The sequence below is a fragment of the Stenella coeruleoalba genome (assembly GCF_951394435.1).
Source record: "Stenella coeruleoalba genome assembly, chromosome: 4".
NCBI lineage: Eukaryota > Metazoa > Chordata > Mammalia > Artiodactyla > Delphinidae > Stenella > Stenella coeruleoalba.
In genome coordinates this window covers 136,181,127-136,469,484 of record NC_137149.1, presented here as the reverse complement: position 1 = coordinate 136,469,484, position 288,358 = coordinate 136,181,127, and the positions used below count along the sequence as shown (strand labels likewise).

The 288,358-nt window shown below is 39.4% G+C and overlaps 2 protein-coding genes across 12 annotated transcripts in view; one reads left to right on the top strand and one right to left on the bottom strand.

The window, feature by feature from the left end:
- BMPR1B (bone morphogenetic protein receptor type 1B) overlaps positions 1-35,087 on the top strand; it is a gene marked incomplete at its 5' end in the record, with an annotated part of 419,903 nt that extends 384,816 nt beyond the window's left edge. For 10 of the 11 annotated variants that reach the window (XM_079921151.1, XM_079921146.1, XM_079921148.1 and 7 more), the window contains 5 exons: positions 6,005-6,197; positions 6,988-7,285; positions 24,879-25,054; positions 29,106-29,236; positions 30,698-35,087. In XM_079921151.1, the coding sequence (XP_079777277.1) occupies positions 6,005-6,197; positions 6,988-7,285; positions 24,879-25,054; positions 29,106-29,236; positions 30,698-30,823 (924 nt within the window). In that variant the 3' untranslated portion in view covers positions 30,824-35,087. The remainder of the gene's footprint in view (positions 1-6,004; positions 6,198-6,987; positions 7,286-24,878; positions 25,055-29,105; positions 29,237-30,697) is intronic. The other variant, XR_013828280.1, reaches the window with a different exon arrangement.
- Positions 35,088-46,356: 11,269 nt separating this feature from the next.
- Positions 46,357-208,083, bottom strand: UNC5C (unc-5 netrin receptor C; the record flags this gene model as incomplete). Its single annotated transcript, XM_079919847.1, has 17 exons — positions 46,357-48,951; positions 49,715-49,893; positions 55,381-55,545; positions 57,334-57,483; positions 70,736-70,969; positions 74,880-75,048; positions 85,297-85,384; positions 88,447-88,791; positions 89,813-90,004; positions 92,016-92,072; positions 107,381-107,545; positions 110,290-110,457; positions 115,611-115,791; positions 160,699-160,802; positions 178,760-178,903; positions 205,748-205,969; positions 208,056-208,083. The coding sequence occupies 17 exons, from the start codon at positions 208,081-208,083 to the stop codon at positions 48,786-48,788; spliced, it is 2,757 nt and encodes a 918-aa protein (XP_079775973.1). The 3' UTR covers positions 46,357-48,785.
- Positions 208,084-288,358: the final 80,275 nt, after the last annotated feature.

The following is a 288,358-nucleotide window of genomic DNA, read 5'->3' as shown; positions in this document are numbered from 1 at the left end:
GATCTGAGTACTTCTACAAGAGAAGAAGGCTGCATCTCAGCTGGAGGGTTTATGTTTCAGGGTGAAGCCCTGGCTTTTCCATTCAGGAGAGTTTTAATTTTCTGATGGTCAACACTGCCAACTTGGAAGAAAATATATACTGAACCCAAGGCACTTGCTTTAATGAGAAAAGCATTTGGTTACTTTATGGACCATGCAAAAAGATTGTTGGGACTTGGAATGGAAATAACAATATCAATGAGAAATATTTTCCTTTATAAACTCTTAAGACTAATTTTTCTAATCTTTATTGTCTGGTTCTGACTTTAGATATCTTGTTTACTTGATTCTTTTGGTGACCTTTTATTTAGTACTAAAAGTAACTTAAAAAAAAATCTCAAGCCAAGAATTTATTTTATAACTCTTTTTATTTTTAACATCCAAAAAGCTGTATACATTTATAACTTGAAGAGTTTGGAGGTGAGTACACATCTGTGAAGCCATCACCACAATCGAGGCCATGAACATATCCATCACCTCCAAAACTTTCCTCTGCCCCATTCATTCATTTATTATTATTATTTTATGATAAGAACACAATATAAGGGACTTCCCTGGTGGTACAGTGGTTAAGAATCCACCTGCCAATGCAGGGGACACGGGTTCGAGCCCTGGTCCGGGAAGATCCCACATGCCACGGAGCAACTAAGCCTGTGCGTCACAACTACTGAGGCTGCGTTCTAGAGCCCATGCGCCACAACTACTGAAGCCCGTGTGCCTAGAGCCCATGCTCCGCAACAAGAGATGCCACCACAATGAGAAGCCCAGGCACCGCAACAAAGAGTAGTCCCCACTCGCCACAGCTAGAGAAAGCCCACGCAGCAACGAAGACCCAACGCAGCCAAAAAATAAATAAAATTATTTTAAAAACCCCACACAACCTAAGATCTAATCTCTTAGCTCTTAGAAAAATTTAAAAAATACAATACACCCATAATAGAGGTGTTAGCTAACACTACTGTGATAATCATATCACAATATATAAATATATCAAATCAACACATTGTATACCTTAAACTTACAAAATGTTATATGTCAATTGTGTCTAAAAGTAAAGTTAGTGTCAGCTTTTAGCTCTGAACTAGGTAGAAGAGTATACAATACAGTATTGTTAACTGTAGATACTGTGCTGTACAGTAGATCTCTAGGACTTATTCACCTTGCATAACTGAAACTCTACTCTTCGACTAGTACCTCCCCTGGAGGTGATAAACCAGACAGAAAACCACTTGTGAAGTAGTCACTGACCAAACCAATGCTACTTAGGATGTAAGTTTTTTTTTTTAAAACTTACATGTAAAAGTTCTTATCACATTGCTTGCCTTTTCATTCTTAGAATTTAACTCATATATAGCAAATATCATTCTTATATTTAAAAATGTTTTATTACACTTCTTTTTCAAGTACAGATATTAAAATCCCTTTTGATATTAATCAATCAGATACGCTGTTAGAATTGAAGACTACCTGTTTTCCTCCTTCTAGACTTTTTTTTTTTTTTGTGCGGTACGCGGGCCTCTCACCGCTGCGGCCTCTCCCACTGCGGAGCACAGGCTCCGGACGCGCAGGCTCAGCGGCCATGGCTTACGGGCCCAGCCGCTCTGCGGCATGTGGGATCCTCCCGGACCGGGTCACGAACCCGCGTCCCCTGCATCGACAGGCGGACTCTCAACCACTGCGCCACCAGGGAAGCCCCCTATTAACTCTTTTACTTCCCTGGATAACACATTCTAAAATCTAGTAGTGGTTATGGGTCTTCTTTCTTAGCTTGGTGAGCACGACATCCCTCTCCTCCCACCTCTTCCCCACCTGTTTCTTGAGCTCTAGCGTCAGCCTTGAGTAATTGTTTCGAAAATACAACGTGTTTTTAAAATCCATGCCTTTGCAAATGTAATGTCTTTCTGGAGAGTTCCTCAGACTATGGCTCAAGGCTTACCCCATGTTTTATCTCTGTGACAGATTAGCCCAGACTGAGCCAGTCTGTTTAACTTCTGTCTTAACAGTTTGCTTATTGTACCAGTGTAGCAGTTTAAAATAACATTGTAATTGGTGTTAGTGTACCTGTGTCTTTAGGTAGACTCTCATCTCTTTGGGGTGGAGACTACATTTTTTCACTTTGTATCCTTAGTAGCATACCTGAGTGATTAAAGAGGCTGCTCAATAATTTGTTTTTTCCACTCCAACTTTTAATATCTGTGAAAATTATAATATCTTACTTCTGTAATCTAGACACCAAAAAAACCCAGCATTTGACTATTAACTGGTCCAGTCCTGGCCAGACTCTCATTTAATCCTCATAGCAGCTGTGAGGTAGTACTAGAAATGTATCCCTGTATCACACAGCAGGGGCATAGGCCCCTGACTTGGGCCAACTGGTTAATATGTGGAGAAGCCAGGATTCAAACCCAGATGATCTGCCTGTAGAATCTGTGCTCTTCATGTTTGTGAACCAAATATTAAACAAAACAAAGAATTGCGTTTGATAGCAACAGGATGGGAAGAAGGATCCTGTCAAACTCAGTTTAGTGAGGGGAAATTCTCAGTATTACAGATTTACGATCCTGTTTTAAGATTTGATTTTTAAGATAAACAATGCAGAAATGCACAATAGTCTCTCTGCATATTAATTCCGATTTGTGGTTTATTTCATTAACGTAAAGGGAAAGTTCATGCCATGTGTATAAGCACATACTTGGACCTAATATTTGCCAAGTGACTTTGTATATAAATCCTTTAAGGGAGGAATATCATAGGGTGGTTGTAAGAATTAAGATAGTTTGCCTGCCATATATATATATATATATATATATAAAGATAAATCTACATATACAGATATATAAACAAATATACATATATATAAATAAACATACATACACATACATAAATAAATATACATATATAAATAAATATACATATATATAAATAAATATACACATACATATATAAATAAATATACATATAAACATGCCTGGCACATTTAATACATACATAGTAAGCGCTCAGTAAATAGTAACACTATTATTATTTATTTATACCCTATTTATCTGACCTCGTAAAGGAACAGAAGGTGAAGTAAATTGTCTAACTGAACATCAAACCTCTTAGTTGAGGAATCTTTCGTGAAAAATATTTCCAATATGTATCATTAAGTCAGCCTTACTAAGCAAAGTATTTTAAACAGTATATTCGTGTGTAGGGGTGTGTGTTTTGTTAATTCAGGGACATGTAGAGAGCACAGAGCATTACTTACAACTACATGGTTTTTAGTGTCCATCGTGTACACGGGCTTAACCGTTAGACACTATCAGATAGCTGATCACTAGATAAGAGGACATTTCTGAAATAGTGATAACTCCTTATAATCCTTATTCAGCTAATTGTACCCATTTTGCATGAAGTAATTCTTCTCTTTTTGGAATCACAATTATAGTGATGTTTTTTATTTATACAATCTAACTTTCAGAATTGATATCTAAGAATGTAATACAGAGGGAAAGTTTAAGTACAGAAAGACCTGAAACATTAACTAAATGAAATAAAAACTCAAATAACATAGTTAAAACATTTTTCAAATTATATTTTCAGGTCCATAGATGTTATAATAAATCTCAAAATATAAGTATATTTTAAATTTCTGAATATAATTTAGTGAGACTTTTTATCTTTGAGATAAGTTATTCCTGTTCTTGTGAGCATTGCCAATTCCAACTATGCTTTCATGAAATTAATTATATATGTTATCATTAGAAAATAAGTGGATATAAAGCTGTTTGCTAGGAAATGTTCTGTAGATTTACGTAAGTACTGCTTTGTAACATCTATAAATTAGTAATATTTCTTGAATAAATGTAGGAAGTCTCCTCAAGTCAATAATTTAACTACTTACGGATTTGGCTCTCAACTGCTTAGTGCCCTTGACGCTTCTGTTCCCTTATTTAGGAATGGAAATGTGCTGAAGGGGTCCTCACAGAGCCTTTCTGACTCCTAAAGGGAGGAAGGCTGCTCTTCGTACATACTTCCTCATTTCCTCCAGGCTGAGTGGCTAAATGGCATGTCAGTAATGCTTTTATTTTTTAATTCTTCTTTCACAGGAAAAGAAAAAAGGACTTTATCTTGTCCCCAAAAGCTTTCAGTCTGATATTAGTGCTGGTAATGGTTCTGGCAATGGATAGCATTACCTCTTGAATTGATAAAATCGTCCATTATGCAAAAACAGAGCAATCCCAGCTGATAGACATCTGTGGTAGGCAGAATACTGGCCCCCCCAAAATGTCCATGTCCTAATCCCTAGAATCTGTTATTTTACATGGTAAAGGGGAACGAAGGTTGCTTATCAGCTGTCCTTGAAGTGAGATTATTCTCGATTATCTAGGTGGACTCAGTATAATTACATGGCCCTTAAAAGTGCAAATACAGAAAGAAACACTTTGGGTTTACTTGATGCAAAGCATGTCTCTGCGAAGAGTACATTCCAATTTTCTGACCAGGTCTTATGAGAGTTCTATGTTAGATTCTTTATATAGGTCTCCCAAATTATGTAAATGGTCACCAATACTTAGCCCCTTCAGTCATGGAGTTCTTAAAACATTTAAGCAGAGGTAGAATGAAGATCATGTGTAAAGAGACTTACAACCTTTATGCCGTTTAGCTCTCCTATTTTCCTTCTCTTTGTCTCTGCTGCACTCTGTAATTCTTCAGAGCTCCCTCACAGTTTAACTTTCTCCCCAGCTCTAATCGGCTGTTTTACGTCTCCATTTTACATTTCTTGTTATGACAACTCTTCCACCTCAAAGTATAATTTTCAGTAATTTCTTACTGTTTCCTTGTATTTCATTCTGTCTCATTTATTCACACATCTCCTGTAGTGTTCTTGGCATTTTGTATTTGTATTCCAGTATCTGTAATCTGAAGGGGTTAAATCTGCTTGGATTGTTTCTCCTGCCTCTCATTTGCAGTGGCTGTTTCCTTTTGTTTTAAGGCGTTTTACTCTGTAGAATCTCTTTCTCTTTCCTTTCTTTCTCTCCCTCCATTTTCTTCTCTTCCTTCTCTCCTTCTCCCCCCAACCCCACCTTGGGGCTTTCCTTTATTTCCTTGTGAGCCCAACAATGTGTTATCAGTGTTTTGTTTCTTATATTTTATCCACGATCAAAGTTGTATGGTGGCAAGAGCTCCTTTAGAGCATCTAGTATCTCACCATAGTGGTGGAGTGAAACGTATTCTGCGAATGATTTCCTCAAGAGAGGATTTGTATTTGCTTTTGCCAGGAGCCATGGTGATGGTGTGCTACCAACCTAGGACAAATTTGGTACCATTCAGTGGTTCCGGCTTAATGCTAAAGCCCAGGGTTCAGTTTCTCTAATTTTAAAGGGGTCAAAGTTCATGTTCTAGATCTCAGTGCTGGTATTATTCTTTGTCCAGACAACAACCTGGCTTTTGAATATGCTGCTGAATGCTTATCTATCCCTGCTCTGGTCTTAACTCTGTCCTTCCTCTTTTCCTCCCTCCCTCCATTCCTCCCTGATCAGAGATTTCCTTTCTTTCTATGTGTGCCCAACAGTGCATTACATTTTTCTTTGGTTGTATTTTATCCAAACATATAGTGACATGATTCCCTTCAGAGTATCTAGTATCCCACTATAGTGGTAGAAGTGAAAAGTATTGTGTTCTGCCAATTACTGTGAACCCATTCAGGTTTTTTCTCTGTGAAAATAATAATAGGTAGAATAAAATACTTAATAATTTGGAAGCAATACTTCAAACACTCAAAATCCACATTCAATTTCAAATACATTTAAAAGAGGACAGCATAAATTAATAAATAAATGCAAATAAGTTGTCTCTGTAAAGAAAAACTACTGGCTAAATATATTTTACATGCATTTCTTCTCCGGAGGAAAAAAAAAAAAAGATTAAACAAAGCTGTTGTGCTGTGAATACACTAACAATGTGTTTTGGGATTTAACAGGTCCAGAGGACTATAGCTAAGCAGATTCAGATGGTGAAACAGATTGGAAAAGGGCGCTATGGGGAAGTTTGGATGGGAAAGTGGCGTGGCGAAAAGGTAGCTGTGAAAGTGTTCTTCACCACAGAGGAAGCCAGCTGGTTCCGAGAGACAGAAATATATCAGACAGTGTTGATGAGGCATGAAAACATTTTGGGTGAGTAAAAGTCTGTATAGCAGTGTTCAGGGTTTCCTAGCTTTCCTCTCTTTTTCTGTTAACATCTGCATATTAACTCATCTGTGTAGACCTGTTATGAAATATATAGACATTTTCTTCTTGGCATGAGCCCAAGAATGTCATACGCTTCTAATGGGAGACCTCGCAGGAGGAGTGACTAAGGCACTTCTGTGAATGAACGGTGGGTTGGAAATGGAACATGTTCAAAAAGCTTTTTCTTCCGGGACGGGAAATGCAAAACCAGAATTTCTTAAGGTTTCTTAGGGATTGAAGGAGCACATTGTTGCCTAAGTGCTGTGAAAAGTTATGGGAATTTTAGCTGCAGGGTTTATTTATGTCCAGAGTTTATATTGATAATTGATTTCCTTTTTATTTTCTCAAGTTAGAAATGATCTAGCTGGATCATTCAAGTAGAAAGAGTATAAGCTAATCATGGAGTGTGTGCCTGTTTTGTAAACAGTGTCTTATGTGTAACTGTAATACCAGGAACTATTTACTGTTAACCTCAAGATCATTTAAATATCAACTGCTGATTAGAAAGGGATCCTGTTTTCAGATACAAACTCTTAGTGTTTCTCCACGCCTGCTGTTTTGATGGCCTCTGATTGGTATTAGTGATTTAATACTGTCATAGGCACAATCAGAAAACTGAATGAAATGCCAAACAAAAGACACCTATGACAAAGAGTGATAGTTGAAAAAAATAATTATCCCGATAATATTCAGAAAACACATAGCACCAACCCTTTTTGTCTTTTTTTCCTTGTAGGGTTCATTGCTGCAGATATCAAAGGAACGGGGTCCTGGACCCAGTTGTACCTAATCACAGATTATCATGAAAATGGTTCCCTCTATGATTACCTGAAGTCCACCACCCTAGATACTAAGTCGATGCTGAAGTTAGCCTATTCTTCTGTCAGTGGCCTATGTCACTTACACACCGAAATCTTTAGTACTCAAGGCAAACCAGCAATTGCCCATCGAGATCTGAAAAGTAAGAACATCCTGGTGAAGAAAAATGGAACCTGCTGTATAGCCGATCTGGGCTTGGCTGTTAAATTTATTAGGTTAGTATCAAATGTGAACAACAAATATACGTTTTACGGTTCTTTTCTATCACTTTTTACAGATGATACATGTTCTAGCTCAGAGCTTTTAGGATATTTAGTGGAGGAGAAATTTTATTAATTTTGACTTTTCTGTGGAGGGAAGAAGAAGAAACATTTTCTTTACAACAGATAAACAGTGTTTGGGTCAGTCCTACTGTTCCTAAGCTCATCAGTGACCTGACTTCAAGACAGTGTTCACATAGGTTTGAGCTGTCATGAAGCTATTTAGAAAAGAGGTAGCTCATGTCCGGGATTGTGTGGTCAGAATTCTGCATAACATTTGTAAGTAGGGAAAGGTTTCAGGAAAGAGCTCCAGATTATATAGTGATAAAGGTGATTTTTATATGATATAAGAAAGATAACTTGCATAGATGATTCTATGAGAAATGTTAAAAACTAATAAGCAACACACTGCCAGTGTTCAGCACTATTTTACGATAGCTTCTGTGGGATGGGGAGGAAAGCCCCATGGTTGAGGCTCTATTTTGCTTACCTTTGCTCTATTCATAGCAGCTCCTTTGATCTTGTAGATGATGTAATTAGAAGAAATGGTTCTTCTGCTTTGAAAAAACGAGTTTGCAAACCACAGGAATAGAGGGAACATCATACACCTACCTTTTTAAAATGTCAGTTTAGACTTAGCCTTTATTAAATTGTTGGACCCTCTTATGGCTTTTTTTCCCCAAAGACTCTAGAATATAGAGAGGGTTCAAAGGGAACGCCATGGCAAAGAATAGAACTCACGAGAAAGGACTAATGGATTGGTATTTTCACCCAGAATTGAAGACTGAGGAGTGATAAAAATGATAGGTCCCAACTATATGAAGGTCTTCACCATTTAGAGGATGGCAGATGGAAGTTCTCAGTCTTTAAAAGCAAAGCAGGAGGAAATGCTTCAGACTGTAGATTTAAGTTAGAAATATGAATTGCCTGCCAATAAAGATCATTAAATTCTCTCTCTTCTGAATTATTTTTTCTGACCTTTTTCAAGTCTCCTCTACCAAAAAAATTTCCCATGATGCTTCTCAAATTACCAGCCTTTCTCCTTTCCTCCCTTGTTCAATTTCTCAGGAGTTCCAAAGAGTAATCTGCTTTCACAGTCTAGTACTTCATGATATTTTACAATTTGGCTTCTGCTCTGTTTTCTCCCGAAGCTCCTTTACTGAGGGACAGCGTTGGTTTTGTCGCCAGAAGCCTTTCTTCCTGTCATCGCACTCCCCGCAGTACCCGCACCTTTCTTCCTCCTGTGTTCCTGTTGGACCTTTATTCCAGCTTCTCCTCCTTTCTCTCTATGGGTTCTGCTCTCTGTCTGCTTCTTGAATATTTTCCCACGTCTCGATTTCCTGCTGCAGATGCTTTTCCTTCCTAGTTCCCAGTTTTGATCAATCCATTCTAAAATGTGAGGCGCCTGGCATTTCCTTTGTTCCCTAAGTTTGTGATTTGCTCAGTTGCATGAATTCTGTGTCCATGATATTCTCACTGGAACTGGGCCAGTTTGGGTCCTCCCTACCCTTTTTCTAGATTCTGGAGTCAAACATTTTGTAGTGATTTCCACTTTCCAATTATTTTCTACAGGCTGCTGCCAGATATATTTTCCTGAATCATAGTTTTGGACATCATCGTGATTTCATAGTTTCCTATGGCTTTGGGTTAAAATGTAGTTTCTGTTCTGAACACTTTATACTTTCTCACACCTTCAAGTGTTTTTAACATACTTTTATCTTATTCTGAATACCCAACATCCCCTCTTTTATTTCAATAACTACTGCTTATCTTCAGTTTCTTCCTTTGGGACCCCTGTTATTCTTCCCTTACAAGCCTGATTTTCAGTGACTTTTCTCATACACTTCTATGTGACCCTGGCTTGCTGTCATGACATCTCTCACACTATTGTGTGGTCATCATCGGCTGCTTATGTGTCATTCCTAGTGGAGACTAAGTTCCTTGGAGGTAGAGACCGTGTTTTTCTCAAATTACATGCCTCGTGCCTTTCCTTGGTGCCCATTACTTAGGGGTTGCTTCAGAATTTTGTATAAAAGATAAGTGAACGATTCCATATGGACTATAGGATGAAGGGGAAAAGCATTTTTTTTCGTAGCTCCAGAGATCTAGCGTGCTCCGGATTAAATCTACCTTTCTAGTTTTATAGCGCACAGACTCTCCAATTTGTATGCCGCCTTTTGCAAAACTGAACCTGTTTGTGTTTTCTCCATATATACTCCACGTTTGCTACTGCCTTCCTCTTGACTGAACAGCATCTAGCTTGGAATGCCCTTGTTTCTCCATGTAATGTAATCCAGTCTCAGAGTTGCGTTTATGTCACTTTACTCATCCCCCAGGTAGGAATAATGACATCATCTATTCTACTCCTGTAGTAATTTCCTGGCCCTTGTCTGCCTGATATTATGATGATTTTAGTACATGCCTCGTCTTGCCCTCCTCGTCCTTGGGCATCTTGAGAACAGGATCTATGCCACATTAATTAACGTATTTCCCATTGGACATGACATGGTGAGTTACCCATTATAGGTATTCCGGCATTGTTTTGAATCAATAAATGTTGGCAATATCAAAATAATTAAGAGCTCATCTTCTTTATAGACCCAAAAACAAACAAGGAAAGTGAGTATCTGTTATATTTCTGAAACTTCGTTCTGCTTAATGTAACAGGAATGAACTAAATGAACTCTCAAATTTCATGCAAACCCTGATTTAGGAAGTGGAAGGAAGTGCTTTAAGAAATAAATCAGAGTTTTATTTGGCGTATATTGACTAATTCATCAAGAGAGGAAGGCTATGAGGATACTGCCTCCGATGTATACCTGCACCTGTTGGGTGCACAGACCTCATATGGCTGAAGAGCCGCTGTGGGACCAGTTGCAATCCTGGGCCTCAGGTTCCTCTACATTAAATGGAGGTTGCATTTGATAATTTGAGGTCCTTTTCCTGTTTTTATTTTATATGTTTCAACAGAACTTTGGTCTTCTCATCTTTTGAGCCTCACTTTTAAACCTTGCTATACACGTTTCTTTGGTTTTCACTCTTTTCCTGACTTTCCTGTTTTGGGGTGTGGTGCATGTGCTCACACAGATATTTACAGCATTTTATAATAAGTGGGGTCAAAGCTAACCCAGTGTTGAGTTCTCAGACTTCATATGTGAACTTCCTGTGAGAACTTAATCTTTACCCTGGTCTCTATGTGGTAAGTGTTCTCTCAGGCTTTTAAATCGTTTCTGGGAGGTTCCCAGGGAAGTTGAGAGCCACAGAGAAAACAGACTGTGCATTAGAAATTTCCTGCTCATTTAATTTGTTTTTAATGCTGTATTGGTTTCTTCATGCATGCTCTTGTAAATGATGTAAGTGCTGATGCATTTCCTGCCCACAGAAGTTTAATCCGGGTGATGCCGTGGCAGACATTACCGTTACCCCAAATCTCTCTTGGGAGGAGAAAACAAAGACGTGTGAAATCCCTTGAAGGAACTTACAGAGCTTTTCACTTTTCCCTCTGGAGGCTCAGGCAACCCTTCTAGTACTTCAGTGACAGAATGATATATTTTCTTAGGGGGGAAATAAATCCTGGCTTAGGGCCTCTCAGGTATTAAATTTTAAATAGAAAACCTGCAGTGAAGACTGGGCTGTAACACACATCTCCCAGTTGATGATTATCGAATTGTCCAAGTGCAGAGGACAAGAGGGTACTGAATGTCCTCAGTCTTTCAATGTCATTATTTTTACCACTGCTTCTGGTTTGTATACTTGGTGGTTTTTTTAAAAAGTGACATGGTTAAATCACTGGCCAAAGTCATAGACCAAGCTGTAGTGGCAGAGTCCGCACTCCCAGTCAGGGTTTCTGCCGCCTTATCTATCTTCTGTTGAAGAATTTTTATGTCAGGGTTCTGTTTCTAAGAAGCCCTGAGATTTCTCAACATTTAATCATAGGAGTAATGAGTTCTGTTGTAAATTGCTGTAGAAAACTCTCCTGCTTGGTTAACATCTGACCGGGCGGAGCTCAGTTCAGCAAATCAGTTCCATGGCTGTTTGCAAGGTACTTCAGGAAACACAAAGGATGTGCACAGCCCCTTCTTCTGAAGGCTCGTGAGAATATTTCATGCTCTGGGAGGTCATCTTAGTCTCTCTAAGAGATAATTCAGTATTCTCTGTTATGTTTCATGTGTAGTTAATTTCAAACATCAGTTGTGAGCCACAAGCAAACCAATGGCCTCCTTCACGTCTTCTGCCTCCTGCCCTTTTTTTTGGGGGGGTACGCGGGCCTCTCACTGTTGTGGCTTCTCCCGTTGCAGAGCACAGGCTCCGGACGCACAGGCTCCGGACGCGCAGGCTCAGCGGCCATGGCTCACGGGCCCAGGCGCTCCGCGGCATGTGGGATCCTCCCAGACCGGGGCACGAACCTGTGTCCCCTGCATCGGCAGGCGGACTCTCAACCACTGCGCCACCAGGGAAGCCCCCTCGTGCCCTTTTTTCATTGTTCTTTAAAGTTCAGTTCGTATTTTTAAAAAAGCTTTTTATATTATTAAAGGTGTATGATGTTTGCTTCTCCTCTTTCTCTATTACCTTTTTATCTCCCTTCTCCCTCTCTCCCTCTCTCCCTGTGTAAGGCATCAACAACGTCCAGCAGAAGACCACCCACACGTGCCCAAAGGCTCAGTGAGGTAGAGCCACCTTGCTGGAGCTAACAGCTTGATTCCCCGGCTGGCCTCTGGCCACAGTGGGCTCTGCCTGTGATTCCATGAAACTCCCCCTTCAGTTGATGGGACACGGGGAGTGTGCACCGTGCTGACACATGCTGTGGCTTTTTCCTCTACGTAACACTTCTTGCAAGAATTCCTGCTATGGATTTATAATTAGAAGCTTAATTAGCATAAAAATATTTAATATAAAGTCAGGTTAAGATAGATACTATATTTTTAACTATCCCCTTTATTTCCTGCCACCAAAATAATAATCTTCTTCCTGCCCTTCTTCCAGCACATGATAGCCAAGAGTGTAGGGCACACCCTGCCCCACCGGATTGTATGGGCGCTCAGATTCATTCTCCGGTCCCCTCAGGATCCTGGTGGGAGGCCCCACTTTCAGCCTTCTGCACCCACGGGAGCTCTTTGATTCTTTCCCTCAGTTATGCTAATGCCTGCAGTGCACACGCCACTGTAGACACCAGTGCTAGACCGAGGGGGGGACACTACAGGCAGCCGCCTGCGTACGAGCAGTAAGTTTTAGACAATAAAACCAATTAACATTATCACTATGTGCAAAGTTCTAAACGGTGTCGGTGACAAAGTGACATCTCCAGTAGCGTGCATTTCTTCTACTGTCTTCTCCTTAGTATGCCCCTCCCTTGCACCTTCAGAAGAGAAGAGGAAAATCTTAGTTTTGTATCTTTTTCTTTTCTCTCTTTCTCTCTCTCTTTCTCTCTCTCTTTCTCTCTCTCTTTCTCTCTCTCTTTCTCTCTCTCTCTCTCTCTCTCTCTCACACACACACACACACACACACACACACACACACAGTATCAAAGTCATCTTTGCTTTACTTCCCCATTTGGAGCCGTTGCCTTAGGATCCCTCACTTACTTGGTGGCTCCAGGTGAGAGGAGCCACTCAAAGTGTGCATCCGTGTAGGGGGCCCTTTGTCATCAGTGTGGACCTCTTCCTTCACCATGCTGGCTTTTTTTTTATATCCTGCCACTGTCAGTCAAGTGACGTTGGTCAGAAATAGGAACTTGGTTGTCATGCCTCTTTGTGGAACCCCAGCTGAGGGCACCCTAGGTTTTGAGATTCGAATAAAATGAGGCTTTATTGTCCCTGTTCCTCCCTAGTGCAGCAGGGAACTCAGTGTCATTCACAGCACATCTGTGGATCCTAAGGAGCTTGTTTGCCTCTTTGTCACGTCAGCCTTACATCTCTGATACATGTTGTACCTTTTCTACATGATGCAGCTGCTGATTCTTTTCTTCCACAAACACTGTCAGCTCAAGATTGAACACATCTTTACTGGGGTGTGTTGTAGGGTATTGCATGATAATTAGTTATTAAAATTCACACTACCAGAACATTTTTCCCTTTTTTTTTTCCTATAGGACCTTAGTGTCTTGTCATAACCCTGGGCCTGGGAAAGAACCCCTCTTCTCTCCAGGTGGCTTGCCCCTTACCCCCAACCTCCCAAGTTACCCATCTTTCCTTCCTTCCTCCCTCCCTCACTCCCTCCCTCCCTCCCTCCCTCCTTTCCTTACTTCCCTTTATTTATTTATTTACATCTTTATTGGAGTATAATTGCTTTACAATGCTGTGTTAGTTTCTGCTGTATAACAAAGTGAATCAGCTGCACATATACATATATCCCCATATCTTCTCCCTCTTGCATCTCCCTCCCACCCTCCATATCCCACCCCTCTAAGTGGTCACAGAGTACCGAGCTGATCTCCGTGTGCTATGTGGCTGCCTCCACTAGCTATCTATTTTACATTTGGTAGTGTATATAAGTCCATACCACTCTCTCACTCCGTCCCAGCTTACCCTTCCCCATCCCCGTGTCCTCAAGTGCGTTCTCTACGTCTGCGTATTTATTCCTGTTCTGCCCCTAGGTTCATCAGAACACTATTTTTTTTTATTCCATATATATGTGTTAGCATGCAGTATTTGTCTTTCTCTTTCTGACTTACTTCACTCTGTATGACAGATTCTAGGTCCATCCACCTCACTACAAATAACTCAATTTCGTTTCTTTTTATCACTGAGTAATAGTCCGTTGTATATATTTGCCACATCTTCTTTATCCATTCATATGCCGAGGACACTTAGGTTGCTTCCATGTCCTGGCTATTGTAAATAGAGCTGCAATGAACATTTTAGTACATGACTCTTTTTGATTATGGTTTTCTCAGGGTATATGCCCAGTAGTAGGATTGCTGGGTCATATGGTAGTTCTATTTGTAGTTTTTTAAGGAACCGCCATACTGTTCTCCATAGTGGCTGTATCAATTTACATTCCCACCAACAGTGCAAGAGGGTTCCCTTTTCTCCACACCCTCTCCAGCATTTACTGTTTGTAGATTTTTTGATGATGGCCATTCTGACCAGTGTGAGATGATACCTCATTGTGGTTTGATTTGCATTTCTCTAATGATGTGTGATGTTGAGCATTCTTTCATGTGTTTGTTGGCAATCTGTATATCTTCTTTGGATAAATGTCTATTTAGGTCTTCTGCCCGTACTTGGATTGGGTTGTTTGTTTTTTTGATATTGAGCTGCATGAGCTGCTTGTAAAATTTTGCAGATTAATCCTTTGTCAGTTGCTTCATTTGCAAACATTTTCTCCCATTCCGAGGGTTGTCTTTTCGTCTTGTTTATGTTTTCCTTTGCTGTGCAAAAACTTTTAAGTTTCATTAGGTCCCATTTGTTCATTTTTGTTTTTATTTCCACTACTCTAGGAGGTGGGTCAAAAAGGATCTTGCTGTGATTTATGTCATTCAGTGTTCTACCTATGTTTTCCTCTAAGAGTTTTATAGTGTCTGGCCTTAATTTAAGTCTTTAATCCATTTTGAGTTTATTTTTGTGTATGGTGTTAGGCAGTGTTCTAATTTCATTCTTTTACATGCAGCTGTCCAGTTTTCCCAGCACCATTTATTGAAGAGGCTGTCTTTTCTCCATTATATATTCTTGCCTCCTTTATCAAAAATAAGGTGACCATATGTGCATGGGTTTATCTCTGGTCTTTCTGTCCTGTTCCATCGATCTATATTTCTGTTTTTGTGCCAGTACCATACTGTCTTGATTACTGTAGCTTTGTAGTATAGTCTGAAGTCAGGGAGCCTGATTCCTCCAGCTCCGTTTTTTTCCCTCAAGACTGCTTTGGCTATTTGGGGTCTTTTGTGTTTCCATACAAATTGTGAAATTTTTTGTTCTACTTCTGTGAAAATTGCCATTGGTAGTTTGATACACATTGCACTGAATTTGTAGATTGCTTTGGGTGGTATAGTCTATTTCACAATGTTGATTCTTCCAATCCAAGAACATGGTATATCTCTCCATTTGTTTGTATAATCTTTAATTTCTTTCATCAGTGTCTTACAGTTCTCTGCTTACAGGTCTTTTGTCTCCTCAGGTAGGTTTATTCCTAGGTATTTTATTCTTTTTGTTGCAATGGTAAATGGGAGTGTTTCCTTAATTTCTGTTTCAGATGTTTCATCATTAGTGTATAGGAATGCAAGAGATTTCTGTGCATTAATTTTGAATCCTGCTACATAACCAAATTCTTTGATTAGCTCTAGTAGTTTTCTGGTAGCTTCTTTAGGATTCTCTATATATAGTATCATTTCATCTGCAAACAGTGACAGCTTTACTTCTTCTTTTCCAATTTAGATTCCATTTATTTCTTTTTCTTCTCTGATTGCTGTGGCTAAAAGTTCCAAAACTGTGTTGAATAATAGTGGTGAGAGTGGGCAACCTTGTCTTGTTCCTGATCTTAGTGGAAATGCTTTCAGTTTTTCACCATTGAGAACAATGCTGGCTGTGTGTTTGTCATATATGGCCTTTAGTATGTTGAGGTAAGTTCCCTCTGTGCCTACTTCCTGGAGGGTTTTTATCATAAATGGATGTTGAATTTTGTCAAAAGCTTTTTCTGCATCTCTTGAGATGATCATACAGTTTTTCTCCTTCAGTTTGTTAATATGGTGTATCACATTGATTGATTTGCATATATTGAAGAATCCTTGCATTCCTGGGATAAACCCCACTTGATCATGGTGTATGATCCTTTAAATGTGCTGTTGGATTCTGTTTGCTAGTATTTAGTTGAGGATTTTTGCATCTGTGTTCATCAGTGATATTGGCATGTAGTTTTCTTTCTTTTGTGACATCTTTGGTTTTGCTATCAGGGTGACAGTGGCCTTGTTGAAGGAGTTCGGAAGTGTTCCTCCCTCTGCTATATTTTGGAAGAGTTTGAGAAGGATAGGTGTTAATGCTTCTCTAAATGTTTGATAGAATTTGACTGTGAAGCCATCTGGTCCTGGGTTTTTGTTTGTTGGAAGATTTTTAATCACAGTCTCAGTTTCATTTCTTGTGGTTGGTCTATTTATATTTTCTATTTCTTCCTGGTTCAGTCTTGGAAGGTTGTGCTTTTGTAAGAATTTGTCCATTTCTTCCAGGTTGTCCATTTTATTGGTATATAGTTGCTTGTAGTAATCTCTCATGATCCTTTGTATTTCTGCAGTGTCAGTTGTTACTCCTCCTTTTTCATTTCTAATTCTATTGATTTGAGTCTTCTCCCTTTTTTTCTTGATGAGTCCAGCTAATGGTTTATCAATTTTGTTTATCTTCTCAAAGAAGCAGCTCTTAGTTTTATTGATCTTTGCTATCGTTTCATTCATTTCTTTTTCATTTATTGCTGATCTGATCTTTATGATTTCTTTCCTTTGCTAACTTTGGAGGTTTTTTGTTGTTCTTTCTCTAATGGCTTTATGTGTAAGGTTAGGTTTTTTATTTGAGATTTTTCTTGTTCCTTGAGGTAGGATTGTATTACTATAAAATTCCCTCTTAGAACTGCTTTTGCTGCATCCCATAGATTTGGGGTCATCATGTTTTCATTGTCATTTGTTTCTAGGTATTTTTTGATATCCTCTTTGATTTCTTCAGTGATCTCTTTGTTATTAAGTGGTGTATTGTTTAGTCTCCATGTGCTTGTACTTTTTACACATTTTTTTCCTGTAGTTGATATATCTAGCCTCATAGCATTGTGGTTGGAAAAGATACTTGATACGATTTCAACTTTCTTAAATTTACCAAGGCTTGATTTGTGACCCAAGATATGATCTATCCTGGAGAATGTTCCATGAGCACTTGAGAAGAAAGTGTATTCTGTTTATGGATGGAATGTCCTGTAAATATCAATTAAGTGCATCTTGCTTAATGTGTCATTTAAATCTTGTATTTCCTTATTTATTTTCAGTTTGGATGATCTGTCCATTGGTGAAACTGGGGTGTTAATGTCCCCTACTATGATTGTGTTACTCTCAATTTCCCCTTTTATGGCTGTTAGCATTTGCCTTATGTATTGAGGTGCTCCTATGTTGGGTGCACAAATATTTACAATTTTTACATTTTCTTCTTGGATTGATCCCTTGATCCTTATGTAGTGTCCTTCTTTGTCTCTTGTAATACTCTTTGTTTTAAAGTCTATTTTGTGTGATAGGTGAATTGCTACTTCAACTTTCTTTTATTTCTTTTTTGTGATACGCGGGCCTCCCACCGCTGCAGCCCCTCCCGCTGAGGAGCACAGGTTCCGGACGCGCAGGGTCAGCGGCCATGGCCCACAGGCCCAGCCGCTCCGCGGCATGCGGGATCCTCCTGGACCAGGGCACGAACCCACATCCCTTGCATTGGCAGGCGGACCCCCAACCACTGCGCCACCAGTGAAGCCCCAGCTTTCTTTTGATTTCCATTTACACAGAATGTCTTTTTCCATCCACTCACTTTCAGTCTGCATGTGTCCCTAGGTCTGAAGTGGGTCTCTTGTAGGCAGCATATGTACGGGTCTTGTTTTTGTATCCATTCAGCCAGTCTGTTTCTTTTGGTTGGAGCATTTAATCCATTTACATTTAAGGTAATTATCTATATGTATTTTCTTATTACCATATTCTTAATTGTTTTGGTTTGTTATTGTAGGTCTTTTCCTTCTCTTGTGTTTCCTCCCTAGAGTAGTTCCTTTAACATTTGTTGTAAAGCTCGTTTGGTGGTGCTGAATTGTTTTAGCTTTCGCTTGTCTGTAAAGGTTTAATTTCTCCGTCAAATCTGAATGAGATCCTTGCTGGGTAGAGTAATCTTGGTTGTAGGTTTTTGCCTTTTATCACTTTAAATATGTCCTGCCACTCCCTTCTGGCTTGCAGAGTTTCTTCTGAAAGATTAGCTTTTAACCTTATGGGGATTTCCTTGTATATTATTTGTTGTTTTTTGCTTGCTGATTTTAATACTTTTTCTTTGTATTTAATTTTTGATAGTTTGATTAATATGTGTCTTGGCATGTTTCTCCTTGGATTTATCCTGTATGGGAGTCTCTGTGCTTCCTGGACTTGATTAACTATTTCCTTTCCCATATTAGGAAAGTTTTGAACTGTAATCTCTTCAAATATTTTCTCAGTCCCTTTCTTTTTCTCTTCTTCTTCTGGGACCCCTATAATTCAAATATTGGTGTGTTTAATGTTGTCCCAGAGGTCTCTGAGACTGTCTTCATTCTTTTCATTCTTTTTTCTTTATTCTGCTCTGCAGTAGTTATTTCCACTATTTTATCTTCCAGGTCTCTTATCGGTTCTTCTGCCTCAGTTATTCTGCTATTGATTCTTTCTAGAGAATTTTTAATTTCATTTATTGTGTTGTTCATCATTGTTTGTTTGCTCTTCATTTCTTCTAGGTCCTTGTTAAATGCTTCTTGTATTTTCTCCACTGTGTTTCCACGATTTTGGATCATCTTTACTATCATTGCTCTGAATCCTTTTTCAGGTAGACTGCCTATTTGCTCTTCATTTGTTTGGTCTGGTAGGTTTTTACCTTGCTCCTTCATCTGCTGTGTGTTTTTCTGTCTTCTCATTTTGCTTAACTTACTGTGTTTGGGGTCTCCTTTTTGCAGGCTGCAGGTTCGTAGTTCCTGTTGTTTTTGGTGTCTGCCCCCAGTGGCTAAGGTTGGTTCAGTGGGTTGTGCAGGCTTCCTGGTGGAGGTGAGTAGTGCCTGTGTTCTGGTGGATGAGTCTGGATCTTGTCTTTCTGATGGGCAGGTCCACGTCTGGTGGTGTGTTTTGGGGTGTCTGTGACCTTATTATGATTTTAAACAGCCTCTCTGCTAATGGGTGGGTTGCGTTCCTGTCTTGCTAGTTGTTTGGCATGTTGTGTCCAGCACTGGAGCTTGCTGGTCTTTGAGTGGAGCTGGGTCTTAGCACTGAGATGGAGATGTCTGGGAGAGCTCTTGCTGTTTGATATTATGTGGAGCTGGTAGGTCTCTGGTGGACCAATGTCCTGAACTTGGGTCTCCCACCTCAGAGGCACAGGCCTGACACCCGGTCAGAGCACAAAGACCCTGTCAGACACATGGCTCAGAAGAAAAGGGAGAGAAAAAGAAAGAAAGAAAAATAAAATAAAGTTATTAAAAAATAAAAAAATTTTAAAAATTTAAAAGTAATTATAAAATAAAAGAGCAACCAAACCAAAAAACAAATCCATCTATGATAACAAGCACTAAAAACTATACTAAAAAAAGAAAGTGGACAGACAGAACCTTAGGACAAATGGTAAAAGCAAAGCTATACAGACAAAATCACACACAGAAGCATACACATACTCACAAAAAGAGAAAAAGGAAAAAAAAAAAATCGTTGCTCCCTAAGTTCACTGCCTCAATTTTGGGATGATTCGTTGTCTATTCATGTATTCCACAGATGCAGGATACATCAAGTTGACTGTGGAGATTTAATCTGCTGCCCCTGAGGCTGCTGGGAGAGATTTCCCTTTCTCTTCTTTGTTCGCACAGCTCCCAGGGCTCAGCTTTGGATTTGGACACGCTTCTGGGTGTAGATCGCCTGAGGGTGTCTGTTCTTCGCTCAGACAGGACAGGGTTAAAGGAGCCGCTGATTCGGGGGGTCTGGCTCACTCAGGCCGTGCGTTCTCCTGGGGAAGTTGCCCCTGGATCACGGGACCCTGGCAGTGGCGGGCTGCACAGGCTCCCGGAAGGGGGGTGTGGAGAGTGACCTGTGCTCGCACACAGGCTTCTTGGTGGCGGCAGCAGCAGCCTTAGCATCTCATGCCCGTCTCTGGGGTCCGCGCTGATAGCCGCGGCTCACGCCCGTCTCTGGACCTCCTTTAAGGAGCGCTCTTAATCCCCTCTCCTCGCGCACCAGGAAACAAAGAGGCAAGAAAAAGTCTCTTGCCTCTTCAGCAGGTCCAGACTTTTCCCCGGACTCCCTCCCGGCTAGCCGTGGCGCACTAACCCCCTGCAGGCTGTGTTCATGCTGCCAACCCCAGTCCTCTCCCTGCGCTCCGACGGAAGCCCGAGCCTCAGCTCCCAGCCCCGCCCGCCCCGGCGGGTGAGCAAACAAGCCTCTCGGACTGGTGAGTGCCGGTCGGCGCCGATCCTCTGTGCGGGAATCTCTCCGTTTGGCCCTCCGCACCCCTGTTGCTGTGCTCTCCTCCGCGGCTCCGAAGCTTCCCCCCTCTGCCACCCGCAGTCTCCGCCCGCGAAGGGGCTCCTAGTGTGTGGAAACCTTTCCTCCTTCACGGCTTCCTCCCACTGGTGCAGGTCCCATCCCTATCCTTTTGTCTCTGTTTTTTCTTTTTTCTTTTGCCCTATCCAGGTATTTGGGGAATTTCTTGCCTTTTGGGAGGTCTGAGGTCTTCTGCCAGCATTCAGTAGGTGTTCTGTAGGAGTTGTTCCACGTGTAGATGTATTTCTGATGTATTTGTGGGGAGGAAGGTGATCTTCACGTCTTACTCTTCTGCCATCTTGAAGGTCTCTGACTGTTTTTAGGTATTTTAATTTTATCCTGTCCCAGCCCTGCTGTCTCTAAAGTTCATAAGAAAAGTACCCATTAAAGTATGATTCTAGCACAGGGTTTTTTCTGGAGAGGAATTTACTCTACATCCCTTAACTTATTTTATTCAAATTTTACTTTTATTTTCTTCCAGTTCCACTTAAATCTGTATCTTAGTGGTACTCACATTAACAGGGACAAAAGCCTTGTTGGATCTAGTAGAAGTATTAGTTGTAAAAACATGATTGGGTAACAGTGCCCCTGTAATTCTCTAAACCCAGTTCTTTAATCATGACCCTTTTGTGCAAATATTTCCATCCCTTCTCTACGGGAAAGGAGAAGAGAGATCGTGTTTCCTCTACAGTGAATGCAGCACCCACATTTTGATGGTAGAAATGTATCTTTTCTGTACTTTTGTCCAGTTTATTTAGAGGACTTTTGATCTTCAGAGCCTTGTGCCTCTAACCTGTGCCTTAATCCTTGACATGTATACTTTTCTTGGTCCTCATCCTGCTGTTCTTTTTATTTATAATATATTTTAAGCATACAGATAATATAAAAAATAATGAGTCACTCATGTAATAATTTAAGAATGATATTAACAATTTGCCTTATTTTTGTCTGGTCTTTTTTTTTAAAAAAAGAAATCCAGTGTTAAAGAACCCTTTTGTACTCTCCTCCCTGTTTTATCCTCCCTTTTCCACCCAGAAGTAACCAGTATCCCGGTTGGCATTTATATTTCCTGTATGTGATTTGACAATTTACACACATATGTGTACGTGTAGCCACTGCGGCACATGGAATTATGTTGTGGGTTCGGAGTTCTTCTCCGACTCTGCCCCCTTGTGCTGTATCCATCTTTTCTTGCCAACATCTGCTCTCAGCCCTCCCGGCCTCCATGGAAAAGGAAGGCAGGGAAAGCTGAAGGCAACCTGGCCTTTTCTTCTTCCTCCCTTCTGCTTGGCCCTTTCCTTCAGTGACTCCGTACCTAGCCTCAAGGCTCTGCACTGTCTGACTCTACTTCCCGTCTCTTTTTCTTCTTTTACTCTTGCTGCCCGAGTGTTAAATCACTTTAATTTCTCTTTTTGGTCTTGAAGATTAATACAAGTTCCATTTTTCTCTGCCCTTATTTGAGGACGGGTAAGATAATGTGACTGAAGACCTGGGAGAGAAATACAGTATAATTACTTTCAAGTAGAGAAACCCTCCCGAGGGAAGAAGGGAGAGAGCTGTGTATCTTGGAGGATCTGATACTTTGTCATGTCAGATGGGAATTACTTATAGTTAGTATGTTTGTTCTTTAAATATAGTGCTAAAGGCGTGTGCCGTTGGGTTAATAGTCACCTGTTACAAAATTAATTTGCTTAACAAAATTCAGTTTATCTTCCTGTATACCTGTAATGTCTCCTTTTATGGTCTACAGAGATTTTTACGTATCTCTTTAAATCACGCACAGTGAAGTTTACTATAAAAAGGCCTTTTCCTTCTTTCGTTTAAAGTATATTCTTTATCTGCCGTGTGCAAGGCACACTGTGAGTGGAGACGAAGGGGGCTGTGCTCTTTAGGGACATAACAAATGATTATGACAGTTATTCAGAGCTCAGAGGAGTTTACTGTCTTAGGGTGGAAGATGGATATTTATTGAGATACTACAAGGGAGAATATTTATTCAGATTCTTCTAGGGGAAGATATTTACTCAGAGACTCGCAGGGGAGATGTTTATTCAGATACTAGTGGGGGAACCCCTAGGATGGGGGGAGGAAGGTTGAAGAGGTACAGCTGTGCCGAGCACACGTGGCCTGTGTAAGGGACTGGTTTGGGGGCCTTTGATGGGCAAGCCACATCCTTGACTATATGTTTTTTCAGTGTTTGAGGGAATGAGAGTTTAGAGAACTGTGTATAGTCTGCCCATCACAAATCTTAATTCCGTTATCATAGAATACCAGTTACCTCTTAGTTTTCCAATAGATGTCTCCATGTCACGAATTCCATCAGCCCTTCCTGGCCTCCCGAATCCAAATAAAACATTAAGGACCTAAGTGTAAGAATGGAAAGGAATTGCCTAAAATCTTTATCACCTGTGGTCAGAGTATGTCTTTGGCTTAAATGCGCTCCTGCAGGGCCCATGCTAGGACTGTTTCTGGTTTCCCTTCCCAGGACATGTTCTGGAATGTAATTTAGGCCCCTTAGCATCTTCTTTCCATCTGCAAACCCCCATGTTCGTTTCTCTGCATAGAACCCAGAATCCTCTATCCAATCCCAGCACTGTCTTTCTCTAATGATTCAAAATTATAAATTATAACACACACATATAACATATTAATGAAATATCCACTGTGTGTTCACATAAGAGGTGTCAGTGGGTAGAAGAGGAGAGAAATTGCTTTATAATTGAAGATGGAGCCTTTGTGGCATCTTTTAAATCTAATGGTTATCATTAAGCCTCTTCTCTGCTCAACGTTCCTTCCTTACTATGTACTATTTAGGTACACAGGTGACATTTTTCTATTGTATCCTGCTGGTAAATACTATGATTCACGTTTTAAACTCTTTCTAGTCTTAGAAAAGAGCCCAGAGCACTAAGACCTACGTTCACAGATGGTAAGGAGTACCAGCTCGTTAGTTTTTTTTCATTTTAAACAATTTCCACTTTAACTTTTATTTTAGGAAAAGAGGCTCCTTGAGAGTTGTTGCTTTGAGAAGATCCCAAGGGGCCTAATGAGTATCCTAGTGACACGTCTGATGAAATAGCTTTAGCTTAAGGATTTTAGCTGGAAGTGAATTTTAAAGGGTCGTAAGAATGAAGCTCTATAAGTGTTAGTAAATGTAAACAGTGTTGAGATATACAGAGTTTTAGAAGACAGAGATTGAGGCGATAAGATCAGGCCCAGAGGTTTTTTCCCCAAAAGCCACTAGTGTTTTGCTAAGTTTGCAGGTGTCTGTGACACAGCATGATAAATGTGATATCTGACTTATGCAACTGTTTTCCACGTTGAGGAAAAAGAACATGTAAATGCTTGAGAGTCAGTGGAGTGTGATGAAAAGAAAAAGAAAAACTCTTGGGAATCGGGAGAGAGGAAGGTTTATCCAAGGTTTTCCACAAACTTCAGATTAATTGTGAGTTTTTGTACAAGACCTTTCCTGTCTCATAGTTTCATCATCCGTCTAAATGGGGGCTCATCACCCCTCAGTCCCAGTAGTTTCTATTGAGCTGTGGGACTTGTTAGACTTGTGCTGTGTGCTCGCTGCTGCACTGGCAGCCATGTCACACGCATCCTCTCATTTCATGGTCAGCCCCTCGAGTCATCATAGTTTAGCAGCTTTGCAACATGGGTTCGTAGCTCCGGCTCCAGCTCGCGGCACCGAGGCCATGGTTCCTGTGTGCCAGCCTCTAGATCGATGTCCTTCCACCAGGAATTTCTTCCCCATCCGTGGGGAATAATAATGAATGGAGCATGTTGTGAAATTTTCTTAAAGCTAAAGATATTCTATTCAATGACTTCCTTTTGTTATTAAAAATACATGTTATTCGGTTTATGAAATAATAGTGATGGTAGAAAGCTCTTTTATAGGTCTCTGCTTATCAAAATAAAACGTTTGCAAATCTTTGTTGGTCCTCTCCTCCCATCCCTTTTTACTTGTTTGTAGCTATAAAAGCCTCCCAACACTTGGCTTAAGAAATACTGTCTGAAACCAAATTGACACGTGCACCTGCCAATTTTAAGAGCAAAGCGACTAAAATATGAAGGGAAGGATGGTATTTTCTAGATATTTAGCAATAATTTAGAGCTTACACTTGATCTAGTGGCAATGCTATCCTATATGTGGCAGATTCGTTCTGATTGAACATCATCTACGTTGGGTTTTTACCTGTGAATATTTAACTTTTGGCAGGAAGTATTTTTTAAGGAACCCTGGAAGGATATCCTTTCCCACCTTTCATTAAAGCCCTGGGTCAGGAATCACCTTGATTGTCATTTGTTGGTCCTCTTCAGTGCTTATAGTGCTTTGCTTTACTTTTTCCTTAGTGATACGAATGAAGTTGACATACCACCCAACACTCGAGTTGGCACCAAACGCTATATGCCTCCAGAAGTGTTGGATGAGAGCTTGAATAGAAATCACTTTCAGTCTTACATCATGGCGGACATGTACAGTTTTGGACTCATCCTGTGGGAGGTTGCTAGGAGATGTGTATCAGGAGGTAAGTGACCGCGATACTGTTGGAGCTGCTACAAACCCTTTCTTTCTGATCAGAAATCAGAGTTGTCTTGTTTGCAGAATCAGGTTTGATTTGATGTTCCCCTTTATTTCTGTTGACGCAGTCTCAGTCCTCCCAGGAAACGATATTTAACCTCGTAGAATAATCTTTGACTGCCTCCTTCCCTTCGCCAGCTACTGATGAGTCTCTTCCAGAGCTTCCTCTTGCCTTTTCAGAGATCACCCCCTTCCACCATGTGTTTTCTCCTTTCTCTCTTGAGCTCTTCCTCCAGCAGTTGCTCCGTCAAGTCAGACCCCCCTCTCCTGCCCCTTCCAGCTTCTTCCTACCAACCTCCTGGCTCCACCCCCAACATCGGTGACGCTTTTCCTGTGGCTTCCTGTGCACAGATGAAGGGAGACACAGAAATGTAGGGCGGGGCACCCGTTGTGGAACCCCTCTACTTCTTGACTTTCTGTAATACTTCCTCATGAAGCAGTTTGAAAACATCAGTTTGTATCAAAAGGAAGTTCAAGCCTAAGAATATCATGATTGTTCATGATAACTTTTCTACAAACGTAAGGATTCCCTAGTAAGACTAAGAAGACATTCTTAAATATTCAGAGGTAACATTGTTGCTTGTAGTATTTTGCTTACTGCCGCAGGATCTGTTTTTGAGTAGGGGAGGGGCTGAGTCGCAGGCTCTTCAGTATCAAGCGCCCTGTTTATGCCTCTACTCACGGTTGTGCTCGTTCAGAAACCTTGACACTGCTGCCTTTCCTCGTGACGGCTAGTTGAGCTTGTCCAAGAGTGTGAAAGTGCAGCATGCCCTTAACTAGTAGGGGATTCTTTTTCTTGGACCTGCCATCTATTATCTGTGAACCTGTGACAGGTTACTAAATTTTTCTGTTTCCGTTTTTTTATTGTCAGAAAGAGGTGAATTATTGGATCTACCTCAGATGGTTGTGAGGTTTCAATGATTGTAGAAAGAATGAAAACTGCCTGGCGTATAACTAGCACTCAGTACGTGTTAGCTATTATTTTGAATTTTCATTTTGGTTGGTAGAGACTTAATGCATATTTAGATTAATATTTAAATAGGAAGGAGAAACAGTAAATCAACAGGCATTCACACTTTTGTAGAAAGATCATCTTCAATGATGTCGTGCCTTCTAATCACTCTGGGAATTCTGTGCCTCTTAAAATAGAACACAGTCCCTCTAAAGTAAGAGAAGTCTTTAGTCCAAAAGGAAAGTTAATGTATGTAGGAAAATTTTCCTAACCAGATATTCTGTAAATCTCCCATCATAATTATGATCTCATGCTTTATTAAGAATAAATGAGCCTATTTTTGAATAATATGCCTACACTTATTTTATTGACAGGTTTATAGAAGTTAAAGGAGAAGTAAAGTACAAGATTACTTTTCTAATTATGTCTTCCTAAACATCTAAAGTGAATAGGGCTACAGGAGGCCTATATTTGAAAACCGGAGGAGGACCGGAATAAAGGAGAAATGATTCTCTGCTTAAAAAAAAAGCCAGCCTTATGTAAACAGCAGGATATTAATTGCCTTGCTAGAGCTGTCTTTGCCTGTGGAGGTTCAGGAGGTACTAAAATGTTACCTGTGGTACTAAAGTGTATGAGATTGATGTATATTTGTCAGAGATTCCCAGCTCTACCTCATAGCAACTGTATGGCCTTGGGCAAGTCACTTAATCCTTCGAAGCCAACTTTCCTCATCTGTAGAGTGTGTATAATAATGCTATCTCATAAATGTGTTTGTGAGAATTTAATAAGATAAACTATATAACATACCTACCTCCATGCCTGGTAGATAGTAGACTCACAATAAATGAGTTTCTTTTCTCTTCCAGGCAGGCAAAGCACACACATTGTATTCTCTAACACTTTCCTTTATGAAGATATTGCAAGTTTGGGGGCTCATCTTTCTAGTCCAGGTACTTTTGGGTGAAGTAGACACATCCAGCTGTAGGCCTTTCAAACTTTGGAAGCAAAAGAAAGTTTTGAAGTTTCAAACACAAAGGCAGCAGACATGGGAAATTTTGATAACTTGATTGCATGGTAAGGAGAAAGGAGTAAGGCCTAGAGTTCAAAGACGGACTTAGATCAGTTGATAATTTTATGTGGTTGGCTCTATATCTGTTTTCATATATGCACCTACCCCACCATCCATGCATTAGTCCATCCAGATAATGGCACCAGCATTAGGCACTGAGGGAAATTTGAGATAAATTAGATTGACATCATCCTTTCTCTCAAGATGTTTCCTGAGCCATTGCCTTGAGAATTAGAAAAGGAGGAAGAACGGGAATGAAGTGAGCATCTCCTATCCATTAGACCTTGTGCTTTCATGATCTTCTGTAGAGATGACACACAGTGGAAGGAAATAGTAACATAGATAATACATATAATTATGCTCTGTGATCTCAGCAGGGGACAGAATAAATGGTGAGTTGGAATGGTCTGAAAAAACTGTCGAACCTTCTAGTCCTTTATGATTATAAATGGGTTTGAGTTTACAAGAAAGGACATAATACAGGCTCCAGATTTTTTTTAGAGTAAACCCTCAGTGAATTTTATGATGTAGTGTATTATCTTCCGACCTGGTGGTAGCTGTCGTGGTCCAAACGCAGGTTGGAAAAGAATTTCCAGACACAAGGCAGAATATAAAGAAGATAGAATTTATTAGAGGGAAGGGTCGCTGCCAGAACAGCGGGCAGACTTCCTAGTAGTCTGGGAGAGTCGAGCCTGAACATGTGCTATTGATCAGTTTTTATAGCCAGAAAACAAAGGAATGGTCCGAGGTGAAAATGTCGTTTACTGACTGGTAGAGACACTTGTACCTTCCTTCTGTAGGGTGGGAGTGGGACAGGGCGTATACCTTTCCTTATTTGGGACAGGTCCTGTTGCCCAGGTGGGCGTCACCCAGGTGGGCTCAGGAATTTCGTAACCATGGCAACATAGTGGGGAAGGCGATTAAGAGTCTGGTAGGGGGTGTAACGCTGAAACTTTTTCAGGCAGGGTTGTCCTTTGTCCTTGAAGCACCATTGTCTTTGGAGCACCACAGTATCATCTTGTTCAGATAAAAAGCAATGAAATTTCTATAAAAGATGATTTAGGATAGGGAGAAATGGTTCTCTGGAAAGACTGTTCAGAGCAGCATCCTCTGAGGACAGAGGCTGCTTATAATTACTGTGAGGAGTTCCTCAAATAATGTCAGAAAGAAGACACAGGCAGCCTGCTATTTTAAAGGACAAGAGGAAAAAAGGTAGAAATAAGATACTAGGGAAATGAAATGGGATAGAATTTAGCACGATAAGTACCTTTCCTTAAAGATGACATTCTTTTGTATTTCTTAACCGTTCTTTCAACACTACATATTTTTTTTTCTAATAGTGATCTATTTCTTGTAGACAGTTCAGATAGATGCAGGAAATTTAGAGAAGAAAAATCAGACAGTCATTGCACCTAAAAATCATGGTTAATATTTTCAGGTGTGTATAGTTTTCTAAATTTTAAATGTGCAAAAATGCATTCTTATGATTAAGCAGAACAAATGTAAATCTGACACTTTGTTCAAGTAGGAAACACTGCCGAATTTATTATGAGGTTCCTAAACGCATGCTGCAGTAGCAGAAATAGTTACATATTGTGCAGTATGTATTTGGGGTGTGTCTGGCAAATTCGCAACGAGATTTAATATAGATTTTAAAACGTTGGCGCACGGTACAAGAGCCTTTATAAAATCAGAAGTAAACTTGAGATGCTTGTTTACTTAGCTTTTGGAAGTTAGAAAAAGCTTGAAGGCATATAATATGTTTCATTATGCTTTCTTTTCACTTTTAAAACTTAGATCGTATCGTTCGGGCACATTGTTTTCAAGGTTGGTGCTGGTTTTGCTTTTGTTTTTGCTGTTTTTCAACCTGAACTTGTCTTTGGTACCGATAGAACTTTCCTTAGAGAATAGTTTATTTGTTAGACTTTTATTTCCTCTTCACAGAAAATAATAACGTTAATGAAACCATATTTTCAGGTATAGTGGAAGAATATCAGCTTCCCTATCATGATCTAGTGCCCAGCGATCCCTCTTATGAGGACATGAGAGAGATCGTGTGTATCAAGAAGCTGCGTCCCTCCTTCCCCAACCGGTGGAGCAGTGATGAGGTGAGGCTGTAGGTCACCATGTGGTTGTGACCAGTGTCAAAACAGACTTTTCTCCTTTTGCCAAAATTCCAAATATTTATCACAGGAATTCTTTTTCTTTGCTCTGATGGTAAGGGTGCCTCATGGCAGTAATTTATATGGAGCTAAGCGCAGTGTGTTAAAATTATCTGTTCCTTTCTTCTCTTTGATTTTGCCATTTCCAAAATACATTGAATGGGTCAGCATTTAGCCTGCATAATCGGTAACATTATTTCATGTGTTGGTGATGTCCTGACACTTGCATAAAGGCCGTTAAATAACTGCACGTGTGTTTGTAAAGCATCGTGAATTTTCTCCATGACAAACTCACGTACAGCATTCTCCCGTTTTGATGAGAGAAAAGTAAGGCATCTGAAGAATTCGGTTTTCTATACACAGAAGTGGTACAAGTTGACTTAGTCGAGATGCCCGACTGTGCTGTGGATCTCCATCAATAAGGATGACGCAATGCTGTGGGAAAAATCCACATTTGGCCTGGCTCTGAGCCCGTCCTGGTGAAACCTAGCCAGATCTAACAAGGAGCTGCCAGAGGAAGGAGTGAGCCGGCCAGCCTTGCCTTTCTTGCCCCACCTGCCCTCTGAGCCTCTAAACCTGTCCAGGAACATTCAGAGAGGAGTTTGAAGCATCCCCCCAAAAAATGTACCAAAGTCAGTGCAGACAAGTGGACAGAACACTGTTCATAAATGAGTTCTTCACTGTTAAATGCATTTCAAAATAACCTTTGGTTCATTGGTTTTGTGGCCAGTTACTGAAATGCTAAATAATACATATGTTTTCCAGTGAGCTGTGCAGAAAGCTTTATGAAATGCTGGAATTTATATTATTTTGAAGGTGGTTATGGGCATTGGTATTACTCAAAATCCCTTCACTGAGGATTTCTAATGAAGTGAAATTGAGCTTTTCAACAGGAAGGCTAATAATTGATGTACCACAGGAGAACACAGGAGAAAGTTGTAGTGAGGCTGTGCACAGGTCATTAATCTTGTTAAATGGTACAGTGTGATGCTATTATTATAGCAGACAGCTGTGATTTAGGAATAACCATGTTTGTTTGAATAGTATGGAATTAGATAAAAGATTTGAGCTCACCGGGTGTTAGAAACAATCTGGGAGTGTGCAGTGGAATACAGACTCCCTGGGTATTTTTGTATGTGTTTAATCTGACTTCAGAGGCGCTCTTGTACGATCAGCAAAACCACCTGCTTGCTCCTATCACAAGGAAGCCATGAAAATCTGTTTTCATCATTTAAGCTTTGCATGATGAGAGAAGAAATTTTATGGAATTTTACGCCTACATGGTTTCAAGAGTATCTTTAAAAATATATATTCAAACTTCAGAAACCCAAAACTAAACGCCAATCCCAAGTGCCAGCCTTACAGATAATACATTTCTCTAACTCCTTTTCCTTTTCCTTCCCGCAGTGTCTAAGGCAGATGGGGAAACTCATGACAGAATGCTGGGCTCACAATCCTGCTTCAAGACTGACAGCACTGCGGGTTAAGAAAACACTTGCCAAAATGTCAGAGTCCCAGGACATTAAACTCTGAATTGAGGGCAAAAATAAGCATCTCTGGAGAAAGCCAGTAGCTACTCTTCTGTCTGTGGGCAGAGCAAAAGATGTTCCAGAAGCATCCACAGTACAAGCCGTGAACATCGTCCTGCTTCCCAGTAAGTTTAGCCTCACCTCTCAGGGAGCAGCTTGGACAAAGAGAAGTTCCCAGAAACACGGATTCATCGTGTCTGTTTGTAGGAGGGAGAAACTGTTTGGGTAACTTGTTCAAGATATGATGCATGTTGCTTTCTAAGAAAGCCCTGTATTTTGGGATTGCCTTTTTTTTTTTTTTTTTTCAAAAGATGCTTTAATTTTGCCAAAATAAAACAAATAATGTAGATGTTTTAAGGTTTATACTATTATAGTTTAAATAATTACAGCAAAGTTCTTCCCAGAAACTCTCCTGGAAGGTAAATTCAAATACGTGTTTCCATTGGTAAAATTCTGTTGCACTCTACCAACCAACAGTCGGTGAAGTTGGAGAACAGAATGGAACTCACCTTCAGAGCCCCTGCGCCCTGCGCCTCTTCAGACCACTCGGGCCAGGCCTGCACCGGGGCGGCCGCAGCAATGTGAATGCACCCGGGTACAAGCACCACCTGTCTGGGACCACGTTTGGGGATTCCTACAGGTGACCTTTTGCAGCTTTATAGGATATGGAACAAATGAAGGTTTTATGTGACTCTGTTAGAAGTAAATGTTGACACTGTTCCTCAGAACCGCTTTGTGTTTCTGATTCTGGTAGGCTTTCTCTTTCACGGTAAAGTCCCTTCCTTTTCATTAAACACAAACAAAGCTGTTTTTTTTTTATGGACAGAGAATTGACCCATACATGCTTTTGATCTCTCAAATGAAGGGATCAATATTAAGTATAAAATTGCCATCAGTTGTCTTGAAGACAAGGCGCTTTAGAATAGAGATACTTTGCTCTTGTGCTGTGAGAAGATAGTGTCAGCAAGGTAGGGGATGAGGGTACAGGTGCACATGGCTTGTTTCTTCTGTACGTGGAAGAGCCCTTCACAGAAGCGCAAGGGGAAATGTATGCACAACTTATTATGTACAAACAAATATGGTTTCTTTTTGTTATTATCTGCCTTTTATGTGTCTGAGTTAAGGGAAGGAGAGGAAACATATGTTAGGTTAATTTAACTAATTTTAATTTTTAAATAGATAAATATAACCTCCAGATGGGACAGCAGAGGAATGCTGGTGGAGGCCACAGACTGTTACGGCTGCTGATTTATTATTCTAGAATAGATACGGATCAAATATGTATATCTTAATATCTTATGTGATAGCTTCACATCTTAGGAATGCTGACTCAGTTTATTTTATTCTCATAACGTTCAATTCACTTTTTAATTTATTATTTTTTCTTCTCTGTGGCACTTGTGCAAAACATCTTTTCACCTATTCACTCACGCGGGGTTTTAACTTTTGAGCAACGTGAGTCAGATCATTGACAGGGCCAGTATTCCTTAGCAACAGGAACCTAATAAAGGTTAAAATTGTACACATCCCTCTCAACTTTATTCATTTACTTCCTGACTGTGGTTTTCTTTTGCTTCTTAGAAATTCTGTAGTGTTTAGTAAAGAACTGGAAAGTACCCCCTTGCCCAGCCCTTTAAAAAAAAAAAAAGATGTTCCTTCCAGAATACTCCAGGGGGCAGTGTTTTATAACACATTTTCATTTCACCACTTGGTGGCTGAAGGATGGAGGGTTTTGAAAATGTGACAGCTGCATTAAAAACGAGAAAACATTTTCCTCACTTCTGAAGTGGGCTTGCACTGGTGAGTTGTTCCTCCAGGAAAGCATCCTAGAGCAGAGACCAGCTGTGAGCTGTGCTTACGGTTTGGGAGAAGCATAAGGAGAAACGGTTTCTGTATTCAGCACTCACTCCCCAGTGCTTCATAACCACATCTCCTTTGTAACAAAGAAAGAATATTTCCTTAATCCTTGAAGACGAAAAAGGTTTCTGCATTTTTCAAAGATTAAAAACAGTTGGTTCCAAATATAATCAGAATGCTGCTTTTATTGATATTAAGATAACCTCAATAGCAGTGTAAAGGTTCCTTTCTCTTGCGTCAAATCGTATTCTTTGTGATAGCTTAGAAGGAGTATGTGGCTAGAGCTAAGCATGATAGTCATCTGAGCCTAGGAGAGCAACTTAAGCGCCTCCAATCAGATTGTCTACGAAACAAATAAGTAAACATTTATGTCCGTTAAGTGGGGACATGTTTCTGTTTCTTGATTTTCCCTAAATTTAAGCGATGCTGGGCTTATCTCTTAGGTAAAAATGTGTTTTCTTTTAGGTAAGTTCTTATACATGGATAACTTCAAATCAGAATATATTGTGGAGAGGTGATAATTTCAAAGTAAACTAGATTTCTAGGGAGGTGTTGGTTCCTGTGAAGAATGGGAAGAGATTAAAATAGTAGCCAAATTTCTTCTCTGTTATGTGTTTGGTTGCTTTGGAAGAATGACTAGCTTACTTTCTAATCCCCAACCTGATTTACTCACTATGAACATTTAAAAGTTATTCCAGAGATACTTAAAAAGACCCATTTAGTTACTATAGTCTTTCAATGAAACAAGAATTTACTTATGAATAGAGTTTTCCTTGTATCTTACCAAAATCCACCTTGCTTAGGGAATATTAAATTGTTCTTAAAGAGACTACCTACTCACTGGCAAATAATTCATTCTGATTTTTAAATTTCTGGTAGCTCAGAAGTGAATTTTATTTTTTCGTTTTGTCTTTCAACAGAAGAGTGGGAACCTGGAAATAATGTAGTTGATGCTTACTTTTAGGACTATTTCAAAGCCTAAAATTTTCTTCTAATCTTTTCCCTGCAAAGGAATCCTAAAATACTACTTGTTGGCTAATATAAGTTTTGTATGCTAAGATGTTTGGTTTTATAGTTTATGTATGTTTGTATATATTATATAAATATATATGTATATATAAATATTATGTTCAGTTTGGAGTCTGACACAACTCCATTATGTGGATTAGAGCGTAAAATATTATTAGGATAAAGTACTAAATGAAACGTAATATTTATTTATAAAAGGTGTAGATTGTTAAATCACAGGCGGCAGTGCTATGAACATTGTGTGTGAGGAGACCGGCCTTTGACCCCCTGGAAAGCACAGCTCAGGAGTCACTAGCGACCATTCTTTTTATTCTCAAAACGAAGCTTCTCAGAAAACACGCTAAGGTTTTATTTACAGGGAATTCTCTGAACCATTTCAATTGCTGTGTAGTCAGGTAGAGCAAGTCCTGAGTCATGACCGACTTCCACGTTTCTGCAGTCACGCCTGTTCATTAGAAGTTTAGTGTTTTATGTTGTTGGTCTGTTCTGGTTCTCCTTTGTAGGTGAAAGGCACTGAAAGAGGTACAGTTTTTCAAAACTTGAATAATTCTGTAGTTATATCTCCTTAGAAAACTTAGTCACATAGCCGTGGAAATGAAAGAAGGCGTCAGAAGTGACTCAGTTTAGCAGTCATCATTCCTTTTGTAAAACAAAACAAAAAAACAATGCCATATTTTTTGGAGAAAAGTTAGAATATATACGGGATTTTGTTGTCTGTCTGTTTCAAAAGAGACTCATTTGTGTTCTTTTGGGGAACCAGTGCCTTATTGAATTTGTATATACTGTAATTATTCAGGACTAGGGAACAAACAATTGTATTGTATTTGTTACAAATTGTATATGGCTTTGTTTTAACATTCCCCCGGAATAAAATGGTTTTATTCTCCCCTTGGAAAGAACATGTCTGTTATCTTATAGTTGTGCCTTTTTTCCTCTTTAAAAATTTCACATTGTAGCAGGCGGGAAAGGCAGCCATGGAGAGCGTTGCAGGTAAGTGTGTACATCTGGTGGCAGGAGAGCAAGACGAACGGTCTGATGTCTCCTGTTTTCTCTATAATTAGGAGGCACGGTCATCTGTTGAGAGTGGGAGGAAAGGTAGAAAAGTTGGTGACAAGGTCTAAAATTGCATCGTAGGATATCACAGCCGGATGGCTACAGGCAACGCCGAGGGCCCCGTTAAGATGGATGACGCTAACTGTGGCTTAGTGGCCAAGGTGTGGCCCCTGGACCACCGTACAGCCCGCACGTGAACCCGGGCTCCCTCATTCTCTCCACTCCGTGACGGTAGGCATGTTGTTCCCTCTCGAAGACTCAGTTTCTTCCCCTTGAAGGTGGGAATAATACTAATCTCTACTGCATGGAGTGGTTCTGAAGATGAAATGAAATAATCCATGCACCAAGCATGAGGTAAGCATTCAGCTAACACTCAGTTACTGACTCTTAGCTATTATTACAAATTCCTTGTGCTACTCTTCTCTGTAATTTTATGATTTTATTTTTCTGTCAGCAACCCAATGTAGGCATGGAGACTGCGGCCACTGGATTCATTCAGGGTTACCAGGCATATGCAGCAGTGAGTCATGGAAAATCAGAATTATCATCATCAAGGTGATGGCTGATGTGGTCCAGAGGAAGGAGAGGGATTAAAGAAGAGGCGGCTGATAGGCCTAAAGAAACAAGGTCAGAGGACAGGGGACCATGCTGGGTTTGAGAGGGTGCGATAGCGGTTACTGAGAAAGGGTCTGTGTTCAGAATCAAGATTTCAAAGAGGGAGTAGCAAGGTCAAGGACAGGCTGAAGGTGTGATCACAGGGGTGGATAAGATTATTGCTGATGAAAGAGGAACCCAAAAGCCGGGCCATTGGATCTGTCTCTGGGGATTCTGAAGCCTCCCAGGATGGTGGCAGTCTAATGACATGAAGATTGTGAGGCAGGGTTCTCCGGGGCTGCACGGGAATGGGGGGCAGTCAGTGAAGGGCAGAAAGTGCAGACAGAGGCTGGTGGGGCCTGATGGCCTGACGTACAAAGGAGTGGGGTTCCATGCAGGGGCAGCAGCCTGGAAGGAGCACAGCCGTAGGAGAAAGACTCCATCCAGCTGTGAGGTACGTGGGGTGCGGAACAACCCAGTTGTTGCTGTTGTTTCTGAGTCAGTGGCCCCTGGAGAGGAGAAAACCCTCTGCAGAGGGAGAGGGAACTTGCTAGGTTGTTTGTCCATGGACTGGGAATCCTGGTGGGCAGAGAGCAAAGTTTGGTTTTGAGGGCATCCACTGGAGACGATTAGGAGAGAGGAAATCCAGAGTTGTTTGGGCACAGAGACTACAGGCGGGCTTGCATCTCAGTTACCAGGGACTCTGAAGTTTTTGTGTGATTGGCTGTGTTTAGCCAGCTGCACTTACGCCAAGAGAATTCATCCCAGCATTGGGATTCAGATCGATTTAACTCCCATCCCATGGTTTTCACCATCTCAGTTCTGTGGAAGAACATAGTCTGAGCCCCAATCTTCTCCCGAGTAAATTGGGACAAAATTCCCACCTCACAGAGCTCTTAGGAGGAACAAGTGAGGTGAGCGTGTGAAGAATGTGATGGCCCCGCACCAGCTACACAGCAGGTGCTCATAAATACTGCTTTTCCTCGCTGACATTAGTTTTACAGGATGTAAAGATGGCAACGTTTAAAACAAGCCAGAGTTTGCAGTGGTGGGAGTGGGGTGACACCTCTCCCACCCTCTCTGCACCCCACTTCTCTATGCTGTGGGCTTTCCTGGGAGTCAAAGGCAGAGAGATAGTAAATCCCAGCTGAGGCGAACAGCATCTTCTCTTGCTCTGCTCACTTTTAAGTTGCAAGCTTGGTTGTTCCTTCTTGTCACAGCAGCAAAGTACAGGTGACCCTGCTCTCAGAAGGACTTCTCTTCCTGCAGAGTAGTTCCCCCCACCCCCGCCCCCGGTGGTGGTTGTAACCGGCTACAGGGAGCTCTGGGGCTGATGGGGGTTCTTTGCCCCGGCCACTCTCCTGAACCCTCCAGTGACTCTACCCCCGAGAGGAGCTCGGGCAGCCTCCCACCCGCGACGTGACTCGGAAAATGTGCGCGCGCTTTCTTGAGTGCGGTCTTCCCAACAGGAATGCCGGCCACCAAAGCTCCAAAGCAAGGTTCGCCGGATGGTGGTGGGCAGAGTCTCTGCTGCCATGTGCTTTCTGTGCGCAGTACCATTTTGTTCTCTACTGAGTTTCCATTCTTTTAATGGAGTTAAATTCTCAGCCATAGGACCCACTTCTCCCTTCTGTTTTAAAGTGGTTCCAGTGTACACATCGCCACCACTTGCTCAGCCCTGACCCACAGCGGGTTTTGCGACCCCAGTCTTGGATCAGTCTTAAGTCAGGGGGGCTGTGCCTCAGGGCTGCTCCCAAGCTCTTTGGCTCAAGCCTGAGGGACGGGATGGGACGGGAGCCTCCCATCAAAGGCGCTTCTCGGCTCAGCTCCTTCATTAGGAAAGGGCCGCCTCAGAGCTCTCCTCGCACATCCGAGTCTGTCCTGTGCTCATCACCCTGAGGCAGTGGCTGGCTGTGCTCCGGCAGGTTGAGCAGCTCTGCCGGGCATTCGCTGTAGCTCTGGGCATCCTCCCCTTTCATTTCCTACCTACTAGTGCAGCTGTTGGCAGACTTGATTTACTTATCTTTTTAAATTTTATTGAAGTACAGTTGATTTACAATGGTGTGTTAATTTCTACTGTATAGCAAAGTGACTCAGTTATACATATATTTTTTCATATTCTTTTCCATTATGGTTTATCACAGGGTATACATTTTTTAACATCTCTATTGGCGTATAATTGCTTTACATTGCTCTGTTAGTTCCTGCTTTATAACAAAGTGAATCATCTATATGTACACATATATCCCCATATCCCCTCCCTCTTGCGTCTGCCCCCACACCCTCCCTATCCCACCCCTCCAGGCGGTCACAAAGCACCGAGCTGATCTCCCTGCGCTATGTGGCTGCTTCCCACTAGCTATCTATTTTACGTTTGGTAGTGTATATATGTCCATGCCTCTCTTACTTCGTCCCAGCTTACCCTTCCCCCTCCCTGTGTCCTCAAGTTCATTCTCTACGTCTGCATATTTATTCCTGTCCTGCCCCTAGGTTCATCAGAACCTTTCTTTTTTTCTTTTTCAGATTCCATATATATGTGTTAGCATATGGTATTTGTTTTTCTCTTTCTGATTTACGTCACTCTGTATGACAGACTCTAGGTCCATCCACCCCACTACAAATAACTCAGTTTCGTTTCTTTTTATGGCTGAGAAATATTCCATTGTATATATGTGCCACATCTTCTTTATCCATTCATCTGTTGATGGACACTTAGGTTGCTTCCATGTCCTGGCTATTGTAAATAGAGCTGCAATGAACACTGTGGTACATGACTCTTTTTGAATTATGGTTTTCTCAGGGTATATGCCCAGTAGTGGGATTTCTGGGTCATATGGTAGTTCTATTTTTAGTTTTTAAAGGAACCTCCATACTGTTCTCCACAGTGGCTGTATCAATTTACATCCCCACCAACAGTGCAAGAGGGTTCCCTTTTCTCCACACCCTCTCCAGGAATTATGGTTTGTAGACTTTTTGCTGATGGCCATTCTGACTGGTGTGAGGTGATACCTCATTGTAGTTTTGATTTGCATTTCTCTAATGATTACTGATTTGAGCATCCTTTCCTGTGTTTGTTGGCAATCTGTATATCTGCTTTGGAGAAATGTCTATTTAGGTCTTCTGCCCATACTTGGATTGGGTTGTTTGTTTTTTTGATATTCAGCTGCATGAGCTGCTTGTATATTTTGGAAATTAATCCTTTGTCAGTTGCTTCATCTGCAAATATTTTCTCCCATTCTGAGAGTTGTCTTTTCATCTTGTTTATGGTTTCCTTTGCTGTGCAAAAGTTTTTAAGTTTCATTAGGTCCCATTTGTTTATTTTTGTTTTAATTTCCATTTCTCTAGGAGGTGGGTCATAAAGGATCTTGCTGTGATTTATGTCATTCAGTGTTCTACCTTTGTTTTCCTCTAAGAGTTTTATAGTGTCTGGCCTTACATTTAAGTCTTTAATCCGTTTTGAGTTTATTATTGTGTATGGTGTTAGGCAGTGTTCTAATTTCATTCTTTTACATGTAGCTGTCCACTTTTCCCAGCACCACTTATTGAAGAGGCTGTCTTTTCTCCATTGTATATTCTTGCATCCTTTGTCAAAGATAAGATGACCATATGTGCGTGGGTTTATCTCTGGGCTTTCTATCCTGTTCCGTTGATTTATATTTCTGTTTTTGTGCCAGTACCATACTGTCATGATTACTGTAGCTTTGTAGTATAGTCTGAAGTCAGGGAGCCTGATTCCTCCAGCTCCGTTTTTTTCCCTCAAGACTGCTTTGGCTATTCAGGGTCTTTTGTGTTTCCATACAAATTGTGAAATTTTTTGTTCTACTTCTGTGAAAAGTGCCAGTGGTAGTTTGGTAGGGATTGCATTGAATCTGTAGATTGCTTTGGGTAGTATAGTCATTCTCACAATGTTGATTCTTCTAATCCAAGAACATGGTATATCTCTCCATCTGTTTGTATCATCTTTACTTTCTTTCATGGGTGTCCTATAGTTTTCTGCTTACAGGTCTTTTGTCTCCTTAGGTAGGTTTATTCCTAGGTATTTTATTCTTTTTGTTGCAGTGGTAAATGGGAGTGATTCCTTAATCTCTTTCAGGTTTTTCATCATTAGTGTATAGGAATGCTAGAGATTTCTGTGCATTAATTTTGTATCCTGCTACTTTACTAAATTCATTGATTAGCTATAGTAGCTTTCTGGTAGCATCTTTAGGATTCTCTATGTATAGTATCATGTCACCTGTAAACAGTGACAGTTTTACTTCTTCTTTTCCAATTTGGATTCCTTTTATTTGTTTGCCTTCTCTGATTGCTGTGGCTAAAACTTCCAAAACTATGTTGAATAAGAGTGGTGAGAGTGGGCAACCTTGTCTTGTTCCTGATCTTAGTGGAAATGGTTTCAGTTTTTCACCATTGAGAATGATGTTGGCTGTTTGTTTGTCATATATGGCCTTTATTATGTTGAGGTAAGTTCCCTCTATGCCTACTTTCTGGAGGGTTTTTATCATAAATGGGTGTTGAATTTTGTCGATAGCTTTCTCTGCATCATGGGTGGGGTTGTGTTCCTGTCTTGCTAGTTGTTTGGCATGGGGTGTCTAGCACTGTAGCGTGCTGGTTGTTGAGTGGAGCTGGGTCTTAGTGTTGAGATGGAGATCTCTTGTCCATTGATATTATGAGGGTTCGGGAGGTCTCCAGTGGACCAACATCCTGAACTCAGCTCTCCCAGCTCACAGGCTCGTGCCTGACACCTGGCCAGTACACCAAGACCCTGTCAGCCACATGGCTCACAAGAAGAGGGAGAAAGAAATAAAATAAAATAAAGTTGTTCAAATAAAAAATAAATTATTAAAAAAATAAAAAAGGAATTAAAAAAAGACAGCAACCAAACCAATAAACAAATCCACCAATGATAAAAGTACTAAAAACTATACTAATAAAAAACAGATAGACAGAACCCTAGGACAAATAGTAAAAGCAAACCTATACAGACAAAATCACTCAAAGAAGCATACAGATACACACTCACAAAAAGAGAAAAAGGAAATATATATATATATATATTTAAAAAAAAGAGCAACCAAATCAATAAACAAATCTACCAATGATAATGAACTCTAAATACTAAACTAAGATAAACACAAAGCCAGAGACAAATTAGGTGCAGACAGCAAACCCCAAGTCTACAGGTGCTCCCACAGTCCACCTCCTCAATTTGGGATGATTCATTGTCTATTCATGTATTCCACAGATGCAGGCTACATCAAGTTGATTGTGGAGCTTTAATCCGCTGCTTCTGAGGCTGCTGGGAGAGATTTCCCTTTCTCTTCTTTGTCCGCACAGTTCCTGGGGTTCAGCTTTGGATTTGGCCCTGCCTCTGCATATAGGTCGCCTGAGGGCATCTGTTCCCACCCAGACAGGACAGGGTTAAAGTAATAGCTGATTCGGGGGCTCTGGCTCACTCAGGCGGGGGGGGGGGGGGGCGGGGGGGGGAAAGGGGTACGGATGCTGGGCGAGCCTGCAGCGGCAGAGGCCGGCGTGACGTTGCACCAGCCTGAGGCGTGCCGTGCGTTCTCCCGGAGGAGTTGACCCTGGATCCCGGGACCCTGGCAGTGGCGAGCTGCACAGGCTCCCCGGAAGGGGCGTGCGGACAGTGACCTGTGCTCGCACACAGGCTTCTTCGTGGCGGCAGCAGCAGCCTTAGCGTTTCCTGCCTGTCTGTGGTGTCTGCGCTGATAGCCGCGGCTCGCACCAGTCTCTGGAGCTCGTTTAGGTGCTGCTCTGAATCCCCTCTCCTCGCGCACCCCGAAACAATGGTCTCTTGCCTCTTCGGCAGCTCAAGACTTTTTCCCGGACTCCCTCCCGGCTAGCTGTGGTGCACTAGCCCCTTCAGGCTGTGTTCACGCAGCCTCTCCCTAGGATCTGACCTCCGAAAAAGCCGGAGCCTCAGCTCCCAGCCCCGCCCGCCCCGGCAGGTGAGCAAACAAGCCTCTCGGGCTGGTGAGTGCTGGTCGGCGCCGATCCTCTGGGCGGAAATCTCTCCGCTTTGCCCTCCGCACCCCTGTTGCTGCGCTCTCCTCCGCGGCTCCGAAGCTTCCCCTCCACCACCCGCTGTCTCCGCCCGCGAAGGGGCTTCCTAGTGTGTGGAAACCTTTCCTCCTTCACAGCTCCCTCCCACTGGTGCAGGTCCCGTCCCTATCCTTTTGTCTCTGTTGTTTCTTTTTTCTTTTGCCCTACCCAGGTACGTGGGGGGTTTCTTGACTTTTGGGAGGTCTGAGGTCTTCTGCCAGCGTTCAGTAGGTGTTCTGTAGGAGTTGTTCCACGTGTAGATGTATTTCTGATGTATTTGTTGGGAGGAAGGTGATCTCCACATCTTCTTCCTCTGCCATTCTTAAGGTCCTCCCCTATCACAGGATGTTGAATGCAGTTTCCTGTGCTATACGATAGGACCTTGCTGTGTATCCATCCTGTATAGCATACCAGTCTGCATCTGCTAATCCCAAACTCCCAGTCCATCCCTCCGCCTCCCCCTCTCCCCCTTGGCAACCACAAGTCCATAATCTCTGTGCAGACTTCATTTAAAATCGAGTCTCTGAGGGTCTGGCCTCCCACTTGCTTTCTTCCCAACTCCCCAGCACCTCTGACAGCAGTCCCCAGACCTGGTCCCCCCATAACTGCTAACCTGGGGGCTTAAAACACTCCCAACACCCAGGCCACACCCCAGACCCAGGTTCTCTGAGGGTGAGATCCAGGCAGTTGTGTTTGGTAAAGCTCCTCCCGTGACTCAAGTGTGTGGAGACGCTTGAGAAGCACCGTTCTAGAACCTCATCCTGGCCCGAGTGGCGCTGGGATTACTGTCTGTGCAGAATCCAAGAGCTTTTCTGTCCTGTTAAGGGGCCACCACGTGACTCTTCGCGCAGAGGGCTTTGCTGTGAAGAAACAAGGGGGGTGGCGCTCTCTGTTGCTTATAAATATAATTTATCACCTGTTTAAAAATTCTTTTACATTGTGTACATGTTGGCTGACAGGATAAATGCAGGCAAATTTACAAACCGAGGGACTGCAGAAAAATGTGGAGAGGCAGCCAGGGAGAGAGGAGAGACACAGCCAGAGCCGGCATCCCTCGCTTCCAGCACACGGGGAACACGGACAGACCCCAGAGAGCAAGCCTCCTTTTCTAGAAAAGGAATTGCATAGAAGATACGGCAAGAGGGAACTCCACAACAGCAAAAGAAGTGTTCCGTATCCGAAAAGCCAAAGTTGTGTCGTGTTTAAAAAAAGAAAGACAACAAAGCACAAAACCTTAATGTGACATTTCTGCAGTTGAACTGTTCCCCAGGGAGTAGCAGGTGGATGACACGGCACTGCACCGCAGACTGCTGGGGAGTTTTCTCTGACAAACATTGGTTGTCTTCTTTAGAAAGAGCGAAGAGGAAGGTCACCAACTTGCGACAGGTCAACATTAAACTCAGTGAACACATACAACACGTTGACACACAACACACACACACACAGGGATGCTAGTCCCTGCAACTGGGCTAAACGCATCCCATCGGGAGGGTGAGGGTCTCACTACCAACGGGAGGCCTGGGAAAGAGCAAAGGGGAGAATGCAGATCGCACATTCAGCTTGTTCCGATTGCTGTCCAGCATTTTCCACTGGCTGTGGATTTCTTGCTCTTTTATGCTGCTCTGAACAGGTTTAGCATCCAGGACATAGTTCAGGTCATGATTCTGGGATGTTGCCTCACGGAAGTGCTGATAGGCAGAAGTCAAGGGCTCATCAATTCTTAGGCTGCCGATCAGCAAAAATTGCCTACGATTCACATTCTGAGCTCAGTACTGAGGGGTTTTCCACCCTGGGTAGATGCCATCAGGTTCAGCAGCAGCTGTGATAGTGCCGAGTCCAGTAGACTTCTGGAATTTAAGGTTGGCATCAAGGATTTGAGCATGTTTGTTAAATTAAAGACCCTGAAGTGCTACGGCCTCAGCAACTTAGAATTTCGCTGAGGCACAATCTGAAACGGCATGTTCAGAGGCTGGCATCCGGTAGCAAATGCTTTGCCTGGTGGGCAGCTGACCTTATCTCAGGGCACCTTCCTTGTTTCCTACTCCATAGCTGGTAGGCCAAGACTCTCCTGACACTCTGCAGGGATACCGGAAGATCTCTGGACAGTTCTCTGCAATACGCAAAAGTCTAAGTATACAGCGGGCTGGGAAGTAGTAGCCTCTTATACCTGCTTGGTTTTGTGTGCTAGTGCGTTTGTGGAGTTCCTGTCTGTCCTGGCAACGCTGCCCTCGACCATGCTAAAATAGGGCTGGGAGTGTACGTTATGTTTTGTTTCATGAGCCCATAAATATCCTACCTGTAGATCAGTACAGGGAGGTGACAGGGCCACTGAAAAAGCTGGGCGCCATGAACTCTTCTGAAGACAGATTTTTAGAGCAGGATTTCCCAAAATGGGAGCAATCACAAGGTTTATAAGACTACAGGATCAGGAAGTTAATTGTTAGCCTGTATCAGAAACCCACCCAGTGACATACAAGGCCATCTCCCTACTTTTCAAAAATAGGAGGTTTCAGGCATGAATTCTGGAGATATTTATGACTCCATTTGGCTTACTTGACCTGTATAAATACAGCCTTAAATGAACAATGCTTACAATGTATGTATTCCCCTCATGCCTATACCATGGGGGGGGGGGGGAAATCATTTGAGAGGCAAAGGAACTATTTCAAAGTCATCATTACAGCCAGAGATTATACAGATAGATTTCTTAGGGTAATGAAACAGCACTTCAGTGCACAGAGGCCAAGTTCTAAGGATTTCAGTCAAGCGTAGCTCAGTAAGGTTAAAAAAAACAATAGAAAAAAAGCGAAAAAGCAAAGTGTAATAGTTGGTGCTATGAGACACTCAAAAGGTAAAACAATGTTTGATTACCTTGAGATAATAATAAAAATATTTTCCTTATTGGATCCATAAAATCTAATGCTCATTGACCATTATCATCTTTACAGATAACTGGCTTTGAGCAATGGCATTCTGACTCACAAGAGCTCGCCTGTTCTCAGAGAAGATGGATAAAACCCAATTTCACTTTGGCTGTTTCCACAGTCATCCTTGCTTTCATCAGCCGTGGACCTGGACCGAGGACTTAGGCCTCTGTGCGAGACTGACACCTTGACCAGAGCAACTGCTCAGCGAGAGCCAACGCTCCCATTCGACCTGCAAACTGAGAATTCGACAACTAAACCTTTTCTACCTACTTTACACTCTCTTGCAGGTCAGTATTTTTATTTGCTTGACCTCACGGGAGCAGACCTTGTAGTGGCAAAGGCTGTGAATTCTGAGGAGCCAGTGATCACCTACTGCTTCCTTCCTCAAACATTAATGATAGAGACAGCGGAGTAAGTGGACCAGGAACACAGCTGCTGTGTCCCCGACAGAGACACACTTACGGACACATAAGCAAGAGCCTTGTCTGCTCTTCTCCAGAAGAAGTTAAAAACAACAACAACAAAAAAAAAACGAGTATACTATTGGAATGTTTAAGATATCCTTCTTATAGGAGAAATACCTCTAAAAAATTATTACTGTGTAGTTTCTCGAGTGTCCTGAACTCAGTCTCCGTGAGTTCTTCCTAAACAATGGTTCTACTATTTGAAAGTTGGGAGATTAAAATCTACAAAATAATAGTATATGTAAAAATGGCTAATGGTTATGCAACTTAACAATGGACATCTCACCCCAAATATTGCCCTGCCTTGGAAGAGCTTACATTGCTCCTGTGATAACATGGGGATTTTTCTGGGTAGCTGAGGTGAGTATCCACACTGGCGTTCATGCTGTTTATGAAAAGGCTACTGGCTGTGAGCACCTCGGTGTTACATGTTTGGCATCACCTTGTGCCCAGTTATCAACTCTGAATCTAACTTCTGTTCCTTCCAGATCACTTAAAGGAAATTTCAGTGAGTTTGGTGAGAGGAAAGTGAAAACAGGAGGAAACCTCTGCCTTTAGATGCCCAAATTCAGGAGGCTAATTTCTTCTCCTTGGTTATCAAGCACAGTTTCCACTTCATTAGACGCACTATTTTCATTTGCATATATAAAACTTATTTCTAAGTGGGTGCTTCTTACACCCTCAAAAATAAATACTAGAGAACTAAAAGATTTAAAACATATAAAGCCCAATGAAAAATATAAATATTAAAAATGACAACTTTTCAAAAACTGTTTCGTACAGATTTTTACATACTTCTATTATTCCTATAACCAAAACCCAACTTGAGACGTGTTGTGTATGAACGAGTTAGTAACAAATGTTCTAGGCTCATAAGGACATGTAATTTTTGGTATGGCTAATTTAAGTGAAAAACAATGTGAGAATAAGAAAACTAGGAGTGAAAATTTCCCCACGTCTGTTTGTCATAAAGGTCCTGCAGACGCTATAGGTGTCCATTCCCTTGGTCAAACAACTTTTCCCAAGTTTTCCGATTAGACGCAGGGTAGATTGCGTTATCCACCACTAGATGGCATCATGCACAAGTGATCGATTTGTTTTCCTTCCGGATGAAGTAAACTGGTCTTTGCTCACAACCTACATAGAAGCCCTAGGAATGACAGGCAGGACGTGTCACAGGATGGCTGAGAAGGCGGCTCCCTACGTGCTGAACTGCTGAGTCTGGGTCTTCCGAGTTTGAGAGCAGTCTAACAGCGATTACTTCACTCCCTCCAAGGAAGGAAATCAGAATTCGCAGGGAAAATCATTTGACATAAATGTAAATGCTGTGCTGTACATATGGAAGTTGCCCTTCACCTGATGACAGATGAATACCTCACTTATAGGGAATCAACCGCTCTGCCCGTTAACCGAAAACCACGAAGCATCCGAAGTGAACCCCAAAGCCCCCCCAATGGGGGAGCCTCAAAAATACAGTTCCTGCTGTGTTCTGTAGTTCTGTGTTGATGACTTTTTTTAGTCAGTTTTGGAATTGATTTATCTGAATACTACATAGTTACTCCTTTCTATTTCTCCTTAGGTATCAGATTTCTAATTCTTGACTTCCACAGATGACAGCCCCCCAAACCAGTAATGGTGAGTAACCTTGAGAAGTTCTTTTAAGATGCAGCAATGGACAACAGCTCTTTCCTCCTCCTCCTTTTTAAAAATTATGTATTAAATTTTTTTTAATGTAGAATTTTACTATCTTTTGGTCAAAGATGCATTGGTATAAGCATTATCCACTGAACTTGTTAGTGCAATCCTTCCCTTTCACAATAAGTGTAACATATTCTTATATATGGTACAGGGGCGTGGGCTGAGAGAGATTATGGAATATGCCTCTAAAACAAAAGATAAGAAATAAAAGGCAGGAAAGAAAAGGCTCCCTACAAGGTATCAGCAGTTTCTCGATGATGAGGATGGAGGAACCTGGGAATATCAAAAAGTTACCAAAATAGTCAGGAGAGGAAATATATGTGGAAAGAAGGGGAAAAGGGTATAAAATTATTTCTAATTCAAATCCAGTCAGCAACTTGGATACCTCCAGCCCAAAAGTTAACCACAGCCATGTTTTGAAAGTTCTGATTCATACGCACGGGTGCTGCTTGTTCAATCTTGGTTTGGCTCCTGGGCTGTTGACTCTTTATTCCACACCTGCTGAATGAATTGAGTCCCTGTGTTAAAACAAAGAGCCTGTGATGGTCCTCAGGAAATATCATAGTTTACACAAAGTACTCTGTTGACTATTTTTCAGTTAAAAATTTTTTTAATTAAAAAAATTTTGACCAGGACAATAATAGAACATAATTTGCAACTAGTCAGGAAGGCAACTGGTCCCAAGAGAGGAAAGAAAGTGATAATAAAGGGATGCCATCTCTGGGTGAACAGCGTGATGCAATGACACAAAGACAAGACTGGAAAGCATGACAAATATGTTACAGGTTAGAATAATTATCTTCCAAGTGGGAACTATTTGAAAGGCATAATGTAGCCTGGGCGAAAGGCTAGTTGAATCTTTAAATGATCCAGGTCAGCGTCCATTGTGGTCTTCATACTGATGGCGGAGACTGGGAGCATCACAGTGGAAGTCAAGCATTTTAGAACCTTGAGCTGATCTAATCCCATCCCTTCAGTTTACAGGTGAGGAAGCTGAGGTCCAGTGAGGGTAAATGACTCTCCCAAGGTAGCACAGCCAGACAATGACAAACCCACAATGAGAACCGGTTTCCAGCTCAGAGGCTGTTCCTTCAGCCACACTGCCTCCAAGGTAGACAGAGGACCCACGAGAGGCGTGTGGGGCTGTGTGACCACAATGCTGAGTAAAGCCTGAATCAGAACACTTGAACGCTTCTCGTGACGAGACTCAGAGGACAGAGCCCCTGCCTGAGCAAGCTCAGAGACCAGACTGACAAGGCCAGTGAGCATTTACCTCCTTTCCAGGCAGAATGATGGGAGAAAGACAAAAGGTCAGGGAAGCAATGCCTGTTTAATTAAACTGGTGACCATGCCCACCTTGTTATGAGAAGGTGCCCGGGTCAGGTCAATACCTAAATACTAACAGTACTGCTAACAAAAACAAGTTAAAAGAAAATCCTTTTACTAGAATACTTGTAAATACTCATCAATAATAATGATGATGATAATAATAATACCTTTCTTTTAAAAAAAAAACCACTTCAAGTTGCATATTACAAACACACATGTTGTGGAAAAAATGCTTGTTTGTGTGGCTGAACATGAATCCCTGTCTTCCCTGCCACGCTATAGCTTTATTCCCCAAGGGCGTGAGGTGGGTACCCTCAAGGAATAAGGAAGTCTTAGCTCTCTCTCCTTTATACTTAGGTTCTCCACTTCCCCGATACAAACAGTAACACTGGTTCTACAAGTTCTAGAAACAGAACACTGATGGGAGGATTATCTCTGAGACACTTGATGCACATGATTTGTAGGAAAAGTCTGTGAATTACTAATCTGAAAGAGACACAGCAAACCGTCCACAGCTTCAACTTCAAATGATTTAAACAAAAATAGAACGAGCCATGGACAGTGTCTGCATCCCTGTCCAATTGGATGTAAACAACGTTTGTAGAAACTGGGTTTGTTAAGAAAGTTTATCCATAGATCTGGATAGCAATAAAAAGCGTTTCCTAGGAAACTGTAAGATCCTGTACCACACAGCATACAGCCCAACTAAGAGGAAAATTAGGTTGATTTCTAAATTCAAGATACACATTTGTACAATTGTTCTTAACTCCTGTGACGATGTCCGAGTAGAGTGGGCATGTATATTGGTAGTTGTGTCTGTTTTCCTTCTCTCTCTCGCTGCAATCTTGCCTGTGGAGCTCACTGGTCTAGACTGGGTTTCCTCCTCAGCTCTGAGCCCCTGGACGTCCACAGACTCCCTGTGACTCTCCTGCTTCACTCTCAGCCCCAGCCTGGGTCAATACTGCCCTTCTGCTGCTAACGACACTACTGTTTCATGTCTTCCCATCTCCTCCAAGACAGCTGCCAGCACGCTCAGGTTTCCATCTGGGAAGTTCTGTGCCTCCCAGAGATCCAGGATGACGCCAGTTGGACTTGATTTGGTGGCAAAGTAATTCAAGTACCTGTAATTGGTAATGGGAAAAGGTGCTGAATGGTGTGATGTACGGATCTCTTTTCCTTTCAGTTTTTACTAAACCTTTTCGTTACTGCATTTCTGTAAGTATAACTGGACCCACTTGGGAAACTGTGGCTTGCAGTGAGCCGTTCTGAACAACTAGCCCATACTTAATTAGGTCAGCCCCAGACAGGAGACGTGATGCCTTAACTTTAACCTCAACTCTGAGTAAGATAATTTAAGAGACAAGATGTCTGTGGGTCACATCCTAAACAGGAAACCGAGAGACTTATGTTTTCTTTCCAGCCCAGGCTCTGATCATCTTTGACAGGTTATGCCACGCCTTTTGCTTGGTCGTGACGGCAACGTTCTACAAAGAAGAGGCTCCGGAGGTCTCTTCATAACTTCCTGGCGGCGCTGTGTTTAGCATGTTCATTACCCATCCAGCATTAGGTCCTGCTCAGCAGGAGGCGAGGAACAAATTAGCGAATGGATATATCATTTAGGGGGACTTAGCCTGTCAGCTTTGCGAAGTGGATCACAAAACCTGATATTTACAAATGTCAGGTAAGCCCAGGATGTCTCTCAACAACGTGTTTGCAAGACCATGGTGCAAGATACAAGGTAGGAGCTTAATACATGTTGTCATAATGAAAAGTAAGTAAATGTACAGATGGAGAGAAAAAATGAACGTTGCCCTTAGTCAGCTGTATCAGTCCTGGAGCCCGATGGTCTAACAGGAACTACTTCTGAAGCCTGGCCATACCCACCTGTCCAGGTTTAGCTTATGGGCCAGCATCCTCCAGTCATGACCCCTCGTCTGTGGGGCATCCAGGCTGCTACAGAGCTTCTGCCGGATAGGGGGAGGGATGCTGAAAGCACTGGGTCCCGTCATGGTGGTGACGGTGCTCGCTGGATCCAGCAGAGGCAAATCGATGCCAGTAGGTTCCTGTAGTTCAGGCACGGGAACAACACAGCATTATTTCTGAAGACAAAAGCAATCCTTATTGAGCCAATCAACATAATGCCTTGCTTTGAATGGTAAGAAGAGAATGAATGTTATTGTATTCTCCTTAGTGAGAATGGCTTCTTTCTGGCTGACGGCTGTGATTCTCTGTAACCTGGCTGAGAGGAAGAGGTACATTCTGAGCTGATTTTTGCATAGCCTTGGATGTACGGGTCTTCTGTAAGGACTGGGCTAGCTGGAAAGCTCGGGTGTAATTCAATTACAGCTTTTCTAATGGGATTCTCCAGGATGAGCAAGGGAATATCAATACTGCTAAAGGTTTAGGTTTGGGGGCGGGGGAGAAATGTTCAAAAGGGCAGCTCTTTGAGAATGAACTGATCTAGATCTGAGATTCTAGAGACTGTCTGACCCTGAGGGGAAGCCCTGGGCAAACGCTTCAGTAAATTCTCCCTCTAACCTCTGCAGAAGATGGCTCGGGGCCTGCTTTTGTTGAATGAAATGGAACACAGCTCTCCTCTAAATGACATCGAATTAAGACTAATTATTTAAAAGAAAATGGCGAACACAGTACCTGGCTTTAGGGCAAGCTGCTAACAGAATCCTCCAATTGCTGTGCACCCTTGTTTTTAAATCTAATTTTAGTAGAGAAAACCACAGATTGGCTCTTGAGATAGTTTCAGCTCATAAAACAGCACGATTGCAAAACCTGAAATTCATCTGCAGGAGAAACTCTAATCATTTTCTGATCACTTCTGCTGGTTGGAAAAGCAAAAGCAAATGTTGCCTGGGGACTATTAAAGCAATAAAAGAAAATCCACTTAATCTACTTTAAATGTCATCTCTCTCTTTTTCAGAGCAGGTAACTCCGTGGTGAACATAATTAGTTGCTGGAGGATAAAACAGCCACACGCGGGTCCAGCCATCAGGAAGTCTCGGGGTCTGGTGGAGGGCTCCGCTCAGACGTCAGTGCCCCCGCCCTCCAGAGCCTCCCAGACCCTGCTGTTCCTACACCTGGGGGCCACTGTCTGCGTTCCAGGATCAGCAGCCCAGGCCCACTGCGAGGCTTGTGCGATCACACGGCACAGGGTCCGTCCGGGGGCTCTGGAGGGCACGTTAGAGCAAAACAAATTTTTTTGCCATAGACCATCAAGTGGTGTTGGCTGTGATCACAATATCTGGCCTCAGAACCCAAAGCTTGGCAAACTGAGCCTCGGAGGATTCCAGTGGCTCCTTTATGTTAACAACTCCAGCACATAGCAGGACTGAGAAGACTGGTATGAGATACGTTGGAGTCCCTGAATCCCAAAGAGCTTTCCCTGCACTGGGCACAGAGCTCTTTCCGAGGGACCACGAGGACAGAGGGCTCCTGACCTCAAGGGCATAGGGCTTAAACCAGAAGAGAGGACCGAAGGCACATGTCCGTGCTTTTCAACAGATTTACGTTGGGAACGTCTGCACCCAAGTGGCCAGCGCTTCTCTCAGGTATAAAATTGGGAGCGGGGGCGGGCAGAGGCGTGGAGAAATCACCCCTCATTCCACAGCTTAGCGCTCCGGCCCGCTTGCAAGTCCTGCTTGCTTCTCGTCTGGACCATAACAATGGGGCCTGGAAGGAAACCCAGCCTGTCCATCCCTGGCCTGCGGTGGAGGCTGAGTCTGCACGGGGAGTTGGGGGGGTTCTGCTTGGTGTAGCGCTGCCTCGTGGCCTCACCAGCTCCCTGCTGCTTCCCTGTGGTCTATCCCTTATGCCAGACTCATCTTCCTAAAGCCCAGCGCTGACGTTTCTCCTGCCTTCTCTTGGTAAGTGTTAAATGGCTCTCCTACCACATGGATTCCCAACTCCTTATCAGGCCATGAGGTTATCTGCAGGGCCGGCCTGAAGCCTGGGATGCCTGTAACCTGCAGAGCCAGGCCTGCCGCGGACGAGGGGCCCCTGTGTTCCCTCCACCTGGCAGCCTGGCTCCTGTCTTTCTCAGGTTGCACTGGCATGACTGGACCATTCACTGTTCCTAGCACCTTTCTTAAGGATGTACCTTCGAGAGTTCTTCTGCCCTTTCCCTCAACCTCTGTCAGGCAAACACCTCAAAACGTGGGCTGAAAAGCATGTTCCCTGAGCAAAGCCGCCCAAAGCCCTCCGCCTGGAGCCCTCCTACAGCACTTCCCACAGCCCCTGTCCTCCTCCTACATCTGCTCTATGCACGCTGGTTGTACTTACGGACGAATTCCTCTGATTTCCCAAAGTTCTTGGAGATGAGAGTATTTTTGTCATCCTCAGAACTTCTTTGACCCTCAGGGCAGTGCCCTGAACGTGGAAGCTACTCAATTCGTATTTGTTGAAGAGAGGAAGGTATGTTTTCTGGTAGAGCAAGAGGATGAAGCCAGTTCCTAACAGAAGCCCACCTCGCAGAACAGTGCTGCCACATTCCAACTAAACGTGGCTAAAGGTAAGGCTCTCCTCACTGTTCAGTCCTGAAGGTGAGGCAGGCACGACTCTCAGGAAGGTCTGCTCACACATCCACGTTGTCCCCCTTCTCTTGGTGAATAAAGAACTGTCAGCACTTTATGTGGGCCTTCAAACCCTGAGTCTCCAGCCTTGGCTACTGTGCCTGTTTATTTCCTTGTGCATGAAACAAGCCCTCGTCTCTCTTATCAGATGGCTGACAGCAGCCTTGGAGGTAAAAGAAAAATACATATATACATTTACATTCAAATTTCATCTAGTAATTTCTGTTGCTGTTAGTTCTTCTTTTACTTCCAGGTATGCTCTCACAGAACACTTACTATAATAATTGTTTGTTTATGATATTGGTACCACCTGTCTTTGATGTTATGCTTCCCTTGGTTAAACATGATTTTTCACCATTAACCAAACAGCTGCTGTGGCACACGTTTTCAACACTCCACGGGAGAAACGACTTTCCTTTCCTGTATTCTGACTCTTCCTGAAGTCACTTAGAAAAACTAGATTTTCCCAAGGGTCCTTCTTTTTGAACAGGTTATAGAAAACAGAGGAGGTGAATAGATAGGATGGCTATAGCAGAGTGAGGCTTTGTACATCTTTAATATTGTTCTTTGTGTGCACGAAAGTGCTGTGTGTCAGTAGTTAACAGGGTTATAACGTCTTTGTCTATACTGTAGCTAAAACTAAAAGTCCTAACGAGACTGAAGCTTCTCTCTCTCCTCTACTTTTTTTTCCTCTTGCTGGTGATGGGCAGCTTCTCCTTTATTACCTCCCCTGTCCCTCTAAGGAAAAACCTTTTATCATCATTTATCCTCATACTTTTAACTCTTCTAGGCATTTTCATTCTTAAACTTCATCTCTGTGAGACTAAAGGCTTTATCTCTAGGTAAGGAATCTGTGGCCAAGGCCCCTAGAGAGGAACGATCGTCCAGCTCTTGACATCACCCCGGTCTGTGTCAAGCACAGCCTGGTCTCCCTGGGGGGGCAGCAGGCCCTGTGCCTGACTGTAGAGGCCAAGGGCCGAGGAGCTTTAGAAAGGAGCGCTGGTGACGCCTTGAGCAGTGGGTGGCAGGGGGAGGGCAGCAGCGCATTCCTGGCAAGTCAGCTCATTTTCGGGAGATGGGACGTTGGAACTGCAACCCCGGGCCACCTGCCAGCCTGCCACATGACCCTAGGGAGGAGCCCTGTCCAGAAGACAGGCACCACCAGTGGAGCCTTTTCTCTGGTTGGTTGTGGCTTGTAGCCACAGGGAACCCCTCCTCGAGCTTTTGATGAGACTCCAGGTCTCGGGGCTCTCCAGAGCCAATTGTTCACCAGCACACAGCCTGGCTCCCGACATCAGTACCAGCCCAACTCTCCCGGCTCTGCGGGCCACATGCACCGCATTCAAATGCTAACAGCAACGGTGGGACTCGGTGACCCAGAAGGAAAAGCAGCAGAGTGGCCCCTAATCCCCAAAGTCATCTGACGCGGGTCATTTCTGCCTCCCCCCTCCTCCTGCTAAGTGTGCTTGTCTGTCACAGGCCTCTGAGGAGACGAAAGGGTCGGCCTCCCTGTGCTGACTGCCACCAGGTTGCAAAAGAAATCATCTTTCCCCTGTGTTGGCACAGGAAAGAAAGTCCTTAAACTGATCACACTATGACGCGACACTATCTCTTCGGTGAGGGGTTGGCTGGCCTGGCGGGGGGGGGGGGGTCAGCCCTGACCAGCGCGCTTTCATTCGCGGCCACAGCTCGTCTGCCTTTTCATCACATCGCTCATGCTGAACGGAAAGCAAGCATCAAAGGAGCAGACCTCCTCGCCGCCCCCTCCAAAATTCCGCAGCCTTTGTTGTGGCTGGAGCTGGGTGGGTATTGAGCTTTGCAGACCTGCTGGGCCTGGAAAGTGAAAACACCCTCCCGAGCCAGCAGGGGTGGTGCTGCGGGCCCGGTAGATGGGCCCCGCGCACAGAAAGGCCCGGCGGTTGCCATGGCGCCCTGACACCAAGATCATGCCTTATGAATGTCACCGGGGCCTGTGACTAAAGTTGTTTATGAGGCAAAAGTCTCATGAAACGGAGGGAGGAAACGATGACCGCCGCTCGCCAGGCTGTGGGAAAGGAGGAGGTGGCAGCGTCAAGGCTGACGTGCTCCCCGCCTCGGTTTGCTAAGGAAGACTGTCTTTAAATACATGTGGAGCGAGACACGCCGAACAGGGTGCCGTTTCATGCGTTGCTGTGCATGAGACAGACAGCGAGGAAGAAGGAGTCTTTTAAATCATATACTGGCCGTACTTCTAAAATATGACAATTCTGTGCTGGGGCTCAAAAAGCAACGCCAAGCTCAGCTCCACAGGCCCCAGACGGTGCTGCCCCCTTCCTCTCACCCTGTCCTTTTCCTTTTGTCCCACCTGAAGGAAGTGAGGGTCACAGCGAGGAAAGGCAGCGTGATGGGCGCCAGTGGGGAAATGCGTTGATTTTACTTCTATTTCTGGACTGTCTCTCCTACCTCGGGGAGAAGGGCATCTCTTCTATGTGGAGGATGATGTATAAGAGAGCACCGAGACCAAGAGACTTCTCCTTTGGACATGGAGATAAAAGGAAAGGAGGCAAAAGGAGGGGGCAGGGAGTGCACGGTCAGGCAAAGCAGGTGAGTTCCGAGGAAGGAACCAGAACAGGAGGAGAGGCGGAGGATACAAGGAACAGGGGACAGCAGGGATGCTTTGGGAAAGTTCCTCTCTGTGTGCGATACTTAAATTGAACCTTATACTCGAAGTTCAGATCTGTGTAAAAAGTTAGGACAAGATCCTTAAGTTCATGTCACGAAACGTAAAAGTCCTGTTTTTTGCAAGGGATCCTCTATTACACTTTCATATGATTTTAGCTCCCTGTGTTCATTAAAAATACCATTCTGTGAACCAGCAGGCCCTCCAGAGAGCTTTTCAGGACTTCCCACACTGAGATACTTTATACCCCACTGGCCCTCCCGGAGGTCGGTCCCTCCTCTGGTCTGAGACCAATGAGCGCCTCTTACCTCGGACACGGTGCAGTTTAGCTGGAAGATCTGCCCTTCTCCCTCTACCTGCCGCACACAGAGTTTGCAGACCAGCTCCACTGTGTTCAGGCTAAATCTTTCCAGGGTGAACGTGCAGTGGAGGTTTCTCTGAGACCCACTCCAGATGTGGTAGAAAGGAATTTCCTGAAGCATATAAAAGGGTGAGCCACACATGAGGGACTAACGCTCAAGGAAGCTATCAGCGCGCTGCAGAGTACTCATCTCAGTACCGCGCATGTTAATTACCTTATTTAATCCTCACGATGGGTCCCCAAAAACCCCCCAAAAAACAAAGAAAACATCATAAATGATCTTTTTTAAGGTTTAGACAATTGCCCAAATAAAACCTACACACTCCAGTCATTGCCCATTAAAAGGAACCCCTGCCATGGTACCCTGGAGAAAAGCAAAGTCTAAAGGATGACGCACTGACCCAGTTCCCTTTCATGCCTACGCCCTCCCTCTGCACAGGATGGGGAAAGTCAAAACTCACTACAGGTTGGAAACCGGAGGCTTGATTAGCTGCCAGAGAAAAGTTCTTGGCCTAAAAGGCACCAAGCCTCTAACAGACACAATTGTCTATGAGTCTAGATCACCTCACAGAGCCCAAGAATCTTTTTTTCAATAAAGGAAGAAGAAGGATTGATACAAAATGGTAGACCATGTTGGTTAAGAACATAGGCTCTGGAGCCAAATCCAGTACAAATAGGATGCCTTCCCCTTGCTTACTTGGTGATTTGGGGCAAGTTACTTAACCTTTCCTCAGTTTCTTCATCTGTGAAAGACTGTACCTAAGCAACAGAGTACCTGAATGGAGGGGGTTAAATGAGGTTAATCAAAGTACACGAGAGTCTGGCAGATGGTGAGAACTCAGCCAGGCTTAGCTTAAACTAACATCAGGTTATCATTATTATAAAAACAACTTTCCATTATGGTTGCACAAAAAGAATTGTTCATAAAAGGGGAAGATCTGTGGACTTTTATGGCAGTTGCAAAATCAGAGAAAGAAGAAAGCAAGGGAGGAGGTTTAATGAGAAAGTTAAAGCCGATCTTTCAATCAAGCGCTGAGCGTGTACCCCCATCACAGCTTGAGACTGTAAGCACACCAGTGGGTTTGTTTCCCACAATTTCTGTGTAAGTACCAGACATCTGAGAGTAAGAATACAGCTGAAACTCTTCCCTTCATCCCTTCTAGTATGTTCATGACTTACTACATCAGGAAATCACAACCAGTGCAGCTACAGTGCAGGGTGTGGGATTGGATTTGCACGTGTGTAGACAAGGATTCACTGCTGATCCTGAGGGTGTCGACGACTCCTAGGATGGGTCTGAGGCTGGGATCCCATCACACAGTCTCCTGAGAGCGTGGGCTGGCTGATGGAGGATGAGGTGAACACCTCGGGGGAGTCTTGTTTTTCCCACACACAGCTACATACAGTGGGACTTGGGACCAGTATTTTTATGCTGTTCTTTAATAAAATCCTGACCAGGTTTTATTTTCACTTGCTATCCCAGCTTCCAAGCTGAGCTTCCTCCTAAGTTTTCAATGTAAAGGCACTCTCCTAGCCAGGCTGAAGCCTAATTTGTGTCATGTGGGATAACAATGTTCCCTTTCTCCTATGAATGCATCTGAGGCTGGTTTTTACCAATTCAATGTTAACATTACTCTGAGAATGCATAGACATGATGGACTTGGAAATCTTATTTACTAAAACATTGATAGTAAAGTTATCTGAAAGAGAATTCAGAAAAAAGCATTTCCTCCGTATGTCTAGAGTATTTTTCAAAAACTCCTAAACACCCCCCAACTATTTTGGACAAACGAGTACTGAGATAGGATTACTTTCAAGGAAGGGAGTGTTTTCTGTCTAAATCATTCTAGTCCCCTTGCAGGTGTCTCCAAGCCTTTGGTTCACAGCTTGGGAACCTTACCTGATATTTGGCCAGCAATTTGCTCTTCCAGAGGGAATGGGCGACATCATGAATGGACAGGCGCAGGTTGTGGGTGCTGCCTTTGAAGTGAAGAGCCTTAGGTTCTTCTAGGAGCTGTCCTCCCATCTGTCTCTCGAGCTGCAAGACTTCCTGCGATGACATGTCCCAAACCAAAAGCAAATATGAATGACTGGCATCACTTCCATAGTATGCTTCCTCACTCTGCCCCCAGCCCCAAAACCTAACTGTGCAGCACGTGACCTCCATCCTGCAGCCCCGAGACCCTCCAACTGAGGCCCCCGCCAGTCTGCACGTGACTGGGCCCTACTGGCCGTGGACTGGGTCAGCAAGCCACACGACACTGTTGTGCGGTACATTCAGTACAGTCTACACTTCCTGACGAACAAGTGGGGTATTTAATCAAATACGGGGCAACGACAATCAGAACCCAAAATGGGGAGAATCCCCCCCAAAAGAAAAAATCGGTAGAAACGTAGATAAACAGATACGTAAGTAGATTTTCAATGAACTTTTAGGGAAAGGGGCAAACAACTAGAAAACAAACCAGCTCTTAGATTGGAAATACCAGCTAACAAATAAAAATCTGGAATGTCTTTTGGGCACTTTTTCTATTTGTTTTCAGTTTCTTTACTACAGAAATAAAATCTGTGCTTAAAATGATCCACTGCACAATTCTCAATTATTAAAAAATAAAAATATGCTCATTAAATATTCTAACAGAGGAAAGTACACTGATACAGATTAGGAGGATTTTTCAGCACCAACTATTGATCTCAATAGTCACTCAGATTCAATTTTTTAAAAAACCACCTCATTTTTCAAGAACCATGGCTGATTAAATTTGCTATGTAACTTTACTTATGCTATAAAGATATAACACGAAGATAAATTCTGTATCTACTTCCACTCCTCAAGCTAGCTAATGGGAGTTAATGAAGCATTTCCAGCTACAGCTGCAATTATCCAAACATCAGCAAACCATAAGTTCTCAATGAACCAACATCCCGAGTCTCCTCTGCTGTCTGAACCGTCCTGGTGCAGTTTATCCCTCTCGTGCTGTAAAGGTTTCAGTGATAAGAATACGCAGACATCTGTGACCTTTTTTCCCAAATGGGTTCAGGAAAATAACGGATTTTATAACAATATAAAAACAAAATACGATTTTCTTCTTTGGTGAGATTTCAGTCGGAAGCATGGGGTTCAATAACACAGGTGATCACTCAGGCCATCCCACAGGTGTGTATAGGGAACCTACTCCCGCACAGATAGATGGTCACAGTGCAGAACTGTGGTCCAGTAAGTGCAGAGCTTACCAACATCACTGATTAGATGGAAACAGCTCATTTCAAACTGCTCCTTTACCGGTTCTTAGCACCCTCCATCTTTGAGTCGGGCCACTATTCTGCACGATGCAAGCTGCCGAAAGGTCCTATAAGGTGTAGGGAATATGAGGGTGATGTGGAATGTGGTCTCAGGCGGGGACTCCTCTAGTTAGTGTGTGATGGAAGAGATGAGGCAATAGCACATTGACAGAGAGATGGGAGTGGTCCAGCTGCTTGAGAGCACTGACGTTGAGAATATTCAACCTTGCTGGCTGATGAGCGGCTGTTACCTGTGACAGGAGACAGCACTCGGCCACCCCGACACAGACGCTGTGTCACTGTGCCCTGGCTCTGCTGTGCCCTGGCTCAGCAGCCTCCATGAGTCCCCATAGGCCTCTAGACGTACCCAGCACAGAGCCGTACACGCTCCTCATGAAACACCCTCCCGCAACACTTCACACTCCAGTCCTCGAGGAGAATCTGGCCGTGCGGGAATAAAGACGGATAAGAAAAGCGAGGGTTAATTGCAGTTTCTTCTGCTTCAGCAGGAAGGCGTAATGAGCTTATGTTGATCATGTTCAGGGTCTAGTTAGCATAATAGAGAAAGCTGATGTTCCCGGTGAACCTGGCACCTGACAAATTCTAAAGCTAAAATGATGTTTGTTTATAAGCCATTAGAAGAAAAGAAACATAATTAGAAATCTTTGAGATTACAGTCATGCCAATCAATCAGTTCTAGCTTCTCTCCAGTACACCCTAATTACCTCATCAAGACATCCAAAGAGCAATCGATAGTAATTATCTGATTACTATAGATCTTCATTATGTCCAAATTATCTCCCTGGGATGTCTAAAAGAAGACGCATTGTATTCCGGGAGGTAACTGTACCCAACAATGTATAATCCACACCCCATTCCTACAATCAACACAGATCGCCAGGGGAGATGGAGGACACGATCAGTTTTCTTGGCAGGGATGACCACTGAAAAAAACCTAAACTGCCTATTGGCCATGACCTTGAGGTCAACAAATCTAATACAGTACCACATTGTGAGTGCAAAGTCTGCGTAGGAGGCAGCCCAAGAATAAGGCTCAGTCCTTGGCTTCTTCGGCATTGACCCCGAAAGTCATGGTAAAGGGTTCTCCCAGTGAGGAAAGAGACTGGGCTGGCTCAAGCCTTTTTTTGAGAGAAGGGACCAAGTAAAGTGCCATTTTAAAGAACATGGTGCTGGAGAACACACACTCTCTCCATATTCTTAATTTCTCCATCTCTCCGCTAACCAGGAGCGACACAAAGGTGCTGCAAACAGCTGGGAGGAACCTGACTTCTCTGTCCCGTTCAGATGGACAGGAACCCTGGTGAGAGATGAACCGCTCACCATGCTTGGAGCAAGGTCTCTATAAACATATTTGACTGCACCTGCCATCAATCAAAAAGAAATCAAGCCTGCATTTTGTTTGTTTCTTTATAAGTTATATACCTACATTAACACATCAATATGTTAATGTTATAAAATACACCTAAGGTTAAAAGTATGTGCCAAGATGAACAGACACAGAAGTCTTTAATAGTGTCTATTTTTACCCCCCAAATCTCATTGGCCTGGGGGTTGTGAAGTCCATTTTGGAGACTGCTGGCTGGGGCAGCTGTCCCTCCACTAGTACTTTGGGAGAAATCAGCCAGGAGTAAATGATTCAGTAAGAAGAATCCTTACCACACTTAAATTTAACCTTTTTTTTCTGAAAAGTAGCAACTGGTATCATCGCACCCAGGATGTTCAACTTCAAGGGAACACAACAAAATAAAGGAGAAGACAATAACCAAAGCACAAATTAAAAACACTGAAGTGTGAATTAAAGATATTACGATCAAAAACTAAAACAACTCCTTGGAAACTAAAATCACCTAGAGCCACACGAGAGGGAGACGACCTGCCACATACAGCAAATCCCACGTATAAATTTTACGTCAGAAAACAGAAGAGGCAAGCCCACTTGATAGGCTCCTCGGGGTTTTGTTCCAAACTGTTATGGTTTAAGTATCATAATTTCAGGTATTTTATAGCTGATCCCACTTAAAATTAATGTAACATTTTAAAAAGCTTGATTCTCTGAATTCCTTCTGCATGACATCATTTTGGTTATTATACATGATACAGAGAACATACAAATAACAGACGTGTGAATCAACAAAATACAGCTTTAGAGTCACATGCTTTCCTCTCCTTAATCTTCCTGGGAGCATTCAACACACCTGCCAGGAACCACGTCGGGTTCTGGGACGCACACACAAGTCAGCCTCCGTCCCAGCCTCAAACCACACTCACAAACCTCAGCTGTGGGGAGACCGACATATAAACACGTAACCCCAAGGTAGTGTGCCCAGCTCTAAGCTGCTTTTGCGTCCCAACGTTGGGATATTTCACACACCTTATGAGAGGAAAGGAACAAGATATATTTAAGGTCAAAAGAGTTAGGAAGACTTAAGAAAAATATCGTGACCTTGGAAAGAAATGCCGTAACAGGAATTAGGATCGTCTAGGCTCTTTGTTCTCAGAAATAGACATGTCGCCTTCCTCTGCAAAGGCTGTCCTCCCTGCCGGAAGCACCCCTGCCTCGGTGCCTTGCTCGGGCTCTGCTTCTATAGAAGGGGTCCCTTTCTGCCTGCCTTTGTCAGTTCTATCTCCACCCCTCCAGCGTAACCTTGAAAGACTCTTGCAGGGGTCAGTTATCAACAGAAACGTCTCCAGCCCATCCTTCCATGGGAACACACACGTGAACCCCATGCCGCAGGGAGCAGGCCTGTGCGTCAGAGCCGGAGCCCGCCGGGATCTGGGCAACCCCGTGGGGCGGCCGCTTCCCAGTGTGGTGGCTGCTTGGAGAACGCAGGCTCCCCGGTGGCCCTGAGCACGGGCTGTATGGATTCAAGGAGCCTGTGAGGGACTGTTCGAAAGGCAGGGACGAGGGACTCCACAGGAGAAACAAGGAGCATTCACAATAACCAATTAAGCCAAGACATTATCCATGCCAAGCCATTAGCCCTGGCTAACGCAAGCTGTTTTAAAGGCCTGCGCGTACAAAGGGAGCATCTCTGGCCCCTACTCAGCGCCCCCCCTCCCACCCCGGGCGCCGCGCCCTCATTACGGCGCGCGGGAGGAGCCCTGCGACTCCTACCCTCCGGCCCCCTAAGCCCACGGCTCTTCACTCCGCGTTGCTGCCGGGCCAGACCACGCCTGCCTCCGCTGCCGCCCGCCCGTGTTCTTCCTCCTCCGGGCCCTTCCCAGCTCGGGCAGGTGTCAGCCGCACAGCTAGCGCACACGAGTGCCCCCGGTGGCGGGGCTGCCTACGCTGAGATGCCTGAAGCTCATGTTCGGGAACGTGACGAGTCTCCGTCTGTGTGCAAAGCACTGACTGTGTCCCAGGACCTGCGTGAGGCACCGGGCCCTGGCTTTGCCTCTGCACTCCGTGCTCACCCTCGTCCGCCGTCCCCCTCGCCCTGCGCTCGGACGCCCCTGGCCCTGCTCGAGGACGCGCCTCCTCTCTCGCACCGCTGCTCCCAACTGTGCCTTCTTTGAAGGCACTTTTTTTTTTTTTTTTTTTGCGGTACGCGGGCCTCTCACTGTTGTGGCCTCTCCCATTGCGGAGCACAGGCTCCGGACGCGCAGGCTCAGCGGCCATGGCTCACGGGCCCAGCCGCTCCGCGGCATGTGGGATCCTCCCGGATCTGGGCACGAACCCATGTCCCCCGCATCGGCAGGCAGACTCTCAACCAGGGAAGCCCGAAGGCACTTTTTTTAACATCTGGTTTCTCAGGAATACAATCCAATTTGTGGGTTCTCCAGCCTTTAGCTTCTCCCTCTCGTCTCTTTTTCCCTCCAACGACTCTTACCGGCTACAGAAAGGAAGACACAAATAATGAAACTTAAATCCCGTATGACACATTCAAATCGCTTCTGGAAGAGAAGGGTGGGGGCGGTGAAGCCAGGGCTTTGCTCCGTTTTCTCTCACTCCTTTCTCGGTGTTGTCTGGATGGGACCTGTCCTCGCCTTCTTTCCTCTGGACAGAAGCCCAGAGCCCTGGATCGGCTGCTCACCGCTGCCGGGGAGCCTGGGGGCAGCGCCTGGAGCCTGGGCAGGTAGACGCAGCTCTCCTGGGGACGCGCTAAGATTTCCACAGGGCAAGATCACCAAGGGCAGTGAATGGAGCAGCAGCCAGCCTTGCACGCCAGGGGTGTTCGCTTTGGTTTGGCCCTGCGGCTCCAGGGGGAGGAACCCTCACTCCACGCTCACGCAGGGCGGGCCCTGGACCAAGCACTGAAGGCCAAGTCGTGCGCTTGGAGACTCGCACCCACCTCCACCAAGCTTCTGCCATTACGGACTCAGGGCTCTCCAGGCACAAAGAACACACCGCCAGACGCTCAACATGCCACACAGGTCAGACCTCAAAAGACCAACCCTCAAGGGCTGTGCTGCCTGTTTTAAAAATAAAAATCACATCTCCTCCCATCAGAGTTTATGGAACCTCCTTTGCTCCTGTTCACTCTTTAAACCTGTGTTGGAACCTGCCCCTGTCATCTGGGGATGAGGAATGTCTCTCTTTGCCAGAGGCTATCTTATCTCTGCTGTCGCTATCACAGCAGTGGGCCGTCCTCTTCCAAAGCAGAGGCCAAAGAGGCAGGGCCACCGTCTCTCCTGCCCCGTGCCAGCTCCCAGCGACACCAAGCTCAGCTCCCTGGGGCTGCACGGCCAGCTGTGGCAACATCTGACCGTCAGCCGGCCTCTCCCACCTGCTTGGGTCATCGTCACAGGCGCCCAGCCTCGCCACACTTTCTCTTTCCGGGCTCATGCTGGGGTGCTCCGCTCTCCCCCTGAGTTTGCCTCCTGTACTTTGTCCCTAATAATAACAAAGTTGGACTCGGGTGACCATGTGCAAACATTTCCTGTCAAGCCACCTTATTTCTAGGGCTCTGCCTGCTGTTCCCACAGCTGCTGTCACCACGGATGCTTGGTCTGAGCTGCCACTCCCAGCTGCCCAGTCAGGTCAGTTTGTGACACCTTTGAAGCAAAATGCCGAAGGGCAGCACCCAGGGAAGTCGCCGTGTGGCTTGTCCACCTCTGGGCTTACTTCTAAGGAAAAGATGGTCTCACACATCTGAGTATTAGGAATAAGACTTTTTAGATTGTTCTAGAACTTCTGGAGTCACTCTTGTATTCCTTTTCACCCTTGAACATTTATTTTTTAACTTCTATATTAGTGTCCTGTTTCTGCAGTAAGAAATTACCATAAGCTTAAGTGACTTAAATAACACACATTTGTTTCCTGACAGTTCTGTGGGCCAAAAGTCTGACGCAGGTCCCACTGGGCTAAAATCAAGTGGTAGTAAGGCTGCCTTCCTTTCTGGAGGCTCTAGGGAAGAATCCGCTTTTTTGTCTTTTCCAACTTCCAGAGCCGCCGACATTCCTTGGCTTGTGGTCCCCTTCCTCCCTCTTCAGAGCCAGCAATGGCACATCTCTGATCCTTCTTTCATGGTCATATTTCCCTCTGACCATAGCTGGGAAAGGTTCCCCATTTTTAAGCACAAAGTAATGAGATCAGACCCATTCTGACCATCCAGGATAATCTCTCCATCTCAAGGTCTATACTCTCATGTTTGTAGTCTCCTTTGCCATGTGAGGTAACATTTGTGTGCAGGTATCTTTGGGGACTCATTACTTCATCTACCAAAACTTCTATCTCCTCTTCTCTCTTTCCCCCCTCTCTCTCAAAACATAAATTCAGCACTGCAGATCATTTTGAAAATATATGATGGGGCCAGAGCCAAGTCTCATGAGAAGATGATAAAGATGGAGTAAATTTAGAGGCACCAAAAATAACCCTGTCCCTAAACAGCTGACCAACCAGCCTGCTACCGAACCTGACACTCACCCCACAATTAGATCACAATTAGAGTTAATATCTTCACTGAGCCCTTATCTTCAAAAGGCCATTATAATCTAAATGCCCACCTAGGCACAATTAACATTATCTAGTGACTGTTTTATGCCAGGAAGTTTAATAACTTTACTCTCTTTCAATCTTTTAAGGGTCCCTGATTCAGACCCAATGAAGTCCCTAAGAGGTCAAGTTCAATGACCAGGGCCACAGAGCTGATGAGCGGCAGAAGCAACCAAGTCGGCCAGCTGGACTCAGGCTTTCCTTTGACACCACACTTGCTTCCATACACTGAGCAGGGAAAACACGCTTGTCACCTTTAACACATTTGTTGTTGCTGCTATCTAATGCATGTGTTACATGTATGAATATATTCATATAATTCCAGAGACCAGGATCCTGAGAATATGAAACATAGGTTATGCTAGTTTTGAGGTGCTTTGAGGGAAGTGAAAGAAAAGATATGGTTCATGGGGCCAATCCAATGGAGGGCCAGCCTTTGTTGGCCCAGAAGAGGCAGGCGTGAGGTGTTCTTGGTTCAGCAGGGTCACAGCTGGCCATGGAGGAGATATCGGAAGGACACGGGTGAAGAAGCACCAGGTTTCAGGATGAGATAGAACTTGTAATGGGCTACCTATGACTATCTACGACTGTGGCCCAAGAAACTGAGTATCATGCAATTCTCAACCAGGATTCCTATTTTCATTTTCAGTGTCTCTTTCATTTTTCTCTCATCTTTTCTCATAATAATGATTTTTCACAGAGTTACTATGTTACAGCCTAGATTCGGGTATGTGAAAAATGAAGTAATCCAAAGACGACTCTCTCCCATGCCAAATGACTACATAAAGAAAGCTAGTACACGTCATTTGGTTTGTATCACATATACATTTGTCAGAATTTCAATTAACAACGTTGAATGTTATGATATGAGACTACTCATATTTTATGCAAATAACTCCTCTTTTAGGTTCAGAGTTTAGTATAAAACCCTTTATTAGGAAAGGAGAATCTTATAATTGTACCCCTAACATAGTGGGACAGAAATTACTTACATCAATGCTGATGTATATTTCTCCCTGAAGTGTTTTTAAACTTACCCCAAATATAACCTTGCTCTCTATTAATTTCTGGTCTATTTATATTAGGATTTAAGTCTTTGCAAACAGTGAAAGGAAAAAAACAATACTACTTTAATCACCTGAAGAGGAGGTAACGAGAAAAGCTGTGACCTACCCAACTCAATCCTTTCAATAGATGTGACCTCTTTATTTGAGAATGGAACTGATTCTAAGGTATTCTCACAATTCATAGCACCTTTATCCCCTTACATGAACTCAACTCACTCACTGCTCTCACTGGTCCTTCTAGCACATGCATGGAAACAAACAAACAAAACAAACAAAAAACACCTGAAAGGTATGTAAAAGAATTCCACTGTCTCCTGGCAGCCTTGACTTTTACTCCAGCAGTCACTGCCAGCATTCTAATTCAGCACTAATGCTTCCACGTTGCTAAATACAGCTTTTAAGTTTCAGATGACCACTTTTGCTTCCAGGTTTAACAAAACTCAGGGAAATTGTTACAAAAGCTACCAAACTCAAAGAGGTGGGTGGGAAGATGAAAGAATGCATCAGGGTTGCTGAGACTGACTGATGTGGTATCTTTTTTTTCCCCATCCACATGGACAATATGATAATAAGTGGGAATTAATATTATCAATATGTTCAGATCCAGACACGGGGCCAGTCTTCTTTCTAATAGCTCTCCAGACTGTGTAGTTCTGACCCCCGAGAATGAGTGCTGCACTGAGCTTCCCTCTCTGCCCTCGTCCAACCTTCTGTGAGGGTTTCTGCAATTCAGAAAGAATCCCCAGTCCGCAGTAGTAACTCTAAGAAAACGTCAAGTCTGGGAAGGCCCACTTGCAGGCATCACTTGCTAGCTGGAGACACAGGTGGTGGAGGAGTTAGATTAAAGCCCAAATAAGGAAGTCGAGCTCCTTTTCATCAGAGCCCAGACTAGGTGAGAAGAGGCCGAAATAAAAGGTTTGAAAGGTAAAGGACAGCAGCTGAGGGAGTGTCCCTTGAGTGGTACCACAGGTGCTAGATCATTGCAACACATGAAGGGGCTGCGGTACCGTCAGGGATTCGGGAAGAGTGGGAGAGGCTCGGAAGAAGTGCTGTGTGAAATCTCATGAGTCAAGGAGAAATACATAAAAGGACTGTGGAGAAGCAGGAGACCCACAGCTTAGGGCAGATGTCTTGACAGTATAATGGACTCCATCAGGAATTTGTGATTTTTTTTAGAGAAGCTCAACAGGCCGCAAGTAGACACAGAGGGCTTGTTCAGTGGAGGTCATATGTAGCGATGGAAATTAGAAAAGCCTGCAGCAGCTTTAGATGGCAAGAGATTTCTGAGTGGAAGTGAGTTCCCTGTAGATACGGGTAAGAGCAGATGAAGGTTTGTGGACCAGGAGACCAGGGACAGTTGACGGAGGTTTTCCTTCAAAACAAAGAGCAGCTTTCGTGCACCTTGTGGGAGAGAGATGGAAGGTCAGATGCTTTCACAGGTAGAGACCTTGGCTGGTGGAGATCTTGGTGCAGTTCCTACTGAGGATGCAGTACATCTACACTAGTGGGTAGATAATGAAGAATGATGTAAAGGTTACTATTTGGGCAAAGGAACTGTGAATAAGAGGTGACTTTGAATTTGAGAGGATGAGGGGAATAAAAGGAGGGGCAAGAAAGAAGACGAGGCAGGTACCGCTAGGGTGAAGATTTGAACTAAGGGGACTCTGTGCTGAGGAACTGAAGTGGGTAATGGAACACAGAGTAACAGAATAAAGGAAAACAAACCAAAAGGCCAGCCCAGAAGTAGAGCGACGCCCCAGAAGTGGTCAGGGATATGAGACGTATTGGAACTTTTCCTCTTGGACTTGTGGTTGGGGTATGGTCCTCACTGCAGGGACTGTAAGTGATACGTGTTAGTTGGGAGATCCAGCTGCAGTTAATGTGAGCAGGTGAAGGAATTGGTGAGAAAATGATTTGAGGATACAGGAAAGTGTGTCCTAAGTAGGATTAAAGTTCCCAAAAGACCCCTGAAATTGTTTAGTGTAATAGATGTTAACCTTGGTTGCACAGTAGAATAACCCAGGCAGTGCTCAAACAAACAAAAAACCAAACCCAATACCTACATCGATCAGATCAGAACCTTTGGGTTGGGACCCTCCAACAAGTCTCTTTTTAAAGCTTCCCAACTGACTCCTACATGCGCTGGATAGAGAATTATTATTTAGGATTTAGGACGAGCATAAGTGAGGAGTGCGGTGGGCCTGAAGGAGGAGGTATTTGGAGAAGAGATGCAAAAGACAGTATTTATGGGTAAATTAGAGGAGCAGGGCGATGGGAGAGAGGCTGGCGGGAGCATTAGCAGGCGAGGTGCCAAGAGGGCAGAATTTAGGTAATAAAGGGCCTTTCTCAGTTAATCGGCCCCAAAGTTCCCATTCAAGCATGGGCATGAGGCAGTTTTGGCTGGACTGAGCTGTCTCTTCGGTATGTTGGTTTACCTATAACTAGGATTTTGGTACTTCTGCATTATTAAACGATCATGAGGTACAAGAAAGCCTTATCCATTATTCATCTTTCTTTCAGACTAAGTACTGGATCCCCAGATGCTGAGAATTTATATATGTCTATTTGGAAAGCACTGACCATGATATAAACTGCTCTTGGGTTGTTCTTACTTCTCAAACCTGTTTGTCAGTCTTTCTCATCTCTTTTCACTAATTAACATAATCAAAATTATTTTATGAAATATTACTTTTTTTGCATGGATTGTACGTCTTTTGAGAAGAATGGTCGAGAGCGACTGAGTATAAGAACTATTTGTGTGAATATAAAATGTGTTTCAGATATTTCAAATATGATGTAGATCTTCCACAGATGCTTTTTGCAATGATTTCTCTTTGAATTATTAAGAAGATTTGCCTTAATCAGACCCCATGGCTCGCCTACAAATACAGCTTTTCCTAAGAAGGATTTAAGCCTACGATGATTTCTATCCAGACAGTGCCTTAACAGTATCGCATTTGCAAGGAATACAAAAGACATAACCTTAAGCTTTACACTAGAGCTGTGTGTTCGCATCATTTATTTAACATCAGAAACTCCTACAGGCTCAACCATCAAAAATATACCCAGGGACCGAATATGTCTCATCTCCCCCATGGACACAACCTACAACACTCAGTTTTCATGACCCGGAACTATTCTCTGGATGGAAACTCCAGAAGGAAATACCCTGAATTTCAGAAAAAAAAAAAAAAAATTCTTCTCTTGGCTTCCTAGATGCATCCTTCTCCTACTTCTCCCCTTCCTCCTCCGGGTACTCCGCTTTCTGTAGGTCTTTTGCTGGCTGCCCTCCTCCTCCCTTGCAATGGCAGGGCTCCCCTGGTCCCTGTGCTCTAGGGTGTGGCTCTCCGAGCAGCCCACTTTAGGAGCAGAGTCCAGACTGCAGCCAGCTGCCCGGGGAATGAAGCCTGCTTTCTCCACTCAGCAGCTGTGTGGCCTAGGGCAACTTACTTAACCTTTCTGTGCCCTGCACATCTGTAAAATAGGGATAATGGTGTCCTACAGGTTGTCGTAAAGATTCAATGAGTTAAGAAAAGATACTTAGGATCTTGCCCGGCACATAAGAAATTCTCGGTGATGTTTATTAGCTTTATTATTATTTTCTCCCTCTACTCTCCCTTGATATTCTCCTCAATCACCATGGAGGACAAATATCAATATTATATAGTTGGTTCCTGAGTCTCTGTCTCAGGAACTGCTCTCTGTTCAAAGAGCCACCCCTATATTTCTAACTGTCCATGGGGCACCTTTGTCCTGATGTCTAATCCATACCTCTAATTCAATATTCCAAAGGCAAAGTCACCATATCCACAGTCCAGAGCTACCTGCCCCTGAGTTTGCTACTGTTACTTACAGGCAGACTTGATCTTCTGCTCCACCCATTCAGGGTTAGTCACCAGGGCCTGCAAGAGTTACTTAATAGGGCTTTCGTACCTATTCCCTTCCTCTAACTCCTCTGTCTTCACTCCAGCTCTACCATGCTTTTCCTGACTCGATTCTATCTTTTCATTGACAGCAGACTAGTATTTCTAACATGTATTTCCAGTCATGTCTATCTTCTAGTTACATCTCTCTAGTGATTCTCCATTAACTCAAGAAACTGAATCTCCACTCGTCTCTCTGGTTGTCAGGGTCCATCCCAAAAAACCTCCTATCGATCATTCTAGGCTTTCTGGAAATAACATGCCGCATAGAATCTGTATTTACTGTTCCCTTTGTGCTTCTTCATGCTGTTCCCTTCACCCAGAAATCCTGTATTTTTTTCCCCATTACTGTTGGCCAAACCCTGCCTTCCTTTAAGGTCAATCTCAAATGTTAGCTCCTTTTCAGATGTTCTCAAAATAATATGATGCCTCCTTCTCCTGAATTCCCACAGAGCTCTGCATTCATCTACGGCATGTGTCACACTCTGACTTGCTTCGTAATCCTTTGCATACTTCTTTTATTCCTCTTTCCAGATCATAACTTCTTCAGAGGCACTTACTATATCCTTTAAAGCTTCAAATGGGAGAAGATGAATGGCAATAATGGCACCGAGAATTAAGCCTCTTTATTCTGTAAAGCAGCAGCCTGTTGTCAAATGCTAACCCTCTTCCTCACGGTCCTCATAGAAAGAATGGGAGAGCACATAAGGAAGTTGCACACAAGAGGAACATAGAGTGTGAGCAATTATGCCAGTTCCTTTTATAGGAAGAACACAGCTGAGACACACAAGGAAGCAGATTATTTACCATCCACAGGTCTCATTGCCAAATTCTTCCACTTCTAAATTTTTCATTAAAAGAAATCAAGGAGGGTAATAAACAAAAGAAGCCCTCGGGAGGAATCAGCGTAATGGAAACAGCTTCTTTATCAGCGTGGCTTCAAGAAATGTCTAATTTGTTTTTGTAAGTGCCATGTTCTGGGGCCAGACACTTGTGTTCACGCACACGGGTGCGCATACATAACGCACGTCGTCTCTAGGTGTGAGGTGGGCGGGTCAGGCTGGAGTCACTTACCTTCAGGGCATCCTGAGTGTCATCCAGACAGTAGACCCGGAGGCTGTACTCCAGAGAGGAGCAGCAGAGCGGCCCGAAGATGGCCAGCATCAGGCGCTTGGTGGCTGCTTTGGTGGTGGACTGCCCGACCAGGGAGTAGGTGCCAAGGTTCTCGGAGAGGAGGTGGCAGGCCTCTGCGTCCAGCTGGATGTAGCAGGGGGTGGTGAAGTTTTCCTCTCCGACCACCACCACATCCTGTGGGACGAGAAGGAAGGGGCAGCGACTGAGCCTCCTGGCTGCCATGACGGTGGCCAACAGGGGTGCACAGATCAGCACTTCTCCTCCCAAGTTCTGATTACTCCTTTTCCTGCTCTTTTTTTCTTTCTCTGACTTTATTATACTTCTATCAATATTTCCATTCTTAATCATTCTCTCCCTTACTTCCCTTGCCTTTATGCTGATAACATGCTTTATGTAGAAGATCTTCATTTAGTCTTTTTTGATCTTCTAGGAATTTACATTGCTGGAATCTACCTAAAATTCCAAAAGAAATGTATAAGTTATCCTTTTAACTTCAGCATATTTGAGTTGATTATCTGTTTCTGATCATTTGCTTTAATCTCTAAATTGCTAATTTCATCCAAAAGTACTATCTTATTTCAATGTCATTTTAGCATAGTATTTTCCCCTGAAAATCTAGGGGTTTGAAAAGAATTTTTAAAAAAGAATTAGGGAAATTAAAGAATTATGCAATATCATTCTACTAAGTTCTTCCAAACTCACCCATCACTTACTTCCCAAAGCAATACACTGCTTTTCCTCATAATCTGGGCCCTTGGACTTTGCGAAAAGCACAGCATGGCAAACTCTATGCATTTGACACGTTATTTTTCTGTTTATTTTTCATGTAAGCCTTTAAGCAGTCTCACGTTTTAGATTGTTAACATTCAGCAAGAAATAAAAATAAGTGAAACTGATGAGTTTGATAAAAATAGTTACTAACTTAACTAGGTTTTGATTTAACCAAATGACTCAGGCCACAGAAGAAATCATCTGAAAGACCAAGCATAGAATCTATAAAACAAGGGTCACAATTCCACATGCCTCCCAGGGCAGAATGGTAACAGGAACGTGTGAAGCAGGCAGGGCAGAAGGTAATAAGGAGTGGTGGAGACTGTGGTGAAGCAGAGCACAAGCCTGTCTAAAGAGCTCAGTCTCCGCCTGGCTTCAGCCATTGCGCCCATGCAGGGGTGGGCTCTCAGTACTTTAACTGTAAGCGTCTTTGCCATAGGCATTTTTGCCGCATAACTGATTGGCTGTAAAGCAATTTTGCTGTAAAAGATGAAACAGCAATAAATAAAAGAGGGACATTAACAAAAATAAAAAAACATGAAAAATGAATAACAAAAGTAGAAAGACTTTATTATGAACTACAAAATATTTTAAAACATTTGAAATGTGTGTAGATTCATGGCAGTACTGTGCAAACAAATGATTTTATTTAGTGGGCTGTACCTAAGCACTTGTCTTCAAAGTCTTTCATTTGTAGTAGTATACATATTTTTGCTTGTTGGTTCAGCTCCTCATTTGGCATTCCACTTTTCTTTTTCGCTAAAATTTCTTCTTCATTAAGAGAGGAATCAGTTTCCACATACTGGGATGCATATTTATAACTGAGCTTTGTATTACGGTGTGGAAGCCCCTGCACTGTTGTTTGTTCTTGGTACATATTGTTACATGTCCCTTGACAGATGTTCCAAAGTTCTATGGGACATGTGGGCTCGACTCGGTGCCTTTTTGGCCATTGGCCTCTTTCAGATTTATGTAATATTAAAAATGGTAGTACCGTGTCAGTGGAGAGTTGAAACCAAGCTGTCAACCAGTTGAAACCGAACTGTCCACCAGTTATTTTATCTTTTACAGCAAAATTGCCTTAAGGCCAACTAGTTATGTGGCAAAAATGCTTGTGGTAAAGATGTCTATGGCAAAGATGCTGACAGTAAAAGTACCAGGCATGGCAGGAATGCAGGACCAGTGAGGACACAGCCTTTAGTTTTTCAAGAGAGGCTGTAAGTTCAGATTATTATGTGAAATCTTCCAACTTTTAACTAATTCAAATTTAAAAGAAAATTTCAGTTGGGAGAAATAAAACCCATGTGTGGGCACGATTCAGCCTCTGCATTAGGCTACTTAATCTCTGCAGAGACAGCAACCATAGTTCCTTTGCTTCATACTGTATCTCAGTGGGCCTGGATCATGGTGAACGAATGGTTATTTGTCAAAAACATGAACAAATGTTTCATCATAAATTGAGTCCCTGGGGCTGGACAAAGCTATGAAAGGAGCCACCTCAGGTAGCTGTTAGTTAGGCCATGCAACATCACCCAAGCTAAAGTAAGGACTGTGTTTTAATAGCATCCATGAAATCATTTCTTCAGCTAAACCTGTACCCAAAGATAAAGCTTAAACTGAACTGGAAAGGAGAAAAAGGAGCTCAGCACTTCCACGTTTATTCCAGCCCCAAAAGGACACCTGCAGAGAAGCTGCCTTCTCCAGCACGGCAAGGGCAAGGCTCAAGTGTCATTTCCTGATGGCATGTTACAAAAAATCTCCTAGAAGAAACGGTGGAGAATAAAGATGCTCCATGTTCCTGTCACAAATAGAAGAGTGTTTTCATAAGGACTTCCTTCCTCTACTCTTCACATCTTTTTTTTTCTTTTCCTCTTATTATTGTTGTTATTACTCAAATCCAGAAATAGGGTATTAGGGTAATAGGCAGAGAATTGTGCAAATAATTTAGGATCCCTTGAGATAAAGACTTCGGGATGTTTTTGAGATAAATCATTTAAACTTAAATGGAATTGAAGTTAGATCTGGTAAAGTCCACTCTTAACGTAATGTATAGCCCTAGACGTCAATTCAGGACCTCTGGCAATGAGTGACCCTTCACCTTCATGTGGTCAAGAGGAGAGCACATCCATATAGAGGGGACACTCCAGGTAATTCCAGGTATGCCCTGCTACGCTTCTACCTCCACTACTACTTCTTCCTAAAATATTAGGGGTTTGAGCGTTCATGCATATTTTTTTTTTCCTAAAAGAAAAATACTGAGGGACTTCCCTGGTGGCGCAGTGGTTAAGAATCTGCCTGCCAATGCAGGGGACATGGGTTCGAGCTCTGGTCCGGGAAGACCCCACATGCCACGGAGCAACTAAGCCCATGGGCCACAACTACTGAGCCTGAGCTCTAGAGCCCGCGAGCCACAACTACTAAAGCCCATGTTCTGCAACAAGAGAAGCCACCGCAATGAGAAGCTTGCGCACCGCAACCAAGAGTAGCCCCCGCTCTCCACAACTAGAGAAAGCCCGCACACAGCAATGAAGACCCAATGCAGCCAAAATAAATAAATAAATAAATAAAAATAGAAAAATACTGTAAGTAATCACAAAATATATCCAACATGCATATTGGATAATTCTCTTTATAATGACTACACAAATCATTTTTTTTTAGGTATTAGGTATAAAATATTCATGGTAAATATAACACATCCTTTTGCACTTAATTTCAGGTGCTAACTGCAGGGTTCTGATGTAAAGAACACGATCTGTTTAAGGCACTGTCCTTAAGAAGTTCTGATGGCAGCAGTTACAGACAGTCAAGTTGCCAAAGACGTTCTTCATTGTACTGGAGCTTAGGATACACCCTTCCTGTTTTGCCAGGTTAAGTTCAGACCTATATTCCTGGGACCTGTTAGCAAGTAAGTGTCTAACATTTTCTGACCCAGGTGCAATGTTTCTCTACCTGAAAATTAAAATAATAAAATATATATATATAGTTTCCCTTCCCAAGATAGTATGTATATGCAAATGGGACTTATGTAAGACTCTTAAGTACACCTTCCCTATGAGTTAGCTAATGCTTGACCATCTTTTTCTTTGTGCCTATCAGTCAGTAGATAAAACACTCAGGAACCAGTGTCTGTCTGTCTGTCTCCCCCTCTCTCCTCTTTGTCTTCCTCTCTCTGTTCCTCTCTCTTTCATTTTGAGTATAAGCTAAAATTCCACTCATGTGTTGCTTTAAAAATAAAAGCCTTCCCATAATTGCCCTTGTTTATCTGCATGGATTGCTCCTGGGTTCTATCTTTATCTCAACAGAAGCTCACCTCCCACTGTCCCTGCGCTGCCTGGTTCTTGAGCTGTATCTTCCAGTCCTCGGTATTGGGATCTGCGCAGTGATGCATAGTGAGGATGACAGGGCGGGTCAGCAGAGCTCCTGGAGGCCCACAGCTCACCACAGGGGTCAAGAGTGTCTGAGAGTCCTCCATGGGCGGCCTAGGAGGAGAGCAGAGATCTGCGTCATGCAAGTTCCATAGTATTTATGTACTACGTACTCACTGAGATTTCAGATCTAAAGTTGCACAAATAGCTTCTTCTTGGATTTTTTTTTTTTTTTTTTGTCGGGGGCAGGGGGCAGTGGTGGGGTTGAGGCAGAATTAAATGGGAAGACATGCACTTTACACCAAGACTTTGATCTTGCAAGACTTGAGGTCTTTCTAATAATAGTGAATCTGCCTGCATATCTTTGATCCCTCCCTTCAGACACAGGTCTGCCTTTGCTAATTTCCTCTGAATTCATGTACTGATACTTTCAGGACGGAATGAGAAGGAACAGGGTCCTTATGAAGTTACATAAGCATCTTTTCTGATAATACTTGCCAGTCGTTTCACAGAGTTTTACATACTTCCGTGTTTTTAGGACCTAACTTGAAAAACACTTCAAAAAAATCACTTTAGAATAAGGACACCCTAGAGCTAAACTTCTTCCAAATGACTTTCAGGAATAATTCAGGCTAGTATAGCAGATTCATTTTTTTCAAACATGACCAAGAAAGAATGTAGAACTGTATTTCTATAGCAATTTAAAATGATGTTTCTCTACATGTATACTTCATACTCTGAGAATTTGGGTGGAACGAATTTCAAAGATCCAAATTCTTTATTTTTACATGTTTTTTTTTTTTAATTGCCTATTTTTTCCCCCAACAAGATTGTAACCAACAGCCAATGAATAAATTAACCCAAGCTGTCAGTTGATATGTGAGGAAGTAGCCCCAAAGCGTTGAGTGGATTGCCCCAAGTCTCACAACTAACAAGCACTGGTGCTGGGACTACAACCAATGCCTTTGCAAAAACAATACAACTATGTTGTCAGAATAGCATGAGTTAAGAAATCCTGGACTCACAAAATTTTAGAGGAGGAAGGGCCCTCAGGGCCAACAAGCACAGAGCTTCTCTACAAGATGCTGACATGTGGTTAGTGCTTTAAACTCATCCAAAATTGCAGTCCACTACTACTGAGGGGTCAACTCATCTATTATCAACTCAATACTTAGAATGAATACAATCTGTCTTCCTGACACTTCTCTCCACATATCCTGACCGGCTTTCTCTCCACTTTGGCATGAAAGAGCCTCTCAAGCACTTAGAGATTATTACGGTATCTCTAAAACGTCATCTTCTTCCAGATGAAAGCGCCTCAATTTTTGCAATTTCAACTAGAAAAGCATGGTTTCTTGATCTCTCCCTATAATTCTATCTTTATTTTCATAGAGATGTCTGTCAGTGTTTCACTATCTTCCCTAGAGTGTGGCATCTTGAAATGAGTGTAAGACAGTCACCCCTTAGTATCCATGGAAGATTGGTTCCAAGGACCCCCCGGCAGACACCAAAATCCCTGGAGGTTCAAGTTCCCTATATAAAAGGGCACAGTATTATATAAAATGGCATATAACCATTATATAAAAATTATATAACCATTATAAAAGTTTTATAACCATTTATAACCAAAAAATTATATAACCATGATATAAAATGGAATATAATCTATGCACATCCTCCCACATACTTTAAATCATCTCTAGATTACTTATGATACCTAATACAACGTAAATGCTATGTAAGTAGTTGCCAGTGTGCTGCAAATTCAAGCTCTGGTTTTTGGAACTTCCTGGAAAAAATTGTTTTTTCCAAATATTATTGATCCAAGGTTGGTTGAATCTGCAGATATAGAACTCACAGATACAGAAGGCTGACTGTTCTCAGGTATACAGTATAGGGGGGCTACTGTTTTCTCTGCTTTGGGATATGTAGTTATATCAGTGCCTCACGAAATTGTTGCCTTCGATCATTCTCAATTATTTATATTATTTAGCAGAATTGAGTTAGATGGGAAGATAAGAGATAACATGGTTAAACATGTCCTTTATAAAAGGAGGCAATGAAGCCCCAAGAAGGTTAAGTAATTTGTTAAAGCTAACCACTATGTATTCCTAACATGAAAGGCTCTTAGTCTCTCTTTGTAGGTCTGTGGTTGCAATGATGGCTTTTGAACCTATACAGAGAAATTTATATTTAGCCATCTAATTTTACTTTAATTGTTTTAGGAAATTTTTCAGGTCATCTATTTCTTAATGCTATGTCTTTCCTCCATATATTGGCTATCTCTTCTAGTCTCTTATCTTCCATAAATTTGATATGCCTGCCATTTATGTTCTCATTCCAATCACTGATAACACTGTAATACAAGAACAGGGCAAAGACAGAGACCTTTTCAAGGACACTACTTGAAACCTCTCTCTAGTCTGACATCAATACTTTGAGTTTAGTACAGTCAAACACAAACCCATTAAAATGTACATTGTCCAGTTCATATCTTTCCATTTCATTCACATGGATATTACAAAGGTCATATCAAATTCCTTTACAATCACCACAGTCACTTGAAATGGATTTTCCTCTAGTCTTTATCTATGGTTAATGTAGAAATACCACATAATCTAGAAGTTAGCTTCTATCTATGGCTTACCCTCACTTAACACTCAATGAATGATAGAAGCTGTTATTATTTTTTTCATATTGTTGGAAAACTATTCTCCACGCATCTCTCATGTTTCTGCATGGTCCCGACTGTCTTTCAAGACAACTGTATAGCAGTCTCCTTGGAAGATAAAGATAGTGCTTACCTCTGGAGCAAATGGCAGACATGTCTACCTCCCATTATAAAACCCTCAGGTTCCCTAAACTCAATGGTATATTCCTGGAATGGAACCACTGAGTGTGTAGATGTCCTCTGACTGTCTTTACATCGCCCTTTCAGAACTTGGGAAACTGGCACAAAAATGGAAATACTTTAGATAGTGCTCTTGCTGTGAGCAATAAAGTATCCTTTGTCTCTGACTCAGGAGTCTTGTGTCATTTATCAGCATCTACAAAACTGTGGCAGCCAACTTGGTAGGTCACAAGTAAGGTCAAATCTTAGAAATTCCTAAGTTCTTGGTGATTGTTATCATCAGTGCTAAAAACTCAGTTAAAATTTGGCATATTTTCCCCTTAGTAAAACTTGGCTATCAGTGCTTTTTCTTTTATTCTAAAATTTCACTAGAATCTCCCAACCCGTGACTTTCTTTTCCTCCTATTTAGGAAAAGATTTTTTTAAATTATCTCTTTTTAGTCTTTTAATATCATCTCCCTTCTCACTGAATAATAACATAGTTTTATTAAATCTAAAGTTATCAAAGTACTTGGAAATGTACTTATATTTGGAATTATAAGGTGAGTGGTAGCTTGAGAACTCACTACTATCCCCTTTTGGTTTTCATTTCCCCTTTACGCAATTTGTCCTCCTTTGTTCCAGTCTGAAATTCATTCTCTTAGAACATGAGTGAAGTCTTGCTTTCATTGTGCCACAGTTGATATTACACTATCTGCCTTAAACAGTAACTATACTCTTGTTTAATTCTACTTTTCCTACCGGGGCAAAAAAAGCAATGGCTGCATTTTCCTGCGCGCTACCCTTACCTTTTAGTTACAAGTGTATCTTGAGAACGAGCATTAAACTTGTAAAGAAAGAGAGTAAAGTGGAATCCATTTCAAGTGGTCCTTGCAATAGAGTTGGGGATTGGAAGCATCTGTCTCTCAGTCTGCTGTTAGCAGCGGGTGCTTGAGGCAGGAGGAGGAGGGATTCTTCTCATCACTGAGTTGGAACAGAAGGGAGAAGACTCCCTGCTGCGCTGGGGTGCCGTCAGACCTGCACTCCCCTGGCATGCAATACTGATGGGCACCATTCTTGGAGGAGGGATAGCAAGGGAAGGAAGGGGCAGTAGGTGTCAAAAGAATTTATTTACCCAGTGAGGTGCAAGAATGTAATGAATAGGGAATTGGTGATGTGGAATTCATAACAGGGAATGGAAAACAAAGAAGTAATAATGATAAGAATCTTTTTGGGTTTTCAAGATGAAAGAAGTAGCCCTGAAATTGGAAACATCTCCAAGCATATATGGAAGGAGCCACCTAGGGAAGGTTAAGATTTAACTATGTGAAACCAAAGGTCAGAGCATTTAAATCCACATTTCCTTTATTTACGTAAAAGGAGGATATTAAAATACATAAAACAAAAATAGTATAAAATAAATATAAAAAAATTCTGTTTTATGTTTTTGCAGAGAAGGGCTTTACTTCATTATGTCTCATGTGTTTTCTAAGATATTTAAGCAAACATTCTGTAAATATTAATTGCAGATGATATGGAAATAAACTCAAAGCAAAAATTAGCTGCAGAAACAGCAATTAAGTAGAAATCCAGTAATGAACAATGATTAAAGTTTTAAAGGCTTTTCAAAGTCCAACAAGGATAATATCATGGTAAATGTCGGATGCGTTCTGAGGACTCTAGGACAAAGCCCTCGGAGAGGAGTTTTAGTTTCCTGTCAGATTTTCTTATCCTTTGCTTGCTGTTATCAGCGAGGACAACTCCTCCTACACATAAGTGCACAATTCCCAAAACTTTCATAAAAGCTATTGCATTTGCTGCCCAGGGCACACCTGCTAAGGTAGTCAAGATAAGTGTTTATATTACCTTTTTTTTTTTCCCCAAAAGAGGAAACTGAAAGCTAGAGAAATTAACACACTTGCCCAAAGCCACAAAGCTAGCCATAGGCAAAGCTAGGATCCCAAAACAAGTCAATTGGTTTCTTTCACACAGTGGTATATTCTGGGTTGCTTATCTAGATTTACGGCCTTGAGAAATGTCTGTGATCTGTTTGCTACAGCAAGCTCAAAACTGCTTCCTGAAAAGAATCTTTCTCCATCTACCTCTGTGTAGAGAGGAGATGCCTTCTATTAACACACATGTCTTCTGTCAGGTCCCTCAGGATGACAATCCCACCCTAGGCTCAGCTGCCTTTTAAAGCACACAGTTTCATGTATAACCGGCAACTTGAAATACTTGTCTAGGTATCTGACAAGGAATATCTAACTCACTTTCTATCAAAAGATCAATTGAGCAAAAAAGAATATTTATGGAAGCCACTTTGAAGGGCGTGCCCCCATTTCCCCAGACAGACCAAAATGTGTCCCTGGATTAAGCCTGAACAGCTAAATACTGTGCCCTGGATTGAACTGCTGAATCCTTGTGGAATCATTTTACCGAATTTATCCCTGGGCTTTATATCATCTACTCACACTGAGGGACACTAACAGAAGTAGCCCTGTGTAGCTCACTGCTATTTTGATCTTTTGAATGTTGTTCACTGTATTAAAAAAAATTTTCTTTTTCTTTATGAGGAACCGAAGGAGAAATAATTGAGCTTCCTCCAGGCATATTTTCCCCTTTTGGACACATGGATCTTATAACCTACCATGTTTCCCTCTTGAAAGCTTTGAAATAGTAAATTCATGACCTACTAATAAGAAATATGCTGGGAATTCCACCAGATATTTTATATTCTAACTGCTCACCTGAATTTATCTTATCTTTCTAATCTTATGTTTTCTATTTTCTCATTTTTTAATCCACTTATTTAAAAACAATTTTCCTCCCATTGAAAAGAATCACCTTGAATCATTTCTTTAGAAGTAGGACTTCAATAAATAAACACTGTGGAGAACAGTGAGAGAATAAGATTTAAATATACCTGGATTCCACACCCTTCCGCCCTCTACCTTCAGTCTTTTTATAGCTGTTACTTCAAACAAGAAATTCAGGACTCTACCTAAAAGGATAATATCACTGAGTTTCACTGAGAAATAATAAATGTCACCTACTATTATACAAAGTTCCAAACAACACATTAAAATAAATGAAAACTTTCTGCTATATGATTACATACAAAAGACATTTTGGCCACTATCCTAACATTTTACTTTATTATTTATATGCAGTAAATATGACGATAGTCTTCATTGCCTCACCACTAACACCTTAAATGCTTCCTACTGCGATTTCATCCTTAAAAAAAAAATCCTTAAGGCAACCAATGTCCTAGAGTTGACGAATCCAATAATTTTTAAATTATCATTCTCCTTCTTTACAGTTTAATTTTAGTAATACCTCTGTCAATCACTCCTCCATCTTGAAACTCTTTTTACCTTTGATTTGTTCCTATTATGATTACAATCATTCAGTCTTTCATTCAAAAATATTCATTGAGAAGCAACTATGTATTAAGCACCTTGCTAGATGCCAACTCTATTTATCTGCCTTATCCTTTCACGTTCTATTTAGTTTTGCCCATCATACCCAAACCTTAAATAAGAATATTTCCCAAAGTTCTTTCCCCAGTCCTCTTCTTTCTGCCTCTGCACTTTTTCCCTGGAAGATCCACTCACTGGTGACTTCCCATTTGCGTTTCCAGCAAGAATCCTACGTCCCCTTTCGCGCACACCGTGCACAGCTAAATCAGAATTTGTCCTTCCTCTCCTTGAACCAGTTGCTGCTTCTGACCCCTTCGTATTGCTCTCACAATTTTCACAGTGCCCAGGGCTTGATTCCTAAATACATTCTTTGTGTTTTGCCACACTTCTAATCAGTTGTGAAACACTTTTTCTTCTGAAACATATTTTTCTTTCCATTCTCCAGACTCAGGCCTGGCTCCTTCCCTCCACCCCTCACACCTTGATTATTGCCATGGGCCAACCAGGGCCCCCAGCCTTTGAGGGGGGTCTTTCTGTTTCCTTTACCAATTCATCCTGCACACCATCACCACATCAATCTTTTAAAAGCACTGTTATTCCTGCAGCACTTGACTGCTCAAAGACCTTCCATGGTTCCCCACAGTTTATATTTGGAATGTCTAAATTGATTTTTTGGCCTTTTGAGAAAACTGCTAGGCAAGTACAGAATACAGAGAAAGAAAAAAATTAACGTTCATAACTTCAATTCGTTTTTCAATAAGAAATGATGAAAGGCAAAATTTCAGTCTGAGTCAGATTCATTTTTTTAAACTGCTGCTGGAAACAAGGCAAAAAAGGTCCATGTTAGTGCCGTTAATTGTGGGAACTTTATCCACGGGGGCGTGGCGGGGGGGGGGGAGGCTTTGCAGCCTTTCCAGGGATGTGTAAAGCAGAAGAAGTAGAAATCACGAGCGCAGCCTCACAGCTCAGATCCCTTTTGGTCAGAGACAGCCTGTCCCGTTTCTGCAGCTCATTCAGGCTGCTCATCTGCTATCCCGTGCTTTCTTTTAGAGCATATTCCGTAATGATAAGGCCCCCTCTTGTCACATTCACTTGCCACATGCAATTAAGTTCACACCTCCCTTTAGACAGTTCACAACACCAGATGACTAGCTGGATACCATCCAGCTGGAAAAACACCCAGTTTGGGATGCAATAAAGGCCATCAGAGAGAGGGAAAATGGAGAAAAACAATCAGAATTTTCCTATAAACGCCTTGAAGTAACATATCTCCTGTTGTCCCCACAGTGTCTTCTCTGAAAGAAGTTCTAAGATCAGGTGAGGCTAGAAAGGGTCTTTGGTGAGCAATAAAAAGAAGCTGTGTCCCGCAATGCTCTATAATACGAAGGCAGAGGCTCTGTTTGTGTACTGGGTGCTATGGAGGAGGGATGGCAGGTCAGCAGAGGAGCTTTTCGTGGAGATAAGCTGGGTGTGAATTCTGCCTTCCCTCAGTTGCTAACTGTGAAACCTTGGCTCTGTGACAATTTCCCTGAGCCCTAGTCTTTTCACGTTCAAAGGTGGAGCTCATCATAACTTGCAGAGTTGTAGTGAGGAATAAATGAAATTAAAGTTTATTGTTTTGTTGACTTCCTAGACTTAAGAAAATGTTAATGCAGTTAAAAGTATATCGTGTGTGTAGATGTACATCGTAAATAGCACCAAAAAATTGAGGCAAAGCATATTCTTCCAGTATTCGAAAACTATCATCAGACTACCCAAAGAATTCACTCATGTCATTGACAAACAAGTGAAGTTCCAAGGTATATCTTTTTTGTTTCACTTTGGTCTTAAATGTAAAAGAAAATAACAATGAACATGCAGGTCAAAACTGCCTCTGTTCATCAAAAACATAAATTCTTTGCTAAATCAGATAGTAATAAAGCATTTATTCATAGCCTGATTTTGTCCAATTGTGGCTGAATTATAACCGTAAAAGAGTTTGGCAAAACTCAGTAAAAGCCTTCTGGGAGAATCAATTGACTATATGAAAGTTATAATAAAAAGTATTGTATATCTTATCATCATTTGTCAAAAAAAAAGTATGCTGACTATATGGTAGCTATGTTTTGTATTATCACTATACCCTAAGACAACATTCTTGTCATTGTGTTTTTATAAGAAAAACGTATCTAGTTCACAACAGAAAATTAGTGGAGAGGACTTTCTCATTTATTTGCGACAGTTGCCTTTTGTTTTTTCCTTGTTTCATGGTCTTCTGTGTGTATATTTTCTTTTGAGATCTTGAGGTTCCTCTAGCTTCATTTTTATCAACAGAACTTCTTTGATGCACACCAAATTTACTAGAGTAATTCCCTCTGCACCTAACTTCAGGTGGTAGGCATAGCAAGAGTGATTTATAGTTTCCTTTTCTTTAAAGTCAAAGGCAGAGGAAACTAAAAGCAGAAGTGTCTGGCTTTATCCATTTCCTGTTTTCTCCCTCCTTCATCCAAAGTGTAAAATTATCCTGGTCAGGGTGCGGACTAAATTGTGGGAAGAAAAATCATATGAGGCACCTGAGTGCCCATGTCTTTCAGTTTCAGCATGCCCTGCAGCAGCCCCTTAAGGCTTGATCTTCTAAAGATAATGGTGATCAGATGAAAAATAAGAGACCACGAACACCTCACTACGTCTCAGCATAAAGCACAAGCCAATACTCATTTCTGTTTAAACAAAACATCCATGTTGGCAAAAGGCCTTGAGGGATAGATGTACTTAGTTTAGTGCTAACCTTGACTCCGGACAAAAGAAAGAAGTAAACAAAAATATAAAGGGAATCTTGGAGTCTGCTAATCTTCATTTCTCCTGCTGCAAAAGAAGGGCACTCTGAGGGCCTGTGAATGTTACTTTGCATTGAGAATGGAAAAATGAATATTTGATGTGAGCAAATACAAGCCTCTTTGTGATTTTCTCTTGCTCAAATTTAAGGCACATGAATAATGCTCAAGGAATTTTTATTATTTTCTTAGGCTAGTGTTTGTGTAGGTGAAAGTACACCACCTGAAGAAAACAATGTTCTGGCTCCTACAGATTACAAATACCAACATCTCCACCTGAGAGCATCATGGAAGAGCTTTTCAGCTACTGAAGAACGAGACTAAAAAGAGATGTTTTTCTGAGGATGACAGAGGGGAAGAGAAAAGGTATGATGCCTTACAATGAAAACCTAGTTCTACATTTGTCACTCGTGCTTTGCATTCAGAGCTCAGGGCAGAGGAACCAATGCCTTTCCCCTTAGGAAAAATAATGATAATTACATGTAAGGATCTTCATGTCAACGTCATCTCTTATTTTAAGATCTCAGTGCACTTTAGAAGCATTCATCAGTCAGGCCTATAAGGCACTGTTTAACACACACACTTTATGTGAGAACTCATCAAGAAAGACCAGAAACAATTTGTTAGAAGCCAAACTGAAAACTGAATTTAGGACTTTGAAACTCCTCTTGCTATTTTTACTTAAAGTAACTTCATCTTTACGATTATGACACATTCAAAATAGCCCTTGGATTCAATCTAGTTTTAATCAACCCTAGATCCATTTAGAAATATAGATTTTATACGTGCTAAACATAAGAAGGAGAGGTCGATAACACTTAAAAGCTAGAAGACAGTCCCAAAAAGAAGAATCTACAGGTGAGAATAAAGTGCTAGGCTGAGGTGGGGATGGCAAATCAGGGATTAAGGGGTTGTCTAATTCTCTGTGGCCTTTAACCCTATAATGGCAACAGGATGGATTCCTGAACCAGGCCACGTGAAGCTTATGTCTCTTTGCATCTCTTGCACAATCTATGGATCACATTTCTGGCCATTTTTTTTTTCAGTTAACATGGCCACATTTCCACTTGGGAAAAGATCTCTAGCCTTCTGCCCATATTTAAGATCTGCAAAAGTGTCCGGAGCTTCAAAGATAAAGAGAAGTAAAAACTGACCTTTTACAGGTCTCGGTGAAAAAGGACATGCCAGAAGCAGGGCAATAAGGACAAAAATATGTTGGGTTTATTCTTTCTCATGTACAATTCTCCTCCAAGTCAGACATTGATAAAGTCAAGTGCACCAGAAAAAGCATATTTACCTCATATTTTCCTTCCTGTGTACAGTCACATACATTTCGTAGACTCTCCCTTGGGGAATGGCCCCAGCGGGAACCAGCATGCTTACTCCTGAATAGCAAAAGAGAAAAGCAGTCACATAAGACCTAGGAATCAAAAGGGAACTTCCCAGAATGCCTCTGAAGCAAGTGAAAAGGAATGAGGAGATTCTGTGGCCCCACAGCCATAATCCTGCTGCTTCTTCTCTAAAGACATGTAAATATTCATACCTGCCCTGCTTTCCTTCCTTATTGGCCTTATTTGTTACCACAGCTCCCTCTGAACTGTTATGGAATTACTTCAAGGAATGATATAATGTTTAAACTCCTGTTTTATTTAAGGAATAGACAGATGGTTTCACTGTTGTTTTCCTTGTAAAAGGAGGGGAAAACCAACAACTGCTCTTAAAATCTCAAACAGCTGTAATGATGTATCGTTTCTAATTAAAAAAAAAAAATCCCCACAAGATTCAAAGTCAGGGAGATGCTAACCTCAACTGTATCAAAAAATGTTTATTTCTGAAGTATCTGGTTAGCATCAGTGTTTTCCTGCAACAGAATAATAACTGGTGAAGAACTGCTTTCATCATACTTAACTCTAGAGAGTGAACACAACTGCTAGTTTTAGTCACAGCAGGTCAAGCAAGTTTTTACTTAGTTGCTAATTGATGCATTTTGTAGGACTATTAGCTTGAGCTCTGTTCTAAGTTAACTGTGCTGATAGCAGTGGTTTGCAACTTGAACTTGCAGCAAAATCACCTGCAGGTTTTGCTAAGGCCCAGATTACTGGATCCTATGCCCAGAGTTTCTATTCAGAAGGTCTGGGGAAACTGTAGTTCTAACAAATCGCCAGGTGATGGCAATGATGGTGGTCTGTAGACCACACTGTAGGAACCACGGGCTTGCACTGCTGCGGTGTCATCAGAGAGTAATTCACGGTGGGCAGCAACTTGAAGATACTTAGCTCCATGATTTTATTCTAATAAACGCAGTTAATTTCAACTCAATAAAACTTTACAGACATGATTGTGAGGACAGTATTTCGCATGCTGTGGATGCCAAGAAGTAAAAGACAGCATTCTTGTCTTTGAGTAGCTTTTAATTAGCAAGGCAATGGAATACGCCATATGAGCACAAGACAGTAAGGAACCTGCCCCACCACGCTGGAAAGTCTCAAGAGTAAAGGACAGAGAGTTAAAGAGGTATAGTTATTCAAAGCCTTTGTATATCTGGTTGAAAGTGTTGAGGCATGGCCTTCTTGAGAAGGAAAGTAACATGAGCCTTGTGGTGTTGTGGGAAGTGGAATGTCACGCTCGTGTCAGGATGGTTTGGTGAGGCACAGAGTGGAAGCAGGAAGACCACACGTGAGGCACCCAAGCCTCAGTATTTTTATTTTTTCCAATGGGAACAATGAAATGTACCTTTATGTTTGTTATGGGGATGAAACAGACTATGGATGTAAAGTAACAAGAATAAGGCCTGACACATTATTAGGTAACTACCGTTACTGTATTAAATAAAATAATGCATGCAGATCACCGATGCCCAGAACATATTTAAAACATGCTAGCTCCCTCCTTTCCACTTAAGAAGCCTTTATAATAATTCATATGTGAAAAAGTGACAGATGTAGAAGTGCAAAGGAGAGGTAGAATCCAGTGGATATCATGAAAAAATAAGACTGTCTTGGGAATAATGTAATGTTTAAACAATGTAAGAACAATAGAGTATATTTTGATCTATTCATTTGGTAGACTATTAAAAATATATTTAAAATCATGATTTTAAAAAGAATGCAATAGCATGAAAGTGAGAAAAATCTGAATAAAAGCACTTTATGTAATGTGTGATCTCAGCTATGTAAAATATATTTTAAAAAAGGAAAAATGGGGGCTTCCCTGATGGTGCAGTGGTTGAGAGTCCGCCTGCCGATGCAGGGGGCACGAGTTTGTGCCGCGGTCCGGGAGGATCCTACATGCCGTGGAGCGGCTGGGCCCGTGAGCCATGGCCACTGAGCCTGTGCGTCCAGAGCCTGTGCTCCGCAACGGGAGAGGCCACAGCGGGAGAGGCCCGCGTACCGCAAAAAAAAAAAAAAAGGAAAACTGATATTCCATTAAATATTTCAATTTATTAAAATATACTTCTAAAGATATAGGGTGAAAAATTGCCAAGGTGCTGAAATGGGGGACTGAATTAGAGGAAGAGTCAAAGACAAGTGCATATTTAGACGTGAAGACCAACTGGCTCTGTATATTACTTGGCTCTATGGCTGTTTACAAATTATATTCTCTTCTTATGCTACATATAAACCTTAGTTCAATCAAATTGTTTCTTTTTACTGTGTTCACAAAATAATCTGTCTGATCCAAAAGAGCTACTGTACACTTACAGAGGAATCCATTAAACCCTCTCATAACTGATAGTTCCCAGCCCACTGCAACTACTGATTATTGACTACCAAACTTTAATCAAACGTTACGAGTCACTAACTTCAGTTCACTATTTAAGAGCGTTATGGGGCTTTATGCTCTAGAAGCAGATAACTAAACAAACTGAAAGCTGAGTAATACTACAAAAAGACACGTGACGAAGCTGTGATTCTCGGTAGATATATCAGAGGTTGGAGTGAGTACCTTGTAAATACCTTGAACCTGAAGACTGTGTAATAAAGAGGTAACAAATGAAGATCTGATGTCTATTATCATGTCCTCTGATCATCTAAACATTCGTATTCTGAAGTACTGCTTCCTGTAGGAAATTGGCACTGAACCAACTGATATGTTTTCTAATTAATTTGTCCTTTTAAAGTGTGATGACAACAGTGAGGGCTTCTGGCTTAATGTTGCCTTCTGAAGCGCTATTAAAAAGAAGGTCAATGACAGTTCTAAATTATGCCTCAGCAGAAAGCTGTGAGTGTAATATTTCTAGAGGAAGTGTTTTCAGAGTTGGTTGGAGAAAGATAAACGGTTTTGCTGATTTTGACTGAGGTAATGTTTGGTTTACACTGAAAGTAGATTTGGGTTAGACAGGATACATTTAACTTTTCAGGCCTCATGAAAACAAATAATAAAGATTTTGGCACAAGGATAAGTTTTCAAGCTCTGTCTCTGCAATGTAAAGACCTTTAAGAATTACCTGAATTGGGAATGATAAGGTGACCGCCGAGGGAGTTGAAGGTGCCAAACGCAGTGCAGGATGGGTCCGTCTGCCTTGCTAGACTCTGATTCTTCAGGTTGAGGGCCTCATTCTCCAACAAGGATTGGGTCATCTGAGGGGACAGCTTTGATGCAAACTCAGAGAGGTCATCTTGGGGTGTGACAGCCCCTGAGGTATTGTACACTTTGATTTTCAGGTTAGGCAGTGGATCCAGAATCGGAGAGTTGGTCATTGGGATTTTGTCCGAAACATCATGCAAGGCATAAACGGGTCCTCTGTACATGGCTGCAGCTGACGTGAGGTCTGGGGGTACTGCCAGGAGATCTGAGTCAGAAGGAGAAGAAACGTCCATTTGCATTCTTCATTCAGGCAACCTACACTAGCCAGACGCCCCCCAACACTTTCTGAGCCAAGAGCAAAGCAAGTCAACAAATATTAGCACGGGATAGACTCTAAAATTCTGCTGAGAACAGCACAATTAGATAGCTAGGATCTGTTTTATTATTGGCTACAAATAAACAGACAAGTTCATTCTGTATTTCGCCTTGAAGTCTACTTATTGTGTCTATGGTACTTAGTTATTTCAACAAATTGGATTCGTGATCCTCACTAGCTGACTAGGTAACAGTTTCTCCTGTCTATACTGGATTTGGGTTCATCTGTAGACCACTGTATTCATAGCAATACAAGATGTCTTATCAAAAGGAAAAAAAAGGAAACTCAAGAAATCAATCAACCAATCTGTGTACTCTTCGAATAAAAGTTTAAAAGTATGACAGAGAGGGCTTCCCTGGTGGCACAGTGGTTAAGAATCCGCCTGCCAATGCAGGGGACACAGGTTCAAGCCCTGGGCCGGGAAGATTCCACATGCCGCAAAGCAACCAAGCCCGTGTGCCACAACTACTGAGCCTGCGCTTTAGAGCTCATGAGCCAAAACTACTGAAGCCCGCGTGCCTAGAGTCTGTGCTCCGCAACAAGAGAAGCCACTGCAACAAGAAGCCCGCGCACCGCAACAAAGAGTAGCCCCCGCTCGTCGCAACTAGAGAAAGCCTGCGTGCAGCACCGAAGACCCAACGCGGCCAAAATTAAAATAAATAAATATATTAAAAAAAAAAAAAGTATGACAGAGCAACCTGTTAGAGAAGGAAAAAAAAAAAAGATCTGTGCACCTTGTCAACTCTAATTTGTTATAATCAACAAAACAGACGAAAATCTCTGTCTTCATGGAGTTTACATTCCAGCTGATGTAACTGCATTCCAACCCGGTGACTTCACTGATTTTGAAGACACACAGGGAGGCTGCTTACATGCATAAGTCCAAGTGGGAAGTGCAATGTCAACTGACCTTGCCTTGCTGCCTTGATGTTCACAGGCTGAAAGCCTCCATTGAGGGCAGAAGAGTCAATAATATCAGACTCAAAGTCACGATGATTCTTCCGATACACAAAGAGGGCCACAACTACAGAAATGGCCAGGCACACTATCACAGCTATCACAATGCCAACATACAGAGCAACATCATCTGAATCAGGAGCAGCTAAAGGGGAGAAGGAAACATTGAATTAAATGGTTAGAGAAATTGCCCACAGTACACATAGGTATTGCTATCATTTTTTTAGACATTTATTGCCTTTTTTATAGGTTAATTTCAAAGCTATATAAAACTGTGGTCTTTCAGTAGAAAATTTTCTCTGATTTCTTTCTTTTTCTTTCTCACTCTGCATCTATCCACTCACTAATCTATCTTAAACTGGGCAACATAACAGACCATTTATTACAAGGCGTAAAAAGAAACTGGAGCTAAAACCCTCTCAACCCACAGGAAAAAAAAAGTTTATTACTAATTTCAGGTGGAAAAGTTTGGAAGGCAGCTTTGAATTCTCTTATAGTTCTTTATAAACATAAACACTCTATTAGAAACGTCTGGCATGTTCTGAATCTGTATATTTATTGAACCAGAATATTTTTCTAAGTATCATTCCAAGTCACAAATTACCTTCCACAGCACTCTTCTCACTTTCCCCTAAATCAATGAAGGGGTGGGTGGGAACAGTGGAACTAAGCAAAGCAAACATTGGAAGCAAACATGTTGGGTTTGAAAGGTGGGCTTTCAGAAGACCCAGATCTGGGGAGCAGAGGTTAACGCTGATAACTCCAGGCTTTTGCTACAGATTCCGTATTACCTCTGAGAACCCTGAGCTTCTCACGGTTACTTGTCAGAGATTTACATTTGAGCTACTCATTACTGGAATAAAATACAGCTCTATGGTGTACCCAGTAAGATAAAGGCCTGGTTCAGCGATCAGAAAGGTCAGCCTACTCCCCAAAAAGGCAATTAAGCATTTGATTAACATGGTGTGAGGTCAGCTGGGAGGTCTATCTCTGGGTAAGGCAAGAAGAAAAATCCTGTAAATGTTGCATGTTGCCTTAGTGGCATCAGGACATGCTCTGATCCAACGGCAAATGGTGATAAAAGCTGATCATTTAAAGACAACAAACCGATAAAATGAAACCTTTCCTGAATCCCTCAGACATCTTTGAGTCTCTATCTTTAGTCTTCTGTGACCCACAAAAACTGTCAGCAAAATTAACCAAAGCTGGTCCCGTCACTGTGAAAGGTGATTAAACTGGTACTTCAGATGGTCAAGAACAACCTTCTTATGCTCAATTTTCTACATGTGCATTTTGCAGGAAGGGAATTTTCAGGTTTGTAGGTCCCATGGCTTCCTAAAAGTCACGGAACCACTACTCTCTCCTAAGACTCACAGCCACGTGGTTTATGTGGTGAAATGACTCTTCATTTTGATTGCCACCGGCCCACGTGATCACCCACACTCTCATGTCATGTATCTTCAACACACTAACAGTAAAAGAGAATTCCCTATAGGAAATCGTTCCATCTCTTTTAGGATTTTGTGTTTAAATGTACTGTATGTAAAAGAATCCCTTCTTTTTAAACAACTGTCTTTCCCAAAGTTTCTATAATACCTGCTCAAGCATCAATCAAGTCAACATTGACGGATCTTTTCAGGAAACCAGTGACATACCAAGCCCTCCTGGTTGTGTGAGCACTACTTTCAAAGTGCGGACTTCACTCTGCTGCTGGGTTGTATTTGAGGCCCTACAGCAGCATTCTGAACTCTGGTCAGAAAATGTATCTAAATCCTTAATGTTTTACTTTACCAGGCTGTAATTACTTATTCAATATTCGTGATTTCTAAATCAACAGATCTGCATTTTCTCAGCCCTTTTCTTTTGAGCATTTGAACCCTGCCCTTTATTTAGATCCACGTATTTCATGATATGGTTTGTCAGCTACTGGGACTTAAGCTTTGCATGGGAGACTGATAGATTTTAAAGCTGGCAGAGGCTTGAAATGACCCTTTCTTCTTTTCAGCAGTGAAAATCTAATTTGTTTTTCATGTTAGAATATATTAGGCACCCGTTTCCTGTGTGCACATCTGTGATCCAAAGAAAGGTAAACTTGAACTGGGGGCAATAACGTTAAACGATTATTCAGCAACATAAAAACCAAACATCAAACTTACAAGAAAATCCATATTCATTCTGGGTTCTCTGCTCAGTTGAAATAGGATAAATGAAACCTTGAAAAGAAACAAAAAAATGAAACAAAAATGGGAACAAAATCAAATTAATGAGGGAAACAAAATGAGAAGCATGAAAAATGGTTTAATTAAAATAAAAGGAGAAGAAACCTGGGTCCTTTAAAATTCTGGTTCAGAATTATGAGTTTGCATCTCCTGTCTGCTCTGGAGTCTCCCTAAGAATTAATAAGTAGGCAGATTGAATTTCAGAGCCCAAACGGGTCTCGAGTCACTAACTTTGGAGTGCTTAAAGTCCCTCTTTTATTGAGCATAAACTCTAATGGATCTAATTTATTTCAGACATCAAGGGTCATTAGCATAAGGAAAATCTTTTTTCCTTATCCCTGCCATATGCCTTAATTCCCAGGACATATTCAGGAAGGGTCTAAACAGTTTTTTCCTCTTTTATTTAATCATAACAGCTTGCTCTCGGTCTAATAGAACTAAAGAAGGCCTGTCGTCATTGGTCAAAGGTTAAATATCCATTTACAGAGCTGAGTAAGACCACCTCTCCTCCTTCCATCTCAAATCTACCTTTTGGATTTTCAGTTGTTTCTTGTCCCTCCATTTAATAGGAATCCAATAGGTTTTGCCCAGGGACTGAGCAGTTTGTCAATGCAATGGAAACTGGATGCTTTTTACTTGAAATCATTCAAAAATCAATAAGGCCTAGAGGTTAGAAGGTTGTTTATTTTAGGGCTTCAGAGGAATAGTGTAAATTGGGCAAAATAAAAATCTCATCCCAACAGTAAATGCAGAAATAACACTAGCAGTTTTTTTCTTCTTTCTTTTAGTGTATTCCAAGGAGGAAACTGAGGATGATGATGGTGGTGATGATGATGACTGATGATAATAACAATAAATAATAGTAATAATGTGAAGTAGAAGATTGGGAGAAAACATTTTTAAAATGTGGAACGTAAACTTTTTGAAATGAAAATCTGTGGAAAAATTTAAAGTATCACATAGCTGGCACCCACGGTTTCCTAATATTTAACATTCTGTAACATACGAATTAATCAAATGACACAGCACCATTTGGATTAATGGAATGAAGAGGAATAAAAGCCAGGTGAATTAAACTTTCCGAGTAATACTCAAGGGCAAAAAATGTAGAGAAACTGCAAGAATCACAATTAATTGGTTCAAAATTAAAGGCCTCTAATGCTTTAACACTACAGGTAACTCTAAATCGTGCCTTATGTAGATCTTCCGTAATTTGCTGAACACGCAGTTCTCACAAGCTATTTACCTATTTTGGGGAACTAATTCGGGAAAAACATGCAGTGCTACCTTAATGAAAGAGAGGTTTGCTGTAGCACAGACAGGTTTGCTCTCAATTAATTTTTAATGATTTATTTTAGAGCAATGATTGCAACCTCCTACTCAGTTTTATAAATATTATATTCCTTGTTCCAGTTGTCTGAGTCCATGTATTAGGTTTGATTTTCATTTTTAAACACTTCTGTCTGGGAATAACCTTTTTCCATTTGTATTCTGTGAACTCAATAAAAGGACATCTGGGACATACACAGGCACAAGAAAAAAGGTTATTTTTGAAACCCAAAGACTTAAGACAATATAATTTCACTGCTAGTACAGGGACCAGATAAGTGATGTCATTGTAGGGGTGATTTTAAGCGGAAGGATGTCAAAAGATTTTTCTTCTTTTGTTTTCCTTTGCACGTGAGAGGGCCCAGAAACAAGCGTCAAATAGGGTATTTGGGGATGGTCTGATGTTCACCATGAAAATTTTGATAAGAATCAGGGTGGGCCTGCTGGAGTAAGCAGAAGAGCTGTATCTTGTAAAGGCAGAAGCCGATCTCCAGAGAGATAGGTCTGAAATTTCATGCTGTGAAGCAGTTCTGGGTTCTCCTTGGCTTTCATCTCTACTTCCCAACATAATCCCGGCTCTTGACAGGCAGATCAAGGAATAATAAAAAGGAAATTTATAATCTCTACTTTCCCATGTTTCTGTAGATCTGGACCACTCAATAAATACTTTTGTGCCTTGTGGTAATTTATCTGAGACTTCTATTTCCAGGCACAGAACTGGAATCTATTCATTCGTTCGTTCATTCATTCACCTAACAAATACTCTTGAACCCTATTACTATATGCTGGGTTCTATTTTAGGCATAGGGGCACAATGACAAACAAGATGGGAAAAGTCACTGCTTTCATTCTTGTTTAACAAAATAAACAAGTAAACAAAATTATCAAGGTCATTTCAAATGCCAAAAAAGTCCTCTTGGAAAATAAAAAACAAATGTAATGTGATTGGAGATTAAAAAATGACCAACTTAGGGAATCAGGGAAGAATTTTCTGTTGAAATGAAATTTAAACTGAAGCTTGCACAAGGAGAAACAATCAGCCAAGTAAAGATCTGGAGGGAACAATGTTCCATGAAGAGGGACAGCGGATGCAAAATTCCTGACATAAAAACGAAGCAGGGCTTCCCTGGCGGCGCCGTGGTAGAGAGTCTGCCTGCCGATGCAGGGGACACGGGTTCGTGCCCCGGTCCAGGAGGAGCCCACATGCCGCAGAGCGGCTGGGCCCGTAAGCCATGGCCGCTGAGCCTGTGCTCCGCAACGGGAGAGGCCACAACAGTGAGAGGCCCGCGTACCACAAAAAAATAAATAAATAAATAAATAAAACGAAGCAGTCTGATGGTAGTGAGTGAAAGGAAAGAGGGAAGGGGTAGGCTCAGAGTGGGTAGCAGCCAGATCTTGTAGGCCTGGTGGTCCACCATGAGGAGTTTCAATTTTATTCTAACTGAAATGCAAATCCTGTCATCAGACGTAATGCTGAAAAGATCACTTTGGGCAGCGAAGTGACAGGATTTTATGGATGGTTTCTACAAAACTTGGCCTGGGAGATGTCTATCAATAGGTGTATCAATATATTTAATGAAGTGTTTGCATGTGCAAGGTTCCTCTAAAATTAAAAAAAAAAAAAGTCTATTAGTTATTTCTCACGGCTAATAGTGACCAATCTAGCCACACTGTTATTTTCCTACATGGGAAAATTTAAAACAGACAAGTATTAAGTACACTCACCAATGTGGTTCAACACCCCAATTTACTCTGTTAAAGAAACACTGATAAAGAGTTTTGGAAGGCAACTCTGTAAAACTTTTTCCATCCTTTTCAAAACCCTTCTGCAACTACACAACTAAAACATCCCTTAGGAAGCTGGGTATCAGAATAGAAGGGGATTACTGTTCTATCCCCCAAATGAGGGGAATACAGAATCACTTTCTAGAGTTTGTTTTTATACTTCTCCATCTGATCCGTCTTTCACGGAACAACAGGGAACAATTTCTTCAGTTAATGAGGTGATCCTGTTGAGAGCAGTCCTAGCAATAATGAAAAATCGCATCTCTGGCAGAACACAGTGCAAAATAATTGTTTTTAGTGTCACTATCAACAGCTGGGTTCATAAGTTAGGGATTTCAGTTAACTTTCCTCCTACTTGAAAGGCAGGTCAATTGAAAAAGCACCTCAGCTATTGGCCAAGGCAGTGAAACTGAGTTTTTCAATCTCATGGACTTCAGTTTGAATCCTAGCCCTGTCAGTTCCTTAACTATGAGAGCTTGGTCAAACTAAATACTTCATTTCTCTAAGCCTCAGTTTTCTAATCTGTGTAAGGGATTATAAATATGCACTTCCATATAGTTGTGGAAAGGATAAATGAGATTTATAAAGTGCTGGTACACTGAAAGCAGTAAGTGACAACCATATCAATATCATTATGATGCACATTATAAGTACACTAAGACGATGGCTCTTAAGAGCAGTAGAGTTGACACAGCCTATTATTCAATAAAATCAGTAGGAAATTTGTTTGATTTTCAGGATTCCTAGTTATGACAGAGACAAGGAGCCCAGTTTTTCTGAAAAGCCACAAAAAATAGCTTTCTTTTAAGTACTGTCTACTCGTTCACCCTCTCCTTTTAAAGAGGTTTATTCCTGGCCTTTGTGGCTTCTGGCAAAGATACAAGGGCATGTTTCAGAAGCAAATTTCCAAGGCCAGAGAGCAACTTGATACTAAAATGACTTCTCAGCCAGAGGTGGTGCCACTTCTAAATGGGGTGTTTGGAAATAGGGCAGAAGAGGTGCTTTTGCTTCTCATAATGATTAGGGGGTTGTTTGAGGCATTTGGTGAGTGAGGGCCAAGGATACTAAATGTCCTGCAATGGGAGGAACAGTCTTGCCATGGAAGAATCGTCTGGAACAAAATGTACCTCCATTGATAACAACTTTCCAAAATCACCTCCCATGGACTGACAGAAGGAGCACAGAACAATAGTGGGTTGTTCTTAAATAGTTGGTGAAATGCTTCTTATGCTAAGCCATGTCATAATTGCTCAAAACATCTGTTTAAGAGATTATCCAGTTCAACTTTTATTCAGACGAGGAGAATCAGTCCCCAAAACGGGAAGTGATATTTTCAAGTTAAGGAAAGTGCTGAGACTCAAAGTTGGTTTCCATCCTCCTGTGAGTAAAGCTGACAGTGCAGGTTTTGCACTGTCCAGCTCTGGGAGGCCCTGTTCACGGTTGTGTCCACCGTGGATCTGGACTGTTAATGTAACAATGTTGCGGCTGACGGTAGTTAAATGACTTGAGGAAGGAATGACTTTCCTAATTTTCACCAAGTCATCCTTTAGACTAGAGATGGGGTTTGCCCATATTTTTCAGCTGATGTTCAACTGTTATAAAAGATGAGAGCCCATCCCAAGCATCTTAAAAAGGAAAGTGAGCCTTCCTTGGTTTTGTACAGCAGCAAGTAATATCAAGTTATCCATAAGTACATGGCTCTTAATTGTGCAATGTCTGAATATAGCCTGTTTGGTGGGTCTGTATTTGGAAAATCTCAGGAACACCACCAGGAACTATATGCAAATCTTCATTTCCCTAATAAACACCAACTAGATATTTCTAGTCTTAAATTTTCTTGTCATGCAATACGAATAATAGACAATAGTAAAAATGATGATTTTATGACTAAATTTTTAAAAGATAATGCAAACTGTTTTTATGCCATAAGTAGTGTTTTAATAGAAAAGTTATCAAGCAAATATGCCGATGTGAGACACGTTAGAACTTCCAAGCATCACTAGCCAGGTTTAAATTCCTCAAAACCAAGTCTATGCCCTTACTAACTCGCAAACCCCCAGGATGTTACAGTTAAAACAGATCATTTTTAGAATTCCCTCTTCTAACCCCTCTGTACCTGCAGACAGAGGAGCCAGAGCACAGAGCAATGAAGGGACTTGCCTCACATCACAAAGCTGGTGAAACAGCAAAGCGAGGGACAGATCCCAGCTCTTAGGCTACAGTCCCGTCATTTTTATACGTATTGTCTAATGAATAGATTTGAATGAGGAGAGACAAGGAAATAATAGAAAAGGGCTTGATATGTTCATGGCTTAATTTGCAATTCAGTTATTGAATGAGGTAATGTTAATTATTTAGACTAGAAAATAACCTCTCCATTTGAAATGTTATCATTGATACCCATGAGAAAGTTAAAACAGAGATTTTCGCCCTTAAATAAAACAACGTCTAAATAGTGTCTTCTGTTGCAAGTGTGGGGTAAGCAAAGAGGTGTACCAGACTTGGGCATCTCTACGCTAATGTAATTGGAGAGCCGTGCTAGAATGATGTAGTTGTTAATGTATGATAATCACTTTGTATTTGGCACAGAACCTACCATAAATGTAAATATTTAAAAGAGAAACATTGTTTCCCTCAAAAATGATGCCAACAGGAAAAAAAGGAATAAACATCAAAAATTGAAAGGACACTACACATAAGAAGAAAATCACATTTTAAAGCAATGAAAGCACATTGAAAGCTGATCACCACTTGCTTTCAGCCTCCAAGAGGCCACATGGAAAAAGGCTTATTTCAAAATGAGACAGATGTGGGTTCATATACTGGCTCTTATACTAACTTGTGGATGCTGGTGGGCTCTTTCAATTTTATGCCTCGGTTCCTTCCTTACCAAGATAGAGCTATTATTAGCGGGATATCCAAAGTTCTGTTTGTAAGATTATTTTTTGTACCTTTTGAGTTTTATTAAGTTGAACTCAGGTCAATTTTGCTTCAGTTTTGCCACGTCTAACATAGTACATCGGAGTTAGAAGCAAATAATGCCAGGGCCTTAAGTCATTATATTAGGTGGAAAGTGAATAAAATTAAAATTCCATCTGCAATTCCTTTAAACTAAAATATATATATGATACAGTAATTTTTACACTCTCTAGAGTTTGAGAACCATTGAGCCAGATTTAAGAGAGACATAAAAGGAAAGTCTTTATGTAGCCGTCTTGGAATTAACTCTGTCTTTAGATTAGCTATCAAGTTTGTAGCCAAAAGGAAGATGGGTGGAGTTTTTTTTACGGTGTTCCTGCTTGCCTTCAAGGTTACTTATTATATTTCAATATGGATCTGTGTCTATGGCCTTAATACATGTAGACAGATTTTATGATATTGTGAGGATTAAATAAAATAGATGCTGAATTCATATCTCATATGGGGAGTAGTATATAAATTATGAATATGACATAACTCAATTCTAATTTATAAAAGCATTAAGTGTGTTCTGTAAAAGTCCTTGTTTTTAAATCATCAAGCTTTTGGTTAGTTTTAGAATATTTATCTATCTGAAGTACAATAGGCCACTTCAGAAGATCTGTCCTCACTTTTATGACCCTAGCATTAGAAGAATCTCTCTTCTCCATGGATTTTCCTCTCTCCTTGACCTGGCTGCTTGGTCTTTCATTTTGCCAGTGACCTTACACCAAGCCAACATATGTGACTTTTCTCATTCCAATTACATTTCTTCTGATGCAAATGTTCTCATTAAAAACCTCAAGGGCTATTCAAAATAAACATGACCAGATTTTTTTTTTTCTTTTAGGTTGGTTCTTATCTAACCAGCCCATCAGGACTGCACTAATGATGTCAAAGGTCAGGTCTGTCAAAGACCCTCACAGTCATTTATTATAATTTACCACTCTTCTGAGGGTTTATTTATTGACAAGGGCTTAAGGAACTCCAAATAAATGAATACATAAATCCTAGGACATGACAACAAAAATTGAAAAGAACATTTGCGTATCACTGATGTCAGTTATCTAAATTGCCACGGTAATTTGCGCTCCAGCTTTCACAGGACAGTGGGCCATGCTTCACTAACTGATCCACAGCCCTGTTCCTAACATTGACAACCACACCCTTCTGAAAGTGAACAGCAGGGAATGGACATCTCAAATATAAACCCCTTATCTCGTGACCCACAGAAGGTGACAAATAAATGTCTGAAATTTAATCCAACAGTTGAGTAAAATCAAACCCACAGATCAGCTGCCCAAGCGTTTTCAGTGCAGTATTTTCTATTCCCATCAACGCTCCTTCAGAAAAAGGATAAATTATTAAATCCAAAGGCAGTGATAAATAAATCCATAGTATTAAAGACATCTGACAGAAAAAGTAAAGTGATGAAAAGTCCTGAAGTAAAGAGGCCAATTCCTAGCATACATCACCCTATCTGCTGGGTTTTTAGGCAAAAAGAAAACAAGCAAAAGCGCTGGCCTGCCCCTATGTAATCTTGAAGGAGTCCTAGCTTTGCTGCAGTTGTCAAAGGTGGTACCCTTCTTAATCCCCTTGGAGTTTACTTTGCATCCTGGAAGCTGAAGACTTTGCATTTGTCCTCTCACACCAATCTGTTTGGGGCTCCCTAGGTGTTCAGCAGGTTTCTGCGGGCTAAAGTTCCTAACCACATCCGTGCTTTCAAAATCAGGAAAATGTTTTACCAGAAAGGAAAAAATGAAAAAGTAAACCACACTCATTATACCGGAGACAGCAGAGCACTGTGTTGGGCAGCCAGTCCACGGACAGAATATTTATTTGCCAGCTGGGACACTACGCATATCAAGGACTATACAAACACAGCTATGACATCAACTTCTTCCAAACTATAGATAAAAGCACTCACTGTCTGACACTCACAATTATGCTTTCCTATCAAACTGCTGTGTTGACAAGAATTTCACTGGAAACTGACTAACGCCTTCTCAAACGCCTACCATAGCGGTGATAAACGCACCAGGCTAAAGTGAAGAGCAGCCTATTTGTAAAGTAAATTACTTCCTCACATTAAATGCACCTGGGATTCTGGGGGCCCTGGTATGCAGTGTGTCCAGACTACAATTCACACACAGAGTTCTGCCACTTCGTCTGTAAGTGAGAATTAATGGAAGAGCAGGGTGACCTGTAAATTTTTTAATGAGTAGAAAGTGCTAAATTTGCAGACTGCATAACATTTTAGTTTCCCAAAGTCAGGCAGTTCACTGATGCAGGCACAATTCTAGGCAGTTCTTGTTTGTAAATTGCAATTTCTAATTTGTCTACTGTGGCATAAACCCTCTTCAGCAAGAAGGAGTAATTCTAAATTCAGATTTGAACTCTTACGTATCTCTATGTGAGACTCCAATCTTCAAATGGGATTAAAAACCAAAGTCTGTAGGAAGAGCTGCGGTAACGTAATAATCTACTTGAGTGTATTCATAAGTATAAGTATATACATAAGTATATACCAGAAATATGTACCGTTTCTGGACCAAACCACATATATAGTCCTTAGGTTGCTATTTTCAAAAGTAAGAGGTAAGCATGGATTAAACCATTATATGCCAACCATAACAGAGCAGATCTTACTACAAATTCATTAGAAAGATTATAAAAGTTAAAAGTTATCAGGTCTTGGTAATACAGTCGTATTTCAACATAAATGGTAAATACGCTTATTGGCTTAGCAGTTTGGGGGATTGTCTTAAGTGCTTTTTTTTATTCTCTTGTACCTCTTTCTGTGTCTAGTGTGTCCGCTCTCTTTCTCCCCTAAACCATTTTATGCAAATCCTATTTCAAAACCATATGGCAAGAACTGGAGCTACTTTCATATAATCTTAGAGATGATATAAAGAAACCTAAATGGGTACGCAGCACAAGAGACCTTCCATTACTGCCTTCTGAATAAGATACACTATTCTATAGTATTGTTAAGTAAAAAACGGTCTTATCTATTATTAATGTTAACTTTCTTGTATCCAAGATACCAGACATGTGTGCTTATTTTCAGTAGTGAAAAACACACTCCAAGTCATTTACCCTTTCTTGTTCAATGCAATCCGTATCTCTTAGCATACCTAAGAACTCCAATATTAAATTTTGTTTTCTAATTAGCAATGTGCTTATAAACCAATAATGCCCAACTTCTTTCTGGTATATTAAGTGACGCTTAACAGTTTTTAATTATCCTTTAACAATGTATTCTAGTGAAATAACACCAATTCCTGGAAGTTCTTAATTTGAAAGTGGTGTCTCCAGTGTAAGTACTTTTCCAGACCACTGAAGATATACCCAGTGTAATATATACATGATACATGTTATACTTCAATAACTAATGTGTTTGGACAGCTTAAAAATTTAGTGGAGCTTCTGAAATTGCTTAAAGACCATGACCTTTTTTCACAAATGAAATTATATAGCATCACATAATGAATCCAATTTACTAAAGAGTTTAAGAATAAGTATGGTTGCAAGGACAGAGTGATATGTATATGATAAGCAACTAGGAAATAATGCAAAACTGTAATTCAGTTCCAAATCCCCATGTCTTCACAATCCTTTTGTATATGTACTTGGTTTACTGGCTATAAGTAACTCTTGCCACCAAGGATTTTATACAACTAGGATTTTATACAAGTATTTTATGCAATTACTTTTTATGTAACCTAATCTAAATCTAATCTAATTTGAATCAATGTGACCAAATTCCCAGGACAGATCAGTGATATTACTACATCTCAAATAACGAAATGAGACTCCTGTTTCCAAGATCATGCAGTTGTTCTAGCCAATCCTCAACACTCCTTTTTAAAAAGTCATTTACAATTATAAGCATAATGAAATACTAAAGAATATTGAGAATTGAAAGCATATTGAAAAAGAAAAAAATTACCTGTAATCTCACTAGCGTAAATAAATAAATTTCATTCATCTTTTTCCCTAAGCTTACTTTTATATAGTTATGACTGAATGCATACATAAACCCATATTCTGCTTTTCCATGTTAAACCACCGTAAATATTTTAGTGGCTATATGATATTCCACCTTATGGAAATAGCATTTATTACTTAATCATTGCTCTAGTATTGGACTTTTGTGTTTTTTACAATAAACTTACAAAGAATATGAACGTATTTGGCACATATATTTTAGGTATTCATGTTAATTACTTAAAACTTATTCACTGATACAGGATTCTTGGATCAAAGGAGAGGAATAATTTTAAAGCTCTTAACTCATATTGTCAAACTGCTTCCTCAAATAATCACAAAAATTTGTGTTCCCATTTGCAAAATACAAGAGATTCTACTTTAGTGCACATTTGCTAACATTTAGCATTATTATATCTTTAAAATATTGAATAATTTTGTAAATAAATAACCTCGAAGTCTTTTGGTTAAAAACTTCAGTTGGCATTGAGGAAATATCTGTATTTTTAAGATGTCTTACACAAAAAATTTGGTAAACAATTTAGAAAACTTTTAATTATCCAACAAAAAATTAAATATTCTAGGAGCTTCCCCAGTGGCGCAGTGGTTGAGGGTCCGCCTGCCGATGCAGGGGACGCGGGTTCGAGCCCCGGTCCAGGAAGATCCCACATGCCGCAGAGCCACTGGGCCCGTGAGCCATGGCCGCTGAGCCTGCGCGTCCAGAGCCTGTGCTCCGCAGTGGGAGAGGCCACAGCAGTGAGAGGCCCGCGTACCGCAAAAAAAAAGAAAAAAAAATTAAACATTCTAAAAACTATAAAGTCTAAGGGAAAAAAAGTATCTAAATTAAAACTATGAGCAAAACCAATCTCTGTGTTACTTAGGCAAAATGGGAAATGGAATTAAGAATGGCCCAATTAGATAGTCAAAGCCATTAATTGGACATTTTAAAATAAAGATAGAACTACACTGTAAGTTCCATTTCTTAACTTTCAATATTTCTCTATAATTGTGATTTAAGTATGTCTCTCATAAACAATGTAAAACTGGATTTTTCCTGTAATTTTGAATTTCCTTTAACAGGTAAATTTAATTCATTTACATTATTATCCTTGATATATGATAATCCCTAATATATACCATCTTATTTGTTTTCATTTAACTATACTTTTTCTTTCCTTTTTGCTCCTCTTCTGCCCTTAAAAATCTTATTTTGAATTTATATATTCAACCTTTATGTGTGTAGTCAGTCTTAACATTTTAATTGGGACACTTGAATCAGTAAAGCTTAACACAAGTAATATTACTGTTCTTTTCCTGAACAACACTCAAAAATTAGAACATTTTTAACTTAGATTACACCTTCCCATATTCTGTGTTAATGCCATTTATAGTTTAGTTCCATTTTATTTTTAACTGCCCCTTAACTGGTCCCTCAATTTTTTAAAGAATCGATTTTCATATTTTTAGTAGTTTATTCATTAAGAGTTTGTGAGTAGTAAGCTCTAATCTTGATTATCTCAGAAACTTTAAATTTTGCTCTCTTGAATAACAAAAGTGGGACTTTTTCATTCTATCTTCCATGTGTTTTAACCTACCTTTTATATAATCACTCATCTATCTTTCCTCCTTGTATTCTGAAAAGTTTCATGAGATCTACATTCCAGTTTACCAATTTTCTCTTCAGCTTTATCTAAAGCTGTCTCTGATCTGATCTGATGTTTAATTTTCCATTGAGTTCTAACTTTCAATGGATCACATTCCATTTGATTTTTCCCCAAATCTGTCTGTCCTCTTTATAATATTCTTCTCTTTCATTTGTGCTTATATTCCTTTTAAAAATAGTCTGTCTTTTAATTTTTATTTTATAGCCTCACTCAGATTGCTGTAGGAGTCCATGTTATTAAAGTACTAACTCACCTATTTATTATGTTGCCAACTCTCTCTTACAGCAGACTATTCCCTTGGGTGATACAAAACTTTATGTTGTAAATTCATTTTCAGGAGTGGGCTATCTTTATCATAGACCAATGCACTTGGGTTGTGAAAAGAACTCTAGAAAATGGCTTGCTGTTCACTTCCGCTGGTACCCCAGTTTTACTAACTTTATAAACTGCACATACTTTGCTTTTTGTTCCCTGTACTGTATCTTAGACTCCATACCCAGAACTGGGTGTCGGAGTGTGGTTTTATCACAGGTTTAAGTGAAGACTTCATTTTTCTCTTCTCTACTGTGAATTTTCCTGTAGCTTTGCTGGGCTGATGGGTAAAAAATTTCTAGTTATTTTTCATGGTGAGAGCAGCCATTTATGAGACCCAGTTTTATTCAGGGTTCTGGCTTTCAACTCTCAGCCTCAGAACTGAAATCCTAAAGCCTAATCCCTAGGACTTACATCCATGTCTAATGCTCCTCTTGGTTATTCTGGTGTCCACTCACAGAGGTATACTTCTCTAGATTTGAGTTCCTACTTCATTTCTGCCACTTGAGGATTTCTCTTTCTTTTGAGCTTGATATGCCCCCTCTCTCTCTCTCTCTCACACACACACACACACTCCAAATGTGTGTATGTCTTTTAAGTTTAAACATTTTATACAATATTTCTACATATTTTGAGTCAAAGGTATTTATAATGAGAGAAATGGCTAAGGAAGAAATATGTCTGAATATTATTTTGAACAAATTAGTGAATAAACACTGAAGCAATATTTTCTATATATTTCACATTGTATTGCTCTTAAGTACCAATCTGACTTTTAAAATATACTACACTGTGCTATCTACGTAACTCTGAATTCTACTGACATCCATTATGAATTCCAAATTTCTCCTTCCTAGCAGTATATCTACATTTATATCCAAATCATTTGTAGACAATTATGAGTAGATTCAGAGGTTGTACTGCCTCCCTAGTCCAATGGTAAGTAGGCTAGCTTTACTTTGAGATAAATAGCTCTTTATCAGTATTGCAATATTATCAGTGCATTGAAGACACTAATTTTCCTAAAGTACATAAACATTAAATGATAACTCCTAATTGTCAACTGCAAGTTTCTAGCTCTTTTCTACTCCCATTCTTTTTCTTAATGCAGACCATGTCCCTCTTACAAGTTTGGTACTTACACTATCAGAAAGCCTTTTGTTTTCCAAAATAAGGACCAAGAACATTATCATTTCTTTGCAAAACTTTGTCAGCAATACTATGCCAGAAACACCCAGCTTACTGGTAAACAGAAACTATAGCTTTCACTGTAAAATACTATAATCATTCAGTGCAACAGTATCTGAGGTTTTTATCACTGAGGAAATCAATAATAGCACAAACTACAGTTCTCCTTTGCACTAGAGTAGATACAGCAGGGCAGATGAAAGAGTTTATTGACCTAGTAGAGACTGTTACTACAGCAAATCAGAATTATGAAAGGAAACAGCTTTTTAACTAATTAATTCAAACACCCAAATGTTCCAGGCTAATAGGAGACTTGATAAATAAACAAATAACACCTCTTGTAGCCTCATTTCCTTTCCTTACTTACACACACACCTCATGCCATCATTATTGGTAAACATCCAATCATTAGAAAAAATTCTATTAATGCTGTAAGAAATCGGCTAGATGCTAAGGGGATGCTATGTCATGAAAGTCTTAACTTGAATATTTCATGCTTGTATTTGACAAATGTCATAATTTATAATGTGTCATTTGTGTAAGTAATAAAAGGCCCAATGTTCCATCTTGCAGCATTGTACTCCTTGTTAAATATGTTGCTTTAGGAATTTAAAATTATGCACAATAGAAACAGTAGGCATTAAATCACCCAAAGTTGAAAAGTATAATATTGAGAAAGGGAGTGACAGAGAGAAACTTCAAATATTGCTACTTTCAATCACATGAATCAATTTGCTCAGCACTACAAGAATACTAAATTATAAAAATGTTAAAAAATAACTTGTGTATGGTATGTTTTCATTTTAATCGTCAACTCAGACTAACACCAAGAGGAACAAACCCTGGATCTCTGGATAAATGGTTAGTAAAAGAGCTGTATTCTTTTCATTCTGTGTTTCTGGTACAAACTCAGATGCACAGCAGTCGTTCCCAAATCACAACCAGAAGCTATGCTTTACACCCAGCTGCAGTCTGTTCTCAAAGAATACCATGTACCGTGGACAGAAAAATAAGAGGCCCACTGGATTTTTATTCTGTGTCAGCAATGTAATTACCTATTTGTATTTTAAGTAAGGTTTCTTTTTAAAGGTCCCTGTGTGTATAGACTCTGGAAAGTAAACAGAATTTCATAAATGTGCTGAAAATATCTTATTCTTAAATGACAAATACAAATATATTCCACAAGCAATCTGTAATGTGTTATAAGAAATGTCAACATTTGGCTGCCATTAGGTAAGATCCAAAGACAGCACACTGTTTGATCCATTCGTCTGTTATAGGTGTGATTTCAGAACAATTCTTAGTACCTTAATTCATGGTCATAAAAGGGATGGTAAATTTTGTACATCTAAGGGCTCCTCAATAGAGGAGTGAGAGTCTGCAAATATGCAAATCAAACCATCTCATTAAGAAAATCTAAGGAAAAAGGCCACAAAAAATGTGGAATATTTAGCTTATAGCACCTATTATATTCTTGAGCCAATCGTCTACACCCATTTTTAAAAATTTATGTTTTATAAACATTAGTCCCTTTAGATAAATGTTATAATTTCTAATACCAAACCCAGCATCTTCAAGGTGTTGTGAAGATGTTCACACTAAACACTTGTAAACTGGTAAATCTACTTGCAGAAATATTTCCTGTCCTTATACATATATTTTAAATTTCATGGACACTGGTTCAGTAACAGCCATGAATTAGAAATAAATAGCTTACTTTTTGGAAGTCATGTGACTCTATGAGGAGTTTAGGGTGCCCTTTTGTGCACTACAATAAAACTGAGTAGCACTTCCCTGCCCTGAAAAGAATGACAGCCCCTCCATGGAAACAACTAAATCCCTTTTTGCTCATGGAAAAGCAATACTGTGTGTGTCATTTGTTAACTGGATACAGTTATTTTTCATACTGTGTTCTGGGAGATTCATTTTTTTCAATTTTGACAGAGACCCATGATATTGGTATAGTACTGCATTTTTGTGTAAGAAATTTTTATTTTTTGATATTTCCTTTAAAGAAATCCAAATGGTTAAACCCCAGACCTCCCCAGTGTCTGTCGTTTGCTCAAATAGACTTACTCTGCATGCACAGACCATCCGTGCAGTTCTTGGATTGCAGGACGAGGCCGTCGCAGTCCTTGCCTCCGTTCTTGGGGGCTGGTGCCGTGCACTCCCTCCTGCGCCAGTGCGTGCACTCGGTCCCACAAGTTGACCACTTGCTCCATGAGGTCCACCTGCCATCCACTGCCACACAAAAACCAGCATCGAGTCAAAGGGAGAAGGAACTTTTTGAGGGCAGAGAGGAGCAGAGCACAAGCAGAAACAAAACAACACCAAACACTGAAGAAAATGCCCCCCGCCCCCCCCCCCGCCGAGGAACACTGCCTTCATTTTAACTGCTGAAGTAGTGCATGCTCTACGTACATTGTGTGGGCTCTTCGAACTTCCCTTACGAGGTGTGTGACTATTTCTTCACTGACCAAGCAAACGGAAGCTTAATGGGACACACAGAAACCAAAGCTGTCACCAGGAGCTGCATAAAAGTAAATCCTGGTGGTTTTTCTATTAAAGGGGAAATGTCTGGATTTTGGATTGAAAATTAGGGAACCTGTTTTTGGATCCAAGATTCCTTCCTGCATAATGTAATGTGGGTAGTGCAAGTAAACCTCTGTGGGGTTCAGGAGAAGAGGCTGGTAGAGTGTGGAAGAAATCCATCCATCCATCCATCCATCCATCCATCCATCCATCCATCCACCTGCATCCCTCATCTACATCCTATACACTCTTTTTATTTTTTCATCCATGCTGCTTGATTCTAACATCTTCTGCAATGACTTCTTGAAGTCTATATTATTTTCCCTTTATTATTTGATGATTTCATTCCATTATTTGATGATATATGTTGCTATTTTTATTTTAAAAATAATATTTAAGCACATTCCTTAATGTGGATTAATTCACATTCCTGAATTCCTGTGATTCAGTCATTTAGAATAGATTCACTTTCTTCTTAATTTTTGTGCTTGACTTGTTAGTAAACTTCAGTGATAAAGAGCTAAGATATCTCTATTTTAAAAACACATAACTTAAATACTCTAGTACATTCTTTAAAGGTTCTTACATAAATAAGAGGAAAATATGAAAATAAGAGTTAAATTTTTAAAAATTTCCCTGAAATACATAAATAATCATCTAGGATTCAATGTAAGACAATCGCAAACATCATTTATTGAACATGCAATGTACACATGTTATACCTACATATTGACAGAAATTAGATCAATTTTAATAATCTACATAGTTTGGGAAATCTGTGTGATTTCATATTCAAATTATTGTGTAACTATATGTATTATGCATAATATGTATAGAGATATAAATATGCCCACATGAAAAAATGATGAAAGTATTAATATTTCAATTGTACAGTTAGCTATATAAGCAACTCCCAGCCATCTGAAGAAAAGACATTTGCTTTGACCTAGACCATCCCAAAGTACACACACAAATACACATTTCTATTTCAACTAAATGCTCAGTGCATTTCTAATTGTGGGAGTCAGTATGCAGACAAAATATAGGAGCGTACAAGAGAAAATACTGAAATACTTAGCCTAGCTAAGTGTCAAAGTTTGTTCCATAAATAAAAGCTCTCAAAGGGTTCAGTGTGGGATACTGTTTTGATATTTGGAAATGAAAACAGGAATATAAAATTTATATTATGGTTTTCTCTCCAGTTCACTTCTCCAACCCATCTCTGAGAAAGTTCTACTAAAAGGATGAACCTGACCTAAGTTAGGCACAATCAAGGGAAGTAAGTAGTCTTTGTATCTAAATAATGAAAGTGACAATATAATAGCTACCCCAATGGGATACAATAAATTTATGGGTTATTTCAAAATAATTTTAGCTTAATTTTTTTAATATATTTTATAATTGGACATTTTAGTGGGTTTTGGTTTTGGCAAATATTAACTTCAATTTTCCACAGGATAAGACCTTGGGACAACATGAGATAGCACAGAAAGATGTTCAGAGGCAAAGGGATGCAATCTTGCTATAGGTACCATTGCAAATAACTCAAAAATAGGTGACCAACATGTACAGATAATAGATGACTGCACTGTATTTTCAAAATCCATTAGCTCATGTGTCAGAAAGCTTAGACTTCCTTTTAATTCATTCCAGATGTTTTATTTGCCTTTGCCCAGAAACTGACACCAAATATCAAGTACTTCACCTAAAACATTTTCTAAATTTCAGTTCCAATTAATTTCCATGGCTTTCTGGAGATCAAGGTTGTTATCCTAAACGTGTGGCTTTCAATGCTGCTCAAATGCCTTGAATTACAGATCCTGCAATCTTGGTTCCAACAGTTTTGTTGAGTAATAGAGAGGGATTATGTTTATGTGTGTTTAATCTCTTGTTTTATACTATTTTGTATGTTAGGGTAACAAAGTTAAGTACTCTTTTGGGGGAAAAGACCTGAGGTCCCAGCAATGTAAGCACCGAATGGGATGATGGATTTAAATAATGTTTACCACACACTCCTGCGAAGAATAAGGCTTTGTGGGACTTCCCTGGTGGCGCAGTGGTTAAGAATCCACCTGCCAGGGCAGGGGACACAGGTTCGAGTCCTGGTCCGGGAAGATCCCACATGCTGCGGAGCAACTAAGCCCGTGCACCACAACTACTGAGCCTGGGCTCTAGAGCCTGTGAGCCACAACTACTGAGCCCGTGTGCTGCAACTACTGAAGCCCGCATGCCTAGAACCTGTGCTCTGTAACAAGAGAAGCCACCACAATGAGAAGCCTGCGCACCGCAAGGAAGAGTAGCCCCCGCTCACTGCAACTAGAAAAAGCCCGTGAGCAGCAATGAAGACCCAACACAGCCAAAAGAAAAAAAAAAGACTAAAGATTTGTATATATACCCTAAAACATTTCTAGAATGGGAGGAGACATTTGGAAGGAGAGCGCTGGGTTGCTTACCTGGGCATAACGTGGTGCAGGCTATTTTCTGCACACTCTGCCCTTCACAGAAGGCACCACCATTGAGTGGGGCTGGGTTGGTGCAGGTCCTTGTGCGCTTCTGATACCCTCGTCCACAGCGGCTATTACACACGGACCACTCTGTCCAGGTAGACCAGCCACCGTTTACTGGAAAGAGATAAAAAATAAAATGTGAATTAAACATATGTGCATACACACAGAGACACACAAACCACACACAACACATAAAAGTTGTATCCCAAGTGACCATAAAAAAATCAAAAACTTCAAAGCTATAAGAGACCCTGGATATCATTTCACACGTATACACAATGGACTATTACTCAGGCATAAAAAGAAATGAAATTGAGTTATTTGTAGTGAGGTGGATGGACCTAGAGTCTGTCATACAGAGTGAAGTAAGTCAGTAAGAGAAAAACAAATACCATATGCTAACACATATATATGGAATCTAAAAAAGAAAAAAAAAAGTTTCTGAAGAACCTAGGGGCAGGACAGGAATAAAGATGCAGACATAGAGAATGGACTTGAGGACACGGGGAGGGGGAAGGGTAAGCTGGGACGAAGTGAGAGAGTGGCATGGACATATATACACTACCAAATGTAAAATAGATAGCTAGTGGGAAGCAGCCACATAGCACAGGGAGATCAGCTTGGTGCTTTGAGACCACCTAGAGGGGTGGGATAGGGAGGGTGGGGGGGAGACGCAAGACGGAGGAGATACAGGGATATATGTATATGTATAGCTGGTTCACTTTGTTATAAAGCAGAAACTAACACATCATTGTAAAGCAATTATATTCCAATAAAGATGTTAAAAAAAAAATAAAATTGCATTGCAGAGCTGAAGAATCTAAGCACAGAGACAAATAAAATGAATTATCAACATCTATTTACCTATTCAGAAAATAGGACTGTGTTCTCCTCTCCTTAGCCAGTGTTGTTTTAAAAAAAATCCCCTTACCTAGTAAAGCTCCAAAAATTACTTTGGGCAACTTATCTCAAATAATATATGTTTACATCCTTACACCAAGGCTGTGAGTGACTATGAAGCATGGGAATTGATAAAATCATTGAGCCTTTTCTTAATAACAGATGACTGATTATTTTTCTTTAGCATATGTAAACTTTATAACCTTTTAAGGACTTTTAGTTAGTTTCATTAATAAGTGAATCTAGTTTTTAAAGAAGTCTTGATAGCTGGATTTTTAACTAATTGAGTATCTATTTGAATGAATTAGCGATTAGTTGATGTAACTGAAATGGACACTTATTTTGTGTATAAAGGGTATTTATGGTGTTTGGTGGAGCTGTCAGTATAGGTGTGATGATAAAACCTACTCCCTGGGACTTCCCTGGTGGTGCAGTGGTTAAGAATCCGCCTGCCAATGCAGGGGACACGGGTTCGAGCCCTGGTCCAGGAAGATCCCACATGCCACGGAGCAACTAAGCCCGTGCGCCGCAACTACTGAGCCTGCGCTCTGGAGTTCGCGAGCCACAACTACTGAAGCTTGCATGCCTAGGGCCGGTGCTCTGCAACAAGAGAAGCCACAGCAATGAGAAGCCCGTGCACCGCAATGAAGAGTAGCCCGTGCACCGCAATGAAAAGTAGCCCCTGCTCGCCACAGCTAGAGGAAGCCCACGCACAGCAACGAAGACCCAACACAGCCAATAAATAAATAAATAAATAAATAAATATTTTTTTAAAAAACCTACTCCCTAACACTATGTTCACTACGTCTGTAGATCTTGCTCTAGAAAATACTCTGACATACTTTTGTATTTCAATATATGAGTCTGTGAAATCATTTTAATTAAGCAATTTCTAACAAAAATTATTTGCTGGTGGTTAAAACACGGCACAACTGGTATATGTGTCTGCTTCCTGATGGTAAAGAATAGTGTTACTCAGATAACACAAACCTTACATGTGAACATCATATGCCCATCATCTCCTTCTCTAGAAACTTATGCAATAGACAATAATCATGAATGTGTTATACATACAGACATAGACTATTTTTCACTGGAGAGTTATTTTTTATATAAAGATAAACTGAAATCAATTGTGATGTTCAATAATAGGAACATGGTAAACATGTATGTTCGTGAGATTGACTCCCAGGCAGCTACTGAAAATGACTCAGTATACATGCACCCTATGTTCGTAGCAGCCCTATTCACAATAGCCAAGACACGTCAACAACCTAAATGTCAATCGACAGGTGAATGGATAAAGAAGATGTACAGGGACTTCCCTTGTTGTCCAGTGGTAAAGAATCCTCCTTCCAATGCAGGGGACGTGGGTTCGATCCCTCGTGGGGGAATTAAGACCTCACACGCCGTGGGACAGATAAGCCTGTGTGCTACAACTACTGAGCTTGTGCACCTCAACGAGAGAGCCCACGTGCTGCAAACTACAGAGCGCACATGCTCTGGAGCCCGCACACAACTAGAGAGAGAAAAACCCACATGCCACAACTAGAGAGAAGCATGCGCGCCGCAACAAAAGATCCCGCATGCCTCAAAAAAGATCCCGTATGCCGCACCTAAGACCCGATGCAGCCAAAAAATAAATAAAGGGGAAAAAAGGGCTAGCCATCACAGCCTTATTTAAAAAAAAAACGTGGTACATATACACAATAGAATACTACTTAGCCATAAAAAAGGACAAAATAATGCCATGTGCAGCAACATGGATGTACCTAGAGATTATCATAGTAAGTGAAGTGAGTCAGAAAGAGAAAGGTAAATACAATATTACTTACAGGTAGAATCTAAAACATGACACAAATGAACCTATCTATGAAACAGAAACAGAATAAGGGATATAGAGAAGAGACTTACGGTTGTCAAGGGGGAGGGGAGTGGGGGAAGGAGGGATTGGGAGTTTGGGATTAGCAGATGCAAACTATTATACAGAGAATGGATAAACAACAAGGTCCTACTGTATAGAACAGGGAACTATATTCAATATCCTGTGATAAACCATAACAGAAAAGAATGTGTGCATATATATATATATATATATATATATATATATGTATAACTGAGTCACTTTGCTGTACAGAAGTAATTAACACAACATTGTAATTTAATTATACTTCAATTAAAAAATAAATTTAAAAAAATGATGCTGTAGAAGTCTATTTAATAATACATGGATATTGCAACATTATGCTTTAAGTAAAAAAATATATTTAGAATCCTTATTTTAAAATCCTATTTATGCTAAGAAAATTCCAGTCGTATACACATCAATCTTTTTTAAAGCTACCTCTGGATGACAAAATAACAGGATTATAGGTATTTTTTTCTTTGAACGTTTTTCTGTGTTTCCCAAATTTTCAATAATGTGTATTTGCAAACTAAAAATGCTAACAAAATTAAATATATACAACAGACTCTAAAATGAAATACTGGTTCCATATATATGTTTTTCTGTGGACTATTAGTGAGTCCAACCTATGAGCCTTGGACAACTTATTTTACGAGGCCATGAAAAGGACAAGCTGATGTTTGACAGGTAGAGTTGCATTTAGCATTCCAAAAAGCAATTTAATCCACTTAACTTCACAAAACTCAAAATGTCATGGAATTGTCAGTATAAATTGCTTACCAACACACTGGCAAGCCAATATCATAAACTTTTATAGAGAAAAGACAGGTCTTGAAGATCCTAGGCTTATTCCCTCATTTTACAGAGAAGGAGATATGGGCTCCGAGCATTCTGTTTAAGTGACCAACTGAAGGTCAGCTGGTGATAGAACTAGGCCTAGAACATAAGAGTCCTGACTCCTTGTCCCATGCTGTTTTCTAAACTCAAAATGCTTTAGTTGGTTGTGTTTGATTCTTCCCAAAGACAATGTTCAGCTTGTGCTTATGGATACTGAAAGCATGCCACACATAGGAAAAGAGATCTGCATGTATATTAAACATCTATGTGACACATCTATTTAGAGTCTGCCTTCATTAGTTATTTATGACTGATACAAGCTGTGATGTGCCCCACTTCTCTTTTCCATTTCCAATGCTGTTAATTAAGGCGTTCAGAGAGTTTAGAAAAAGACAAAGTGGGAAACGTTTCATTGTGACTTAAGGAAATTTAACTTCAGAGTATTCAGAGGATTTGAAACAAATATTAGGCATCTGTCCTGTAATGAAAATGACGGTTTTAAAGCATCACTACATTCAGCCTTTCGAACACATCACAGTGGTTTCTGTTCTCATAACACCCAATAGCGTGAGGACACATCCAGCCAAATGGCACTACCTGCAGTAAGCGAGGGCCATGAGCCACATACTCGTGGCTGTCCTTCCTTCGTAGTCATTTAGACAAATCTGGAGGGCCATTTAACACTGAAGCGACCATGAAGAGCTTCCTTACATTCTAAGCGGTAGCCATGTCATTCCGGAGGTGGCAGAAGCTCAAAATATTTCTCAGGGTCATTCAGTTTCCTCTGAGACAATAACTCATCAAGAATATGAAGACCTACTATGTATCTAACACTGTGAGAAATACATAAATTTACAGGGCTGTTCTCTTAGTCTACCAAGGAGCTTAAAAGCTTAGCTGGGGCGATGGAACTACGAGTGAAATGATGAGAAAACCACTGAGTGCCGAAGCAGACAGGCAGATAAAAGCATCACGTGCTGCAGCAAAACTGGGGGCAGAATCATTTAGTACTTCTGCAGAAATGATAGGCTTAGGGATGAGATGGATTAGAAAGGGCCAGAGAGTGGAAGAGCAGCTTTCTGAAGAAGTCATCATGTCGAAACTTGCTACAGGGTTAGGATTAGGGCTGCTTGACAATGGCAGCCTTTGTCTTCACTCTGGATGCCCCTGGTGGAGTGTAAAGTAAGTTCTAGGGAGTTCAAGTTGCTCCGATGTGTTCGGAGAGCATGTCAGCTCCAGTTTACCTGAGGTTTTGCAATGACTCTCCTGAGGCCCACAGAAAGAGCAGCAGACTGCCTGAAGCATCTTCATCTCGGAATTCCCTCTAGATCTCTGTAGTCCAGGCTATGGAGAGCGGGAGGGCCTAGGGAAGCAGGGAACCGTCCTGGTACTTAGGTAGATTTCCTTCATTCTCTTACAAACTGACTGACAAAGGACTAGGGATTTCTAAGTCTAGTTTTTCTATGAGTATCAGGAAGGCTGTTAAACCTCAATGTCCACATGAGAAGCTGGAAGAGAGCCGCCATGGGGATTGAAAAGGGGCCTCTTCACCTGGTATTTTAAGATTAAAATGAGAAACTGCAGTTTGACCTCAACTAGATTGAGACCCCAAAAGCCCACTCACCATAGACTATGACAGTTGCGGTCGTGCTTTTCCTCTTGGCGACAATATTTTTGGCAACACAAGTATAGTTGGCAGTATCCGAGAGGCGGGCCTGCTTGATGATGAGGTTGTGATCAATAGTAATATAAAAATTCCGATCTTCAACAGGATCAATGACGTCTTCATTTTTCAACCATTCCACCTAAAGATGCACGAGAGAAACAGATAAACTCCCAGTATGGATCCCCTGATGGCTGTCTGTCCTAACTTTTGTTTTGCAGTGTGGATAACGTTGTTCCACGCCACGGACTTCTGCAAAGTGGAGAAAGTAACTTTCTGAGGTCACATTAAGTATCACTCACCTGCCAAACATGCTGATTCTGTCTGTACTACATTATTCTCAAATGTCAATGACCCGACTGGGAAATACAGTGTTCAAATTGTTTTCACTTTGCCCTCCAGGCAGGAATTGGGAATGTGCATTGCCAAGTTCAGGACCCCATCAAAAATAATAGGCTAAGCATTTCAAACTGAACTCAAACCTTTTGCTATTTGATTTGTTTACTCCTGGCAACTTACCTGCTGCTTTTCAGCAGAGAATATAAGGACTATTAAAAAAGCTCAAAAGGCATCTTAGACATCGTGCAGCTCTAATAAAACATTGGATGATTTATGCGTAACATATGGATTAAATTCCCCTAAAAGTGCACTTACTTTAAAATATAGCAGACACATATTTAGAGATGTATCTAAGCCAAAATCTTGGGAGAAAAAAAAAAAAAAAGGTTTTCTACTAACTCTCAATATAATCCAAATAGCATGTAAGTCATAGTCAAATTTCTCCTTTTGTCTATCTCGAGCATCAAATCTTTGGCTTACGGTTCGCTTCTGGAGAACCTGACCTAAGACATGACTGTTCAAAACTACTGAACTATTTTTCCTGTGCAAATATCAGTTTAGCAACAGCAATGTTAGCCTTACAGAATGCAAGGAGGGAAATATATCTGTATAAGATGTCCTTATGAAGGATAAACTATTTCTTGTCCCAGAAATTGCCTTTTTCCCCTATGCACAGGTTTTTCCATAAAGCAAAACAACATTGATATTTACCACACTTAAACTTTCCTTTTACATTAGTGTGGATACCCATACAAGTAACCTTTAGTGGTAGGGAGTCAATAGTATTGCCATTTTCAAAATCTTAAGGAGCTTCCCTTGCACCACAAGAGGTCTGGAAATTAATCTCTAAATCTGTCAGTGGGCTGGATGTTACACAGCTCTAAATTACATCTAACACAGGGACTCTAAAACAATGATTCCCTAATCCTTAGAAGAGAGGACAAAATTTAAAGGGAAAAATAAAATACAATCATCTTAAAATAAACATATGAGGATGTAGATAAAAGTAACTATTTGTAAAGACGTAAATTTTGAAATAGCTAAACAGTGTTGATATTTACGCTAATGGAAGTGAGAAAGCGTGAAATCCATCTAAAATAGTGGAGTTTTAAGACATGCATTTTGTTTTCAATAAAGACAGCACATTCAGTCCTGTGCTTGGATATACTGGATGAGAGATGCACACTCACTTGACCTGGATTTTCTCAAACTTCGGCCCTACGTGTGCGGTAATGTGATCTTGCTACACGTGCAAGAGGAAAGGGAGCAAGATTCAGACTATTAGAAAACTGCCTGATGATAATTGAAAGCTGACATTAATATCTTCTGAAGCTAATCTTTACACAGATTATCTTTGCCGTTCGAAAGAAAGCTTTCCACTTACAGAAGGTCCTGTGGCTCCCCCGATTTGTTCTTAGATCCCGTGGGGGTGGGGGGGTGGGGGGGCACACGCGTGGGCATGCGCAATTTTCTTTCAAGGACCCATACCTTCTACTTTGCTTTGAAGGATGGCCCTCAGGCTCCTAGATGTTTTGCTTCGAAGTACCTAGGGGTTCACAGCTCCCCCGACCACCACTTTCTCCTTTGCTGTGACCTCACAGGTATGGAAACAAGCCCTGTGTCCAATCAGGTTGGAACCTGAGTTGTTACTCTCCAGAGCTACCTCCTTGAGACATCTTCTAAATGTATACTTTCTGGGCTCCTTCTTTTCTCTCCTGCTTGCTCCACCCACTTACAGGACTCTCCTGGGAGCACTTCTATAACAAACCATTTGCATTCAAACCTCTGCCTCGTGGTTTACTTCTGGAGAACCTGATCTAAGTCAGGACTGTTCGAAACTATGGTTTCTTCTATGTACATAATAGTTAACAACAGTAATGCTATACTGATCGTAAATGACACAAAGAGATCTCAAGGGATACTGCAAACCACCTGTTTATTTGAAAAGTTTATTATGTGGAAGAAAAAAAGGATTCTGCACTGCTGGCAAAACATTTAAAAAGACTTGCGTGATTACGGGGTATATATGATCTCTACTTTCTCATACATGACTCTGTTATTTTCCTCAGGTGTCTCTCATCAACATCGGAGCAGTGATTATGACCTGAGATACGAGGACCCCTAGAAATGCTGAGGCAGTAACCCTGAACCCTGTGAGGGACATGGCCCTCCTCCCCTAACTCTGGCTTTCACCCAGGGAAACTCTGCTTCGATTTATTCTCTACACTGGGCTTGCCTGTATGTCTTTGTTTGAAGAAACAATGACATCTACAGAGAGAAAAGAGCTGTAGGAATGAAGAAAGGACCCAAGGACTCGGGCTTTTAGCAAGATGCCCCCCTCCCAGTTCCCTATGCCCCAGAACTCCCAGTCTTGTCACCAAGTCCTGTTTTGAGACCTGATCTCCAGGAGAAGCTCAGGTCTGGACCACAGGTCATCACTCACCTCCTGCGCTAGAATCACCATCTTGCTCAGCACATCTCCATCACCCACCCTCCAAAACTTTTGAAACCCTTCCTCACTACCTTGGAACACGGCACCAACATCTTCCAAAATTTCAACCTCTGTTCAGATTGTTTTCTTCGCTTTTCTCTAACTAAATCCTAGCTCTTTCATGATGCTGCTGTTTCTTCTAGAGTCCTCTCAAGTGGGGATGTCTGATTTCCCACACCCAACGTACCACGAGGACTGGGGATTCAGTAAGTGTCCTCCTTGATCCACACTGTCTGCTCTACCTTCGCATCCTTGCAGTGAAACGTGGCTGTGCAAAGCCATGTTGCATGGTGTAATCTTACGTTCATGATGACAGAACTCAAGTGGGCCCTAAATTCTGCCAAAAGATGGTACGGTATTTCCAACGTCTGTTCACTGTCCCACACTCCTAGACAGCTATTTCACACCTTCTCCTCTCTGCTTAAACACTACCTCCCCTGCTATCCTCACTTTCGGCCAATGACCAAGATTTCCATGTCACGGAGAAAACTGGCAATCACCAGACATCTCCCAAAGCTCCCACTACCCACCTACCACCCCTGTTCTGCACCCTCCCTCCTGTTACTAGGGCAGCTCTCTGCTCCTATGTGCCACCTCTCACTTGTAGTCTGCATCCCAATCCTGTTCTCTTATTCAAGGGCAAGCCCCAGGAATTCTCCTCTCTTACATCATGAATTTCCCACTACACAGAATCCTTTCCACCAGCATACAGACACGTGGTTACTTTACACAACTTAAAAGAAAATCCCTCCCCACTCATTTCTGCCTTTAGTCACCCCCACGTTCCTTTGCTCACCTTAAAAGACACCTTGGAATACTTGTTTGTACATTCTCTCCAGTTCCTGTCCTCTTCACCTCTACTGAGTCCACCCTAATTCACACTGACCTCCAATGTTAGAACTGCTCTCTTTCCGAGGTACCAGTTACTTTTACTTTGTTAGATGGACTGGTGAGGTTTTAGCACTTGACTTAACTTGACTCAGCAGCAGCATTTGACCCCGTCGGTTTCTCCCTCCTCCTTGCCTGCTTTCTCCAGACAGGGCACTTTCTTAGTTTTTGTCCCATCTCCTCCCATTCCCCCACAGCTTCCTTGGGGTTTAGGTCTGTTCTTCCTGGGTAGCTCTGTCCTTGGACCTCTTCTTTTTTCTATTTCCCATCCATATGCACTTTCTTGGTGAGCTCATCCAGTCTCATGCGGATGACTCCTAAATTTATCTCCAGTCTAGACCCCGTCCTTGAACTTCAGACTCATTAATCCGACTGCCTTCTTGCAACTCCACTGGGGTGTCTGATAACGATCCCCCGAACCGCCCTCCAAAGCTGTCCCTCCCACCACCTTACCCGTCTCAGTTAAGGCCAACTCCATCCTTCTAGTAACTTAGACAGAAATCTCAGGCTTGGCCTTGACTACTCTCTTCCTCTCCCCTTTGCTGATGTGATGTCAGAGCAGCATATCAGAATCTAACCACTTCTTGTCCCCTCAGCACCACTCCCTTCCCCGAGCAGATCACCATCATTTCTCTCCTGGATTACTGCAACAACTTTCTGTCTATATCTTTACTTTTCCCCTTGGTCCTAACATCTATTCTCAACACAGTAGAGTGATCCTTAAACCCCAAGTCAGATCATGCTATACCTCATCTCCAACCCTCCGGTGGCCCCCTATGTTGCTCAGTGTCAACCGCAAAATCCTTACAAGGACCCACAAGGTCCTGCATCACCAGGAACCCTGACCTCTCTGAGATCACCTAGTTTACTCTCGCCCTTTCTCTCATCTTTTTAGATGCTGACTCCTTTGCTGGTTCTTACACACATCACGGGTGCTCTTGCCTTGGGGATGTTGAGTCTGCTGGTGCACCTGCCTGGAATAATCTTTCCCCCAATAAGTCTGCTCTCTTCTCTCCTTCAGGTCTTTACTCGGATGTCACCTTCTCAGTGAGTCACTTCCTAATCAACCTTTAAAACTGCAACATCTCCCTCTGAGTATGCTTGCAATCCCTCACTCTTTTATTTTCTTCATCTCATATAGTCTGTATGTTACTTGTTAGTTGTCTCCTCTACCAGAATGTAAGCTCCACGGATTTGGGTCTATTTTTTGATCACTGTTACAGTCCCATGGCCTGGAATTGGCAGATAGTAGGTGCTTAATTAGTATTTGCTAAATGTAAGGACAAAACCACACACGTAGTAGGGTCAAGTCTGTTATACGTATTTTTAGATCTCCATAAAGTTGGTGCTTTAACTGTCAAATTTAATAATGAATATGTATGGTGAGAGCAATTTGAAACATCCCTTCTAGCTAAGTTCTGCTGGAGATTAAAAACACAAGTCTCCACTGCCTAAGGTCAAATCCTACAGAGCTGGCCTGGCCTCCAAGTGGACTCATTGGAGAAATCATGACATAGAAGAGGGCCCATGGAATGATGCTGGGGGACCTCCAGTGTTTCACTGCCATTTATAAGTATGAGTCTGAAGTGTCCAGTGGCCAACATGTCGTAACTAAGGATTCTCTGAAAATGGAACTCTCTCTAGCCCACATTCTACCTGTATGTCTGCTTCAGAATTTTAAGGTGCTTGAGTAATTATTGCAGAATTTCATCTAGTAAGCACAGAATCTAGGTGATCACAGTAAACCTGAGACTGTAACACAGCTTCCCAAGAACCTTCAATTTCAATAAACAAAGATGCACCTTGTTATTTCAATTCCATTCCGCAAACACTGAGTACGTACTATGTACTATGCACAGTACTATGTACTATGTGTCAAGTGTTGCGGGATAAAGGGAAAAAATCAGGTAAGTGCTTCCCTTATGCTTATGTAGCATTCGCTACGTAAGAAGACAAACCTATAAACTAGCAATTACAATGTGACAGAGAAACAACAGACATGTGCAAGGATGGAAGCGTATCGGGGTTCAAATTATGTGAGGAGAGGACATTTGAACCAGTTTCTCAGGGATGGAATTAAGCTTGTTGGGAAGGCAAAGGAAAGCGTGGGATGAAGGATGAAGAGGATATTTCAGGAAGAGGAAGCAGCAGGTGCTTCACACAGGCTTGAATCCTCGTGGGAAGTCTGAGCACTGGACAGTGGTCTTAGCTGCACAGCCAGGGCAAGCTGAACAAGGATGGAGAAGTTGCTTTCAGGAAATCACTGAGGGACTCCCATGCTGTGATCCACTGAGGGGTTTAAAGAGAAGAGGCATTACGATGCTTTGCTTTAAGAATGACTATTTTAGGGGGCAGTGTGGATTACTAGGGAGGCACAGTGGAAGCTGGAAAGCAGTTAAAAAGGCTACTGTCGTAGTCCTGGTGAAAGACCATGAAGACTGAATTAAGGAAGGACCAAGGGGACTGGGGAGAAAAGAATGGTTACAGAAAGTAATTTGAAGGGGCAAGGGATATGGCAGAAGAGTTGCCTGTATGTGGAAAGGAGGGTGCGAGACAAACCCATCTCGTTTCTGGCTTGGGGACCTGTGTGTAGATCAGGGATAAAGGAGGCAGACAAGATTTAAGGGCTGAAAGGATAATGATGAGTTGATTTGGCTGATCTTACAAGGAATCCAGATAGTACAACATGATTCTCCACAATAGCTATATGGCTCAAAATACTCCAGTTATTTCCATGAAAAGGGGGATTTTTTTCCTCTAAAGTTCTGAAATACAAAAATAACAACAATAAAACCCTCATTACTTCTGCTTCTCTTAGATCACAGCACTAAGAACAGAACACAGATATTGATTAAAAGGATAAAACAACATTTATTCCCATTTTGGTTAATTAAAAACTCAGGAGAGGATGTATGGGAGGGAAAACAAAGTGTGAGAATAATTCTGTTTATCGTGTAAAGGGTTGTCTGAATCAGCAAGATATATCAATATAAAAGCCTTACGGATGTATTCTTTTATTAAAAATATATATCCTTTTCATGCAGTATCTCCAGCACTCAACACCATCAAATAAAGTGACACTCTTCCATTTGAAGTAATTTTACAGTGAGTCTCCTTACATAAACTGTATGTAAAATCCCAAGAAACAATACAGTGTCTTCTGTAGTGCTAGAAATTAATTGTATTGAGTATTTAAGTATTTAATTATACTTTTGCAATGCTACTTATTTGTAAGCTAATCTTGGTTAATCAGGAGTCAGTACTCGGGTCTGGCCTCTGAATTCTGTTCGTATTTTGTTCATTTCAGTGCTTCTTGTTGACTTCACCCTGAGACTTGGCTTCTTCTCACCCCTCCCATTTAGCAAACCATTTGATTTATACAAGGGAGAAGTCTTTCTGAGTTAGAAGTTATTTTTAGCTATGTACAAAACATTCAAAAAGAGAGAAAAATAGGTTGAAGTTCAGAAAACAATAAAAGGCTTCGCCCATAAACCATAACTTGTCAGGGTTGCAGTGAGGCAAAGCACTGCTTCTGTCCTTGTGGCTCAGTAACTGCGGTCTTTTCAATAATTTGGAGCATATTTGAAGTAATTTACTCAAGTGTTTATGAAGACATAGGATTTTGTTAACAGGTAATAAGAATAATTATGAGGAAATGTTAGGACATCCTGTGTGCACATTTGGTTGCTGTTTGGTACTGATTATCCCATTGTGTGCCACTGACAATCTTACCGTAAGCAGCAGTTCCTCCAGTACCAGATGAGAGGGCTGCCCTCAGGCCAGACTGCCTGGGTTCAAAACCCATTTCTGTGCCTCTCTTGGGCAAATTTCTTTTCTTCTATGTGCCCCAGAGTCCTCATTTATAACATGAGGATAATTATAACATTGACTCCATAAGGTTTTTGAGGATCAAATGAGTTAATACACAAATTACTTAGTGCTTGGCATATAGTCAATATTCTTAAATTATTATTAGTATTACATTAAGAATATTCTAAAGGGGGCTTCCCTGGTGGCGCAGTGGTTGAGAGTCCGCCTGCCGATGCGGGGGACGCGGGTTCGTGCCCCGGTCCGGGAAGATCCCACATGCCGCGGAGCGGCTCAGCCCGTGAGCCATGGCCGCTGAGCCTGTGCTCCGCAATGGGAGAGGCCACAGCAGTGAGAGCCCCGCGTACCGCAAAAAAAAAAACAAAAAAAGGAATATTCTAAAGGAGCTGGGACAAAATCCAAACAACTCTACAAAAAAACAGAGAAGTGGCATTCATCTAAAAACAAAAAGGAAAGGAGAGATCAAAATGGTGGAGTAGGGGGCTTCCCTGGTGACGCAGTGGTTGAGAGTCCGCCTGCTGATGCAGGGGACATGGGTTCATGCCCCGGTGCGGGAAGATCCCACGTGCCGCGGAGCTTCTGGGCCCATGAGCCATGGCCACTGAGCCTGCGCGTCCGGAGCCTGTGCTCCACAACGGGAGACGCCACAGCAGTGAGAGGCCCGCGTACCGCCAAAAAAAAAAAAAAAAAAAAAATGGTGGAGTAGGAGGATGTGGCGTTCACCTCCCCCCATGAACACATCAAAAACATATCTACATGTGAAGCAATTCTCACTGAAAACAAATTGGAGACTGGCAGAAAGACTCTTGTACCACCAAGGCTATAAGAAAGATCCTCACAGAATCGAGTAAGAAGGGAAGAGACGCACGATCGGGTCAGGACCTGTGCCCCTGGAAGGGGACATAGAGAAAAAGGGAGATTACAAGGAGAAAGATCTGCCCTAGGCAGTGGGCAGTTCAAGCCACATATTGGGTGCCCCAGCCCTAGGGTCCAACAGTGGGAAGGCAAGTCCCCTTAGCTGGTTTGAAAACAAGTGGGACAAACAGGAGGGCTGTAAGGAACCTAAACTCTGCTTGTGAAGACTGTGCAGATGCTTCCTTACTCCCAGAAACAAGGCAGAAGAAGCAGGTTGAAACTTCCGGGGCCTTGGCCAGTGTCCCGTGACTGCCCCAGCACATGCCGGAGCCTGAGCCAAGCACCTGCTCTGGACCCTCCTGCTCCACAGCACAGCTCCACGCTAGGAGGAGTGCCGCAGCGGCCGAGGGGAGCGCACAGCTGTGAAAGACAGAGCGGACTGGGACGCAGAACGCATCCGCATAGGGCGAGGGCAGCCACTGCCGGTGCCTGCGGAGGCAGCGCGTGGGGAGTGGTCCTGGACCCTGCATGGGGCTGGAGCCATCACAGCCTGTGCCCCAACCACACCAAGTACCCACTTCTCTTGCTGCAGCACTGCTCCCCGATGGGGTGAGGGTGCAGGTGCTGGGAGCGGAGAGAGCAGACACTTAGAGGAAATGGAACCAGCTGAGAACTGACCCTCAAGGTTTCTGCTCCAGCAACTTGGGACCTGCCTCTGCCCCTAATAGGGTGGTGTTGGCCACGGAGCAGAGGAGAAACCCCAGCTCACACTTGGCTTTGGCTCTAGCACCTCCGTCTCAGCTCCACCTCCTACAAAGGTGAAAGCTGCCATACCCTCAGGGAAGATGTGGGTCATAATCATGTCAGATCCAGCTCTTCCACCAAAGCCACTGGACACACACATATTGTATAGGGATGCTCCCATACAAGAACACTACTTCAAAACCAGGATAGGAAATTGTTTCACCTAATACCATAGAGACAGAGAAAGTTAAGCAAAATGAGAAGACAGAGAAATTTGTTTCAAATGAAAGAATAAGAGAAAAACCCTGGAAAAGCAAGCAATGAAACAAATAATTTATCAGATAAAGAGTTCAAAGATTGGTAATGAGAATGCTAACTGAATTAGGGAAAATAACAGATGAACACAATGAGAATTTTAACAAAGAACTAGAAAATAAAAAACCAGTCAGAACATAAGAATACAATAACTGAAATGAAAAACACACTACAAGGAATTAACAGCAGACTAAGTGATACATAAGAATGCATAAGTGATCCAGAAGATAGAATGGAAATCACCCAACCAGAACAGAAAAAAAATTTTTTTAATGAAAGTAATTTAACAGACCTTTGAGACAACAAGTATACCAATACGAGAATTATAGGGGGCCCAGAAGGTGAGGAGAGAGAGAAAAGGACTGAAAATGCATTTGAGGAAATTATTGCTAAACACTTCCTGAACCTGAAGAAGGAAACAGATATTCAGATACAGACAAACCCAAACAGACCCACACCAAGATATGTCATAATTAAAACGGCAAGAGTTAATTAAAGAGAGTTCGAAAGGCAGCAAGAAAAAAAAATGAATCATATACAAGGGAACCTCCACAAGGCTATTAGCTGATTTTCCTGCAGAAACATTGCAGGCCAAAAGGGTGTGGCATGATATATTTAAAGCGCTGAAAGAAAAAAACCTCCAACTTAGGATACACTATCCAACAAGATTATAATTCAGAATTGAAGGAGAGGTAAAGAACTTCTCAGAAAGCAAGAACTAAGGAGTTCATCAGTGCTAAACCTACCCTAAAAGAAATGTTAAAGGGTCAGTGAAAAGACTACAACAATTAGTAAGAATCTAAAGGAAAAGAAAAATCCCACGAGTAAAGGCAAATATATAGTAAAGGCTATGGATCAACTACTTAAATAAGCTAGTACGAAGACTAAAAGAAAAAAAAAATTTAAATCAAGAATAACTACAACAGACACTGAACAGACAAACATAAAGATGTAAAATATGACATCAAAAACATGACATGTGAGGGAGAGGAATAAAAAAATGTAGATATTTTGGAATGGTTTTGAACTTAAATGACTACCATTTTAAAACAAGTAGATATAGTTATAGGTCAACATATATGGACCGCATGGTTACCATAAATCAAAACCTACAACAAATACACAAGAGCCAGAGAAGGGAACACCAGCATACCAATAAAGAAAATCATCAAACCACAAGAGAAGAAACTAAAAGAGAAGAACAGAGAAGAACTACAAAAACAACCAGAAAAGAAGTAACAAGGGTACAGAGACAAAACAGTGGAGTAGAAGGACATGAGCTCCCCTCTTCTTACAAAAACACCAAAATTACAACTAACTGCTGAAAAAACCATTGACAAAAAAATGCTGGAACCTACCAAAAATGGTGCCCTACATCCAAAGACAAAGAAGCAGCCACAAGACAGTAGGAGGGGCACAATTGTGATAAAATCAAATCCGATACCTACTGAGTGGGTGACCAACAAACTGGAAGATAATTATACCACAGAAATTCTCCCACAGGAGTAAAAGTTCTGAGCTCCACATCAGGTTCCCCAGCCTTGGGGTCTGGTAACAGGAAGAGGAGTCCCCAGAGAATCTGGCTTTGAGGTTACCAGGGTTTCATCACAGAAATTCCACAGGACTGGGGGAAACGGAAACTCCACTATTGGAGGCCGCGAATAAGATCTTGTGTGCACCAGGACTCAGGGTAAAAAGTAGTGACCTCATATGAGACTGGGCCAGACCTACCTGCTAGTATTGGAGGGTCTCCTGTGGACATGGGGGGCGACTATGGCTCACTGAGGGGACAAAGACACAGGTGGAGGTAGTTCTGGGATGTACTCATTGGCATGAGCCCTCCTGGAGGCTGCCATTTTCTTGCCAGGACCTGACCCCACTCAACAGCATGTGGGCTCCAGTGCTGGGATGCCTCAGGCCAAATGGCTGAAAGGCTGGGAACACATTCCCACCTATCAGCAGGTGGGCTGCTTAGAGTCTTCCTGAGCACACAGATGTCCCCTAAACACACCCCTCACCCCTCAACATGGCCCAACACACCAGAGGGACAAGACCCAGCTCCACCCATAACTGGGGAGGAAACAGTCCTTCCCACCAGGAAACCTGCACAAGCCTCTTGGACAGCCTTATTCACCAGAGGGCAGACAGAAGAAGCAAGAACAACTACAACCATGCAGCCTGTGGCACGGAAACCACAATCACAGAAAGTTAGACAAAATGGGATAGCAGAGGATTGTGTGCCAGATGAAGGAACAAGATAAAACCCCAGAAGAACAACTAAGTGAAGTGGAGATAGGCAATCTAACCTGAAAAAGAATTCAGAGTAACAATAGTTAAGGTGATCCAAGATCTCAGAAAAAGAATGGAGACAGAGATCAGGAAGATACAAGAAGTGTCTAACAAAGACCTAGAAGAACTAAAGGACCAACATAGGCGAACTATACAATAACTGAAATGAAAAATGCACTGGAAGGAATCAACAGCAAAATAACTGAGGAAGGATAAGTGAGCTGGAAGACAGAAGAGTAGAAATCACTGCCACAAAATAGAATAAAGAAAAAAGAATGAAAAGAAATGATGACAATCTAAGAGACCTCTGGGACAAAAATAAATGCACCAACATTCAAATATGGGGGTCCCATAAGGAGAAGAGAGAGAGAAAGGACCTAAGAAAATATTTGAAGAGATAATAACCTGAAAACTTCCCTAACATGGGAAAGGAAACAATCACCAAAGCCCAGGAAGCACAGAGTCTCCAGTAAGATAAATCCAAGAGAGGGTTCCTCCCAAGGAGGAACACACCAAGACACACAGTAATTAAATTGATAAAAAAATAAAGACAAAGAAAAAAATTAAAAGCAACAAGGAAAAAGCAACAAATAACATACAAAGGAATTTCCATAAGGTTATCAGCTGATTTCTCACTAGAAATCTGCAGGCCAGAAAGGAATGGCATGATATATTTAAAGTGATGAAAGGGAAGAACCTACAACCAAGAATACTCTACCTATCAAGGCTCTCATTCAGATTCGACAGAGAAATCAAAAACTTTACAGACAAGCAAAAGCTAAGAGAATTCAGCACCACCAGACCAGCTCTGCAACAAATGCTAAAGGAACTTCTCTAGGAGGAATAGAAAAGGCCCCATCTAGAAACAAGAAAATTACAAATGGAAAAGCTCACCAGTAAAGACAAACAGTAAAGGTAGGAAATCATCCACACACAAATATGATATCAAAACCAGCAACTGTGAGGAAGAGGGCACAAATGCAGGATACTGGAAATGCATTTGAAATGAAAAGAACAGCAACTTAAAACAATCTTATTTATATACACACTGCTAAATCATAACCTCATGGTAACCAAACCAAAAATCTACAATAGATACACACACACAAAAGAAAAAGTAATCCAAACACAACACTAAAGTCAGTCATCAAATCACAAGAGAAGAGAACAAAAGAGGAAGGAAAGAAAAAAACTTACAAAAACAAATCCAAAACATTAACAAAATGGCAATAAGAACATACATATCAATAACTACCTCAAATATAAATGGATTAAATGCTCCAACCAAAAGACATAGATTGGCTGAATGGATACAAAAATAAGACCCATATACATTATGTCTACAACAGACCCACTTCAGACCTAGGGACACATACAGACTGAAAATGAGGGGATGGGAAAAGATATTCCATGCAAATGGAAATCAGAAGAAAGCTGGAGCAGAAATACTCGTATCACAAAATAGACTACAAAATAAAGACTGTTACAAGAGATAAAGAAAGACACTACATAATAATCAAGGGATCAATCCAAGAAGATGTAGCAATTGTAAACATATATGTACCCAACATAGGAGCACCTCAATATATAAGGCAAATACAAACAGCCATAAAAGAAGAAATTGAAAGTAACACAGTAATAGCTGAGACTTTAACACCCCACTTTAATCGATGGATAGACCATCCAGACAGAAAATCAGTAAGAAAACATAGGCCTTAAATGACACATTAGACCAGATAGACTTAAGTGATATTTATAGAGCATCCCATCCAAAAGCAGCAGAATATACATTCTTCTCAAGTACATGGAACATCCTCCAGGATGATCACATGCTGGGCCATGAAGTGAGCCTCGGTAAATTTAAGATAATTGAAATCATACCAAGCATCTTTTCCAAGCACAACACTATGAGATTAGAAATCATCTACAAGAAAAAAAAAAAACTGTAAAGCACACAAACACATGGAGACTACAAAATATGCTACTGAACAACCAATGGATCACTGAAGAAATCAAAGAGGAAATCAAAAAATACCTAGAGACAAATGAAAACGAAAGTACAATGATCCAAAATCTATGGGACACGGCAAAAGCAGTTCTAAGAGAGAAGTTTATAGCAATACAATCTTACTTCAGGAAACAAGAAAAATCACAAATAAAGAACCTATCCTTACACCTAAAGCAACTAGAGAAAGAAGAACAAAACTCAAAGTTAGTAGAAGGAATGAAAGCATAAAAATCAGAGCAGAAATAAATAGAAATAGAAATGAAGAAAACAACAGAAAAGATCAATGAATCTAAAAACTGGTTCTTTGAAAAGATAAACAAAATTGAAAAACCTTTACCCAGACTCATCAAGAAAAAAAGGAAGAGGACTCAGATCAATAAAATTAGAAATGAAAACAGAGAAGCTACAACGGACGCCACAGAAATACAAAGGGTCATAAGAGACTACCACAAGCAACTATATGCCAATTAAATGGACAAATTGGAAGAAACGGACAAATTCTTAGATAGGTACAATCTCCCAAGACTGAACCAGGAATAAACAGAAAATACAAAGAGACGTATGACAAAAACTGAAATTGAAACTGTGATTTAAAAACTTCCAACAAACAAAAGTCCAGGACCAGATAGCTTCACAGGTGAATTCTATCAAACATTTTGAGAAGAGTTAACACCTATCCTTCTGAAACTATTCCAAAAAATCGCAAACAAAGGAACACTCCCAAACTCATTCTATGAGCCTGCAATCACCCTGATACCAAAACCAGACAAAGATATCACACACAAAAAAGAAAATTACAAGCCAATATCACTGATCAACATAGACACAAAAATCCTCAACAAAATACTAGCAATCCAAATCCAATAATACTTTAAAAGGATCATACACCATGATCAAGTGGGATTTACTCCAGGGATGCAAGGAGTTTTCATTATCCCCGAATCAATCAATGTGACACAACACATCAACAAACTGAAGAATGAAAACCATATGATCGTCTCATAGAAGAAAAGGCTTTTGACAAAACCCAACACCCATTTATGATAAAAACTGTCTAGAAAGTGGGCACAGAGAGAACATACCTCAACATAATAAAGGCTATATATGACAAACCTACAGCTAACATCATACTCAATGGTGAAAATGTAAAAGCATTTCCTCTAAGATCAAGAACAAAACAAGGATGTCCACTCTTGCCACTTTTATTCAACATAGTATTGGACGTTCTAGCCACAGAAATCAGAAAAGAATAAGAAATAAAAGGAATCCAAACTAGAAAAGAAAAAAAACTCACTGTTTGCAGATGACATAATACTACACATAAAAATCTGAAAGATGCTACCAGAAAACTACTAGAGCTCATCAATGAATTTGGTAAAGTTGCAGGTTACAAAATTAATACACAGAAATCTGTTGCATTTCTATACACTAACAATGAAAGATCAGAAAGAGAAATTCAAGAAACTACCCCATTTACCATCACATCAAAAAGAATAAAATACTTAGGAATCAACTTACCTCATGAGACAACCTGTACTCTGAAAACTATAGGAGACTGATGAAAGAAATCGAAGACAACACAAAAAAATGGAAAGATATACCATGTTCTTGGATTGGAAGAATCAATATTGTCAAAATGATTATACTGCCCAAGGCAATCTAGAGATTTAATGCAATCCCTATCAATTTACCAATGACATTCTTCACAGAACTAGAACAAAAAAAAAATCTTAAAACTCGGATGAAGACACAAAAGACCCCAAATAGCCAAAGCAATCTTGAGAAAGAAAAATGAAGCTGGAGGAATCAGGCTCCCTGACTTCAGACTATATATACTACAAAGTTACAGTCATCAAAATAGTATGGTACTAAAACAAAAACAGAAATATAGATCAATGGAACAGGATAGAAAGCCCAGAAATAAACCCATGCACGTATGCTCAATTAATCTATGACAAAGGAGGCAAAAACTATATAATGGAGGAAAGACATACTCTTCAACAAATGATGCTGGGAAAACTGGACACCTGTACGTAACAAAAAAGGAAATTAGAAAACTCTTAAACACCATACATAAAAATAAACTCAAAATGGATTAAAGACCTAAATGTAAGACTGGATACTAAAAAAACCCTTAGAGGAAAACAAAGGCACAACACTCTCTGACATAAATCACAGAAAGATCTTTTTAGGTACATCTCCTGGAGCAATGGAAATCAAACCAAAAATAAACAAATGGGACCTAATTAAACTGAAAACCTTTTATACAGCAAAGAAAAACATAAAACAAAAAGACAACACACAGAATGAACTAGAACAAATAATCCTAAATGTTTTATGGAACCACAAAAGGCTCCGAATAGCCAAAGCAATCTTGAGAAAAAGAACAAACCTGAAGGTGTCATGCTCCCTGACTTCAGACTATACAACAAAACTAGAGTAATCAAAACAGTATGGACAAACAATATATGCTGGAGAGGGTGTGGAGAGAAGGGAATCCTCCTACACTGCTGATGGGAATGTAAATTGGTACAGCCATCATGGAGAACAGTATTGAAGTTCCTTAAGAAACTAAAAACAGAGCTATATGATCCAACAATCCCACTCCTGGGCATATATCTGGAAAAAAGCATGGTTTGAAAGGATACATGCACCCCAATGTTCACTGCAGCACTGTTTACAATAGCCAAGGCATGGAAGCAATCTAAATGTCCATCGGGAGATGAGTGGATAAAGAAGATGTGGTACATATCTGCAATGGAATATTACTCAGCCATAAAAAAGAACAAAATAATGCCATTTGCAGCAACATGGTTTGAACTAGAGATTGTCATACTGTGTGAAGTGAGACAAAGAAAAATATCATATGATACTGCTTTTATGTGGAATCTAAAAAGAGACTACAAGTGAACTTATCTACAAAACCGAAAGAGAGTTACAGATGTAGAAAATAAACTTATGGCTACCGGGGGGGGCTAAAAATTGGAAGACTGGTATTGACACATACACATTACTATATGTAAAACAGATAATTAAGAAATACCTAGTGTATAGCACAAGGAACTCTACTCAGTACTCTGTAATGGCCTATATGGGGAAAGAATCTAAAATAAGTGTGGATACATGTATTTGTATAACAGAGTCACTTTTCTGTACACCTGAAACTAACAGAACATTGTTAATCAAATATACTCCAATATAAAATAAAAATTAAAAAAAGAAAAGAAGTAACAAAATGGCAATAAGAACATACCTATCAATAATCACTTTAAATGTCAATGGACCAAAGGCTCCAGTCAAAAGACGTAGGGTGGCTGACTGTATATAAAAAACAAGAACCACTGATATGCTATTTAAAAGACACTTCAGAGCTAATCACACACAGATTGAAAGTGAGGGGATGGAAAAAGGTATTTCATGCAAATGGAAACAACAAGAAGGCAGGGGCAGCAATACTCATATCAGGCAACACAGACTTTAAACCAAAGTCTATAACAAAAGTCACAGGGCACTGTATAATGAAAAGGGGATCAATGCAAGAAGAAGATATTATACTCATCATCACATATGCATGTAAGACAGGAGCATGAAAATATACAAAGCAAATATTAACAAACATAAAGGGAGAAACTGACAATAAAACAGTAACTGTAGGGAACTTTAACACCCCACTTATATCAATGGACAGATCATCCAGACAGAAAGTCAATAAGGAAACAGCCATCTTAAATGACACAACAGACCAGGTGGACTTAATAGGTATCTATGGGATATTCCATACAGAAACAGCAGATAACACATTTTCAAGTGCATGCAGAACATTCTCCAGGAAAGATCACATTCTAGGCCACAAAACAAGTCCCACCAAATTTAAGAGGATAGAAATTATATCAAGCATTTTTCTGACTACAACAATATGAAACTAGAAATCAACTACAGTAATTACAATGGGAAAAACACAAAAATGTGGGGACTAAACAAAATGCTACTACAAAACCAGTGGGTCAATGAATAAATCACAGAGGAAAACAGAAAATACCTTGAGACAAATGAAAACAAAACTTACCAAAACAACTTTCCAAAATCTACAGGATGCAGCAAACGCAGTTCTAAAAAGGAAGTTTATAATAATTAAGGCCTTCCTCAAAAAAGAAGAAAAACCTCAAATAAACAACCTAATTTACCATCTAAGGAATTAGAAAAAGAACAAATAAAGCCCAAAGTCAGCAGAAAGATATAATAAAGATTAAAGAGGAAATTTTTTAAAATATTGACTAAAAAAAGATAGAAAAGATCAATGAAACCAAGAGCTGTTTTTTCCAAAAGATAAACAAAACTGATAAAACTTTAACCAGGTTCATCAAGAAGGAGAGGGAGGACCCAAACAAAATAAGAAATGAAAAAGGACAAATAACCAATACAACAGAGATACAAAAAAAGTCATAAAAGAACACTATAAATGGTTGTATGTCAACACATTGGACAACCTAGAAGTAACAGATAAATTTCTAAAAATATAAAATCTTCCAAAACTGAACCAGGAAGAAACAATCTGAACAGATCAATCACTAGCAGTAAAACTGAATTTGTAAAAACAAAACAAAAAAACCTCCCAGCAAACAAAAGTCCTGGACCAGATGCCTTCATAGGGGAATTCTGCCAAACATATAAAGAAGAGCTAATACCTACCCTTCTCAAAGTAGTCCAAAAATTTGAAGAGGTGGAAACACTCCCAAATTCATTGTATGAGGCCAGTATGACCCTAATACCAAAACCAGACAAAGACACTACAAGAAATTACAATACCTCTGAGATTATAGATGCAAAAATTCTCAACAAAATATTAGCAAACTGAATTCAACAATATATACAAAGAATCATACACCATGATGAAGAGGGACTTATTCCAGTGATGTAAGGATGATTCAGTACCTGCAAATCAATGTGACACACCACATTAGCAAGAGGAAGGATAAAAATCACATGATCATCTCAACAGACACACAAAAAGCATTTCACAAATTTCAACATCCATTCATGATAAAAACTGCCATCAAAATTGGTATGGAAGAAATATATACCAATATAATAAAGACCATTTATGACAAACCCACAACTAACATCATGCTCAACAGTGAAAACTTGAAAGCTTTTCCTCTAAAATTAGGAACAAGACAAGGATGCCCACCCTTGACACTTCTACTTAACACAGTATTACAAGTCCTAGCCACAGGAATGAGACACAAAAAAGGAAATGCATCCCAATTGGAGGGGAAGAAGTATTTGTGGATAACATGATACTATATATAGAAAACCCTAAAGTCTCCACCAAAAAACTATTAGGATAAATGAAATCAGTAAAGTTGCAGGATCCAAGATAATATACAAAATTTTTTTGCTTTTGTATATGCTAATAATTAACTATCAGAAATAGAAAGCAAGAAAACAATGCCATTTAAAATCACATCAAAAAGAGTAAAATACATAGGAATAAATTTAACCAAGGAGGTGAAAGACCTATACTCTGAAAAATATAAGACACTGATGAAGGAAACTGAAGATGATACAAATAAATGGAACGATATCCCATTTTCATGGAAGGAAGAATTAATATTGCTAAAATGTCCATACTACCCAAGACAAACTACAGATTTAATGCAATTCCAATCAAAATACCCATGACATTTTGTCACAGAACTAGAACAAATAATCCTAAATGTTTTATGGAGGCACAAAAGGCTCTGAAGAGCCAAAGCAGTCTTGAGAAAGAAGAACAAACCTGGAGGTATCATGCCCCCTGACTTCAGACTAGACAACAAATCTACAGTAATCAAAACAGAATGGGCAAACAATATATGCTGGAGAGGGTGTGGAGAGAAGGGAATCCTCCTCCCACTGTTGGGGGAATGTAAACTGGTACAGACATTATGGAGAACAGTATGGAGGTTCCTTAAGAAACTAAAAGAAGAGCTATCATATGATCCAGCAATTCCACTCCTGGGCATATATCTGGAGAAAAACATGGTTCAGAAGGATACTCCAATGTTCACTGCAGTGCTGTTTACAATAGTCAAGACATGGAAGCAACCTAAATGTCCATCAACAGATGAATGCATAAAGAAGATGTACATACATATAATGGAATATTACTCAGCCATTAAAAAGAATGAAATAATGCCATTTGCAGCAACATGGATGGACCTGGAGATTATCATCCTACTTGAAGTAAGTCTAACAGAGAAAGAAAAATATCATATGATATCACTTATATGTGGAATCTAAAAAAAAATGATACAAATGAACTTATTTACAAAACAGAAACAGACTCACAGACTTAGAGAATGAATTTATGGCTACTGGGGGGAAGGGTGGGGAGGAGGGATAGACTGGGAGCTTGGGATTGACATGTACACGCTGCTATATATAAAATAGATAACCAAGAAGGATCTACTGTATAGCACAGGGAACTCTGCTCAATACTCTGCAATAACCTAAATGGGGGGAAAAAAAATGGAAATAGGGTAGATACATGTATATGTACAACTGAATCACTTTGCTGTACACCTGAAGCTAACACAACATTGTTAATCAACTGTACTCCAATATAAAATAAAATTTTCTTTTAAATGTAAAAAAAACCTGGTATGGGAATGGCACAAAAACAGACATGGATAAATGGAACAGAATAAAGACCCTACAAATAAACGCACACACCTATGGTCAATTAATCTATGACAACAATATACAATGGAGTAAAGACAATATCTTCAGTAAGTGGTGCTGGGGAAAATGTACAGCTAGATGTAAAACAATCAAATTGGAACATCTTCTTACATTATATATAAAAATATACTCAAAATGGATTAAAAACCAAAATGTAAGACTGGCACCCATAAAATACTAGAAAAAAACATAGGCAGAACACTCTTAAGACATAAATCATAGCAATATTGTTTGGATTTGTCTCCTAAGGCAAAGGAAAAGGATAGAAAAGTCAACAAATGGGGCAAGTAGGGATTCAACCCGGAGGTGGAAAGGGCACCCTCTAGTCTCTAATGCGACTCATGACTGTTGGGGGAGGTAATCAAGAGGACGGGCCCACAGCTTGACCTGCGAGCTGGACCTGGGCTGCTGGAGGTCCTTCACCCCCTCCCGTTCTTGGAATGTACGCTCCGCTTGCCTTTCTCACACTAGAAGCTGCCCGAGGATGTAGCTTTGAGACAGTAATGTGATGTTGAGACCATCTGGATGGTATACATGACAGAACCCAGTTTAGGCCTCTATATTAATTTTTAAGATTATGGTGTTCAGTTGTGGAGATCTCATACTGGAGCCATCCAAGACAAGCCTTGTATGTAAGTTTCCTTGCTTACTAAACCTGCCACATACCGATCTAGAGTGACCTCTTTCTTGGGTCTCTTCCTGACCTCCCCCTATGGGGGCCAGTTTCGAATTTCACCCAGGAAGCTCCTGAGCACGCTGCAAGCTAATAGTGACCTGGTTTAAGGAGAGTTCAAAAGCAAAGTATTTTCCCTGTGCTGTAATTTAGAGAACAGAAAGGGGTGAGAGGGATGGAGCATGTTGGCCTTGAGTGAAAAGGAGGAAAACAGCACTTTGGGGGCACTTCAGGCACCTAGCAGGGTACTTCGTGTACATAACCACCTCTGTTCCTCACAACAGCTCTGTGAGGCAGGTATTTATATACCCATTTTTCAGGTAAGAAAAATGATGCTCATAGAGAAGAACTTGCACAGGCTTACAAAGCTTGTAAAGCAGTATAGATCTGAATTAAGGACTGACTTGTGCTCTGGGCTCTTTTTTGTCTACTAAGCATAGAACTCAGAGGAGGCAACTATAGTGCCACAGACCTCAGCACTGACAGAGTGTGCTCCAGATCACGTGATGGTGGCTGGAGGAAGCTGGGACACCAAAAAACACCTCAGCTACTCCAGGACATGGGCCTGGGCTAGCCTCTGGCTGATGTTCTTCCGGGAGGCAGTGAGAGCCACTGGAAAGAGACAGAGGATCCACCCTCTGTTATCACCACTACCCTGGCCTGTCTTCAAGGACCAACTGAGACTTACTTTCAGAGCTAACACTAGGACTAGGTGTACTTCAGAGGTATCAGGAAAACCTCCTTGCTCTCCAAAACTGTCCCCCGAATTTTTGGCAGTGACCTGAAATGTATGTAAGTGGAGCTGGTTTTTAACTCCATCATTAGAAGGTCCTCTTCACATGCAAATGACCTGAAGAAATAACATCTTCAACCATATGAAATATTATAAAACATAGTAATATAAGCAACTAAGGGAAAACCATTTTCAACTTAGATAAAGAAGAGTTTGAAGGTATGAGGATTTCAAACTGGGATTCAAGTACCCAGCAGCATTCAAGATTTTCTGAGGGTTACATGAGCAAAAAAGTATTTAAGGGAATTAATATTTCTAACTTGAATACCCATATGCATCCTAAAACTAACTGCCTTGAGAAGCTGCTCTCTACTTTTCAAAATAAAGGTGCCTCTTGTGTATCGCAATCTTACCATGGTGCATGGTGAGGGTGTAAAGAACCCCAGGGCGGCCAAACAAGGAAATAATTAGAAATATTAGCATGGTAGTTGAGAGAGTACGGGACTATAATGACAGCGAAACAAACCCTCTTAAAAATCAGTGGTCTAGGGCTTCCCTGGTGATGCAGTGGTTGAGAGTCCGCCTGCTGATGCAGGGGACATGGGTTCGTGCCCCGGTCTGGGAAGATCCCATATGCTGCAGAGCACCTGGGCCCGTGAGCCATGGCCGCTGAGCCTGCGCGTCTGGAGCCTGTGCTCCGCAATGGGAGAGGCCCCAACAGTGAGAGGCCCACGTACCGGGAAAAAAAAAAAAATCAGTGGTCTACAATTCTGTTTTCATCAAAATTGAACGAGGACCTAATATGCCAGACAGTGGGTCACTGAACATAAATTTTGATGATAGTTCACTAAGATTTTTGGTGTATAATTCAGAAAATGTGCAAAAAGTTGGGGGACATTGTTACAATATAACTCCATGTATTCCTATTTACTTATTTATGGATGAAGAGAATCTCAGTATTTGAATCAATTATAATGACAGAAATAAACTTGATGTTATCCAGTCTCATTTCAGTGGAAAGTAACATTCAAACATGGCTAAATGAGCTAAATGGGGAGGATGACAATCTCATTGCTCCTACTTAAAGATGAAATTCCAATAAAAATTCAGTCTCTACACTAAATAATTATTTATCAAAATTTGCAATATATTTGAGTTCTTTAGACAAATCATGCGCCAATCATAAAAAATGTACTGACAACTTAATCCAAAAGAAGTTTAACACTTAGATCTCTATGGTCATAAGAAATAAAATTTATACGCATACTTTTATTACAGAGAAGTATGGAGGAGGACTCAAGATGGCGGAGTAGGAAGATGGGGAGTTCGTGTCTCCTCACAACTAGGGCACCTACCAGTCACTGGTGGGGGACCTCAGACACCTAAGGGACGAGAGAAATCCCCAAGTGGCTGGTCCAGTGGTCGGGCCTGAGCTCCTGTGGTAGGAGCACCAAGTCCAAACCACTGGACTAACAGAGAACCTCAGACCACAGGGAATATTAATCAGTGTGAGGTCTCCCGGATATCCTCATTTCAGCACCAAGACCCGGCTCTACCCAACTGCCTGCAAACTCCAGTACTGGATGCCTCAGGACAAACAACCAGTAAGACAGGAACACAGACCCAACCATCAGGGAAAAAAATTTTAAAAGAGATGGCAAAAAAATATGTTACAGATGAAGGAGCAAGGCTGAAACCTACAAGACCAAATAAATGAAGAGGAAATATGCAACCTACCTGAAAAAGAATTCAGAGTAATGATAGTAAAGATGACCCAAAATCTCAAACAGAATGGAGGCACGGATCAAGAAAATACAAGAAATGTTTAACAAGGACCTAAAAGAACTAAGGAACAAACATTGATGAACAACACAATAACTGAAATGAAAAATACACTAGAAGGAATCGACAGCAGAATAACTGAAGCAGGAAAACACATGAGTGAGTTGAAAGACAGAATTGTGGAAATAACTGTTGAGGAGAACAATAGAGAAAAAAGAATGAAAAGAAATGACAACAGTCTCACAGACCTCTGGGACAACATTAAATGAACCAACATATGAATTGTAGTGATCCCAGAAGAAAAGAGAAAGAGAAAGGGCCTAAGAAAATATTTGAAGGATTATAGTTGAAAACTTCACTAACACAGGAAAGGAAATAGCCACCCAAGTCCAGGAAGTGCAAAGAGTCCCATACAGGATAAATTCTAGCAGAGACACACCAAGACACATATTAGTCAAACTAACAAAACTTAAATTCAAAGAAAAAATATTAAAAGCAGCAAGGGAAAAGCAACAATATACAAGGGAATCCCCATAAGGTTACCATCTGATTTTTCAGCAGATACTCTGAAGGCCAGAAAGGAGTGGCAGGATATATTTAAAGTGATGAGAGCGAAAAACCTACAACCAAGATTTCTCTACCCAGCAAGGTTCTCATTCAGATTCAACAGAGAAATCAAAAGCTTTACAGACAAGCAAAAGCTAAGAGAATTCAGCACCAACAAACCAGCTTTACAACAAATGCTAAAGGGAACTTCTCTAGGAGGGTAACACAAGAGAGGAAAAAGACCCACAAAAACAAACCCAAAACAACTAAGAAAATGGTGATAGGAACATACATATTGATAACTACCTTAAATGTAAATGGATAAAATGCTCCAACCAAAGATAGACTGGCTGAATGGATACAAAAACAAGACCCATATATATGCTGCCTACAAGACACCCACTTCAGACCTAGCAACACATACAGACTGAAAGTGAGGGGATGGAAAAAGATATACCATGCAAATGGAAATCTAAAGAAAGCTGGAGTGGCAAAACTCATATAAGATAAAATAGACTTTAAAACATAGACTGTTACAAGAGATAAGAAAGGGCACTACATACTGATCAAGGATCAATCCAAGAAGAAGATATAACAATTATAAACACTAATGCACCCAACATATGAGCACCTCAATACAAGGAGCAAATGCTAACAGCCATAAAAAGGGAAATCGACAGTAACACAATAATAGTGGGGACTTTAACACCTCACTTACACTAATGGACAGATCATCCACACAGAAAATAAATAAGGAAACACAAGCTTTATATGACACATTATACAAGATGGATTCAATTGATATTTATAGGACATTCCATCCAAACGCAGCAGAATACTTTTTCTTCTCAAGCGCACATGGAACATTCTCCTAGATAGATCACATCTTGGGTCACAAATCAAGCCTTGGAAAATTTAACAAAATTGAAATCATATCAAGCATCTTTTCTGACCACAACACTATGAGATTAGAAATCACCTACAAGAAAAAAAAAAAAACCTGTAAAAGAAACAAACACATGGAGGCTAAACAATATGCTACTAAATAACCAAGAGATGACTGAAAAAAATAAAAGAGGAAATCAAAAAATACCTAGAGACAAATGACAACAAAAACACGACAACCCAAAACCTGTTGGATGCAGCAAAATCAGTTCTAAGAGGGAAGTTTATAGCAATTCAATCTCACCTCAGGAAACAAGAAAAACCTCAAATAAACAATCTAACCTTACACTTAAAAGCAACTAGAGAAAGAAAACCAAAACAACAACAACAACAACAACAACCCACCCAAAGTTAGTAGAAGGAATGAAATCAAAAAGATCAGAGCAGGAATAAATGAAACAGAAATGAAGAAAACAATAGCAAAGATCAATAAAACTAAAAGTTGGTTCTTTGAGAAGATAAATAAAATTGATAAACCTTTAGCCAGATTTATCAAGAAAAAAAGGGAGATGATTCAATTCAAGGAAATTAGAAATGAAAAAGGAGAAATTATAACTGATACCGCAGAAATACAAAGGATCATAAGAGACTACCATAGGCAACTATATACCAATAAAATGGACAACCTGGCAGAAATGGACAAATTCTTGGAAAGGCACAACTTTCCAAGACTGAACCAGGAAGAATTAGAACATATAAACAGACCAATCACAAGTAATGAAATTGAAACAGTAATTAAAAATCTTCGAGGAAAAATAGTCCAGGACCAGATGGCTTCACAGGCGAATTCTATCAACATTTAGAGAAGAGCTAACACCTATCCTTCTCAAACTCTTCCAAAAATTTCAGAGGGAGAAGCACTCCCAAACTCATTCTATGAGGCCACCATCAAGCTGATACCAAAACCAAAGATATCACAAAAAAAGTAAATAACAGACCAGTATCACTGATGAACATAGAGGCAAAAATCCTCAACAAAATTCTAGCAAACAGAATCCAGCAGCACATTAAAAGGATAATACACCAGGATCAAGTGGGATTTACCCCAGGGATGCAAGGATTCTTCAATATATGATAATCAAGCAATGTTATACACCATATTAACAAATTAAAGGATAAAAACCATATGATCATCTCAATAGATACAGAAAAAGCTTTTGATAAAATTCAACACCCATTTATGATAAAAACTCTCCAGAAAGTGGGCATACAGGGAACCTACCTCAACCTAATAAAGGCCATATATGACAAACCCACAGCAAACATCATTCTCAATAGTGAAAAACTGAAAGCATTTCCTCTAAGATCAGATCGAATCTCACCACTATTATTCAACATAGCTTTGAAAGTTCTAGCCACAGCAATCAGAAAAGAAAAAGAAATAAAAGGAATACAAATTGGAAAAGAAGAAATATAACTGTCACTTTTGCAGATGACATGATACTATACATAGAAAATCCTAAAGATGCCACCAGAAAACTACTAGAGCTAATCAATGAATTTGGTAAAGTCGCTGGATACAAAATTAAATGTACAGAAACCTCTTGCAATCATATATACTAACAACCAAAGATCAGAAAGAGAAATTAAGGTAACAATCCCATTTTCCATCGCAACAAAAAGAATAAAATACCCAGGAATAAACCTACCTAAGGAGGCAAAAGAGCTGTACTCAGAAAACTATAAAACACTGATGAAACAATGAGAAGATACAAACAGATGGAGAGATATACCGTGTTCTTGGATTGGAAGAATCAATATTGTGAAAATAACTATACTATCCAAAGCAATCTACAGATTCAATGCAATCCCTAAGAAATTACCAATGTCATTTTTCACAGAATTAGAACAAAAAATTTTACAATTTGTATGGAAACACAAAAGACCCTGAATAGCCAAAGAAATCTTGAGAAAGAAAAACAGAGCTGGAGGAATCAGCTTCAGACGATACCACAGTATGGTACTGGCACAAAAACCAGAAATACAAATCAATGGTACAAGATAGAAAGCCCAGAGATAAACCCACACACATATGGGCACCTAATCTATGACAAAGGAGGCAAGAATATACGATGGAGAAAAGACAGTCTCTTCAATAAGTGGTGCTGGGAAAACTGGACAGCTACATGTAAAAGAATGAAATTAGAACACTACCTAACACCATACACAAAAATAAACTCAAAACTGATTAAAGACCTAAATGTAAGACTGGACACTATCAAACTCTTAAGGGAAAACACTGGAAAAACACTCTTTGACATAAATCACAGCAAGATCTTGTTTAACCTACCTCCTAGAGTAATAGAAATAAAACCAAAAATAAACAAGTGGGACCTAATTAAATTTAAAAACTTTTGCACAGCAAAGAAAACCATAAACAAGATGAAAAGACAATCCTCAGAATGCAAGAAAATATTTGTAAATGAAGCAACTGACAAAGGATTCATCTCCAAAACATACAAATAGCTCATGCAGCTCAATATAAAAAAAAAATAAACAACCCACTCAAAAAATGGACAGAAGTCCTATACAGACATTTCTCCAAGAAGACATACAGATTGCCAAGAGGCACATGAAAAGCTGCTCAACATCACTAATCATTAGAGAAATGCAAATCAAAACTACAATGAGGTATCACCACACCAGTCAGAATGGCCATCATCAAAAAATCTACAAACAGTAAATGCTGGAGAAGGTGTGGAGAAAAGGGAACCCTCTTGCACTGTTGGTGGGAATGTAAATTGATACAGCCACTATGGAGAACAGTATGGAGGTTCCTTAAAAAACTAAAAACAGAACTACCATATGACCCAGCAATCACACTACTGGTCATTTACCCTGAGAAAACCATAATTCAAAAAGAGTCATGTACCACAATGTTCACTGCAGCACTATTTACAATAGACAGGACATGGAAACTACCTAAATGTCCATCGACAGATGAATGGATAAAGAAGATGTGGTACATATATGCAATGGAATATTACTCAACCATAAAAAGGAATGAAATCGGGTCATTTGTAGAGATGTGGATGGACCTAGAGTCTATCATACAGAGTGAAGTAAGTCAGAAAGAAAAATACAAATATCGTATATTAACACAGTGGAATCTAGAAAAATGGTACAGATGAACCTATTTGCAGGGCAGGAACAGACACACAGACGTAGTGAACGGACATGTGGACACAGGGTGGGAAGGGGAGTGTGGGACAAATTGGGAAATTAGGATTGACATGTATACACTTCCATGTGTAAAACAGATAGCAAGTTCAAACCTGCTGTATAGCACAAGGAGCTCAGCTCAGTGCTCTGTGATGACCTAGATGGGTGGGATGGTGGGGGGGGGAGTGGGAGGGAGCTCCAAGAGGGTGGGGATATATATATACACATATAGCTGATTCACGTCATTGTACAGCAGAAACTAACAACACCGTAAAGCAACTATACTCCAATAAAAAGATAAATAAATAAATAAGTTAGATATACTAAAAAAAGAGAGAAGTATGGAGTTGTGATTAACAAAAACTTTTATGCATCAAATTATTATTTTAGGGTAAAAAATAATCCGTGGAGGAAGTGGCGTAGAAATGCAAGTTACGATAGAAAAAGGAACACTGTAAATATCTCCTTCTATTAAAGAAGAACTTGTTCTCATATTTTGCCAACAGATGATTTTGGGTAAAAAATCATTATGGTGTTTGGTGTGTGCATTCCATTGGATCATCTTAAGTCATCTAACCACTGTATTTAAAGATGCCAAATACTTATAATATACCCAGATATAATCTTTTCCTACTATTTAATTTTATGATGAATATTTCAGATATCAACTTAAAAATGTTGGGGAGATATATAGATATATATTATCTATCCGTCTACTTTTATTCAAGTCTTTTAGAAATACGCTAAAAAAATTTAAACATCACTACATTAGGGCATGGGAGGATGGTGATTCTGTTGTCAAGAAAGGAACCGTACCAGGGGAGAATGAGAGAGGCTGACAAGCAAGAAGACCAAAGAACAGGATAATAGGAGTGGGAGTTGGGGACCAGTGAACAGAAAGAACCCTCTGCATATTTCTCCTGGGTACTTCTACAGTTATGTATATTGCTTCTCATTTACATACGGCCAAGGAGATCTTACCAAAAGATGAACTTGAACTTTAGTTTCAAGTTCAAAGGGCTAGAGTTAAGACCCAGCTATCCCATCCACTAATTGTTTGACTTTAGGCAAGTCACTTAACATCATTAATCTTACATTTCTATCTCGGCATATTAATATCTGTCCTGACTCCTTCATAAAGGTCCTGTGAGATATAAAAAACATAATATATAGGAAACTTACTGCTATACCACTTTAAGCTGGTGTTAATATTCTTCTTCTACAGAGTAAATAATCTACTTCAGTTAAAATTAAGTTATAACTTAACTTTTAGTGCCTTTACTAGTTTAAATGACTTTCATAAATTAAGATTTAAGCTTAGTAAACAGGGAACAATAATACCTAATGCAAAATATTTTAAAATACTTTTAACGGTCATATTTTTTTACCTAACAGCATTCCACTGAATTGTCCTAAAGACACCTTCTATTTGCACATATCCAGATTCACCTACATTAAATCTAACTTAATACTCTCTGGTATGTTATTTTCTTAGGCAACATGGTACATGGCAAGGAGGCTGAGCAACGTGATACAGATCTTCACATTGTGAGACCTTGTTAACATTCAGTCAAGGAAAGACAAATGTAAACAAGATCATCTTAACCTAGCTGAAAAGTGTCAGCAAAGAGGAAAAAGATTCAGCTCCGCCTTGCTGAATCCTGCATTCAGATTTGCACTCACTAGTCACTTCCTCCACCTCTTAGGCTTTTTCAGGCCCTAGGTCATCAATGAATTACTCAATATTGCTGTGATCTTCCTTAATCACAGCTGATAATGTATGTGTTTAAAAGAAACAAACTCGGGGTTTCCCTGGTGGCCCAGTGGTTGGGAGTCCGCCTGCCGATGCAGGGGACACGGGTTCGTGCCCCGGTCTGGGAGGATCCTGCATGCCTCGGGGCGGCTGGGCCCGTGAGCCATGGCCGCTGAGCCAGCGCGTCCGGAGCCTGCGCTCCGCGGCAGGAGAGGCCACAGCAGTGAGAGGCCCGGGTACCGCAAAAAAAAAAAAAAAAAAAAACACAAACTCCTCTCAAAGCTCTTCTTTTCTTCTGTCAAGTCACCCACAAACACATACATCTCCTCCAGCCCCAAAACAAACCACCAACAAAACTACCCACAACAAGCCCACCCCTTCTCATTTATGCTTCCGCATTCTCCTTCCCTTAGTGGCTGAACTGCTTGAAAGAGCAGGACATTCAGTCTCCAGCTATTCCCCTGCCCATTCACTCTGCTGTCTGGATTCACACTCACCACTCAAACTTCACTTTCAGAGGTGACCAGAGACCTCCCCAACTGCCCAGTCCAAGAGCATTTTCTCTCCCTCTGCTGTGTTCTTGCCACGTATGTTTCTTCTCAAACCTCTTTCACTGGTCCCTTCATTTCATCCACCATTTTCACACAGTCCTCCCCAGGGATCTCCCTTTGATTTTTCTCTCCTTTTAATTTTATAGTAGTGGTTCTCAACTTTGTTGAGAATCCCCAGAATCACATGGGGAGCTGTGAAGACCTGCCCATGCTTGGGCCCACCTGCAGAGGGTCTGATTTAATTGGGCTGACAAAGGGCCCAGGCATCAGTGTTTTTAAAGCTCCGCAGGTGATAATAAAGTACAGCCAGGTTTTCAACCAACCAGCCTCTATGCACTGGCTGAGTGATTCTCTCTCATGGCTTCTAACTCAAAACCATTAATTTCAGTCCCAAGTTGTGTTAAACTACATTCACATTTCCAATTACCTTCTAGATAATTCCACCTGAACGCTCAACAAATATGAAAAGCCTCAGGCAGTAAACTGAATTGATCTCAGTATCTCCTCACACTGGTCCTCTTCCTGTAACCTTGGTCTTCTTAATTCAGTCATTATCCTCCCATTTCTAAACTCAAAGCTTCTAGTAATCCTCACAGCTCTCTTCAAAATCATTCCATTAAGTTATAGGTTCTACTGGAACTTAGCAGAATCCTACAGACCAGTGGTCCCCAACGTTTTGGCACCAGGGACTGGTTTCGTGGAAGACAGTTTTTCCACGGATGGCAGGGTGGGGAAGGTTTCAGGATGATTCAAGCACATTATATTTATTGTGTACTTTATTACTATTATTATTACATTGTAATATATAATGAAATAATTATACAACTCAACATAATGCAGAATCAGTGGGAGCCCTGAGCTTGTTTTCACTTGCCACCCAGTGACAGGGTTTTGATATGAGTCTGCAAGCAACTGATTTATTATGGTCTCTGTGCAGTCAAACCTCTCTGCTAATGACAGTCTGTATTTGTAGCTGCTCCCCAGCAGAGTCAGTGTTTTCCTTTTATGAGTAGCTCTAGCACTCTCTTCAAACCACTTATCATATTGTACTGTAATAATTTATGTAGAGTTTGTGGACTCCTACCATAAAAGCTCTTGAGAGCATGATTTTACATATATGTATGTTATATTTAAAATATGTATTTATAATATATACCTTGTATATGTATATATGATACATACAATATGATACATTTTGAACAATATATTTTGTATGCACAGAATCAAGCATAATGCCCTAGCAGAGATGTTCAAAAATGTATTATTTATCTAATGCATATTTGTTGAACATCTACAACGTGGCCTTACTATTTCTGGTACCTGGGATGCATAAATAAACCAAACAAAGACTGTTCTCAAAGTGATTCTCAGGAGAAAAAAACCGATGTATAAACAAATAAACAATGTATAAACAAATAAACATACTGGATAATTTCAGTGGTCCTACGGTCTAGAAAAAAATAAATCAGCATTATAGAGTGCTTTAGATCAGGAGTCAGAAAACTTTTTCTGTAAAGGACTATATATTTAATATTTTAGGCTTTGGGGGCCACATGGTCTCTGAACAAAAACCACAGACAATATGTAAATGAATGAGCATGGTTGTATTCCAATAAATATTTGCTTACAAAAATAGGAGGTGGGCCGTATTTGGCCTGTAGACTGTGGTTTGCTGACCCCTGCTTTGGATAACAGGCATGGCTTCTCTGAAGAGGTGACTACACTCTAGGACATGAATACCTAGAAAGAGCCAATCCTCAGCCAGAATGTTCCAGGTACAGGTAAGAGCACTTGCAAAAGCTGTTGTTTGAGAAGCAGAAATAAAGCCTTCATGATGAAGTGTGGTGAAAGAAAGAATGGATGAATATATAAACAGAGGCATGAATGAGTGAACTTTATCCATATGGAAAATAAAAATTATTACCCTAAGTAATAAATAAGCATTCCCTCAGTTGAGATATGTTGCCACATTCAAAGAGAAGAACCAAAGACATGATTGCACAGGAAAATAAAAGTCAGTAGGATCTACTCAAAATTAGTTTACTCTATGAATATCTATGCACCAAGCACTACTGCAGGTGCCAGAAATTAGGCAAAATGTTTAATAATTATGACTTCTGAAGGTTTAGACAATTACAATGCTGGATTCCATTAATTCTTAGTTATATATGTATATTTTGATTTCTAGAAGCTGAAATATTCAGATGACTTCTATGTACTAAGAAGTACTATTTTTTCTTAGTACTATTTATCACAAAACTAAGAGCAGTACTAATGATAGCAAAAAAAAAAAAAGAAAGTGACCTGTGAACCTATAGTACATACCAATTAATTTCATTTTAGAAAAATATTTTGGAAAAATGCTTGAACATCAAATATGTTTAAAAATCACTGAGATATTCTTTATTAACGGACCTGAAGTTGAGTTTAATTTCTCTTTTACATTGTAAAATTCTAATTATTTTAAGAAGTGTGTGTAAATAGTAGCAATTCAAATAAATGTGAGTACTCCACTTCTGGAAAATTGATGAGATGATATAACACTTTTAAAATAAAGAACTTTTCCCCAAAGATATCTTTGAATATTATATGATTTAATTCATGAAAACTGATCAAATAAGGCTACACACAATTTGTGTCATTCTAATGAACTAAATTTCAAAACCATACAGTCAATAAAACATTTTTTGTTGCAGGGAAGAACATGGGCTTTGGAGTTGGCTAGACTTGGCTCTGTATTCTGGCTCCCCCACTTGCTGAGTCTGCAGCCTCGTAGGCTCTAAGTTCCTAGAATCACAATCCTCACCTGTGCAAAGGGAGAGACCATCCCTCCCAGGGCTGTAGGAGGATTTAATATGGAAGGTAAAGCACTTAGAATTAGGAGACAGTCAATAAATTTAATTGCCTCTTCCCTACGTTTATCCCAAACAGAACTATATCTGCATGAAATGTATTTTAAATGTTGATGATTCAGTGCTCCTTAGTCTTTACTAAGAAGTACATACCTCTAGATTCATAATACCAATCAGGAAAAAAAACAAAAAACTGGGAGAAATCTTTCAATTTTCCATTACATAGGACTACTGGTGTGGGTTTATGAGATTTCATTCATAAAACTCTCCTGGTGGGGCTTCCCTGGTGGCGCAGTGGTTAAGAGTCCGCCTGCCGATGCAGGGGACACGGGTTCGTGCCCCAGTCCGGGAAGATCCCACCTGCCGCAGAGTGGCAGGGCCTGTGAGCCATGGCCGCTGAGCCTGCGCGTCCGGAGCCTGTGCTCCGCAACGGGAAAGGCCACAACAGTGAGAGGCCCGCGTACCGGAAAAAAAACTCTCCTGGTGAGGAAAGTTTCTCCCTACTTACAAGCTCAATCCCTCCTAGTGTATGTACCAGAAGAGATGTCATATTTCTAGCCATCCTATAAGAGGACTGCTTCCTAGCTCTTATATTTTAAGGACAGAAGGAGGATAAACTGTTTAGAAATCCCTCCAACGGTTAGGTCTTTCAGTCCTATTGATGCCTTCAGCCTGGCACAGAGTTCTGAAAACCCCCATATGATTTTTTTTTAATTTTTATTGGAGTATAGTTGATTTACAACGTTGTGCCCAATATGACTTTATTAATGAAGATGAGTGAGTCCCAATTTCATGATAAGTTTTAGGACTAGAGTATACTGACCCCATATTGTGTGTGCCCAGAAAAGGTGTGTAAAACTGCCATCCCACCCTGTGTGTGGTGTGATTTAAGGATCCACTTTTTTTATGGCTCTTACATGCATGGTTTTATAGTTTTATTGTTACTGATACTTTATAAAATTCAGAACTATTGGCTACGTAAGGGCTGTCAGGGGAAGAGAAGTTTTGCAGGAAAACATGGAGATCATTTTTCAATGGCTCAGACTTGCATGATCTCTTCTGAGCAGCTCCTTGAGCATCCAACAACATTCATGTTTCAAAATTTCTATTATCCTTTCCCTGAATACTTTATTGTTCATTTTAAATTTAATTTTTGATTTATATCATCAGCAAACACAGAGAAGAGTGGATTAACATTCCAGATGGGGTAAGTAATCCCCACATTTAATCTTGACTTCCTATACTCACTTTCTCACCTTTATTCACTTTCCTCCTCTCTTTCTGATTAAACATCGTAAAACTAGGCTACCTAAAACAGATTCCAAAACTTCCAATGTTAAGAGTATGTAAAGTGGGGGACCCATTTACACAAGACAATTATTTTCCAAAAATTACTTATATCCAGAATTTATTTCATGGCTTACTACTAAAATTGTTTAAAACCTAACTCTGTTCATGTTTTACTATTAAAAAATAAAAGACAAATATTTGGGGCAGCATGATGTAATAAAAATAAATCAACAACCACATCCACTTCCTTGTTGCCTCATCCCTTCTAACTCCCTGGGCAAAAGGAACATATCGCAGGATGATTCATGTATTAGGGGCTTTCTAGAAATGTCTGGCACTAGTATTAGCAAGCATAACTATTTCCAAATATATTAAATGTCTGCTCAGTTATTCCTTTAAGTGTCACAGTAAGAAAAAAGAATTTATAATCTGAAATTCATTCTTCTTTTCTGGCCAACTGTTTATAAAAGAACAACAGTGACAATATGTTTGGAACCACAATAATATAGACATTATAAAAACAATGATAATGTTTTACTTTTAGATGACAAAAGTATATAGTTTAATATTATCGAACATTAGGAATGTAAACCATATTTGCTAGAGTGCATATACTTTAAATTCTAAACTAAACAAAAAGCTTTATCCGGAAAGTGGTTAGGATATGTTTTGACTACCTTCAAGAAGGCTAATGTGTTGGTTTTGTTAAGTCTCTTCTCCAGAGTCAATACAAGGGTAGAGGCTTTACTCACATTATGAAATAATTTAGCTACAACTACTTCTCTCTAAACCCCTGCCAAGTATGAACCGCAAATACCAATAAAACAAAAGAAGCAAAATCCACTTTTTTCCATTAATCAGAAAGCTCCAAAGTTAAGACACAGGGAGACATATAAGCAGAAACTGTAACAAATTATAAATCCAATGGTGATTTATACATGTTTACAATACCTTTGATATAATCCTATAGGTTAAATTTTGTGATTTCTTTCAGTGTGATCTTTCATATCAATTAAGCTGAATTCTTTTTGAGAGCTGTAAATACTTCTTCTTAAGACCTTGTTTCTTTCTGTAGTTCAGGGTAAATGACAAACCTACATTTTACTGAAGAGGAAATGTAAATTTATTTAAAAAAAAAAAAAGGAAAGACAGACCACTTAAATGCTTTGCAGAGATCCTTTAGAGATAGTCAGACTTCGGTTAGGAAATTGCTAACAAGGAGAGGTGCCCAGACCCCCAAGTAGCTATTGTCACCCTTTGCCCTTTTGATACATGAACTTGTTAACCATGTGACTGGCTAAGGAATCTAATCATATATGCCAATAATAAAGAGCAAAGCACCTTGCAGTTTTCTATTCTACGCCCTTGTGAAAGACAGATGTGTTGCATCTAATTATTAACTGATTGGTATCTGGAGAAACATTAACATAATTGGCGCATTTGTTCTAATTAACGAAGGGAAATTGCCACATACCACCCAATATGAAAAGTGAGTGCAGCAAGCATTAGCTAGAAAACTCCATGTCAATCAGAGAGGTTACTCTGCTAAACTCAAACTGGAGTCCCTCAAGTCCCAACACTGAGGCTGAAAATGACACAACAGAGTTGAGAAGCACGTGTACACCTAAGACAATGGAGATTCAGCCTAGAATTGTTTTATGCAGGTACATTAATCAAATAAATGGGAAAAACAATTATGGGGCAATGATCAAATGCACACTCAGCCAAGATTCTAGAAGAAGCATTAGCTAGAAGCTGGGAGTCGGCCAAGTTTTACCGGATGGTTTAGAAGTCAGAAGTTTGAAACTTTTCCTGTATTCGTTTGTTTTAACCTTGCCCTTTAGACCGGTGTTTCTCAAACTTTGTTGCATTTCAGAATCACCTGCGGAGCTATGAAAAACCTATTAAAAATAGTGATAACCCAGGCTGCATAAAATACCTATTAAATCAGTATCTTTAGCGTGGGCTATAAGCATCAGTATTTGCTAATGATTCCCAGGTGATCCCAATGTGCATCCTAGTTTGAACACCGTTTTGCAGACTGGTTCTGATAATTTTGCTGAAATACAGATTCTGATTAAGTGCCCTGGATGGGGCTTGAGATTCTACCTTTCTAAGAAGCTCCCAGGTCAAGTCAGTACAGATAATCTATGCATCGCACCTTGAATAGTAAAGCCTTCACAATGCTAAAAGATACCTCTAGCTAATAATCCTTCTGTAGACTTTCACCAGGTAGGATTTAGCTCCATTGCTTCAGAGTTCGAAATCACAAAATTATTTTCTGCTGGTGTCTCACACTGACAACAGGTGTTTCATATGACCAACCAAGAAAGTCTTCATTATAGAATGCAAATGAATGCTGTTTACCCATTAAAGTTGTGGGTAAAAAGTATCTTAAAAGACAAGAATCAAAACGCCATTAAAAAAAAAAAGTGTACAAAGAAACTCTCCCTGACCCCAGGTCCATTGTGGAGACATTGTTCTAGATGCTGTCTCTTGTCAAGAATAGAAGGCTACTCTGTTTATGCAGCTATTTGCTTCTCAGATTGGCAACAGCAGTAAGACACTCATTCACTTCTGCATTGACTACTGTCCAATATACTTTGTGCCTTTCAGTAGCTTTGTGAAAGTATTTGTATTTTTATACTGTAAAAAGAATTGGACTTCAAGCAAGTTGAAATTATATCTTTAGACAACTGTACCCCCCCCAAAAAAACAGCCAAAGGATTAAAAAAAAAGCAAGTAAAAATGAAACCATGTCCCACAGACTTAACAGAAGCTGATAACTAATAGAAATTCTTGAGCTTATCTTACAGAACCGCAGATACGGCAACAGCTTGTCCAAACCCCTTTGCTTGTAAACTCCTTCACTGATTAAGCCCGTTTTCGTATTTCGTTCTTTTTTCACCTCTTTAATCACATACCTCCCCAGCTTCCACTCAGTCCAGCTGTTCCACAGGAACTTGAAGTCAGCTCCTGACCAGTGCGAGCGGGTAAGACCGCTTGGGACCTCTGACCCTAAAGCTGGGCCTGAGGCCAGTTTTTCAGTCGATGAGTGGCCTGTTGACTTCAGAAGCCTGGAAACGTACCCTCAGCTCACGCTGGGCGCCGCCATTGCGAACAGGCAGCAGCGGCGCACGGCGATACGGCTGCGCAGTACACCCATTTCCTCGTCTTTTCCCACCTCCAATCAGCTTTCCCCAGCCTAAGACCGCCTTGGGCATCCCATAAGTATCCCAACCCCCCTGACCTCGGGGAGGCGGAGCTAAGACTTGTTCTGCATCTTCTTAGTAGGCTGCCTTGTGAGGAAACTCTTCTCAGCTGCAAACCTCAGCGTCTCAGGGATTGGTTCACTGCAAGTCTGGCATAGGGACGTGGTTAGTAACCTAACAGAAACTGGATTGACATTTTGCTCAGTTGTTGCAACTTCTGCAAAGGGAAGGAATTTTCTAAGAAAGGGATGTTGTTTTCCTGCTGGGGAAACACCTCTTTAACTGCACATATGTCTGGCTCATTGCTTTTGAGAGTTGAATGTGTGCAGACCACGCTGTAGAGATGAACTTGTATTGAAATCTGAAAACTTAACATTTCTGAAGCCTTAAATTCAACTATGAGGAGATGAAAGCACGTTAAGTGAATTAATAGTGACAACCACCAGAAGAGCCCGAAGTAGAATGACTCAATCTGATAATATCTTACAAGGGAGCAAAATGGCACTGAAATGTCCTTAAAATGCTAAATTTTCCAGGGCAAAAGGACTATAAATTGATTAGTCCTGAGATAGTTCCTAACCAGTCTTTACTATAAACCTGCCTTTCAGGTTAAGTAACTCTCAGCATTTCCTCATATTTAGCAATTAAGGGTGTTGGGACTCTTGCTAAGTCTGACCGCCTTTAAAAAACACTGGCTTTTTGCTCTTTTTGTTATGACTGTCATTTTTCATCCACAATCAGTTTACAATAAATAGTGCCTCTAGGCATATGAAGAATCATTGAAAGAAATTTCAAAAGCAAAGAACTTACCCAAGAAAAAACCTTTTTTTCATGAAATAAAGGCTGTGGAAATAAAAGACCCTCCTGCCCTGCGATTATGTATTCAGGCGAGGTCACTGCCTGTTGCTGAAGCATCACTGAGAGAGAAAGAATGTATCTGAAAACATTGAAGTCTACTGACCACTGATTTTAGGTCATCTAAGAAAAGCTCACTCTACTGCGTTTGCTGACCGTTAGCATGGAAGATTTCACTTTCTTCTGAAGGACCAAATATTTTCTAGATTTTATTCATTTAATAAAATCAGATGTAAAATCCAAGTTCAGAACTTTCTGTTCCCACAGGAATTAAAATATATCCTTTATTTCTCCACCTTTCTCTCTCTCTTCTACTTCTACCCTAAGACCATCAACTATCTTCTCTTACTTGAAGTAAGGCAAAATCATCTCCTCAATGGTGTCTCTGTTTCCATTTTTACACTTCTAAAATCTATACTCCCTAGAGCAGCAAGAATGATCTTTGAAATAAATATATATCAGGTCATGACAATTCCTTACTTAAAATCTCCAATGACTCTGCATATATTCAGAAACAATTCCAAATCCCTTACCATTACCACGTGTTAGTTCCCAAGCTCATCCTAACCCTTTGACTGAAGGGCTTCCTGCCCTCCTGATGGCTCACTGTGTCTCAGAGACACTGGCCTCCTTTTTAAACCATAACCACATTCTGAGGTATTCTGCTCCCCTACCTGGAGCTTCCTGACCCAGATCTTTTCAAGTCTGGCTCTTTCCTGTCATTCAGATCTCAGCTCAAATGTTATTTCTTCAGATATAGATTCTCCTTAAACTTTAAAGTGACTTCTGATCACCAACAACCGTCAACCTCTCAGATATGACCTTGCCTTACTTCCTTTAACTTGCAATTATCTGACAATATCTTGCTCCTTTATTTCTATTCTTGTTTATGGTTTTGTTACCCTTTAGGGACTCTGACTGACATGTATCTCCTTCAACTAGAAAAGTATCCAGCACACGGTGAGTGGACAATGAATATTCCTTGAATAAATGAATTAGTAATTAAAAATAAAAATGGGGGGCTTCCCTGGTGGTGCAGTGGCTGAGAGTCCGCCTACCGATGCAGGGGACATGGGTTCGTGCCCCGGTCTGGGAAGATCCCACATGCCGCAGAGCAGCTGGGCCCGTGAGCCATGGCCGCTGAGCCTGCACATCCGGAGCCTGTGCTCCGCAACGGCCACAGCAGTGAGAGGTCCGCGTACCGCAAAAAAAAAAAAAAAAAAAAAAAAAATTAAAAAAATATTAAAAAAAAGTAAAAATGGGATTTTGTACTGTAGGCTCAAAGGAACCACTGTGTATATGCAGAAGTCAAGCCACAAATCTATTATAAATCAGAGGTTTGTTATTTATTCCTGTGTTTAATTTTATTATAATTTTTAACTTGGTTCACAAAGTTATCTGTGCTTGTGGTGCTCTCTGTGCATAACTATTAGAGGCATATTATTTACATTGGCAGAAAAACATATCAAGTGACCAAAATATAGAGATGACGTTGGCAAATATTGACTGGACCAATGCAAAGCTTGCAAGCTGACTCCCTGTCAGGGAACCTGATACTTGTGGCAAACCTGTTTGTAAGGCTGATACTCATCTCATAAGCAAAACACTTTCTTGTTGCTACACACATGCTAGGAGAAAATTCCAGCAGATATCACTGGGCACTGAAAGCAATGTCTCCCTCCAAATTAGTATTCAAACTCTCCTTTTCTCTCTAAACCTTTTTTGTCTGCAAGGAATATAAAGCACAGCTTGGGAGAAAATGCACCTGCATGGAAATGCGTCGACACAAAGTTCCAGTTATGAGGGAAGGGGCAGCCAAACATGCACTCCTCTCATGAAACAAAATGTTCATTGGCCCTATTAATAATCAATTAGATGGACAGCTACCTGATGCTATACATCTGGTGAGGCCTCCAGCTGCCAGCAGCTTTTTCCCCTGATAAAGCTGATGCTGCTTTAAAAAACTCTCTTTCCTGTTTAGCAAGACTAAACTCAGCAAAATCATCTATTCTTTTGCACTTCACCCCATATTTTCCCACTTGCTAATTAGAGATGCAAATGTGGATAAGTAAGATGACGGTTTTCAAGCACAACTGGGTCAATATGTTGAACATTGTGCCCTGTTCCTCCAATTAGACTCCTATGAGAAATAGTTCGATTATAATTAGAGGAGCAATTATCCCCTTGTTTAAGGTGAAACAAATCACAGGTTTGTTTTCGTGAAAAATTCAGCTTTGCTCCTTCTGCCATGCCAACAAATCTTGTATCCACTGATGTTCTGATACCAGTACTCTCCAAAAGAGATAATCTGATGAAATAAAGCATCTCTGAGTATATTTCTGGCTCACCATATGACAGCAACATTTTCCAGGCGTAAACTAAAATGAGCAAAGAGGGGTTCATTTCATACAGGGCTGCTATTATGCCACTGGAGCAACCCAGCACCCGTGCACGGGCATATTAATCTTCTGGCTTCTTTGGGGAGATGGCGGGTTTCTGCCAAAAGGCAGGCAAATGTCTCCCCAGACATGGGAGAAAAGCATTATATTTTTGGCTTGATCCTAGCAAAAGAGGTATTAAAAATACTGAGCAATACCATTTTAGAGTATTTCTGGGATTTGTTATTCTTTCTTTCACCTAGTCTACTTTTCATTTAAATATAATTATTATTAACCTGTCCTACAGTCCTTGAACTGAAGTAACTCTCAATGGCCTTTTATTCCCATCTAGTGGGTCAGAAGCACTAGACGGATAGATTCCCTTACTCCACCCTCACTGAGTTCTCTCAGTATGCGTCTTCAGAGGTGACAAACATCTTTTCTCTGAGAAGTTCCATGTCCTGAGGTGCCGCCTCTGTGTCACATCCAACAGGGACTCTTTATTTCATTTAGTTAAATATACTTAGAGAATCTACTATGCAACCTACAGTCTGCTGGTGTTAGAGAGAAACATGAACAAAAATCCCGTTGTTCCTTATTTCATCCCAGTCTAATCAGGTAGGACAGTAGTAAACAGATATATTTCAACACAGATAATAGTTGGAGCTGTAAAAAATCAGGGTACCTAGGGGCTGATGTTCAGGCAGTTATACTGGTTCATTCATACCAGATGTTAAATACTGAATAGTTCTGCATCCGCTACTTAATAGCTGACATATTTTTTTTCTTAACCAATGAGTACTGAGAGGAGTTCTTAGTCAACACTGCTACGACCTGGAGAGATAGCATGTAAGGAATCCTGGGTTGGCCTCTTCCTCCTCTGACACTTTCTTTGTCCCTCTCTTTCCTTTGGCTTGGAAAAGGAGAGCTACCAACAGTAGCCCCAGCCCAGATTTCCTCTTTGGGAGAAAATATGAAGTCTGGTCCAATGTCTTGGGTCCATTATGACTAAACAGACAACTTGAAAAATCAGAGTAAGGACAGCAGCACATCAGGACTTGCGGTAGATATTCACGTTAACAAGTCATTTGTAAAGTAAATATGTTACATCAATAAGGGAATTTCCCGGTTTTAAAGCTCAAACGTTATCTTCATTTGTAGCATTTATGGCCTCTAACCAAAGTAACTGGCTAGAAAACACAGGAGGGCATCTTCGTGATTCTTCATAGGGCAGAAGCTTCATCTCTGCATACCCCACAGCGCCGAACAGAGCTGCACTGTGCTCAGTGACCACTCCGAATTCAAGAGGTCGAACTGAGTCTTCTGTGAATCAATAGGTGATAGAATAATAGCACTAATAATGCTAGTGAGTGCTTCTCCATGGTCTAAGTGATTTGCATATATCTCATTAACCTTCAGCTACATTCTGGAGAGACACCATTCGTTATTATATCCATTTTGTAATTTAATTGAGGAAACTTAGATACCGAGAGCTGAAATACCTTGCTTAAAGTCCAAGACGTAAAAATGGGGACACTTGAGTTTAAACCTAGAGTTCTGTAAGGAAATTAGTTTAACGTTCTGTAGCAGAAATTAAAGCCAAAATAGGGGAGAAAATTAAATGTTATTTATTATCTCAGATATGCCTGTGCCATTATTTGCACCAAAGGTGATGCTTCTGTAACTTAAGATTAGTAGAGCTCTTTGGAAACCTACTGACTTTTTTCTTTTTTTTCGGTACGTGGGCCTCTCACTGCTGTGGCCTCTCCCTTTGTGGAGCACAGGCTCCAGACACCCAGGCTCAGCGGCCATGGCTCACGGGCCCAGCCGCTCCGCGGCATGTGGGATATTCCCAGACTGGGGCACGAACCCGTGTCCCCCGAATCGGCAGGTGGACTCTCAACCACTGCGCCACCAGGGAAGCCCCCTACTGACTTTTATGGGAAGAAAATTATTGTCTCCTGATATTCTGCAAAGAATGAACTTGACTACTTATTCAATGATGCTAGATATATACTTATTAAACAAAGATACATTGAATCAGTCAACTATGTATTTGTTGAGTGTTTACTGAGTTTTTCAGATTCATTTGCCTTGCATACAAAAGCAGCATAAATCCTTGTCAGCATGGCCTGATGTCTTAAGGACTGATTTTGTTTATAGTAAAACATGAGAGTTTTACCTGCTGGTTTCCTTTTAAGATCAATATTCCATTTTATGCTATTTTCATGCTTTTAAATTCCTCAAATAAATAAATAAAATATTAAATGATAAATATATATACCATTAAATTAAAATAATCTTATAATCCCTTAACTCACCACGTTACAATTCATCCCTTTCTTCTTTAATTTATCTGCCCCTCCTGAGCAAATGACAGTTGTAACATGTCACGTTAAAGTATTCATTAGATTTCTGATCTTGGTGATTCTAAGGGTGCTGAAAATAATCGACACAGGAGTTTATTAGCCTGCTCTCAAGCATGTCTGTTTGATCTCTCTCTTGACTTCCAGAAAAAGAAAAAATATTCACATTATAGTTCTGTGAATGTCAAATGGGTATATGATTTTTGAGCTTGCCAAGTGTTAATTGGTCTCTTCCCCAGTGATGATACAGATAAAATTCACAGCCAATTAGTTTGCACTCTTGAATCTTTACTCCTTGCCAAAGTGAACCACTTTGCTGAGGAGACCAAGAAAATGAAGAAGTTATAGAATCTCCTCGCTGAAAATCTCTGCAGGGATTTGCTCTCTTTAAGAAACATCAGGTCAAGAAGAGTCTATGGATACCTATGTTACTCAGGATATGTTTTGGTCTTCAAGATAGTTTAATGGTGGAGGTTTGCATTAGAATTTTAGAAATCCAGTTAAGGAGACAGATGCACTTATTGTCCTAAGTGAAAGGAAATATTGAATAGGGAAGAGCTGCCTACTTTATAATCACAATAAATCATATTGTGTGTCAGTGTTAGAAGATAAGGTTTTGGAGTGGCTGGATAAAGCAGCAATAATCATACAAAGTCTCTGATACAGTGCTAGAAAGTGCCATGGGATGCCAGGAACAAGGCAAAAAACAGCTCTCTTCTTTCAAAGAAAAAAGGAAATTTCATTAAGAGTGCCACTTAGAGCCTTTGCATTGATACATTGGAGATATGGATGACTGTGACAGAAAAATGGGCATTGTATTGTTTGGTGCTAATAAAAAGTCATGGTATAAATCTGATTTGTAATATTTCATTAACTATCAATAGGCTTTGTTTCACCAAAAACAGAAAATGAAAATAAAGAGCTAATGGAAAGCTTACAGGATGAAACTAACGGACATTCCTCAAACATGTTTTTATTCATGGTGTGTGGCTATGGCTTTTAGGTATGTCCATCAATATATCACAGAGCAGGAAATATATACGTGGAGTGCACAGGCTCACACACACACACACACACACACACACACACACAAACACACACACACACCTTTCTTACATTTTTTGCATAGTATCAAGAAAAATAATAAAATTGATGGTACATTATTAAGTCATACCACCTTTCTCTATGATTAGTGCCAGATAAAATAAAACAGTGTTTCTGATTTCTTAAAAGACAGTGACAAAATTAAACCAAGCTGCCTGTGGCTTTGTCCAGTGGGGCATTCTAATTGACTCCAAGTCATTAATCAGTTCCCAATCAATCTATTTTGCCAGTAGCAAGCAGTTAGGACTCCATTACCAACCATTCATCATGCCATACCCTAATTCACTGCACCATTAGCCATGGACTAGGCCTCCGTTAGAATAACTTAAGTGCCAATTGCTAAATGTGAAGAATTTTTGCTACTCACTTCAGCCACTGGGATCCCTTCTGGTGGTCGACACTGGAGCAAGACTTCCTGTTCCAAGGATACTTCCTTTCCCAGGGGTTCCTGCTCAAATGTCTTCCGCAGATCTGGAAAGCACCAGTAATAAAATATAAGACAAAACTAATTAACATTTATTCATTTATTGGAAGTACAATAAACATCCTGCAGCTTATTTTATGTTTCTCTGTATTTTTTAATCATGTTAGCACTGTACCATAATGTGGGTGATTATATTCTGTGTACTGGAAATTATGAAACTTGGAGGCTATTAACTGTTCCTACTTTAATCTTCACTGGAATGCTTTGGAGATCCTCATTCTAACAATTAGTGAAACTCATTCATTGCATTTCCTTACTATTTCTTAATAATCAACTATAATGATAACTTTTTTTTTTTTTTTTTTTTGCGTTACGCGGGCCTCTCACTGTTGTGGCCTCTCCCATTGCGGAGCACAGGCTCTGGACGCGCAGGCTCAGCGGCCATGGCTCACGGGCCCAGCCGCTCCGCGGCATGTGGGATCTTCCCGGACCGGGGCACGAACCCACGTCCCCTGCATCGGCAGGCGGACTCTCAACCACTGCACCACCAGGGAAGCCCAATGATCACATTTTTAATCAAGAGAATCCCATTGTCATGATGCTTATTCATAAAGTCCCTTAGGTATAATCTTATTTTTTCTTTCTTCCCAATAGATAACTATTGTAGTTGTAATAACTCGGAGATCTTTTGATAAATAACTCAAAAGCAAGTTTCTGTTCAGAGTGAAAAACAGAATGCTGGAGTCCTGAAAGAATGAATATGGCTTCTTGAGGTGTCTCAAACACAAGACAGGGAAAAGAGTAACTATTGGGATGAGTCCAGAAATATCTCAATATGTAAATTATGTGACCATTCTGCAATTAGAAGATTAAACAGTCATTTCTGCTCAAATATACCAAGAATCTAATTATGTATTTATATCAGTGGTCCCCAACCTTTTGGGCACCAGGGACCGGTTTCGTGGAAGACAGTTTTTCTACGGACCAGGGTCGGGGGAGGGTTGGCGGGGGAGGGATGGTTCAGGCGGTACTGCGAGCGACGGGGAGCCGCGCATGAAGCTTTGCTCACTCGCTGCCCACCTCCGGCTCTGCGGCCTGGTTCCTAACAGGCCACAGATCAGGGGTTGGGGACCCCTGATTTATACAGTTATAGTTGCTACAGCAATACACAGTACAATTTTAAAAACTGCTATTGATGGACACGAAAATGTTAGAAACCAGTTTGTCATTTTAAACACCAAAGCTAAAAAGTACATGAGTCAGTCATAGAGCTTTGAAGCAGCATTTTTTTTTAAAGCAAAGCAAAAAAATTATTTCATATATGTACTCTTCAGCTCCTTCCCATTAAAAGTTATTGGAATTTTACCCAGTTGATTTTAGTAAAAAGTTAATGCCTCTTTCCTTTCATCCCATGTCCCCAGCAATGACTTCAGAATCTAAAAGCACGATTTCAGCCTACTGAACTAATGAGTGGAAATCTGAAGACTCTGGAGGTGTGCCTCTAATGTCTTTCAAGGAGCTATTAGAAAGCACCACTCGGAAAATGCACTGAGAAAAAAATTCATTGTCATATATTTGCCATTTGGTTGAATTTCTTGGCAGAAAAAAACCTTCAAGAGCTTAGGGGCTGTGAAAAGATAACTGGATCTAGGTGGGTCTGAAGTAAGACAAGAGACTCTACAAATGGTGACAGAATTTCTGTCAGAAGGGCATTTCTAATTTGATTATCAAGAAATTGAGTATGTTGCAGGAATGAACACTTAAAATCCACAGAGTTATTAGAACTTGAAAGTTATCTAAACCAGGTCCTTATTTTACATATGAGAAACACATTTCTCAAGTTACTCAAAGCCTCACAGCAAAATAACTGATGCTGCATTAGAACCTGCTGATTTGATACATATTTTTCTATCCCACACATCCCTTCACATCTCTTTTGGTTGATTTGTGTCCTTTCAACAGAAACATTAAAACTTCTTCTACTCTTTCTTTACTCATATAGTAGCTTATCTTTGTTTTTAATCTGCATTAAGATGAAATTTTGGCAAAACACCAAATATTAATAAAAGCAATAGCAGCAGTGAATAACTTTAATGGGATAAAATGTTCTTGACAGGGTATATCTTGTTGTTGAAAAATGATTCTAAAAAACTCCCATCTGGGCTTCCCTGGTGGCGCAGCGGTTGAGAGTCCGCCTGCCGATGCAGGGGACACGGGTTCGTGCCCCTGCCGGGAAGATCCCATATGCTGCGGAGCGGCTAGGCCCGTGAGCCATGGCTGCTGAGCCTGCGCGTCCGGAGCCTGTGCACTGCAACGGGAGAGGCCACAGCAGTGAGAGGCCCTTGTACTGCACACAAAAAAACAAAACTCCCATCTGATGCAGGGTAGGGTGAAGACCTAAAGACTGGAATTAGTTCTCAAATCAAATAACATATTGACTCTCAGTTAAACTAACCAGCATATCACAAAATAAGGATTGAGAATTAGAAAGAATGAGGCACATATATATCCAAATAGTCAAAACAAATTCCTTTAACATTTGTAAATTATCTCCTTAAGGTAGGCACTTTATTAGGTACTTAGGATGAAGATATGTAAGATTCAGAATCAAGACTAGAACGGTAAGCTGAGATCTATTTATGAAAAGCCTTCCTGCCATGCTAAGGAAGGGCAAACCCTCAAAGGCTTTTAAGCAGAGGAGGGAGATAGGATGTCATATTGCCCTCGGTGTGATTGAGGTGGTGGTGAAGAAGCAGAAGGTAGTTAGGAACCCATTTGAATAGATCAGGAGGGATAATGGGGTCCTGAACTCAGCTAGTGACAGTGGACAGGAAGGGGAGAAAGCAGATTCTAGTAATAAATAGATCATATGTTGAGGAAGATCTAGGTATTTGGAGAGTGAGAAGAGGAAAAGATAATAGTATATTCTTAGCTACTGCAATTGTTAAGTTGATACCAGCATTAAATGAAATAATACCAAATTGGGCAGAAAAGTGGTGAGAAAGATAGCAAATTTATTTTGGTACATGTTCAGTTTGGTGCAGCTGTAGGCTATTCAAGCGGAAAAGTCCAATAGGTCCATATCATGATTTCTCAACCTCAGCACGACTGACATTTGGGACTGGATAATTCTGTTGTGAGGTTGCCCCGTGCACAGTAAGTTGCTTAGCAGCATCCTTGGACTCTACCCAACAGATACCAGTAGCACCCTTCCAAGCCATGGCAAAACAAATGCCTCCAGATAATGCCAAATGTCTCCTGACATGAAAAATCACCTCAAGTAGAGAACCACTGGTCTAGAGTTTGGAAAAGAAGGCCTGATGAAAGATCTGTGCTTCATTGTCTAGGAGATAGCTGAAGCACTAGAAATAGATGACACTACCAGGGCAGGGAAAAAAAAAAGAGGACACCAACATTCAAGAGGAAAACCTGCCTGCAAAAATGATATGGCGTGAGCAAAGACGTCAGAGAAAAACCAAGAGACAAGTGTCAGAGAAGCCAAGAGGAGAATAAAGTTTTAAGAAGTTGGGAGGCCAACAGGACAGATGCAGCAAAGGACTCAGAAGGAGAAGTTTGGGGAATTTAGGAGTGAAGGGGGAGTAGAAGCCCAGCTGAGTTGAGGGTGCACAGGAATTGGGAAAATGACCATCAGAACTCCTGCTCTTTTGCAAGATTTTATGGTGATGGAAGTCAGCATTAAGGGATGATGGGTTCGAATGGAGCAGGCTATAATTCTTCTTAGGATATGGTATAGTTTTGGGCACAGTCTTCAAATTCCTGCCATATGATGGCACACCTTTTGAGAATCCTCATTTCCTAATTGAGAATGGTGACCACACATCGGAGTCATGTACTTCAAAAGACAGGTTTAACTGAACTATCACTGAATACCATATAATTCTGTTGTTTTGAGGTTATTTAATTTTAAACTCTATGTAAATTTTATCTAATTCCTAAAATGATTCACATTTAACCCCCCACAAAGTAGTACTGCTTCCTGAAAAATCCTTTTACTTCCTGCCAAAAACCTCTTCTCTAGCTTTCAGGTTGTGTAAAGAGCATAGAATATATTGTGCTGTCCAGCATGGCAGCTGCTCCTTTCATATGCCTCCACGGTACTCTGTAAGGGGGTGAGTAGCATTTTAAGCATATCCTTTATCATTTGGAGAGATGTGATAGAAGGCAGGCTGGATGACTTGCAGGCAGAGAGAACACGAGGGTGACGAATGGATAAGCATGAAAAATGGACACTTGTCAGCTAGGAATTAGATGTAAAACAGAATGTTTTAGAATAATGTGGGCATTCCTGTCAGGAAAAAGATGAATTTTTTGCCCTTGGAAGACCTTTAGGATTCTACATTTCTGTTTTCTTTCCATTAGTTCTAAGGCTGCTACTAAAATAAGTATAAAGTCCTTTCATTATAACCTAGATTACTTTTGCAAAGTAAACTTGGCTTACCTCTGATTTAGCCATTGACTCCATCAATTAAAAGAAAAATCAGCTTTGTCATATGCATGCATTCAGAGACATGTTTACTTAAGAACATGAATATTGGCTTACTAAATCCATACAGAGAAATCCAATTAGCAGATGTAGAATCAGACCTGAAACTATATGGACTTCTATTTACCATTTACACAGTAATCAAAGAAAGCCTCTTAGAACACACACATGTGTGGGTGTACACGGCATCTCATTTCTTTTTTTCTTTTTTTTGCAGTACGCGGGCCTCTCACCGCTGTGGCCTCTCCCACCGCGGAGCACAGGCCCCGGACGCACAGGCTCAGCTACCATGGCCCACGGGCCCAGCCGCTCCACGGCACATGGGATCCTCCCGGACCGGGGCATGAACCCGCGTCCCCTGCATCGGCAGGCGGGCAGACTCTCAACCACTGCGCCACCAGGGAAGCCGGCATCTCATTTTTTTATGGTAGAATTTTGATGCTCTCAATGAATTTTTTTTGCACAATAATAATACTGTGGTTACAAATTATTTATGATGTGAAACCCACTAATTCATGGCATTCTACAAACATGGACTCTGCTTTTTGACAATGTGGTAGGCAGAAAAGAAGGCTACCTGGGAGCTTGAGACTCTGTGGCCTCACCTTCCTCATTTGTAAAATGAAAGTAAATGACGGGATGCTTTGAAGGTCTCTTTGTCATAAGGGCCTATGCCTGAGTAGACTAACATTTTAAATATGCATTTTAGGGGAAAACAGCCCATCCTTTGTGAAATAAGATAAGATCTTTAAGGATTTATACCAATTATCAAAGAGAAATAATAGAAGAAATTATTTTTCAATAATCTAGGAGATGAGTATCTTTGAAAAGAACAGCTTATATATTTTCCTCTACGACAATCTTCATGCAACTTTTGTACACTTCAATATACAGGTATGGGTAAGAGTTACAAAAATGGGATGATGATGGGTTCCAGAAGATGCCCATTAAAAAATATCAGAAAATTCTTTGTACAAATCCAAGGGAGCAATATAATATACATCACAAAAGCAGATGAATATTAAAGCTTTGATGATTATGAATGCATTGAGAATTACTTTGACAAAACTAATTTTCTCTCTCCTTGGAGAGATGGGAAGGAAATGCCTACCCAAAATAGCACGCAAGAAAGCCTGTCACACCAAAGGGCATATCTACGAAAGGGCCCCACATCAAGTCTCCTCCACAATGACCTCCCTCGAGCATCTTTCCCTGACACCATCTGAAAAGGGTGAAAGTGGCCTACAATGGGAAAGTCGAGGCTGGACAGGTGGGGAGCTTTGACTATAACAGGTCATACTACAAGCCCCTGTGAGGGTCTCCTGCTGATTCGGGAAGGAAATCAGGAGAAACTACCAGCAAAAGATCTCCCTATGGTGTCTAAGCAGGTAGGCTGCTGATACTATTGTCTTTGAAAAAGAAAATAAACAGGTTCTCACTCCAAGTTAAAAAAAAATAACTTACATTTGTTAAAAATGTTTATTCCTTAGCAATGCTACTTCATTATGCAGAAAGATTTATTAGAATAAAATATTTTTAAAAGACAAAATCTTGACAATGTGATAAACTGATACTATGAAGTTAAGGGTTCGCCGATGGGTATACTTCAATAGATTATTCTAATGGAAATTAAAGTCTTTAAATTCCATTGAGTAATAAGATATAAATGACATAGTATTACCTTATTAAGGTTGGGTGCTTTTTGTTTTAGATCTGATCGGGTTTTGTGAATATTAGATCTCATAGAGTTTTGTGAATATTAGAAGAGTTATTGAAACTGAAAAGGTTTTGGAAGATTATGAAGCACAAAACACATGAATAAATCATTACGACTGTTTCTATACTATTAGAGAGTTCTGGCATGAAAGATGATTACTTATCTGAGTAAATTTCAACATGTCATTCTCTTACACACTTGGGCCATTTGGTCTATAAACTATAGGATCTAATATTCCTTACTATTCTTATGGAATTTAAGGTTTATTGTTGAGTTTTTCAAACTGTGTGTCATGACCCTTAGAGGATTATGAATTCAATTTAGGGGATTAAAAACCAGCATTAAAATAGGAAATGGAATAAATAGAAAATGTCAAGTGATCATACATAGTGTTTTTATGTATGTTTATATGAACATACACACACACACCCTGTGTATTTGTATGTATGAAGAGATGGGTATACGTTTATCTAGTGGATCATGATATAAACATATATTTTTATTATAGGTCACTGTGAAAGAGGTCTGAAAGCTCCTGCAAAGCAAGATACATTTGCAGCCAAGAGCAAGATCTTCAGCGAAGGACAAACTTGGGTTCCGGTTCTGACTTTACCCCTTGACTAGCTGTGTGACCTTGAGCACACTGCTTAACCTCTTCTTACTTTAGTTCCTTCAGCTAAGAAATGGGTATGATAATAGTAACTATTTTACAGGGTTTTATAGGAAGAGGCACCTATAAAACTCTAGCATCATGCCTTAAATATAATATGTACTCAAAAGATAGTAATCCCACACCAGTTCCCCCCCAGTATTAGTGAATTTTAGTATGCTATACAAACATTAGGCATTATCATTGTTAGTCAAAATAATCATAAACAAGTGAGACAAATTAATTACGAGCGTGGGAGACTAATGATTGAAAGTGATGTGTCACAAAGAAAAACTTAGGGATTACCATGCTGTGCTTGAAAAAATGCAGATTTCATAATAAGACTTGGCTCCAGGAATCCACAGTTTTTACTGGCCCCCAAGTGTGTTTTACACACAGCACTAAAATCTGAGAACTACCGATGGATTGATGGATTATTTACCGAACACCCATGATATGCGTGGCACTGTGCTAGACTCTGTAGGCAGAGGGACAGAGAGGCCTGGGAGGCCGTGAGAACCAAGAAGACCTGCTTCTACGCTGTGGCTCTTAAGACAGTGAGTCCCTGTTGGTGTTTCCCCAGTGTCAGTACTTACTTTTGTGCAACACTTTTGTGTTGGCGGCTGACGTTGTCTAACACAGACACTGAAATTTCATATGTGTCTAGGGGGACAGGCAGGTAACTTAAATGAAAGAAAGTTAGGCACAAGAATTATTTTTTTCTTAAAACATAGCACCAACCTGGGCTGTCTTAGGTTTTCCAAATTTTAATAGAGACATGGATACAAAACCAATTCACTTAACTTTTTACTTGCTACTCAGCTCTATGCTGCCATATAGGAATTCAGGTTTGGTGGGCCACAGACCCCATATTTGACAGAAACTAGTAATCAATTCTTTTCATGCTCAATGAACAGAGGTAGTAAAAACATTTTTTAGTTTTTAAAATTCTGTTTTACTGTACTTTCAAAGTGTTCCTCTAGCAAATAAAATAATTCTATGGTCACATATAGTAACAATGCTTGTGTTCTTAGAGGGAAAAAATGTGCCTTTCTTCCAATAATGATAAAAGGGGATAATTATGTTGTCACAGTAGAGTATAACTTATGCTTAAATCACCAAATCTGGCTGTTAACAGGAAATAACTGGCATGAACCAACCAGTATAGCATACTTTGGGAAAACTAGATTAGACTTCTGAGCTTTGAGCATTTATTAAAGGTGAAAGTCCTGACAATGCTATAGAACCCTAAAAAGTTTGCCATGGTTTTCTTTTCCAGGAATAGAGTATCTTTGCTGGAATTTAAAAAAAAAAAACATGAAAAAAAAAGTTATATTCAGCAACTCCTAATGTGGTTTTTAAAAGGAAGGGACACAGTATATAAAAAATGTTGGAAGGAGTTTTCTTTTTCACTTGCTTTTCTTCTCAAATATTGTAAAAGATAAAACAAAACAAAACAAAAACCCACGAACCAACCAACAAAAACATGAAGTTTCCTCTATGGTTAGATTGCAAAGTGAACTATCACATTTCTGCAAACCTGTACAATGAATTGGACTGTAAAAAGAAAAGTTTAAAACTCAGATTTACCATTTCCTAAACAAGTGACTGGGGTAAGTTATCTAATATTTCGTTTCCATGCTTCTGTTTTGTTATTTGCAAAATAAGGATAATAACAGATCCTACCCAAAGGATTGTTGGAGGCATCACAAAAGTTAACATGCACAGGGGCTTATAGAACTAGGCATACAGTAAGCATGCCATAAATGTTGGTTACTAGGACACAGGGTTTTTTAAAGACAAAAGAATGAAGATGAAAGATTTTTATTTTGTTCCTATTATTGTTTTGCAACCTCTTTTTACGTTTTAAAAAACTAATGTTTTTGACCAATCTTATGAATTTACCACAAACACTTTCATAATATCATAGTTATGGGCAGGGACAGAGGTTAGAATAATTTGAGCAAATCAGCAGAAAGATTATCTGGCAATGTCTTTAGTTTTGCCAAGGCATGGCTATCCCTTACTGCACCGGGTCATTTAAACAGAAATCCTGAGTAAGCAAAGTCCCCGCAAAGGGAAGTACAATTTCATCCATTCTTCTTTATTTCTTGGCTTTGGGGCATTTATAGGACAAATATATTGTATTCAGATAGTTTTGCTAAAGGGTTTTTTAAAAAATAAATATTTTACAGCTAGAACTCCAAAGACATCCATTACAGAGAAGAGGAAGAAAAAAAAAAACCCATATAAGCTACTCTTCTATTCACACTGCATCTTTATTTTCAGAAAAAAATGATTATATGCCATCACAATATTTTTTAAGGTATGTCTTAGGGGTAAATAATAAGAAACATGCCAACTTTATGGATGAGAACCCGATATATCAAAAAGTTAAGGCTCTTTTCTCAGAGTACAGAAAGAGAACACAATGATTGCAGACAAGCTTTTTTGCAAAAAAGTAGTTTAGCCATAAACTTCCCATTTCATACAGCATAAAACATTACTTTAATGACATATTTTAGTCCAGTGGGTTCCCAGCACTTCCTATAGCACATAGATGGATGATTTTTCCCAAACTATAACTTATGAGACAGTATTTTATCAATTAGATGTCTACCTCTCAGAACGAATATGAGCTATAAATGCCTATGGATTTGTGGGGCCTCCATGAATCTTGAGAACTTCTGTCTAAACACAAAAGCAAATAAGTTTGGAAAAATACGGACTGATGCCATCAAGTATGTGCTAGGTTTTTAATTTTGAAATAGGAACCACATGACGGACTAATTAACATAATGGTTGAGATTTATATGAAACAAGGAGACATTTATTGTTAAAAATTTTGTCTTATTATCTAAAAATGTCTAAATTGTGCAATTAATCTCATCTAATTCAAAAACTGGCTCCTGTAACTGACAGTGGGTTTACTGGGGACTTAAATGGTCATACAGGGGATCAAACCACAGCTCAGAAGTGCACGTTAGTAAACGGGCCATTTATTCTGGTGTGGTGGCAAGCTTGCTGAGCTCTACCAAGACATTGGTGTTAGGCTGCCAGATCCTCTCATGGTATAACCTAAGTCTTGCAGAACACCTGGTTAACGCAGAACACCTGCATTATTTGGTTAAACTGTACTTTTAATTTTGATTATGTCAAGTAGAGTAGGCAGGTAGGAAATGGAAAAGTAACATACAAGGCCACAAATAATGACCTCTGTATATATAAACTAACACAATAATCGACAAGATCACGTATATATTTAACTGGAGATACTACTACCCCTACTATAGAAATATTAGTTCATCCGTTCCTTTAAGATATTTATTGAGTTCCTACACAGTGTCAGGCATCACTGTAGGCATTCTGAATTCATGAGTGAACAAACCAAACAAAAATTTTTGCCCACGTGGATCTTACTTTCTAAGGGGCTGGCGGAAATAGACCACTAGTCATGAACATAATAAATAAGTATATAGTAGGTTCGAAGTTGATAAGTGCTATGGAGGAAATAAATAAGACAAAAGTGTAATGGGAATTTGAAGTGGGGGGAGCACAGGGGCAATCAGTTCAGTCTATCTGATGTCCTCAAATTCCTTGGGTGATAAAACATTTTTACTGAAACAACAAATCATTGGCATGAAATAGCAGCGCCACTTTGCCTTATCATATGCTTACAATTTAATTCAGTTTCATTCCATTGACTTACGTCTTCAGTTACTTAGCACCGGCCACATCCAAGGCACTGTTTTTAGGCACTGGGGATATAATGATGAAGAAAATAAAGAGCCTACTCTAGTGAAGCTTATATTCCAGTGGTGGAGCTAGTCAGCCTAAAAGATCATGAATAATGATGAAGAGAAATGCTCTCAAGAAAAATAAAGCAGGCTTGGGGTAAGAAGAGTGACAGAGTTGGCGACAGGGGGTGTTAGGTAAATTGGTCAGGGTTAATCCCTCTGAAGAGCTAACGTCTCAGCAGAAATCTGAATGAAATCTGAAGGAGGTGAGCCACGGGTAGAGTTGGGGAAGAATGTTCCAGGTGGGAGGGAAGAGTTAATGCAAATAGCCTGTATCTGGAATGAGTGTATTAAACATTCTAAAAACAAACTGGTATAGTTGGAGCAGACCAAGCAACAGGAGAGAGGCAGGAACCCAAGGCCTTCTTTCACTTCTGCATGGTAAATAATAGTGAGCCTATATCATTACACAGGTGGAAAATAAGATATTTTTGTGAACTGCCACCAGACACAAAATCATGGTCACCTCCTCTCTTATTTGTATCCAGTGTGTTGGTTAAAAGCATGGACTCCTTTGCTGGTCTGACCTACTTCTCCACATATGAGCTTTGAACTCAGGCAGCTTTTTAATCTCCCTTTGTCCTACATTTCCTCATTTGTAAAATGAGGATAATAACACCTGTCACACAGAATTGTTGCAAGTACCGAATGAGCTAATTCATGTAAGTGTTGGTCAAAGGGTATCAACTTTCAGATACAAGATGAATAAGTTCTGGGGATATTTTTTTGCAGCATGGTTATTCTAGTTAATCGTACTGTATTGCATAGTTAAAATTTGCTAAGAGAGTAGAGCCTAAGTGTTTTCACCACACACACACACACACATACACACACACACACACACGGTAACTATGTGAGGTGAAAAAGTGATTGAAACAGTGTATCTATTATTATTATTCTCTAGCCCATCTGTCCAATATGAGCCACACGTGGCTATGGAGCAGTTGACATGTGGCTAGTCTCAACTGAGAAGTACTGTAGATCTCACCAGATCTCAAAGATTAATATGAAAAAAGAATATTACATTGGTTATTTTATTGAAATGATAGTTTAATTCTGCTTCTTTCTTTTTACTTTTTTTTTTTTTTTTTTTTTTTTGCGGTACGCAGGCCTCTCACTGCTGTGGCCTCTCCCGTTGCGGAGCACAGGCTCCGGACGCGCAGGCTCAGCAGCCATGGCTCACGGGCCCAGCCGCTCCGCGGCACGTGGGATCCTCCCGGACCGGGGCACGAACCCGTGTCCCCTGCAATCGGCAGGTGGACTCTCAATTACTGCGCCACCAGGGAAGCCCTCTTTTTACTTTTTTAAGAGTGGCTCCTAGAAAAGTTGAAATAACGTGTGGCTGGCATTGTATTTCCTGGTACACTGTTGTTCTGGACAGCATGCTAGACACTACAGACTCAAAGATGTAAACATGGCTTGGTCCAAACCTACACATGGCTCACAAGGTGGCTCCGATCTCAGGGAAAAGGATGAGTGAGCTATGAGAGGAGGGCAGAGAGGGCCACTCTGATCCTCCTTAATTCCTCCCAGAAACCATCCTATTCCAATCTGTAGTCAGTGGCCTTTGCACACATAAGAACGAGAAACTCCTCAGGAACTATCCTGACATTCCCAGGAAGATGGATTGTCCGTGCACATAAACCCATTGTAACTACTGAATTGAGGAGAAGGGTGACCGTATACAGGGCTCCTCTGGCCTCAGGCTTAGGGACAAAATTACAGTCTGATTATACTTGAATCGGCAGAGAACTTCAACCTCTAGGACTGACAGCCCACGCCTGGTACAGGAAGTGGTGAAAGAAGGAAAAACGTTTTAGTTTTTAAAGTTAACTTAGCATTGATAAGTTTCAAAATGCACAAATGAAGTTGTATGACTCATTATCTCTGTGGTTATGAACATTATTATCATACACTGCGCATTTGCTTTGTGTGTGGCACTATGCCATAGGCTTTACAAGTTTATTCTAGTTTAATCTTAAAATAACCCTATCATTTTCATTTCATGGTTGATGGAACTAAGTCTCAGAGGGGTTAAGTCGCTTGATGAAGGTCACACTAGCAAGTGATGGAACCAGGGTGTGAATACATAAGTCAACCTGGCCCCAAATGTGTGCTCTAACTACTCCAGCCTGCTACTCTTTTCACATTATACCCACCATCCCCCGACAAAAGCAACCATGAACAACATCATCAACAATCACAACCAACAGCAGAAACAGCAGCCAAGACATTTCCTGAAGGAAGACAGTGTTTGCTGACATTTTGCCTGAATTACGTTTTCCTACCTTAACACTCAGAATTCTCCCATTGGCCTATAACAAGGGACATTGGAAGAAACAACCCAATGAAACGGGCGGCTGCGTCACCATAAGGGTTCTACTTTGGACAGTCATTAGAGTGTCCACTTGAGTCCCCTCAGAAGGAACTCCTCTCTCTGCAGTGGAAGCTGCAGCACCCACTAAGGACACCTGACACCGCCCTCTGCTAGATGTGTTCAGTTCTAGAGCAGGCATATCCTGTTCTCAGCTCATACCTGGCCGAATCCTAACTTTTTCCCGTTTCCTGTTTTCCCTCTGCCCGGATTGTCTCACAAACTTATTTTTGTATTTTATGTAGTTTGAATGTATAAAATATAAGAAAAAATAAATGAGTGAACAGCTAATATTCATTTCTGCTTTATAAACTTCTGAAAATAGAGCTTTTTCATGAAAGAACTATGGGCCCCTCCACAGAACACATAATGAGTATAGATCGAATTAGGTGAGAGGTAATTGCACTTATTTAACTTTAGTGTCATGGTTACCTTTACCTGAGAAAAATTTAAACTTCAATTGCAGTTGATGTGACAGCCATCGGTCAGCTATTACTGAGCAAAGCACCACAGCTCATTTGCAACAGAGCAAAACAGAAAATATGCAACCTTCCTGCAACGTTAGCAAGGACTCATTTGATAGGGATCAGCCCTGACAGAGAGAATTTGAAATTTAACTTTTTTTTCATCATGATGTAAATCTATGTGAGTAAATCTTTATATATTGGATGTTATTCCTTGGCCACACACATATGAGTTCAGTTACTTATGGAAGTACAAGCAAACTTCTCTTCAGTCTTAATACATGAAGACGAAAACGTGCTATGGGCAAATTAATGTCTTACTAGAAGAAAAGTTTGTCTTATTATTTGAAAATGTTAAACTACGTATAAAAACTGTGAAGTAAATAGCAAAGTTTATGTAATATGTTGCAAAGGAAGATGAGGTTCTCATATGTTTTTAATTTTTAATGTGATGAATAGGGTTATATAAAGATAATATTATATATGCTATTTTATTAAATACTATATATTGTTTATGTATACATATATAAAATTGGCACCACACAAGAGTCATCATTTGTAACTATGAAGCCCTTAAACTTCAGCTTTTAGGCAAGCCAATTTAGTATAGAGTGTAGATTGGCAATTTTAAATATTCATTATACTTGATATTAATGACCACATAGTAATGCAAGATATAGTTTTATATCATTGTGCCTCTTTTGATTATAACTAGAAGCTAATTTTGAATTCATTTAATTATCTGACCAAAACAGTATGTTTTTTGTTTCTTTTTAAGATGTTTGAAAGTATGTTCAAGATACTTTCATAACATAAAACACAAAATAAAATTAATAACATAAAATCTTCAAGATTCGTGGTAGACAATTGTAGTGGATTACATACGTTTTCAGGACTGATCCCACCTGTTGGGAGTGTTGCAGGTGAAGGTTCCCAGCCTCTCCCTCCTGGACTTGCCCTCAGTTGAGAAGAGCTGACTTGACCTAGGTCATACAAGTTGGTGACGGTGAGGAGAAAAGGATGGGCCCACATCCATTGACTAGTCAATGTTGGGGAGAATGGTCTGCTCACCTCCTGTGCCTCAAGGTGGGACAACTCTGAAGGGCCGTCCTAGCTCCGGAGGTCCCTATGGGGTCATCTTTTGTTGTACCTGTACGGCAGTTCAATTTCTCCCTCTGCCCATTTCTATTCCTCCACAGATGTTTTTCCGGAGAGCCCTCGCTAATACATTGCCCGTGTGCATGTCTCCGTCTCAGAGTCTATTTCATGGAGAATCCACATAAGACAAAGAGAAAAATCCCTTTAGACATGCTCAGAGAGGAATGATTAATATAGAGCAAGTCTTTATAATGTTTTTTGTGGTTTTTTAAAATAAATTTATTTTATTTATTTATTTTTGGCTGCACTGGGTCTTCATTGCTGCTCGTGGGCTTTCTCTAGTTGCAGCAGCGCGGGCCACTCTTCGTTGTGGTGTGCGGGCCTCTCATTGCGGTGGCTTCCCTTGTTGCGGAGCAGGGGTTCTAGGCACACGGGCTTCCGTAGTTGTGGCACGTGGGCTCAGTAGTTGTGGCTCGCAGACTCCAGAGCGCAGGCTCAGCAGCTGTGGCACACGTACCCAGCTGCTCCGTGGCGTGTGGGATCTTCCCGGACCAGGGCTCGAACCTACGTCCCCTGCATTGGCAGGTGGGCTCTCAATCACTGAGCCACCAGGGAAGCCCTTTCTAATGGTTTTAATTCAACAAAATTTATTAAACATCTTTGATGTTCTAGGCATTGTGCTAAGCACTGAAGATATACAGTTAAGCAAACCTGAATTAAGCAAAACTGATCTCAGAGAACTCGCTGGCATGAAACACAGACATTACGACAAGTGAATATAATTCAAAGGAGACAAGCCTGTATTAAGAGGATGGATGAACTGCTCTGAAAGGTTTGAGAAAGGAACACCTATCATTCTGGAAACTGATGAGGCAGGAATGACTTCACTAAGGACAACTGAAAGAAATCCTTCAACAGGCTCAGGCCTTTCGAATCATTCTCTCCTTTCTTTCTCTCACATCCCACATCTAACCTCTCAAAAAAAGCTACTACCTCTGCCTTTAAATATATCTAGAATCCAGGTCTCACTGCTCCACAGCTTCTAATCTATGTATCCTAACATCTCCCACATCCACAGCCTCGTAACTGGTCACCCTGCTTCTACTCTTGCTTCTCATGGTCTATTCTCAACACAGCAGTCAGGTGTTCTGCTAAAATGGAAGTCGTGTCATGAATTCCTCTGCTGAAAACATTCCAAAGTTCTCATTTCATACTGTGGACCAAAGATGTTACACCCACAGGGCCTAGGCCATCTCCACATTGCCCTCCTGTCCATACCTTTCTCAGCTCACCCAGGGGTCTACTTTTGCTCACTCTCTTCCAGCCACTCTGGCTAATTCGATCTTCTTGGTACCCGCCAGCACATTCCTGCCTCAGGGCATCTGTACTTACGCCACTTGCTGTCCCCTCTGCCTGACTTCCTCTCTCCCTTCTTTCAGGTTTCTTCAACTGTCAACTTCTTCTGGATGCCTTCCCTGACCACCCTCCCCAGCACAACATACCCCCTTTTCCGACTTATCTTTCTTCATAGCACTTAACATCTGCTCTGTCTCTGATTATTTATTTCATATAGAGTGTGCCCTTGCTCACCAGACATAAGCCTCCTGAGGGCAGGGACCATTATATGTTTTGATTCTGGCTCCATACCCAATACCTACAATTGTCCCAAGAACAGAGTAAATGCTTACTAAATATTCATTGAATAAATAAGTTTTTACAAATAATGAAAGGAAGTAAGAGAAAGGTGAAACCTTTCAGTATGAACAATAGCTGGAAAGTATAGAAATGGAAGTATTTCTAATCTAGTGTGACTCGATTGGAGACATTCTTTGTGGTCAGAGCTGGAGATTTAGGTTACCTTATATAAACAATGAAATATGGTTGTTATGGGCTGAAATGTGTACTCCCCGCCAAAATTCACATGTTGAAATCCTAGCCCTTAGTACCTCAGAATGCGACTTTATTTGGAGATATGGCCTTTAAAGAGGTGATTAAGTTAAAATGAGGCCATTAAGGCCATACTGGTAGCCTTAAACAGTATGACTGGCATCCTTATGAGAAGAGAGATTTGGATGTGGACAGTTACAGAAGGAAGACAGTATGAAGACATGGAGAAGACGACCATGTACAAACCAAGGAGAGAGGCCTCAGAAGAAGACAATACTTCCAGCACCTTGATCTTGGACTTCTAGTTTCCAGAACTGTGAGAAAATAAATTTCTGTTGTTTAAGCCACCAGTCGGTGGAATTTTGTTATGGCAGCCCTAGCAAACTAATACAGTGATATATACCATTGTTAGAAATTTTGACTTTATCTCACAAGCCACTATAAAAATTTAGCAGAGATGGAGGTGAGCTGAGATGAGACCTGAGTTTTAGGAATCTTCTGAAATCTTGCATTTGTGGTAATATGGAGGAAGGATTAGAAAAGGCAAAAGACTCGAGTCATGGAGACTAACCGGGAAGTGTTTGCAACGGTTGGGATCTAGATCAAGCAGAAGGGAAGGAAGAGGCGAGAACAGAATTGGGGGAAGCATCAGAGCCAAAACTGTTGGGACTTAGTGACATATTACAGGTAAGTGACATTGACATCAATGCAAATTGAAATTTAGTAAAATACAAACATGCAAAGGAATTCAGGTAATAAAATTTACATGGGTTTCAGTGGTCTCATACTTGAGAAAATTTCTCAGTTTGGAACCTAAAGACAGATTAAAGCAGCATTCATGCCGCTCAAGGTGTGAATAGTACTTGTTGAGAAAAGGGTCTGCAGAAAGAGCTGCAGACTACATCTCCTCCTTGGGGATAATATGCACGTTAGCATATTAAGGAATCTGGAAAGTTTTGCAATGAAGAAACCTCTTTAACTTTGTCCAAAAAAAAGGTATTCCCCACGTTTATTGATTATGGAACACTCTTTTTGTGTGTGAGGCACCTCTTAACCTCTCCTTCAACACAAATACTCTATAAATTAGCACAGTTTGGAAAACAGTGGTGTATTCTGATGCACTAGAACAGTTCTAAAATAAACAGAGAAACTGTCTGGGTAATTTCTATTTCTAAGAGCAAAACTAGTCAACACTGTCCTAACAGATTGGCAGAATAAACTCATTAAAGGAATAGAGTTGGTTTTCCCATAGCCTAATTACTACCAGATTAAAAAAGAAAATTCAATCTTTTGAAAGTAGCACGAATTCTTTCACACCCATAAAGGAAAATTACTCAGTGCTTGAAACAAAATAAAATGGTATTCTGGTGACTTAAAGGGAAAGTGTAGCTCAAATTCAGAAATCTGGGAGCAATTTTTAACCAGGGTTCTTTGACACTAGAGCACTTATGGTCTAAATTTTCCCATTTTCCATCAGTTTCTGGAATCCACGGTGCCCCTGCACTGTGACTCACATGCAATGCGCACGTAGGCCTTCCGGCTCTTGGTGGTACCCGCCGAGCTCCAGGCTACACACTGGCACCAGTAATCTTCAGGCCCGAAGAGTTCTTCCACTTGCTGGCGTGAAATCTCAATGCTTACTTCCCGGACAATGAGACCTGCCAAGGTGAAGGAAGATTTAAGTCAGGGGAAGACTTGTATTAACAAAACACCATACATATATTTTTCCTCCAGTGATCCTTCTTGATGCCATAGACCAACGTCCTAGATATTGCCTCTTATCTCCTCTGATTTTCCTCTGGATCCAGTTACTTGTCCACACTTTTTTCATTCTCTTATTTGCTATTTCAAATCTCTGGATTCACCAGATAATGAAAGTGGACTTGGTCTATCACGCCACAGAATTACACCTTTCCCATTATAGCATAACATTCACCCTCCACCAAGGTATCTTCCTCTGTGTATTGAAACAGTAACTTGAATTTAACATCTTCTAAGGATTCTATCTTAATTATACAGGTTGTGGGTAAGATACCCATATGCTGTACATAGCTTTACAATAACTAAGTCTACCTAATTCTTTACATGAAATGAGAGAGAATGACCAAAAAACTATAATCATAAGTATATAAATCGTCAATATATATATTTATATGCACAAATATGTGTATCAGTTTTTATTATATGACCTAGTCCTTTATACATATGTGGTGATTTTTTAAAACTAAGTCATTTTAAACAGCTTTGTTTATTATTATTATTATTTTTTTGCGGTACGCGGTACGCGGGCCTCTCTCACTGTTGTGGCCTCTCCCGCTACGGAGCACAGGCTCTGGACGCGCAGGCTCAGCAGCCATGGCTCATGGGCCCAGCCGCTCTGTGGCATGTGGGATCTTCCTGGACCGGGGCACGAACCCGTGTCCCCTGCATCGGCAGGCGGACTCTCAACCACTGAGCCACCAGGGAAGCCCAGCTTTGTTTATTATTAAGGTACATTGTTTTTCTTAAAAGAAATACTAGCCTTAGTTAACAAACCTCTGCTGTTCTATCCAAAGAATGTATGACTTTAAGGTTTTCATGAGTAATATTTTGAAAGCCCAAGTGTTTCTCTATACTAACAATGTAACCAAAATCCTGTTAAAAATAAAGTGGCTTCTAGTTAAAATGCTCAAATAATTGGAATTTATTTCACAGTATTATGTAATCCTAAAATAACAAAAATTGAACTAAGAATCTGGGATTATCATTTTAGGGGTATTCATCCTGCAGTATGCCTCTTTGCACGAGCAAGAAGGATTATCTGAACAATATATGTGGGCAACTGCCAGTTCTCTTGCACATACTTCCAGCATGGAGTGTCTACTGAGAGAACTGGCAGGGGCACCATTTAGGGAGTAGGAGAATTTGCTCTGCGTCAAGTATGAGCACAGTAAGAAAAGTTAAATGTATTACTCTGTACTGTTTATTCATTCATTCATTCACCAAATATCTACTGAGCATCACTTATGTAGAACATATTGCACTAGGTACTTGTGAAACCCTGATGAGTAAAATAGTCATTGCCCTCAATGAACTTTTATTTTGGGGAGGAGGATACATAAAAGGCTCCAACATGATTTAGGTTGATTAAATCCTATGGGGAGATGGACAGGGCACATGGGAAGAAGTAGGAAAGGGAAGGATGAGACTGAGAACCCAGGAGAAGACAACTGAGCACTGGACACAGAGAATACTAGCATGAGATGAAACTAGAGACAAGAAAGGGACCACTTTATATACATTCTTGTAAACCCGCAGTTCTCCAAGTATGGCCCACAAAACAGCTTTATCAACATCACTTGGGAACTTGTTGAAAATGCAAATTCCTGGGTCCCACTCCAGACTCAGTGAACAAGAAAAATTGAGAGTTCGGCCCAGCAATATCTTAACAAGCCCTCCAAGAATTCTGATGCATGCTACAGTTTGAGAACCACTGTTGTACACCATATTTAGGATCTGGGATTTCTTTCTGAGAACCAAGTGTTTTAAGCAAGAAGATGACATAATCAGATGAGAATTTAAAAATATACATATATAAATATATATACGATATATATGGTATAATGATATGTACAAGATATAAAGTTTAACTAGTTCCTAAAAGTTATGATATTTTAAAATGTTTGATCATGACTTCTTGGCATAAGTAACATGAAAGAAGTGTCATCTGGAGAGCCTAAAAAGGGGTATTCCAGTACTTACCCTAAAATCTAGGACATGTTCATACGGGTAAAAGCACTCAGGGAAATTAGCAACCACCCAACGATAGTAGGTGCCGACCCACTGGAGGATAAACAATTCTTCCTGTCACAAGCTGCTGGGAGTTGAGTCACAGAAACAACTAAGTCCTTAGGTCCGCTTGTGAGTCCCTGAACTGGAATGAAGCCCAGGAAAGTGGGTTTGAGAAGCCCAAGGCATGGCAAAATCCTGATGGGGCGACTCTATTTACAAAAGTTTATTAAGTATTATTTTAACATTTTGGAAATTAGTAACGTTTTTATGTTTATAGAGTGATCAGTTTAAAAAGAATTTTCAAGTAACTGGCATATCCCAATCCCTCACCCTTCTATGAAAAGATTACTCTATTATTTTAGCCAATAAAACAAGTCTCCACAGTAAAAAACCAACTTATTAACAAATAACACTAATTTCCTTCCTTTTTCCTGGTCCTTGCTTGGGCCTTTCATTTTCCTGTCTCATTGTAATTGTTCTCATTTTTCTGATATCTAGAAATCTGTGCAAAGATGGGGCAGAGCCTTCCCTCCTCTCCTGCCTCCTTTCTTTTTACTCCACTCTCTGGTGTTTAATACTTTTGTCTGTTTTACTTGTTTATACCTTCTCTGTTCATGCAGAAAGTCAGTTACTGGAAACGAAACTCTTCCTCTAAAGGTTGCTGCAGTCACCAAAGGGCGGATAAACCTGCAGTATTTCCTTAGAACTATAATGGTTCTTTCCAAAATGTAGAGCAGCAACAAACGGGCTCAGGATAGTAAAACTGCATAGAAATATTTTGTGTCCCAAGATGATAACTTCAGGTTTCATTCCCCGCCCGCCCCCACACCGCCCCGCCCCCTTTTACTTAAAGCAATTACAGGAAACCTAATTAAATGCTAGGAGAACTTCATGAGGGCCACTGTATCCTTTTGCCCTAAGAGGCTCATGGATGTTTCCACTGAGCACACATCTAAATCCTTTTAAGAAGTCACAGACCCGCCTGCTACAGGGATTATTCATAATATGAATGTTCTGAATTGTGTGGCCCAGGCTCCCCATGGGCACAGGAGTCAAGCACACACCGATTTTTGTCTTCAGCTTCACAGATGCCCCATCCAGGAGGAGATGGATTAATTACAGCTCTGTACACTGGACCTGCCACATGCCCAAAGTTTACACTCCAACGTGTGGTCAACAACACCAGAACAAGAAAAAACTGGAGCATGAAGTTATCTAAACACTTACATTTTAGAATTCTCTAGACTTAGCTGCATTATTCAGACTCTGAGTTACTCGGTCACATATCATCTTTTCATTACCATAGGTAAGTTCGTTACCTATGACATTTTGTTCATCAAACCAGAGGCTAGTGGTTTGGCTAAAAGTAGGTAATATCCTTTTTCTTTGAAAGTGCAATTTCCAATCTGCTTGAAGTCTTGAGATGGAAAAAGCAACCTGCCTTGAAATTTGAAATGCCATCAGCATTACTTCCAAGCAGGTTGCTTTGAAGAGCATTTGGGAACTTGAAATTGGTTTCAGGTTATTTAAGGGTGGGGGGAAATGCTTCGGTCTACAGGATTTACTCAAATACAAATGTGTATTTTCCATCCTGTCTGACAACGTCAAAGATTTCCCATCACTGTTCTTCCTTTAATAGCGGCATCTCAAGGATGCATGCTGTTTGAAGTTTGCAGTGATTTGCTTTTATAATAGGAATCGTTGTGGTTTGGGAGACAGAGTGCAGCAAAGTAATTAGCATACTTTACCAAGAAGTTTCATAATGAGCACGAACTTGTTAATAGGGAGTTTCACATGATTTTAGAAATTCAGATGCAAATGCCACCTTCTGATTGGATCTTTGTGAGGCTATACATAAATTTAGCAATAAAATCTGGTAATTGGCATTTATTCCTTATCTTTAGCATAAATTTAACTTCATAAGTCAAGCACCACAAATAATGTTTTTCTAGAGATTATTATAATGTGATCAAAAATCCATGATTAATCTTGTTGCATAATTATTTAAAACAATATCCAAATTCCCCCAGAAATGTAATCTGCAGTGCTGTCAACAAATATTAAAAGTCCACTAATGTCAAAAATTATGTTGTTCCAGAAATGTAAAGATGTATAAAATATCACATCCAGCCTTGTGCTATTCATTTATCATGTTTATTAGGTGATACTCAAAAATCATGCATTATCTTAAATATTTTTTAAATATGCTCATCAAATCTGCATCTTCTAATACTCCATGTATGTTTCACTAAAAAGCATCCTCACCTCATGTTAGACTTAAGTATTATGTGCACCTGAGTTGCATTTCTCATTCCTCCCAATTACTTTATCTTTCATACGCAAAGGGAAGTTTTGAGACACCATGTTGTGCAGACCTGGCAATTCTATTTCTTCCAGCACTCTCTCTATCGGGAGAAGAGCTGCAGAGGTGACTCTACCAAATCTCATTACAGTATACTCAAAGTTAGTACACAGATTGGTGGGAAATGCACAAAGCTGCAGGGAAGGATGTTCTGGAGTATATTACATTTTATTGAATTAGTGTGGTCTCTTTTTCATGCTTTTTTCCAGAGCTTGACCCTATTAGTTTTCACTAATATCTAAAATATGAAACATATCAGCTCAAGATGTCTTAATATAAATTTAACCACACAAAATGCTATCATTGTTTAAAAGGATGTCATACCATAAATAAACTGATAGTTATTTTAGCAACTTATAACTCTTACTAAGATAATCAAAATATGAAAACTCAAAAGGTAGACCTTTATAATTAAGACATTGTTTTATGCCACATGAAGTCATTTGACAATCTTTAAAGTACATCAGGAAAAGAAGACACTGTAAATGCATAATTTACCAACTTCTCTCTGAAATGTTTTCCTTGAATTTTTAATATAATATTTAATATATAAACAGTCCATCTAATTAACTAAAATTATTTTGTGTAATTGGGAATTGCAACTTACCAGTGTATTTGATTTATTATGAGTATAATTCTGTTAAAGTTACATTTACTATCTTTGTGATCAAGATGAATTTACCTAAAAGTCAAGGAATAACATGGCTGGGACTGAGTGGTTCAAAAGATTTGCTTGGAAGCATTTCATACCTAGGCCATTGACTTGATTACCTTTTATGTGATAGTTTCTAGTCACTTGGTTCTGGTTTGGCATTCTGTGTCCAATGTGGATTTGTGTTTTGTTTTATTTTTGTTTTGTCTAGAGCTGAGAAAAAATTATTCATTGGATTATGTATCTGGAGTGGGAAGACATCTAGTGCTTCTAGAAAGCTATATGACAACCATAGATAAATGCAGTCTTCCCCCCAAAACTTGAAAATTTAATTGCAAGATTATATTAAAATAGAATGACAAATGATACTTACCCTGACAATGCTAACACTGTTTTTCCCTTTTCTTTTTAGGAGTGTCAGGTTTTAGATGTTACAGGAGAACCAGTGCTCCTACTTTTTATTTATTTATTTTTTTTCCTTTTGTGGTACGCAGGCCTCTCACTGTTGTGGCCTCTCCCGTTGCGGAGCACAGGCTCCGGACACGCAGGCTCAGCGGCCATGGCTCACGGGCCAGCCGCTCCGCGGCATGTGGGATCTTCCCGGACCGGGGCACGAACCCGTGTCCCCTGCATCAGCAGGCGGACTCTCATCCACTGCGCCATCAGGGAAGCCCCCTACTTCTGATTTGACTTTCTAACCCCATCAAACCTAGGGCTGTAAGTATGAAGGATAATTGGAGTGGTGGGTATACGAAGTATTTTCTCTTACTTACAGAGTTGTATGAATGAGTTGACAGAAATTAATCTTACCAGCTTTGGTCCATCATGTAATTCCAATTCTTGACTTTGGTGATGAAAAACCTATTGAATCTCTGTTCCAAGAAGCCTTTCTGAGACCAAAATGGGAACTAAAATGCTTTCTGTAATTAATCTCTTCTCATATGTCAATGTTCTTTAGAATATAAAGAAGCTATTCTGTGAAAATATGATGATGGTAATGTGTTCAGTTTGGAAGGACACAAAGCACATTCCACTGAGAAACCAAACATATTACTCATCTAAAAAGTTTTCCTAAAACATCAAACATTATATATATTTGAATGTATATTCCAACATTTTTCTTTAAAAGTATTATTTTTTTGTTTTTGTTTTTGTTTTTGCGTTATGTGGGCCTCTCACTGTTGTGGCCTCTCCCGTTGCGGAGCACAGGCTCCGGATGTGCAGGCTTAGCAGCCATGGCTCACGGGCCCAGCCGCTCCGCGGCATGTGGGATCTTCCCGGACCGGGGCACGAACCCGTGTCCCCTGCATCGGCAGACGGACTCTCAACCACTGCGCCACCAGGGAAGCCCTAGAAGTATAATTCTTAATCATTATTTAAATCTAACTACATGCATTCCTTTCTGTCCCTATTTCATGTAATTTGTCAGTAATTTCAATAGAAGTAATTTTAACAAAATTTTAAAAAAAGATTCCTGTCAATAAGGGTGGGGAATAATAACACGTTATTGTAGACTAGTGAACTGTGGACTTATGAATTATAGATCTTACTATTGCTTTTGTCCAGTCATTCATTCAATAGGTATTTGTTGAGACTCTACTATGTGCCACGCACTCTTCTACGTGCTGAGGACACAGTGGTAAAGAAGATAGATAAGGATTCTGTCCTCCTATGGGTTACATTCTATTGTGGCACTTGCTCTTGAGCACCTGTTTCAGGCATAGTAGTTTCCAAGGTGGGCATAGAGATGAAATGCTTATGGATCCCTTTTTCAGAAGTTTACTGTCTGATACTAGAGATAAAAATAGTAGCTTACTGAGTAAAGGGGCTCTGTCATATGCACTGTATAGCCATCAGTATAGTAATTGGCACAAATATTTGTCTAGTTAATGTAAGTTAAATGAATGAATGATTTGTTTGTTATAGCTATAATACAAAGTAGTGTTAAATCCAAGCTACAGGTAAATTTAATTGTAACTCAGAAGAGTAAAGGTAACTAGTATTTATTGAACATCTACCATGGGTCTCAGTTAATCTGCATAATAATCCTTGGGATTGATATTGTTACACCTCTAATACAGGTAAGGCGTGGAGGTCAGAATTTAAACAATTGTTCACACAGCTAATAACTACTGAAATCAGGATTTAGATCCACATTTGTCTGAATCCAGTGTTCCTATTCCTTTCACTATACCAATATTCCTTAAACTGTGTCTTAAAAAAGTGGGTTTTGCTCAAATAAGTTTGGGGATTTCTGCTTAATACAACTTTCTCTTAGAAACTCAGAGTGCCCATTAGTATACTGAAGACATTGGTCAGAAGTTCTGACATAAAGAAGTAGGTTTAATTCGGACTGCCACCATTCCCCCCAAATTTATTAAACCATAGAACCCTACAGTCAACATAAACACAGAACCCATTTCATCATGGCTTTCAATGAGGTTTTGTTTAGCATTCACCAGATGTTGATCTATTGAATAAAAGTAATCCATTGTTTGGAAAATTCTGAAAACCCCATAAAGAAAGCTATAGTGAAATTGCTTTAGAAGGAGAGATCACGGGAAACCTGGGGAATGGAATATTTGAGTTTTAAGCTGAAGCATGGTTTGGGTTTAAAAATTTAAAGAGGAATCAAAGACACTTGAGGAGAAGAGAACAGCAAGAAGCCAAAGGGCAGAGATGAAAAAGCATGGTGACCACTGTGCAGAGTAGTTTACATGAATTAAGTAAAGAAATAAGACCATGGAATTAGAAGAGAGATTCCTGGAGAGCCTTGCATGCAAGTTACAGAAGACTGTATTGTGGAGAAGGGAGCCTGTGAAAATTGTACAGTGGTGAAATGACATTTTTAAAAATGACATATCCTTTAGGAAGATTAATATGACTTTACTAGTAAGTAAAACTAATCTGATTTACTTAAATTGAATTTTACCAATTTTAATTTTAATTATCATTATAAATTTCTTTTCAGATCAATGATCTTACAACAAGTCATTAATCATAAGTGTTAAGAGCAATATTCTTGGTGACCCTCTGAAAAGAGTCTGATGATAAAAATCAGGTACATATATTCAGAATACTAATTACTCATACTGTCAGGCTTTTAGTTTTTTCTTATCCCAAATGATTTAGAAACAAGCATTAAGAGCCATCAACTCTGGAGTGACTGCCACTTACAACAGCTCATATGTAGGATACTGGGGACAGCTACTGGTTTATCTTAAAAGCAATACATTTCATATTCCTTAAAAAAATTTTTAAGTCAAACTATAAATGCTCATTTAAAAAAAATTCAAATCATCCAGACAATTATTATGACAACTGAGGAACTAGACAAATACTTGTCTAATACACAGCAATCCAGTGATTTATTTAGATAAGAGAATAAATTCCTGCTTTGTATATACTATCTGACTTCTGGAAAGTCTTAAATCCATCAAGCCCTGGTTTCCCAACTTGTAAAATAAAGTTAAGAATTTGTTCGTTCCATTGGTTTGTGAGGAAAGAAATGGAATAACACCTACAAAAGATCTTGAAATCTATAAAATTCCTTTTAAATATCCTATAAAATAGTAATTGAGAATAAAACTATATTCTGTTAACAAAATTACCATTGGAGGTACTAACATAGTTTTAAGGGAGGGGAAGGGGGGAAGAACACCCTGACTGGAAATTGTATTAGTCACATACCCAGATGAGAAAGACATGGCTGGTTTGGGAAATTTTCAACAGAGTTGGGAGAGTTCAGTCTGGGTGGGGATGTGAACTGTCCAGGTTAATGCAGATGTGGCTATGATATTTAGAAATGAAATCTGAACAGCAGGAATAAGTTCTAGTGATTTGCCTTTAAGTTTCCTGTCCTTCAGCCAAATCACCCAGGACTTTACTCACCCCCTAGGTCCCTGCTATATTAAAGCACAGATAGAGTAAAGCTACCCTGACGGGATGAGTGAAGAGTCTGCTGATTTCAGTAACGAAGAAGCTTGCACAGCTCACCCATTAGGAGTTTCTTACATCCCTATCCCAGTTCCCAGGTGAGGCAGGGACACAAAGCAACTGAATAGAAATAACTAACTAGGGTAGGTCTGACTAATTTGGGGCAGAATAAGCAAATTTCCATCGTTTAGAGAAGATTTAAAATTGATAAACACAATCACGTTTTCTAGAGTCTTTCTTCACTTTCCAACTAGGATGCGAGTTCCATCAGGGTAGAAATTTTTGTGTGTTACCTGATGTTGCTGTGGCCTAGAATAATACCTGGTACATATTGTAGGCATACAATAAATATTTGTTGAATTAATGAAAGAATATTTCCCCCAGGACACTATGATATACTTATTTAAAAGATATGTGATTGTTCCCTTAGACTTTAGAGGAAAGGAACTTCCAGTCATGATGGCAGTTGTACCTCCTATCCTAGCCAGAAAGACATAATCAAACACAGCTCTGATTTAAATTTTGAACATGTTTGCTATTTTCACTAAGAACAGGGAACAAAAAGTGGAGTTATTGTAATGCTTTTTAGAGCCTCCAAAATTGTTGGGCCTCCAGTAATAGCTGAGTGAAAACAGATCAAGTATCAGTGAGAAGATCCTTTTTTCTTATCCTTTTAAAAAAGAATTCCAGTATGCGAGAATGACTCAATTTACAAGAAGGAAAAAATTTAACTTGTGAAATTCTAAGTAGAGATGAAAAATATGAGCAGTTCCTATTTTCAAGCCAGGAGTATGTACTGAACTCCTGCTGAAACAATTTTCAATTTGAACTTTATAGAGACTGAGAAATAACTATTTGTTCTGATATTTCCAAAATATTTTTATATATTCTGAGATCCCTGCCTCAAATTTTTCTTTTATTATTCCAAAGGGAAAGATGATTTAATAAAATAATGCAAATGAGTATAATGCACTTAAACTGTTTTTCCTTTTTTTAAATGCAGAGAATGTCTCTTTGACCTTCTGCTGATTCTAAGTTACATATACTTAGTTTTTGATAAACATAAGCTTTAGGTAGAATTCCAGAAGACAATACTGCTACATTATTTGCCAGTAAAACCTTATGTTTAATTCATCCTTGGCAATTAACTTAATTGAGAGTATGATCTTTGGAGAAGGACTTGGTTCAAATTCTAGTTCCTCAAATGACTAGATGTATGACCTTGGGAAAATTCCTCTACCTCACTAAATAGCACTTTCCTCAACAAGAAAATAGGATTTAAAATTCCTAACTCAGTGGGTTATTTTAAGGATTAAATGAGGTGATACATGTAAAACTCTTAGCAGAGTAAGCCCTTAATATGATACTAACTAGCCTAACTAATGTGATTTCAGAAGCTAAAATAGTTTATGCCATGCTGTGTACTACACAATGCCCTTCATTTCAGAGCTTTACAAAATTAAAGTCTATGTTTCCATCACAGAAGTCTTCAGGGCAGCTATTTTCAGGCTACATCCTTCTTCAACCTACATCTTCTCAACCATGGCTACCAGGGTCTCCAAACAAGGAGAAGAGAGCACAGAGAGCTCACACCTGCTCTTAAAAGACTTGGTTGTCTCAGAAGTTCAACATAGCTCACTCACAGCCCATGGGCTAGAAGAAATCACTTGGCCAAGCTGCACAGCAAGGAAGTGGGACTTGTCATATTCCTGTGTGCCCAGGAAGGAGAGAATACGACATAAATATTAAATGGCCTTCTACAATATAATTCAGTTTTCAAATATCTGAATGTGTGATTTTAACATTATGCCCCAAATGCTATAAAACAGTATAATTGGCTTATTATGTAAGAAAAATATTTTCAAATAGTGTACTTGCAGTTTTTCAAAATACTATTTCTAAAATAAATGTTGAAGAAATTGATGTGAAAATCTAGGTTATAATGTTTAGTTACTATTATAATTTTCTTTACAGTCCAACATCTTATTTTGATGTTTTCACAAGAGATAAGAAAACTAAAACTTGAAATAATGTACGAGTGATGCCTGATTCTGAATGTCGTGTGTAACCTGTAATGTCTTCACGTCCATTCTGCACCAGCACCACAAAGAAAAATTAAGAAGGAAAAATGATTGTTTCCCACCACGAGCTCCGATTTCCTGAGATATTTATGTAACTGTATAATACTGCCAACTGAACCAACAGCTTCAATCATGTGTCTGTTCTTATCTCCAGGTAAAGTTTTGTTCTTTTCCTTTCTTTTATAAATGTATTCCCTTCAAAGGATACATACCCTAGTGGATAGACAATCTCTATGGGAGAACGGGAAAGCTAGCTATTTAATATGTGCAGTTCAGTGTCATAAGGTGTGGAACCACAATAATTAATATTTTGTGATGATACACTAATAAAGATGACATTTGCATGATTAGCTGGGTTTTCAGAAAAAAATAGTAAAATGAAATCAATGGATAGGACTGTTCAGTCTGAGGGATAGATACAACATGCTGACAAACAAAACTGGGCTTCAGCATACAGTGGGTATGTTATACAGGCAGTACACATATGCACCAAATAATACTATGTGTATTTACATGCATATCATTCATCTAGTATTTTCTTTTCACTTCCAAGTTGGAATGCATTTACTTCTTACCCTACAAGCCCATTTAGTCACATTTCTGTCAGATCCCACTTGCATACGCAGTGTTGAATAAATCAGTGGTTAATAAATATCCTTGGAGGACTCCCCTGGTGGGGCAGTGGACACTGCAGGGGACACGGGTTCGAGCCCTGGTCCAGGAAGATCTCACATGCCAGGGAGCAACTAAAGCCCGTGCGCCACAACTACTGAGCCTGCGTTCTAGAGCCCATGAGCCACAACTACGGAAGCCCGCAGGCCTAGAGCCCGTGCTCCGCAACAAGAGAAGCCACCGCAGTGAGAAGCCCGCGCACCGCAACGAAGACCAAACGCAGCCAGAAACATAATTAATTAATTAATTAAAATAAATAAATAAATGTCCTTGGAAATATGTTTAGAGATAAATAGTGAACTGCTGTATCTCATCTTAAATGTATATTTTTACTATCAGAATCTTAAAAGAAAGATAGCCTGAGTTATTACATACATATATGGAAAAAGAGAAATAATTACAGACCAATCATGTAAAAGGAGCCTGGTTTATTACTCTTGAATGGATATACTATAGACAAAAATGTAAAATGTTCTCATAACTGTTCACAAAATTTTGCTGCAAAGGAAATACTGAATGAGGATGGAGAGTCAACCTTCCCATCATAGAGCTTTTGTCACGACTCCACGGGCTTAGGGCCCCAGCCCAGCCCCACAGCAGACAGAGCTGCAGGACACTCAGAATTCCAGCCCTCCTGGGCCCGCTCTCCCACAGGTACTGCTCTAGCTGACCACACGCTCGCTTCTAATTTGCAGCGAGGTAGTCTGACAAGCAGGCTGGGAGGATAGCAGAGATGGAAACACAGGTCAAGTACAGATAAAATGATGTTCACCTTAAAAAACACAAATAAGACTTTTAGGTAATAATGTACAGGGATGTATCTATTGAAAAATGAGAACACAACCACCTCTTTCTCATTAATAATTTTCCCTATCCTCTTCTGATTCTACCCCACCCTCTCTCCATAATCCAGTATCGGTACACTTCCTACATCTATATTTAAATAATATAGATTTATGTCCCCTGCACATATCTCATATATCTCCACCCATCCCCCCAAAGCTGGTCTCAGGTTTGTTTTAAAAACATATCATGTGGGTGATCCCTTAGCAATCCTTTGAAGTTCCATCCCCGTTAAAAGTGAAGAGGGCTCCGGTGTCCTAAGAAGTGAAATGATGACACCGCATGGCTATTGTTTCATACGCTTCTGACTGTGAAATAAATGTTTAAAAAAATGAGAACACATAAGCCGAAGTCAGGCAAAATTACAGTTGAGAAGGTAAAAAGAAACACCTAAAATCTTGCCAAAGGTTCATGGTTTACGTAAAGCTGCAGTTGGGACTTCACAAAGGAAATCTCTGCACTTTTTATTTCTGGTTCAGAGGATTTACATGCTCTTTCTAATGATCTGGGCCTTCAGCACTGGGTAATGTCTCCCAGTCCCCAGCTTAGCACTCATGCAAAATTGAAGCACTTTGGAGGCAGTTTAGTAGCTGCAGATGAATCTCAATGTGCAGGAAAAGGCATAATGGTTGTTTAGCACTTACTAGGAGAAGCTGAGGAAATCAGGGGGAAAAATCTATTGAACTTAAGCCATCTGGGAAGCCAACTGAGAGCGACTGCATTAACAATGTGTTTACATTCCTATTGTGTTGCTAGGTCAAGCGAAAGTGTGTGTGCGCGCGCGCGTGCGCGCGTTTGTGTGTGTGTGTGTGTGTGTGTGTAGAAGAAATTATCACGTGCAACTCTTTAGGTTGTATTGGCTATTTCGATTTGGTTTTGGCGACTCCGTGGGGCAAGAGTTTTCATGAGAAACGTAGCTGTGAGAATTTTTAGGTTTCCATGAGACAGGACAACTGTTAGAGCACAGAGGCTGGCAAGGATGCCGTGGCATGAGAAAAGTGAGCGACACAAGAGCCTGGCTGTGCAGCTCTTTCCCTGCATCTGGCCCACAGGACAACGCAACAGATTGGGAGAGGCTTCAGAAAGCTGGTAAATGCTTTCATTGCCTGCTACATGTATAGTTAACTTAGCAATACTGACTAAACGAGGGGAAATAGCCAGGTAAGTGCCTTCTCTTTCAGCCCCCAGCAGCCCTGCTCATGCCTCCACTATCGTGGCCTTTTCTGGTCCTGGTATTTAATAGACTACTACTATTTTTTAGAGCAGTTTTAGGTTCCCAGCAAAATTGAGAGACAGGTACAGAAATTTCCCATATACCTACTGCTCCCACACATGCATAGCCTCCCCTATTGTCAACATCTCCCACCAGAGTGGTACATTTTTTTTACAATTGATGGGCCTACATTGACGCATCATCACCCAAAGTCCATAGTTAACATTAAGGTTCACTCTGGGTATTGTACGTTCTATGGATTTGGACATATGTAATGACACGTACCCACCATTAAAGTATGATACAGAGTGGTTTCACTGCCCTAAAAATCCTCTTGTGCTCCACCTATTCGTCCTTCCCTTCCCCGGCAACCACTGATTTTTTTACTGTCTCCATAGTTTTCCCTTTACCCAAATGTCAAATAGTTGAAATCACACAGTATGTAGCCTTTTCAGATTGATTTCTTTCACGTAGTAATATGCCTTTAAGATTCCTCTCTATCCTGCCATGACATGACAACTTATTTTTTTTTTTTTAGCACTGAATAATATTCCCTTGTCCGGATGGACTAAAGCTTATTTATCCATTCACCTACTGAAGGACATCTTGGTTGCTTCCAAGTCTTGGCAATTATGAATAAAGTTGCTATAAACATCCATGATTTTGTGTGAACATAAGTTTTCAGTTCCTTTGGGTAAATACCAAGGAGTGCAATGGCTGTGTCATATGGTAAGAGTATGTTTTGTTTTGTAAAAAACCGCTAAACTGCCTTCCAAGTGGCTGTACCATTCTGCTTTCCAACCAGAAATAAATGAGAGTTCACGCTGTTCCACATTCTTGCCAGCACTGGTGTTGTCAGTGTTCTGAATTTTGGCCATTTGAATAGATTTGTAGTGGTATTTCATTGTTTCAATTTGCATTTTCCTGATATATGATGTGGAGTATCTTTTCATATGTTTACTTGCCACCTATTTGTCCTGTTGGTGTGGTGTCTGTTAAGGTTTGTTGCCCTTTTCAACTGTCATATTAAGTGACTTCTTCTTGACAGATGTTTGGTGACTATAGTGGGCTAAATGGTGGCCCCTAACAAGATTATGTTCACATATGAGTCCCCAGAACAGGGGAATGTTACCTTATTTGGTAAACGGGTTTTGCAGATAGAGTTAAATTAAGGATTTTGAGAACCTGAATTATCAAGGTGGGCCCTAAATCCAGTGATAAGTGTCTTTGTAAGAGACATACAGATAAGACAGACAAAGAAGAGAAAGTGATGTGAAGACAGAGGCAGAGATTGAAGTGATGGGGCCACAAGCCCAGGAATGCCGGGACCCCCACCAGAAGCTAGAAGAGACAAGGAACAGATTTTCCTCCAGAGTCCCCAGAAGGAGTGTGACTCTGCTGGATTTCAGACTTCTAGTCTCCAAAACTGTAAGAGAATAAATTTCTGTTGTTTTAAGCTACGAATTTCATAGTAATTTATTGTGGCAGCCCTCAGAAACTAATACAGTGACTAAGGGCATTTATTCTCTGTCTGTACATTCAAAGAGTAGACTCAAGAATCTGACAGAGCAAAAAGGTGAGGAAAAGCTGTCTGCCACGCAGTGTTTTTCTGGTTTCACAAATGCCCCATGGGATGGGTGTGGGGAGGTAGCCTTTTAGTCACTAATGTCATTTCAAACAGAGGGCATCATTGTCTAGAATCATCAAGGCTGTAGCTATAAAAAGAGGCATGTCATTCATTCCCTGCCATTCCTGGAACTGCCTTGTACAGAACATTCCCCTGGGTTTTTCCAGCTAAATTTTAATTCACTCAAGCGCTGGAGTTCCCCCCTCTTCCGTCAGGAGGCTGCTATCTCTCAGCCTGAGAAGTTTAATAGGCAGAGACAGGCGAAAGGATATTGAAGAAAGCAGGGGCTCTCTACCATGTAACTCTATACCATGGAAATATCAAGAGGTTTCACAAATTTATTCTCATAATGAAAGGAGAACCCAAGCAAACAGTAAAGCATACTCTTTTCCACTCTCTCTTTTCCCTCCTCTATTTTGACCTCTCTAGACTGTGATCTCCTTAAGTGCATCAGGTCTTAGTTTTATCTCTACTTACAGCACCAAGTAAAGTATCTGGGTCATGGTTTTTGAATAGAAAGTCTATGTACTTCCTCTATGCTGCATTTTCACAGCAGTGTCTCAACAGTTTTCAAGCCTGGTTGTACATTAGCATTGCTAGTGAGCTTAAAACAAGCAGACAGACAAAGAAAAAGCTATGCCCTGTTCCCAATTAAACCATTCTCTCCGGGGGTGAGGCCAGGACATACGTATTTTCAAAAATCTCCCACTGATGATTGTCAAATGCAGCCACAGGGTTGACAGCAAATGCCTTAATATTTCCTTGCTGCTCTTGCTTTCATGTTCTTGGAGATTTCTTCCGAAACAGATTTCAAAAATCAGGTTAAGCCCTCAATGAAATTAGGAATGAGTCTAAGACTTCCCTAATCTGAATTGTTTTTCATTGCTAGATATTATACTTCCTACATGCTGTGCTTGCTTTTTTGCCAGACCCTGATATTCTGCTAACTGTAGTTCTCATGTTTTATATGCTGGTTTTGTATCTCCAAATAGTGCTTTTCAGAGGAACTGGCAAGACTGGTTATTTCAACAGGCATCGCCAAGAGGGCTCTGAAAATCCCTAGCTAAGGGATGATTCTGGATTGACGAAATTAGGGGGAGAAGACTAAAGAATCCAGAGCAAGTAAAGGCTTCACCCCTCAAATTTCAGCATTAGATTATTCATTGATTGCAATATTTTTTTAACTAAAAACTTATCTGTTCTGTTTTTTAAGATGCCCCAAAAACGTGGGGTGAGGAGGGAGAAAATTTTGAGCCAAGTATTGGGAGAATATTGAATAGGAAGATTTAGTGATAGATACAGAGCCTCAAACAGAATGGATAACAATTCCTGACATCACAACATAAGAAGGACAATAACCTGGGTCGTTATTGCATAATTATCAACCAGGTTTATTTATATTTAGCATAATAGGTACAGACACCAAAAAAGAACATTTAACTTTGGAGAGAAAGGCCTGCTCTTTAGGAAGCTAACCCTCTTTTTTAAGCTGAAATTGTTCTCAAACTTCCTTAAATAAGATGATAAATCCATTTCATATTATAATCTGGAACTCTGTTAAGTATGTTCCTTCCCATGAAAATAAAGAACAAGAAACTCTCTTTAAAACCCTTACATAGGGCTTCCCTGGTGGCGCAGTGGTTGAGAGTCCGCCTGCCGACGCAGGGGACACAGGTTCGTGCCCCGGTCCGGGAAGATGTCACATGCCACGGAGCGTCTGGGCCCGTGAGCCATGGCCGCTGAGCCTGTGCATCCGGAGCCTGTGCTCCGCAACGGGAGAGGCCACAACAGTGAGAGGCCCGCGTACCGCAAAACAAAAACAAAAACAAAAAAAAACCCTTACATATTTTAGCCAAACATTAGATTAAAAATACATTATGGCTTTTAACACTTGTGCTATTCTCACTTTGAAGTGGGCATATTAGAACTCTAAGCCATGGCATATGCATGGTTGCTGGGCACATGGCAAAATTGCTATAGCAACACAGTCACTAGTTGTGCTCCTGAAATGCCCTGTTTGGGTAGCAAGTAATCTAGTGAAGAATGGTTCTTGGACTCCTGTTTCTTATTGTAGTCTCTGTATGAGCCTAGGGGTGGGTAGCATTTGATCTTCTCTTCTCAAAATTTAGCAAGGCACACACACAAACACACTCACACAAATATACATATGTATGTCCTTACATATCAACTTATATGCATATTCTTGATTACACTGTATTAATCTTAACGGTAGGAAGAGAAAGGAGCAATGCATTACAAGTAACCTTGCCCTAAGTGTTATCTGGCAAGGGAGAATTCCTTTGTGTTCATTACATTAAAAACTCTCGCTGTATATAATTTTAGAAAATTTCTGTTTTCCTCTAATGAAACACAGCTAGCTAAAACTGCATTGAAAGATGTGATGTGTTCTTGCCTTTACTTTAATCATGTTCTTACTCTACAATCATGTTTAATACAATCATGTATTAAAAAATACATGGTGTTACATTTTTCTATACAGTATGTAATTCAAATCTTAAAAATCTTCCCCATGGGATAAAACTGAATTAAAATTATATAGTTCTGTAAATATGGTGTAGTCAGGGTGTTTTGCATGCAGTATGTACAGAATCTATAATATTGATGTTTGCAGATATTGGAATTATAAAACACACAACAACAACAATAAAAACTTCATGACAATGACATATTAGAAACAAAAGGAATCCAGAAGTGTAGCCCCGAATTTTTCAAGTACTCACTTCTGTTTGTAAGTTAGGAAAAGAATGGAAACAAAAGCCAGCTTTATACACAGTGAGAGCCCAAATCACTCAGCTAGCCAAGGCTATTTTCATGCTAGAATGAAATGAAATCAACTAAAATCCAAATCCTAGAACTCCAATCCAACCAACTTTTGTAATTGCAGCTGGGATATGTTGGCCATGTGAACTCAGGTGTTTAAAAAAAACGTCGATGTGAAATTAGGATAAATCAATTGTGAGCACTAAAAAATGAAGAATATGAAAAAGTATATATTTCAGGATAATTAATATTCTGTTATCACTAACTGGTAACTAGTTTCTTGCCAAGTTACCTGATTGACTCAGTGGAAAAGCCTTAATGTACTACATGGATCCTTGACAGTTTTCTATTTTTATTTTGGGGCTAGTCTCATGCCAAAAAGAAAAATTGTTAGTTTCTAGTATTGAAAGAAGGAACTTTGAGAAGGAAATCAAATAAATAATTGATTTATATTCCGGAATCATTTATCTTCATTGGCAGACAAACATATTACAAATATAAGGCTCTATTCTTGCAAAGGCAATACTCCCACTGAACTACATAACAAAATATGGAATAAAGTTCAAATAGGGCTTCCAAATTTTATGCATCATTTACTAAAATTTAAACAAAGCCCACCGAACTTCCTTTAGAAAATATTAGTTCTATTAATGAGAACTAAGTTTACAGTAATTATTTTGCATGGGGAATAACAACTGGTCTGAAAATTGTGTGTATTTAATGTGTAAAGTAACTACTCTTATAGAAGATTATGCTATGTGCATTTCTCAAATTACCTATTCACGAAGTATTCCAAATAAAAACATCATTAGTTTGTATCACTACATTTCATTTACCTAAATTTAGTAGGATGAATGGCTACAATCTCACAAACTTTTATTCATCATCTCTTGTGCTTAATGCCATATGTTATAAACTACAAAAGGCAAAGCTTTACAAAACACAGGCCCTACCATACCATTCCAATCTAGTTGAAGAGACAGAGATTTTATATATATCATAAATAACATATGATTGAATTACAAGAAACTGCCATTTTTGTACCTCAAAAATGACTGAATATTGGTAACTTCTCATGTATAATACACATATACATTTCACATTTATGACTATAATGAAAATGGAAGCACACATAAGTGAAATGCGGACATGTTTATGCTATGACTTGGGGTTTTATAGAAGGATTCACCTATGATATTGCTTTTGAGATACTTCTTTAAGAATGAGTAGGATTTTTGGGGTTTCCCTGGTGGCACAGGTTGAGAGTCCGCCTGCCGATGCAGGGGACACGGGTTCGTGCCCCGGTCGGGGAAGATCCCACATGCCGCGGAGCGGCTGGGCCCATGAGCCATGGCCGCTGGGCCTGCGCGTCCGGAGCCTGTGCTCCGCAACGGGAGAGGCCACAACAGGGAGGGAGAGTCCCGCGTACCGCAAAAAAAAAAAAAAAAAAAAAAAAGAGTAGGATTTTAACAGAGGTAGGACGGAGGAAAGTATGGTATAAAGAAACATTATTTCATACAACACACATTTATTGAGCACCTACTAAGAACCCAACACCAAGTTAAGCATGGAGCTAGATAGCAAAAAAGATAGACATAATCCCTGAATTCATGGAGCTTACTCTTCAGCTCATAATGTTTAGACTGAAGAGGAGAGAGAACTTGGGAAAGGAGAAGTGATAACTGTCCCTTTCAAATAACTAAAATTAGGAATAGGCCAGGAGATGACCAGACCTATTTCCTAAAGTTCCATATGACAAAAGTAGCACCATTAAGTCATGATAACAGAAAACTGATGCTGCTCACTTTAATATAATTGAATGAGAAGCATGCCAATAATTCATTGAGTTTAAATGACTGTTACAGTCTCACAGCTTAAACCTTCTAGGATCCCAAGACACAAAAGTGTAGAGTATTTGCATTCATTTAATAAAATTTAAACAAATCTTACATAATTTCCCTTTGAAAATGTATGAGCAGCATTTTCTAAATCATGTCTTGGTGTGACATTAAGTTCTCATGATATTTTAACAGAGGTTCTGAGAAAAAGAGTTCAGCTACCAAACAATATGAGGTTAAAAAATATTTTTCCACTTCTGGGACCTTCCTGGGACTTCTACATGCAAATATACTTTATACTTTCTCCAAAAGGGTAATATAATTATTGCAGTGTTTCCGAAATTATTTGACCGCAAAGATTTTTGTTTGTTTCCTTTTTGTTTTTTTCCCAAATAGCACTTATAAGACACTGGTGGTTCACTGAACACAGTTTAAGAGGAAAAACCAAACTGGCCTAGCATACGGAGCATGCGGTGGGGGAGAAACTATTAAAATAAGGCTAGAAAGTTTGATTAAGAACAGACTGTACTGAAGCTTTTGAATATATGACCAAGGAGGATATGCTTTATTCCATGGACAAAGACATATATTTTAAGAAATGGAATGATATAAACACTTGGGCCTGTTCTTTAGGCCTATAACTACCTGGAGAATTAATTGCTGAGGAGAAAGGCTGACACCAAGAAAGTGTAGGAGGCTATTTAAATAATCTAAGAGGTATATAATTAAGGCCTATACTAGGGGAGTAGCATCAAGAATTAAAAACAGAAGGATGTTTTATGGGAGAATTCTGAGAAGGAATTAGCAGTATTTGATGATCACTTTGGCTACTGAAAGAAGGGATAAAGCTGAGATTTCTGTTTTTGCTGATGGAATGGAATAAAGAGGTATCTAAAATAGGAAGACAAGAGCACAAAGAATTTCAACTGTGCCACCCTTGTAACAAATAGGGATCTGAGTGAGCACAATATATTTTTTAAAAGCTCTGTCTTGAGTAAAGGCAATTTACTTTAATTTGTATCCAAGTATAGTTTCTCTTCATCAATTTCTTTTTTTTCTGTTAAGGCTCACCTTTTGCTCACCAATTGAAATTCTTTCCAATTTTGCTATTTGTCCAAATGTTAAATACCTTCACAAATAAAAATAATCAAATCCTAATGAGCACTATCTTAATTATTAAAGAACCACAAAGGGTCACATATGAAAAACTTGACACAAGGCAAGAAGGGAGATGAATACCATGAAAGATAAATGTTTAGCTGACATTTGGAACCAGATTTCCTTTCCTGAGAAAAGGGATAATTGTATTACATAGCTCTTTTTTTAGCTCAATTTAGTTATGTGTTCAAAGTTATGGTAGAATTTAGGGAGACACTGACTACAGGGCCAAGAGCAGAGGCTTTGGAATCAGAGAACCCTGGGTTCTGAGGCTCAGTTTTCTCATTTGCAAAAGGAGAATCCCAAAATTATCTCATAAGATTGCTGTGATGACTAAATGTCATAATACATGACATTCAGTATAAAGCTTGGAACTCTCTGTGTTGGTCCTATTGATAATATTCTGCTATTGTGAGCAAAAAAGATGAAAAGGGAAAACCTAGGGTTTAGTAAAATTTCAAGCCAACTGAGGTTTTCTAAACTCCCTTGGTTCTTCACAGAGGGGAAATATTTACTTTTCAATGGTGAATCTTAGGTACCATGGAAACAAGGGTTGAAAAGGCTTCAAGTAAATAGAAAGCAAGCAACCTAGCCTGAGCTTTTTGTAAAAATGTAACCATAAAATTTTGAGTAGATCAAAATTTCTTTGGAATCCTGAAAGGAACATGGGTACTTATTACTATATTATCAAATCAAGAGCTTCTCAACATTGAAAATTTCTAAACCATCTAATATATGCTGCTTTCCACTTTTCTGTTTCTTAATATTACATGTTTGCAAGAAATGCAAACGTGATTTAAATGATGGAAAAGCAAACAGTAACAGTAATGAATGATCTTTAATCAGTATATTTTATGATCAATGGTATATAGCTTTGCTCAGTGAATATAAATAATCATTTACTTAATACTTCAGAGCAAGAGAGCATATTAAAAGGAAGAATTTTGTGAATTGGAGAGAAACTTTTGTTCTTTTTTGTTTTGTTATGTTGTAGTTTTTTAATTAAAACGTACTTCTGATGGAGATTTTACTGAATGCAGTTGATTTTTCTTAGTTGCAAGGCAAGGTACCTGATTGCCACATGCTTCCAGATATCATTATTCTAAGGTAGAGGGACCTATAAAAACAAACTTTTTGCAATGACTTCTCTCTGTCCTATCATCTAAGAGCCAATCTGATTTTTAAAATGCCAAGAAAATTTCTCTAATTTGTAATATATTTCAAGACAATGTATCCTAACATTTCTTGATATTAAGAATCACTAAGGCCCATAACAAAACAATACTCAGACTGTATTAAATAAAGAGTTGAGCACCAAAGTTGCAGGTGAATCTAACCTCAGAGGAAAAAACCCCCAAACCGAGCAGTTCAATTCCATTCACACTGTTCTGATCTCACAGGAAAGCAAAGAGCTCTAATATGAGGCCTACAAATTCCCCCACTTCCAGTAGTTGTACAGATTGGGGATTCATGATAACAGGCAAAAAGACGCAGTAAAGTAGTTTGGGCTTCTAAAATTCAGGTTTCATTATCTATCAAGAAAATAAAATGTTCACAGGATTGAACAAAAATCAAACAATAAAAGAAGTATCTTACTGCCCCAGATTCTGACCTGTCAACTGCTTGTATGTTTTTCAAAAAAATCCCAATGCATAGACAAATACATGTGCATTCTCTTTTTTCCATAATAAGGACATATTGCACACAATGTTCTGTACTTTGGTTTTCATTTCATATTTTATCTGAGAGATTTTTCTACAGCTTCACATATGGAGAAACCTCACTGGTTTACAAAGCAGCACAGTATTCCATCCTAGAGTTGATCAGCCCTTGATATGCTAACTGCAACAAGGGTGCAATGGACCACCTTTCACACAAGTCTTTGTGCTCATTAGGAATTTTATTTTTAGATAGTTCCTAAACTTGTAGTTACTGAGGGAAAGAGTGTATACATTTAAATATTGATAGGTATTTTCAAATTGATCTTCAAAAAGATTACATCAATTTGCAACCTCATCAACAAAGTATGAAATACCCCTATCCCACTCCTTTCATCAACACTGTATACTAAGAACTGTTCTGATCTTGACAACATTTTCTTAGATGCGTATTTACCATTTACATTTCTTTTCCTATACCTCCCTTTTGAAACTCTGCTCAATTTTTTATACTGGGTTGCAGATCTTTTTCTTAACATATTTTAAGAGCTAGTAATATATTAATTAAATTAGCCCTTTGATTAGTATATATCTGTCCCTTGGTTTTTGTGCTTTTCTTGCTTTATTTAAATTTAATAATGCTTTTTCAAAAAATAATGTTTTCTTATAAAGCTTCTGGATTTTGTCTTCATTAAAAAAGCTTTTATCACCATTGAAACCAAACAACCAACCAAAAAACTGCCAAAATTTTCTCCTAGTGACGATGGTGATGACTACCAATGACAACAATGATGACAGTGATGATGACAATGATGATGATGTTAAGCCCTAACATCTAGAATTTATTTTATTCTAAAGAATGATCTAGAACTCAAGCTTTATTTATTTATTTATTACTTTTCTAACTGCCTACGTTGTGGGTTTAAAAATCATCTTCAACATATTGTAAAATGCCTTAGATTTTATTTCCTAGTTTCCATTTTGGTCCTTTAATCTGTGTGTCTTATTCTTTGCTATGATCAAACTTCTTTAGCCTTATAATACACTTATAAAAAGCTGGTATTTCCTTATTATGCTACTATTTTATAATTCTTCCAGCTATTTTCACAAATTATTTTTCATACAATGTTGGCGACTTTATGGATTCATTTACAAATAGCAAACATTTAAAAATATTGTCTTTCTATCTAAGAACAAGATACGTCTTTCTATTTATTCAAGTCATTCTATTTTTTTTGGTCTCTGAGTAGATTTTTTTTTTGCGGTACGTGGGCCTCTCACTGTTGTGGCCTCTCCCGTTGTGGAGCACAGGCTCCGGATGTGCAGGCTCAGCGGCCATGGCTCACGGGCCCAGCCACTCCGCGGCATGTGGGATCTTCCCAGACCAGGGCACGAACCTGTGTCCCCTGCATCGGCAGGCGGACCCTCAACCACTGTGCCACCAGGGAAGCCCTAGATTTTTATATTCTTCTAAAATTCTACAAATTTCTTGATAGCTTTGTATCTACATTTTTTACATTGTTATTGTAAATTATGTATTTTATTCCGTTATAATTTGAATCGACTGTACTTAGAAAAGTTGATGGGTTATGTATATCTTTTATCAGCCACTTTTCTATATTCTCTTAATGTTTTTTCAATTTTTTCCTATGAAACTGCATAAGTTTTCCAGACCTACAAAATCATATTTGTCCAAATGATAGCTTTCAACTTGCTTTATAATTTTTATGTTTTTCAGTTATTTGTCTTGTCTAATTGCATTGGCTAGTGTGTTAAGAACAATACCAAATAATACTAGTATCTGTGGGTATCTCTGTCTTTTTCCTAAATCTAAAGGTAATCATTCCCCTGAATGTTCACTATCTTGTACAGTTTTGCATCAAAACAAAAGACAACAAAAATGTATGCTGTGTTCCACTCTAAATATGAATACTATGCAAGTATTAGGGCTGATAAGTCTTTCCTTAGCTCTACTCTATTCCCTTCTGAACTTGAAACATGCCATATATTTTCATTTATAGTTGCTTTAAGAAGTATTTTTAATCATTGGTATATGCAATAGTAATTAATTTTATGTGGAAATAGTAAAAAAATATAATGCTTTATGGAGAGGAAATGTCTTTTAAAAAGAAAATAAAAATACACACACACACAAACACATACACACACACACACATTACCAAGACAGCATAAAGCTGCTAGAGGTGCTCCATATCAGAGCACTTTTGTCTTTATTTACAATCTTCCTATAAAAGCTTTTTTATTAATCTAGTAAAGACAAGCCTAAGTATGTTTATGACTCTCATTTTAGTTTTGTGATTTCTTTCTTTTCCTCTTACTATTAAAATGTGTGTGTTTGAAATCTTTACAAATAAATGAGCTGAAACAAATAAAACTCAATTCACAAGATTTTGAAGACATCTGGTGGAGTTATTTACTGAGTAATTAGACCAAGAGGTGTAACAGACCAATTCCCTGAAGGAAGAGACCATACAGTTGGATACCCAGTTATTTCTATAGTCATCAGCTTGCATGCAGTGAGCATATTGATTCACAAATTGACAATTATGTAGAGCTGCCACCTGATTTTCTAAGACCATTTGTGTTACATAAGTATATGTATATGTCTCGCATGCATTTTTTTTTAAAGATGCCTCTTCTCAGGCCTCTCACAGTCTGTTATATTTATGCTCCATCACCTAATAGCTCTTTATTATTAGAGACACTGAAAGCAGATTTCCTTCAAATGCTGGTCACTGCTTGCCCCTCATTAACCAACATTTGGATACAAATATGAATTAATTACAATTGAATTTTGAAAACATGTATCCATTTTGGTACGTAGAGATATTTATGAAAGAAAATGAAGATATTTAAATGCTTTCACTTTTATCATATTTGTCACTATTTAGCTTGGACATATTGATCAATAAAGTCTTAATTTTTAAAATACATGTGAATGTAAAATCACAGATCTAGAAGGGATGTGAAAGTTCAAATTGTTATTCTTCCTACTGGAGACCAACAAATGTTGAATCTCTATAGAAAGATATATATCTTTTAAGTTTAAAATAACTCTAGGGGTTTCCAGAACTATCTTAACTTACCCATTGTGGAATAAAGATTTCCTATCAAGAAAGTTTCCTTTATAGCCAGTGTAAATCCCACCGTTTATTAAGACCTACTTCACCTCTTTGCCTTTAGTATTTTACTATTAAGAATGATGTTTACAGAGCAATAAAGCCAGGAGTTTTAACAATGCCAGAAGCAAAGATACTCTGATGAAGACCCACCCAGATGGAGTCTACACCCACAACTTCTCTTTGTGGATCCCACAATATCACTATTCTCAATCACTCCTGATTTAACTTTAGCCAAGAATTAGGTAATTAGGATTCATTTTTAGATGTAAGTTAAAGGTACAGAATATTTTGAGTCTACAATGTTTACAAATTGTTTAAAAATATATAAGGGGAAACAATGCATGGAAATTAACATTTGACAGTCATGTAAACATCTACAATTTATCCTTAATTGAACATGTTCCTCAATCCCAGGATATTTAGACCTGACACCAGACTTGACACACAAGTGAAATTCAAGGTCATCTTTTACTGGGGTATTTATTTACCATAATTCAGTCTATTCACTCTCATTATTTATCTTCTTAAGCATGAACCATGCCTTAATTCTATGCAGTCTAACAGGAATCAAATCAAGATTTACTCATCACGTTTTACTTTGCAATGCATGGAAAGAGATCACCAAATCTTAACCAAACTGATTTAAAACTTTTTACCAAAGGATAGTAATTCTATTTTCAATTTCAATAATTGAAAGAACAATATGACAACATGCCAAAGTAGTAAGTGAATCCTAAACAGCAGTCCAAATGCAATGGAAAACTCACCAGAGGTTTCGTCTACCCTTTCATCTACTATGTGGTCTTTCTGATGAACCCATTCACTATTGCACTTGAAGTAGATCTGGGTGGCAGGACTGGCTTTACAATACAGGTTCACAGGCTTATTCTTCACAATATAAGCTTCTTCAGGCTCAATAAGGAAATGTGGCAGAGGCTCAGGTGGATCAGATGGAAAGGTTTCTGGGAGTTCATGAAAAAAGTCGTCCTCTGGTAAAACAAGAAGAAAGTGAAAAATGTTCAAAACATTGTAGCCATTTTCTTTTCACTTGCTACTCTTTCAAAAATAATGAAACTGTGGGTATTCATTAGTCAAATCCATTTCACCTGCCTTCATTAATCAAGGTCTACAAAAGACTTGTATGTCCTCCAAGAGCACCTCACCTAAACAATAAGATGTTTGCTTGAGTCATTTTCTAGGAACTTGGAGTTAGCTGTGTCTACTCTGAGCTAAGCTGGTTAAAACTGGATAGGACCACTGACCCTTCAACTGGGCACACGTGAGTGTACACTGGGTGATCTTTTGACATCAGAGGGCTGAAAACTCCACCCTCAGATCTTGCAAAGGGCCTTCTTTTTTTTTTTTTTTTTTTTTTTTTTGTGGCATGTGGGTCTCTCATTGTGGTGGCCTCTCCTGTTGCGGAGCACAGGCTCCGGACACGCAGGCTCAGCGGCCATGGCTCACTGGCCCAGCCGCTCCACGGCATGTGGGATCTTCCCGGACTGGGGCACGAACCCGTGTCCCCTGCATCAGCAGGCAGACTCTCAACCACTGCGCCACCAGGGAAGCCCAGGCCTTCATTTCTGAGTGAACAGAAGCCTGTAGATGAGTTACGCCTGTGTGGAACAACAATTACTGCATCTTTTTCCAATCACCCTTCCCCATGCTCCCCATGCCTTAGACCACCCTGTTTCTTTATTTTTCCTCATAAATACCCCCAAGCCCTTGCCTTTGTGGAAGTGCTTCTGAGACTTATTCCTAATTTCCTTACTTGGCTGCCTTGTGAATAAATCCTCTCTTTCCTGCAAACCAAGGCATCTCTGCATTTTGACTTGCTGCATATTGGGCAAACAAACCTGGTTGGATAACAATAATGATTCCTATATCATCTAGTTAAGTAATTTGAGGGCCTGCTATGAACCAGGCAGTATGTTAGGTCTATTGACTGGTTGTTCAATTAAGGATTTAGATGATTATTCTCATTTTTACACATGGCAAAACTCAACATCCAGCAGGATACCTGATCCCAGTTCTGCTATTTACTACCTGAAATCTCAGGTGGTAAATAGCTAAACTGGGATCAGAACCCAGTTTTGTCACCATTGAAAACTGTGATCTTCCCAACATAGCACTGCACCTCCCACTACACTGTGTTAGCCTTGAGAGCTGACAAAAGCAAGAGGAACTTCATTAGAAAAATTTATTTGAAAAGTATAAGGCTCGACCTTCAAGATGGCGGAAGAGTAGGACATGAAGACCACCTTCCCCCCGCACAAATACATCAGAAATACGTCTAGATGTGGAACAATTCCTACAGAACACCTACTGAATGCTGGCAGAAGACCTCAGACATCCCAAAAGGCAAGAAACTCCCTAAGTACCTGGGTAGGGCAAAAGAAAAAAGAATAAACAGAGACAAAAGAATAGGGACGGGACCTGCACCAGTGGGAGGGAGCTGTGAAGGAGGAAAGGTTTCCACACACTAGGAAGCCCCTTTGCGGGCAGAGACTGCGAGTGGCGGAAGGGGGAAGCTTTGGAGCCGCGGAGGAGAGCGCAGCAACAGGGGTGCGGAGGGCAAAGCGGGGAGATTCCCGCACAGAGGATCGGGGCCGACTGGCACTCACCAGCCCGAGAGGCTTGTCTGCTCACCCGCCAGGGCGGGCGGGGCTGGGAGCTGAGGCTCGGGCTTCAGTCGGATCCCATGGAGAGGACTGGGGTTGGCGGCGTGAACACAGCCTGCAGGGGGTTAGTGAGCCAGGGCTAGCCAGGAGGGAGTCCGGGAAAAGTCTGGAGCTGCCGAAGAGGCAAGAGACTTTTTCTTCCCTCTTTGTTTCCTGGTGCGTGAGGAGAGGGGATTAAGAGCGCTGCTTAAAGGAGCTCCAGAGACGGGCGCGAGCTGCGGCTATCAGCGTGGACCCCAGAGACGGGCATGTGACGTTAAGGCTGCTGCTGCCGCCACCAAGAAGCCTGTGTGCGAGCACAGGTCACTATCCACACCTCCCTTCTGGGGAGCCTGTGCAGCCCGCCACCGCCAGGGTCCCGTGAACCAGGGACAACTTCCCCGGGAGAACGCACGGCGCGCCTCATACTGGTTCAACGTCATGCCGGCCTCTGCCGCTGCAGGCTCGCCCCGCATCCGTGCCCCCACTCCCGCCTGGCCGGAGTGAGCCAGAGCCCCCGAATCAGCGGCTCCTTTAACCCCGTCCTGTCTGAGCGAAGAACAGATGCCCTCAGGCGACCTACACGCAGAGGCGGGTTCAGATCCAAAGCTGAATCCCAGGAACTGTGTGAACAAAGAAGAGAGGGAAATCTCTCCCTGCAGCCTCAGGAGTAGTGGATTAAATGTCCACAATCAACTTGATGTACCCTACATCTGCAGAATACCTGAATAAACAATGAATCATCCCAAAATTGAGGCAGTGGACTTTGGGAGCAATGATATATATTTTTTTCCTTTTTGTCTTTTTGTAAGTGTGTATGTGTATGCTTCTTTGTGTGATTTGGTCTGTATAGCTCTGCCCTTTTTTTCTTTTTTTTTGGTTTATTTTTGTTATTCTTTTAGTATAGTTTTTAGCGCTTGTTACCATGGTAGATTTGTGTTTTGGTTTAGTTGCTCTCTTCTTTCTTTCTTTTCTTTTTTTAAATTACATTTTAATTTTTTTTACTTTTACTAACATTATTTTATTTTGTTTTTTTCTTTCTTTCTTAATTTCTTTTTGCTCCCTTTTCTTTTGAGCCGTGTGGCTGACAGGGTCTTGGTGCTCTGGCCGGATGTCACACCTCGGCCTCTGAGGTGGCAGAGCCAAGTTCAGGACATCGGTCCACCAGAGACCTCCTGGCTCCACGTAATATCAAATGGCGAAAGCTCTCCGAGAGTTCTCCGTCTCAATTCTAAGACCCAGCTCCACCTAACGACCAGAAAGCTGCAGTGCTGGACACCCCATGCCAAACAACTAGCAAGACAGGAACACAACACCACCCATTAGCAGAGAGGCTGCCTAAAAGCATAATTAGGTCACAGACACCCCAAAACACACCACCGGATGTGCTGTCCACCAGAAAGACAAGATCCAGCCTAATCCACCAGACAACAGGCACTAGTACGCTGCACGATGAAGCCTACAAAACCCATTGAACCAACCATAGCCACTGGGGGCAGACACCAAAAACAACGGGAACTACAAACCTATAGCCTGTGAAAAGGAGACCCCAAACACAGTAAGTTAAGCAAAATGAGAAGACAGAGAAACACACAGCAGATGAAGGAGCAAGGTAAAAACCCACCAGACTAAACAAATGAAGAGGAAATAGGCAGTCTACCTGAAAAAGAATTCAGAGTAGTGATAGTAAAGATGATCCAAAATTCTGGAAATAGAATGGAGAAAATACAAGAAACGTTTAACAAGGACCTAGAAGAATTAATGAGCAAACAATGATGAACAACACAATAAATGAAATTAAAAATTCTCTAGAAGGAAACAATAGCAGAATAACTGATGCAGAAGAACAGATAAGTGACCTGTTAGATAAAATAGTGGAAATGACTACTGCAGAGCAGAATAAAGAAAATTAAGAATTGAGGACAGTTTAAGAGACGTCTGGGACAACAATTAAATGCACCAACAGTTGAATTATAGGGGTCCCAGAAAAAGAAGACAAAAAGAAAGGGACTGAGAAAATATTTGAAGAGATCATAGTTGAAAACTTCCCTAATATGGGAAAGGAAATAGTCACTCAACTCCAGGAAGCACAGAGAGTCCCATACAGGATAAAGCCAAGGAGAAACATGCCAAGACACTTATTAATCAGACTATCAAAAATTAAATACACAGAAAAAATATTAAAAGCAGCAAGGGAAAAACAACAAACGACATACAAGGGAATCCCCATAAGGTTAACAGCTGATCTTTCAGCAGAAACTATTCAAGCCAGAAGGGAGTGGCAGGACATATTTAAAGTGATGAAAGGGAAAAACCTAAAACCAAGATTACTCTGTGCAACAAGGATCTCACTCAGATTCGATGGAGAAATAAAAACCTTTAGAGACAAGCAAAAGCTAGGAGAATTAAGCACCACCAAACCAGCTTTACAACAAATGCTAAAGTAACTTCTCTAGGCAGGAAACACAAGAGAAGGAAAAGATCTACAATAACAAACCCAACAATTAAGAAAATGGTCATAGGAGTATACATATCAATAATTACCTTAAATGTAAATGGATTAAATGCTCCAACCAAACGACATAAACTGGTTAAATGGACAGAAAAACAAGACCCATATAAATGCTGTTACAAAAGACCCACTTCAGACCTAGGGACACATACAGACAGAAAGTGAGGGGATGGAAAAAGATATTCCATGCAAATGGAAATCAAAAGAACACTGGAGTAGCAATTCTCATATTAGACAAAACAGACTTTAAAATAAAGACTATTACAAGAGACAAAGAAGGGCATTACATAATGATCAAGGGATCAATTCAAGAAGAAGAAATAACAATTTTAAATATTTAGGCACCCAACATAGGAGCACCTCAAACCATAAGGCAAATGCTAACAGCCATAAAAGGGGAGATTGACAGTAACACAATCATAGTAGGGGACTTTAACATCCCACTTTCACCACTGGACAGATCGTCTAAAATGAAAAGAAATAAGGAAATACAAGCTTTAAATGACACATTAAACAAGATGGACTTAACTGATATTTATAGAACATTCCATCCAAAAATAACAGAATACACTTTCTTCTCAAGTGTTCATGGAATGTTTTCCAGGATAGACCATATCCTGGGTCACAAATCAAGCCTTGGTAAATTTAAGAAAATTGAAATCATATCAAGCATCTTTTCCGACTGCAATGCTATGAAACTAGATATCAATTACAGGAAAAAACCTGTAGAAAATACAAACACATGGAGGTTAAACAATATACTACTTAATACCCAAGAGATCACTGAAGAAATCAAAGAGGAAACCAAAAAATACCTAGAAACAAATGACAATGAAAATAAGATGATCCAAAACCTATGGGATGCAACAAAAGCAGTTCTAAGGGGGAAGTTTATAGCAATACAATCCTACCTCAAGAAACAAGAAACACCTCAAATAAAAAACCTAACCTTACACCTAAAGCAATTAGAGAAAGAAGAACAAAAAAACCCCAAAGTTAGCAGAAGGAAGGAAATCATGAAGATCAGATCAGAAATAAATGAAAAAGAACTGAAGGAAACAGCAGCAAAGATCAATAAAACTAAAAGCTGGTTCTTTGAGAAGATAAACAAAATTGATAAACCATTAGCCAGACTCATCAAGAAAAATAGGGAGAAGACTTGGGCTTCCCTGGTGGCGCAGTGGTTGAGAGTTCACCTGCCGATGCAGGGGACGCGGGTTCGTGCCCCAGTCTGGGAAGATCCCACATGCCACAGAGCGGCTAGGCTCGTGAGCCATGGCCGCTGAGCCTGCACGTCTGGAGCCCGTGCTTCGCAACTGGAGAGGCCACAACAGTGAGAGGCCCACGTACGGCAAAAAACAACAACAACAAAAAAAAAGGGAGAAGACTCAAATCAATACAATTAGAAATGAAAAAGGAGAAGTAACAACTGATACTGCAAAAATACAAAGGTCAAAAGAGATTACTACAAGCAACTATAGGCCAATAAAATGGACAACCTGGAAGAAATGGACAAATTCGTAGAAAAGCACAACCTCCAAGACTGAACCAGGAAGAAATAGAAAATATAAACAGACCAATCACAAGCACTGAAATTGAGACCGATGGCTTCACAGGCGAATTCTATCAAACATTTAGAGAAGAGCTAACACCTATACTTCTCAAACTCTTCCAAAATATAGCAGAGGGAGGAACACTCCAAAACTCATTCTATGAGGCCACCATCACCCTGTTACCAAAACCAGACGTCACAAAGAAAGAAAACAACAGGCCAATATCACTGATGAACATATATGCAAATATCCTCAACAAAGTACTAGCATTCAGAATCCGACAGCACATTAAAAGGATCATACACCATGATCAAGTGGGGTTTATCCCAGGAATGCAAGGATTCTTCAATATATGCACATCAATCAATGTGATACACCATATTAACAAACTGAAGGAGAAAAACCATATGATTATCTCAATAGATGCAGAAAAAGCTTTCGACAAAATTCAATGCCCATTTATGATAAAAAACCCTCCAGAAAGTAGGTATAGAGGAAACTTACCTCAACATAATAAAGGCCATATATGACAAACCCACAACCAACATCGCTCTCAATGGTGAAAAACAAACCATTTCCACTAAGATCAGGAACAAGACAAGGTTGCCCACTCTCACCACTCTTATTCACCATAGTTTTGGAAGTTTTAGCCACAGCAATCAGAGAAGAAAAACAAATAAAAGGAACACAAACTGGAAAAGAAGAAGTAAAGCTGTCACTTTTTGCAGATGACATGATACTATACATAGAGAATTCTAACAATGCTACCAGAAAACTACTAGAGCTAATCCATGAATTCGGTAAAGTAGCAGGATACAAAATTAATGCACAGAAATCTCTTGCATTCCTATACACTAATGATGAAAAATCTGAAAGAGAAATTAAGGAAACACTTCCATTTACCACTGCAACAAAAAGAATAAAATACCTAGGAATAAACCTACCTAAGGAGACAAAAGACCTGCGTACAGAAGACTATAAGACACTGATGAAAGAAATTAAAGATGATATAAACAGATGCAGACATATACCATGTTCTTGGATTGGAAGAATCAACATTGTGAAAATGACTCTACTACCCAAAGCAGTCTACAGATTCAAAGAAATCCTTATCAAACTACCAATGGCATTTTTTACATAACTAGAACAAAACTTTTCACAATTTGTATGGGAACACAAAAGACCCTGAATAGCCAAAGCAATCTTGAGAAAGAAAAACGGAGCTGGAGGAATCAGGATCCCAGATTTCAGATTATACTACAAAGCTATAGTAATATACTGGCACAAAAACAGACATGTTGATCAATGGAACAGGATAGAAAGCTCAGAAATAAACCCACACACATATGGAGAAAAGACAGCCTCTTCAATAAGTGGTGGTGGGAAAACTGGACAGCTATAAGTAAAAGAATGAAATTAGAACACTCCCTAACAACATACACAAAAATAAGCTCAAAATGGATTAAAGACCTAAATGTAAGGTCTGACACTATAAAACTCTTAGAGGAAAACATAGGCAGAACACTCTGACATAAATCACAGCAAGAATCCTTTTTGACCCACCTCCTAGGGAAATGGAAATAAAAAGAAAAATAAACAAATGGGACCTAATTAAACTTAAAAGCTTTTGCACAGCAAAGGAAATCATAAACAAGTTGAAAAGACAACCCTCAGAATGGGAGAAAATATTTCTAAATGAAGCAACTGACAAAGGATTAATCTCCAAAATTTATAAACAGCTCATGCAGCTCAGTATCAAAACAACAAACAACCCAATCCAAAAATGGGCAGAAGACCTAAATAGACATTTATCCAAAGAAGGTATACAGATTGCCAACAAACACGTGAAAGAATGCTCAACATCACTAATCATTAGAGAAATGCAAATCAAAACTACAATAAGGTATCACCTCACACCAGTCAGAATGGCCATCATCAAAACAGCTACAAACAATAAATGCTGGAGAGGATGTGGAGAAAATGGAACCGCCTTGCACTGTTGGTGAGAATGTAAATTGATACAGCCACTATGGAGAACAGTATGGAACTTCCTTAAAAAGTAAAAATAGAACTACCATACAACCCAACATTCCCACTAGGCATATACCCTGAGAAAACCATAATTCAAAAAGAGTCATGTACCATAATGTTCATTGCAGCTCTATTTACAATAGCCAGGACATGGAAGCAACCTAAGTGTCTATTGACAGATGAATGGATAAGAAGATGTGGCACATATATACAATGGAATATTACTCAGCCATAAAAAAACAAAATTGAGCTATTTCTAGTGAGGTGGATGGATCTAGAGTCTGTGATACAGAGTGAAGTAAGTCAGAAAGAGAAAAACAAATACCATATGCTATCACATATATATGGAATCTAAAGAAAACAAAAAATAAAAATAAAAATAATAGTTATGAAGAACCTAGAGGTAGGACAGGAATAAAGACACAGATGTAGAGAATGGACTTGAGGACATGGGGGGTGGGGGAAGGGTAAGCTGGGACGAAGTAAGAGAGTGGCATGGACATACATACACTACCAAATGGAAGATAGATAGCTAGTGGGAAGCAGTTGCATAGCACAGGGAGACCAGCTCGGTGCTTTGTGACCACCTAGAGGGGTGGGATAAGGAGGGTGGGAGGGAGACGCACGAGGGAGGAGATATGGGGATATATGTATATGTATAGCTGATTCAATTTGTTATAAACCAGAAACTAACACACCATTGTAAAGCAATTACTCTCCAATAAAGATGTTAAAAAAAAAGAAAAGTATAAGGCTCTTAGGTAAACCTTGAATCCTATGCAAGGAGCTGAGAAGAAATACAGAAATATGAATTAAAAATCTTTAAGCTCAGATTCAAATCTGTCATTATTTTCAAAAGATGCCACTTCACGGCATAGTCATTCATTCAACCAAACATATTTATTAAGCTCAGAATTATTCTCAACACTGGAAATATAGATGACAGCATCAAGTCAACCAGTATTAGTTACACAGTAGAGCCTAGAGTCTAGAAATGCTGTTTAGTCTTATTTGGAAACTATATCTCAAATTCCATATGTGTTATATGACTAGTCACACCAATTTTCATTAGAATATTAATAATATTAGAGTAATAACATGAAGAACAAAAGTCTCATTTTTTATAGCACTGAAATTTATTAAACATATTTCTCCCTCCCTGCTGTCCCAACACCACAGAATAAACAAAATCCCAAAACCATCAGAGATATTTGCCCACTTTGAAGTATCTTTTCCTTTAACTTGGGTTCTGCATGATTCCAAATAAAAAACAGAAAATAATAAAAGTGCCTTTAAAAACCCTATTATTATATTTCACAAAAGTCAAAGGAGTCTAATACACTCTACTTAAGTTAGGCCTGATATTTTTCTTCCTATGAGGGATAGTGGAGAACAAAACTACTATTAATTCCCTAAGTTGATTAAGCACCCTGGGCTAATATATAAAGTGAAAACTCTGAGACCAAAATTAAAAGTTTTTACAAGTTCTTTGAAAGCACATAGATTCAACAGCAAATGCAGTTTATGGTGTTGGTAGTTGAAAACTGGTTGCTAAGATGTTATCTTGGAACTCATTGCATCGCTCATTCAGTTGTTGCCCTGCTTGGAGAGATGGCCATTGGTAAAGGGGACATTTGCTCACGAAGAATCCTGGCCTGGGACCTTTTTCACCTAGGTCATGTGACAGCTGTCAAACAGTAATGACATCTGGTCTCTACCAATCTGTTTTGCAGTCAAAACTGGCTTCACTTGCATCACTGACAGAACTAACTTTCAAAACTGCTCCACAATTATAAATTACTGACTCTACCATGTAAATGTCGTTTCCTGTCTGTGACTTGCTTTCTCACTTTACTTCCTTAATTTACTTTCTTCTGGCAAGGCATCATTTCTGGTTTTTCAATTGTTGAACATCAAGGACCCAAATTGTCAGCTTACTAAAGGATAACCTCATTTCCATCAATTTCAGCTTCTTTAGTCAATATGCAAAGACACTCAAGACTGCTTAAATAAACATAGTTCAGAAAGGCAAAGGAACGGGGAACCGAGGTACTGACAGATCCATCAGCGTGAAGCTGATGTCTTGAAGGCCTTATTCCATTTTTTCTTGTTTTTCTCTTCCAAAGCGCTTACTGTTATATGTAATGACGGACAGTGCTGATAATCAATAAAAGTGCCACAAAATATCAGACTCAAATCCTGTAAAATGTTACTGTTGTTTTTAATTTTATGACTCATGAAGGCAGAGGGTCAACTTGATTTTTTTTACTATAGGTGTATATTTATACATACAACAACATGTATGTATTTCATAACAATACGTTTATTCAGGTATGTAAAATATAAAAAGCCTTTCTTTCAGTCATTGTTTTAGAAGGTGAGACTTGTTCCTTTAGAAGGAAGGATGATTGTAAGACACCTTGTTCCTTTAGCAGGAAAGATGTTTGTATACCACCTTACCTTATTCAGTAATGTAGCAAAAGTACTTATATATTCACATCCTATAGAAAGATAGAGAAGCACTAAAAATTGATTACCCTGCCAGGCCAATGCATGTATCTCTTCATCCTTCACTTCATCCCTGACTTCAGGGAAGTTCAAATGTGGATAAAATGATATGAACTGCTTTCAAAAAAAATTCTTCTGATTATTTTATTGTAAACTATTGGAAAGACGAATGGATGCTGAGAAAAAGTCACACGTGTGTTTTCAAGTCAAACAGCGTTCTGTTAAGTGCTGGGGGAAAAAAACCCATAATGATATGATATATTTAGAAAATGTATAGACAAACTAATTTTGCATTTCCTTAATTTGGAATTTTAAAACAAGAGGATCACTCCAAGGAAAGAGAAGTAATTCTATGTCTTGGTTTGAGGCTTCATAAAGTATTGATTTTTTAAGGTATTTGTTAAATGACACTTAATATGTAACTCATTAAGAAATTATTTCTATCATTTGGAATGTTTTCATCATGTCATAAATCCAGTGTTTCGTTAATATATCATCCTAGTCTCTGTATGAACCCCATCTCTTAAATTTGATCTACAGAGATGCCTTAACCAGCCACAGGATATTAGTTTATTAGTATTTCTTGTAATACATATACAGTGTATTTAAGTCTATGCCCTAGATTAATTCACATCAGGCAATATGGTACATCACTTCTAGTACTCAAGTCAGATGTAAGAATGACTTTTATAAAGATAATTTTCAAGACCCTGAGTCAGTAAAATATACATAGTGAAACTGACATGACAAAATGCAAATGGACTGATTACCAGTGGGCTCACAGGCTGTTGTGAAATTCTTCCCTTCCTCATTTGCAACAGATGGCCTGGGTACTATGCTCAACCATGGACACTGGCCCAGATAACAACTCCCCCACCATCAGGTTAAGCATGCTAAGAGAATACTCTCTTTGCTCTGGACAAAAAACGGTGTAAGTGTCAGCATTAATTTCCAGATATAGTGGTATTTCATAAATTTCCCTTCTTTGAAATTTCATCTTCTATTTTTTTCTGGAGTAATTTTTAAAAATCAAACAAGCAAGTCAATTCTTTTCAACCAAAATCTATAAAGGAAAATGGCTGAGTATTTAAGTCTCCAGTATGGTTACATCTACATGTATTTAACAAGGAAAAATTGATCATCTCCTAGTATGTGTATTTTATAAGGAAAAAATTATTATCTGCAAATGATCACCTACAAATGAACATTTAACTGTTTTGCACTATAAATTTGCCTCTCACATATGGAGAAATCTACTTTTCAGTTTTGGAAACCAGAGTAATGCAACTCTTCCCGATTTTCAAAAGCCAGAAATACATAACAAATGCTTAACTCTAGTATGAAAGTTCTTTGAAGACAGGGACTGCTGAGTTTTCATTTTTATTTTCCTTAAGTCTAGTATAGTGTCAGGCACTTATAGGAGATCAATAAACTGCTTACACTAATGGTAACTTTGATTATGCTTAACAGATGCACAAGATATTTTAGAGTTTATAGTGCTTCAAACTCATTTACAAATATAGGGTATCATAACAATAGTAATATCTACAAACTGGACTGCCTATGAAATTTGTGTGGCCCAGTGCAGAATGACAATTTGGGGATCCTTGTATAAAAATGTATTAAGAATTCTGAGATGGTGATGATGGTGGTGTGGGAAGACACTGAGTTAGCATCTCCCCACAACTAGGGTGCCTGCCAGCCATTGGTGGGATACCCTGCTGCCCTAGGAGATGGGAGGAACCCCCAAGTAAACCGGTAGGACATGGGGGGACTAAGGGGGGAGGAGAATTGGAGGGCAGACAGGATTGGCGCCCCTGAGAGCGGGGAGATGAGGAGACGCAGGCGGGAGGGATGCTCCGGGAAGAGTGGGAGAAGAGCAGAGGGCGACTGCCTGGCCCACTGGGACTGGACAGCCTACTGAGCTCTCAGTCAGTCCCCTGCCCTCCAAAGCCCCATCCCAGCTGTGTGGGTCCTGGGGGGCATAGGAGGGAGGCTGGAGAGATCAGGAGAGGCAGGCGGGAGGGGCCCTCCAGGATGGGAGGAGCAGGAGAGGAGAGGAGGGCATTTGCCCCGCCCATTTGAGCCCAGGAAGCCTGCTGGGCTCCCAGGTGAGGTCCCCTGCCCTCTGAGACCAGGGCTGGGGGAAACGCCTGGGCCCCTTCTGTTCCTTGAGCCTAAGCCCCACCCCCGACGGCCCTCAGGGCCGTTTCCAGCCCTGTGGGTCCTGAACATTGGCCCCACCCACCACCCAAACTTCGCCCTGGCTTAGGCCCCGCCCTCCACAACCAAGGCTTCCCCCCCCTTTTTTTTCCTTTCTTTTTTTTTTTTTCTCCTTCCTCCTCTTTTTTTTTTACTATTGTGGCACTGCAGTACCTTCTGGTTGTTGATTTATGTATGTTTTTATTTTTATATTCTTTCTAACATATCTGTTAGTTTCCAAGTCTAATTTTATTACTTACTTCGTTATTGTTCTTTTTTTTTTTTTTTTTTTGCCATGCCACATGGCTTGCAGGATCTTGCTTCACAAGCTGGGGGTTGGGCTGAAGCTCCTGCAGTGGGAGCTCTGAGTCCAAACCACTGGAATAACAGAGAACCTCAGACCCCAGGGAATATTCATTAGAGTGAGGTATCACGGAGGTTCTCATCTCAGCACCAAGACCCAGCTCTACCCAACAGCCTACAAACTGCACTGTGGGAATTCTCAGGCCAAACAACCAGTAAGACAGGAACACAGTCTCACTCATTAAAAAAAAAAAAAAAAAAGAGAGATGGCAAAAAAATATGTCACAGATGAAGGAGCAAGGTAAAAACCTACAAGACCAAATAAACGAACAGGAAATAGGCAATCTGCCTGAAAAAGAATTCAGAGTAATGATAGTAAAGATGATCCAGAATCTCGGAAATAGAATGGAGGCACAGATTGAGAAAATACAAGTAATGTTAAACAAAGATCTAGAAGAACTAAAGAACAAACAGAGGTGAACAACACAATAACTGAAAAGAAAAATACACTAAAAGGAATCAATAACAGAATAACTGAGGCAGAAGAACGAATAAGTGAGCTGGAAGACAAAATGGTGGAAATAACTGCCAAGGAGCAGAATAAAGAAAAAAGAATGAATTCAAGTCAATCTCAGAAACCTCTAGGACAACACTAAATGGACCAATATTCGAATTATAGGGGTCCCAAGAGAAGAAGAGAAAAATAAAGGGTCTGAGAAAATATTTGAAGAGATTATAGTGGAAAACTTCACTAACATGGGAAAGGAAATAGTCACCTAAGTCCAGGAAGCACAGAGAGTCCCAGGCAGGATAAATCCTAGGAGAAACACACCAAGACACATGTTAATCAAACTAAAAAATGTTAAAATCAAAGAAAAAATATTAAGAGCAGCAAGGGAAAAACAAAGAATAACATACAAAGGAATCCCCATAATGTTATCAGCTGATTTTTCAGCAGAAACTCTGCAGGCCAGAAGGGAGTGGCAGGATATACATAAATGATGAAAGAGAAAAAACTACAACCAAGATTACTCTACCAGGCAAGGATCTCATTCAGATTTGAGGGAGAAATCAAAGCTTTTAGGAAAGCAAAAGCTAAGAGAATTCAGCAACACCAAACCAGCTTTACAACAAATGCTCAATAAACCTCTCTAGGTTGGAAACACAAGGGAAGAAAAAGACCCACAGAAACAAAACCAAAACAATTAAGAGAATGGTAATAGGAAAATACATATCAATAATAACCTTGAATGTAAGTGGATTAAATGCCCCAACCAAAAGACACAGACTGGCTGAATGGATACAAAAACAAGACCCATATATATGCTGTCTACAAGAGACCCACTTCAGACCTCGGGACACATACAGACTGAAAGTGAAGGGATGGAAAAAGATATTCCATTCAGATGGAAATCAAAAGAAAGCTGGAGTAGCAATTCTCATATCAGATAAAAAAGACTTTAAAATAAGGACTGTTACAAGAGATATGGAGAGACACTACATAATGACCAAAGGATCATTCCAAGAAGAAGATATAACAATCATAAATGTTATGCATCCAACATAGGAACACCTTAATACATAAGGCAAATGCTAACAACCATGAAAGGGGAAATTTACAGTAACAAAATAATAGTAAGAGACTTTAACACGCCACTTACACCAATGGACAGATCATCCAAACAGAAAATAAATAAGGAAACACAAGCTTTAAATGACACAACAGACCAGATAGGTTTAATTGACTTTTATAGAACATTCCACCTGAAACTGGCAGAATACACTTTCTTCTCAAGTGCACATGGAACATTCTCCAGAATAGACCATACCTTGGGTCACAAATCAAGCCTCGGAAAATTTAAGAAAATTGAAATCGTATCAAGCATCTTTTCTGACCACAACGCTATGAGATTGGAAATCAATTACAGGGAAAAAAATGTAAAAAACACAAACACATGGAGGCTAAACAGTGTGCTACAAAATAACCAAGAGATCACTGAAGAAATCAAAGAAGAAATAAAAAATACATAGAAACAAATGACAACAAAAACACGATGACCCAAAACCTATGGTATGCAGCAAAAGCAGTTCTAAGAGGGAAGTTTATAGCAATTCAATCTCATCTCAAGAAACAAGAAAAACCTCAAATAAATAATCTAATGCTACACTTAAAACAACTAGAGAAAGAAGAGCAAAGAAAACTCAAAGTCAGTAGAAGGAAAGAAATCATGAAGATCAGAGCAGAAATAAATGAAATGCAAATAAAGAAAACAATAGCAAAGATCAATAAAACTAAAAGCTGGTTCTCTGAGAAGATAAAATTGATAAACCATCAGCCAGACTCATCAAGAAAAAAAAGGGACAGTATGCAAATCAATAAAATTAGAAATGAAAAAGGAGAAATCACAACTGACACTACAGAAACACAAAAGGTTATAAGAGACTACTACAAACAACTATATGGCAATAAAATGGACAACCATTTTGGCCATGAAGAAATGGCCAAATTCTTGGAAGGTACAAGAAATGGCCAAATTCTTGGAAAGGTACAATTTTCCAAGATCGAACCAGGAATAATTAGAAAATATAAACAGACTTATCACAAGTAATGAAATTGAAACCATAATTAAAAATCTTGCAACAAACAAAAAGTCCAGGACCAGATGGCTTCACAGGCAAATTCTATGAAACATTTAGAGAAGAGCTAACACCAATACTTCTCAAACTCTTCCAAAAAACAGCAGAGGGAGAAACATTCCCAAATTCATTCTGCGAAGCCACCATCACCCTGATACCAAAACAAGAAAAAGATATCACACAAAAAGAAAATTACAGACCACTATCACTGATTAACATAGATTCAATAATCCTAAACAAAATACTAGCAAACAGAATCCCACAGCACATTAAAAGGATCATACACCATGATCAACTGGGATTTATCCCAGAGATGCAAGGATACTTTCAATATTTGCAAATCAATCAATGTGAAACACCACATTAACAAATTAAGGAATAAAAACCATATGATCATCTCAATAGATGCAGAAAAAGCTTTTGACAAAGTTCAACACCCATTTATGACAAAAACTCTCCAGAAAATGGGCAAAGAGGGAACCTACCTCAACAAAATAAAGGCTATATATGGCAAACCCACAGCAAGTATCATACTCAATGGTAAAAAACTGAAAGCATTTCCACTAAGAGGAGGAACAAGACAAGGATGTCTACTCTCGCCACTCTTATTCAACATAGTTTTGCAAGTCCTAGCCATGGCAATCAGATAAGAAAAAGAAATTAAAGGAATACAAATTGAAAAAGAAGAAGTAAAACTGTCACTGTTTGCAGATGACATGATACTATACATAGAGAATCCTAGAGATGCCACCAGAAAACTACTAGAACTAATCAATGAATTTGGTAAGGTTGCAGGATACAAAATTAATGCACAGAAATCTCTGGCATTCCTATACACCAACAATGAAAAATCAGAAAGAGAAATTAAGGAAACACTTCCATTTATCATTGCAACAAAAAGAATAAAATACCTAGGAATAAACCTGCCTAAGGAGGCAAAAGACTTGTACTCAGAAAACTATAAAACACTGATGAAAGAAATCAAAGATGACATAAACAGATGGAGACATATACCATGTTCTTGGATTGGAAGAATCAATATTGTGAAAATGACTATACTCCCCAAAGCAATCTACAGATACAATGCAATCCCTATCAAACTACCAATGTCATTCTTCACAGAATTAGAACAAAATATTTTACAATTTGTATGGAAACACAAAAGACCCTGAATAGCCAAAGCAATCTTGAGAAAGAAAAACAGAGCTGAAGGAATCAGGCTCCCTGACCTCAAAGTATACCACAAAGCTACAGTAATCAAGACAGTATGGTACTGGCACAGAAACAGAAATATAGATCAATGGTACAGAATAGAATGCCCAGAGATAAACCCATGCACATATGGGCACCTAATTTCTGACAATGAGGCAAGAACATACAATGGAGAAAAGACAGCCTCTTCAATAAGTGGTGCTGGGAAAACTGGACAGTTCCATGTAAAAGAATGAAATTAGAACACTCCCTAACACCATACAGAAAAATAAACTCAGAATGTTTAAAGACCTAAATGTAAGGCCAGACACTATAAAACTCTTAGAGGAGAACATAGGAAGAACACTCTTTGACATAAACCACAGCAAGATCTTTTTTGACCCACCTCCTAGAGTAATGGAAATAAAAGCAAAAATAAACAAATGGTACTTAATTAAACTTAAAAGCTTTTGCACAGCAAAGGAAACCATAAACAAGGCAAAGAGACAACCCTCAGAATGGGAGAAAATATTTGCAAATGAAACAACAGACAAGGGATTAATCTCCAAAATATACAAACAGCTCATGGAGCTCAAAATCGAAAAGCAAACAATCCACTTAAAAAATGGGCAGAAGACCTAAATAGACATTTCACCAAGGAAGAGATACAGATGGCCAAGAGGCATATGAAAAGATGCTCAACATCACTAATTATCAGAGAAATGCAAATCAAAACTACAATGAGATATCACCTCACACCAGTCAGAATGGCCATCATCAAAAAATCTAGAAACAATAAATGCTGGAAAGGGTGTGGTAAAAAGGGAACCCTCCTGCACTGTTGGTGGGAATGTAAATTGATACAACCACTATGGAGAACAGTATGGAGGTTCCTTAAAAACTAAAAATAGAATTACCATAGGACCCAGCAATCCCACTACTGGGCATATACCCTGAGAAAACCAGAATTCAAAAAGAGTCATGTACCACAATGTTCACTGCAGCACTATTTACAATAGCCAGGACATGGAAACTACCTAAGTGTCCATCGACAGATGAATGGACAAAGAAGATGTGGCACATATATACAGTGGAATATTACTCAGCCATAAGAAGAAATGAAATTGAGTTATTTGTAGTGAGGTGTGGACCTAGAGTCTGTCGTAGAGAGTGAAGTAAGTCAGAAAGAGCAAAACAAATACCATATGCTAATGCATATATATGAAATCTAAAAAAAAAAAAAATGGTATGATGAACCCAGTTGCAGGGCAGGAATAAAGATGTAGACATAGAGCATGGACCTGAAGACAAGGGCAGGGAGGGGGAAGCTGAGGCAAAGTGCGAGTAGCATCGACATACATACACTGCCAAATGTAAAATAGATAGCTAGTGGGAAGCAGCCGCATAGCACAGAGAGATCAGTTCGGTGCTCTGCAATGACCTAGAGAGGTGGGATAGGGAGGGTGGGAGGGAGGCTCAAGAGAGAGGGGATGTGGGGACCTATGTATGCATATGGCTGATTCACTTTGTCGTACAACAGAAACTAACACAGTACTGTTAAGCAATTATACTCCAATAAAGATCTATTAAAAAGAAAATTTGAGATGTGACAGCAGAGTATTTAACCGAGCACAGGTCCTGTGTGACAGCACAGGTCACATACCACGAAGCTGGCCCTGTATACAAATGTCATTTAGTTGATTGTCCCACTTCATGTGAAGTCTGAGAATTGAAATTACATCTTAGTGGATATCCGTTTTAAAACTTATTTAGTATTTCCTGGCTTCGTACAATGATCAGATGTTTTCTAGAAGATGAAATGGCTTTTCTGACTGAGAGACCCAGCTGCCAATCAATTCTCTAAGCAAGTGTGTTTGCAATGATGTACAAGGGAAAGGTGTGATTTTATCTGTTCCTGGCTTTCCCTTTGGATATACTCCAGTGCCCATCCAAGGGCCTGATTCAAAACAAGTAAAATTCCTGTCACATCGAAGTTAACTTTTTTAGGGCACTAGAGGGCTGTTTAGTACATAAGAATAACAAAGAAGGTTTGAGATCCTACCTTGAACTGGTAGACTGTTTACTGAGATCATTTCCTAGCGTGCAATTCATTTTACTACACAAATAAACTAGCTTTTTGATACCATTAAGGTCAAGCTGCAAAACTTGAAGCTATAAAAGAACAATTTGCTTTTCCAGCAAGGAAGACCAGTGAGTGCATCCTCTTACCACTTTATTTCTTAATATAAATATCCAAATAGCCTCCTGAAGTCTTCGGGGACATGATAGGAACCCGATTTGTGAATAGCCACTTCAGACTGTGAACTTATTTCTGACAATGTGCCACAGCTATCCTAAGTTATTACATGTTGTATAAAGGCACCTTCCAGATGCTGGTATTGCCTGCGTTATGCTACTTGGGCAAACTGACTTGATTAATTAAATTTCTAAACAAGTTTTCTATATGTAGTTCATTCAAATTAACAAAGTAAAATTTCCAAAGTTGGTTTTATTCTGTACATTGAATTCAGTATCAACTTAAAGCTATACTGCCTTTTTGATTTAGATGCAACATTATTATTCATTTTACCCTCCCCTAACACTTGACTTAATTTTCTACTTCTTAGCATTACTCAGTAATGCTATTGCCATTTTTATCTTAATATCAGGTAAATCTTAGCATTTCCTCTTCTGTTATCTCATATAGCCTTTTGTTTTCTCATTACATACAAGAAGAGAAAGCTTTGCACCATGTATTATTTTTATAGACTTTCATTCCACCTAATTCTTGACAGGAAAATACTATGCCATGAACATCCATCTATGAAGCTTTAGGTTTCTGGTTTTATTGCTATATATCAAGCCTTAATTTTCATCAACTTAATACATGTTTCTATATTTCTAAATCATAAGACAAACTATTATTGCTTATATCATAAAATATAGGACTATTATCTCTTTGTCTGAGACCTGAAGCATATTCTTCTGAAATGGAATTTACTTCCAAATGATTCAAGAGCAATTTAAAATGAATGACTGCAAAGCTAATTTTATCTGCATTTGGCTGCCCATCCATCAGAGAGATAATTCATGATATATTACAACAAAAGGCAACCGGAATTAACTATTTGAATGAAACTCTAGCTTATTTTTAATATTTTGATTAAAATATCCTTTGAAAGACAAAGACTATGGCTTATATTTCAAGTAACATATCAATGGATTCATCATTTAAATTTAAGTAGCTGAAGATATAATGCCTTAAATGTACTGCACAATTTGAAGGTACTGCATGATTTCTAACTCCAAAAGAAAAAACTTTTTTCTGCTTTTAAAGAAATAATCTCCAAATAATGCCCATGCATTAATAGTGACATGAAGTCAGCGTGCTATTTGACATGCACTTAGCTGTGAAAGAGAGGCACCTCCTTCTGTCCCAGTTTAAGCCTTTATTATTTCTGACTTTTGCTAACATAAAATCCTCCTAAGTGTTCTCCTGCCTGCAATGTCTACTTCTGCCATGTGGTCTATACACCATACTCTTAGAAAAATTTTTCAAAAATACATTTGCTCCCTTCTTCAAACAATTTAATAAATGCAGTGTAAAGCAAGATAGTAACTTTCTTTTTGTTTATCAGATTAGCTAAAAAAATACTGAATGACTGATGAGGTGTTGAGGAAATGTGTATTTGCATATACTGACTGTAGTGTAAATTGGTATCACAGTAGAGAATATTTGACAATAAAAGTAAAAATTAAATCTATGCAAACCTCCAAATAGGTTATCCCACTTCTTGGAATCCATGTTACAGACATATGGCATTAAAATGTAAATGTATACAAAGATGTTCACTGCAGCATTGTTTATTTAAAAAAGAAATGATATATTGCAACAAAAGGCAGCTATAATTAACTATTTAAATGAGTCTGAGAACAACTTAACAGCAAACTGAGGAAAGATTAGATAATTATTTATGATACATCCGTTCAAGAGAACACTATTTCACCAATAAAAATAAGGAGACCGATTTGTATGTATTAAACTAGAAGGGCATCCATTATTCAGTAGGCAAATAAAACAAGGTTTCGGTCAATCTGTATAGCGTGATGCTGCTTTTTGTTAAAGAAGAAAGAAAAGGAAGAAAAAGGAGGGAGAGAGGGGAGAAAGAAGTGTGTGTGTGTGCGCGCACGTGTGTGTGTGCGCGCACGTGTGTGTGTGTGTGTGTGTGTGTGTGTCTGTGTATGTGTAGATGGCTACATCAATAAATCACAAGAAGCATAAGGCAAAGCCTAGAACCCAAAACTCAAAAATAGTAACAGTAATTACTCCTGGCGAGAAGAACTGAAGAGCTTTGGGGGGAACTTTTATCCTCCATTTGGAGTGGGTTTTTCAAATGCTAGATTATGGATGATTTCTATTTTTTAATGTGTTTTTTGAGTTTTTATTTAAATTAAGAGATGGAGAATTTAAATAATCCCATGTGCAACTTATTGCTTCAGCCTAGAATAACCACTACAGGTTTCTGTACTTAACTGAACCTTACCGAATCAATGATCCTGACTCCGTAAAGCCTTATGTGATGTCTCCACTACAACTTGTGTTCAAAGTCCATATTACTTGTAGCTGTACAGCATTTATCTCATTCTGCCTAGTTTCATATCATTTTTCTCTTATATTCCATTGTGGTAATTTCCTCATCTCTGTGATCTCTGACTTTGAACTAGACTAGTTTACTCTCTTTCTCAAAATTTGTTCAAAAATAAATATTGATGGGTCATCTTCTATATGCTAGGACTGTCCTAGCTGTCATAGCCAAGCTGAACTTTATGTCTCATCCTTTTTTCTTATAAAATGAAATAATGAAATAAAAGATACTAAATTTATGAAAATCTGAATTTATAATAAAAATTGGCCTATTAGTCTGGTTATGTAAATAACATGTTTATAATTCATTAGTACTTGACTTTCACTTTAAAGTGCTTAATTTTAGGTTGTCAGAAAGGTTTGCTAACACGTATAGAGACTTACACAGTGAATTAAGGAAAAGGTCTACCGTTTTCTTCCTCTCTATTAATGGTTAGAGTTACAAATCCTGTACTATTATTTTGAACTTCAGGAATCTAAAGAATAAAACAAGATCACTCAGAAGAATATTAAAGAAATTAAACAATTATTAATAGATAAATGAGACAGCATAAATTTAAAGTGAACCGTTACTTGTTAACTAAAACAATGATTTATAGTTTAAAAGAATCCAATAAAGATCTGAAAATTCAACATTACATTCACATAGCACATGCTTATCTCTTCCCTGGAAAACTCTTTGTGATGGTCAGTTTTATATGTCAAGTTGCTAGGAATACATTCTTATTCAATCAAACACTAATCTAGATGTTGCTGTGAAAGTATTTTCTGGATGTGATTAAGTACAAAATTAGTTTCCTTGAGTAAGAGAAATTATCCTAGATAATGTGTGTGCCTGATTCCATCAGTTGAAAGGCCTAGTAAGCAGAGCTAAGGCTTCCCTGAGCAGCACCTAGATTAATGTTTGGTTGAATCATGGGGACTGTAGCCCAGCCAAGCGGACACATGAAGCTGGACATCACACTTCCCACAAGTTCATCACCATTTGTTTGGTAACTCTTACGCATTCTTCAGACATCAAACACCGCTTCTTCTGAAGGCCTCCCCACTTCAAAGCCTGGACATAAACCCATTGTCTCTATGGGTTTGATCGTCTCCCATTGCTCTCTACTCTTCTTGTTTATATTTCTTCCCCACTAGAAGGCAAGTTCAAGAGTTAGGAACAGTGTTTATCTTATTCATTTCTGCATAACTGACATCCAGTCCAGTGCCTGGCATGAACTTCAGGGTTATTTTTTCTTTTCCATTTGAATTGTTGTTCCTAAAGAAGTTCTATAGAATAGAAGTATAGAGGAATTACTGTATCAGTAGAAAGCATGAGAAGAAATCCTTGCATGAAATAGCCCAGGAATATACATATTTGAAAGGTGGTCCTTTAGTGTTTATAAGTACGGATCCAGTTCCTGTATAAAAAATTATATCTATCCTCTAAGCAAGTGTAAATGTCATATATCATGAGGTGTGCACAGCTTTCAACTAAATACATTCCCTCACTAATCAAAGTTGAATTTAAAACATTTTGTGAGTGAGAAATAATACGATACCTCTGATTACAGTGCCTCTTCAACCTCTTGGCCTCATTTGACACTTGACTTCATTGCACCACCCCATCCTTTTTGAAACTTCCTCCTCTCCTGGGGACTGTGCATTAGCACTAGATTGCTTCCCATCCTATCTCTTTGACCTTTCTCTTCTTTCTTTGCTGCTCAAATACAGTGAGATACTTACCAAGTTTCTCTCCTTTAGTTCCTCCCTTGGGCATCTCATCCACAACTCTGGCTACAATTATCAGATCATGTCACACACACAACCTTCCATTCCATCCCCCGCCCCTGCTTCTTAAAATCCTTCAATGCCTTTGCATTGACTGAGAATGAAATCAGATTCTTTACCAAGGCCAAGGAGGACCCATATGACCTGATTGCTGCCAGCCTCTATGTCTCCTTTCCAATCCTCCTGTCCTTTCCTCACCATGCTCGAGACAGACAGACTGGTATTTATATCTCTGCACACACCAAACTCAGTCCCACCCGAGGTCATTTGCACTTGCACTTGCACCTCATTTCTTTAGGAAAGATCTTCCCTCTTCTTCTTGCCACTTAAATTTCAGCTCAAGATGCCTTCTGGGGCTTCGCTGGTGGCGCAGTGGTTGAGAATCCGCCTGCAGATGCAGGGCCCGTGAGCCGTGGCCGCTGAGCCTGTGCGTCCGGAGCCTGTGCTCCGCAACGGGAGAGGCCACAGCGGTGAGAGGTCCGCGTACCGTCAAAAAAAAAAAAAAAGCCTTCTGGACAAAGAGATTTTTTTTTTTTTTTTTTGCTGTACGCGGGCCTCTCACCGCTGTGGCCTCTCCCGTTGCGGAGCACAGGCTCCGGACGCACAGGCTCAGCGGCCACGGCTCACGGACCCAGCCGCTCCGGGGCATGTGGGATCTTCCCAGACCGGGTCACGAACCCATGTCCCCTGCATCGGCAGGCGGACTCTCAACCACTGTGCCACCAGGGAAGCCCCAGAGAGATATTCTTGACCCCCCAATCTCAATCTCTTGATGTCTCTCTCTAAGAACACATCATTGTATTTGATTTCTTCTTCTTGTTACTAAGTCCAAGCTCGTACTGCTCACTGCACAACAGGACAACAGATCGAGAGATGAGTTGTTGAGGCAAAGAATAGTGACTTTATTTGGAAAGCAGGCAGACTGAGAAGATGGTGAACTCATGTCCCAAAGAACCATCTTGCCTGAGTTAGAATTCAGGCTTCTTTTATACTAAAAGTAGAGGGCGTAATCATGTCCCAAAGAACCATCTTGCCTGAGTTAGAATTCAGGCTTCTTTCATACTAAAAGTAGAGGGAGTAAAGTCAAACATTTCCTGATTTTGGTCAGCCCCTGGAGGGTATGTGTTAATTTCTTCCTTCCAGCAGTCATTCACAGGTGGGCCTGGTCAGGATGTTTCCTGTGAGCTAAACAAAGGCATTTTACTTTAATGCTTATTACCTGGGAGGCAGGGTTCCTGGAGATGGGCCATTATGTATAATTTAAACTTACAGGCAACATCCCTTTAGTGATTAACTTGTAATAGAATACAAATGTTCTTCCCTATTACACTATCAGCAATCACTATCTCAAATTAGCTTGTTTACCAAGTTAGTTGCCTATTTTCTTTTCCCCTCCCAGAAAACTCCAAGCTTTATGAGATCAGAAATTTTACTCATTTTGTTTAACACTCTAGCCTCAGCATCAACATCAGATAAACTTATCTTCCCTCTAAAACTAGCTGCTTCTTTTGACTCAACTCCTTATTTCCGACTGTAATATCCTCAAGTCAAAAGCCTGGAGTCCCATCTCTCCATCAAGTTGAACTCACCTACATGTACAGTGCATAAAATCTGCTCTAAATTGTCTCTCTCACAATCAACTCTTACTCTCCTTTTTCATCACCAGAACTCAAGCTGAGGTCCTCCCATTTTCACTGAGATTATTACAAGACCCTTGGAACTGATTGGGCTTGCTCCTGACTTTGCTTTCTCAATCCCATCTATATCACGTCATTATATTAGCATTTCTAAACAGAAAATGGAATCATAACAGCTTTTGCTGGAAACTTTCAGTATTCAACAAAACATGGCCCCAAATTAATTTAATTTTCAGCTTATTTACCACCACTTCACCAAAGCTAAATTTGGTAATTCCGTTTTCCATAAACGTAGCTTTAAAATCTCTTCTCACTTCCATACATTTGCTCTGCACATAGTGCCTTATTCCCTGTTGACTCTTCAATGCCTATCTCAGTACCACCCAAAAATCTATTCTTAATGCTCCAGAGAAAACCATTCTTTGCTGTTCAATTGTAAAAATCCTTTAACGCAATTTGAGAGTCCCAATCATTTTCGTATTCCTTACTGCAGCCTGGCTCAAACATACATCCAGTAGACTCTAAAACTGTTTCTCAATTGAGGTGAACATATCTAAAATTAATTACTTGTTTCAAGAATTATGAAGAAAATTAATGTCATTTCCATAGATAATATATTAGTATAATTCAAATTATCAGAATATAATCTATATCTATCTACTGATCAAAAATCTGTATATATTTTTAACTATGATGGAAAATTTCAAGTCTATGCAAAATTATAGAAAAGAACCTCAATTATCCATGGCCTAATTTCAAAGAATTTCAACAGTGTGCTAATTTTGTTTTATATACACACACAAAATTTTTTTAAGCATTTAGAATTCATAAATAAGGGAAACAACATATCAGAGTACTAGGCTGAAATGATGAAGGAGAAATATCACCAAATTAAGAATAAGAATTAAATTCATAATATCGGAAACTATGAAAATAAAATCTGTGGTAATACATGGAAAATAAGAGTACCTGGTTTATGGGTACAGTGTTCATCCATAAACTAAAGACCTAAAAATAATAATGATCAATGACAGACCACATAGATTAAAGTATATTTGACAAGACATAACCATTAAAAAATGCTTATCTGACATTTCCCACACAAATTAGAGACCCTGTTTAGTGACTTTAAAGTGAAGAAATTATCCCTTAAATTTAATGAAATAATTAATAATATAGCTGAACAATACAGTAGTCCATAAGTCAATGATGAAGTTCATGAGTATAGGAAACTTCACAATTATGAAATCTCAGTCTTTCCCAAGCCAGAAATCTAAGAATTGCCATTGAGTCTTTCCTCTCCCTGACTTCCAACATAAAAACAATCAAGTCCTACTAATTTTTCCACCTCCATGCTTCTTGAATCTGCCTCTTCCTCCATTTCTGATTCCACTGCCATCACCATTTCTTGTCAGAACACTTTCACAGCCTCGTAATTGGTATCCTTTGTTTCCTGTCTATACTTAACTTCTCTATTTAAAATCCTAAAGCTCCTCATTTCCTATGAGGTAAATCCAAGCTCATCTGCATGGTATACAAACCCCTTCCTAATCTGAAGCATGCCTACCACTCTTCTCTCACCAGTCCCTGCCTTGGCCTCTACATTCCAACAATACAGACTGTCTACCCTGCTCTGGACACAGTATGCAGTTTCTACCTGTTCTGTCTTCAGTGACATTCCTATCCTATTTTTTTTTTTTTTTTTTTTCGGTACGTGGGCCTCTCACTGCTGTGGCCTCTCCCGTTGTGGAGCACAGGCTCCGGATATGCAGGCTCAGCAGCCATGGCTCACGGGCCCAGCCGCTCCGCGGCATGTGGGATCCTCCCGGACCGGGGCACGAACCTGTGTCCCTTGCATCGGCAGGCGGACTCTCAACCACTGTGCCACCAGGGAAGCCCCACATATACATATTTTTAGAACTGCATTTTATAATTAACTTTGTAGCTAACTAACTGGCTCTTATTCATCTTTGTATACTTGGTGCTTATTATAGTCTTTGGAGCTGAATATACATTTTCTGAATACATGGTTGCAGGGCTGTCTGTATCTAGGGAAGAACCCACAGACTTTGGGTTCTCATAGACTATGAACTGTGTAATTGCCACAAAAATAGAAACCCCTATTGGGACCCCAAGACTTGGGTTTGAATCTCTGCACCTCTATTTACTATATATGTATGACTTTTGGGGTTTCACCCAATCTCAGCTTACATGGCTATAAAATGGGTAGGTATAGCAATGTGGTGATGGGGGCAGGTTCCATAAAACAAGGTAATAGGAAGGACTGAGCATAGAGCTGACTACAGATAAAATCTTCATATTTGGTAACTATTTGTGTTATTTTCTTGCTATAATTGCTACTGTGGATACTAAGCTTCTCTCATTTTCCTAAACACACTTTAGAGCTAGTATCTCTTTAATCCGTTTTCCTGAAATGCCCTTTTCCTCCTGTGCCTAATAAACTCTTCTTTCCAAGTTTACCTTAAGCTTTCTCTCCTCCAGGAAGTCATTCTAGACCCTTCCAGCATGCGTTTGTTGTCCTCTTTCTCTGCCACCAAGGCACAACATACACTATTATATTGTTGCACTCCTCACACAGTAATATGTCATACTGACCTCTTCTGTTCCCCCACTGCACAGAGAGCTTCTCTGAACAAGATAATGTGTATTTCATTTAAGAATTTGTAGTACCCAGCCATGTTTGGTACACAGCAGAACCAAAATATAAATAAAAGATTATGTTTATTGAATGAATTGATGAAGAGATACAGAAATTACTGAAACTATGTTATACATTTTTTAAAATGTTAAAGTCAATACTCTTCATTTTTCTACTTTGTAACAAATGAGACTAGATTTTGTGTTAGCACTTTTTAAGAGTCCTTCTTTATTGTGGGTATGTAAAATAGTTTTGTCTTGCCTTAATTCTCTCTTTCAGAAATTTGGACATAATTTATAAATAAAATTTTTGGATTTGCTCTCTCATAATAGTCTCCATACATACAAACTTCAGTTACCATATCACTTCCCCAAATATGTTTATTTTGCTGCTTTGGAGCAGCCAGCAGGAGGTGGTAAAAGAAATACTGCACTGTAAGTTGGGAACCTGGGGCTGGTCCCAGTCACTTCCCAATGATTTATTGCTTTCTGTAAGTGTGGTTAGGTAGGTTGATAGGAAGGTTTGTACCATGAGAACTAAAATCCAATTTGTGAGAATACCATAAGTACAAATAGCAGAGCTTCCAGAAAGAGACTCTAGAAGTCCTCTAGTCTAGAAGCCTGGGCTTCCATCACAACTGTGTGTCAGGCCTATGCGAGGGAGGCCAGGGTTACAATGGTGGGAGAAAGATGCTAAGGGAATTTTCTCATCTCCTTGTGCCCTATCTCACTGGCTAGGTGGCTGTCACTGAACTGTGGGGTGGGGAAAACATGATGAGTGCTGCTTGCAGTTGTAGAGAAGTAACTTGCTGCATAATTCAATATCTACATAAAATTTCAGAGTTGGCCCATTTTATAGAAAAGGAAACTGAGGCCCAGCACTTTGAGTGGTTTGTCTGAGACTGCACAGCTATTAAGTAGCAGACACAGACCTCCCAGGCCAATATTGAAATTTCACGGCTCTAGTATGTATTTTCTGGTTATGTAAACTCTGTGGCACTGTCTCAACACCCCCTTCTAATTCACCTGACAGTTTATTTGCTGTCTTCTTATTTCTGATTTACCCCATGGGCATTGCTTATTTAGGCTGTTATTTTTCCTTACTAAAAGTTATAATACGTATAGATTTTAGTTGCTAAAGTTCTGCAACAAATAACAAAAATGGAAAGTCACTCCTCGAGCTCCATCCCACTCCCCACACCTACCTACTGTTAACACTAGTGAGTTTTGTTCCAGAACTTTCTCTATGCAGTTACTTATGCAGGTATTTGTGTGCTATATATATATATATATATATATATATCCATATTTTATGGATTCTGGATTCTACTGATTATGTAACAATACATACATTTTTATCCTTTTTGATGGAGCAAATGACATTCTTCCAAAATTTACTGTTTCGAAAGATAATATACCCAGCATACTAAAGAAGATGGTAAGGGTACGAATCACCACCAGCAAGATACAGGGTTGGTTAATTTTTCACGTTTTCACCTGTTCTGCCACTGGAAATCACAACACTTGACACTAGGTCACAAAATTATTAAACCTTAAAGCAGCAACACTTCCTTCTCTATGTGAGACCTTACTTCTCCTTGACACTTTACTCCTGAAATCCCTTTAGGCTCCTGGCCTTTTCTCCCTGCCTTTAACTCCCATAACTAATTAAATCTGGACAAGTCTTTGGTGAAAATAGTTTTCTTTCAACATTATTCAGTCAAAGTTCCCCTTAAGGCATTCTTTGTCACTTTAGCCTAGCCTGCCATCTTTACATGAAGGTAAAAGAGGTGATCTATTTTTATAAAATAAAAAATCTTTCAAAAACTAAATCTACCTTGATGTTTCAGATAAAGAGTATATTTTGATATATGACAAACGCTTCAGCATTTCTAGAAGTTTACAAGTAAACAAAAAGTTCCAAAGACTATATGGTCTCACGTAAAAACAGTTAAACTTTAAACAATGTTTTATTATTTTTAGAAGGAGTTTAATTGGGGTCTATAATTAAATTCTTCAACAAAAACACAAAAAGATTAACCGACCAGGATAGCTGAACTCACTCCTGATAAGTCTGTTTTGGAAATCATAGGGACTGAAGAATTAAGCAGCACTTTTACTGTTGTTATCTATTTAGAAGACGAAAGTGAAGACCAAATAAAATAAGGGATTAAGATTGAGAATATGGCACTGCTTAAGTGTTTTCTCTGCTGAGGTAAAATTAAAACTTGCCAAGTTGCCAATTACTTTAAACGTATACCTACGTTTTATAAATAAACAGAAAATATTACTTTAATTTTGTTTTACAGCGTAAAGATCAGGCATGTACCATTTGTTGTTGATCCAGGATTCTCAGCTCTAGGGCAAAAGATTGAATGAGATTTAATGATGGCTCCACTATCACTTGCTTAAAGCCAGAAACTTTCTAAGAAGAGGTGAAGCTTTCTTCATGAAACCAATTGTTTCCTATATTATGTAATAACATGATATTGCTGTTTAATTTTTAGCTACCCTATGGGATGTGGCTTTTTATAATGAGCTCAGATGAAAACTTGGATTTTGAAATTTTGAATATGAAATTTCTTCTCAGATGAAAACTTGGATTTTGAAATTTTGAATATGTTTCCTAAGATTATCCATCCGTTTAATGGAAGAGCTAGGAAAGGAATCCAGGTACTCTTGGCTTGGTAAGCCTGTGTGCTTTATGAGCGATGCTGCCTCCCACAATGTGAAAACTCGTAACTTAGCAAATCACTGTCCCCAATTCTCTTACAGTACTACTGTTAACAGCAACATAGAAACTATGAAAAAATAACAAGTACTTTTAAAGCATTTACAAAATGCCAGGTGGCCCACTAAATGCTTTAGACTTATACCCTCACTTAACTCACACAACAGCACCATAGGTAATATAGTTATCTTCACTGTAAAGATGAAAAAAACAGAGGCACAGAGAATGAACTCGCCCTAGGTCCACATAGCTAATAAGTGGCAGAAATTTCCTTTGACTGACACTCAACTCACATACTTAGGGAATCACGTGATGATGAATAATCAGCTCTGTGGAGTTTCTCATGGAGGTACCAACATCTATTTATTAGTTATAGGTCAAAATGAGATATATAGATGTTACTGTTTCAATACATAATTTTATACCTACTTATCTGCTAGTGTCTACAGAGATCACAATGATGTGTTCTTATTGCTCTCTTATTTTGTTTACTTTCTAATTTATTCAAACATATTTATAATAATTGCTTTAAATTATCTGTAAAAACTATTGGGTGGGCCAAAAGGTTCATTTGGTTTTCTTCCATAAGATGGCTCTAGTAGCACTTAGTTGTCTCTAACTTCATTTGAAACAATTTTGTTAGATTGTATGTGACAGCTGTCATATCAACATGCACTAAAAAAAGACATCAAAATTGGTGAATTTTTGTGTAGCCACTCTAATATTGAAGATGGAAGAAAAAAAGCAACATTTTTGGCATATTATGCTTTATTATTTCAAGAAAGGCAAAACCACAATTGAAACGCAAAAAAAGATTTGTGCAGTGTATGGAGAAGTTGCTGTGACTGATCGAATGTGTCAAAAGTAGTTTGTGAATTTTCGTGCTGGAGATTTCTCACTGGATGATGCACCATGGTTGGGTAGACCAGTTGAAGTTGACAGCAATCAAATTGAGACATTAATTGAGAACAATCAATGTTATACCATGCGGGAGATGGCTAACATACTCGAAATATCCAAATCAAGTGTTGAAAATCATTTTCACCAGCTTGGTTATGTTAATTGCTTTGATGTTTGGGTTCCACATAAGTTAAATGAAAAAAACCTTCTTGACCATATTTCCACACACGATTCTCTACTGAAAGGTAATGAAAACGTTCTGTTTTTAAAACAAATTTTGACGAGTGAAGAAAAGTGGATACTGTACAATAATGTGGAATGGAAGAGATCGTGGGGCAAGTGAAATGAACCACCACCAACCACACCAAAGGCCGGTCTTCATCCAAAGAAGGTGATGTGTGTATAGTGAGACTGGAAGGGAGTCCTCTATTATGAGCTCCTTCCAGAAACCAAATGATTAATTCCAACAACTACTGCTCCTAATTAGACCAACTGAAAGCAGCACTTGAGGAAAAGCATCCAGAATTAGTCAATAGAAAACGCATAATCTTCCATCAGGATAACGCAAGACTGCATGTTTCTTCGATGACCAACTTGGCTGGGAAGTTCTGATTCATCCGTAGTAGTCACCAGACATTGTACCTTCGGATTTCCATTTATTTTGTTCTTTACAAAATTCTCTTAATGGAAAAAATTTCAATTCCCTGGAAGACTGTAAAAAGCACCTAGAACAATTCTTTGCTCAAAAAGATAAAAAGTTTTGGGAAGATGGAATTATGAAGTTGCCTGAAAAATGGCAGAAGGTAGTGGAACAAAAGGCTGAAAATACAGTGTTCAATAAACTTCTTGGTGAAAATGAAAAATGTGTCTTTTATTTTTACTTAAAAACCAAAGGAGGGCTTCCCTGGTGGTGCAGTGGTTGGGAGTCTGCCTGCCAGTGCAGGGGACATGGGTTCGAGCCCTGGTCTGGGAAGATCCCACATGCCGCGGAGCAACTGGGCCCGTGAGCCACAACTACTGAGCCTGCGCATCTGGAGCCTGTGCTCCGCAATGGGAGAGGCCCGTGCACCGCGATGAAGAGTGGCCCCCGCTTGCCGCAACTAGAGAAAGCCCTCGCACAGAAACGAAGACCCAACACAGCCAAAAATAAATAAATAAATTTATTAAAAAAAAAAAAAAAAAGAGTTAGGGCCTCAGGACAACAACCAAACCCCCAAAGTAATATATGGTAAAAAAACAAACAAACAAACAAAAAAAGAGTCCGCCATTTAGAGGAAAAAAAAAAAAAAAAAAAAAACCAAAGGAACATTTTGGCCAATCCAATATAATCTAATTTAAAGGAAAAAGACTTAACAAATCATTGTCCACAATACAGAGAGGAACAATAAAACATAGTGGCACATAATACGTGTAAGAAATTTGAAAATTGTTAACTACTCCTCAGAATAAGGTATTAGCACTGTTAAAATTATTGTCAAACAAGTAATCACAAGCTAAGATAATTTGCAAAAAGAATATAAGGAAAATATTCTAAGACATGTGGTGCAACTCAAATGAAAAATCTGACAACTTTTAGCTGTTATTCTTGAGCCAGAAATCTTAACTTGCATTTTATCCATCTACGAACTGCCTCTTCAGAATATCTATAATATAAATAATGACTATGAACTAATGTAAATGAGGCAGAGGAGGGAGATTTGTGGAAAGACGGGGCACTGAGGAAACACCTCTGACCTCTTCTGTTACAGGAGGTAGATATCCTTGAACGGCATCCATTTTCCTTTCACCAAGGCCTCTGTTTTATCAAACCTCCGAAAGAGAAATAGGAGTTGACAATCTTTACAAATATAAAGGAGGCAAACGATTTGTGGAGAGGAAGAATAACAAGGTTTCCTCATGCTAAAGAGGTATTTTATCGGAAATGCATTCATGCCTAGAAAATCCAGGTCTTTGAGCACATGTGGTTATTTTCAGGAAGGCTCCGTCTTCCACTTCAGTAAACTCGGGGAGTGAAAAACCATTCTGTGAATGCAGCTAGTTCATTGACATTAGCGGCATATCAATTTTCTCAGAGTTTGAGAGAGCAGTGGATTGATTTCAGGGTTCACAGTGGGGCAGGGCAAGACAGCACGGCTCACATGGCTTTCGGAAACAATATAAATTCATAGAGCTATTTCAAGGTTTCAGGAAGATGTGATAAACTACTAGATTGGGTTACACATTTCCTCCTGCAGGGACTATTTTATCCACTCCTCCTAGATAAGTCAGGCTGATTTGTTGTTTTCATGCTCTGTTTTCCTTCAAATCTACTTAAATAAGCAGGTTGATTTCAGGGCAGACCTCCCGCCCCCAACTCCCTCTTCCTCTGTATGGGTTCAACTCAAGTTCTTGTGAAATCATTATCCTTTTCCTACCTTCCAGACTGACTGCTGCAAGAAGTGAATCAGGAAGTCAACAAAACTAAACTGAAATAAAATGTGCTTATCAAGGATGTGCAGCTCTGTGCAAATGTGGATGCAGAGTCATGCAGAATTTATGAAGATGTCTCCTATGCAGTAGGAGCTGCAGACGGCTCGAATGTCTGTGACTCTTTAAAACACACACAACTTCCTCAGCCAAAGTGCCACTTCACTCTCACCAAAACCAGAACCACATCCAAAGCAAAGCAAATAAAATCCTTTCAATAGTCAGGAGAGCAGAGAAAGAAAGGAGCTATCCGAGCTTGTTTCTGTTGAAATCACTGCCAGTACTTCAGGGACAGCTTTCACTTGTATGATCTGTCAGGAAAATCAAGGTGCCTTTTTCCATAAATTGGGAAGTCAGGTTGAATCCTACTGAACCAAAGATTCAAAAAATATTCTCATGTTTCCTATTGTCAATTTACCCAGTCACTACTTCTGATTCATCAGTATCTCGGAGTACCATGCTGCAGGTCTAAAAAAGTCCTTGCTGTAGGGCTTCCCTGGTGGCGCAGTGGTTGAGTCCACCTGCCGATGCAGGGGACGCAGGTTCGTGTCCCGGTCCAGGAAGATCCCACATGTTGCAGAGCGGCTAGGCCCGTGAGCCATGGCCGCTGAGCCTGCGCGTCTGGAGCCTGTGCTCCACAACGGGAGAGTCCACAACAGTGAGAGGCCAGCGTACCGCAAAAAAAAAAAAAAAGTCCTTGCTGTAAATTACCTACAAACCTGAATCTCTACAGGAATGACTGAATGAATGAGAGAAAATGCGCAAAACATACTGGACTCAGTGTCAGAAGACCTACAGTGTCAAGACATCCATCCTCTCTGAGCATTAGTTTCATCACCTGTTAATGGAAGATACTGTAGTGGAAACATATTGTTTTTCTCTGCCCGTCATCCATTTCCTCTTTTTTTTTGCCACAGAAATGTCTCCTACACTCTCAGGCCATGTGATTCAGTTTCCCATTCACTTCTCCTCCAGCCCATGAGAGCATTCCAGTCCTGTGATCACAATTACTGGTGCAAGGTGAGCATGTGACCTAAGGTAGTGTCATCAAAATGAAATCTGGGATTTTGTTGTCATGGAAAGAAAATGACTGCTGAAAGGACTGGCTATTAGTGGCCATCTTGATGTGGGACAGAAAGAGCCAGGTTGAAAGAGCCAATGCAGAGAAAGGCAGAGCTGAGAGCTGTAGGGAGAATGTGTTGAGATCATCACTCGGGTCAATGGACTTGGCTGCAGCTGAAGTCAGATGGGTCCTATTCTGGGATTTTCTGTTATGTGAACCACTATATTCATTTTCTTCTTTTGACTTAGACTTGTTTGATTTGGTCTTCTTTCACTTGCATCCTAAAGATTCCTAACTATTACAGTGTGAAGGCTGAGCTGATATACCAATACGAATAACGTTTTGGGAAAGTTCTTATTTGTTTAAACACAAAAGTTAAGATCCTTGGCTTTATAAAATATATTTGCACTTTTGTTCAATTAAATGTATAAGCTTTTTAAAAAGTTCCTGATGCCATAGGGACTCTACCACGGCTTGGCAATATTACGAATAAGAAAAGAAAATTAATCCGGAAGGAGTTTATAGGCAAGTAGGGACACAAACATGTGTTAGCTAATTACAGGATACTGTTAAAACAGTAAAAACCATGGACAGTATAAAATGTAGAACTACCATATTACACAACTCTAGGGGGCACCATTCACACCATAGCTTATGTAAGGGTCGTCCCCTGGAGTCATACCTAGAAACCCAACTCAACGATACCTCTCTCAGCTGGTGGACTGGGCCAGCCAAACACTTGCACAAGCAAGTATCTTCAATCTCCATAATGGTTCTTGGCTGTGGCATTTTTTAATGAACTGATTATTGCCCACTATATTTGAGTTTGTAAGGAGAGTTTCTGGCAGGCAGCTGGCACCCACAGGTTTACAATTACACAAACAAGACACAAATCTCGCTGGTCTTCCTTGGCTGTGCTATCATGTGTTAGTGATCAGCTAGCAGAAACACCACTAAATCAAGCATCTGCAAACATAAAATGTTGCATCTCAGGATTACAGAGGTCTTTGGGCAGCTGGAGAGTCATTGAACATCAGATTAATTATTTGGCAAAACAAGTGGAGCTTTTATGACTCAAAGGTCATTTACAACAACATACTTTCACACTGTTGCCTCAGCGATAGTACTTCATTTTAAGTGGCAAAATCAAACTATAAGTAAATTAGTACCCAAATTAATCCAACAGCTGTGTTCTGATAGTGATTAATATGCACTGTATAAAAGAGGCTTTGCTTCTCTCTTGTTCTCAGTCACAAAAGAGAGAGAGAGAAAAGAAGTGCTTTGATATAATGCCTCTTCTGAAGCAGTGCCAAGGTAGTTCATTGTTTATTTACAAAAAAACACTCTGAGACCTTCAGGGCGACGCTGCTGCTTTTCTCCTCTGGTGGATTAACAGCCACAGCTCCCCTGGTAACTTGGGTGAGCCTGCCTGATGCCTCACTCCTGGAGTCAGACTCAGACTAGGCCACCTCTAGCTCACAGGACAAGACAGCTCCAGCCCCTGGGCTTGGATGGATTGCTTTACTTAGATGGTGAATCTTACTCTTTTGGAGGAAGCAATTGTAACCCAGCATTTCAACCATGCTGGCCAAATTCTTTGGATAAAGTATTGGGATGGCAAATCCATATACATTCACATCTGTATTTATGGACACAGTAAGCTTTGCCACTAGTTTGGCTGCATGTTCAAAATTACCCATTTCCATCATTCCTAGTCCAACCTGCTGCCGTCCTTACCCAGGATGTGAAATTTTCTAAAATACGCTCTGGCCTGCATGCCACAAAATACCAGGGTCTGGAGGCTGAAAGATTTGACTCAGCTGAGCTAGCAAAATACAACTGTGCTCAGCTGGCTTGTACTAATATGCTGCTGTTCAGAGGTATGGATATTTTCAAGAGCTATGTCCCATTATTGATATGGGGCTGCAGTTGACTCTTGATATGATTCAATACATGGTGCAGTGAGGTAGTTTCAAATACATCTATAACGTGTTACGACTTTTAATTCCCCGGGATGATTGACATATTATTCCTATTGACACTGTGATTATATTTGCAGCTTTGGTTTAGCTGCTAAAAGTCTTAGAGCCAAATCTGTGGTACCCTGTGGGTAAACCGCATGCTGGGTTTACAGAGAAGGCAGCGGAGCTCAGTGACCCGGAGCCCAGGCTCAAAGGCCAGGTGGCAAGTTTCCAACATGGGTTCTGCCTCTTTAACTCTGTGACTTAGAATATGCATCTTAATGTCTTTTCTTCATCTGTAAGATGTTTGACCAGCTAAGGTTACTGTGAGGATTAAATGAGTTTCTACATGAAGAGTGTTCGCAACAGGGCCTGGCCTTGAGTATACACGGAATAAACATGTCCTCATCATCATAAATTCATTATCATCATAGCCTTGATGATTTTCCTGCCTTACCAACTTCCTCTATGATTTATCTTATTCATTGTGGTTTATGTATTTTTCTAAGCATTGCCAAATTCTTTATTGAGCATAGTTCAGTATAAACAAAATAAAACCACATAATTTATTCTTTCAATTTTCTAACAGAAATAGTACTCCATTTTGCTTTTATAAGCACATCCTCATTGAAAATTTTATTTCATAATAAAATTTGAAGATTCTATTTCATAATGCTACTGCTAATGGCTCATACCATATTTAAAACTGGTCTTCTCAACCTCCAAATATGTGCTGAAATGTCAAGTGGTCTTTTCAAACACAGATCAATTTCTAACATTCATAAAGTTAAAACTACACATGCTTTAAATGCCAATGCATATGAAAAATTATTGAAAGTAAATAACAGTAAATAAAAAGGCAAGTGAAATAACAAGACCTGGGTTTTCTGAGATAACTTGTCATTTCTAGAGATCTGAGCTCTGGCAGTGGCACTCATCTACAGGGTAGTATCTTCCTTCTAATCCAGGATTTAACTATTATGTACCAAGTAGCTTTTCCCCCAAGGATTTCTTCATTCTAAGGAATTTCCTGAGAAGTAGTTTTTTCATATCCAAATTATAAGCAATAATCTATGTCTTTCTTCTATTTGAAGAAAAATTAAATTTGGTTCTGTAGAATATCATGGAGCAAAGATAATGCAAACCCACTGTCTGATCCTGTCAATGAAAGGGCATGGAATTACCTACTTTTCAAAAGAGAAAGGTACGGGGCTTCCCTGGTGGTGCAGTGGTTGTGAGTCCGCCTGCCGATGCAGGCGACACGGGTTCGTGCCCCGGTCCGGGAAGATCCCACATGCCGCGGAGCGGCTGGGCCCATGAGCCATGGCCGCTGAGCTTGCGCGGCTGGAGCCTGTGCTCCGCAACGGGAGAGGCCACAACAGTGAGAGGCCCGCGTACCGCAAAAAAAAAAAAAAAGAGAAAGGTACAAGCTTATGTTTTTTAAGAAATGAAGTCAAGGTAAGCATTAATTTTATGTTAATAAAATACATGTGATGTTGAAAACACTAATCAACTTACAGATTATATTTCACCACAAATTAAGAAATGGATAAGTCACTATATCCTTTTATCTTAAACTTCTTGAGAAATCTAAACTGCCTGGAGTGTTCAACAATAACACAGACAACACAGTTAAAATCCCAGTCTTCTTCCTGGATTTTTCTAAGTCTTAAGAAATTGCTTCAGAGTCTAAAAGTCCTCATTTAAATAAAAAATTAAATACTAAACTAGACATACAGTTCATTATAAAATGTAACAAGAAGCTCTTACTGGTAGGACCTTTGTTAAAGTAAAATGCTAGCTGGAAACCTGATTGTAAAATAATTTGTAAAGTACAGTTGACCCCTGAACAACAACGGTTTGAACTGTGCAAGTCCACTTACATGCAGATTTTCAAAAATAAATACTGCAGTACTGCACGATCTGCAGTAGGTTGAATCCATGGATCAGAGGAACCTCAGATACAGAGGACTGATGATAAATTCTACTCAGATTTTCGACTGTGTGGAGGGCTGACACCCCTCACCCCCCATGTTGCTCAAGGGCCAACTATAGTTCCATATTAAAACCCTCTGTGATCTTCTGATTATGTCCAGTCAAACCTAACTTTGTATTTTTTAATTGTTAAACTTATTTTGGTCACACTTGACAGCAGAGCTGAACACTGTTTCTTATTTTAAAATAATAACTTTTCTTTGTGAGGCAGTTTATGTCAAAACATTTCTATTTGTGCCCAAGTATAATTTGCAATGATATCAGGTCTACAAGCAGCTGAAGAAAGCAGAGGAATATTATAAACCTTTAAAGGAATTTAAGAAGTTAGACTGGTAATAATATCTTGCATTTGATTAGTCATTTAAAGTTCAGAAAGAACCCTTCAAAAACCTACCTCATTTTATCTTCAGTGAGACCCCGTAAGATCAGGCAGGGAAGTGTTTATTAATTCCCATTTTAATGTAATGATACTGAGGCTCAGATAGATTACTAACAAATCCCTAGGTCATACTTCTGATCCAGGGTAGGTCAGAACTCACATCTGGATCTTCTCACTTCTTCTGCAGTCCTTTTTAATATTATGTCTTGTGCCACTTTACTTGAATTTAGATATTAGATATTCTAAACATTCTACATATTAAATATCTACACTTATCCTCTAAAATTTTGATCTTCCCTCCTCAGAAATCTCATGGTTCCTCCAAGAAAACTGGAATACTCTAAGATTGATGATGTTTTCCTTATTATATTCAAATTTTTGAACATTACTATATATTATACTAATATTATCTTTCTTTGTTCTCACGTCTAAACTTTTCACGTAGTTAATTTGAATGATTCACATAGATTTTAGTTGTTTCAAGGAAATGGTTAGATGGCCTACCATACTTAGCTCATAGTAGGTGTTTAAGAAATTCTTTTTTTAATTGAGCAGCTTCTATCTAAAGACACGATTATAGATTGTGTTAGCAATGGACTACGACTAGAACATTCAGAAAATTCTTATATATTATCTTCCCTAGAAATGGCTGACAAATTCATTCTGATGAAAGACAGATACGGTGCACTGAATAGATGCTTTCACAGAAGCATTGGAGCCCATGAAAATAACCCAGACAGTCTAAATTAGCTTCTGGTGTGCTGACAGCCTGTTCAGCCTCGTGTATGAATACCCCTTTCATGATTTAAAAACATTTTGACATCTAAAATAACATTAAATCTAGTTATCTCTGATGTATGAAATTATAATACATCATAACTGAGCAGTTCCACTGAACACTGAGGTATTTGGCAAAGCAAATTCAATAGCATAATAAGTCTATGTTTTTTCCCTCTACCCATAGAATTTAAGCAAAAACTTGTGTTATTATAGTAGTTTTTTTTTTTGACTGTTAATTTCAAGACACTTTAACAAAATATAGACTTATTCCTATATTTCAGGTTGCTTTATGGAATTGGTCAGAATTATTAATTGATTTTACAAATATGAATACATAAAAAAACCCAGAAACAAAAGAAGCAAGAACATTTCACAGAGCAGTATGTTGAAAGCTAGGCCAGCTCTGTTGACTGCTAATGTTTATTTATAATGCACTTCATTAAACCCTTTGACTTTTTCAAGGGGCCACCTATAAACCAGTTATGATTTGTAACTTTCAGGAATGTGTTCTACTCTCAGCCATTATGCTTCAAACCAAGTGTTTGAGACTTTCCCAAAGCTCAGCTAAGTATCAGAACCTAAGCCAGAGCTACCCAGTACAAATATAATGCAAACCACATAGGCAAGTTAACATTTTTCAGCAGTCATATTACAAAAAACTAAAAAGAAACAAATGAAGTTAGCTTTAATAATATTTTATTTAACCCAATATATCAAAAATATTGTCACTGTAACATACACTCAACATAAAAATTTATTGACGTTTTACCTTCTTTTCCTTGCACTAAGTCTATGCAGTCCAGTGTGTATTATATTTGTAATTCTAGCGATCTTAATTTGAGAGCTAAATTTTCACTAGAAATTTGGTTCTCATAAAATTTATAGTTCAATAACTATAGTAGATTCATATACCCAAAATATTCCAAACATACTTAAATATTTACTAACAATTGACTCCAGTAACAGTTTTAAATTTAAATTAATGAAAATTAAATAAAATGAATTCAATTCCTGTCATACTAGCAACATTTTAAGTCCTCAATCATTCAGTGAAGCTAGGGTTATGAATTAGCACAAACTGAACAAATTAAACAGAAGTTTCAAGTGGATCAGTATGTAAAATAGGACAAAATATGAAGGATGGCCTCCTAGAGGAAGAAAAACAACAGTAGAAGTGGTAAATATGGATAAAGCTACCTTTCGTAAGCCAAATTAAAAAAAAAAAAAAAACTGTTTCTAGGATTATTCTAGCATTTTGTGGTTTCCAGGATAATTTTGCCATCTGTCTATTTGCTATCCAGAAGAAAATACAGAACACAGTTTTAAGGTTAGAATGGAGCTAATGAGCATCCATTTCAAAACCATTTTATCAATAAGAAACATTTAGTCTACAGTTGAACTGTCCAGTACATTGGCCACTAACCACATGTGGCTACTGGGCACTTGAAACATGGTTCGTCCAAACTGAGAAGTGATGTAAGTATAAAATACACAATGGATTTCAAAGACTTATCTCACACACACACACACACACACACACACACACACACACACACACACACAAAGGTAAAATGTCTCATTAATAGTGTTTTAAGATGGAATACATGCTAAAGTAATCATAGTTTGGATATATTAAGACTATATAATGATATTATGAAAGTTAATTTTACTGGTTTCTTTTTTAACACAGCTACTAGAAATTTAAAATTTCATATGTGGTCCTATTATATTTTTATTGGACAGCGCTGTCTAGAGAGAGAGCTTGCATTTGCTTGCATCACAGAGTTGACTCCTGAGGCTGCATTGCTTGGCTTTTGGTTTACCCTGGGCATGTGATTTCTGACATTCCCAGAACTCTTCTTTACCAGTATGCTGCCAAGAAAAGGATGCGTATTCTAAGCCACAGTGGGGCTTTATGACCTGGTTTCCTGTGCTGGCTTTCCCAAGCAAAGTTAGGGCGGACTCCAGGGCCTACATGAAAAGGAAGGTTTACCTGTACTCATTTTCAACTAGGTGTTGTTTTGTTCTGTTAACCTTCTTTTGCTCACTTATGTTTGGCAGCTTGACGGGTGCTTTTCATCCTTTAGGAGTTGCAAAGGTAACAAACTGCACCCCCCATTGCAGGTGGCGTCATGCAATCACTGCATGCAGTTTCACCTTTTTATCACTGTAGGACAAAGGCGTCATAAGAAAAGCACTATGTGAATGATTATATGAATGAAATGAAATCATGAAACGTCAGGTTTTTCAGAAGAGCATGTAATTAAAAAGAATCTGCAGTTCAAAGTGGTCATGCATTCCTTAACAGGCAGGCAGTCTAGAAGGAAAGCTATAGCTTTCCTTAAGCCTCAGTCTTTCCACTGCCTATCTGGTTATCAGATGATCTTTGTAGCATGGTCCTGAGGTTGTCAGGAAAGTTGAAAGGACTTCTCCTGTTGCCCCCTGTCTACACTCTCGTTGGTTGGGAAGGAGGGGAAAACAGCTTCAACAGTATGATACCAAGGTGCTTAGTGATTGTTTCAGCCTGTGTTGCTTACGTTGTTTAGACACAGACTGAAGAAGCAGCATCTGGGAACTTCAGTTTGGAAAATCTCTAAAAGTGGCCTTTTCACAGCAGGCTTTTGGGCCTTCTTTGATAAGTGATTCAACCACATGTGGCCTCAGCACTCTGTCTTAGCACAGTGCACTGTCACCGATTCCTCAGTGCAAAGTGACACAGAGGGTGCTTGCTGATTTTGCTGAGTTGCCAACACCACATCTGATGCTCATCACCCTTTGTGATGTTTCCTGGCACCTATCATGAACATAGAAAGTTTGCTTCCACACCACAGACTCTCTGCATTTGGCCCTAGAAAGGAATTTTGACTGTAGCTCTGGGGTTCTAATACAACACACTCTTGCATGGCCCAGGTAATAAGGAGCAGATCTCTCCCTGCCCCATAACACTGTGGTGATGTGCCTCTAAGGATCCCATGAGGGGGGCCCTTAGAATATGAAACAGTCAAACCTCGTTAAAAATATACCATTTAACAACACCATTTACAAGCACAGACTTTCAACAGGAAACATAAAAGGACAGAGTTATAGAGAATGCCCACTGGAGGTCCATCAACTTCAGTACTTCCTTTTAAAGGGTTGGTGAGGTTGTGTGTATGACCGAAACAGAAAATAGCTAATATAATTCACCTTTTTAAAGGTTAATCTTGCTGGAAGACAAGAAGCTGAAAGGCAGTTTATATAAACACTGACTTTAGCGCCCCATGTGGGTACCTATGTGTATTTCAAATGCATATAACAACACACTCTCTAGTTTTAAGAAATAATTATTTTTCTAATTACTAATTCCAGTGAATTTCCAGAAGAGTCAAGCTGGGATATTAATTACATAATATCTGCCTTTTTCTCCCAGAATTATTTACCCAAAATCTCACTTATAAATAGAAGAGGCATATCCTTGGGAACAGAATGTGAAAGGCATGGGATTTTAATACATTTGTTTTTCTAATAAAAATGTAATAAGTGTTGGTAGAGATGGACAAGAAAAGAAGGAATACATTCGGGACCACGCCTAACATTTGTCAATTAATTTATGGCTTGAATAATATATAGCTGACATCATTAAACAGTTTGATATTCTTTCTTTGTTGTTATGGCCACATTTAATTGGGCCTATTTTCTCAGAGAGAATTTCCAAGATTTTGAATTAAATAATATTACATTTGTTGAGAGCCTCCTGTATGCAGACACAGTACTTGGCACTTAAGTACCTGGCTTTCTTAATCCTTACAACAATCAGCTCAAGTATGAGCTTCATGTATAGATGAGGAAACCAAGGGTAAGTGAGAGCCGTTTCTTCAAGGCCACATAACTTGTATGTACAGAATGCAGACAGGATGCCGGTGTGCCTGACTGTAGAGCCTGGGGCTTTCCATTAAGCTACACTGTTACCACGAAAGGAGTTATGCAATGATAAATATGAAATTTTAGAGATATGTTACTATTTGTTATCATCAGACAGAGTATTAATCTAGGCTGCAGAAGCCCTCAAGCACTTGTTCCCTGGTAATAGAAAATAATGTCAAATCTCTCTGGTGATAGACAGAAGTATGTTTCTCAGTCTTCCTTTCCAGAATCGGCAAGATGAAGAATCAAAAATATGATTCCAAGGCTTGAAGCTTGTAATGTCCTTACTTCTATCACTCAACTCAAAGTTATAATTTCTATCACCCACTTCTACTGAGCCAACAGACTGGCTCTTCATGTTGAAAAAATGCACCTGAGATAAAGTTGGGTGCCTATTACCTACTAGCATTACTGTAGCAATTATTCAAAAGTGAGTACTGAGGTTGCTTTTTCAAGCTTGGTGACAATATGATTTTTTTAAATTGCTTGGAATAGCATGTTGATTAAGCTTAGGATTGATTTTAGTGAGCTAAAATTTTTGGATTGAATAATGTTCGCAGTAACTGTTTATCAATAAACAGATAGAAGTTGCTAATCTCTAAGTCCTTGGCATTACCCTTTGCTTACATAATGTTCTAAATACTGTAGAGATAAATAAAAAATAAACCTATAAAGAAACTACCACATGCTTTTAGTCATATAGAGCACAATACGTCTATATTTTAGTGACAACAAAGCTACAAAATTTTTTGCTCATAACTCACTCTCTAACCCTTAATACTAATTTTAAGCAATTCACATATAGGTTATTCTAGTTATGAAACAGAACAATCTTTAAATCAGTCAGGCAAGAAACAGCACATGGCTGACATTAACCATGGGATCCCTTCAGTCTTTGGTCTGATAACAAATTGAAAGACTGTTCAGTGAATAAGCTCCTATCAAATGCTGAATTGTCCACGTTTATGGCCTTCTAAAGGAAATGTCATAACTTTCCTAGTAGTTCATAATTCTATATGTACATGTCTCTATGTATATATGCATTTTTCTGTTACACTCTTCAGGTAGCATGAGGGCATTAAAGAAAAATAAGCCAGCTTTGTTTAAGATTATTAAGTTAAAGTAAGGCAAAGAGTAAACTTAGGTGGTTTTTTTTCTCTGACTCAATTGTTGATTTGAACCAATCCTGGATGATCTGGAAAAAAAAATAAAAAAGTTTTATAATGGAAGCATGTTAAATGCTCAAACTGTGGAAGGGATACTAGGTGGATAATTTATGATTTTCCATATATTTGATAACATAGTACAAACTGTATATTATAGAGGAAAACTGTTGGAAAGGTTGGTAGGAAAATTTCTTTAATCAAATCAAAGACTTGAAATTTGAGTTAACGTTTCAATTCTTGTGATTGGCTGAAGATTATTCTGTTCCTTAAAGTTGGCTTCTTTCCCTCTTCTTTCCCTGCATGCTCTTATTCCCTTCCTTGATTTTAGTTCATAACTCATAAACTATGTCTCTAAACCTCTATGGGTCAAGTGCAAGTTGCCATCTTATTGGACACCTTTACCTAAATATGCAACTCACATCACCAAATTCAACCTGTCCAAGGTGGAGAGAAGGGAGGGTGTAAAAAAAACCATGAACGAGGTAATTAATATTTACACAAGTTTTATATGATGTCCCCCAGTCTGACTCTCTTCCTGTGTTCCTTAGCTCAAATATAGTTAAATTAAATACACCTTTTCTCTTAAGTCAACAAAGTTAGAAACATGGGAATCAAGTTTAATTCTTCCCTCTCCCTTACTCCTCACAATCACTCCATTTTCAAGTGCTGTCCATTGTACACCTGACATGTTTCCACATTTCACCCCCATTTTCCTTTGCCACCAACTTTTAGTTGGATCCTCCTGGGCTTCACCTGAATGAATTACTACCAGAACTGCCTATCTGTTCTTCTTGCCTTAATGGAAACACCACACTGCCTGTGGTTTTTTGTTTGTTTTTCTAATGCAATCTAATCATATTACTAACTTTCTCCAAAATCCTTTTATGTTCGCCTTTATCTCTGGCATTAAAGTCAAGCATCTTGTATTTACATTCAAAGTATTTTATAATACGGCTCTGGTTCACTTTTCTTTTTTTTTTTGCGGTACGCGGGCCTCTCACTGCTGTGTCCTCTCCCACTGCGGAGCACAGGCTCCGGACGCGCAGGCTCAGCGGCCGTGGCTCACGGGCCAGCCTCTCCGCGGCATGTGGGATCCTCCCGGACAGGGGCACGAACCCGTTTCCCCTGCATCGGCAGGCAGACCCCCAACCACTGCACCACCAGGGAAGCCCAACTTTTCAAGCCTCATCTGACACCACCCCACCCTACTTTGGTCTTATAGGACTTTTATTCTTGGCCGTAATCTAAATCCTGGCCTTAATCCTTAATTCTTGGCCTGTAATTTTTATTTTTAATCTTCATTTAACTTATTATAATTACAACTCTTGTCCCCTATCTAGCACTCTTAATTCCTCTTACTCTGCTCTATCCTTTTCTCCTACAACATCAATCACCTTCTAACCTATCAATGTTTTACTTACTTCTCTATTATTTACTGTTAATTTTTATGTCACTAGAATTCAGGCCTCACTAAAACAGGGATTTTTGTCTGTTTTGCTTACCTATATACTTATCATTGCAAATGACTAGAACAGTATCTAAAACATAGTGAGTATTCAATACATATCTGTTGAATGAATAAATAAATTCCCTTCGAATGACACTGTTCCTTGCATCTTCTGTTTCCAAGACACCCTCATCCCTTGCCTAGTTACCCATCCTTTAGCTGGCAAAAGTCTCACCTATCCTTAAACTCATAAATTTAACATGGCCTTATTTTTGAGATTTTTCTTGATTCCTTTGGTGTAATTGATCAATACTTATCCTATGCCTCCATAGCACTTAACCCAGTCTACCTTGGGTTATGCTCCATTATCAAACTGAGCAATGCATCTTCCCATCTGTCCAGCCTTACACACAGTAGGAGCTTAATACATGTTCAGTAAATTGACTTTAAACAAAGGTCTAGATGGGAAATAAACTGAGGAAAATAAGACACGGGTGTATCAAATGGAATCATGGTAAGGCTACTATTTTGGTTGAGAAACAGCAAGGACAAAGGGAGACAAGCTGTCATTTCCTAAATCTGTATTCACTCCTCAGGGAGAAAGGACTAGATCGAATGACCTGTATTCAGCCAATAACAGGATATTTGGAGACTCATTATCATTTAATACTTTTAGAACAGCTGATATTAATTTTGGATATACTTAACAGGACAAATGCCATCTATGAAAGCAAGATTTCTAGAGCATTAAAATAGTCCTTAGTGTTTTTGCAACTACCTTTATCTATCACAGGTTAGCTTAAGTGATCTAACGATATCACAGCAATGGAATTTGCTTCAGGCCACTAGTCAATTCTGTGTGCTCTAAGACTCTACATGGTAAGCCAAATGTTAAGTAGACAATGAAATAAACCAGAGTGGGCATTAGAAAATAGGCAAGCATTGATTTTCTTTTCACTTTTTTATTAAAATGTTAAAGAGGAGACAGATAAACTTTCTTGGCTCAGTTTTTATGACCGAAAAAGGGAAAAATGCCCTGAGAGACAGACCGTAAAAGAAAGAAACCCCAATAAAGGTGGAGGCCTAACCTCTCTTTGAACTCCTGTCTTCTGCCTGTGAACATCCGGGTGATCTTCCACGTGGCCCTGCATGGCGTACCCTGTTGCACCTCCTCTCTAGTACCTCTGTGTGGCTGACAGGGTCTTGATGCTCTGGTGGGGTGTCTGGCCTGAGCCTCTGAGTCAAGAGAGCTGAGTTCAGGACATTGGACCACTAAAAACCTCCCGGCTCCATGTAATATCAATCGGCGAGAGCTCTACCAAAGATCTCTTTCTCAGCGCTAAGACCCAGCTCCACTCAATGACCAGCAAGCTCCAGTGCTGGACACAACATGCCAAACAACAAGCAAGACAGGAACATACCACCACCCATTAGCAGAGAGGCTGCCTAAAATCATAATAAGTTCACAGACACCCGAAAACACACCACCAGATGAGGTCCTGCCCACCAAAAAGACAAGATCCAGCCTCATCCACCAGAACACAGGCACAAGTCCCCTTCACCAGGAAGCTTACACAACCCACTGAACCAACCTTAGCCACTGGGGGCAGACACCAAAAACAATGGGAACTACGAACCTGCAGCCTGCGAAAAGGAGACCCCAAACACAGTAAGTTAAGCAAAATGAGAAGACAGAGAAACACACAGCAGATGAAGGAGCAAGATAAAAACCCACCAGACCAAACAGATGAAGAGGAAATAGGCAGTCTACCTGAAAAAGAACTCAAAGTAATGAGAGTAAGATGATCCAAAATCTTGGAAATAGAATGGAGAAAATACAAGAAACGTTTAAAAATGACCTGGAAGAACTAAAGAGCAGACAAACAATATGAACAACACAATAACTGGAATGAAAAATTCTCTAGAAGGAATCAATAGCAGAATAACTGAGGCAGAAGAACGGATAAGTGACCTGGAAGATAAAATAGTGGAAATAACTACCGCAGAGCAGAATAAAGATAAAAGAATGAAAAGAATTGAGGACAGTCTCAGAGACCTCTGGAACAACTTTAAATGTACCAACATTCGAATTATAGGGGTCCCAGAAGAAGAAGATAAAAAGAAAGGGACTGAGAAAATATTTGAAGAGATTATAGTTGAAAATTTCCCTAATACGGGAAAGGAAATAATCAGTCAAGTCCAGGAAGTGCAGAGGTCCCATACAGGTTATATCAAGGAGAAACACACCAAGACACATATTAATCAAACTACCAAAATTTAAATACAAAGAAAAAATATTAAAAGCAGCAAGGGAAAAGCAAGAAATAACATACAAGGGGATCCCCGTAAGGTTAACAGCTGATCTTTCAGCAGAAACTCTGCAGGCCAGAAGGGAGTGGCAGGATATACTTAAAGTGATGGAAGGGAAGAACCTACAAACAACATTACTCTTCCCAACAAGGATCTCATTCAGATTCGACGGAGAAATTAAAACCTTTACAGACAGGCAAAAGCTAAGAGAATTCAGTACCACCAAACCAGCTTTAAAACGAATGCTAAAGGAATGTCTCTAGGCAGGAAAAACAAGAAAAGGAAAAGATCTACAAAAACAAACTCAAAACAATTAAGAAAATGTAACAGGAAAATACATATCGATAATTACCGTAAACATAAATGGATTAAATGCTCCAACCAAAAGACACAGACTGGCTGAATGGAGGGAAAAACAAGACCGGTATATATGCTGTCTACAAGAGACACACTTCAGACCTAGGGACACGTAGAGACTGAAAGTGAAGGAATGGAAAAAGATATTCCATGCAAATGGAAATCAAAAGAACTGGAGTAGCAATTCTCATATCAGACAAAATAGGCTTTAAAATAAAGACTATTACAAGAGACAAAGAAGGACACTACATAATGATCAAGGGATAAATCCAAGAAGAAGATATAACAATTGTAAATATTTACGCACCCAACGCAGGAGCACCTCAATACATAAGGCAAATGTTAACAGCCATAAAAGGGGAAACTGACAGTAACACAAACATAGTAGGGGACTTTGACACCCCACTTTCACCAATGGACAGATCTTCCAAAATTAAAATAAATAAATAAACACAAGCTTTAAATGACACATTAAACAAGATGGACTTAATTGATATTTATACGTCATTCCATCCAAAAACAACAGAATGCACTTTCTTCTCAAGTGCTCATGGAACATTCTCCAGGATAGATCATATCTTGGGTCACAAATCAAGCCTCGGTAAATTTAAGAAAAGTGAAATCGTATCAAGTATCTTTCTGACCACAATGCTATGAGACTAGATATCAATTACAGGAAAAAAACTGTAAACAACACAAACACATGGAGGCTAAATATGCTACTAAATAACTAAGATATCACTGAAGAAATCAAAGAGGAAATCTAAAAAATACCTAGAAACAAATGACAATGAAAACACAATAACCCAAAACCTATGGTACACAGCAAAAGCAGTTCTAAGTGGGAAGTTTACAGCAATACAATCCTACCACAAGGAAGTTCTCAAATAAACAACCTAACGTTACACCTAAAGCAATTAGAGGAAGAAGAACAAAAAAACCCCAAAGTTAGCAGAAGGAAAGAAATCATAGAGATCAGATCAGAAATAAATGAAAAAGGAATGAAGGAAACGATAGCAAAGATCAATAAAACTAAAAACTGGTTCTTTGAGAAGATAAACAAAATTGACAAACCGTTAGCCAGAATCATCAAGAAAAAACGGGAGAAGACTCAAATCAACAGAATTGGAAATGAAAAAGGAGAAGTAACAACTGAAACTACAGAAATACAAAGGATCATGAGAGATTACTACAAGCAACTCTATGCCAATAAAATGGACAACCTGGAAGAAATGGACAAATTCTTAGAAAAGCACAACCTTCCAAGGCTGAACCAAGAAGAAATAGAAAATATAAACAGACCAATCACAAGTAATGAATTTGAAACTGTGATTAAAAATCTTCCAACAAACAAAAGCCCAGGACCAGATGGCTTCATAGGTGAATTCTATCAAACATTTAGAGAAGAGCTAACACCCACCTTTATCAAACTCTTCCAAAATATAGCAGAGGGAGGAACACTCTAAACTCATTCTATGAGGCCACCATCACCCTTTTTTCCACCCATTTTCCACCAAGGAAAATGGAGCTGGAGGAATCAGGCTCCTGGACTTTAGACTATAATACAAAGCTACAGTAATCAAGACAGTATGGTACTGGCACAAAAACAGATACCAAAACACACAAAAAAAGAAAACTACAGGCCAATGTCACTGATGAACATAGATGCAAAAATCCTGAGCAAAATACTAGCAAACAGAATCCAACAGCATATTAAAAGGATCATACACCATGATCAAGTGGGGCTCATCCCAGGAATGCAAGGATTCTTCAATATACGCTAACCAATCAATTTAATACACCATATTAACAAACTGAATGAGAAAAACCATATGATCATCTCAGTAGATGCAGAAAAAGCTTTTGACAAAATTCAACACCCATTTATGATAAAAACCCTCCAGGAAGTAGGCATAGAGGGAACCTACCTCACCATGATAAAGGCCATATATGACAAGCCCACAGCCAACATCATTATGGTGAAAAACTGAAACCATTTCCACTAAGATCAAGAACAAGACAAGGTTGCCCACTCTCATCACTATTATTCAACATACTTTTGGGAGTTTTAGCCACAGCAATCAAAGAAGAAAAAGAAATAAAAGGAATCCAAATTGGAAAAGAAGAAAGAAAACTGTCACTGTTTGCAGATTACATAAGACTATACATACAGAATCCTAAAGATGCTACCAGAAAAGTACTAGAGCTAGTCAATGAATTTGGTAAAGTAGCAGGATACAAAATTAATGCACAGAAATCTCTTGCAGTCCTATACACTAATGATGAAAAATCTGAAAGAGAAATTAAGGAAACACTCCCATTTACCATTGCAACAAACAGAATAAAATACCCAGGAATAAACCTACCTAAGGACACAAAAGACCTGTGTGCAGAAAACTATAACACTGATGAAAGAAATTAAAGATGATACTAACAGATGGAGAGATATACCATGTTCTTGGATTGGAAGAATCAACATTGCGAAAATGACTATATTACCCAAAGCAAGCTACAGATTCAATACAATCCCTGTCAAACTACCAATGGCATTTTTCACAGAACTAGAACAAAAAATTTCACAATTCTTATGGAAACACAAAAGACCCCGAATAGCCAAAGCAAGCTTGAGAAAGGAAAATGGAGCTGGAGGAGTCAGGCTCCTGGACTTTAGACTATACTACAAAGCTATAGTAATCAAGACAGTATGGTACTGGCACAAAAACAGAAATATAGATCAGTGGAACAGGATAGAAAGCCCAGAGATAAACCCACGCACATATGGTCACCATAACTTTGATAAAGGAGGCAAGAATATACAATGGAGAAAAGACAGTCTCTTCAATAAGTGGTGCTGGGAAAACTGGACAGCTACATGTAAAAGAATGAAATTAGAACACTCCCTAACACCATACACAAAAATAAACTCAAAATGGATTAAAAAGACCTAAATGAAAGGCCAGACACTATAAAACCCTTAGAGGAAAACATAGGAAAAACACTCTATGACATAAATCACAGCAAGATCCTTTTTGACCCAACTCCTAGAGAACGGGAAATAAAACCAAAAATAAACAAATGGGACCTAATTAAATTTAAAAGCTTTTGCACAGCAAAGGAAACCACAAACAAGGCAAAAAGACAACGAAAATATTTGCAAATGAAGCAACTGACAAAGGATTAATCTCCAAAATATACAAGCAGCTCATGTAGCTCAATATCAAAAAAACAAACAACCCAAGCCAAAAATGGGCAGAACACCTAAATAGACATGTCTCCAAAGAAGATATCCAGATTGCCAACAAACACATGAAAGGATGCTCAACATCACTAATGATTAGAGAAATACAAATCCAAACTACAATGAGGTACCACCTCACACTGGTCAGAATGGCCATCATCAAAAAATCTACAAACAATAAATGCTGGAGAGGGTGTGGAGAAAAGGGAACCCTCTTGCACTGTTGGTGGGAATGTAAATTGATACAACCACTATGGAGAACATTATGGAGGTTCCTTAAAAAACTAAAAATAGAACTACCATATGACCCAGCAATCCCAGTACTGGCCATATACCCTGAGAAATCCATAATTCAAAAAGAGTCATGTATCACAATGTTCATTGCAGCACTATTTACAATAGCCAGGACATGGAAGCAACCTTAATGTCCATCGACAGATGAATGTATAATGAAGATGTGGCACATATATACAATGGAATATTACTCAGCCATAAAAAGAAATGAAATTGAGTTATCTGTAGTGAGATGGATGGACCTAGAGTCTGTCCTACAGAGTGAAGTAAGTCAGAAAGAGAAAAACAAACACCGTTTGTTAACAGATATATATGGATCTAAAAAAAAGGTTCTGAAGAACCTAGGGACAGGATAGAAATAAAGATGCAGACGTAGAGAATAGACTTGAGGACACGGGGAGGGGGAAGGGTAAGCTGGGACAAAGTGAAAGTGGCGTTGACATATATACACTACCAAATACAAAATAGATAGCTAGTGGGAAGCAGCTGCGTAGCAAGGAGAGATCAGCCCAGTGCTTTGTGACCACCTAGAGGGGTGGGATAGGGAGGGTGGGAGGGAGATGCAAGAGGGCGGGGATATGGGGATATATGTATACATATAGCTGATTCACTTTGTTATACAGCAGAAACTAACACAACATTGTAAAGCAAGTATACTCCAATAAAGATGTTAAAAAATATTTATGACCTATCTTCCTCTTTTAACTGTGTCTTCATAAAAGCAGGTGTCTTCATAGGCCAATTGAAAGCCTGTCTGTTTTCAAGAATGCTTCAGTTAAGCAGCTTTTTCCCAGCTACAACAGGCTCCTCACCATAGTGCCACTTGGTGGATTATTTTTTCATGGGTTTTATCTTACAGAAATAGTGTCATAAAATAAGTAAGAAATGCAAAAGATAAGAAAATCCAGACTGCTTTTTAAACTGATGCAAACACTTTGCATAAGGTAGATTTGCCATTGTGCTTCAGCATTTGCTGAGCTTATAGTTATAACAAGAAAGAAAATAAAAACACTTAAGGGTTTTGTTGTTGTTGCTTTTGGTGAAAGCAGATGGAAATGAGATTAGAATTGGAAAAGATCAAACCCTTTGGTTCCTCTAAAGCATAAGGAAGATGGCAGCATAATCTGTCTGTTAAGAGCCATATCTCTGCATGTATATTGCCTGAGCTCACCATTTAATACCTGTGTGAATTTGGGCAAGTTAACTAACCTCTCTGTTCCACATTTTTTTCATTTGAGAAATAGGGATAATTTTATTACCAACTTCAAAGCATTGTTATATAGATTAAATGAGTTAATGTGTAAAAGCACTGGGAACACAAGAACTCTGTCAGTGTTTGTTAAGCGAACAGCTTTTCATAGAAGGAAGCAAGCTCAGAACCTTACGGCATATGGCATACATGAGAGGCAATACATCAAAATGGTATTTATTTCCAATTTTATCCAGTATAACATATGTTCCATCCAAATAAAACATTAAAATGCAATAACCCTTACTAAACTTTGGCAATTTATTTATAAAAACCTTGTTCTACATTTCTTAGTAAAGGTTTTCAAGCTATCTGTCTCCCTGGTTTCTAGATTATAATGCAACTAGCACCAGAGCCCAGAAAATTACAATTATCTATCAGTTACCTCTTCAATGCAATGACTCCTGAAGCCATTTCCTAGAACATGTAACAATTCTTTCACATAATTGTGTAACACCCAAGACACCCATGCCTGTTGTTTAATGCTAATTTCCTTGAGCTTCCGAAGAGGAATTGCTGTTGATGACTTTCATTAGGAAACGACTGACCCTTCTTCAGTGGAGCATCCTGAAAAGAAATTCACTAAATATGCCCATATTTCATCTTTTGAATGTCAAGGTGCAGTAGGCATGGTGAAGGATATGGTTTATTTAATCCCAAATTAAAATTTTATAGGCTACATTACCTAAGGTAAATTGCTTAATATATTTAGAAGAACAGCTGCTTTCTAAGTGTTTGGCATCCATGTATTTTATTTGAGGCCCAAATTAGATGAACTCAGAGGCACAAGTGCAGACAAAATGGTCTCCACGATATTTCAGATTCTGTATCTAGTCCTCCCTCCCCAGCCACATACACAAAACTAATTTTCAAACAGGAAGTATTTGCTCTAACAGGCACCACTGATTCCAAAGAGATTTCTTAATCCTTCCTCTTACTTTCTTAGTCTACACAATTGAGAAATAGTGAAAAACATTTTACGAGGTAAAGCATCCTGATTTTCAATTTCTTCAGCCTCTTTTGGGCAATACTACATTTTTATTAAAAATCAGTATTCGTTGCACATTCAAAAATAGATATACAACATAGGACTTAAAGCTGGAACTAATGTGCGTTTGTTGGTTTGTGAACACAGAGGAGACTCTCTTGCTCTGCTTCTAAGTAAAGTACCCCCAAATCCTTCTATCACACTCAGAGAATGCAAATATAACAAAAAGAGATGGTCTAGATTTCTGTACAGTTGCGTGTAAGAGATAATACCAGACTCTAGGCCCTCAGGAAGCTATACTATCACATGAGAGAGAAGAGTGAAAAAAAAAATGAAGGAATGTTGCAGGATTCTACCAACACTCCTTGCAGCTAGAATTAAGAGCTGACTTCTGCAAACCAGATATCCCCAAATTCATTTCTTGCAGCAACCTCTGCTACCAGCAGAGTACAAGCCACCATGATCTTTTGTCTTGTAACTACCATAGGAGCCTCCTTCAGCCCTCCCTACTTTGACGTCAAACTCCTAAACACCACTATCTCCCAACAACAAAGTGATATTTTTAAAACATAAATGAACACATGCCACTTAAGACCCCTGATGGCTTCATTTCACCAGGACTTTGAACGCCCTATATCTACACAACTCGTTACTATCTTCCCATCCTTTCTACTACTCTCTCCCTCCTCAACTCAGTTCTAGCCACTGGGCTTTTCTGGTGTTCCTCTGACGATTGCCAAACAATCTCCTGCCTCAGGGTTGTTTGTGGTTCTGTCAGCTGGGACATTTCTCCTTCCACTCTGCTCTCTCAACTCATAGAGGATCCCCTTCCCCTTCTCACTTACCCAGAGAAAGCTTCCCTGACTCTTCTGTGTCTCCTTATCTACTACTTCATTCTTCTTCATGACCTTATTCTTCACCCAACATTATGACATATGTTGATCTGTTAATATGATTTTCATCTAGTTCCTCCTCTCAAATGTCCTAAAAGTATTTGTTTCACTGCTGTCTCCTCAGCACCAGCACAGAGGCTGGCACATAGTAGATACCAACAGAAGACCATTAGTAAGTGAACTGATCTCCAGTTTATAGGAAATAAATGGCTTAGCTGTTGGACTATGAGATAGAGGCTGAAAGACACTGACTCTTTCTACAAATGTGGGAAGATGAGGGAATACATCCATTAACTCCCCTTTGTTCCCTGAAATATGCTAAGCTTCAAGATAAAAGGCAAGAGTAAATACATTGTTTCATCTTGGTTTGAGAAGCAATTCTAAATATAACTGAGTCCTTTTGATGACAATCTCTAATCAAATCACCAGATATGAGACCCACTCTCTAGTTGGCCCCCAACTGTCATCTCTCCGTAAGTCTGAAGAATGGGTCTGAGTCAGCCCTTCACTTGTATTGTAAGCTGGTCTGCATCACAATGCAAACTCGGGAAGTGTGCAGTTTGATGTTAAGAAAAGAGGAAAGTGATGTCAAAGCAACCTCCCTCAGTACAGATGTCAATGAATTAGGAAAATAACCAAGAAAACAAAGGAAAGTAATATTTCAACACACACTTGCCACCAACATTTGCAGGACTCAGGACAAGAATACAAATGGAAGCCTGCATACCATATGTCTAAACAGTTTAAAGTTATAAATCAAGCTAACAAACTAATAAATAAAATATGTGGTTTCTCTGATCTTGACAAATATACCTTCCAGGGATTTACTATATGGCTAAATTCTAAATTATCATTCTTTAAGTGCTCTGATTTCCATGGTGAGTTCCATGGGGCATGCGAAGAACTGATTATTCTCTTTCCACCTGCACATCCCCTGTTGCCATGAGTGGCCTTGCCTTACATGGCCATCCCTGAAATCAAGCTAGAGCCATTTGAGCAAGGAATTCTGGAGTCCTGGGTGCCCATAGCATAATCTAGAAGAGGAGGTGGGTAAGGAGAGGCATAGCTGGAGGAGGACTAGAATGGAGACCCTCTAGAGTGGGAGGCACAGGGCTGCAGGCCCTCTCATCCAGGCCTGAAGGTGTATGGTCCAGCACCAGTCAGAATCTTTCTGTATAATAAGGAAAGACAGAAGCAGAAAAGTATGGAAATCAAACACAGTAAATAGGACATATAAAGTAAATACAAAGTTTAGAATCAGATTAATTATAAGGAAGTTTAAAACATCACGGAAGCTAAACTACAATGATATAATAGGTTGAATTGTAATACTGAATATTTAAATCAGCACCTCAAGTATTAAATAATAGAATTGACATGGAAAACAACATAGATTGGGGTAATATACACCAGAAGTACTTAACAGAAACTGGGAAGTGAGCACTTTATCCTATTTGTCTTGCCTTCATCCACCTTGCGTAGTGGCTTGTCACAGCTGATTTTCAATTAACATTTGGGTAAGAAGTGGATAAACAAATAGAAAGTTATTAAGAAAAAGGTGAGGGCTTCCCTGGTGGCGCAGTGGTTGAGAGTCCGCCTGCCGGTGCAGGAGACATGGGTTCATGCCCCGTTCCAGGAAGATCCCACATGCCGCGGAGCGGCTGAGCCCATGAGCCATGGCTGGTGAGCCTGCGTGTCCAGAGCCTGTGCTCCGCAATGGGAGAGGCCACAACAGTGAGAGGCCCACATACGGCAAAAGAAACACACAAAAAAAAAAACAGGTGAGAGAAGATGACGGACAGAAAGAATAATCAGGATTCTAAATCAATATAAAGATGAATTAGAATTGGTTATTAAGGACATAATTGAAGAAAATATTTTAAAACTTAGTTTAAATTAACAAGAAAAAAATTATCAAAACATCTTCTCTTAAGATTTTGCAACTTCATAGAAAAATAATTTTCCACATTCCCAAACAGGGTGAAAGAAACAACAATGGATTATTTTAACAGAAACCATTATCAAGAAATGTGTAGATATTCTTTCTGTAGTGAAGAAGAAACAACAGTAGAAATGCAAATGTGATTATTATAAAGCAAATGTGTTAATGTAACATGCTAAGTAAACAGCAACCAAAATATCATATAATTAATTAAAGCCAAAAAAGTATTTGATAACTTTTAACACTTATCCCTAATAAAACCGCTGAAAATAAGATTAGAAGGACAATTTTCTAAGAGCAAAGTGTCGATTTTAAAATTAAAAGCAATATTCTCAATGGCAAAATTCTTAAGAAAGTCCCTTTAAATGCAGAAATGAAAAACGAGTGCTCACTATTTAACAATATTTTATATTATATTAATTTAAACTACATAATTAGAATATATTATTTAATATTTCTTATACAAAATGTTTTTAAAATAAAGAGAATAAACGATATTTGATCCATTAATTCATGTACTTTTAATGTCCTTGATATATAAATATATATGTATTTTAAAAATTTTGCCCTTGACATATAGATATATCTCATATATATGTATACAAACACATACTTTTTTCAGTGAAATATGCTTGCTCTATATCATGTATTACTGAGCTATAAAGTGATTCACAGTTTCTACTCTAAGAAGCAGAATATATATTAACAAACAGAAGGAAATAGGTTGTTTTTAAGTATTAAGATTGTTCCCATGTTCTATAAAACAAGTAGATATGAGATGACAGAGAAATATGTCACAGATGAAGCAGCAAGGTAAAATCCTATAAGACCAAAAAATGAAGAGGAGATAGGTAACTTACCTGAAAAAGAATTCAGAGTAATGACAGTAAAGGTGATGCAGAATCTTAGAAATAGAATGGAGGCACAGATTGAGAAAATACAAGAAATGTTTTACAAAGATCTAGAAGAACTAAAGAACAAACAAACAGAGATGAACAACACAATAACTGAAAGGAAAAATACACTAAAAGGAATCAATAACAGAATAACTGAGGTAGAAAAATGAATAAGTGAGCTGGAAGACAAAATGGTGGAAATAACTGCTGAGGAGCAGAATAAAGAAAAAAGAATTGAAGACAATCTCAGAGACCTCTGGGACAACATTAAACATACCAAGATTCAAATTATAGGGGTCCCAGAAGAAGAAGAGAAAAAGAAAGGGTCTGAGAAAATATCTGAAGAGATTATAGTGGAAAACTTCCCTAACATGGGAAAGGAAATAGTCATCCAAGTCCAGGAAGCATAGAGAGTCCCACACTGGATAAACCATAGGAGAAACACACCAAGACACAAACTCATCAAATTAACAAAAATTAAATTCAAAGAAAAAATATTAAAAGCAGCAAGGGAAAAACAAAAAATCACATACAAAGGAATCCCCATAATGTTATCAGCTGATTTTTCAGCAGGAACTGCAGGCCAGAAGGGAGGGGCAGGATATAATTAAAGTGATGAAAGAGAAAAACCTATAACCAAGATTACTCTACCCAGCAAGGATCTCATTCTGATTCTACAGAGAGATCAAAAGCTTTTCAGACAAGCAAAAGCTAAGAGAATTCAGCACCACCAAACCAGCTCTACAACAAATGCTAAAGGAACTTCTCTAAGTGAGAAACAGAAGAGAAGAAAACGACCTACAAAAACAAACCCATAACAAATAAGAAAATGGTAATACAAATATACATATCGATAATTACCTTAAACATAAATGGATTAAATGCTCCAACCAAAAGACACAGGTTCACTAACTGGATACAAAAACAAGACCCATATATATGCTGTCTACAAGAGACCCACTTCAGACCTAGGGACACATACAGACTGAAAGTGAAGGGACGGAAAAGGATATTCCATGCAAATGGAAATCAGAAGAAAGCTGGAGTAGCAATACTCATATCTGATAAAATAGACTTTAAAATAAAGACTGTTACAAGAGATAAGGAAGGACGCTACACAATGATAAAGGGATCAATCCAGGAAGAAGATCTAACATTATAAGTATTTATTCACCCAACATAGGAGCACCTCAATACATAAGGCAAATGTTAACAATCATGAAAGGGGAAATCAACAGTAACACAATAATAGTAGGGGACTTTAACATCCCCCTTACATCAATAGACAGATCATCCAAACAGAAAATAAATAAGGAAACACAAGCTTTAAATGACACAACAGACCAGAGAGATTTAATTGGTATTTATAGAACATTCCACCCGAAAGTGGCAGAATACACTTTCTTCTCAAGTGCATACAGAACATTCTCCAGGGTTGATCATAACCTGGGTCACAAATCAAGCCTCGGAAAATTTAAGAAAATTGAAATCATATCAAGCACCTTTTCTGACCTCAATGCTATGAGATTGGAAATCAATTACAGGAAAAAAACTGTAAAAAACACAAATACATGGAGGCTAAACAGTGTGCTACAAAATAACCAAGAGATCACTGAAGAAATCAAAGAAGAAATAAAAAATAGATAGAAACAAATGACAATGAAAACATGATGACCCAAAACCTACAGTATGCAGCAAAAGCAGTTCTAAGAGGGAAGTTTATAGCAATTCAATCTCACCTCAAGAAACAGGAAAAATCTCAAATAAACAATCTAACCCTAAACCTAAAGCAACTAGAGAAAGAAGAACAAAGAAAACCCAAAGTCAGTAGAAGGAAAGAGTCATAAAAATCAGAGCAGAAATAAATGAAATAGAAATGAAGAAAACAATAGCAAAGATCAATAAAACTAAAAGCTGGTTCTCTGAGAAGATTAACAAAATGTGTAAACCCTTAGCCAGACTAATCAAGAAAAAAAGGGACAATACGCAAATTAATAAAATTAGAAATGAAAAAGGAGAAATTAAAACTGACACCACAGAAATACAAAGGATTATAAGAGACTACTACAAACAACTATATGCCAATAAAATGGACAACCTGGAAGAAATGGACAAATTCTTAGAAAAGCACAACCTTCCAAGGCTGAACCAGGAAAAAATAGAAAATATAAACAGACCTATCAAGAGTAATGAAATTGAAACTGTGATAAAAGTCTTCCAACAAACACAGGCCCAGGATCAGAAGGCTTCACAGTCGAATTCTATCAGACACTTAGAGAAGAGCTAACACCTATCCTTCTCAAACTCTTCCAAAATATAGCACAGGGAGGAGCACTCCCAAACTCATTCATTCTATGAGGCCACCATCACCCTGATACCAAAACCAGACAAAGATGTCACAAAAAAACAAAACTACAGGCCAATATCACTGATGCACATAGATGCAAAAATCCTGAGCAAAATAGTAGCAAACAGAATCCAACAACACATTAAAAGGATCATACACCATGATTAAGAGGGATTTATCCCAGGGATGCAAGGATTCTTCAATATACGCAAATCAATCAATTTGATACACCATATTAACAAACTAAAAAATAAAAACCATATGATCATCTCAATAGATGCATGAAAAGCTTTTGACAAAATTCAACACCCATTTATGATAAAAACTCTCCAGAAAATGGGCATAGAGGGAGACTACCTCAACATAATAAAGGCCATACATGACAAACCACAGCAAGCATTATACTCAATGGTGAAAAACTGAAAGCATTTCCTCTAAGATCAGAAAAAAGACAAGGATGTCCACTCTCGCCACTCTTATTCAACACAGTTTTGGAAGTCCTAGCCATGGCAATTAGAGAAGAAAAAGAAATAAAAGGAATACAAATCAGAAAAGAAGAAGTAAAACTCACTGTTTGCAGTTGACATGAGACTATACATAGAAAATCCTAGAGATGCCACCAGAAAACTACTAGAACTAATCAATGGATTTGGTAAGGTTGCAGGATACAAAATTAGTGCACAGAAATCTCTGGCATTCTTACACACCAATAATGAAAAATCAGAAAGAGGAATTAAGGAAACACCCCCATTTACCACTGCAACAAAAAGAATAAAATACCTAGGAATAAACCTGCCTAAGGAGGCAAAAGACTTGTACTCAGAAAACTATAAGACACTGATGAAAGAAATCAAAGATGACATAAACAGATGAAGAAATATAGCATGTTCTTGGATGGGAAGAATCAATATTGTGAACATGACTATACTACCCAAAGCAATCTACAGATTCAATGCAATCCCTATCAACTACCAATGGCATTCTTCACAGAATTAGTACAAAAATTTTTACAATTCATATGGAAACACAAAAGACCCTGAATAGCCAAAGCAATCTTGAGAAAGAAAAATGAAGCTGGAGGAATCAGGCTCCCTGACTTCAAAGTATACCACAAAGCTACAGTAATCAAGACAGTAGGGTACTGGCACAAAAACAGAAATATAGATCAATGGTACAGGATAGAATGCCCAGAGATAAATTCATACACATATGGGCACCTAATTTATAATAAAGGAGACAAGAACATACAATGGAGAAAAGACAGCCTCTTCAATAAGTGGTGCTGGGAAAATGGGACAGCTACATGTAAAAGAATGAAATTAGAACACCGTACACAAAAATAAACTCCAAATGCATCAAAGACCTAAGTGTAAGACCAGACACTAAAAAACTCTTAGAGGAAAACATAGGAAAAACACTCTTTGACATAAACCACAGCAAGATCTTTTTTGACCACCTCCTAGAATAATGGAAATAGAAAGAAAAATAAACAAATGGGACCTAATTAAACTGAAAAGCTTTTGCACAGCAAAGGAAACCATAAACAAGGCAAAAAGACAATACTCAGTATGGGAGAAAATATTTGCAGATGAAACAACAGACAAAGGGTTAGTGTCCAAAATATACAAACAGCTTGTGGAGCTCAATATCAAAAAAAAACAAATAACCCAGTCAAAAAATGGGTGGAAGACCTAAATAGACATTCCTCCAAGAAGACATTCAGATGGTCAAGAGGCACATGAAAGGATGCTCAACATCACTAATTATTTGAGAAATGCAAATCAAAACTACAATGAGGTATCACCTCACACCAGTCAGAATGGCGGCCATTATCAAAAAATCTAGAAACAAATGCTGGAGAGGGTGTGGTGAAAAGGGAACCCTCTTGCACTGTTGGTGGGAATGTAAATTGATACAGCCACTATGGAGAACAGTATGGAGGTTCCTTAAAAAACTAAAAACAGAACTACCATATGACCCAGCAATCCCACTACTTGGCATATACCCTGAGAAAACTATAATTCAAAAAGAGACATGTACCACAATGTTCATTGCAGCACTATTTACAATAGCCAGGACATGGAAGCAACCTAAGTGTCCATCGACAGATGAAGGGATAAAGAAGATGTGGCACATATATACAATGGAATATTACTCAGCCATAAAAAGAAACGAAATTGAGTTATTTGTAGTGAGGTGGATGGACCTAGAGTCTGTCACACAGAGTGAAGTTAGTCAGAAAGAGAAAAACCAATACCGTATGCTAACACATACATATGGAATCTAAAAAAAAAAAAAAAAAAATGGCACTGATCAACCTAATGGAAGCAAAGGAATAAAGACGTAGACATAGAGAATGGACTTGAGGACACACGGGGAGGTGGAAGCTGGGGTGAAGTGAGAGTAGCAGTGACAAATATACATTAGCAAATATAAAATAGTTAGCTAGTGGGAAGCAGCTGAACAGCACAGGGAGATCAGCTTGGTGCTTTGCAGATGTGACATAGAGAGGTGGGATAGGGAGGGCGGGAGGGAGGCTCAAGAGGGATGGGATATGGGGATATATGTATACATACAGCTGATTCACTATGTTGTACAATAGAAACTAACACAGTATTGTAAAGCAATTACACTCCAATAAAGATCTATAAATAAATAAATAAATAAATAAATAAATAAAAGAAGCAGGTTATATATTAAAAACTAGAAGGAAATAGGTTGTTTTTAAATATTAAGATTGTTCCCATGTTCTATGTGAACAAGTAGATATGCTGGTATATCAATATTTATGTTGGTTTAAAACAGGGTCAGCTTAAGAATTAGCAATCATGTATACCTTTAGAAGTTTCCTCTTTTTTTAAATATGTGTTTAAAGTTTTAGTATGATAACTGAGTTATGAGCTTATTATCCTAAGTCAAATTACAGTCTTTGACATTAGATTAAACTTAACATGAAAAAAACTGCAATAACATAGGCTGCAATAACATAGGGTTTTCCTTGATTAAGTATTTTCAAACTATTTCAAGACAACATAATGTTATTGTCCATAACACACCATACATCCATTATTTTATTGTTAAAAATTCAAATTTGACCATTTAAGATGTATGGATTTTTCTTGAAAATATTGTTTCTTCCTACAAATTGAGCTGAGAGTAAGCATAGCCCAAAGGTATCCCCAGAGCCCCTAGAGAACAGTTTGGGTTGCCTGCCTTTTCTCTGGTATTTTAAACCCAGTGAAGTGCTAATATCATTCTCTACTCATAGCCCTCAACTCTACAGAATTATTTAACATTAGACACACTTTGTATAAGCAAATCACTATTCAGTAATATTCAGGGAATGTAATTACTTGCTTGATTATATTTTGGAATGTAATAACACTGAGGGAAAAGAAAATCAAACAGCTATGACAAAAAGAGCAGGTAAGAAGGTTTTATCATGAGGGGAAAGTTGTATTTTAATATTATTATTTTAAAATCACACTTTTCAATTTTCTTCTTTATAAGGAACTACAGCCAATTACTTCCCATCAACACTGATAAAAAGAGCTGCCTAACTGTTCAACATTTGCTCTACTAATTGAATGATCAATTATTCAAATAAATGATTCTTCCTATCAAGCTCCAGGAAAGGCCTGGTCGTTGTTCAAGCCTCTGATATAAAACACAGGGTGGAGCAACAAAGAGACCAAATCCAGATAGAATTCTAAATTGCTAAGAGAAAAATCCTTCTAATTGGGCTAAGATTTATGGCTACCAGAAAGTGCTTTGACCTCTCATGGATTCTGTTCTTTTCTGAGACTGTTAATCTCACCTTCTCATAGTCTATTTTGCTCATTAATTCATTGGCAAGTATCAGTGTATTCCTTAAGAACATGCACTTTGTTAGGTAATGGATTTTAATGATTAGTCTAAATGCACTCTTTCCTTGCCAGCCAGGAAAGATCTCTCCCTAAGTTATCTCAGCCCCAAGAGGTTGTGGGGAGTAGCGGCTGAGGTAGTGGCAGGGGAGTTCTCAGCTGACAGATGGCAGATGTGTTCTGCATTCACGTCCTATATTTAGATGGATTAATAGTAGCTGAAGGTCATTCTGTGAATTTGCTCTTTTAAAGCCAAAATAACTTTTAGAAGACTCACACTGCATGTGTAAGGAGATACTATCCAATCGAATTCAGGATTCCTTCTAAGTTAAGTGACAAGCTTTAAATATATACACATGCATCCAAGCAGGAAGCTCTCACATCAATGGGGCAGGTTTTTTCCCCACAATTATTTTCACACACACAGTCTGGACAGAAGTGTTTTGAATGATTTTCCTATATTTTTTTCTTTCATTTCTCTGTCTACATCTCAAAGCTACCTAATTAAACTCAAGATTTAGTAGTTTATGTAGATGATGGCCTAACTTTCATTGGCAGTTCATGCTCTTCCCCAAATTAAGAATATGCTGATGAAAATGAAACTTATAGCTTTTAGAATAGAGATTATTTTGCAAATGAATCATCCATATCAAAAGAATACAGTAAATGGAAAACATAACTCACTTTCAGAATAAGGGCTAAAACTCAGATACTCAGATAGAGATATAATCTATTAATGGAAGGAACATTTTATTAAACTGGCAGAATTTTATCACAAATCAGGTTAAAGTACTGATAAAAACCTACATAACTCTAACAATTTTTATGATACCCTAAGGCTATTATGGTGAATGATCATTTGAGGAGCAAAAAGAAGGTCAAACTTTTCGCATGTTACAAACATGACTTTTATAAATTCCAGTTAGTAATAGCCTCCGGTACCAAGCTTATGAGGAATCACTGGAACATCATTATAATAGTAGGAGACCTTGTTCTACTTTCTATCAGCGCCTGGAACATCAGGTCTCTGTAGATATTTCTTGATTGAATGAACGAATGACTCCAGGTAGCTATGACTATTTTAAACTGTATTTAATATTCTTTCATAGTAAATTTGAGGGTAGGCATCTAATTTTTAAAATCTTAATTAGATTATATCCCACAATTTCTCAAATTTTACATTAGGAACTTCCTGTAAATACAAAACACAGTAACTTAGGGTCATTTAAGGTTACTTAAAAGTAGTTGACTTACTTTGTGTATATTTCTAGAGAAAACACAATTTCTTGGTAAAACTTAGAAACTTCACCTAACATTTTACTAGTATTTTTGTTTTAAGACTTAACCCAATTGGTCACATGATAATGTTCTTGCTTTGAAAACTTTAGAAATTATTATTTGTTTTGAAAGTAGGAAGTAAATATTTTTACTGAGGATAATTTATTGGTTCTGGTACACATAATTTAAAAGCTATTGACGAATAGGGGAAGAAGGATAACTGGGGCCAGGAGAAGAGAGACAATAAAGAAATAGTCTGATCAATAATAAATAGGATACTAAGAAACACCCCAGAGACTCCATGCCTCCAAGTTCACTTAAGTCTTAACGTACTTTACATTTCAAATCATATCTTACAGAACTAGTGATAGGATTACACTGCTAAATCCATAAGCATTGATTTTTGTCTCAGTCACAGATGCATGCTGTGCACTATTGGAAAATTTGCTACAATAGGTTTATGCCATACAGTGACTACCATGTAGCAAGCACTGTATCTATAAACTCGATGAAGTCTTTAATGAGCAATTATCTAAACTTTAGAAAACATAAACAATATTAAATTATGCAAACATCTCTCTGAACATGCTCATGGATCTTTCCCGTTTCTACCATTTTTCATTGTTTTAGAGGCTTTCCTATTCCCCAAGCAGAGCATCCTGCTTTCTAAAAAATCACAGCACACATGTGTGAGCTTTCAAAGTGTTTTTAGGAAGTATCCCCAGTGGACTCTGGAGAGCTTGCCTTCCGGTCAGAGAAAGAAGAAGCACTCAAATGGGCTATTGTTTTCACTGATAGGTTGACCCCATTCCTTGTGGAATTTTGGATTTAGTTTCACATGATTTAGTTTCACATGGCGGTAGATCAGTGCTCAGCAGCCAACAGAGTAACAAGGACCTGGCACTTCCGAGGCGTGATAAGGAACCTCAGGGAGCACAGGCAGAAGATAAGGAGGTGACAAAACGGCAGCCTTGCCTCCTGTCTTTGTTAGTTCTGTCAACTACTCCTAGGAGAGGGTCCTTAGATGGGGCCAGTAGATGGATAAGAGCCATGAGTAGTCCCTGAAAGACTTGTGGCTTGATGACCAAAAAATATGTATTATAGCATTTGTTGCATTTATCACTCTGCTCCTCCTCCATTAGGAAGCTTTCTGAAATATCCTCTTTAAAGTTTCCGATCTGACGATTCTCTTTGTTCCTTACTTTATTTTCATGCTCTCCATGTTGACTTAACTCTCTTCAATGAAAAGCAATCATATTTTGTCCCATTTTCTCATGCACGGATTTTCATTTGAACTATAGTTGCATATCTAGTTTCTTTCCAAGTATTTTTAAAATTACTTTTAATAATTAAAGCAATATAAAACATTTAAATTTATTTAAAACAAAATCAAGGTTATCAATTTGTATTTTATGGCTCATTAATATGGTCAAATTTGGGCAGAATATAAATAATACATTATAAAGAACACTCAAAATCACTAATATAATTATGCTTACAAATTACTGTGTTTCCTGATGTCTAAGACTTTATATTCCTTATGTAACCATCTTTAAGATAACTTTTTAAAAGTAGCCATTAAAAAAAAACCCCTGCAAACTAAAGCTCGAGATTTGTTGTGAAGCTATTTTTCTCACCTTTCTTTCTACGTGACAAATGACTCCCTTTTGTGAATATACTGGAGTAAAACCACACTATTTGTTCAGAATTCATTAAATGATCTTTTCTAATTTCTATGATTAAGCACTTAGCTTCAGATTTTGCATGTAGCTAATAGCACTGAGCCCACTTTAACTAATTTAACCTCATTAAAGAAAGGATCTCTTTCCCAGGGACCATGTGACAAGTGAAATGTAAAAGTTCATATTTTGTTCGATTTTACCAGGCCAATTTTAAATCTTCATTGTTAAATCTTCATACGAATATTTGTTGTGTATATAATTTATACGAGAGAGGATTTAACTCAGTACACGAGAAGACACTTAGGATTTCAACATCTTTAAATGCTAATATGTAATACCCTTATTGCTTATAAATAGATTCTTAATGAGCTTTTTATTTTAGAATCATATGTTTTTTAAAATTTTTACTGCACTATCCTCTAACAAGGCACAACTTGAATTTCTCATAGGCACAGAATGAGATGCATGCTTTGCCTCTGAATATGAACACTCATCATTATTGAGCATAATAGTGCTGCTAAGCGAGTCACTTTGAAGAGTTACATCATGGAGGTGATGTGATGTGTCGATTGTATATTTCTGTGAAATTATTCATGAAGGTGCTGAATGGCTTGAAGTTCACAGCAGATCGGCTGTAAAAGGAAAATATGCCTGTGTGGGTGCCATGTTGCTAGAAGAAAATGGAAGTGGAAGGAGTAACTATTCCTATTCTTATTTCTTCTTATTTTATCTTATTTCAAATAAACATGCCTTTCTTAACTTCCCCTCCACCAAAAAAACCAAGAAAAACACCACACCACCACCACTATATATCCACACCGCCACCACCATATATCCCCGTCTGTGAGACAGTAACCTTGGTTAGCATTAACTTTAACAAAAAGTAATTAAATTTTGAAGAATATGTCTAAAGCTCAGATATCAGAATATCAAATTAAATTGTACAACTTAATTATTTGATACTTTATGTCTAAATTTTAAGTATGTTACTGTCAATAATGAAGACTTGGAGAATTGTGAAAAATACTGCATATACACTTACCAACTACCTAAATGGCAACATATGTGCCTAGATATTAAAATAACCCCCAAAAAACAAAAAACACCCAAATCCTGCTAAAGCATTAAATGAAAACTATAAATTTACAAAACTATTAAGATATTCAGACACGCTAGTATGGGGTCTTCTCATGCTAGTATGCTATCAGTTTAATAGTGATTGGCTGTTGACACAACCCTGAATATAAGTATGAATGTACGTGTGCGGGGTGGGTAGGGGAAGCTGGTCTGTAAGAGAGTGTTACTAGAAGAAAAGAGCAAAGCCCACACTCTAGGGTTGCTAGAGCATCCACCCAGAAGCTCAGGAGCTGCAAACAAAGCTGGGTGAGAATCTGGTCTCTAGGTTTCCCAGCCAATCCGGAATTGATGCCAATGAATGGGTTCAGGTCAAGAGTGGCCTATTTCAAAGTCCAGTGTCAGCACTTTTTACCAGGATCATCACCTCAGACCTGCAGGAATATGTCCAGGTTTTGTGGCACCTAAGCTTTAAAAATTTGGGAGGCCCCAATAAGAAGGAGAATCCAGGGCTTCCCTGGTGGCGCAGTGGTTGAGAATCTGCCTGTCAGTGCAGGGGATGCGGGTTCGAGCCCTGGTCCAGGAAGATCCCATATGCTGCAGAGCGACTAGGCCCATGCTCCACAGCTGCTGGGCCTGCGTTCTGGGGCCTGCGAGCCACAACTACTGAAGCCTGTGCACCTAGAGCCCGTGCTCCGCAACAAGAGAGGACACTGCAGTGAGAGGCCCGCACATCGCAACGAGGAGTGGCCCCCGCTCGCCGCAACTAGAGAGGGCCCGCGTGCAGCAGCAAAGACCCAACGCAGCCAAAAATAAATAAATAAATTAAAAAAAAAAAGAAGAATCCAAAATCACGTATATACATTTACACACAAATTAGATATTTTATTTACAATGAGAAAAGAAATAAATTAAAAATCTGAAAAAAATGACAAATATCACAATTCAGAAAAGTAACATTTTTTTCCTTTTAGGTAACTGCATATCACACTTCTATAATACTTTTTATTCTTGCATTTTTTAATTTACCTGCTCTTTGATGGCTTTTCCATGTAACAAAGGTTTTGTGTTTAGTATATATCAATGTAAGGTCTCCTTCCCTTGGGTTATAATTTCAAGCTTGAAGTCCATTTTCATGTTGGTCTTTGAAACGTTTTTCAATGCTATTTCCTTTTAGCTTCTTATTCCTAAACGCACATGCTTGGTTCTACTTGTTTTTTTTAAATAACATTTTTATTTAACCAAATAAATCGAAACATTTTTATTCAAAATGTAGTCTACATCAGAATGAAGAACAAGGTATATTATATCCTTTTGTTCTTTCTGAGCCTGAAATACTGTTCTTCGATTATAGCACATCTCAATTCAAAAGTTAAATTTGATCAGTTACATTTGATTTGTATAAGGACTTCATAAGGTCTACAGTTGTAAGAGAAGATTTTTTTTCTTTTTAATTTCTCCAAACATCTTTTTTGTTGTTGTTGTTCTACTTTTGATGGCAGGAGGTCATTGGCCTGGTTAGTACACCTACTTCAGTGAATCACTCTTCTCAGTTACACTGCCCGGCAGATGTGACAATGGGTTTGGTTTCACTGCCACCACTGTCTTTCTCCCTGTGACAGCTTTGCTCTCTCTCCTGACTCCACTGTCACTTGTATCTCTGGCCTTTCCTTATAGCAAGTTGGGATACAGAGTGGGGAACCTGAACCTGAAATCTTTCTTTAAGCAGAAAAGAATAGAAGATAACTCTGTGTACTTTGCTTAATATGATAAAACATAAAAGCTCACATTCAAAGAAGTGCTCTCCCAAATTTGGGAATTGTAAGCATCTTTATTTGCTTTAAATATTTTAACACTTTTTGGCCCACTATATAAGATAAACTTCCATATAGAAACATAATGTACATATTCTCCAAAAATCTCTTTTCTTTGAAGTCACAAACATCATCTTGCTTATCTGATTACTTCTAGTACACTTGCATGAGAGACAACTCAGAACTATCCTGTGTCATTTTGCATAAGTCAACCTTTTGGGAACAGAAAATAGCTTAGCTTTTAATCGTGCTTATTAATATATGATCAAACTGGCATTCAAAAGGAATTCATAAGGCATAGGTGACCCACCTTCTAATTTGGGTAAGTACATAGTATACAGTCCCCAGGCAGAGTAATCTACTATCTGCTTGTGTCTCCTTTTGGCAATGGGATAAGTAGCCTTGCCATCATTTGCTTCTAAGCTGATTCTCCTATTAGCCACCGCTTTATCAATGCTTGGCTGAATGTAAAACTAGAAGTGAGCAACTTCCTCAGGGTGCACTGCTTTTGATGAGTTAGCTGTCAAATGCTCCATTGTCCAAATTACACTGGTACTGTAGATTTCCTGCTAAGAAACAATTTACTGTAGCATTTGGCTATCAGTCTTGTGGGCTGTGTTAGTTTGTGGGTATCTAAATCTGATTAACTTACTGCAGATACACAGCAGTTCCTACTGTTGCTTTTCCCAAATTTCCATTTACTGTATTGTTAGCAGGATACAATAACAGAGGCTCTATACAGGAAGCATCCCTAGAATAAACAGTAAACAATGCTGCCAAAGCTTAATGCAATATCAAAGCTGAAGATAAGTGTGAAAATAACAAATCAAAAGAAGAGGATGAAGAAAAAAAGCTAAATCATCAACACATTCTCATTTTTTCTTCTTCCAAAAAAAGACAAGCAAATTATCTGTGAGATATATATATTTATCTTTAGTTAGACATCTTTTTCAAACTGATAAACAGTTACAAAAGGGTAAGTACTATAAACTCTATGTGTATGGATTTTCCTTATTGTTGTTGTTAAATGCATAAAAGTAATGGGATGTTAAATCTCTTTGGGTGATTAAATGTTTTCTCCTTTTAAAAACTATTTCCATAATAGTCACCCTCAAGATTTCTGTTTTGGATGTTAAGACTCAGTTATCACTTTACTGATTCAACACAACAACTTAATGATGAGTCTATTTAACTTTTTCTAACTGCTTATTTATATAAATACTAAACAACAGCACACCAAACAGATTTCTGTGATAAGGAAAACAAGCTGTTTACTCCTTATTCAATATGAGGGAGTTGAGTACTAGACTTAATCACTCATTGCATTCAAGTTAGGACTAAACATCAGTTCTAATATTGCATTTGTGATAATACTGACATTCATATTTGCTAACTTAATTGAAGCATGACAACTAGCTTTAATATAAACTTCCCAATTTTTAACAAGCTGAGACATGGACATTCTCATTACACTGGCAAATAACTGTACACATAACCTTTTCATCTTAATTTTCAATAAGACCACGGGTTTCCTCTTCATGTCAGGATACTCTAATTTGTCTCTTTCATCTTTCATTTTAAAAAGAGCACGAGAGGGCTTCCCTGGTGGCGCAGTGGTTGAGAGTCCGCCTGCCGATGCAGGGGACACGGGTTCGTGCCCCGGTCTGGGAGGATCCCACATGCCACGGAGCGGCTGGGCCCGTGAGCCATGGCCGCTGGGCCTGTGCGTCCGGAGCCTGTGCTCCACAATGGGAGAGGCCACAGTGGTGAGAGGCCCGTGTACCGCAAAAAAAAAAAAAAAAAAAAAAAAAAGAGCACTAGATTCTTTCCAAACATTATTTTACTTTAGCATATTATACACTTTTGTAAATAGCATTAACTAATTTACTTCATAAAGTGTCACTTATTAAATGAGCAGTAGAGTATTGAAAAAAATAATTTACTCTAAAATAAAGTAATAACTAAAACAGTATATTTCAAACCCAAATATTTTACTGTATATAACTATAACTAATTATATATATCCGAAATACAGATGTAATATATATAGGTATATATGGATATATACTTTTCTTTTTTCCAATAAGCTTTATATGAAAGCTTGTCAATGGTAAGTTTAAGAACAGAACTGAATATTTTCCCACATCAAGCCCATCTATGGTTACTTTCTTAAATCAACTCATGAGCGAGTTTATTTATTTATATTTATTGAGTAACTATTATGTACCAGGTCCCGTGCTTGGGCTCATATATACAATGTGCTTATGGAAAGTCCAAAAAATTCACAGTAAAATGGAAGGAGAGATTGAAAAATAATCAAAATTACAGGAATGATAGATAGTAGTATAAAACAAAAGGAACAAATTGTGCCTACAAGGGAGGAGGTCAGAGAAGATTATGTTTTAGCAGAATCTTGAAAGATGACCTGGTTAGGTCAGCAAGTGGGTAAAGGGCACTCTACACACTTGGCAGAAGTAGGGCCAAACAGAGCAGCTGTGAAGCAGCACAGGAAATCTGGCAGAGCTGGAACACAGGCCTCATGTGTATGAGTTTGGGTAAAGGCTAGAGAATAGATAGGGGCCTGGCGGGTGGAACCAAGAAACTTGAATGACATCCTGGCAAGAGACCAATAAAGAATTTTCCAGAGGAGAGAGGTTCATATTTCCATTTAAAAATAATTACTCTGGAAGCTGTGTGGAGGAGGGACTGAAAGGGGGGGAAGACAGAAACAGGGATGAGTAGGCAGGATATTGCAAATCTGGTGAGAGATTACGGAGACCGTACCAAAACAGTGGCTTTGAAGAAGATGAGGAAGAAACTTTAAAAGATCCATAAAGGCTGAATTGAGATGGTTAGATATTCGATTGAATATGGATACTGGAGAAGAGAGATGAAGTGTCTGACTTGGCCCAATGGTTCTACCAATAAATTAGACAAAGAATGTAAGAAGAAAAGAGTTTAAAGAGGGGAGAAGGGCGATGAGTTCCCTCACATTGCATTCACGCCCAGAGGGAGGTCTGGAACCCATTTGGAAGTGGCAGTAGGAGCTCTCCCAGAGTGAAGTGAAATGTCTTCAATCACTAGAAAGATTATGGGTCCCTGTTTATATCATTCATTCACTCAGTGCTTTGTAGACTCTGAATTAAAGAAAGAAAAACTTTTCATGCACACAAAGACTTCATTTTATTTCAAACATGCTCTGAAAACAAACTGTGCTGCTCATGTTTTTTTCCCTATTGTGTAGATATGTTGAATTGCTCATACTTACAGAAAGTTGTAGATTACCATCTGCAGAAAGATAGAAGAATATATAATGTTGTACTGCTCAATTTCATTTTGTTCTTATAAAAAATTTATATTTTCATTAAAATTCATTTTTATCATCACTAAACAAGTAAGAACTAAAGCCAAATGATTTTCAGTGATACTTCAGAGAACTATAGAACATAGAAAGAGGAATTTTAATAGCACAGTGTATTATTCCAGGATTCTGCAATTAAAAGTGTCAGAAGTTTCTATTGCTATCAAGTAGACAGTTTTTACATGAAAAAGAAGAGACAAAAAAGTGCTTATAGGGCTTCCCTGGTGGCGCAGTGGTTGAGAGTCCACCTGCCGATGCAGGGGACACGGGTTCGTGTCCCGGTCCGGGAGGATCCCACGTGCTGCGGAGCGGCTGGGCCCGTGAGCCATGGCCGCTGAGCCTGCGCGTCCGGAGCCTGTGCTCCGCAACGGGAGAGGCCACAACAGTGAGAGGTCCGCGTACCACAAAAAAAACAAACAAACAAAAAAAAGTGCTTATAGACTTGCAAATACTTATATTCTTACAACAAAATTATTATATTTTGCTAATGGCTATACAAAGTTTATCTCCAGAGCTGGCCAGTGGCTGAAGGTCTAGTCCCATGATAACAAACAACTCCAGTCTGGATGTCCTCCTGGGACCTCAAATTACACATATTTAAGAAATACACCATGTCAGTCTTGTTTTTTATTTAATATCCTTTTGTGCTCTGATATGTCCAGAATTCTTTTCTTTGCCTATATTTTAGTAGTGACCTGAGAAAAATCAGGCTCTATTAGGATGACAATTGTTGCATCATCCCAAGCCAAAAAGCTGGTCAAGGGCTGAATCAGATTTATCCAAAGCTGAAACATCAAAAAGCCCCAATTCTCTTCAAAAGACATCTAACATTCTCTCTACATACAGAGTCTGTTAATGGTGCCACTGTTACTGCTGGTACCCATTTTGAAACCCATCTTGACTCATCAGTGAGTCATCCATTCATAACTTGCAGTGTCTCTCCCTGCAATTTTTCTAATGCTTCTTCCATCTGTTTCTTCATTCCCCCAGCTCACTCTTGTATAATTACATCCAATTTCTAACTGGTCTCTCTGACACTACCGTTATGCCCAGATACTCTGTTCGCATGTACTGCTGGTCAAGCATTCATGTCTCCGTATTTTTTCAGTCTTATCTCCTTCCTCACTATAGCACTCATCTTTTGATGCACTCAAATATTTCTTTCTTCTGAGCACATTTAGCACAGCTGCATAATTTGGACATGAATGCCTTTGATCATTCTGCTGTTTCTCTCTGAAGCCCTCTGTCCTCTATCTAATGCCTGTTTATACTTTGAGATGCAGACGATCTCTCAGTCTCCCTGGTGATGATGTTCTCTTTAAAAAAAATGGACAAACTCTGCAGGGCTGTGACTTGCTAGTCGCTCTTGGGGACAAGAATGTTGATAGCAGGAGACACCATGACCATGTCCTTGCCTTGCTGGGAATGGCAAATGCTGGAGCTGTTCTCACTTCCCACCAAAAATGTCCTTATCTTATGCTCCTCTTATACTTAATTTAATGTAGTATTTTTTTTTCTCTCCATGAAAATCTTCTTGTGGATCTTAATGGACATTCATATGGGTTATAATCCAAGATTAGAAACCTACACAAGATGTCAATGAAATACAAGGTATATTACCAAGGCTTGGACATTTATGATAATGTTTAATCTAAACTCTGGTCTTCTAGATACACTCACTTCTCTTTCACTCCTCACACAAATAAAATGTCAAATCTAAAGAATATTAATTCAAATACGGAAGAAAAAACATGCATTCTAACTCAAAGAAATAATATTTTTAAAAATGTGTTCATGTTTTATGTGACTCTGTGCTCTATTTGTTCGAACTCAGTATCTTTTAGGATAAACAGCCACACGTTGAATTAAATATCCTGACATTTCTAATTTTGTGCACCTTTCTGACTTAGTTCTACTTTTAAAATGTAAAAAAAAAAGTGTTCTGAAGCTCCATCCACATACAAAGCTAACAACTCAATATTTTAAAAATCATGCTGAATAAATTCTAAAACCCCGTTTCTTCCTTTGCTGACCTGACTATGAACTTTTGTAACTAACCCTGTCAAAGAGTGAAGTAAGATTTCTTTTCTGCCCATGATAATGCATCTTAAACATTGGTTCAGTGTAGGTTTTCACTTTAGCTGACAAAGACCCCCTTCCTAAAATATTTTTACTTGTAATAACCTGATTATCTCAAGGATTTTGCTGTTTAGTGGAAAATGCTTAAAATGATTGACTCCTCTCCAAAAGTATGGGAATGATTTCCAAGCTATGTTATCAAGGCAGTTACGTAGATAAGCAAAGCCCATAAGAATTCCGTTCAGGAGATGGATGGTTCTACATTTGTTCCAGGATATTTTTCATAGTCAGTGAGTAAGCAAACTTGTTTTAAACATTGAAAACTACCTAACAGAGATGATCTATTTTTATGCAAACACTATAAATATAACACATGCCTCATTAATAATAATAATAATACAGAAAAGAGTTCTGGGAAATAGGAGTTGAGGAACATGAAGAATGATGTAAATTAAAACACAACCAACAACAACAATAATAGGACAGCAAAAAAGTACAGTAATTTACCAATCTGGCACTACATAAAACTAGCAAATGTACTTCCTGATGTTTATCTTTGCTATAATTTTCAGAACGTAAAACCATAGGTTGATTAAAAGTCTGATCTATTATTATTCATAGAATCATTTTTGAGAAGTTGTTTATAAAGTCTTGTTTCAAAACAGATGCAAACCAGTCATCTTGGAACAGGTAGGAAAAGCAAAATTTTCACAGTGAAAGTGATGAACAATTCCTTTTGTGTCTTGGGAGAAAGAACTTGCACACTAATTCAAAAGAAAAACAACGAAAAGAAGAAACTGGAGACTCTCCACTTTGACACTCCACTCTTCAGGGTTTATACCCTTTGACTTTCCTTTACCATGGCCAGGTATAGCATGTGCTGTTCCTCTTTTTATCCTTTGGAAATGGGTTTAAAGTGTGACAATGCCTATAGTTGTAGCAGCTTTGTATAGTAATAATTCATATTCTGAGCACTTATTCTGTGCCAGGCACAGGGCTGAAGATATGTTCTCATTTGATTCTCCAACAACCCCGTTAAGTAGATCCAATTCCTATCTCCATTCTAGAATGAGAAAACTAAGCTTGGAAAGGTGAAGTAACTTTGCACAAATTCCTATAATTTATAAGTAGTGGAATCATGATACAAACACAGCCAGCCTGACTCATGAACCATGCTCTTAATTCCTTTGTTATACCATCTCTATACATGGCCCCAGAACACTAATTTTTAAGAAGGTAATGGTAACTAATAAGCCTATATATTATATTAAAAAGTATTTTCTAGAATCTGCCAGTTAAGAACATTTTTTTCTAAAATGATTTGCCAGGTACAGGAAATGCTACAAAAAGCTGCCCTAAGCATACTCCATGGATCTCCCAGTTGGCAATTTGATAGGTCTGTTATTATTCCAAAACATTTGTCCTTAACCATACTAGAGCAATCAAGTGAAACAAAGCAGGTTACATTGAAAGTACTTATAAAGCAGGGCACACAGTTATACAAACCCACAAAGCATTCAAAGCTGTGGGAGAGGAAATCTGGTCAATTCAAGTACTAACAATCACAGTTAAGGCAATTTCCCAACATTTAGCTTCCCATTAGTTCTTATAATGGATGTTTTACTAGTCAGTATGAAAAGGAAAATCTAAGTATTTACTACAGAAAGTATGGAGAAGGTGTCTGCGTAACAAAATAAAGCAATAGTCAATGAAATAAAGTAGATGGATAGATAGATTTTTGACTCTTTTCTTCTTTCACATAAATAGGAATATGCTAACATAAGAGCATTGCACAGGCTTCTGCAATTGTGCTATCCTATATGGTAGCCACTAGGCACCTGAGGCTATTGAGCACTGAAAATCTGGCTAATAGAACTGGCAAACTGAACTGATATTTAATTTAGTAATAGGACTTTTTTTAAAGTATCTTTGGAGCAGCTGGAATGTGTAAAGGTAGTTTTTTCAAATGCAAATTTTATGAAATCAAATACAGATCAGGCCCTTCCAATGAAAATTTAGCATCTGAATTAAGATGTGTTGTGGATTTCAAAGGCTTATTTAAAAAAGAGAATGTAAAGTATCTCATTAATAGTTTTAAAATGCTGATTACATGTTAAGATGATATTTTAGATATATTGAGTTAAAAATGTTAAAATTAATTTTAACACTGCTTCCTTTTACTTTTTTAGTGTGACTACAAGAAAATTTTAAATTACATACTCAGTGTGCATTCTAGTTCTACTGGATAGAGCTGTTCTAGAAGGTAAAGTTAAAAGTTCATTGCTTGAACTTCTTAATACCCTTAATACAGTTCTTAATAACCCCAATGGCGTTCTATTTTCTGGGCTACATTCTAAAAGTAGATATAATCAAACAAAACAAATAAACATACAAGTAAACAAATGAGATGGCTCAGTGTATCAACAGGTCTAAATTGAGGTCCAAGTTCTGTGTGCCATGGAGCAAAGATCACTACCGCCCTGGCCTGTTCTCTGATTTCCCAAATGGAGACCGGGAGGCTCATTATCTCCAAAGGCTCGTTATAGCTCTTACAGTGGGTGATTCTAAACAGATTCTAAAAAGCTAACTCTTACAGAATGCTTTCCATTTTTCATAGCACTTTCCATGTTTAATTCACAACAACCTGGTGACAGGCTTTTTAACCCCCTTTTACAGAGGAGAAATCTGAGATGCAAAGTGGCTAAACGTCCTCCAAACTGACACATTTTTAGAAACTAGGGAGCCTGGGACAACAACTAATCTAAATCATTTTCTAGTATATTATACTGATTGTCATTCTCTTGACAATTGCATAAATTATGCTGAACAGTTACCATATATTAAATCATTTACAAGAGATGAGCTAGACAGTCAGATAACTGTCATTTCTTTCTCTCAAATATATCTTCCACGCTTTCCTTTTCTTTCACTGTCAACACCACTTATTTTACACGTAAACTATTAGAACTCAGTGAGAATATCTATTAAATATGGATAAAAACTATTTGGTAGACAGTGTCATAACTATCTTAATGATGACAAATCTCTTAACTTTTTCAACTACCATGTTATACAAACTATGATGTGAGCCATGTTCTTTACATGAGGAAAAGCAGTACTTTGTAATAGGTAGTCATAATATTTTTTAATGTAGGTTGAAAAATAAATGAATTTTTTTTACAGAATTATATCTTTGAGACCTAGAAGAACTAAATTGCTTAAAAATTTACCGAATTTTCAACCAAGAACCTGCTCGCCCCAGAAACCAGGTTCATTAATGAGTAATTATACAGTTACTTCTAACATTTTCTGTGAGTGAGTAGAAAATAATTATATAACTGATACCATTTTTAGGCAGGGAGAAAGCATTCCAGTAAATGATTAGTCATTAATTAGTCTAAAACTGGTAAAAAATTTGGTAAAATTTAAACAATTGGCAAAGCTGTTTTTAAAAGACTTTGAATTATCTAAACACTTTTCCAATAAACTATTTTACCATAAAAATCTTATCACTGAAAAGTGATTAAAAGTGTCACAAGATAGAAAATAAGAAAACTTCAATTTATCAGATGTTTTGTAAACCAATTCAGCTAAATGTATATTACTTGTTCGGAAGGACTGAGGCCATATTGATTTAATTGTGCCTATCTAAAAGTAAAAATCTCCCAGGAGACTATAAATAAGATATATACATCTCACATTCCCTGGGGAAATTCCTTCAGATCATCATTCATGGTATTAGATGTTCACACATGCACCCTTTAACCTGGAAACAAAAGAGAAAAGAAACAGAAGGGATCTCCATCCTTGGGGAAACACAGTAAGTCACAGGCTTAGATTTACTATACTGCTCTTCTATTGTGTGTCACTTCATGACAAAATGCAAGGTGGGAGTAGGACAGATGGAGGAATTAGATGGTTCAGAAGGAATCTAACAGTCATGCCTGCTGACTGCAATGTTAACTCCCCCACACCAATATATTAGGAGTTACTATTTTAAGAAGGTCAAAGGATAAAACAAAATGTTGAGTGAATGTAAGTAATTTGAATTTTCCGAGATGGAACGTTTCTGACCTAATCCTCCTCCCTGGCTGTAGAACACTGTTGGAGGAATCAAGGGGGGAATATCAAGAAAGGAAGCAGGGGGCTTCCCTGGTGGCGCCAGTGGTTGAGAGTCCGCCTGCCGATGCAGGGGACGCGGGTTCGTGCCCCAGTCCGGGAAGATCCCACATGCCGCGGAGCAGCTGGGCCCGTGAGCCATGGCCGCTGAGCCTGCGCGTCCGGAGCCTGTGCTCCGCAAAGTGCCATGATAATGGCACTCACTTTTGAAAACCTATTATCTGATAGTTTTATTAAGAAACAGAAAAATAAATAAAGATGTATGGCTGAGTGGCTAAGGACGTCTTATCTGCAAACCTGTACCAAGTACTGTTAATGCTTTGCCCCTAGTGATGCTTTGATGGACCGAAGCTCATGCTGACACAGTGAAATAAATCCGCTATTCTCTGCAGTATTGTTGCTCCATTGGTTTTATGAGTTAGCTAAGCTTAACTTCTGTACGCAGCTGCTTTCTAACCATCTAACTGAGACTTCTGTCAACTCCTGAAGCTTTATAAATAATTTGTGAAGGCACCTTCAATCCTACTAACGCAATTTTTGAAAGGCGGTAATGAAATCTCACAAACCAGAAGGAGCTAACTGTGCAGTCAGTCCCTCCTTGTACTATGAATAAAATGTTTCTAATTGGAAAATTCCTGTTGGTAGAACAAAGTTTGACCTTTACTTATTCTGGCTGCCAAAGGATGAAAACTGGAGTAAATAAACCTTAACAGCAAAAAATATAATGTAATATTTTTCCATTGATTTCCAGAGATAGGCTATGAGTTGGGCTGGAAAAGTTCAGTACTGGGACAAGTACCTCCCAACAGATTTCTCTACATAAATCAGAAGGGATGAAAAAAATATACAGTCATAATTCCAAAAAAGGTATTTGCTATATAAATGTTTCTCATCTGTCCTTATCTGGGATTATTTTTATCCTTTGTTAGTATTATCCAGCTGTTTGCTAGAAAATACGCTCTGCAGAAAGATGCTGGTTCAAAGCAATTCGACAGCACAAACAGCACTAGAAGAACTGATAAAAAAATGGAGTAAGAACCGTACTCTCTTCTATTGCTGACACCTAAAACAACAGGCAGTGAAAATGGTTTCATTAAAAAATAACAAGTCCAGGCTCACCAGGGGATAGATCAGGGCAAACTGAATCAAAAATTCCTCAATCATTGCTCAAGTAGGTCAACTAGAATTAATTCAAAGGGCAAAGATTCACAGTGAGCCCCCCATTTCCCACCAGTTTGCTTCTTCAGCCCTCCTCTCTGCCCAGGAGCTAAATGGTTTGGAGGAGCCCTCCACGGTGGGCAGGTCATTTGGCCAGGTCTCTCTTTACATCAGTGTAAAAGTGGCCCCTTGTACTGTAGACTATTAGTTTGAGCTCTGTGAGTGGTCTACATTGAAAAGCTAACCGACTGCTAACTGGATCCATAGTTATTTGCCTTTCAGCAATGTACTTCTGTGATTTTTCTTTAGTTACTGCCTTACTTTTCCAATAGAGTCGCTAATTCAGTTGTATGGTTAAATGCTGATCATCACAGTAAAGCAATTTTTCTTCTGCATAGGTTCTAATAAAGCACTATTAACTTTATTCTTATATGTAAAACTATATTCATTATTTCAAAAAAATCAGAACAAAGTCCCTTTAAATAGAGTTCGAGAGGAATTAGTCCAGGTTAAATCCATAGAGTTCTAAGTCTTAGTTTCCTCCATGACCTGGCAAAGGGTACAGCTGTCACAGAGCAGGTTTCTTCCTCCTTAGCTGCCATATCAAAGCGAAAGAATCCTCTTTTTAAATAAAATGCAGCATGCTGCTTTAATGAAAATACATCTCTTATCTATAGTACTAATTGAGGGGTTTAATAGTCCTGAGTTTTGCATCTTGGTTCCTTCCATGCAGAGCAGATCTAAAGTTTCCTGAGTACCAAGGGATTTACCACAAAGATCCGCTACTTCATCAGAGGACTGGGCAAATAAGTTGTAAGGCCAAGAGATCATGGAAATGTGGTATTCCTTACTTGAAAAATACTACAGATTTCAAGATAGCAACAGCAGAGCATTAAACTAATCTTGGGACCCTTTTAAGGGCCGCAACCCTTCCAGTGGCACACTCGAGAAGCTGGCCCTGTGTCTGTGTCTCACTGACCTGGCATGAGGATGTGGGCAGCTTTCAGAGCAGCATAGTTTCTCTGACTTCCTCCCAAAGCAATTTCTTTATTTTTCTGAATCAGAAAAATATGGTACCTTTATGGTAAAAGACCTAGGAAATAACCTGCAGACTATTATAAACAGGTAACTGATAAATAGGGCAAGGAGTTTCAGCTTGAGATAAACTCACAGAATATGACCCTGAGGGTTTGTGCCTTTAGGACCCTGGGAAGCTACAAAGAAAGGAAGAGATTCTGATGAGTAGAAAACATGTGATGACCCTATAGATATCAGAACACTTGGATTCAGAATCTGATGCTCATTAACTAGCTATGTGATCTTGTAAAGATATTC